Genomic DNA, 205,725 nt, shown 5'->3' on the forward strand with positions numbered 1-205,725 from the left:
CTCCCTAACGATCCCCATCGGAACTCATATTGAACATGATTGTATATATATATATATATATATATATATATATATATATACATACACAGACACACAAAGTCTGTGTGTGGGTGTGAGTACGAGGTGCTCTGTTGTGAGCATACAGTGTGTGTGTATGATTTTAAGTTGGTGGTATCTGATTCAGGACACAAAAATCTTTTAGTTATAGATACAATGTAAAGTAAAATGATTTCTCTCTCTCTCTCTCTCTCTCTCTCTATATATATATATATATATATATATATATATATATATATATATATATATATATATAGATTAAGACCAAGGAGATCATGCCTTTTCAAAGATTATCTGCTGGCACCTCAAGGAACACTTAAGAAAACTAAAGAAGTTATATTTTTAATTATTTTTTGTCACTTTTTAATAATAATATTAAAAAAAAAAAAAAATATATATATATATATATATATATATATATATATATATATATATATATATATATATATAGTGGTTGAAAACATCACATCGGAAGGATCTTACTTATTATGTCTTTTCTTACAATTCAATGACTGAGTATAACCAAAAAGACCTGTAATAAAAAGCATTGACCGCAATGGGACAACAATACCACACACACAACAATATACACACAAATTAAGTTAGAAACTAGTTTTATGACATATCAAAGCTCAGTATTTCCAGAAACACCTTAAATGGCAGTAGTATTGTCAACTTAAAACTCAGTGCCTCCCATTTCATCTTTCTGGGAAGTTCCAGTAAGTTTTCATGCTTCCCTCTGGCACAGTGGTGATTTTTCTGGGTACTCCAGCTACCGGTAAACTGTTCTAAAAAATAAATTTCTGGTTAATTTGTCTCATTTTCAGTAGGTGTGAGAGTGTGTTGTTTTGTTTATTGGCGTTTGAAAAATGTCTTTTACATAGTCAAGTGGAAATAAACACAAGATAATAAACACGAGAATGTTAAAAGCACTTTTACATTTTCAGCTTTTAGGTATTGGTGGTCAGGAGACTTGTGATCTTAATTTAAAATATTTCAAATCTACATTTGTATTTAGTTAATAAATAAACAAAAGGCCGGATTAGATTTCTTTTTATGTATTATGCTGCAATTTTATTTCTAAGCAACTTTACTTGTGTTCTAATTGAAACATGATTTTCCTTCAGCTGGCAGAGTGAAGTGTATATCTCAGCAAAATATGGGTGATTTTATTTTTCTTTGTGTCTGTTTATTTACTTATGTGGACAGTTTACCTTGAATTTTAACGCAGAAACAACTCTGTGCTCTTTCCCACCCACTGTCACCAGTTGTTTTCTCGGGAGGAGGTACTGCTGCACAGTTAGTGACTGAAAGCAATCACCTCGGCCCCCGTGGATGAAAAACCTTATATGCCGCTGAATTTGTGTGCAATGGGATATAAATATGATCATTTCAGAAGTCTGCCAGTGAATGCATGTCTATGTACATTATTAGCTTGAATTGCATTGAAGTTGTTGCCTATATTTCGATATAATGTAACATAAATACAACTTCAGTCCTTTTGAGATGCCCCAAAGACCACCTTTGAATTGGTGGCATGTTAATGAAATGGTTCTGACTTGAATTCAATTGAAATGAAATGCGACTGGTTTCTATGTAGCACAAACTATAACAGTGAGTAAATTTGTTGAAATTTGTTTGCCGTGAAAGCTGTATCCAAGAGAAAACAAACTCTTTCATATTTAGCTATCAGTTGTGTTCATTTGTAGGTGTGTGGGTGTGTGTGTGTGTGTGTGTGAGACAGAGAGAGAGAGAGAGACTCCGTATCATTTAGCTATCGGTTGTTTGTGTGTGTGTGAGAGGGGCTGCAAAGGTGTGGTGTGAGTTGAGAGATGAGGTCAGTTAGTTCCAACCTCGAGGAGAGTACCGCCACGGCCTTGGAACAGTGTGGGGGCGGTTCACTTCCCCTTTCCCTGCTTCACAGCTTCCTGTGAGTGCTGCAACCGTTAACCACACCCTCCTCCTTTCTGTCTGACACCCCCTCACCCACCCAACCCCTTACGCCACGACACTTACCCCTAAAACACTAATAGAGAGCTCCGCCCTCCTTTCCCATCAAACAGACACCACCTCCAACAACAGCCCTGTCCATTATACGTCCGAACCCTTTGTGGGTCAATCATAAAATATGAGCACTACTGTACGTGTCAACTCTTAAGGCACTTTTTCTCATGCACTGAGATGTATGCACATCTCATTGAAACAAACTGTCCTCGTGTGAATCAACACTGAAGGGTCTCTGCGAGTTTATTCTCCTCTGCTGTCTGAACAATGACGAAACATCCAACACAGAGCTGAGCCACGATCTGCTCCGGTGACTTGTTTTTCTGCATCACACCTACCATACCAGCATTCCTACACAGCTCCCATCAGTCATTGTGCTGCTCAAATTCAGATTTCTGAAGGAGATGTCGTGTGTCAGTGCGTATGAGAGTGGGCGTTTGTAAGCCTGTGGTCTGTGGAGGGACAGTAGATATGTATTGGAGAGTATCTTTGTGTCTGTGTTTGTGCAGATCGTGAATCTGAGCACAATAGTGGTGTTTTTTATTTATTTAATTTTTTTATATGGGAGGTTGGAGGGGGGTGAGGTCTACTCCTCGAAAAGGGAGGGCTGTTCCTGTGGAGGGGGGAGAGTAGGAGTGGGGTGGAGCGGTTGGAGTGAGTGTATGTGGGGGAGTGAGTGTGGGGGCAGCTAGGCCATCTGGACTGTGAAGAGGCTGAAGAAATAAAGGGAGAGAGTGTGTTTGTATGCATGAGCGTGCGCGCGCACGCGTGTGTTTGTGTGTGTGAGAGAGAGAGAGAAAGCACGAAGGATGAAAAGAGAAATTAAAAGAGGGAGGCAGAGCCAGAACTGAGGTTCTGTGAGGAAAAGCGAAGGAATAAAGTTTTGAGAACAAACACAAGGGGGGATGCTTCTTATGGATGCTCCACTGAAAATGTCTTCACAGCATCCAGCAAAATGTATTGATTTTACTTTACAGACACGACGCACTTGTGAGCGCAGGCTAAAAAGAAACGAGCTATAGGTATTTCAGAGCTTTCACATTCACTCATTCAATAGAGATAATTCATAAAAGTTTTTTTAATGAATAATCTTCATTTGCCCAACAGTTACAGACACAAGAAAAAGTTTAGTTGATAAAATAACCCTAACCCTCATTCCTGAAGGCTTCAGAACAAAAACGTGGTTGATAAAATGTTATTGTTTATCACTATGCGTTCTATAGTATGTATTTAAATAAAATGTTTTTTTTTGTTTTTTTTTCAAAAAATGCTTCAGAAGGCAGAGCTATGCTTTGCCTTGAAGCTTTTCACATTTGTGTCATATTACAACCATGAAGTCAAATTTATTTTTTGGTGACTTCAAATGATAGATCAACTAAATGTGGAGGGTGATTGAGAAATTGAATAAAATGGATACATGTTTTTTCAATGTTTGTTCAAAAATATTGAAAAGTGCGACATGATTTTTTTAACACTCCACACTGTGACTCATCGGCTTTGTGGCTCTACAGACAAAAAAAATTGTGCCAGCGTATAATTTAATTACAGCTTAATAGTCTGAACAAACTTTGAACTTGAGATGACAATAAAATGTCAAGTCAAATTGATCTGTATAGCACATTTCAGCAGGAAGGTAGTTCAAAGTTACGTCATAAAATCACAAAAATACAGTCATAGAACACACAGTCAACAACTGAAGCATCACATTTTGCCATGTGAGTTCATCCTTAGTCAAAAGTTAGGATATTCTACTTTTTGAAAGGTAGAAGTATTTTTTTAGGACTTGTTTCCATCTACTAGTTTCTAGTATCAGTCTGAGGAAAGGTTTTCCATCTCCTCACTTTCAGCTGAGGTGTTATGAAAAACATTCTTGTTTCAAGTTACCCCAGAGCACAACAACTCACAAGGAGAATAACTTCTTCAATTTGACTCTGACCACATTTTTTCATATCTGAGTTCTTACACAGTTCTTTAGAATTCACTCGTGTTTTTTGGGGTCAATCTGTTCCAGCTTCTTTTTATTTTTTATGCTTGGTCTGACATTTTTTTGGAACATCATTAACAATTTACAATAAATTTTATGATGATGAGGTGGCCAAGTCCTGCTGTACCAAAAGATTAACAAACCATGGCACTTTCAGCTCTATGCTTCACAGTTGCTTCAACCTTGAAACAGTTGGTGTCATTTCTGGTGGCCAGATGTTTTCATCTTAAATTATTTTTTTTCAGAACATTTCTCTTCTTGGTCCTTGTCTATTTTACTTCTAAAAATTTGTTTGATGTTGGTGATTTTCTTGTGTTTTCTCTTTACACACTTCTTCTTGACGTTCCAGTTTCTGCAGTCTTTTTCTGAATGTACAGATTCACTTCCATATTAACAGCAGCAAGAGTCCACTGTAGGTCTTGTTATGCCATTTTAGGGCTTTAGTGTGTTTTAGCACCTTGTGGTCTTCCTTCAGGTTGAAGTTACTGGACACAAATCACCAGACCTACACATGTTAACTGATACTTTGAGCGTCCTGCACTTGTACGCTATTTTCAGAGGAGAGGAATGACTTATTTAAAATTAGCTTTTTAAATCTTGCCAAACCCATGAGACTCAACAATCCTTTTTCTGGAGGCCTAAGACGGCTCTTTTGATCTAAGTATGGTGTTCACTCTCAGTTTAGGTGGACGATCAAGGAGTAGTAGGAGTCAAAAGTTGGGATGTCGTTTTGAACTTCTCCACGACTTTATTCTTCACCCACCTGCTGTGTTCGTGATACGTATTGATACTGATGTTCTCTGAAAAACCTTGGAGGCCTTCACAAATCACAAGCTGACTTTAATAACACTCTTGATGATTATCAAAGGTAACTGGTTGCATTGGCTTTTATTTTGTGGGGAGAAAAGTAAATAAAGCTCATTACGAATGAACCACATACTTATTTGTATAAACTGTTGTCAGTATATCATCAGAAATCCTTAGCCATTTTATGATGTAAGGCACTTTGAATTGCTTTGTTACAATAAAAATAAACTTGGTTGATTGCTTATAGGTAATTAAAGTTTTGGTGAGGAAGGATCTTCTGTGGAAGTCTGTTTTACAGTGAATCACTAATCTATATCTCCAGTCCGGTTGATACAACAGCAGATCTTTAACATATTGTGGGGCTAAGCCGTGTAGTGATTTACAAACTATCAACGGTATCTTAAAGTTTATTCTCTGAGCTACAGGGAGGCAATGTAGGGATGTTAGAACTGGGGTGATGTGCTCCATCTTCCTGGCTTTGGTGAGAACGCGAGCAGCAGCGTTCTGCATCAGCTGCAGCTGTCTGGCTTTGTAGGCAGACCTGTGAAGAAACTGTTGCAGTAATTAACGTGACGAAAGACATTGATGAGTTTCTCTAGATCGTGCTGAGACATTAGTCCTCTAATCCTAGAAATGTTCTTCAGTTGATGGAAGGCCAACTTTTAACCCACTGCCAGAGGCTTTTCTGTGTGCAGTGCTCCTCGTGCATGAGGATACTTTCAATGTCCAAATGACAATCTATCAAGTACTCTGTCTCTCATCCATTGACAACTGCACTTTTGGTAAAGGAACTAAAGTAAACAGGGAAATGCTAGCAGCTACTTACATACAGGAAACCTCTTTTACTATTGACTGCTAGTTGCAGAATGTGAGCCATTTGAGTCCACTGTCACTCCAACCACCAACGGACCAGTGTGGAACGGATGTGGTTTGCATTCAGGAAGTGTGAAACTACAAAAAGTTTATCATGACCCTAAAACATAAAACTTCCTTTTGAAAAACTCATTGTTTTTGTCAAATTTGCTCACAATGCAAATGCATCACCGCAAACCTAACAACTAGAGGGAGTCGATACCAGGATCAATATTCACTTGACTGTCACTAGATTTGAAGCAAAACCTCAAAAAAGGTCAAAATAATTGCTGGCTTTAAATTCTAGGTTTAGCACTGAGCAAAAACTTCATAATGTGAGACGCCACCTACCGCCAGAGCCTGACAGCTAACAGGCCCAGTAGCTGCTAGGAGTTCCTTGTGTCTTGTTGAAAACATCAGTGTTTTAAAATGAATAATGAGTTGTATCAACTATTTTCTGCACTTTGTCCTTTTGTTGAGGAATTCCTTGTGCATTGACATGTGAAGCAACAGCACTCTTACACTTTCTTTTTGTTGGTTAAATGTGGTTTCAGGGTGTCCTGCATCGCTGTTATGCCCATGATACCAATTGCATGATTGCTTAGCTGCCACCAGAGTGAATGTGTCCTAATTTCCTAAGGAAAACCAAATTAAAAACAGAAACTTTTTCAGTGGTGTGGGATAATTTGTGATTGTTGTTGATTAGTTGGTAAATTGCATTGGAATTGTTAAACATTATCTCATTAATTTAGATAATGACAGATATCAGACCATTATGTTATTTTGAGCTGGTTGATTGACTATTTTTTAACAGAGAGACATCAACATGACATCTATATTGATATGACGTACTCTGCTGATCTTGAGTGGGTGAATCTGTAATTTTACTTTAATTCAGCAGTTATTTAGACTATCTCCATCACAACTACCCTGTTTTAGAATGATTACAGCTAAAAAAAATGCCATGAAGAGGACTGATCTACAAGTCTCACATAAATAGATTTTTCTACAGACTATGCATAAGAAATTGACGTTGTAAGATATTCCAAATGAGGCTTTTTTTCATGTCTATTGTAGCCGCTTTAAAGCAGGATGTGAATACATTGAGTATAGAAGAAAATACAAGCAGCTAAATTTGATGTTACTAAAATACTACTGAAATGCTACTTACGCAAAGTTAGAAGCCAGTGTTTGTTTCTACTTTTAGCTATGCAGAAATCATTAAAAAAAAAAACAAACAAAAAAACAGCTTGGGTAGCAAATGAAACAATTTAATCACAAAAGTGCTGAATCAAACAATGATAGAGTTGACAATCCTCTTCATAAAATCAATTGGTAAGAATGAAATTATTTGCAATATTTGTATTGTTTGGGTTGACTGGTTTCTCTGCATGTTTGCCACTTCTTAATGGCATATTTAGCTTGTTTGGCCTCAACTACTTAGTTGAAAAGCCATTGCAGAGGTTGAACATCGCTGTCACAAGACAATTACTTTCCACATTTGTTATGTTATGTTAAAAATGTTTTCACAGTTTAATTTACATGTGAGTTAGGAAAATGTATGATATCCCAAAAAGAAAACACATGTTTAAGATAATTTCAGAAATTCAAAGTGGTCAGCGAGCCCAAAGAAGTCAGAGAGATACTGGGACATTCAGAAAGTCACGCATAGCAAATGCTTTCAGTCTTCATACAGAGTGACCAAATGCAGCTGGGTCGAATTTTGGAGGTGCAACACAAAAGGTTATTGAAAGAAACGCATTTGCAATCTAACTTCACCGGAAACATTGACAAGTGTCTGTTTTTAGAGGCTTGAAAATACCCACCTTTACAGGAAATTGATAGAAAATCATCTTCTTTGTCTTGAATCATGGTTAACTTTAACTTCTTGACATTCTGTCACAGTTCTATCTAATCTCATCGCATTACTCATTTTCATGTTTGCTCATTTTCTGTTTATATCCTTAGGTGCCTGCACAATGCTTATGCTAAAATAGTTTCATTCTGAACCAGTCAGATAATAGTAAATGCAGTGAAAATGTTTGCTGGTTCATATTTAATAATTGCGTAACTTGAATTTTTTTTTTGTTGGTCCAAGCCTGACAGAGACAACAAATCCATTCAAATTTGTTATATGAAATGTGTAACACCCAATGTATTTGTGATCAAATTTACAAGTTAAGGTTTATTTACAGCTCTCCACTGTTGCTGCTGTTCAAACTGTGTAAAGAACATTTTAGCCTGAGGGGAATAGTGTAAAGACATCTTAAAATTGCATCACCTTTTGACACTTTTTCAGGTGAGGTCTTGGAGCTGAAGAGAAAGAAAATACAAGAAAGATGTAAAGCGGTAAGCTTACCTGATCTCTCCTTCCTCTGCTTAAGGCTCACAGCTTAAAGTCAGCGTCTCAATCAATGACTGTTGCACTGAGCAGAACAGTAGATTTTTTTTTAGCCAAAAAAGTGAAGTGATACATTCTTGGAGGATTTTTATTCAAGGCTACTCTGTTGAGATGTGATATTTTCATTCACTTTCAATAAGACATTGCTCTAATAACCCCAAAGTGAAATTAAATGTTCCTGTGACATAGACAAGTCTATGTAACATTTTAAGCGTAAAGCACTTTGAACTGTCCTGTTGCTGAAATGTGCGATACAAATAAACTTGATTGATTGAATATAAGTAATTAAAGCTGTATTGAGGAAAGATCTTCTGTAGAAATCTGTTTTACAGTAGATAACTAATCAGTGGCTCCAGCCCAGTCTGGAGTGTAGGTTATCCTTAAAGTTGTATTCACATCAGGAAAGTTCTTTAGTCTGCTTGTTTGGTCTGGGCCAAAAGTGAACTTCATTTTGTTCACTTGTTGCGGTTTGTTGTCACATTGTGCTTCTTTGCAACTGAAATATATTTTGTAAACATAGCTACGTGTTTGAAGATCGATGTTCCAGGAATGACGGGACGAGAGCATAGACCAAACAAATATGGAAGTCCTGCTTGTGTTCTTATTACAGCTGCAGAATCAGCTTGAATATCAAAAGCAGCTCTTTCAATGCAGGTTTTATGGTGTGATTGGGACAAATACATGCTATAAGCTGAATATGTAAAGCACTCCCTACCTTGTTCCACAACATGCTATCAGCAGCATTGCTAAGCAGATGACGGTGGATCAGCTATGATGTGTGATGTTGGAGCAATTGAAGTATAGTTATTGGGAACTCATGGATGAGCAGCCTTAGGTACCGAAACAAGAAAAGATGTTTTAGTTAGCACCAGAAACCTTCTCTTGAGACACGGTAAGGTTAAAGGCGAGCTGTGGAATCCCACATAGATGATCCACACAGGCCTTCAGGACTTCAGGGCTGACATTGCGTGGACCTGCAGCCTCGTTCCAGTTCAGTCTCTCCAGCCGCTTCTTCAACCGACTTCTAGAAACTTGACAATTTCTAGAGATAGAAATGTTTTAATCGTCTAACGTCCTTCGATTATAAAATAAGCAATTAGAGTAGACACAATTTACTCTCGACAAATGCTATGCCAGAGGCTGAGGTTGCATTTGGTAATTAAACCTCATTGGTTTGTCATTAAAGGAGCTGCTGTATGATGTTCCGTATTCATCTTTCATTTTTGTGCAGAAAGGTTTATAAAGCTTCTTAAAAACTATGCAGGACCGAGAGGATGCATTCTTACAGTTTCTCTTTTCCTTTTATTTCATACTCGAATGCTTTCGTTCATCATCAACCCAATCTCATTACCAGATGAAGAAAACCAAGGAAAATACGTTAAGCAGTTTTCAAATGTTGGTTTTATTTTTTAAAAGAAAAACGTCTTCAAATCCAATCTGTTGTGATGTGAAAATGTAATTGTCCCCTCAATCTAAAAACACACTCACCAGCAAAAATTACCATTAAGCACTGATGATATCTGGCAACGACATTTTACACCACCACAGAGAAATCTTGGTCTATTTATTATGCACTTGCTTCTACAAACAAACAAACAAGAGGTCTCAACAATCATCTTGATCAATGACTTCTCGACAGGTATTTAATAGTTTTTGAGGCCAAATGATTATGTGTCTAAACACATGGCCCCACAGAACACCTTTGTTTTATAATGTTGTTCCAAATATCTTCTAACATTTTGTAGCAGAGAATGTGATTTCATCTTCCACCGTCTGTTGTCTGGTTCTGTTCTGGGGACTACTCTAGAACCCCTGAAGATGATGATGCAAAGAAGGATTATTCACACAGTGAAGGCCATAACTGGAAACTCTCAGCATCCTCTTCAACATACATAGTGTCTTCAGTCAGAGGCTTCTTTAGAACAGCTGCAAGACTGACAGCTAAAGGAGATCCGTTTTGGCCATAACCATCAGCACATTTAATGACTCTTTCAAAAAATATTGTGGAAAGTAAATTCAAACATTTTTCCTTAGGCATTACTAAAGTACTTTTAACACTAATTAAATTAAATGAGTGTATGCTATTTTTCACATTGGGCTAGGCTGATTTAGATAGCTTTTTCCTCCTAATAAATTGAATCGTTATACAACTTTGTATTCTAACACAGCACTTAGAGTAATATTAGTTTCCACATAATCTGACAAGAAAAAGAACATCAGAAGCTTAAAATAGTATGACTTTTCAATTATTTCTGTTCTAATAGAGATGTGCGTAAGGACGTCTCGGTGGAACTTTAATGTTATTTTGGAAAAGTAGAGATGTGTAAGCAATGCTCTAATGTCAAACAAACAGATGCATACAAATGGCAGGTGAAGCTTGTTCCTGAGATTCATTATTATCTAAAGGAAAAGGTTTTTTTTATGCACTTAGTTTGAAGAAATACAAAAAATACAGTATGAATTTGTTTTAGATATAAATATTTAATGACTAAATGTACGTAGTTACCATTTTCCTAAACTTCTGCATTCTACAAATGTCTGAGTTTACACTGAGAGAAAATATGTGTTTAGATGTGAGAAGTGTCTTCACTACCACCCTTCCCCTGATCTTTTCGGCACATCGATATCTCCTCCATCCTTTTTCAAAACTCCCACAAGACTTCACCCTTCCCCTGGCCTGATCTCCTCAGGTCCTCTTTGTTCAGGGGTCAACGTGGGTCAGGAGCTCATGAATCCCTCATACAAGCTCGTTCCTCTTTTTTTTGCTGACCTCACGTCTTTATCCATGTTTCTCTTTTCCCCTTCATCTCCTTCTCTTCAGTTTAAACACTCACCATTTCTTGCCTCATTATATCACAGACTTCCCCCCTACTTTTCTCTGTTCCAGTGCTTGAACTGCTCCTCTGGCTTAAGCTGCTCTTGGTTGGTATATTGATTGGGGTTTCTATTCGCCTCCACTAACATCCCGTATGCTCCCCCCAGTCTTTTTTTGTTCCCCAGTGTACTGTAATGCTCAAACCTCTTTGATCCATGTGTTTGCATCTGTCTGTCTCCTGCTTTCCTAAATGTCTCAATTTGCTGTGAGCTTTACCTCCATGCAGTGCTCAGTTTATTTCCAGCTCTCGGGCTGCAACACAGACACACTCACACACGGATGCATGCACACATGAAACACAGATATCGTATTCTAAACACTGACAGATTGATGTGAGAAATTGATATGTAAAAAATAAGACATCAGTCTGAATGCAGTCTTGTACACTCCTGTCTGGTATGCTCATCCTTTTCCATTACTGTGTGTTTGCACTTTGTACGCATCACATAAATCTACAAGTTTATGTGACATGAAAGTCTTACAGTGCCTTGCAAAACTATTTGAACTTTTATATTTTTTATTACTTTACGTCGACGTCCATTGGACCCTTCCTATCTGTGCTTCAGTATTTGTGGATTTGCCTATTCAAATTTTTGTTGTTTGTTTGTTTGTAGAGAATATGTAAAATAATCAAAAGAAAATGCAGCTTGTGAAGCTGAGATTCTTAGGTGCAATGCAACTTGACACAATATTGGTTATGTTTGCAAAAATGTCTGCCTGTTTATGGTCAGTCTTCTCCTAGAAGTTTACCTCCATTACCAGTTCAAGTTTTTTCCTGGTTCTATCAGATTTCCTTTTCTTATTGCCCGAAATATTTCTCCATCTACATTCCTGTAAACTCTTGACCAGTTTGCCTTTTCCTGCTGAAAAAAACCTCAACATTCCCATAGAATATTGCTGCCACCACCAGTAAGGATTTTGTGTTCAGGATAGAATGGAAAAATTAGTCCTCTGCCAAACCAAGCATTTTACAACAGGCTAAAAATTTCATTTTTGGTCTCATCTGACCAGGACACTTTACTCGATGTTTGCTGTGTCGGCTTTTCTTACACATTGACTTTATTCCTGCCACTCCCCCACTAATGCTGGATTTGTTGCTTCTTGGCTCAATAGTCTCTTTCAAAACCCAGTGTGAATTTGTACTTCCTGTCTCTTGATAGGTTTCAGAACATACTCACAACATGTTCAAATCTTAGTCTGTTGTATCCTACCCTCAGCAACAACCTCCCCAATATGCCATCTTGCTGTTGTGTCGTTTTTCCTTTGGGTACTGTTTATAAGCCATTAATTGCACTGGGTTTCATTAAGAAAATTCGATTAAATGTGACTAAACACATATGCATGCCACATGATTCTGAATTTCCATCATTTTGAGGAGGGACTGCATGGGTTGGATACTTAGGGGGATTTACATTCAAACGGGTGGATACGCTTTACACATTACACATGCACATGCTCACAGATCAAATCCAAACACAGCCCATGGGAGTGGTTGTACTTTACTCCCGTGTAGCTGAAGGGAGAGGAGAGATGTGGTACGAAGGGAAAAAAAAAATTAGAAACTAAATTAGAAGAGCCGGTCAGGCGAAGAGGAGAGAGAGAGGAGCTAGAGAGGAAGAGGAGGACCAAGACAAACAGAGCCAGTGACCTGAGGAGGGAATGTCTGAGAACGTAAGGAGCGTGCATCAACAAAGAGGCTGCTGAGAGGGCAGAAATGCAAAGTACAAGAGTGAAAAAGTGAAAAAGAATGGGAGAGCAACTCTTTCCCTGTCAAACAAGTTTGTTGCTGTGGGGTGCCTTTGTCCAGCTGTTGCCCTTTGACTCCTTTGTTATCTGAGCAAGTGTCTGGAGGCAGCTTTACCTCCCGCTACATGTGACTGTCATGCCCATCAAACCGCAGAGACAGTCACAGTTGTAGAATTTTTATTTATTTAGTTTTTTAATTCTCGAACAGCTCCTCGATCTCTTGACTGGAGCATCCCACGTCTTCCCAGTAAGCCTCCTGCTTACCGAAGAGTGTATATGTCTTGTGGGCTGAAGAAGAATACTTAGCATACAATCCTGATATAACTCTGCCTCTTCTTATTCTTCTTTGCCTGTTCTGGATCTGATTGTCACCCCTGGAAACACGCAAACTGCACTGGTGATTTCCTTGATTAGTATCCCCCAGAAATACCCTTTAGCTGTAAAGAAAGTTAGACTAGAATAACTTGAATACTTACACGTCGCAGCCTCCTACAACCGTGACCTCCGCCCTCATCTTCTTCTAACTTCCCCATTCTCCCTCTCTCCTTCTCCCTGCAGCTTCTTCTCCCTGTTCTGCCTCCTTCATTGCCTCATCTCTCTTTCTCTCGTTGGTGTAAGTAAGCAGCTTAAACACCTACAGGGTGTGACATCGGGGCCCCACGCGCCTCCAAACACAGTCAGAGCAGGCAGAAGGAAGGCAGCGCTGAAAAGGAGAGCATTTCATTCGTCTATTCTCTGTTCCCTGCTCTGCCTGGCACCGACGGTGCGAGCACAGTTAAGGCAAAGCCAAGGCTGTCCCCTCACATTAGCTGGGGCTGAGCCCGACAAGCCGTCACCCCCTCCACCACCACCACCAACCCCCCTGCAACACTGTCCTCCACTGCTCATCTTGACACCCCTCCTCTTTTTTTCTCTCTGTCTCCCTTTCTCTCTCACTCATCCTCCTTCCACCTCCTCTCCTCAGCTCAGCTTAGCTCTGCCATGGGCACCGGTCCCCAATCTCCAAGGTGATTATGACAAAAACGAACGACCCCCAAGAGACGGGGCCAGCAGAGATAAGAAAGAAGAGGATGGCAGAGGGAGCGAACGAGGAGGAGGAGGAGGAAGGGATTGGAGATGGATGATGTAACGAAGAATTTTGGCTTTGCGTTATGATTTGGGTTGAGTATTTCAGGAACAGCAGTTTTCACCAAAGCGTGTCTGTATCCTTCGACAGTATCAGTGTGGTACAAAAGAACTAACTATATTGAGAAATGTGCAGTAGGTTTCTGTTTTTTCAAAAAGGAAAACATCATAATTCAAAATGTACATATTAAAAATGGCTTTAATTCAAATTGAATTCAATGAAATGATTCAGCCCAATAGATAGATAGATAGATAGATAAATAAATAGATAGATAGATAGATAGATAGATAGATAGATAGATAGATAGATAGATAGATAGATAGATAGATAGATAGATAGATAGATAGATAGATAGATAGATCATTCGGTTGAAGAAAGGAAAGGGAAGATAAAGATAAACGCAACGCCTTAGAGAAATGCTTGAAAGAATGACTAAAACAAGAGAAGGACGAAATCCTTGACTAATGAAAACATGTTATAAAAACTGATAGCAAAATATGGAATAAATACATAAAGAAGAGAATAGAAGACAGATACTGAGGCAACAAAAAATGGAAAGATCTGAGGATGCAAGATCGATTGAACCATCTAGACAGAGAATGACAGACGATACGACAGATGTACGGATGAAAAATTGATGGAACGTGGAGTGAAGACCAAGAAATGGAAAGATGTATGGACAGGAAACAAAATAAGGGAAACTAGGAAGGAAGAATGGGGAGAGGTGAACCATGGTAGGAAGGGAGCATGGATAGATAGATACATAGACAGACAGTTGTTGTGGTGTGGAATGGGGGTCGTGACCATACAAGGTCAGCAGGGTCAAATCAAGCAGTGGGACAAAGCTGAAGAAGGCCATTAAAGAGGCACGCAGTCCTGATGGAGGAGACATTGAAAGGGGGATGCTGCTGTTAACCCCTTCCCCTGCCTCCCATGTAAAACGAGAGGAAGCAGAGCAAAAGGAAACGTAGTGGAGGAGAAAAGGCGGGAGGTCATATTATTGTAGCATAGCAACCCAGGTTTCAGTGTGGGTTGAGGCAAGCAACAATATATATAATATTGCTGAGAGGTTAGACAGCTTAGAAGGACCTTTCAAGATGAATGTGGAAAGAGAGGTACACTTCCTGAGCTTGAAGAGGGGGAGGGAAGGTAGGAGAAGATGGGGAGCGTGGGGGTGAGTGGTGGAAAAAAATAGCCCAAACGTCTTGTCTTCATGCACTCCCCCTTCTTTTCTTTTCCCTTTTCTCTTCTTCTCTGATACGATGTTAGTTTGCCTATCTGGATCTCTTCCTTCTTCTTTCTCCCTCCGCTCTGTGCATCATTAAAACAAGCAGAGTAGTGTTCAGAGCGTGGGGCTGAACTGAGACGGTGACCTCCACAATAAGAAGATGTTCTTGCTTCGGGGAAGAGAAGGTCGTTTTGTACTCCTCCTCCTCCTCTCTCTCTCTGTTTCTCTATCTCTCTCTGTCTCTCGGTTTTTTCTCCTCCTGCTACTTCCAGTGGAGTAAATGAGATTTGGAGGGGATAGAAGAGTGCAGGAATGGATCAAGAGGGTAGACATGCAGACGGAGAGAGATGGCAAGATGCAGATGGAGAGAGGGCAGCTTAATGTAGAATTCATAAAACAGAAAAGCTGAATATGATAAACAGCAAAGATCTGAATTCCCCTGAAGTAAAGAGAAACGGAGGGTTAGACTGAGGCAGCCAGGAGGTAAATCTACCGAAATAACTCTTCCTATTTTACTTTCTCTGCCCTGAACTATCTTAAAGACACTCTTCTTTTGAATCCGCATATACCGATGGATGCACAGAGGTCAGCAAGAAGTAATTCCTATCAAAGAACACCTCTGCGCCCATGTCCAGAGGCTCCTCTATATTGTATATAAATATATGAAGTAGATGTAAAGACCTGCAGGTTTGGGGAGGACACAAAGTCCTGTGGGTGACACAAGGACAGGCAGTGGTGTGAACAGCTCCAGTCGTCCCCCTCCACCTTCCCTTTCTGCACGTTGCCTTCACACAGGAACAGAATGTGTGGGCAGCGAGCACAAACACATTCTCTGTATCCTCCAGATGATTATACAGCCCTTAAATCCAATAACCTCCATTCATTCTGCTTTTCCTGGTGTCATTCTTCAATACACCTTCATTCATTTGCACTTTCTTGGTGAAATTATATTATTCTCCTCCCTTTACTCCCTTTCCTCACACTCTTGTGGCCTTCCTTTCCTAGCTCCTACTTCGAGTGAACTTTGTTCCAGCACCCTTTATTTGGTCTTCTTCTCCTCGAGGGAGGGCTCTTTATAAAAAGCCTTGTCGTTCTTCAATACTGATTTGAGTATCACTGAGCTGCACCTTCACACATGTTGATGCCTCTCACCTTGTGCCAAATGCTCCTTTGTGAAGCCTTCCCCCATCCTCCGCCTGCACCTGGTAGAGATAGTGTTCATCCAGCCGGAGGCTTCTCTGTCTAAAAAAGCAGGCCTGGGATGGCACAAGCCGCACACAGCTGTTCTTCTTGCTAAATTGATAGTGGAGGGTTGTGGATGGGGCTTTGAAAATACCCTATTTTATGTTTTATGACACTTGTGCGTTTCTTGTCTAATTCAGTCTTTAAAAATGCTCTGTTTGTGTGTGGCAAGACTAAGTTTCTTAAAAGTTTGTTAATGATCCTCCCACTGTTGTGGAGTTTTCACTAAAACAGCTTTTTTTTAATGTTCTGTTTATTATACTTCTTTCAGCCCTGTTTCATTATTTAAAATTTAAATTTAAGCAAACACAGTAAATACAAGAGAATTCTTAAAAAAGACAACAATCAAGTCTGACACCATCACCCCTTTTGCTCAAAACGAAGACAATTCAGCCACAGCTGCAGCTGAAGTTTTAGTGAGAAATAAAACAAAGTTTTATATGCTGATGATTTTCTGAAATGAGCATATGGTTGCTCCAAAAACATTCAGACACCCACTCAAATTATTCACTCAGTGAGATCTCCAAAATGTCTGTCAATTTACCAAGAGCCTTTTAACTTCCTGTCCGTGAACATGACTGACTACAGCTGGTGACTCCTCGATGCCAACTTGTAAGAAAATTTTTTGACGGCACTCACTGGATTGACCATCGTAATGTGAAGTTACAACATTTTTGAGCCATTCTTTAACAAATGAACATTTCAATATCAGAAGCTCACCAAGTGCTTGATGACTTAGCAGCCACGTTTTTTGGAAAAGTGTTTTAGTCGTCAGAAAAAAACAGAAACGTACTTCGCAAAGGACTAAGATTGATATCTATTGATGGGAGCCTAATGACAAGACACACATTTTGCATAAAGACCAAACATTTTGGTTTTGGGTGACCAAAGTAACTTCTTTCACAACTTGACTAATGTATTTCATAATGTATTACTATTATTATTGCATATTGCTGTATGTAAATTTCACCTGTTTGTCTTGGAAAGTACCATGACAATAAAAACTGGCATTTGACGGGAACTAGTGCTACAAAATGCACTAAATGCCAATCTGACGTCACTATTTTGGACTTTACATTTCAAATGTAACTTTATAATCTTTAGTTATATCAGGCCAAAGGCAAAGCTCTTTTTTAATTAAGTTTGTTTTATGTGAACATAAAGTTATTAAAATGCATTATGCTATTTTATGACAGCCAATAGGCCAACGATAATGTAAAACTAAAATACACAAAATAAAAACATATTTATTGAATAATGTTAATTTGCAAGTATTAGGAATACTTGCAAATTACCCTAATGAGAATTATTATGCACATAAATGTTGTTAAAACCCTGTTTTTTGTCAGTAGTACTATCCCTTATTGTGAGCACTTCCATGGACAATTATTAAATGTAACGTTTCCAGTCATACTCACTACTCAAACCACTTTACACTGGAAACATATTCACCCAGACGCACTCGCAAACACACACACACACATTCATACACAGAATGCAGAACCAGAGGTAACTTGGCGCAAAGTGCCTTGCCTAAGGGCGTATCGCTACATCGCTAATTGAAGAAGCTAGAATCAAACCAGCACCTTTCCAAGTGAAATACAATTACTCACTATCCCCCCAAAAAAATACATTTACGCATTTCAAAAAGCAGGGGGAAATGGGAAATGGCTTAAGGATAACAAGTGTAACTCATAATTGTTTCTGCTCCAGAGAAGTGTTGGTAAATGTCGAACTAGAATTGTACAGTATAGGTCCACACCACACCCACATGTTGCTCCTGAGCTTAAACACCACACACAAGCAGGGCAAAAGCACTCTAATACCAAAATCCTTTTTTTTTTTTTTCCTCACCGTGATACTCAGTGTGGATTTCTACAATGAGTGTTCCTGGGGGAAAATACATGTGTAAGTGGTCTAATGTTGCCTAAACCCATCCTTGAGCTGGCAGAGTGGGAGCGCATCAGTCAGGGAATAGTGGCATGGAGGCGGAGGCACTAGGGTCGTGCTTTTCGTGTCAGGCGGATTGGAAAGCCCTGTTGGCACAAGGGACCACAGCTTTGAGTAAAGCAGCTTGTTTCAGGAAGGGATTGTGTTTGCAGACCCTACTTGGAAGTGGGCTCGTGTGTGTATGAGTGAGAGAGGGGCATTGCAGCCCGGCAGCCGTAATCCACATGGCCTGACACTCTCTGTTATCTGCCCCTCGGCTGCCAACAACCCGGCCTAATAGAGGCAGAGCTCAACCCCCTGCTGTGTTAGACTACACATCACTGTCCCCCCCAGACCCCCTCACACACACACACACACACACACACACACACACACACACACACACACACACACACACACACACAGTAACCACCCACACACAACAGAGACACACATAGTACATGTTCTAAAGTGCCACCCGGTTTCTTCCCCATAAATGTTTCCCACTTCCTCAAACCTCCAACGATTCCTGGTTACAGCACATATATTCTTATTTCCCAAGAAACAAGCTTGTCCACAGTTCCTCATTACTGAACACATTAACTCACCAAGTTCACTGTATGCACTGACTCTGAGACACAAACCAACTCCTACATCTAAAGCTGTTATAACTCTGCTTTAGCCTTCAGAAGTAAATTAAAAGTTTGCACAGTCTGAAAAAAAACTATTAATTATCAGCTGTGATGAATTATGTGATCTCAACTCAGTAAAGACTTAAACACCAGTAATATGAAGTTTGTTCAATTGGTTAATGTGGCAATTTATACCACAACTTTTACGAACATTTTTTAGCTAATTTATATGTGGTTGGTACAACAATTTTCACAATTCCTTCAAAAATATTTTGACGTAAAGCTGTGTCAGAATTTTGATTTTTATACTAAGATTTCAGATTTTTTGTTGCTACAGTTTTCTTGTCAGTTTCTGTCAATTCTATATAACTGACAAACCACTTGCACAAGTGTCCATCAAATGTGGCATATACCAAGGAAATGCTCTGTCCCCGCTACTGTTCTGCATAGGCCTGAACCCCCTCAGCCAAATTATCAACAAGACTGCTACGGATACCGACTCAAAAATGGGGCCAATATCAGTCACCTTCTCTACATGGATGACATCAAGCTGTATGCCAAGTGTGAGCGAGACATCGACTCACTGATCCACACCACCAGGATCTACAGCACGGACATCGGGATGTCATTTGGACTAGAGAAGTGTAGTCCAAAGAGGGGGAAGGTGATCCGCACAGAAGGAGTCTCACTCCCACAAGGAACAATAGCAGACATAGAGGACAGTTACAAGTACCTAGGTATACCACAAGCAAATGGCAACCTCGATGAGGCACAAGGAAAGGAGCCACAGCTAAATACCTCCAACGAAGAAGGCAAGTCCTGAGAAGCCAGCTCAATGGCAAGAACAAAATCCGTGCGATAAACAGCTATGCCTTGCCAGTAATCAGATACCCTGCTGGAATAATTAGCTGGCCAAAGGAGGAGATAAAAGCCACAAATATTAAGACCAGAAAACTACTAACCATGCATGGAGGGTTCCATCCCAAATCCAGCACCCTGAGACTGTACACGAGTCGCAAGGACGGAGGCAGAGGACTAGTGAGTGTGAGAACCACTATCCAGGACGAAACAACTAAGATCCATAAATACATCAGGGACAAAGCCTCAACAGACAATGTGCTCAGTGAATGTCTCAGACAACAGGGAACGGAGGTTGAGGTGCCAGAGATACCATCATGGGAGGACAAGCCCCTACATGGGATGTACCACCAGCAAATAACCCAAGTAGCTGATATCAGTAAATCCTATCAATAGCTGGAAACAGCTGGACTCAAGGACAGCACAGAGGCCCTCATCCTGGCCGCCCAGGAACAGGCCCTAAACACCAGAGCAATAGAGGCCCAGATCTACCACACCAGACAAGACCCAAGGTGTAGGTTGTGCAAGGAGGCCCTGAGACAGTGCAGCACATCACAGCAGGGTGCAAGATACTGGCAGGGAAAGCGTACATGGAGCGACATAACCAAGTGGCAGGCATAGTGTACAGAAACATCTGTGCAGAATATGGACTGGAAACCCCGAGATCAAAGTGGGAAACACCCCAAAGGTGGTGGAGAACGCCAGAGCTAAGATCCTGTGGGACTTCCAGATCCAGACAGACAAAATGGTAATGGCGAACCAACCAGACATTGTCGTGGATAAACAACAGAGGAAAGCCGTTGTGGTAGATGTAGCAATACCAAGTGATTGCAACATCAGGAAAAAGGAGCACGAGAAACTGAGAGAAATACCAGGGCCTCAGGGAAGAACTGGAGAGGGCCTGGAAGGTGAAGACCATAGTGGTGCCTGTGATCATCGGGGCCGTCGGGGCAGTAACCCCCAAACTGGATCAATGGCTACAACAGATCCAGGAACAACATCAGACATCTCAGTCCAGAAATGTGCAGTCCTTGGCACAGCCAAGATACTGCAGGACCCTCAAGCTCCCAGGCCTCTGGTAGAGGACCCGAGCTCAGAGGATAAGAACCACCCGCGGTGGGTGAGAAGGGAATTTTTTATAAATATATATATAGTCATTGTCTTTATGTCCACAGTGTACACCTGTTCTGATGACTAGTTCCAGCAGGATAATGCATGGTGTCACATTGCTGAAATCATCTTCAACTAGTTTCTGGAACATGACAGTAAATTCAGAATACTCCATATGAGATGTGGTGAAACAGGAGATTTTCTTCACAGACAGATGAAGAATTAAGGCAATTCAGCATAGGACCTAGTGCTACCAAGAAAGAGATTATAGAGTGTACATGTGAAAGAAGTGCTGTAGTTAAGTGAAAGAGTTTGATCTGTTTATCTCCCTCATTAGAAATGTGATCATTTAGGTTCATGTTGACTCTAACTCTCTGAGAAGAGCCACATATTGAACAATAACAACAGGAAGTATAAAAGTCACACAGGACTCACTTACGTATGTGTCAAACCCCCCAAACATAGAAACACACATTGAAAAAAAAATCCTTCTCTCGTTCAAAGGAAAGTGTCAGGCCGAAGTGGAATTACCCCAGAACTTCTGGCAAAAAAACAAAACAAATAAATACAAAAACAAAAAAATGGCTTGTGTGTTGCACATCACATGGCCTAAGAGGTGTTTTCCAGCTACTGTCATTGTAAAAGTAAGACTTTTTTTTTTCCTATTAAAAGTGTTTTCCAATTACTGCCACAAGAGGGGGCAAGTTACAGGAAAAAACTGGTCATTAAGGAGTCCTATGGCAACAGATGCAGAAATTGGAAAAGACATTTAAGATTCAGTTATTTATTATTATTATTATTATTATTATTATTATTATATTATTATTATTATTATTATTATTATTATTATTATTGCTGTTGTGTCACATTCTGGTCAGACATGAAAGCTTCTTATCTGAGATGAAATGATATATCCCAGTCTACGCATGGTGTGTGGGTTTACGTTGTCTCATTTCCTGGCTCTAAGAGAAAGTGTGTGTGTGCGTGTGCTTTGGGGGGTGAGATCGAGAGAGACAGTGGGAGAAAGGAAGAGAGAGATAGACATGCACAGAGGAAGAGAGAGAGAAGGAGGAGGAGGGAGAGGAGGGGGAGGCTCCTGATACCAAGACACGGAAAAGCAGGGGAGGGAAAGAGAGAAAGAACAAGGGGCTGGTGGAGGAAGAGGAGAGGGGAGTTGGAGAAATCGGGGAATAACACTTAACAAAAAGCGCACAGAGAAGAGGAGGGACGGCACCCGGCGCGTTGGACATCCCCAGCTTTCTTCCCCTCAGGCTGTCAGAGCAGATTGGACTCCGAAGGACCGACACGGCGGCCACCCCAGACCCCATGGGGTAACAGGTATGTCTGACTTCCTACCTCCAGCCACCACCGGGAGCCACGCTGCCCATCAGCGGGACATCATCGGGAGTGGAGATTTCATCCAGACACCGTGAGGTCTTCCCCCCTCTCCCCCTCCTGTCATGTCAACAATTAGTTTTCTGCCTCACGGAGCCGCCGCGTCTACAGCTGATTTAGTTGCTGCTGCCGCTGCGCGCAGGTTGGAGACATGACACAATACAACTCTTGGCTACTGTGGCTACTCTTACAAAGGCCTTTCTGGATTTTATATATATATATATATATATATTTTTAATTCCACATTTCCATTAGAATCATGTTAACGAGGAGCTTGAGTGGATATTTCGACAGTAACGCAGACGGGTTATCGAGTGTTAAAGTACGCCTACCTGTTCCATACGTGACAGCCAGCTGCCTGACTGCGCGTGCTGATATTTTGAAGAAGCCGTCCAAGCTCTTTTTTTTTTATTTTTGCCTGGATTGTTTCAAATTATTGATCCCAGTCTACTTCAGCCCATACGTTTAGTTAACCCGATTTAAGACGGCAAACTGTTTTCAAATTAAATTTCTATTTGAATTTGCAAATGCGAGTTATGGCTCCTCAGTCATCTGTTTTGAGACGCGTTTATGTTTACTGGTCGTAGAAAGCTGGACGTGTCGGACAGGACTGACAGAACCAGTGCGGGGGTTTTTTGCAAACTTTTGATTTCCACATTTGCAGAGGAAAACAAAAGGGGGTTGGGAGACAAACTTGTGCACACATGATCGTGATCGTAGCACAGAAGAAAACCGGGGGGTGGATGCGCTATAGACGCCTGGAGGGGATTCAGAATGAAAGCGCGTTGCGTCTGAAAGACAGAGGGGGGGTTGAACCCTCCTCCCTTTTCACCACGATTAACCCCAGAAAGGGGGATTTCTCCAGCTGGGTTTTTTATTTTTTTATTTTGCTGCGTCAATGACAAGTCTCTTAGACTTATCAGACAAGACACACAGATGAAGTGAGGCTTTTTATTTTGAATATATAGAGCTGTCGTACGATTTATTTTTATTCATTTGTAGAAGGCAGAAGTATTTGAGTAGGATCATCATCTGATCCTAGATGAAAGTTGAACAGCACCCGCGTCAAGTATTTTTTTTTTTTTGTTTTTGTTGTGTTTTTTACTGAAAGCGTCTCCTGCCAACGGCTGTCCTATCGAACCGGTCAGTTCCGTCTTCCTCCATTTTCTACCATGTGACAGCGGGGGAACAACCCCCACTTCTCTTTGAAAAGCTGTGCGTACGGACGTCGGAGAGCGTCTGGCTGTCATGCACCGACTTAACCACAGTCAGGTGGATGCTCACCATCATGCATAAGGAGGTTGACAGATTAGTCGCAGCAGGGCTGCCAAGTTTTGAGCGGAGCTGGGAGGGACTGAAAAAAGTTTTTCTGTGAGCAACATCTCTGTTTAGTTTTACAACCAGTTGCTCCGACATATGGATGAGATCAATCAAACTCGTTATAGGTACAGTTTGCCTATGTACAACAAGATGGGGTTGTTTTATTTGTTTTCGTTGGCCTACTTTGTAGAAATTGGTATTCAATCATTATTAAATAACCTGTCTTAAAAGCAAACTTTCACACACACACACACACACACCCGCACACACACTTCTGGTAACGTCACAAAGGACATAAGGAAAGTGATAATGGCTATTTTCAGTTTGTTTTGTCTTACGTTTTGGGTGAAAGTCCCTTACAAAGGCATTTATGAATTTGGTAGAACTGCAGTAAAAATATTAACTTTCTGTGTGTTTCACATAACTGCAGATCCATCATTTTTTATCGTAAACCCACTTTTAGGACTATGTTTTTGTGAAAGCTCACTATAGCAGTATGAGGTTTATTGCTAAACTTTTTTTTTTTTTTTTTTTTTTACAGTAAGTTTACTTTTATTAAATGAACAAACGTGATCCTAAAAGGAAATCTAGATATAACTATTTTTTTTTTTTGCGCTTGTGATAGTCGTGTGGAATCAACAATCTCTTTCTCTTATGAAAATCATAAGCTTCAGCATCAGAGGAGTGGAGCACCAAGAAGATTTTATCTGTTTTTTAATTTATGCCAGGTAATGGACAAAATATCTCTTCTTTCTTCTTTGTGGAAAGTTTTGATTCTTAACATGTCTTACACGCAACAAGGCATAGAAGTTTCAAACACACGGAAAGAAACATAGAACTACTTTAAAAACCTGTTGTACGCCTTGTTAATCTACAGATTAATATAATCCTGACAAAACACGCTTTATTCATTAGAGGAGTTTTATAACCCAACATTTCGGGTTCTTCTGTTTCTTGCGAAAGGCAACTTTCCTTGATTGTCCATTCTGTTAAATTGAGCTTGTTGCTATTAGGTTGCACACCTTGTGATAAAAAAAGAAGATGTTTTGTGGATGGGGAGACCTACATGTTACAGAAAGATATAGCCACTGTGTTTAGAGTAAGCAATCAGAGAAGGCACTGTCTGTAAAATAAAGGAAAAGCTCGAGTCTCACTCTAGAAGAGTGAGAATTGGAAACCACACATGTGGTGCCACCTTTTTTGTTTATTTATTTATTTATCTTCCAAACTCTTTTTAAATTATATTTTTATAGCACTTAATGTATGTATAGATTTTGAATACTTGAGCTTAAAACACGGAGAAGTTTTTATCTCCCCTGTGCTGTAAATAGATTTCCAGTTATTCTGAAGCGTTTGTACGGTCCCACTGAGCTGTTTTTTCTGCCGCGGTTTAACGTGCACTCTTTTGGCAGCCGCAACTAGTGTACAGCTGTAAGATGTAGGCCTTTTCCTTTTGTTGGACAGTTGCTAACTAGATCTCCGGGATTAGGAGACCATCAAGCCATTTTTCCAAATTGTCTTAGCCCTCTGTGGATTTGTCTGGTTGTTTTGTCCTTCCAACTACTGAGTTAAGGGTTGGCACTTGATATGATAAACCCTCCAAAGTCCTTTATTCTGTTATTCAATTACCATCGGCTTGTTTCCCTGTGCATGCCCCTTTGAAAGTGTGTATGTGTGTGTGTGTCGTCATGAGCAGGATAAAGCTCAATTATCTGCTTTTAATGCTTAGAATCCAAATAGCATTAGAACAACTAAACTCTCATGGCACGCTGTCAACTTAAAGACCTAACATCTTTCAGAGTGCTTTGTTTCTTTGGCTCTGCCCGCCCATCCACTCCCTGGCTGCTCCTTGGAGGTTGCTCTCCCAGGTGGGGTCATGTAGTGCTGTCTTTTTAGAGGAGAACAGTGGTGTATGTGTGTACATCTGCGTCTGCACCTCCATCTGTGTGTTCCACATAGAAAAAAAAATGCAACACAGACCAAGACAACAGCTTCAAGGATGAGTGGAGGAGGAGTGTAGGCGAGATTGGCCAAAAGATGGGGGAAAAAAAATATTAGCTGCACGTGTGCTCGTGGGACTGCAGAGCAGGAATGGAAGCGTTCTGCTCTTGTCTTATCCATCATGAATGGACTTTTGAAGTTGGTTAAGCGATGTTCGCTGGTTAAAATCTCTCTGATCTCTTTTTGTATTGCCAAAGCCGAAGTTGTATGCTGTGTTTTGTGAAACGGTCGGGGAGTAGATGTGCTGGACTTTATCCGTTGACGTTATAAAGTTTGTGGGAAGCAGCGGTGGTGTGGTGACGGTGAAGTAAAGGCACTGGGTAAATGAGAAGTAGGGGCTTGGTTTCAGCGGTGGACAGGCTTGAAGCTTGACACCTGTCTCTCACTGTGTGAGAGTGTGAGCTTGTTGATGTGTAGGTGGTGCTCAGAGATCCCATGCAGGTTGTAAGCTGAACTGTGTGGTTGCAGGTTAGACGGCTTTAGCCTTCAGCCACGCAAACCCGGGGGTTGTAGCGCCCCCGCTGCACGCGTGTGTCTCTATCCAGCAAATAGGGTGCCCTGCAAAAGCACTTGCACCACATAGTTGCGCAGTGAAAAGAAAACTATTTAGTTTTCAGCAGTTTCTACAAGTTAAAATCTAATACGTGTGTCGTGCATTTGTATTCACCTCCCTGATATGCCAAAATAAAATACGATTCAACCAATAAGCAAATTCAGACGACCCATGTTTAATTTAATCTCATTTCATAGGTTGGGCCCTTTTTTTATGAAGAACTGAAAGAAAAAAAAAACATTGTTCTATGAACAAACACAATTCACTGTTAGTCAAAAGCAAGTGAGAGAACACCCGGGAACTATTTGGAAGAATGTGGAAGAAGTATGGTGGTGGCAGTATCATGCTGCAGGAGTGCTTCCCTTTAGTAGGGACAGGGTCATAGTTGATGGGATGAATGTGTTAAACGCAGAGCAACACTGGAGGAAAACTTGTTTAAGTACAACAGCAATAAACATATAGCTTGAGCTTCAAGAAAAAGGCTTAGCATGAACCAAATTGTGCTAGAATGGCCTAGTCAAAGTCTATTCCCCAAAAAACACCTTGCTGCTGTTAAAGCAATAAATGGTGGTTCCTCAAAGTATTGACTCAATGATTCTGAACACAGATTATTGCTTGTGCCCAAAGAAGAAAATCAAATACTTACTATTTTCTTCTTTTTAATCAAAGTTCGGCATTATACAATGATTCATCACACCAAATAACCCAAGAAAACACACTGTTTGAGGCGTATTAACTTTTTAAAGATACTTTATCGAATCCACAAAATAAAAAAAAAAGCTCTACAAAGCCTCCCCTTTTGTTTTTTCCAATAAACAACCTGTGTTCACCTCTGTGTTTCTGTCGGCTCTCTCATCTGGATCACCCCTCAGGGCTCACTTGTTAATGAGAACACCTGTTTGGCTAACACTCTGCAAAATGAACCATTTACACTCATCTTACAAGACACACCGCCTCTCTCTGGAGCTTTCTAACAACTCCGTCTCTCCGTTGCGTTCCAGGTATTTCTTTCGCGATGCATGTTAACCCCCGGGTCTAAATGTTGTCCATCCCCACCCGCCCAATAACTCCCCTGGCTTAACTGCTGCTATAGCTCATTGTGCAGTGCTGAATACAGGTGTTACTAATCGCCATGGGGTTGCATGGGTGATGTGGGGGATGTGTGTGTGTGTGTGTGTATTCACCTATCTGACATGCTCATCCTCCCCCAGCAGAGAGAGCAGGTGAGTCTTTAAGCAGTCCCCGCCCCTTCCTCTGCAGACCGCATCTGCAGATACTCTCCACCTCCCGCTTCCTTTGAATGAATATTTCATAGCGTTTTGTGTATGTGTGTTTTTATTGCTGTACTCATCTATACAAAATAATGAGAGTGACAATAATAATCCTGCTCTTCTTCCCTTTCTTGTTTTGTCCTCACGTTTTGCGTTAAAATGTAATTTTCAGGTGCATTTTTTTCAAATTTCACCCTCAAACATGTGATTTTGCTGCTGATAAAAACCAAATTAAAAGAGAATAGTTGAAAAGGAATGTCTTTTTTTATTGTTGCCTTTCTTATCTTATTTGAGGAGTTGTTGATCTTGCAAAACACCTTTTCGATTGCGCATTCCTCAGAAAACAGATGGGAGATTTAACTTTGTGTATTTTTCACAGGGTGTGTGTTTTTTGTTTTTCTTAAGGAATGTGGAGCAGGGAATTTTTTTCCCAAAACGCTATCCTATATCCTTGTTGTCATGCAAAGCTAATTATCATCATGAGCCAATCAGAAATACTTTACAACTCTTTATTTTTTTTCAAACAAATCTGTAAGATTCAAAGTGATGACAGTGTTTTTTTTTTTTGCTTGCACATATGTTGTTGTAATGTGACCTATGTGTGCTGGTCATTCTAATCCTACACTAGTTTTGTATTTTTCGTCTTGTCATGACTGAATTGTGAGGTAAACCTTGTAGTGAAAGTGGTTCAGTTCATATCTTTGTTTTGACATTTAATTTGAAGTAGCTTTTGAAATCTTGAAGTAAATGCAGTTGCATTACTGGTGGATAATATGTATCATAAAAAGGAAATTCACTCTTATGTAGGGCCATTCTGCTTGACACAAAACTGATTGGCCTTTGCAAAGCAGCTGATCCAGGAGAGCCATTTATTTTCCTTGCTGCTGATTGGCTGTTTCCTGTGGAAATAAGCAAGAGTGTAGTGCTAAGACAGTTTCCACAGGTATGGTATATTTTATGTTTGAACTATTGAAATGTGCAACTCCTATTAGCACTTTTAGATGAGGTCTGAATTATTTGCAGATTTTAGATATTGTTGTGTTGCCGAACAGTTGATGGATTAAGAACAACAAAAGTGGCATAACTGTCCTCTGAGAAATGGATACAAAACTTCACAGTCTCATGTTAATTTCTTTGGGAAGACAAAAAAAAAAAAAAAAAAAGATGGTAGAGGGTGGGTACCCTTTTGATTTTTGCCATTACCATATTTTCCATCAAATTTAATCATACACGTTTACGGAAAAAGCTCACCAAGCCTCCTGAACAGTAGAGGAGGTCTTGGTCTTCCAAACACAAGCCCATAGTTACTTTTCCCTGTTGTAAACAAAACAACAACAAACAAAAGTACTTGAAAGATCACACCGATTTGCAAAACTATGATTCACACCACTTTACACATCGACTATTGATATCACTCTCCTGTACTGGGACTGCTGTTCAAAAGATTTGACTTCTTGAACAATTTAATCCTCTCAGACTCGTTTCTCTTTCTCCTGTATATTCATTTCATTTCTAAACTAATTTTAAAACGTTTTCGTGCCATTAAACTGTTGAAAATGTCTCTCTGTTTGACTCAGAGTCGGAGACATGCTAGTTAGAAGTCTTTTAATGCGATGTAATTATCTGACAGGAAAAGAGAAGTAAACCGGTGGGAAGGAGCTCTCTTTAAAAACTCCATCAGTAATGTGACGAGACTCCTCAGCTTTGCACTTGGCACAAATGTCACCTGTCTTTCAGCTAAATTAACATGAGCTGCTAAGAAGTTGAGAGTTTGGGCTTCTTGGTTGAAGTGTGTGGTTTGCAGAGAGTACCAGGGTGTTAGTTGTTATTTTCCTAGTGAAAAAGTTTGTCTTTCATGCACGCAGTGGGAGCGTTTGATGAGAAATTGAACGTCTTTGAGCAAATACATCTTTAGAAACAGTCAACTGGCCTCGGGCTCTGGCTGTTGAGAGATTTCCATATCAAAGCCCAGGTGAGGGAACGAGACTGGGGAGGCAGAGGGAGATAGGCGAAGTAGGCAGGGGGTCTGGGGTTTGATGAAACAGACATCTACTCCAAAAAGATCTCCATCCCTTGTTATTGTGTCGCTCCTTTGTGCAGCACAGTTTAGTCTGTGTGTGTCAGCACTGTCTGTCTCAATCTAAACTCCCCGCTTTACAAAAACACACACGCGGCGCGAAGGGAACTCATACACGCACCTTTACCCGAATCAAATACACCACAAATATCGCCTCTAGTCTGACCACAGAGACTCCCAGTGTAGCAGAGGGGGGCTTTCTCCCTTTAACAGTGCGTAACATCTGACCTGCCAGCCTCTGTCAATATTTGGATCCCTGTTTAATATTGATACAAAAGCATAAAACCATCACTTTCACTGGAACTAGCTCTCTTCTTTAGCCATAAGTATCAGAGCTGACCTCATGGAAATGATGGTGGCACACTAATTAATGGATAGAGTTTTTAAAGATGTGTGCGTGTAGGTGTGTGTGTGTGTGTGTGTGTGTGTGTGTGTGTATGCTGAACATTAGTCTGCTTTGTAGAGTTTTGTAATCCAGCCATGGACTCAGGCTAGAGTGCTAAAGTGCTGCTAACAAGGCCTGTTTAACATTCTCTCCCCTGCTCAACATACAATTATTCCACTTCGCTGCCATTAACATGTACAGTAGGACTGGGCTTTTAATTGGCCTGATATGACTAATGCCAGATCAACTTGGATTTGCTAATTAGTTTTTTGCTTTAAAAGTGCCATCAGGACATGAAATATTCATTGATGTGAGGTGGAGTGAGGACTGTGGGTGGTATTAGTGGGATATTAGTGGTACGGGCAGGCTGCTCAAGCGTACCGGGAGAAGAGTCTGAACTTACGTTGGCCTGTTGTGGTCGGTTATTCATACTTTGGGAGAGGTGTTAGTTTTTCGTCATGATTCGAGACACCCACACGCACAGAGAGACACACATTCATGCCGCTCACGCTCACACCACCTCCCTCCTCGGCGTCACAAGGCCACCTTCTTTTTTCCAGCCCCCACCACATCTCTCCCTGCCTCTCCGTGTTTCCATTATTTTACCTTTTATTCTGCTTTTGCCTTCACCATTCACTTATTTTCTCTTCTTACATTTTCCTTCACCCTAACCCCTCCATTCAGTTTCATTTGCTTTTCTTTTTTTAATTTTTCTCTAGGCCTCCTCGTCTTTTACTACGGCTTGGTATATCTCCTCCGCCTCCTTTTCTTTTTTCCCTTCTACTCCTTAATCTTCCACCTCTCCTTCTTCACCACCCCCTCCTCCGCTCTAAGTGGGCCAGGTGCCTCCTGTGGCCTCCCCTACTCCATTTCTCATTTTACCCTTCCTCTACTCCTTTTTTTTCTCATTTTTACCTTCTCTCTGCTCCCTTTCTCATTTTTATCCTTCCCCTTGACCCTACGGCTCATATTTATACATTCTGTTAAAGCAGCGGCTAGCAACCGGTGCAACCCTCCCTTCGCCCCCCAAAAAAGAAAAGAATATGTCTTACTGTTGCAGTCTGTTCAGTTCAAGCATCTTACTTTGAGGAAGTACACATTTGCATACTTCAAGTGTTAACTTCTGCTCATTTTGGTAAGTATAGGGTATGGCTAACAATGTGAATATTATGTAAAAAAAAAAACAATAGAAAATGAGTGTTGTGGTGTGATGTGCACTATAAGCAAATTAATTGGTTGGGGCTCCTTTTGCATGATTTACTGCATCAGTGCAGCATAACATGGAAGCAATCAGCCTTTGGGTAATGACTCATGTTCATTTGATATAAATCCAAAGCAATTTCTACTAACACTTTTAACACATTAAAATAAGAAAAAAACAGGAACTCTTCATTGCTTTGATAGTGACCTTTAGCTCATATCTATTGTTGTGTGTCTGTTGTGTCCCTCTTGCGACAGCTGTACCTTTCTATGCAGTGGCTCCTTAACATCTCTGTGATTTTCTTGAATAGGCTTTTCTTCACAACTCTCTCAAGTCTGTCGTTATCTATATTGCTTATGCATCTATTTCACACTTTTTCCTTCCACTTAACTTTCCATTAATATATATGAATACAGCACAATTAGCTTTTGTGCCTTGCCGTCCCTGTGTAGGGTTTCAGTGACTATACACCTGCTAAAACTCTTAAATCAGTAAATTTCCTTATGATTTGGTAGACCATAATCATCTGGTCACTCTTTTACTGGTTTTGTGTACTATTTTAATTTAAAAAATTAATTTAATTATAGGTTTTTCATCAGCTTCAAGCCATCATTATCAGAACACAAAATCACCTTGAAACATTTTAAAATGAGTCGTTCTTTAGTGAATTTATGTAATGTAGTAGTTTCACTTTTAAAACTGAATAACTGAAATAAAACATGTTTTCAGTGATAATTGAGAGCTTGCTGCCAGGTGTTTGAGAAGCTTATTTTTTCAGTTTAGTTCCTTAAAAAAAACAAAAGAAAAGAAACAGGAGATTCAAGTGTGAACAGAAGTGAGTAGGTTCACATCCCCTTTTCAATGGCAAGGGGCAAATTTCCCCAACGGTTGTGTGACTTCTCTTCAACTCTATATGTGAACACACACACAAACGCGCGCGTGCACGCAAACACACATACACACTCCCACATGCATGCATACATGCATTCATTCACACATGCACATGAATTAGAGTATCTTTAGCACAGTCTTCTTGCTCTCCTTCTGCTCTGTATGTTTTCACAGGGAAGAGAGCGTATGCTAGTCACCTCTTGTCCTCTCTCCTTTCCGTTTTTCTCCCACCCAACTCTTCCTCTTTTCACTCATTGTCATTCTGCCTGCCTTTGTCTCTTACTGCCTCCTGTGCCCTCTATGTTTTACTTTCTCTTTTTCACCCCCTGTTCCATCCTGTCTTCCGTCTCAGGGTTGTGTTACCATGTGCCCTGGTGTCTGTCACAAAAAGGCCAGTAGTAGATGATTGGTGGAGTTTTTTTTTTACAGGACAGTTGATGATGCCTCACCATGTAGGACTTCTTCAAAATCATGTTTCTTCATTGGGAGTTGTCTTTAGGGATGGGAAGTGTAACATTTTCTGTATGTGTACTTGTGAAGGTTTTTTGTCACTGGCAGGGGAGTGGGTGGAGCAGTAATTGCTCAAAAAGCCTGCGAGCCATGGCAGTCACTAATGCTAGTCAACAGGTGACAGTCAACCGTCAAAGCGCATTTAAATAAACGCCGCCAGAGTAAAAGGCAGATTGACAGATGTGGAAAATAGGTGGAGAGGTACTGGGGGGACAAAAAAAGAAGATCTTAAAAGAAACCCGTGGATCCAGGTGAGACATTTGTCCGATCAAAGCTTGATCTTCGTCAGTCACAGTCAGAAACGTAGCCTGGAGCTATCCGGCTAAGGCAGACATGCAAATGTGCTGTCCACAGTTACTTTCAAGGAATTTAGTTTTAGCACAAGATACTTTGCTATGTAGTCTTAATGCAGCTCTTTTTATGTACATTATTTTGTAAAAGTATTTACATTGTTTTTCTGTATTTTGTCATGTAAAAATCAAACATTTCAATATATTTTGCTGGGATTTTATGTGAAAGCGTAGAATTGAAAAGTGGAAAGAAAATTATGAATGGTTTCATTTTAATTCTTTGGCAAACTTAGTATTGTAAAAGTAGTGCTATCTTTTAATTGAATTTCTAATGCAAATCTAAGTGGCGTCTGCACATCTAGAGACAAAACATTGTGATACTAGCATCTTTGTAGAAAGTTTTTGCACATTCTTCTTTGCGAAGTGCGATTAGATAGAAATATGTATAAGCAACATTTTTAAAGTCTTGCTATAGATTCAAAATTTTATTTACCCCTGTAGTTTGACAAGGATAATCTAAGAAGCAAATATGTTTTGATCTAAAAGGTTTCCATCTATGTCCTGCTGAAAGGTAAATCTCTTCTTCAGCAGGTTTCCTTGCAGGATTGCCCTATGGATGTTTAACTGCATTTCCTACCAACTCTAGCTGGTGCCTGCTAAAGAAAAGCATGATGCTGCTACCACCATGTTTCATTTAGTTAGTGACTTGGCATCCGGCATGTTGTCCAAAAAGCTCAGTTTTGATTCCATGTAAACACGACACCTACTTCTCACATATCTGCAGTGCTACTTCATGGCTTATCGAAAACTATAGACAGAACTTCTTATGACTCTCTTCATAGGACAATGTCTTTCTTCTTGCCTCTCTTCCATATAGAAAAAATTTCTGGACTGCATGACTAACAGTTGTCCTATCAGTGCATTGTCCCACCTAATCTCTGTAACACTGCAGCTCCTCTGGAGTTGCCATGGACCCTTTTGTTGTCTGTCTTTATCCAACCTTTCAAGATGATAACTATGTTTTTCTAGGATTGCAGTTATACTGTACTCTCTGTATTTGAATGATTTCTGTAGCCAAATGGTGTCACTAGATTTTGTTTTAGAGGTATCAGACTAATTTGGACTGAACACAATGCACACCACACTATTTAGATTTAAAAGAAAAGATTCATGTAGTATTTTCTTTAAATTAACAATGTTTGCGTTACTTTGTGTTGGTCTAACAATGTACGTTCATTGTAATGCACATTGTACTTTGTGTATTTAATAAGATAAAATGTGTTAGATTTCAAGAGGGGATACATATTTATGCATGCTACTGTAGATTTAGAATATCTGGCAAAAAACAGCAGGACTGGTCCCACGCAAAATAACCAATCAAGGCACAGCACAGAGACAATAGAGACAAAGACCTTTAATGATTTTGCATCTTTGCTGATTGCTCCTGGTTTCCACTCAGCATATTAAGGACCGTGGACAGTTTGTTGAAACTGTTGAAGAGCCCATTCAAAGGCCAGACCTTCAGTATTGACTCTATGCATTGATGAGCACCTGAAGTAATACACTGAGCAGCTTATTGAACTCCACCATGCCTGTGCCCTGTTCTCCAGAAGTCCACTGAACTAGTCTTTCCATCCCTTTTCTTCCACATTCATCCCATTCCTTTCTCTCCATCCCGTCTTCTTTCTTCCTCACCCTTCGCTGTCTCTTTTCTGAGTCCAAAATGCAAGACTCTCTATATTTAGATGCTCTTCTTCTCTCCCCTTGATTCCTCTTCCTTTATCTCACCTCCTTTTTTTCCCTTTCTGCTGTCGTTGAAGGACAGATACACAGACGCGCTCCAAGATTTATCAGTGTTGCATTGTAGCTGCTTTTTGATCAGCTTGATGACTGACAACACAGCCTCGAGCTATTATATACAAGTGTGCTTTTATAAAGGCTTTTCTATCTATATGTAAATATCTCCTGCTTAGTTGTTGTTGCTTTGTACATAGTAAAAACAGGTATAAGTGAATCTTGTTTGTTTATTAGAATAAACCGGTGGGATAAAGTTCCGCGCTGTGCGGGTTTTGGAGTGTGTATGGATTAGATTAGCTGGGAGTAAAGTCTCTCTTAATATTTGCTCCAAGGAAGACGGGATGGGGGGGCCGCTGGTGGACGAAGGGCGTGCCTGTTGAACTTGCGAGTGTACACTTAAGCCTCTGGTTCTTTGCTTCCCTCTGTGCATGAGTTCATTGTAATCTGGTGCTCAGTGTGGATTTGAAAGAGCTGCCTCTGTTTGCTGTCTGACGGAGTGACAGTCACACCAAGTTACCCCTGCTTGCACACGCACACACACACACACACACACACACACACATACACACACAGTCCACGGACACCCGCCTCAGCACCAGAGAGCGACTGGCCACCAGCAGTGAGTCACCATCGTTCAGTCATTCAGAAGCCGCACATTTTAACAAACAACAATTAGCTCTCAGTCATCAGATGCTTCAGACATTTATTCCCAGAGGACTGGTATTTTTGTACCATATGATCTTTTTTTATTTATTTACACACTCTGTCACCTTTTTATTTTCTTTCTCCAACCTTTCTCTGTACTGTTTAGTCTTTCTTTCTCTCTCTCTCTCCATCTCTGTCTCTCTCTCTTTCGGTGTGTGTTTCTTTGTCTGAGACCTTTGGAGCTGGTGACTGTTTTAACAGCTTGGGAACAGGCTGCCTGTGTTCTTTGTGGTACAGTCATGTACAGTCGTGTCTGGCTGAGTCGTGACAGGTTGCTTTTTTGCTGTGACAGGTTTCGTGATGAGACCTACAAGAGGCTCTGGACGTCCATACACACTTGCTGACACACAAGGCACGCACAGAGACGCTGAGTAGTTTTCTGGAAGAGGGGAGGAAAAATGGGGAAGGTGCTAAAGTTCTTGCCTGTCCGCAGACTTTTTATTGTTACTTGTAAATACAAAGCCTTTTTTTTGTGTGCTTTTAGAAGACAGACCTGAAATTTGTCAAACAGAAACAGGAAAGAACATCTCTAGCGGAATATCAAGCCTACACTTTTTCACACATGGATGGCAAAAATATTTCATAGATTGATTTGATGAACTTTAGGGGACATAAAACATGCACATATGTAGTTCATGACTTGAAGTCATAAACTCATATTAATATTTTACAACATCATGTCTTAAAACTCCCCTTACGATTACTTCATTTTAAGTTAGCAGAGGTTGGACTGTCAGTCGATGAGTCTGTTGCAATGATTCAAATGGGGGTTTTGCAGCTGAAGATGTCATGGAGTAATGTAGTGTTGTCACATGAGCCTATCCCCTTCGACGCCATCAGCCTCCACTTACCAGAAATGCTCAAATTCTGTTAGATGTCTTTTTATTTATTTACTTTTGGTATGTGGAAAAAGTAATCTATCATGGAAATAGTTAGGTCTATGGCTTATTTGAGATACGTGGATTATGATTTCATGGATAACTTCTGATCTTCTGTTTTTAACTAACTTTGATCTAAAATGTTAAACATGATCTTATGTTTGCAGTTTGCACAGCTTCCATTGGTGGCATTTGTTCATCATGTTTCCTTCAAAGGCTTCAAAGGTTAAAACAGAGCAACTTTGCTGTAATACATTCAAATATTCAATTATTGCTCCATCAAAGCCTAAATGAACCGCAAACAAGTTTGAACATATTGTAGGAAATAGAGCTTCCTTATTTACTCAGGAACAACCTGCACACCTAAGAGTGTTAAACAGTTTGGTAGATCAGGAAACTATCAAATATTCTTATTTGATGAGTTGATCTCTGATCGAGATGAAGATAATCAGACTCTGTTGAAAAGCCAACATTTTTTCTATGCATTTCTACAAATTATTCTTAAACATAATTAAGATAGTCAGAGACATGTCCTGTTTTTTTCCCCCCCTTCCTTATATAGATAAGCAGAAATGCATTGCATCTGATCATTCATAACAGCAATGGAAAGCTAATGAGGTGTTAGAATTAAAGTAGGGTATAGATAAACCCAAGTGACTGCATCCTCCATCAGGACTCCAACTCTGTCTCTGGACTGGTGGTAACTCATGTATATGACAGAAGACTCACTGAGAGGCTACCTGCTCCCATCCTTGCATCCTCCCTTCTTTCCTCTCCTGGCTCTGCTCCCTCATGTTCTGCTGCAGCTCATTTATCCCCATCTTCTCACCTACAGCCCTCTTTGGTTGTTTTATCGCTATTCCCCTCTCTGACTCTCCCTCTCGCCCCCTCCTTTCATTTTGGGTTCTCCGACAGTGGTAATGAGATGTTTCATTATTTGCGTTTCACAGCTTTTAATAGAGAGAGAATTTAGGCTAAGCCCCGGGTCGTCAGGCAGGGAGTTACCACGGGAGACATAGGAGGCTTAGGGGGCCTAGAGAGAAAGATAGCCCAGAAACCACACAATTATATGCACTCCCGCACTCTTCCACGAGCGCAAAGAAAACGCAGAGCCAACGGCGTCTCAGAGATGGTAGGAAGCAGTTTCACCACTCTCAAAAAAAACAAACAAAAAAAAAAAACCTCAAGTAGTTTTTGAGTGGCTTCAGGAAATCAAAGATGAGGCGAAACTCTGGTCTGAACGACATCTACAGCAAAATCACACCTCCTTTCTGGTCACTCTGGGATGATCCCTTTCCATCCTGGATTTCCATTAGATCACTATTGGGTTTAACACCTGTGTGGCTGAAGGTGAGAAGACACGGCGCTACAGAAGTGACACATTGGTGTCATAAGCTTGGACGGGCCTGTTTGTAGACAGAGACCTGTCCCGAAGTCTGATGAATGTTTATGTGGTGAAAACCCAACATCCTCAGGTGTAAATGAGGAGGGGTGGAGGTATTGTTTCAGGTACAGCGGGTGCAGGGTAAGACCCTTGGAGGGCGGAGCAGGGGATGAAGGGAATAGTGTTAAGTCTCCCAAAGCCTCTTATATCCTCTTTGGTCCCTCTCCACATGACATGGCTATCCTTCTTTGAGTCAATCTCTTCTTCCACCTTGCCTCCTTGGACACTGTCCAGGTTAACAGAGAGAGGACAGGGAAAGGGGAGAGTGTTGTAAAGGTGGAGTAGCAAAATGTGGGCATGATTAGAGCCGTTCAGGAGTTTAGACAGATGGAGGGTGTTTGAAAAAAGAAGCAATGGAGACTGACAACACAAAAACGTGCAGGGAGATATATATAAAAAAAGTCAGAGACAGACGTGAACAATAGTTTATTTTCAACAGAAAAGAAGATGACAAAGTGTCTAAAAAAAAAAAAAAAGCCATTTACATCTAATAGCTTTTTGGGTTGTTTTGCTCTAATTGCAGCTTGCATGCCTGCCTGTGTCTGTCATGTGCATGCGCTTGAGTGTGTGTTATTTTTGTCCACGCCTGCCTTGTTGATGGACTGCCACCCTGGCTTGTCCCGGAAGGCTGCCAGCTCCGTCGGATTGGGGATTAACCCCGGGATAATGGCCTTGATGCCCAGTTGAGTGGAAGCAAAGCTGTTTAAAAAATATTGGCTGCCTGAGTCACTCTCTCCTCTCTTCCTGACTTCCCCAGTTTCACTCTGTCCCTTTTGCATCTGATTGTGCTCGTGTTTTCTGCTCGTCTTTGTCTCTCTGAGGTTTCATTCTTTTCTCAAATAAAAAAGAAGCTCCTTCTCTGTGATCATAGCAGCAGTTCAAGGGCAACCACTGTAGTCGTACTTAACGAACATCAGTATGTCTTCCAGCATTTATTCAACTTTGTATAGAACATAATAGGTGAACAGTAGGAAGTCTAATAAAAGTGACTTGTTGAAGTTAAGGGACTTGATTTTACTTTGGCAAGGGACAGCTCTCTTTTTTGTTTAGTTCAATATTCTTTTGTAATGTGCTGCTGTATAAACCTCAATCAAAGACTTCAAAATATACTAAAAATGAAAGATGTTGATTTTTTTTAACCCTACTTTATAATTGTTAAATATTGGGCATGAAGATTTAATATATTTGACAACATAAGATCCTAGCTATTCTACCTTACCTTGACCTCCATTTGCCCTCATATTCTTAAAAACAGATTTTATTGCACTTGTCTAGCTAAAATAAATCATTCCAACATAAATCAGATTTTTATGGTGAATTAGATGAACAAAACGCGTTTTTAATACCTGAAAATGCCACATTCAATGTAGGGAAAGGCTAGCTTTTTTCAAACAATTTGAGCTCTGAGATTAAGTAAAATCATGTTAAACTGAACAAATGTGTAGTAAGAATTTTGCTGTACAATGAATTAGATTAAAATAAAGTGGTGCTTATTTTTTTTTTAAAAGTATAAAAAGCCATAACATCATCTAACTCTTTTTATTTTAAAACATAAACCCAGTTATTCCTACTCCTTATAATATATAACATTATGTATTTATACTACATTGAAAGTAATGTTTCTGTAACGTTTGACAACAAGAGTGTTACCTCAATAAAAGTGATGCGTACATGTTTTAGTTTGCTCTAACTTACAACCAACTTAATTTGATGTTCTTGTAACCAATGTAAGCATGTAGCATCCTTTCTCAGCTCGCAAATCGGCAGCACACAACAACGGGTAAGGGAAGGGGTAGAGATTTGTTACCCCGTACTTAATACAATCAGAAATAACTCCCTCACTTTTTCACTCTGACAATTATTTGAGTGTTTCATCAAAATAACTTGTAACAGTTTTTGTTGTTCTGAGACCATCATATCACTGAAAAACTTTCTGTAAATAAATTTTCTTTCAGAAGAAATACTGCAATTATGTAGCTTTTCCATCACAAGTTTGATGCAGTTTGATATGTGTTGACTTGACTCTGCTGGGCAGCTTTTTAGAAATCGTCTATCTTTGTTTTTAATTTAATCTACACTCTGGGTTTGTGGGCTCTAAACTACATAATTGTGGGTCTTGCCTCGGCCAAAAACAGATCCCTCCATGTCATTTCCCTCTCTTGTAAAGAGAGCAAACTCAAACTATTGTCTTTTCTGACTCAGATTGGGGAGAGTTCATTGCTTTAATAGGCATGTTGTAGCCTCTTGTGGACCACTGAGGCTATTATAGGCTTTTGACAAATCAGTTCCTGTTAAATCAGTAAGCGTTTGCTCGCCACCTTTTAGCTCACAGAGTCTATGGACTCTACCATTGCTTGAATGTTTCCCAATTGACTACTCACCGCTGCTGTCATTGTCGCCATTCATAACAATTAGTAGATAAGAACAAATTAGATTTATGGAACTCGTATGTGAGCAGTAACATCTTTACCTTGAAAGCAAATAATGTACTTTTCAAAACATCTTCACTAAAATGTATTTTCAAATATTAGTCCTGGGGGCCCAGTTTGTAAAAAGGCTTACTTTCTATGTATGAAATTAATTAATAAAGTGAATTTCATTGCAGTGATTTCAAGCCAACTTGTCCCTTTAACAATTTATGCCTCTATTTTGTAGTTGGGTTAACACCAGACCTGGTATTAACATCCATTTTGGTTGATACTGTTGTACAAAAAAAAAAAAAAAAAAAAAGCAACGACCATTTACACATGACAAATAAAATCCGTGTTTATGTGAGAGCAAATATTCATTCAATAATTTCAGATATGCCATTAATCAGACATCAACATTGCTGAGATGCATTTATAATGTGTAGGTATTTCACCTACAAACACTTAATAACACGCAAATATGGCGGAGCATATTTGCGTAAATCAGTACATTTTGTAGAAAAACAATAATTCGCTTGCACACCGTTATTTGTTCATGCACGTTAAGCTGCACAAAAGTTCCTGCTCATTTTAAATAGAAAGACTTTGGACACTGCATGAATCAATTTTATTTTGTGCTAACATAATAAATAAATATGTGATTTATGCAATGTCTTGATATCAACAGATTTTCAAACCTGAGAATGATGAGTGAAACTTTTCCCAACAGTTTATTTTGTTGATTTATTTTTTTTACATCTTTCCAGGTAGCTGTGTAATCTTCTGATTTTGGTAAAGAGCTGTGCAGGTAATTCTGCTGCTTGAGGAGAGTCAGTTCAGTGGGCGTTTCCACAATGTGTCCCAGGAAGGATTTAATTAAGGCTGCCAAACAAAAGTGATACAAGTGTCTCATTCTGCCTTTGGAGGTGGTCTAAAAGAAAACATCTTCCGTGCATTTTGATCATGTTCATACATACCTGCTTTAAGAGCCACCAGGGCATGATCTGATCACTGAAGACTCACTAGAGCAGGATATGAACCAGGTCTTAGTTCCTTTAGACAAACCATTTTATGCCCTTGTGGCGGAGTTGTTTGATTCTCTTGGTAGTTAATTAAATAAATATAACTGCATAACATTTTGGGAAGATTTTACATTGCACCCTTTTTCAATTGCTTCTGGTTAAGATGAGTTTTCCTGGAAGTCGATTTTAGTTTTTTTTTTAGATTGAGAGCATCGCTCCTACCTAAATATCTCTGAGCTGGTACATGCCATCACTGGATTCACACAGCCACATTTACTTTAAATAATCAGCTGTAGAAAATCTCGCTGAGGTGACTAAAAATTGAAGCATGGTCAGTACAACATGCCCCCTGCAAGAACGCTCTTTGTCATAGCCCAGGGAATCAAACATGAGATGATCCAAAGGAACAAAATGACCAGCATCTAATGGGAATGCGTGGAATGGATTTGATGAGTTGCTTTTCCATAATCTGCAAATTAATTACTTTTTTAGGAAATACAACTGGAGTGAACCCTAATGATTGTGGTAATTTTTAATTTAGGCCTTTTTTGACATAGGCTTCAAAAATATTATTTTTTCAGTAAAATTAAGCAATTAAGCAAAAAGGCTTGAATACTGACTACCTACTAACTCCTTGGAAATGAGAAATTAAACTTTGTACCTATTGATTAATACAGACTTGGTTAACACATACAGAAGAATCACTATGCCTTAAGTAAGTTTTCATTGCCAAATTTATTTAAAATCCCATCTAAAAGAGGCTTGAGTGCTGTGACATTAACAACGAGCACAGTGTGAGATCATCTTCTGAAAGCTTAGGTTTACACGACTCCAAAAGCTTTCCTATCAAACAAAGTACTGCTTCGTATTTGATCCAGAAGGACCTTGTGCTCCGTCTCCCCTCGGTCCTGTGCGGTCAAGGAGGCAGAGAAGTGGCTCGGAGGGACAGGCTGCATTAAAAGGAAACGCAGGAAGGATGGAGCCCCATTCTCTCGCTCCATCACACGTCTCATCTCTTTAGCTGTCTCTGTGTCCGGGGCCTAAAGTGACTTTGCCGTGATGTGACCAGGACAAACAGCTAGTGATGCCATGACGGCTCTGTTAAGCGTGCAAATGTGGATGTTTTTAGCTGGAGCTTGTGTTTGTGTGTTTGTAGGTGAGGACTCTGTGTGCCTGTTTGAGGGAGAATATCATCTCACTTCTCTGTATTTGGAAAAGGAGGAGTTAAAGAAGGGCGGTCACTTTTGATTTGGTATCTCAAGGGTTAGGAAACTCTGGTGGCATTCTGTACTAAAACAGTCATTTTGGACCACAGATAAGCACCGCAGACTGTCAGCTTGCCTCCCGATGACTTCCTCCTCACTATTTTTTTGATAGTGCTAAGATTTCATAGAGGGATGAAAAGCTTTTTTGTGGTGTGTGACATGCTGAAAGCAGGCTTTAGTTTCTGCAACCTTGGTGAGACTGCTAATGCTTTAGACATAAATATCTCTGCCTCTCTCTCCCTCTCCATAGTTGATTATGTTTGACAAGTTCATTTCACCTTGCTTTTCCATCTTGTGTCAAGTGTATATTTCCACAAAAACATGCGCTTTGAATCAAGGCTGTACAAGTGAAAGGTGCAGGCTTTGGTTCTGTAGCTCATGGGTTAAGATGAAGTCTTTGAAAAGTAGAACTTACTGGATGGGTGTTTATGTATCATATAATGGGGGGAACTTGGGATGGGTCTCTCCGCAAAAGGGGTTTCTGACTGTAGGGAATTGCATATGCTGAAATTAAACGAGCCAATTAGGGAAGCAAAGAGTTTAGAGGTCAAAGCATGCCCCATTAAAGCTCCGCTTCTCAACCCAACTTCTAATTCAGTCTGGCTCCAGGTCTGCTGAAGCAATAAATCTGATTAAATCTCCTTGGCTTTCTCTCTCAGGTCCCTGCTGTTGTGTTGGCCTCTGCCGATTCCTGCTTTTATGAAATTTGAGGCACCACTGAACATGGGTGCACAAATTCACACAAACGTAACATTGGATCATTGACTGAAGTATTTGTCTGCTCCTTGAAAAATCTGTATTACCATCTCTACTAAAGGTAGTATTTAAGAAAAAGTTTCTTCTGGTAAAGGCCTGGTTGTGCTCCCTTATTGGTTTAAATAAGAGGTTTCAATCTCCAGTTCCCCTTTACTATTAGATTAATCCGTAGTCCAACACACCTCACTGAGCTACTCAGCATGCTGTCAAATTCCAAGTAGTCATGCTAATTATTGATTCAGGTGAGCTGAAGCAGATGCACATGATACAGGACACCATATATGTTTGAACCAATGTCACAAAGTGAAAAGCAAAGATTTGTATAGAATACTATGTGTGGCTGCTGTTATAACAAAACAAAAAGACAAGTCAAAGTCCCCCAAAATGACAAAAACCATCACCCTTTCGGTTACTGTGTGCTGCAGGTGGATGTTTTCACTTTCCATTAATCATTTCAGACAAAAACAGGAAATATGGCAGTACTGTAAATCATAAAGGGTAAAAGGGTACACATTTTAACATTACATCTTATAAAACAGCTTTCTAAGCCTGGACTGGCTTATTATTTTCCGAAAGAAAGTTTTTTGCGAAAAGATATTTGTAACATTTGCTTATAAATGTGAAATAAAAAAATTGCATAAAAAGAATACTGACTTTTCCAATGTCAGAATTAAACTCTTCAAATGTCTTTTTCCCCCTACTAACCTATCAAAACCTTGAACATTGATGTTACCATTGTCAATGAAAAAGAAAAATTTTCATATTAACACACACTGTAACACTGATTACCTCAGATAAATTCTTTCATAGAAATCTTTTGCCGCTTTTGGAGGCTTCAGATTAAATTCAGTTAACTGAAATGGCAGTGTTTGTGTGGAGACAAGGATTTTATAAATTAATTTCTCTCCTGATACTCTTTTTGTTACCTGGTTCACAGAATACTTGAGTTCCTTTAAAAACATTTTCATCTAGCTATGATTAGCCCTTGCTTCCTTTGTTTAAGAATTTTCCACTATTGATTTGAGATTTTAAGAGTAATTCTGAGAAAAGGCCAGGTGGGTGGACCTAAATGATTAGTCCAGATGCATAATCCTCTATGATGCACACTGACCTTTGGCTACACCATTCATTTTGACCAGAAAAAAAAAAAAAAGAAAAAAGGAGGAATATGTCTGTGTGGATCAGTGACTTCTTTTGAATAAGTGATTTCTTTTGTGTTTAATGTAGCTCACATATACAGCAGGCTTTGCAGTTGAATGCACAAGTGGCCCTGAGAGAGGACAAGCACAAGCACAGTCTCTTTAAAGCCTCTCGGTTTGTCTCCAAAGGTGAAAGGTGAAGACTCTCAATACCTCTGTCAGAGCAATACAGAAAAGAAAGAATATCTCAAGGTTAGCCTGATTTCTTTTCCAAAGAAATATGTGAGCCCTAGGATACAAAAAAAAAATGTTTGTGTCAAAACCTGCCTTTTAAGTCTCTCAGGGCCACTGTTTTTCTGTGCTCACATCCAACTTTCCTTTTTCTTTCTGTCGCTTTTTTGTCTCTCTATAACTTCAAGAATCACCAATCAAAGCAAAAAGGTTTCATGCATTGATAGAGAAGGCTTCAGCTGCTGTCACAATCGCTCGGTCGGCATGTCCACTGCTGTTCATAGGAGGTGTGTTTGTCCAAGTGGACGTGGGAGACAATGTGGATTTATCTGATCTTACAAGCCATCAGGTTGAGCAGAGCTTTGCTAAACATGACCTGAAGTGCGCCGGCCCCCGAGCAAACGCTGCTGTCACCTTGGCCAGCCCGAGCTGTCATCTCTCAGAACGGCCCATGAGAGCTGACAGCTGTAGCGTTCCCAAAACAAATCACTGCTGCGTTTGGTAACACCCTGCGTCCGCGCGATTTAGCCCTCGCTGAGACAAGAGCGGGAGCGGCGGCTGCTAATGCTCCAGCTAATGCACTACCTTGATGTGTGTGCGTGAGTGTGTGTCTGTTGTCACCTCTGTGAATGTGGGTGCAGGTTTGCCTTTGCTGGGATTTACGTACTTTTCTGCCACCTTCTGCATGGGTTGACATGGTGATGTTCACATGTTTCTTTGTCTCCTTTTTGCAGTCTTTTATCAGTGTGTTTTTCTGTCCTGCCATTTTTTCTTCATCATCTGTTCTCTGACCATTCAGCACCCCTGCAAATTAAGGGCCTAAATCGTTAAGGGTGGGTTTCCTCTTTTTCCAGGCATAAAGCATTTGTTTTCATTGCTCAGACTGAAGCAAGGACACAAAGGGTCTCTTGTCCAACATTGAAGTGTTGGACAACAGAAGCACTAATGTGAAGGTTCAGGAGTGCACAGGGCAGGTTTTGTGTCGAAATGAGATTAAAGAAACAACTTAGATCATTTTTTTTATTGGTGAGATTAATTGTAATGCATTCTGTGCAAAACATCTCACTTTTTCCTCGGAAATGCTTTTGCACGTATGCTTCACTTTTTAACTGGCATTTCTAATGAGTGTATTTTGAGGCACACTCTCTCTTGCACACGCACACACACGCAACCCCCCCCACACACACACACACACGCAAACCTGTCAGAAGCACTTCATAAACAGAGATATTTGATTATTCGATCTCAGGCTTTTTTTAGACATCAAACTCAAGTAGTGGAGATGTGGTTTCTATTGATGTCTTTGTTTTTATGTCACAGTCATTGCTCACATATTCTCATCTTTAGAGACTACCTCAGTTAAATTATTTTTCTCCTCTTATTTTGCATAAAAACAAAACCATTTAGGCTCTGCCTAAAACTATAAACTATACGAATGTACTGAATTTAAATATCTTTACATCCAAACACAAAAAATGCAAATTAGGCGTGGGTAATAAAATCAGTAGGTCTGACCAACAGACTAAACATATCACTAGTATCCCAAATTTGTATGCATTTCATTTGAAATATAATACTCCACCAAATAGTGCATGAAAAAAGTCATATTGCAAACATTGGTGAGGGAATGATGATTGCAGTTCAACATATTGTGCTGCTGTGGCATCCACATTTATATTTGCTGGTACAGATGTTGACTGAACCTAACATTTTTTTACTTTAGCAGTTGGTGTTTTTATCTCTGTGACATAAAGCCGTGAATAGAACATGGAAGAATGACCCGTGACCCAGAACTCACCTTCTTGTCACCTACAAATCTGCTAAAAATGGATACAAACTACTGAAAGAAGTAGTGTTAGTGGGGGGTGTCATCAGCACCGTATGTGTGAACACTGTATGAATTTGTATAAGTACCAAAATATCAATTAATATCAGTCCAGCACTTATATTTTATTGATTTTGATGCATATTTTGAAGAAATGTATAAAACAGATCTTTCTTTCTCGATAAATGCCCTAAAAGTCTTAGATCGATTTTCCTCCTTGCTATACATTTCTGCTGACGTACACTTTTGATTTTGAGGCACACCAGATCCTTTGCTTATTGTTTGTATGTCTTCTTTTATCTCCACACAGATGTTTTGAGGAGAGGCTTTTGTTCAGCTACACAGATGAACAACAGGAAGGAGGACATGGAGATCTCATCTCACTACCGTCAGCTCCTCAGAGAGCTCAATGAGCAGAGGCAGCATGGCATCCTTTGTGATGCCTGTGTCATCGTGGACGGAAAGATCTTCAAGGCCCATAAGAACGTCCTTCTGGGCTCCTCACGCTACTTCAAGACTCTTTACTGCCAGGTGAGGGACTGCATTTCATAAAACAATTCAGGGGGAGTACATGTTTATTTTTCCATCACTTTCTCATTACAATAAAAAGTAAAGGGGTTTGTTTTACATCCTGCAGGTTAAGAAAGGAGCCGAGCCTCCCCATCAGACTACTGTTACACACCTCGACATCGTGACGGCGACCGGCTTCAAAGCCATCTTGGATTTCATGTACTCAGCACACCTTGCCCTTACCAGTAAGAATGTGATTGAGGTCATGTCGGCCGCCAGTTACCTGCAGATGACGGACATCGTCCAGGCCTGCCACAGCTTCATCAAGGCCGCTCTTGACATCAGCATCCGCTCAGAGATGGCCGATGAGCTGGCTGACTTTGAAATGGGAGCTGTTGCTGCAGGTTTAGGAGGAGGAAGTGGTGTAGTTGGGAATGGAGGAGGGGTCGGTCTAGCTGGAGCAGGGGGTGTTCCAGGAGCTAGTTTGGGGAGAGGGGGTGGGATAGTAGGTATAGCCTCTGAAGCTTTGGCGTCCATCATTTCTGGTCGCAGCACCTCTCCCTGGCTGGCACGCCGAACTAGTCCAGCCAACTCCTCCGGAGATTCAGCCATTGCTAGTTGCCATGAGGGAGGCAGCACGTATGGGAAGGAGGACCAAGAACCCCCTAAGAGCCATGAGAGCCAGGAGGAAGTATGCCATGACTCTCAACCCGCCTGGCCTCATGACTATAGGCCGGTCAATGTCAAAGAAGAACAGGTTTCCCCTGCCTCCTCTTCTCATCCAAGGGACACTCCCAAGGGGTCAACCCAAAGCCAAGTAGAACAAGGGGCAGGGGGAACTAGTGGTGGAGGTGCTGAAGGGCCCTGGCAGCCCCTATCAGGGTCCGGTCGGAGGAAGAACCGGAAGAACAAGGACACAGTCAGACATATCACCCAGCAGTCTGAAAGAACCTGGGATCGGCAGCGGGACCGGGAAAGAGAGAGGGACAGTAGGCCTGGATCTCCTCTGCCCTCCATGCTAGCTGTCACTGCTTGGAACTACAACGGCCAGGACATTCCAGGTAAGACCAGCCCTTCCTACAATGTTCAGTGTGCATTGTAATGTTGTAATGAAATATTTTTTAAGTTACAGGTTGAAAATGCAATTTAAATGACACTGAAATCAGAGCTCCACCTTAGAAAATCAGAGGTTTCTTTACTTTTTTCTTAAAATCCAGTATAGTTGGTTTGTGGTCAAAGCCGACATAAACTCTTCCCACTTCCTTCAGCTTGTGAGACTTGTGACTGACTTCCAGTCTTGGGTTTACGCTCTGGCTTACTGGTACTGATTTTAGCTGATTTCAAATTCTCTTTACAAAACATTAACAAATAAATAGTCAAAATAAAATGTTATTGCTTTCCAACCATGTCTAGTCAAATACGAAATACAAGAGGTCAGTTAGTTCCTTCGCCAATTTGACAAAAGTACCATGTCCCAGTGTAACTTTTTTCATCTAAAATATCTTTTTGCAGGTTTTCTGTTCATGTGACATCCGGCAACACCGAAAATTTCCACTTTAAATCTTCAACTTCAGGTTCCACACTGCAGAGTGTTGTTATTCCAACATACATGGTGCCTTCACTGATGAGAAAAAAATGATATTTTTGAGTGTGTGATTGGCAGGCCAACCTCAAAATGGTGCAATTTTGGTGCATAAATTAAATCAGTCACATACATTTTACTGGTGAATTTCTATGTTTGAACACACACATTTTGATAGCTTGTGTTGATAACAGGTTGTTTGGTCATTAGGAAGTCCTGCTTTTCCAACCTGCAGCCGAGACAGTTACATAGGTTTATTACAAAATCCGACTTCCGAGAATTAGCTGGAGTGGAGCATCTTTCTATTTTTAGAAAAGGTATTTAAGCAATAGGCAAAACAAACCAGGTGTTTAGTGGCTAATCGTTGTTCAGATTAACAGTTAAAGGTCTCAACATTGAGCGGAAAAGACTTGAAAGGATGAATGAAGGTCAAAAGAAAAGCTTTTTATCTCCGGATGTGGGCCGCTGGTTTGATGACTTCGAGGAGGCGGTGCTACAATTTTACATTTTTTTAAATGTATTTATTTTTTTTCATCTTGTGGGCTATAAGTTTGTTTTCATTGAATGTAATTGCCGACAGTCTGGTGAGTTTATAAGATTAGGGTAGATAATTGGGTGAAACTGTTGTCTCAACACCTAACTGTGGCAAAATCTAATTTATCTGTAAGACTGTTTAACCAACTGGTCAACGGCTGGCTTCAGCTGAACTCGTGTGTGTGATACTATCTGCATCCTGCAGTGCTGCATCAGAAACCCACAGAAAAATCATCTTTGCACAGTTTGTAGAAATTGACCTCTTTTCTTTTTTCTCTCCTCCGGCATTGTGATTAGCGAGATTATACACTAACGTGTCAGGCCTAAGATGATTATCTCAGATCTTGAAGGTGTGAGGTGAAGCCTGTGTAAATGCAGCTGAATGATACAATCCTTTCTTTACTGCAGTTTATTTAAGCCACACTCCCACTTACACAGACAAGAAAATGTGTACACAAACACAATGGTGAATGGATATTTATATTGAGATTATTATTTTTTTTTTATCCAAGACCTTGCAGAACTGTTTAGTGAGTTCTTCTTCTCCAAAACTTATACATGATAAAGTTACCTGTGGGTGTTTGTGCGTCTGTGTGCATGTTGTGGGCCCAAGGCGTCAATAGGTAGATTATTAAAAGTAAGAGAAGCTAATCCTGGGCGCATTAAGGGAGTTGGCTGTGAAATGGGCACACACGTCGCGCAGTGAAAGAAAACAGGATAATTGAATTGACCTGGGTCACTGCACGGATTACCAGCGCGTCCTCGCCATCCCGGGCTCCTCCCCCTCTCTCTGGGGTTTACGGAAGGACCTTCTGGAAAGGGCGAGAAGATGGAAGAGAAAGAGAGAGCGTTAGATTGGAGGGGTAATTAGAGAGAACAAAAATACAGAGGAGCAAGAAGGAAATGGGAATTGAACGGTGCATGCTTGTGGGCTATGAAGTGTTTGTCTTCTCTAGTTGACGTGTCTTCAGTCCCTGATTTTATGACCCGCAGTTGGACCTTATTACTTTGCTTGAGTACAACTTGTCTTGAGTCTCAGATTGCCAGACATCAATGCATAACCACTTAGGTAAATGGTACAAATAAGCCCGTTGGCCAGTGCCATGGTTCTGGTCGAAGGTAGAGTTTAAGTCGGGCTGTGGTGAAGCAGTGTTTCATGAGAGCTGTGTTTTGCCACCTGAAGGTTAGAGGAAGTGTAGAGTTACTGCTGGTGTAGACTCACCTGGTGTTTGCCTAAATGCAACCAATCATTCTTGAGCGCTTGTGGCCAAGATCTGGGTAAAGACTCAAACAATCGAGTCTCCTTCAGAGTGATGGACTTGATATTTAAGAGCAAACGTCTTGTTACCACTCAAGGTTTCATTGTTTCACTGTTGAGCTTTGAGGCTGCGGTTTGTGTCTGTGCATATTGGCAAGCAATCCTGGTTTTCATTTTAGTTTTACAGCCTAGAGTCCAATTGGTCTACAACTCTAAATAACTGTAGGTCAAAAGTACAAACAGTGGCTCTGGTGGGCTTATGAGCGTTAGAGTCCTTAAGTCTTAATTCTCCTTAAGCCCAGGATTTTGTCACCTCCAGTCAACGATCTAAATGAGATGTACATGCCTGTTAAAGGGCCAAAGCATTAGAAAGTGATCAGATTTTGTGGATTAATATATTGTTGAGATTTGCAAGATGCAGTTGGCAGGAGGACCGAAACTATTTGTTCTGGTAGCAGCAGAATGTGGATTGAAGAAGAAAAAATGTTTGGTAACAACTTCACTATGACATAAGCGAAAAAATAAATTCATGATTAAAAGTGAAAATGAAATCTCCTTTTTCCTTTTCAGTAAATTAGAACTTTATCTGGAATATTTTAGCTAATTATTCCATTCCATCAGTAGGACTGGCTGATACACAAGCCTCATATTTCTTGTGGCTCAATATTCATGGATTCACTTATTTGTGAATCCTTCTGTGAAATCGAACTCCAATTTTTCAGTGGAAAATGTGCCTATTTGTGGATTTTATTTAAAATATTTGAAAGAAAATGCAGCTTGGGAAGCTGAAATACTTTGGCGCAATGCTGCTTGACACACAGTTCACTTATGTTTGCAAAGCAGCCAGACAAGAAGTGCCACTTATTTTCCTTGGTGCTAATAAGCTCTACCTACAATAGCGGAGATAAGACAGACTGCACACGTAAACTTCTGCGGCAGTGCAAAGACAGTCTCCACTGTGAGTATAAATGCCCATTAGGGTGTATTTGGTGTTTGAACTATTTAAATAAACATTTGAAAGTCTTTTTAGATGAGTCTCAAGTATTTGTGGATTTGAACTATTTGTGGGTTGCTGTGGTCCAAATAATTAAAAAGCTAATAGTGTTTGTGGATGTTAAATTTATTAGGTGTTTATTTAGTCAGGCAATCTGCTCAGGTAGTGAGCCTACAGTCAGCTGCTAAATAAAATTCTGCTTGAAGCTTGTCAACTACAGGTATAATACCTCGTTTCTTTGAGATAGATGATTTCCACAAAGTGGCTGTCAGTATTTTTCACAATCAGAAGAGTTTGTCTCTATTGTATGGATGGAGAAATGCGGTTGCCTACTGTCAAACAGCTGTCCAGCAGCGTGCAGCAACGGGTGGGGGTGGCACTGCAATCAATTAAATGAGTGTAGAAATTAATTTTCAGTAAATTACCTTTCAGTCACAGGAATAAGACAATGCCAAGGATAAATCCATTATTAAATCTCACATACAAATTTCTTTTTTTGCTACTTTTTTTCCAATGTTTCAGATTATGAAACAAATTTTAAACTCAAGCAAAGCATAAAATGCATTGTTTTTCAATAATGCATTCATTGATTTAACAAAAACCATAGTTAAGCAACCTGTCCTAAGGTGCAGCACTGTTGATGTTGAGGTGTAAATCCTCATCGCGGCAGTCACAGGTTTGAGGCCCGACCTGATGACATTTGACCTTGTCTCTCACAAGCCTCTTTCCTGTCTGATAACTGTTAAATAAAGACCACAAAGGCAACAAAACTTAAAAAAAAAAAAAAAAAAAAAAAAAAACAACAACAACCTTATAGCTCTGGGGAGAAAGTTCTGCAAAGAGAAACTTGCAGAACTGTTTTAATTCAGTCACATTGGATGTTATTGAAAATGAATAGCCTTTTTAAGGTCATGCCACAGCACCACAATCAGGTTTAACATCAAACTTTATACAGGCCACTTGCGGATACTTAATTCTACCCTTCAGGCAGTAATCACTTTTTTTGCTTTAGCTTTATGTTTTGTTTAGTTGTGAATGTTATGTAAACTCTGTGTTCTGCCAGTCTTGACCATATAGTCTCTTGTTAAAGAGATTTATTTAATTTCAATGGGATTTTACTGATGAAATTAAGGGTAATAATGACAAAAATCAGGCCTATTACTTTTTAGTTGTCCTATATCTGGCCAACAACATGGAATTAGAGTATTGAATGAATGAATGTGTATTTTGTCTTCCAGTTAAGTCATAAAAAAAACACTCAGTGGCCTAATCTTAGGGGCTCAAATAATTTTGTGGTATTCTTGAGACATGAACAAGATTTGGTTTAGAGTAAAGCAACAACATCACAAAATATTTATTTAAAACACTGGTTTATAAATGATCCTCAAAGTTGACATCAAAAGATTATATGAATTTTTTTTCCCAGTACTTCTGTCTGAGATGAGAATTTTTTTTTCTTTTTTTTTTTTTTTTTTTTTTTTTTGCTTGATCAGATTTTCATCAAAACATTTTATCTCGGTTTCACTCTGACTCACAGCTTGGCAGGTTACTCAGCTCCTAAGCACCCAATGCTGGCCTTAGTCCTATAGCTCATAATCTAAAGATGGTGCAATCAGAGTATTTCTCTGCAACTGACACTGTTCATCTGACAATACAGGACAGTGAGGTTACAAAATAAATGAAAACGATCCAGTTTTTCACAGTCATTGTGCATTAAAAATCCACTAAATTGAAATCTGGGCTGCCTCTGAGTTTGCTTGCTTCAAGACAAGGCAAATGTTTAGATAGGCATTTGACCGGTCAGTTAACTAACAATGTCAACTTTTTTTTATTCTCTGGTGGTTTCGAAGAAGCTCTGCCTAATCTTCACATTCAGAGACATTTGGATTGGGGAGGAAAATATGTTCCATGGAGTCCAGTTGTTAGTTTCCATGAAGGGCTCGTCTGGGGGAGAAAGGGCACCTTCGGTCTGAGATTAGCTTAATTGCTTCATTCTTTATTGATGAAAAGTGCCTACACACTGTCTTTCTCCCTCCCTCTCATTCATCTGTAATCAGTGTCCATGCTCTGCTGTTAGAAATGACCATGTGACACACAAAGCGGGGCGGCTTGGTCGAGGGCTTAGCTAGTTTACTCCAATCCACCATTAATGCATGCCTGTGTGAAGGCTTGGCATATTAGCACACAGACTTTAATGCATCTGTATGAAAATGTGGCCATGTTGACATAAACAGCTGCAGGAATTAGGATTTGTTTTCTTCGGATCCTCTTCTCCCACTGACATCTGCTGTGGTTATTGGACGTCATTATCAAGGCCTCTAAGCGTCCAGCTGCCTTTTCTCTGGCTTGCTTCTCTGGTTTGATCTCGTCATTTCTTAGACTCACCTTGCCTACTGAGACACATGTTTGAAATATTACATGTGAGGAAATCATCGTTTCATACAAAATGCTCATGTGTATATTTTCCTCCCAAGTAAATTATTGTAGGTGACACATTTTGACAAAGAGAGCTTTAAATAGTCTCTGCTGTGACTGTTTTTTTCTTCACAATCCTTTAAATAATGACCTGATATTATTTTTAGTTTGGCCCCTGCTGCTTCAGCTGCTTCTCTAAGACCTCAAGAAAAACATTTCTGCACATCTAAGGCAAACATTTTGAATTTCAAGAGTTATTGGTGGCTCATGTGAAACTTTTATTTCTTGTTTAATTATTTTTATTCATTTATTTCCTATAAATAGTATACATATACATTTTATTGTAAATTCCATTTTTATTTCAGATTTTTGTGATCTATAAATAAATAATTAGCAATTTGTCAAATTAATTAACAATTTTAGTTTCTGGTATTTTTCAAATTTATCCCCGGCTAAAAATTTCTGCTTTAAATATGCAGTGTTTTTCTCCTGCTGGCATCGCTGCAGTTTAAACTAATTTAGCAGCTCATTTACAAAACACAGGGAAATTTACATTTTCCAGTCAAGTTTGACAAATAAGTAAGAAAACGACAGCAAAATACAATTTTGCCCATTAAAATTCAGTAGCTGATTGCTACATTTAGCTGCAATGAGCTTTCCATTTATTTACAGCTGGACTCCTGATGAGTTTTACTGTAAAAAAACAGACTTTTCTGTCTGTTTGTAACAAGCTTTCCAGAAATCTTGATAAAATAACTTCCTTTACCATAAGACAACCAAATAAAGGTGTCAAACATTTCATAATATGTTTACTTTTTTTAAAGCATTCTTTTCATGCCTTTGGAATTAGTTGTGCTGACACTTCACTATAATCACTGAAGCAAATAGTCAGTCATTACCCCTACACCCTGTACAGACCCTATGGTTTGGAACCAGAAAGTTTCCTGTGCGTTTTTTACCTAAAAGAAAACTCATTTTGATGTCGCAATGCTTTCCTACCTTTGAACATCTAAGTGACAGTTTGTTGCTGTTTTGTTAATTACATTAGGAACAATAAATACATCAAACACGAGATGATTCATGATGATGGTTTCATAAGAACAAAATGAGAAAAAAATGCAATGATTGATTTTTTTTTTTTTTGGGGGGGGGTGAATGCATATTTTTTTGTTTTTACAAACATGATGTTTTATATCTCTCAAATCTGGGATCAGAAATTAGTGCAAAATAATTTCTGATCCTGGATCAGAAATTATTGCATCCTATGGCAAAGTAATGCACTCCTTACAATGTTTGCAAAATATTTGTATCTTGTCTTTCATATTTCAAAACAGAAATATGGTGTCAACCTTATGATGCTGAGCTTGACTTGCTTACAATAGCTTACATTTGACCAAAATCAAGCTGACTACATTCATGATATAGGTTTCACTTTCACAAGAAATGGTGGTGCCTCTTTACGCCATGTCTTGTGGCATGAGGTGTTGCTACCAATCTGATGTTGATCTCATTATCTGCAACATCTGAAAACGTTAGCAGAAACAGGGGGTTGGTTTTTCCATTGAGTGAGATAAAGAAGTTGTTCAGTCATTTTTGCACTCCATACTGAGATGCTTTGAGTTGTTCAAGTTGTTCAGGTTATACTTCTCTGCTCTTTGACATGTGATCCAAAAATAAAAAAAATCTAAGAACTCAGTACTTTGAAAAAGGTTCAACAAATCCAGGGTACACAACAATCTAAGGTTGCATATAGAAATGAGGTATGTGCGTAATGGTTAGATTTGAATTGTGAGAAGCGGCCACAGTGAAAGTCCATGAAGAAAGCTTGCAAAACAGAGCAGCTGAAATTAAAGCTGCGGCAGGTAGCGTTTCTAAAAAACATGTTTTGCACATATTTGTAAAAAAACTGTCACTATGTCATCAGTCTCCTCTGGCTCCATCCTGTGGTCCAACTGCTATCTGCAGAAATGCACTGCTCCTGGAACTGCCAATCAAAGTCAGGAGGAGGGTCTTAGCGCAGTCAATCACAGACCTGCACACCCTGCAGCCATTCTGATGGTTAATAAAAACTGTTTATCCACTGTCATGCTGACTAGCCTGCACATTCATGGCCATCCAGGTTGTGGGGAAGGAGCTGTAGCATAGTGGATTGACGATTGACAAGTGATGAGATCTTCTCCTGGCTCTTATTGGCTGAGAATACTGCAGATAGTAAGCAGAGGAGCTTACTTTCTGTCTCATTTTTTGCTGTTTCAACAAATACAAAAACTTACCTTCTGTAAGGTAAGTTTATCAAAGTATATTTGCCAAATCATTGCAGTAGAAAAGAATTACTTGCATTTTATCACTTTACATTGCACATTTACTAACATAATTGTTCTGTACATCTCATAGATGTCAGAGAAATTATCTACTTGAATCTAATGTCTAAGATCATCAGTCTGAGCCCATAGCTTCCTATGAAACATGCTGAAGGCTTTCTACGTCATGGTTTGTAAGAATATACCTTCCAAGGCTACTTGGAAAGCTTTAAGTTCTGAGGTTTTTCTATCTTTAAGTTTAGTTTCTGATCTTCAGTTTCTGGGTGGAAGAAACTAAAGTAAACATGCTCTGTTTTAGTGACATTATCCAATATTATAACAATATCAGTGCAGCTGAAATGTCTCCCAGGAGGATTTCTCTTATGAAAGTTAAACCTAACTTGGCGAGAAGGAAGAAAACCATTGACTTTCTTTTTTCAGAGCATTGATTTCTGGTTGGTGATTTAAAATGTGTTCATTTTATATTCCTCTGGAAAACACTGAGCCTTAGTTTCTCGCAGGAAGCTGCTAATTCAGAATTATAATACAGGTTCCCACAGCAAGACAAACACTCAAAATATAAAAATAACCTCATTCGTTAAGAATGTGGCCTGCTCTTGATACATGTATCCTTTCTTTTTTTGTTTGTTTGTTTAGTAATTTCTCAAAACATCATCACAAGGTTTTAATTGATAAGTGCCAAGAAAACTTATGAGCATAGCCAAATTCTTATTTTTTTTTCTATTTTAAAATTAAATGCTTCTTCTAATTTTAAAGAGTCATCTGTCCATCCTTCAAACAGTTGGTTTTTTTTTTGGAGGCAGATCTAAAATTTCGCTGTAAAACCGAGAAACCATGTAGACAAAAACATGAATTAAAAATTGATTTCTCCCCTCCTGCTGTTCGTCTTTGGGCAAACACCAAACTTGATCTGTATCCCACATAATAACAGCACTGGAAATACTTTTTGTTTGTACTCTTTGCTGATATTAAAACACACAAATACACACACACGCACGCACACACACCCATGCATACGGTGACCTTTACCAGCAGCTTGGGGGATTTTGGCAATCCGGTACATGGCCAGTGTGATACACATCCACACATACACAAAGCTTAGAGCATCTGATTATGTAGACGTGAACAGTTAATCACACGTGGGCTGTTCTTTCCATTTCCCTCTAGCTGTTGCACATTGATTACATCGAGAATCTTTTTTGAAATCCAACATCTTTATCTGACTCTCTTCCTCTCTGCTCTGTGGCCTCAGAGTTCCCCTCCCCAACCACCGATACAAAACAACATCTCACAAACTCACACCTACCCACGGACGCACATTGAAGAAAAAGGGAAAAAAAAAAAAAAAACACCCAACAAACATGAAATAATTTTTCCGCAGAATCGTGTCCTGTTCCTGCATGTGATCTCAGGAGCCCTGCAGTTAAAGCTGCATGTTTTGACTTGTTCCAGCTCAGATCCCGGTCCTCCTGAGCTTGCAGAGTTTCCTGGACTTGTCCGAGGCCTGCAGACAGGTGCTTGAAAAGCTGCCCTCTATTTTCTGCCTAAACGTTCTCTCCTTCTTTCCCTGTGCTCCTCTCCCCAAGTCTCTGCTGTCTATAAAGGTGAACACTTGAAATAATGAATCGGATCCCCCTTTCGCCCCTTTCCTTTCTGTATTCCAGTTAAGACTCTCCCTATAGTATTTGCACTTCATTAAACTTGAAATAGGTTTAATATTTAAAACACCATGAACAGATTTCAACCCGCTCACACCTCTCCACTTTTCTTCTCCTTTTCTCCTCGCTCTTTAATAATCTACTCCCTTATTTCCTCCTTAATGCACTTCTCCTTCATTAAAAGCCAAAATAGATTTAATATTTCAGAGTGTGGACTTAATTTTTTAACCCCTGTCTTCAAGGCTTGGTGTCTGACATACGATGAGTTAGATACCTACATCATGTTAAGACTTTTCCTCCCTCTGTCTTTTTCACTCTCTGGATTTTTCGGTGGATCATCCATCTCACTTTCTCCACCGTGGGTCTATTATCAGTTCTGTCTCTCACCATCATTGAACTGCCAGCCTCTCTGGCTCACGCTGTCCCTCTACCCCCTGTTTGCTTTCCCTTTTTGTCCTCTGACTGACTAGATGGTTTCTGCCCTTTTCTCCCTGTTGACTTTTGCATTTTTCTAACTCCACTTCCTTCAGCTTCTTACACTTTTTGTCCCCTGCTGCCTCAAAAAGAGTATTTACACCCACCTTTTACACATTTTGTCCCACTACAACCACAAACTTCAATTTTGGGTGGGAGTTTACATAATAGGCAAAACAAAATAGTTGTAGAAAAAAGAGAAAAGTTTTCAAACAATGTTCATAAAAGTGTGCCTGGCAAAATACACCAAAATATAATGTAGACCAAAACACTTTCTGCCTCCAGAATTCATATCATTAGTAAACATGATTCACTTGGGGTTCTTAAGGTCAATGTTTTACCACCAATTTGTAACATTACAACCATAAACCCTCATATTTTATTTGGATGTTATGTAATAGGTCAACACAAAGTTGACCTATTACCTAATAAAGTTGACCTAATAAAGTTAAAGAAAACGGAAACAGGGTTTTTGTGGAATGCAGTTGTGTTCAGTCCCCTTTATCTTTTATGTTCCTTCAGCAGTCACTCAATATGTAAATGCAGTTCGCCTTTTGTCAATACTTTATAATTAAATAGAGGTTAGAGGTTTGTGGGAGAAAGTTACTGGAAAGTAAACATCACGAAGACTGATAAACAAACCAAACAGTTATCAGATAAAGTTGGGGAGCCGGTAGAAGCAGGGTTAGGCCAAAAAACAGGTTATGAAATTGATAAGACTGGCAAGTAGAGCGTAAATCAGTGGAGCAACCAAAAGACTTTTGGTAACTCTGGAGAAGCTGCAAAAATTCCCTGCTCAAGTGGAGAAATGTGTTGAAAAGATAACTTTTTGTTGGGTGCTCCACAAATCTGGCTTTTGGAGAATAGTGGTGACAATAAAATCATTTTAAGCATTTAGGGTCTGACTTTAAGGTCATCATACCCCATCTAGGAAGATTATTTTTTGGAAAGATGAAACCTTTTTGGCCAATAGACAAAACCGTAGTGACTAGTAGCATAATCAGGCTATATAAGACCCTTTTCTTCAGTAGGGACATTGATGTCAAAAGACTTATCAATGTCAAAGTGTTTCATGTTGATGTTGCTACCCTACTGATCTCCATCTGTCTTGCAAACAAGAATGAGCAACACCTGCATTGTGTTAGTGTGCAAAAGTGGTGGAGACAAATTACCAAACGTAACTTCAGGTCTAACTGCAGCGAAAGGTGGTTTGACAAATTACTGACTCAAGAGGAAAACAAGGGTTCATTACAGTTTTAGGATTTTCAGTATTAAAACCAGTAAAGGAAGTACATTTCCTTCCAATATACAAATATACAATACATTGAAATGTCTGGGAGCTATCTTATTTAACGGGAAAAAATCCAAGTAACATATTTTGAAAAGCACCATGCACAATTTATCCTCTGGAGAATTGAGAAAGAGCATAATTTTGTTCTTTCTCCCCTTTTTTTTCTTTCTGTCTCAAAAAATGTTGCATTATTTCTTTGGAAAGCAACAATTTCTCACCACCCACCAGCCATCTTTGCGTTATGACCTCACATCCTGCTGGACATTATGGGTAGCCCACCAGTTAAAAAAGCCCCTTCTCCCACTCCACGATGGCATCACACCACACTCCCATTCACACAATTTTTCACACTCTTGCTGTCAGTCTTTTTTGCCTCGCAGCAGTTCTCAATACTGACACCTGCTCTATTTATAAGTATTTGGCTTGAAAAGAATCATTTTTGGACAGGAAGCTGCCCCCTCCCTGGTCTTGACCATGGCTTTTTTCCAAAACGTCAGAACCCCCTACTACCCATACCTCCTGGCCTTGGAACAGGCAAGAGAAGGCTTTCTAAATGGATAACCAAGGCAAGAAAGAACAGAAGTTAAAGATTAGCCATCCCATCCTGAATGGATCTGAGTTGGGCTCTTTTGTGTGCCTCATTCAGCCTTCCACCACTCTGTGCTCTCAGATCCGAGCATCTCTGCAGATATCCCAATGCATGTAGCAAATTCCCCAATTTCCATGCTAAAGTCCAAGTGGTTCAACTCTATTCACACACACACTTTAAGCCTTCGAACTCTCAGGTCTGAGGATTAAAATACCCACAATGCAATCTGACAGGATATCCTGTTGGCACAATGTAGAGTGGATGGGTCAGGAGGTTTTTGTGGTTGTACACTAGCAGCAGTACCCCCACAGCTACGCCCTGGCTCCCAGCACATCAGCATGCACTGTTTTATCTGAATTGCATGTACAACATAAATTGTAATTTTGTTATATACTCATGAAAAAAAAAGCTAAGTAAGACACCTACCTTTTGATCACAGACCTATTTTCTAAAACACTCTTTTCCATCACGTTGCTGATGTAAGGGACATGTCCTAGTTATTTTAGAACTTGAAAGTTTTATCATGGCAGCATCTGCGTCAAACAATATTTTTAACATTTCCAAAGAAGCCAATGCTTTTGCAAACAAACAAAGACTATTACTGTGTTCACTTTATTAATATGTTTCCCCCTTTGTGTTTTGGCTCTGTTACTGGTGGGATCCTCTAAGCCAGGGGCTTTCAGAGTCTGACACTGGAAACTGGAAATCCCCACCCTGGATAAAATTAACATAATTTTGTCCCCTGAAACCTCTCTTTTATAAGGTCAAGCTATTTTAGGTGCATCATGCAAAAATATTGCTAAAATAATGGTATTGGAACTTGAATGACAATATTAGTCTATATATGGCATAGAAATTGCCACTAGCCCTGTGCTTTGAGCTACAAGAGCATTGACCTTCAGCAGTGGACTTCAGAAAACTACAATCTACAAATAGGTTTTTTTTTTATTGTTATTAAAGTTTTAGACAGGTATTGTTGTAGAGCTAAGTGGTTTGATTTAAAAAAATAAAATAAAATCTGCAAACAACCAGAGACGCAGCGTCACTTCAGAGTCATTGCTCAAGACATTACTTCCAGTAAATGTTTGATCCTCCCACAGATGTATTCTGAATTCCTGTACAGTTCAAACATAGTTCCTTTATCTATTTCTTGTGAATGTAGTTTTAAACAACACCTGGTTTGTTTGAGTGATCTTTGCAATACAGAGTGGAATTTTCAATCTCTGATTGGTAATACCCTTTTCTCACACTATTGTGTATCTGTGATGCCTTTCAGTGGCGTAGGAAGATGACTTTTCTTAAATAAATAATGCTCCAGCATTGCCTTCCCACGCACTTGAAATTATCGCATAAACAATTCGGCTTAAGAAAGTTTCCATGGATTTTTTTTTTTTAGGTGTGTTCAAAATATTCTGCGCGATGAGCATCACTACCCTGAAACGCTTTGCTGTGCACCGGACAATGACGTAAGAGCTGAAATGTAGCATAATTTGGCCAATATATAAAGTCATTTTACATTATGCAGATGCTTTACCTGTTGTGATGAAGACTTTAGTGCGTTCTATTTGAATTAGTTTTTTTTTTTTTTGAGATTTCTGGAAAAATGACAAACCTTGAAGTCTAAAATCTGTCAAAAGTAAGAATTCACTGAAAATCCCTGAATTTTCCATTCTCATCTTAAAACAGATACATTGTACACAATATCTGACAAGAATTGTAATTAATTTGGTTTGCATTGGGAACATCCTAAAACATTTTTTTTTTGGAAAACCGTCATGACCTGCAAGGAAAAAGAAAGTGTGCCAGATGCTAAATATCAATTTTCAATCCTAAAATGTCCTGAAAAGTATAGAATTAGTATTAAGGTACAAATAGAGTATTAAAATATGGGCCAGTTTGCAGACTTTATTCCTTTTCCAATTTATTTTGAAATTGATCTATGTTTGAAGACCGCATGTTAGCTTTAAATTGCCATAAAATGCCAATCTAAAACTAAAACAATGGACACTTTCACAACATTTTGAGCTCTTGTCAACCTCTTTAGTGTTTTAAACTGGAGCTGTTTTTCTTGAGAGGAAGTCTGGTTCAGATGCCGCTTGAAATGTTCAAGCTAACAGAGCTTTAAATGATCTGTATTTATTGAAGGACAATCAAGTCTTCATTTGACAAATTTAGGCGTTATGGATTTTGAAACAGAGCTGATCTAAATTGGCCTAGTTGCTAGATAAAGTGGTAAAATAGCTCTTTATCACACTACCAAGTTGGAAGCTAAATTCAGTATCAGGTTATTTTATAGTTTTTGAACACAGAAGCTTTTAGTCCTGTGCAAGAGTTTTCACTCTGATATTTTCACTCAAATGTCAGAATCTTTAAAAAATAAAACAAATAGGCAGGAAAATGTAGAAAATCACTTTTAAGAACATATCTCAAATATTTAGCATATTTGATGCTAAATAAGATATCAGGTGCAGCTATGGTGCTTATTAAAGCACAGATTTTCCAGGCATAAACCTAAAAGCATTTTCAGCTAAAATTTCCAAAATCTGCTCATAGATGGGGATAAAAAAAACCTCATCCCGGTAACCAGTCCTTTGATCTGGTTCCTTCTGAGCAACTGTTGGAGTCAAAAGGTTATGTGGCAAATCTGAAAAAGCCTGCAGTAATTAGAAGAAGTAAGTGCACAAAACTGCCAAAATTTTAATTTTGAGCGACTCATCTCTGTTTTTGAACCCTTTGGTGGTCAGTTTTTTAGGAATAGAAATACTATCAAATCTTCTATGCCCAGTGATTTCAAAGATTTCAAACTGGTTCTAATAAACCCAGTAAGCTTGACTCCCTCTTCAGAGGGGGATCAATGATTGACTTTGTCTTGTGGAGATAAGAGAAGTGCTGTGATGTGACCTAAGAAGCTTCTTTTTCTTCTTTTGCAACGGTCTGATAGACTTATGCATCTACCAGCTCACTGCAGACGCGAACAACACACTTCAGCCAACATTCAGCGAGTTTGCTGAGAACAAACTGCAAACCTCCTGCACACATCGGCAGGCCGCCTGGCAGCGAAAAGTTTAATCTTAGAGTGCTTTATAGGAAGCTCACTCAGTCTGGGCTCTCTGTTTCTCTCTGTTTCTCTCTGTTTCAGTCAACCTGAAGTTCCTCTTCCCCCGTTTTGTTTATTTTAGAAAGGTGGCTTTGTTCTATTTACTGTACCCACTCCCTCAGAGGCCTCCCCTCCTTGTTGGACCAGTTAGAAAAGGGGGAGTGAGAAGGAGGAAGAGGAGAGGGGTTTGAAGGTGGGTGGGGGGGCGTGATGTTTGGACAAACGAACAGCCCGAACAGGATATAGAGGTCTACAGCCCATGGGTGTGTCAGTTTGGCCGTCACAAAGCTCACACATACGCACACATATGTGCACACAATTGTGGGAGTGTTCCCGCTGGAGGGCAAAGTCTCCCTTCCTCTTACACATTCATCCTCTCTTCTCCCTTCATTCCCCCTTTCCGCCAGCCATCACACCCCTCCACAACTCCTTCCCTCAATCCTCTCTCTCCTTCTTCCCTCATTCCTTCCATTGTGACAGCCCCCACCACTCTTCCTCTTTGTCCAAGTAGGAGGAAAAAAAGAAAGTGTTAAAGATACAGAAGAGTTGGCCAACAGGAATGAGAATCTAAGAGGGAGAGGCCAAAATCACCACAGGGAACAATTATGGCTTGGGCTATGTATGCAAGTGTGTGTGTGTATTTGTGTGTGGTTCTTTTCTGGGTTTGATAGTTCCAGAGATGCTGAAGACGGTCCTGGAAGCCACTATCTGTCCTTAGTAGCTATGTATCCCCCCGTTCTCTCCTCTATCCCTCCTTCCCTCAGTCTCTTTGGACCTTCTTTATCGTCCTGTCAGTTCACTCTGTCACTTCTGTTTCCACTCATTTCATACACTGAAGCTACAGCCACATCTTCTACGCAATGTGTGCGTGTGTGTCTGCTTATGGTTTAACATTGACTACAAGTAAAGGGCAGGTGGGTTCAGCTCCCCTCCCATCCATCAGTAGTTTTCTACCCCTTTATTTACTTTTAAAAGTGGAACTTCCAGTTATTGGTTCAGCTCAACAAATTATAGAAACCGTTGTTACTATAGAGATCACACCAACTGAATCAGATTTGACTTTAAGCATCAAGATGCCTTATAACAGCGTATTAGCAAGCTTGTTGCTAATATTATGCTCTGAAAGTGGGTCTAAACTAATATGTTGAAGTTATTGGGATATTTCAATAGATAAAGTATATGGTAATTTATTGTGATTTTATGTAATGCACTATCTCATGGTAGTATTTACTTGTGAAGTGACAATAAAAACTGATTCACGATTTTAAAATGTTTTTGTAAGTGAAAAGCTAAAGATTGTGTCATGCCAATACTTTATCTTTACCAACTTTGATATACTGTAGGCTCAACCTTCTCACAAGATAATTCAAGTTTATTCAGATTGGATGGAGAATGTCTTTCAGCATCAGTTTTATTTTATTTTATTTTTTAGATCTGTAGATTATGAACTAAATCTATGTTCAGACTTTGAAAGAAATTTTAAGATATTTTTTCACACATTGGTACAATTTTCTAAAAATTAAAAAAAAAATTCTTTGGCAAATTAAATTATCGCATATAGACAACAAGTAGTTTATATTTAAGCATAATTCACATCTCTTCTCTAAACAAAAAGTTTTAAGCAATTTTGCTTTTTTAAAAATCTTTCAGTGCCAGTGGCTTTAGTTAGTGGAATTTAGACGTGACAAGGTCAGAAGAGATTCAAACACGTGGCTGCACAGTGGCGCATTTGGTAGCACTGTCGCCTTGCAGCAAGAAGGTCCTGGGTTTGATTCCCGGCCCGGGGTCTTTCTGCATGGAGTTTGCATGTTCTCCCTGTGCATGGTAGGTTCTCTCCCAGTACTCCAGCTTCCTCCCAGTCCAAGACTGTCAGGTTAATTGATCTCTCTAAATTCTCTCTAAGTGTGTGTACATGGTTGTTTTTCCTGTCTGTCTCTGGGTTGCGACAGACAGTCGACCTGTCCGGGGGGTATCTTGCCTTTAACCTCTGGAATGTTAGTTGTAGGAAAATGGATGGAGATTCGTGCACCCGGAGCGATGCATTGATTAACAATTAACTAATGATTTTGAAGAAAAAAATATATACATATTTTCCTAACCGTAAAGAGAAAGTATAGTTTCTTCACACAGTTGAAGTTGAAAGTGCAACTTTTTCAGTCCTCACCCTGTTCCACTTCACTTCTTTTCCCATTTACCTGATATCACCTGTCAGACACCCTTTCCTGTTATTTCCTCACTGATATACTTCGGGAGCGATATACTGATATACTCATAAAGGAAGGCTACATTCAATGAAGAGAATTTTGTTGGTGAACCACAGCTGCACCAAATCTAGCTCTAAAATTTTATTTCCAAACCTTTCAAACCTTTGTTTTTTTTTTGAGTAACTCATACAGATAAAGTTCATCTTGTAGCACAAGAAGATCAGGTTCCCCAGTAGGTTCAGAGTCCACACTGCTTCCAATAACACATGGCAGATATACAGCGCATGTGATGAGCGTGTGTGTGCGTGTGTGTGTTTGGTTGGAGTATGGAGACATAGACAACATGGTTTCATGGTGGCTGTAACTTTGGCCCTGGAAGTTTTTTCCTCATTTTTTTAATAGCATCCCCATAGTTCATCTGGCCTTGAAACATCAAGTCTCGGTATGTAGTTTTTGTGTGTCTCCTTGCATATTTTTATTAGAGAGAGGAGTGAGACAGCAACAGGGTGGTGTTAGGTGGATTTGATAGCACCCTCTTCCCGCTCTCCTCCTTCAAACCCCTCTGTTCGGGCCCTGATAAGAGGAGCCGTGGTCTGTGGGGGTTAGGGATTCCTGTCTGGCACAGTCTCACCAGCACACAGAAACACGCACGCACCCTCGCAGGGATCCGCCCGCTCCACATTCCTGTGTCCGGCTAAGGAAGCAGCCCAGCCGTCTTCCCCTCCACTCCCAAATTATCCCCTTCTTCTAAAGTCACTGCATACTTATCGCACGCCCTTCTACCTCTTTCATCCAATATTACACCCACGGTCCTCCTCTGTCTACTTTTTTTTTTCTTTCTTCAGAATTGCTCAGCCATAAACAGCGCATTGAACAACATATCTGAAACGTTTCACTATAGCAGTGTGGTGATGTAGTGATGTCATTTTTTTTTGACAGTGTGAAAGTTTGAAAAAACATAGTTTTGCAGTTCATTTGTTAAAATCTTCTGTTTAATTTGATATTTCTGTTTTTAATCCTTATGCTCCTTTTTAACTCCCACAACGTTTTCACCCTTACTTTCTGTCCCAGCATGCCTCCCTTTCTCTCCCTCTTGAGGATGTTACAGAGGTCAACAGGGGGTCATGCGTTCTCTTGCTGCCCCTCTCTCTAATGGTTTCTTAATGAGAGAGTTGGAGAGGGAGAAGGAAGCAGAGAGAGAACCATTCTGGAGAAGCTGGGTGAGATATCAGCGACTCTGCTTGCAGGGCTGACTGGGTGTGTATGCGTGTGTGGGTGTGTGTGCGTGGGTGTGTGTGTGTGTGTGCTTTGTGTACAGGCCCGTGCTGTTTCAACTGACCCCTTGCTCCATTTCAAGGCCTTTCTGTGCTCCGTGCTCCACTCTGGGAAAAGAGGAAATGACACGTTTGTACCCTTGAATGAGCTCGTCACACACACATGCACTACCCAAGGGACCTGGCTCCGGGGGAGAGCTAGAGAGGAGAGGAGGGGGGATGTTGTGTAGGTGAGCGAGGAGAAAAAGGGGTGGTGGTCCATTCTTTAATTTGCATAGTTTCTGCTGATTTGATCATTAGCAATTAATCTCAGTAGCCCAGCTCGGCTGCATCAAGGAGGTTAAGACGACTCCCTCTGTGCACATGTTGTGATTTTGTACCGTTCTTCATCAAAATCTTATAATGTATAGGTGCTATTGAGTCAAGGTGCTCTGAGAGACAGATAATCATATGTTGAATCAAAATTTAGCAGAAATAAAAATAAGTCATTTGATGAAGAAGATTTTCTTCATCAGTGCCTGTAATGGGCTTTTATTTTATTTTTGACAACCTGGAATTACAATAAATTCAGATTATGCAACAAGGGATGCATGTGGAGAGACCTTCTGTTTTGTTGGCTTGAGACCTTTGAGAGGATCGCCGACTTGTTTGAGGGTTAAAGCCCAATTCCCCCTGCTTCATCTTGAGATCTGTTCAGTTCAAGATTCACACAGGTCTCCTCTGATCTATAACCGGTTAGCGCACACCAAACCCAGATTTGGCAAGCTCATCTACATCTCATCTCTCTCACTTCCTCTGCCTGTTGGACCCGCCACTGCGTCCTTGTGCCCCACACTTGTGTGCACGAGGAACAGTGCGACCCGTCCCTTTGCTCTGCCAGTTTTCCATCTCCCTCACCCCTCGGTTTTCCTCTAAATGGCACTGTACTCCTCCCATGCTGAGGCCAGAGCTCTCTCCATTGTTGGAGGCAGGTTGCCAGGGATACAAGCACACAGAGGCACAATCTTAATGTTAAGAGATGGGAGAGATGAGCAAAGAGAAGGGAGGAAGTAGCTTATCTGGCCACCAGGCAGCCCCACCAGCACGCTCAGGCTCTCCTGAGAACACGTAATAAACCCCTGCTTACTATCGTGTGTCCCTAAGTGAACGGAGCAGAATGACACTGACTGCTTGTGGGAGAACCTTTTGTACTAGTTGCCTACTTTCCGCTCACCTGTCGTGACTGAAGTGTAAGAGTGCAGTGAAAAGTCTTCATGTGTTGTGTTTTTGCACATTTGACAGGCAGCCCTATTCAGTGATGGCATAGCTACTTTGAAAAAGTAACTTTAATCGGATTACTGATTGCTCCTTGAAAAAGTAACTTACTTAGATTACTGACAACTTTATTTGGAAAGTAACTAAGTTACATTAAAAGTAACTTTAGTTACTTTCAGCAGCTGCTAATAGCGCTCCGCCGCCTCTTGTGAAAATCACATTTGCCAATACTTAATGGCAAGTTATTTTATAATGGTAACATCAACAATGTGTCTCCATGTATAAGATTGAACTGAAGGGGAGATTGTTTAATGGTTACAACAGTACAAAAAAACCCCAATACATTAGTAATTTGTGTGTGTTTTTGTGTGGTCCACTATTGTCTGAAAAACTCTAAGAAGAATTTTAAAGCCTCCATTGCTCCCCCCGGCATCCAGTTTGTGCGTTAAGGCCTTGCATTTGTTGTCAGAGCGCAGAAAAGCGATTTCGATAAGTGACTGTAGTCTGACTACTGGATTTGAAATAGCAAGTGGTGGAGGAGCTATTCTACTCTTAAGAATATTTGCAGAAATAAAATGAGAAAAAGAGAAAAGTCACATTTCAGTTCTGTGTGGGGTTTTATTTTACCAAATACTGATGTTTAAACCTGAATTCTGCAAACATCTCAGTAGGTTGTTTTTTTTTTTTGTTGTGTTTTTGTTTTTTGTCAAGTGAAAGGATACCCAGTGGCTGCTGTAGATAGGAGTCATCAAACCTGCAAGAACCAGACATGGATAATCATACTGGTTCTCACGTGACGTTTTATGAATTTTGATTAATTACATTGAATGTTTTTTTTCTTTTTTTCAATCCAAACCTGGATTTAAAAAGAATCACCTGCAAAAAAATACTTGTACAAAATGGCTCACATTGCAACAAAAAAAAACAGACAAATATGATGACAGCATTGTTCATTTTTTATTTCATCAATCTGTCATCTGAACAAAATTTGAAAATGCTGATAATATTTCATAGATTTTGGAGTGTTTCCTGCTCTTTAAGGCATTGTCACAACAGTTTCATGTTTAACGCTCACTAGCTACATGCATATAGTAAGTGTCCATATCTAGTTGCAATCTCAATCCACCTTCTACCTTTATAGTATTTTACCTTGATTTAATGTGTTAGACCAAAACAAAATATGGTCACAGAGGTTCATGGTACCTCTGGAGGAGCTACAGCGATCCACAGCTCAGCTCCAGCCACACAGGGAAAGCTTGCTGTTTGGTGGAACATTGACCCTGCAAATCCCTGAGGTGGGAGTATCAGTCTTAGGAGGGCATTTTTATTTGGCAGGATGTGTCACATAAAATTCCTAAAAACACATTGAAGCAAATTGTTTTAATGCAACAAAATGTAACAGTCTTTTATACTATTATGAGGCACAGCAGACAGTGGATGCTGTACCACATCCATGCTGCTTTTATAGTTTTTATTTGTTTGGAAAACTTTGAGCGGTGCTGTTAATTCCAACATACCGGTGCCAAACAGAAGATAGGATCCCTTTTCACCCATTCATGGAAATGTGCACATTATTTCTTTAAGCATTTGAAGGTATATAAACCCAGTAAGAAGAATGTTTCTTGAGAGCCTGTGCTGGAAGTAATATTAGCCTTACACACTCACAGTAGTTGTAGCGACCTAAGCAGAAAGTAGCTGCAGTTGTTTGGAGAGGTCATCCCAGGTTTCAGGATAAGAGTTGTGGAGGAGGACTACCTTCACTACCTCTTCTTCTTCCTCGCTCTTGCTGGTTAGCACAGTTAATTTCAGCCAAAGTAAAGGGCATGGGTGCAGTTACACTCAGTCATTACTTGCATGCATTTTTAGGAATAATAATAATTTAGAGAAGTATTAAAGTTTGTCTCGATTGAACTGATATAGCATTTTGTATATTTGCTGTCTCTCTTGTCCTGTTAACTTTCCTCTGAACTGCAATTTCAACTAAAGTTAAGCTGTTTAGATGGTCAGTGTGAGTTGAACAGTGTATGAAGACATGCATCACAGGCTCAAAGCAACGATCAGACCCAGAGTCTTTGTTGATTTCCTCATCCACTTTCCATTATCCGTCCTCTTTGTCTCCTTGTGTCCAACCTCACCCTCAAAACAACCCTGGACTGAGTCAGTCGGGGCTTTCGGGCTCACTCGCTCGCTGGGTCCTCCCTGCGCTAGAAGCCAGAAAATAACTTCACTTTTTCTCTCTCAATCTCTCAATCTGTCTCTCTTTGCTCTCAGCACAAAGCCCAGCGTGTCTGCCTTCCTTCCCCACCCAGCATTCTTTCCCCATGCAGACCTCTCCCCCGCTCTGTGTCGTTTTCTCTCCTTTGACTTCCCTCCTACCCACCAACTCGCTGCTCAGCCTCACCCTACCTTTCATTAGCCCACTCTTTATCTCACACACTCACTCTGCTGCCTCTCTGCGCCCCCCACCTCCTGCCTCATGTTCCTATCTCTCTAGCTTTTTATGTTTGCCTCTCTCTTTTCTCCTCCTCTCCCCCCTTAGTTGCTTTGGCTTTTGTTTCTGATACATCTTCATTTATTCCTCGCTCCCGCTCTTTCCCTGCTGACCCTATTATTTTTATATTCGTTCTCTCTAACTGCCATCACTCCCCCTCTCTGCCTCCCTCCCACTCCTCTCAGTCCCTCTAAGCTGCATTAACTCCCCAGATTACCTTGAGCCCTGCAATCCTCCATCCCCCACGCACTCACCCACTCTTCCTCCCCTCCCTTCCTTCACTCATTCACTTGCTCATGTTAACCCCCCCTGTCCATAGCAGGGTGGTTAATTGTAATATGTGTACAGGGCTTTTGTTTTATGTCACATCATTGAGACTTAAACAGCTAAACTGTAAAAAGAAATACTTGTGTGCTTCATGGCCCCAACAGAGATTTTATATCACTTCAAGCATCTGTGAAGTGACTCAGGTAGTCAAATTAATTTCCCGAGTCCTGTCACCTCTTTAATGGCCCCTCTACTCTGGGAGACACCTAAAAGTTGCAGCACATCAGTGCTCAAGAGCAGACTACATTGTCTAAGAAATATACTCTGTGATGCTGTTTTGTAATGCTACTAAACTGAAGCATGCTAATGATTGGTGTGAGATGCTAGAAACATTAAAGCAGCTCTGCAGGACCAGAGACAAAACGGAAGCTGGCAGGACACCAGGCCATTGAGGATTGGAACTCAACACTCAAGATTCAACACTGTAACATTCATTTCGATCTGCAGATGAGCCAGACAGCCACAGCTTTTGTGGACGTTTTTAAGAATTCCATACCAGCTTTTTTAACAACACGTAAACCACACATGTGCACCACTTCTACAGAACCGGTCCAATCGCACCTGAGATATCGCAGCAATGACCTCACTAACGCTCATGCAGATACTATAGAAACAATTTAATCAAAGAGATTTGAAATTCCAGTTCATGGTGCCGCAGTGGTTAACTGTTAACTCCACTCCATTACTCGCAATGAATACTCACTATTCAAAACAGGTGCTCAACCTAAGTGAGAACAAACTTGATGTTCTACAAAATCCCCTGTCTCACCACACGTTAAGACCCACCATGTTTTTCAATACACCTATAGACACGGAAAAATGTTTGTTTGCGCCTTCCGGTTAAGAAGAAAATTTCCTGGTCATGGTTTTTGACTTTGCAGGTCTTCCCCCTCAAAACAACAAGCAAACAACCATGTGTTTCTTATTCATGTGTCTCCTCTGTGCTAATTTTATTTTTTTTTAACCTTTCTTTTACCGGGCTAAAAACCCCACTGAGATTAAAAACCTCTTTTCAAGGTATTCCAAGAGGCTGCAACAAATTCAGCACATAAAAATACACAGTTAAAAGAAAATGTCAAGCTATGAAAAAAGAGATACCTGTCATAGAATCAGCCATTTAGATTTTAAACGAGATGAGTTCAGTCAAGCTTAAAGATTCTTGTAACGCGTTATATGAAGAGGGAACAGAATAAATGAAAGCCTTCTTGCTCAGTTCGGTTCAGGCAAAAGGGACAGAAAGAAGCAGTAAATTGTGTGAGCAAAAAGTATGAGTTAATTAACAAATTCAAAAAAAAAAATCTCATGAAAAGTACACAAGCATCTTCAGCATGAAAATGGACGTTGAATCAAATCACAGTTGTTTGAAATCCTGGTGGGATGTTTGCATCACATTTAGCACAGTTGCTTCGTGACAAGAAGGAGTTTGCATGTTCCCCTCAAGCTTTCACACATTTGCAGTACTCTCCTTGAGCATAGATCAGTTTGGAAAAGGAAAATTGGTTAACTTTCAGGGGGACAAAAAAAAAATCACTCTAAAGTTACAGCAGAATAGAGAAAATTCGATTCAACTCAAAAACACTAAGTTGATTTTGAAGGGAAATGAAACGAACTGCTACAGTTTGAGAATTCCAGCACTTATACAGAGCAGTAACCCTTTGGTTATTTGTTTCTTAGAGATTATTCTTGATAAGATGGAGCTCCTGTCCATATTTACAAGTGAGCATGACGTACTGCCCGAATAAAGTTCCTAGAAAATCTCAGCTGTACAACAACATGGGGATGTTTTTTTTTTTTGTTGTTGTTGTTTAGTTTAGTTTAGTTTTTTAAGCTATAGCATCGAGTTTGCATTCTGCATGTAGTTGAAGAACTTTATTTCAAAAGCTGTAATCAGAGTGGGTTATAGCACACAGAGCGAGCCTAGTGAACCAGCAGGACGTACAAGACTCATTGAGGGTTCTGACTGCTTAGGAGAATTAGAGAAAGCTGGTCAGCTAAGAGGTTCATAATTAACCTATTAACCTACAAAAAACCCGCATTTGAGTCAGAAAATTCTACAAATCCTTTTTACAGTTTGCAGGTGTGAAATATAAACCCTGCAGCTCAATCTCCTCTCCGTGTTTGCTTTGTGGCGGTGATTGGTTGTTTTGTTTAAAATGTGTGAACATTTCTCCCTGACTGAGAACAAACATGAACTGTGGCTGTAGGACAATAAGGTAGTTTCTAAACTCAGGAAAGATTTTAAGAGTTCAAAGTTATTCAACCCACTGATCTTTCTTTGTGTAAACAACCAATTGTCTAAAATCACTGACCAATTCAGTGTTCTTTAAAATAAAGGGAAGTGTAGCTTTTATTTCTATGCTCATGTTGCAACCAATTATTTAACATATTTTGCACATGATCTGACTCAACTATATCCACAACTTTATATTCCTTGGGACAAAAAGACAGCTCAAACATAAATAATTCATTGTTCCAGATTATATATGCAAGCTAATTTATACTTGCAAACATGTTTAACATCAATCAATCACAGCAAAGTGCAGCTGATCTGACTGAGGACTAAACGTTACTCCTTGATCAGTAGGTAAAAATGATCTTAAAATTATATTCAAATTTGAAACTATCATCTATGCCAGTCAAATTTTAATTAGATAGCACATTTCAGCAACAAGACATTTCAAAGTGCTTTACATCATAACAAGCACAAAAACACAAAGTAATGCAACAAAAAAATCAACAATCGAAACATTCACAAGTGCCATCATAAATTCGTAAAACGTTACAATTCTAAACAGGTGGGTTTTTTAGTCGAGATTTTTATCTCTATATATAAAACCAGAAAACCAGAAAAAAAAAAAATATAATAATCTTATACTAATTGGTGTGAGTCTGACTCATAAAATCCCCCCAAAATGTATTTCAGTTTGTGGTTTTGGCATAACAAATGCAAAAAAAGAAAAAAGAAAGTGTATGAATAGTTTTCCAAGGCTTTGTCTTACATATTCATAACATGCTTTACCACATTAATGTAGACATGGAATTAAACACAGAGATGAAAGACGTTTTCATACTTAGTTGCTGGGTGTACTGTAAAAGTCCTTTCACACTCTGCCCTCCCTCCCACAGCCTCTGTAACCTCCCCCTCACCTCTCTTTGCCTCCCCTTCACTTACCCATCCACCCACACTCCATCACCCCACCGCTCACCTCTCGCCCCACCACTTTTGCAATCGTGCTCCTCTCTTCTCCTCTTCTCCCCTCCACCCACACTCTCTTTTTTTTTTTCTTAGAGCCCCCAGCAGCAGCACCACCATCACTACCAGCACCATCGTATCCCTCTCCACTGTCCTTTACCGCTTTCTTCCCTCTGTCCCTCCCTCCCTCTAAAGCCTTCAGGCCATGCTTGATTTATGCTCGCCCTCCCTACCACCAACACCACCACCATCACCACCACCCACCCTTCCCTATCTCTCCAGGAGGTTGTGGCCCGACTAGTCCCTAAAAACAACAGAGGGAGAAGAGAATAACAGCCTTCTTTTTTACTTTCCATCCTCCCTCCTTTTTAACCCAGCATTTTTTTCATTCCCCTCTCCCACACTGCTTTTTAAATTGCCTCTGAATTCTTGAGCTGTTTTAGTGCCTCACTCCCCCTTCTCAGCTGAAATTACTTTTTTACCCTCTCCAACTCTGGCATGCTGAGGAAGCAAGTTTCACCTTCCCTCCCCTCTCCTCCTCGTCGTCCACTTGAGAACAAACGCACCTCGGCCGCCCGTCCGCCGCTACAAAAACGTGGAGACGAGATGCTGTGATGTCGCGCGTGCAGCACAGTGGATTCTTGTAGTGCCTTGTCCTCGTTCTAACTCTTGGCTGCCCAAGCCATTAACCCACAGAACTTGAGGCAAGGCTTTTTTCTCTGTCTTTCACCGTCACACACATTTACTTACAAATACACTCAGTGAGAGTCTTTCTCCTTTGTTTGCACTCACCCTACAAACATGCACACAGGGCGCTGCTTTCTTTTCTGACAGCTCTCTTGTGGTCGACAAGCCTCAGTAACTCGTTGCCTAACCACCGTAGACTTTTTTTTTTCTCTCCATTGTGTTTGGCTACTGTCTCTGTTGATTTGATGGCGTGAACCTTTTTTTTTTGTAAGTACGGGTAAAATAAGTATTGAATGCATCAATGTATTTCTCAGTAAATATATTTCTAATATAATATAGCTGTAATTATTATCCTACATATGGGAAATTCAGATGCAGCAGCAGGATCAACACTCTGTAGGTTCACACAAAAGTTCCAAAAGTGAAAAAAACAATATTAACACTAATAATAATAATAATTAATAATATACTGTACATGACTAGAACATGGAAACACTGTGCTGTTATTGGAAGTAGAAATAGCACTGGAAATATCATACTCTGCAGTTATTGGAAATATAAATATCATAACAGTAGCAAGTCATTCAGACTGTCAGTAAGTAATCCACATGGTAAAAATAACCTAAGCATAACAGTGCATGAAGTGGAATAACTCAAGAAATAAGTATTGAAGTATTGAAGACATATCACCCTCGAAAATTAGCACAGCCACTATGATGCTTAACATTACCGTTAAAGTATTGCTGTCCAGATGGCCTCTGGTACAAGTAATACATGTTGCCTGGCTTTTTCACAATATTACAGGCAGCATGGTGGAGGTTTGAAGCTGTTTTTCAGCATAACACAATACGGGCAGATTTCTGATAGTTCAAAGGAGGATGAATGGAGAAATTTAGTGAGATGGCCTCAAAAAGAATCTGAATCTTTTCATTTGAACCCAGTTGAGAATTTATGGAAAGAACTGAAGAACAAACTGCATAAAAGAGGTAACAGTCTAAAAGAGTGAGTTAAAATCCCATTGATTTAATTACGTTTTAAGTGTGCATTACTGAGTGTTGCAAATGTTTAATGTGTATTTCATTTGAATGACTTCATTATAAATGTATCTACTGGTAAAATTAACTAGATTAGTAGTTATTTCCTCTTCTGTCTTTTGGGGTGTTAAAATGCGTGTCAGCAAACAGCCAGGCCATAACTGCTTGTTTTTGTGGGAAAGTAGTAGATACGCATGTGTGTCCGGGGTTCAATCCGTCAGCGGGTGTATTTTTGTTAAAATAGAAACTCTCTCGCCCGACAGCGTTCGGATCACATAATCAGAACAGAAGATCAGAGGTCAAACTGGGCCAGCTGACCTATTCCTCCCCTTTCAGGCCTTCCTCACCTCCTCTTTACTGCCTCAAAGTGTCTCACTGTAACAACACACCATCCCTGACACACACACACGCACACTCACACATATCAGTGAGAAATACAGGGCAGTCTCCAACCACAGCATACAAAACTGCATCCTCTATCCATTAGCCATAACTCAGTATTCCTCCCAACACGTATAAAGTACAGTCAAATGCATATCTTTTATTCCGCGTCTCAGTCCATTTTTTTTTTTTTTACGCTCGGCTCTCGCATAGCTTACAGCGTCGCTCGCATTAACAAAGAGAACCACCATTTCTACATATTTGTCTCTCCTTCTTTTTTTTTTTTTTTTTAAAAAGGGGATTTATTTAGCATAAATGTTGAAGCCAAGGGTGCCTGGCTGCCATGGCAACCAAATTAAACGGAGGATCTCTTCAGAAAGCAGAAATCTAAATTATTCGGACTCTTTTATGAAGGGGAAAATGAAAATTCTTTCCACTGTACAGAAACCGCTTCAGTGTAAAGGCAGAAGAAAGGAACTGAGAGCGGGAAAAAAAATGATGAAGAAAATGTCTTTGTTTTTTGGGGGGGTTGATCTGACCATGTAGTTCAAAGGCATATCTCTTGCTATTGAAATTCATAGGTTGTCTCATGACACTGAGCATATTGTGCATGAAGGAATGATGTAACCACAGTGTCTCTACAACACGAGATAAACCTATTGCGTTTGAAAGACGCCACGTTTTGTGTGTCTGCAAATCCTCGATGAAAACCAAACCAGGCACAGGAATGATGAAATCCATAGGATGGAACCTCGGGATTAGTTGCGACTTGTTCCTGGTGCCGTAAATGATATTATCTGTCCGAGCAGAGGGCTGTTCAAGGATAACACCATCAGTACAGGCCAGTCAAAGCTCAATATTTAAGTGGGGTTACAGGGAACATTTTGATTAAGTGTTTTTAAAGTCTGTTTGCATTTGGCTGAATTATTATTTTTTCATTCTACCCCAAGTCTTGGATGTGTGGGTATACATTAATAAATTAGAATATCTTTGAAAAGTTTGTTTCATTACACAAAGACTGACATACTTCCAATCATTTTTTGATGATTGTGATTTACAGCTAATACAAAAGAAATTTCTGTTCTCAGAATAAGAGAATATTGCACCTTGCCAATGAAAAATATGTTTTACTTCACACATATGTCCACTTACTGAAAGCATGTTCATGTACTGAACATGCTTGCAGTCAATGCTTGATTGGGACTCCTTTAGTTTGCTCTGGTGTCCTTTTCTTGACAATACGCAGTAGATTTGTTTAGTGGAGCTGAGGTGAGTTTGCTGTAAAGCACAGTCATACCTTGGTCATTACAGCATAAATTGGTACTTTTTGAAGTGTGTTTTGGTAAATTAATTCAGCATCTCCATCTTCTCATGAAGTGTTCTAAAATATCTCAGTAGCTGGCTGTGCTGACTTTTCACATGAACCAAAACCAGCAGAGAGTTCGGCTCCCAATTATCACTGACTCCAGAAAATTCATATTGAGCCTCAATCAGTTTGGACTGTGTGCCTCTCCACTCTGCAACATTAAAAATGAATGACAAATGGCTACTGAGCAGCAGCCCACTCTGTTTCCTCCTTAGGTTAAGGCGTTTGTGATGTTGTCTGTGGTTCAGGAATATGTTAACACAAGGAGCCCATGTCCTGGATATTTATGTGTGTAGGGGCTCTTGGAGCATTGACTCAATACAGTAGTCTGCATCTTGTGTTTGTCCATAAAAGTCTTGAACAATATGTTTTTCAACCGCGCTCTTTTGTTCCATTCAACTTCTCAGTAAAACCTTTGGATCCAGCACTCTGTGAACAGCCAGCTTCTTAAGTGATGACCTTCTGTGATTGAAAAATGCATCTCTCTGTACGTGATTAATCTAAACTAAATAACTGATTTTTTTTTTTTATTCAGGTTCATCTGCTTTCTTAAAAAAGATAAACTCTTCTGTAAAACAGACCCCTTCCAGTCACTCTTGTGTAAAACACCTGCAAATTTACACCTTTTTTAAAAACAGTTTGACATTCCTGATGTGACCCATTTTCCATAAGACTAAACTGAGCGACTCGTGATTGATTCATTGTTACTGTATGAGTGCGAGGAGGGCCGACATGTTCCATCTGTGGATGTTCGTCTTCCGAAGACGCTAGAAAGACTGGTCAGGGTTCATTTAGTCGTCCAATAAACAGATGAGTGGTGGGACACATGGGGGTCAGAGATGATGCTCTTTTCTCTCCCTCCTTCCCATCTTCTCCCTCCAATTGTCATCCTCCCTTTGCTCTCTCTGTGTGTGTATTGTTGTTGTTGGCCAACAGCAGATCTATGTTATTGATTGACTCCTTTGGCTGCTGGGCTGCCCACTGAAGGAGGGGGCAGAGCTCTAATGAATTCCTGCACCTTGTGCCCCTTGCGCCAACCCCTGCACCCCCTTCTTAATTAACTTTGTGTGTTTGTGTGAGTGTGAGTGCAGGTGGGATGGATTTGTGTGTGTGTGCGTGGATGCATGCAAGTATGTTTTTTTCTGCCTCTTCCCTAGCTATACTCCCTTCTCTCATCTACATTTTTTTTTCTTTTTGCTTTATCTGCCTTCTCTCTATTCCTCTGTATCTCCTTTTTTCCTATCATCTGATGAGTCTGATAGTTGAATGGGGAAAAGACAACTTTATATGGATGTCACTCTTATTTGTCACAGCTCATCTTCTTCTAGCCACTATATCTAATTGGGATCTCAAGATTGCTCAAATCTATGTACATGCATACAGAAAGGACATCCATCCTCAGGACTGATCTGAGTGTCATGAAAAATGTCCGATTTTGTGTGTGTGTGAACACTGTTGATCCATCGGTATTCCAGACGTGCAGGCAAACTACTGTTTCTGTCACCTTGACCACCTTGATTCCCCCTGCAGTAGACAGCAGCTCTGAGCTGCACATGCAGACACTTTTTCCCGAGCTCGACTTAGTTGGAAGAGACACTTTCATTTTCTTTGCTGCTCATTTCTGTTTCGCATACTCCTTCATCAAACTGGTGTTTTCCTTTGCTTTATTTATTCCTCATTTGCTGCAAGTGAAATTTCAATTGTCTGCTTTGTGACGACCACACATTTCAATTTATTTAAATGGGATTGTGTGTGAAAGACCAGCAAGAAGTAATGCACAATTGTGCAGTCGAGAGAAAATCGCACAAGATTTTAGACTTGCTCTTCAATAAAACTCTAAAAAACAGTGGGAAGCATTTTTAGTCAGCAGGCCAGAGTTAATACTTTGAAGAACTGCTACTATTGCAGCCGCAGGTCTTTTTGGGCTACAATTCTCTAACAGCTCTACATATCTAAAGGCTGAAATGTTTGCCCTTTTTCTTTGCAAAAAATAAATAAATCTCAAACTCAGTCAAATTGAAAGGAGAGCATCTGTGCACAACAGCCTCCAAGTTCGCCACAGATTTTGAGTTGGATTTAAGTTTGAATTTTATTCTAACAGATTTATGAAAATGTTCCATTTTAGATCTGACTATCACTGCCTGAGTTCGACGTGCTTTACAGCCTCCCGCAGGTTTTCTTCCTGTATTTTTACTCCACCCAGTTCCCATTCCCCACAGAATGATGCTGCTGCCACCACCTTTTTCACTGTGTGGTTTCTCTGCACTTAAATTTGTGCATTTTGATCTCCTATTTCCATCTCTGTTTTATGTACGGCAGCAAACATCCGTCAATGTCTTTCTTCTTCCCTCTCTTGTATGACTGATAGTTGTCCTTTCGACAGATTAACCCACCTGAGCTGTGAATATTTGCATTAAATTTAGGAAAACAGTGATATCTTAGGCTGTTTGTTTTTTTTTTTATTTCTCTTTTCAGCAGATGAACCCTGAAAGCAATTGTCTGAATAAGAATTTTACACAGAGGTATTGAATAAATAGTGCTGAACATAAATGCACACCACACTTTTCAGACTTTTCTCAGTGGTTAAGGAGAGGGTAACTTGACTATTTTTTATTTTATTTTTTATTTTTTTTGCTGAAGGCACTTCACCTTTCATCCAAAACGCTTTTTTAAAACTGAAAAAGTTTGTGATTATCATGCTAAAAACAATTGGGTATGTATAAGTCGCTGCATAGCAGGATTTCTGAAGCTTTGTGTTAGGAGCAGTCACACATCATTATGCACCACCTCCCACCGCCTTTAAGGCAAATCTGCATTATAGCTCAGATGTCTGTGTTTGCTTTAGATGTAGACAAGCTTTTCCTTAAATGTCTCTAAGCTAGCGATGTGTCTTCTGTATTTTTCTCCTCCAAAGAGAAAGCAACCTTGCATCAGGTAAATGTCAATTAGGAGACAGTGTATGTCTTTAGATTTGTGCGTGCATGCCTGTTTGGTGCGCTGTTGTCACCAGTGTTGTCTGACAGTCTCGTGGATCTACAGCGAAACGTCTGCGGCTGACAGCGTCTCCCTGCTTTCAGTGACTCTGATAGTTAAATGCGCACATGCAGACGAAACAAACACACAAGCACGCTACGGCTGTATCTGCCTTTTCTCTCTCTCTGTCTCTCTTACTGTCTCTTTATGATCTCCTTGTTTTTAGTGTTGACTGGTAATGATGAGATATGTTAGGGAGTCAAGCAGAGAGGGAGATGAATCAGAGCTGTGACGCTTTGGTACTTGCTTCTGAAACCACTGTGTGTAAATGTTGATTTTATTCTTTTTTTTTTTTTTTGCATTTATATTTTGTACTTCAGCTGTTTCCGTCATCAGGTCAAAGCTCTTATAATGCCAAAGTGACAACTTCATGAGCACATTGTAAGAGTTTTGGGGGTTTTAACATGCCTTTTTTATCCGCTTTGTCAAGAGTGACAGGATTTTCAGCCTGTAGAGAAGCGTGTAATCCCTGAAATTAATTATCAGTGTTCTCTGGGAGACATCAAACATTATTAAATTTCTTTTTCAGACGCTAAAAACATTTCGAGTCACTGAGTCAGATCTGCATGCTCATCCTTTGTTACCTCCCTTTTTTTTCTGTTCAGGGGCAGACGTGACCGAACCCAACAGCTCAGACAGCCGCGGTGAGCGCCTCGATTTCTTCCTCAAGCAGGAAGAGACTCTCGCCACAGAGTCGGGCTTCCTGGGCGCCAACGAATCGGAGGAGGCCAGCGGAGGGGCGGGAGGCGGAGGCATCTCATCCGTAGCCAATCTGAAGGCAGCGCTGATGAGTAAGAACAGCCTGCTGTCGCTGCGGGCTGAGATGATAGGAGATGATAACCCCTTGCTGTATGAGTACCTGCCCAAAGGAGGACACTCCCTGTCCTGTAAGTATCTATTTACAGAAGCTGTGCTCACACTGCTTGTTTCGCACATCTGAGACACACCGTCTAACTCACCGTATCTGAATATGTTGTTCCCCTAGATGCTGCATACAGTGCCTTGCAAAATCCTTTAAACTTTACTTTGCTTTTATCACATTAACAAAGTTTACTGTGACAAACCAAAAAAGAAAACTAGTGAGTACCTGTCACATGGAAGGAAAAGAATGCGTGGTTTTCAACTTTGTTTTGCAAATAAAAATTGGAGAAGTCTGGCATGCACATGTATTTATCCCCTTTTACTTTGACACGCCTAAATAAAATTTTGCGTAAACAAATCACCCTAACACACTATTCCCACAGTGATCCATAGTGTCAGTAGCATCATGACATGAGATTGTTTTTTTGTTTTTTTTTTCCCCGGCAGAGATATTGAAGTTGATTAGAAGGTAGATTGAGCTAAACACAGTTAATTCTTGGAAGGATTTAGAGGTGTGTTAACTTGTGAGTTCTGACTATAGGCACCTAATGTTTTTTTTTTGTTTTTTATTTCTTTTATGGGAATGGGTTTGTGTGTACATGCATGTTTGTTGGAGGTATACCTGTCGTGTATAAGTGCATACATATATTGGTTTATTTGGTTAAAAAATGGTTCTATTTCATTAACAAATAATGTTCGCTTAGATAGACGTCCTTTCAGGATTGTAGTGTGGCCACCATCCAGAAGAGGGCACCACTGCTCATTCGTAAGCTGAGCCAGTTGATGGTTGTAAGAGAAACAATCATGGCAGGAGTATCCCACGGGGAAAGTGAAACAGTGGAATTGTGGAATTTAGGCAGGTGTGGAACTATTGTACTCCATTGAATGATGACACAGATGCAAAATTCACTGTATGTGGTGATGTTTTGAAATAGAAAGACTTGAAAATCTTCTTAAGTTTTGATAGTGCTCATTCAGCCTAGCTACATTGGAGACAGCATCACAATCTCAACCAAAAACTAGTGCTGACACTGCATAAATCAGAGGGCATTAAGTAAAAAATAAAATAGAATAAAAAGACATTTTAACATCATAACATTGTACCAATGACCATGGTTGATGGTGAGGGCCTTCGTGACTTCTTGATGGAGCTCATTTTTACCATTTCTTTGAGAACAACAATAAGCGCCCAATTTAGAGGCGCACTATAACAAGTTGCCTGTTAGTGTTTTTGCATAATGTTCAGTTACCAGTCTTCTTGTTTCTAACCCTCCCAGGAAAATTTAAAGTTCTTTTTTTTATTTTTATAGTTTGTTTTCGAGTTAGTCCTTAACTTAAATGATAGCTTTCTATTTGGATTAAATGTTTTACGTATTCTATTCTTTTCCTCGTTTTTTTCTATTCAGCAACATAAAAGGTTCCTGTTTAAAAGTGTGGGGGGGGTGGGGGGGAACCAACAAAAAAACATGTATTTATTTATCAAGTCAGGATTTAATACAATAAATAAAAATTTATTAAAAGGTAACGATGTGCTTCTTGAAAAAATCTGAATATTGCAAAAATGTTATGGAAAAAACCCTGATACGAGAGAAAACTCCTGAATGGTGACTACAAAGTATTGGCTATGGATGACTGACTACAGATGCAAGACACACTTTGCAAGGTTTTATGGAAGAAAAAAAAGCAATTGAACACCATGTTCCTTTTCCTTTAATTGCTCCATTGTAACATGACAAAACAAAAAACAAGTACAACTGACATAGTACGTTTGCAAGGCATTGTATGTAAGGGTTTCTGTCCTTAACAGCTCTAAATGTCTATGAGCCAGTTTACTAGGTTAGACCTCAATGCATGTGTGTTTTTAATGTGTGTGCTTGTTGGCGTGCGTATGCGTGTGTGTGAAGCCATGGCTACACGGCAGTGACTAAGCGAGAGAACATTTTGCAAGGCTTTCGCTCGCTGTGTCGAGAAAATTTTCTTGTTTTTAATTTTCTGCGACAGATATTTATTTATTTATTTATTTTGTAGCCAGTCGGTGGGTCTTTCACTGAACTTCACAGAGGCAAAATAAACCAGCAGAACAACCACTCAAACTGACAAAAGCTCATATTGCTCCACTTAGCCACGGTTAAAAACATCAACTTTTGCATGCTTCCAAAACAATCTTTCAAGCACAAACATGTCTTTTGTTGTGATTTCAAAAAGGTGTTCTTGACAAATGTCCTTGAAATATGTATTTCAACTTCACATATGTCTACCACTTTAAATCTGTTTTGTAGAGCTGTTTAATAAGTTTATCTTTAGTTATTTTAGATATAGAATTTGCATAAAATGTAAAGATCTTTATATTTACTTAACATTATCTATGTTGTATCAAGCTTCTTGACAATTATCAAGAAAAAATGGTTTATTTCCTTTTCAATTGCATATTTGAAAGGCAAATGCATTTGTGGGTTGAGCAGGAGAGTTGAGTTGGTGGTTTCCTTGGTAAATCCTCTTTGCCAATATAAATTAGTGAAGTTAGTGTGATCGTGTGATCACATCAGAGTTTACCAGGAGTGGAGGGAACGGAATAACAGGTCCTCAACGCCATTAAACAGTTGTGGGATCATTTTGGGTGTGTTCTTTGTGAAAGAGTGACACAAGTATGCCAGCTGACTTGTGGGAAATGCTGGTTGAAGAATAGGACGCCATCCCACAACAGTTTGTGACCAAGCTAGTAATTAGTATGGGAAGGAGGGGCCAGGCTTTTGTCATTTTTATACGCTTTTCCCATGCATCCCTAAGACTCGTGTTTTGCCACGTGGATACGGTTGTAAATTACCAATATGTCTCATTTCTACAAACTTTGATTGTTTAGTCAATTAATCATTCATGCGTACAAAAAAAAAAAAAAAACGTTACCATGACATTTTCTGTCGGTATTGAATAGTTTCAGTAATTATCAGAATACGTTTTCAAATTAAATGGCTTGTTTCGAAGATTGATTTAAATTGATTTAAATGCAAACTTAAAATACATACTAATAATAACTAGTAAGATTAAATTGTTGAACTGTGCACTAAATTCTCTTTAAAAATTAGGGAATTAATGACGGTGTCAACTATAAAAATCTACAAATATTATTTACAGTGCTGTTTACTAATGCATGTATGTTTGGCTGCAATCACAAAATGATGCAAATCAAATTCACACAATTGTTTGCAATCTCTACTTCGTCTTATAAAAGTTCTTAAATCATGATGCCCCACATTTTGCCTGTTAACCCTCATGTATTGACTGTCTTATTGAATTTTACATTTTCTGTTTCTCTATGAATTATTGAAGTTGTCTTTTGTCTGCTTCGAAATTACACCAAACAAAAGTCAATAGCTGAATAAGCATTTTGGCATTGGGAGAGAGGATTTGGCAAGTTTTTTTATGAATGCAGCCCACATAGTTAACTCCGCAGCTCGACTCACAAGCGCGTCTTCTTCACCAATGTCACACACTTTTGTTTCAAAGAAAAAAAAAACCTTTCCGAAAGTCTAAAAATTATTACTGGAAAAAAAAAAAAATGAAACAAAAATGCAGTAATCAATCAAGTCATCAATGGGAAACTGTATGTAAACAAGCTTGAATGTAGAAGATTTTTTCCTTTCTTCTTGTGTTTATATTTTCATTGGATGAGCTGTTTTTTGTTTGGTTTTTTTTTTTTTTTGTTTTTACACAATTTTTTTCTTTTATTTGAATGTTTTAACATTTCATGCTGCATCAGTAATAAGGTTGAATTTAATTCCTTAAGTCATTGTTGACTAAACCGTTTTATATATATCCGTGTTAATGATACATTAATGCCCTGCAGAACGAGTGTGTAATTTGTCTGTAACAGAAGATTTTCTCTATTTTCCCATTTTCTTTGCTACTCGTGGAGCGTGTTAAACTGTCTGTGTGTGTGTGTGTGTGTGTGTATGTGTGTGTGGTGTGTGTGTGTGTGTGTGTGTGTGTGTGTGTGTGTGGTGTGTGTGTGTGTGTGTGGTGTGTGTGTGTGTGTGTGCGTGTGTGTGTGTGTGTGTGGGTGCATGGTAGTGTGAGCGTGTATTTGCTGGAGTCCAGGTCCGCGTGGGCACATTTTGTGAGCTCAACTTCTGGGTTTGTTTCTTTTGCTTTTACTGCCATGTAATTGGATCTTTTGTCCTGAGTTCTCCCTGTTTTTTGTGACTGGAAGAAAAGATGAGAAAGAGTACAACTCTGAGCCCAGTCACATCTATTGAGCTGAGCCCCACTCACCTAAGCTATAAAAGACTGGGCCAAGCCTGAATAGACCAAAACACATACTCGTCATCGTGCACACTCGCGCGCTCGTGTCCCTTCGCATCACCTCTTTTGTGTGAGTGTTAAGTGTGTGGGATTGAGATGTTTCTGTTGGCTCACGGAGGAGAATCAGATGCTGTCGCAGCACAGAGCCTCAGAAAACACAAAGTAGAGGCTTTTGGATGTGCTTTCAGACTTTACAGATACAGTCAGCCTTGACTATCTGAATAAAAGATTTGGAGAATTCTGAGAATGTTAATCATTTGTTCCCTGCATGGGAAAGTGTCCTGAATGAGCCCTGTATCTGTATTTCAGTTGTCACCAAAGAAACCTCAGGGAGGGTTTTTTGGTTCGCCAAATACTATTTTGTATTCACTACACAATAGGGGTTGGGGAAATGGGCTTGCTGAGATGGCCAACAGCCTTCCCTCCCACCCCAGGTCTGTCCCTGTGTCTAAATGAGGACAGAGGATAAACAAACACTGTACCTCAGATTACTGGGCGGAGGAGAAGTCTGCCTGCTTTGACAGATCACTGTTCCCATCGTTACTCCCTCCCTCTTTCTATCCGTTCAGCTCCATTCGCCCCTTCGCCCTTCTTCTCTTCTTTCGCCCCCGATGTACATCTTATCCCTCTCATGCTGTTTCCCTCCTTCTTCCCCTCCATACATTTCTCCTTCACCCCACCTTACCACTCATTCCTTGCACTCTCCTTCCCAGCCTGTATTTTCTCATTTTATTTGCTTCTGGCCCTTTCCCCCTCTTTTTACGCCAGCTAGGGAACATCAAAGCATGTTGCTGTAAAATCCTGGGAAAGTATTGATCTGGGCAGAGTGGAGGTACAGCAAGGTCACTTGCTCCAGTTGAAGAAAGACCAGGAAATTTTGCAAAAGGCCTTGATGCAGAGCTTCTGTTGCTCTTATATTTCCATAAAGTCACCTTCTTGTATGATTCATGCACCAAATTTATACATAAACACACAAAATCTGACAAAAACACTTTGTGTTGTTCTGTTTAATTCTTTCTAATCTGAGCCTTGTTGACATTACATGGGATTCCGACACAAAGCCCCTTGTATTTACTATTCTTTGCATGGGACATGGACTAGATCCTCCTTGCATGTGGAATGCCAAAAATACAGTGGAACCGGACTGCATGTCAATCAGTCTCTAAAGTCCAATTAGGATCATTAGGATTTAGGCCTACTACCCGTCTGTGTGTCAGGCAGTCAATGTCTAACAATGGATCGTGTCGTACCATCCCGGTGCACCTGTCCACACTGCCACTGTGTACAGGCTGCAAAGAACATCCAATTAACTGGAGAGATCATACTGACAATATTGAACTTTTCTCTAAACTGTCAACTCTCATCATTTCACATCAACTTTTTCAAATTCACAAAGATTTCCTGAATGTATTTTGGTGAGTAAAATGTTGCTCCACCTTCTGAGTCGCACCTTCCTATCCTCTTTTTAAATGCAAACCGACAGGAGGAGCTGTAGCTTTTAGTTTTGATACCAGTAGGAAGAAATTGATTCTGAAAAGCATTGGACGTGTTTTAAGTTCTGTGCTTTTTATTTAAACTTTTCAAAGGTTCTGGGACTTGGCTGCAGTTACAGGAAGTCAGAATTGGTTAGAATAATTACCTGAAACTATCTAGATTTGAGAAGATTTCTCACACATCTCAACCCCAAAATCCATCATAAAGTGTATGTATCCCGCAATAAGGACTTTGTCAACATTTTAGTCATTAGATTCTTATTTTCACTTTTCACAGCTTATATCTCACTTAATCAATTGGACTTATAATTATTTGGGAACATATTCACAGACAGATATACATGAAAACACAGAGAAATACATTCTGAATGATTGGTATTTATAACAGGAAGCCCGCTAGTATAATGACTGAAAAAATTCAGTGTTGGGTGAAATATCACTCCATATCTGAGTTTCCACTTTCCAGGCAAATGATTCACAGCAGAAGTTCTTCACAACATTAATGATGATAAGAGGTATTTTTTCTCAAAGCAAAGGTGAGAAAACGGTTACGCCTTAATTTACAAAGAAATGACAATATTCCAGTAAAGGTAACCTGAAGAGAACAAATATGCTTTTAGAAGAAATTGAACCTAACCTCACTTTGAGAGAGATTTGAGCCTTCCTTCTGAGAATTTAATTAAGACTAGTAATAAGGAGTATAGTCTGCACAACTGATTCTCATTCACATAATTGTAGTATCTCAATTGTGATTGCCAATTTTTAAATGGCCATTGTAATGAAAATACAAAGGAAAACAAAATTCAGGTGGAGATGTTGCTCATCTAAAACACAAGTCTTGCTGCAGTCTAGATACAATGGATGTGTCCAAAGTCTGGGGCGACAGGGATGCAGCCAGGGACACAGCACAAAAACTACCTTTCACATCTCACAGTTAGCTAAAGGTTAGTGCTTGCTGACCCACATTTGCTAAAAGAAAACACACTGGATTTAAGTAACTGACAGTTGCTAATGGTTTGCTGACTTATTTTAATAATGACCAAGCGTATTACTTTGTATGTTCGGTCCTCATTTTCTGCTTCAGAGCTTAATGCATTGTGCTATCCTTTAAGTTAACTCTGATGTGTGGAGCTATTGGGGCTCAGTTGAGTATCCAAAGAGTGGTTTGAAAAGTGGTAGCCCATGCTCCATGGATACTCAACATTCAAATGACTTTTGCTATTTGGGATTTCGTTAAGATTCTTGAAAATAGCAGAAGAATTTCATTCTACGTAATAATAACTTATGCCATAATGTGATCCACTGTTGTGTTCTAAACAAAATCAAAAATCAGGTGACAGTTACGAATCTTTTCAGTGCTCACATAAATGAAGTAGAAATTTGGTGAAGTGGAAAGTAGCGTGACATCAGAACCTCCAAACTGCACAGTTTTAGTTACTTTACATTAATTTTCAAAACTCTGAAAGAGAATAAACTTTCAAAAAGCTGATTGCTAACAAGATGTCATTAAGCCTTTTTTCTACTAACAAACTTATGAAGTTTTAGGTAATTAGTTAGGATATTCAACTTAAGGGAGCTGCTTTTCTAAAGCTTAGAACCGTATAAGTCTTGACCCCATTTTAGTGGCAGATGGAGTAAAGGAAACAGGTTCTTACAAGATCAGCTTGCTCCTTCAGCCTATAGTCACATGGAATAGATTTTTTTTTTATGACCTCTATTTTTCCATGCAGTAAGTCACTTTGGTGTGATCACTATTCTTTAAAGCTTGCCAGATTTCTGACAAATCAGGAATTTGTGAGAAATCCATCAGTCTTTTTTGAAGAGCCCTCACAACATGGTGAAGTTCAAAACAAAGTGATTAACACAAAGTTCAAACAGGAGGCATTGTCAAACAAACAAATGGACAAGCACTACTTAGAGAAAAAGAAGTACAGATTACCTAAACTGGGTTAAAGGAAACTGATTGTTGTGTTGATGGGCGGAGGCTGGATGTAGACATAAAAAGCCAAAGTCGCATTGACCTGATACAAATTAACCCTATGATTATAAATAATCAACAAAAGACTAAAACGGATGATGCACTTAACAATAGTAAAATCCAAAAAATATATATATATTTTTTGTCCTCAAAAAAACATCCTAAATACATTTCAACAAATGGAAAAGACATCAGGGTATTGGCATGTCTACTCCAAAATATTAACTTTATTGGCCATAAGCTGCTTTGTGGTTACCTTGCTTGTTATCCATTTACATGTCTATTTGTGCTCTAACTTATAGCATTGCTTTACTGATGTCTTGAAATATGTCCTTAATACTTAATATTGACACAAAATGTTCTTTCCTTATGAATCCATGTATTTAATGAAGCACACTTGCAATAAAAAAAAATAAAAAATCAACACAACCTGGGGGTGCTGTGGTGGTGCAGAGGTTAAGAACAGCCCACGTGTGGAGTTCTTAGTCCTTGACTCGGCTTTCGCAAGTTTGATTCCTGGCCAGGTGGCCTTTGGCGCATGTCTTCCCCCTTCTCCCATTATCCACCTTCCTGTTAATTCTCTATCAAATAAAGGCCACAAGAGCCAATAAAACCTTAAAAAAATGTATCAAATAAAAACATCAACTCAACATAATGCTGCCACTTTGTCACTTAGGATGGTGTTCTTCACCTTCCAACCTTCCTTTTTCTTCCAAATGTAATAATTGTAATAATGGCCGAATATCAGAGCTGAAATCTGGCGTTTTTATGTTCCTGTTGGGGTTATGACTTCTTCCTCCTCGAGTGGCCTTTAACCCATTTTGGTACAAAACTCAATGTTTCCTTGTGGATAATGACACCAACTTCAGCCAACCTCTTTCCGATGTATTTTGCTTTTGTTCTGGGTTTTAGATGCACTTTTCACACCACAACATGCCCATCCTGGATACAATATGACAGCTGGTCATTCCCACACTGTTTATGCTTGCTATAAGTATCTGAACAAATGAATATTTAACTGTCAGTCATTAAAAACACCCGAGAGTTAAACAGATGTGTAAAGGTCAACAAGTATCCAAATATATCAAATATGATTTTGGTGTTGACTCAGCATTCATCCACAGTGGTGTCGTTGTTTTGCTCAAATGTTGTTAATGAACCCATGACAATCTTAAAATGCCATGATATTATCATGATCTAAGTTTTTCACAAATATTGTGTCTTTAAACATTTGTTTAAAGACATAATACATAGTGTGCAACAGGATACAGAAAGTAACACAGACTGCTCTTAAAACCATCTATTTATTCTGGCATTTGGCAAATTGTAATAATTATGGTATCATTACTAACCCAAAACAAGAAAAGTTTCGTCTGGTGTCACAGTGAGGAATAAAAAAAGTGTTTTGTACACATTGATACATTTGAAACCTTATTTAAGATTTCAAATGTGCAAATATCCATTTAAACGTGTGATTAATTGTCTATATAAATAACTGAAAATAGAAATGTGAGTTTTACTATATTTTCATTTGGACCATATGTTCTTGTATGGTTTTATGTCTGTCAGAACCTCTTAGTGTGTTGGAAAATTTAAAAGTAAATATAAACGATGTAGTTCACTTGAAAAAAGAAAAAATCAACAACCTTAAACTGGGAAGATGGAATAGAAAGATAAAAGGATGGCATGCTACTAACTAATGTAGCTGACACACTTCTGTCAATAAATTGATTCCCCTGAAATGCTTGTATATCTTAAACCAGGACAGCAGTCCAATTAGATGGTCACACCACAACCTGAGTTTGTCTTAACTCAGTAAAACTCAGACGCCGTTAGAGCCAGCTAACGGAGTTATTCCATAATAACGCGTCTGACAGGTGTCTTCTGCCAGAACGCCATTAGTTAATGAGATGCTCTGCCTCACCTGTAGCTCATTCGTTTACTCTCCGCCTCCACTTCCTCTTCCACGCTCCTAAGGTTTTTCCCTCTGCCTCTGCTGGGGTGGGCGAGAAGGAGGACAGGGATTTCAACTCTTGTGTGTGTTCTCATTCAGTGGGAGTGGGGAGTGTCAGGCGTGGTAGTTTAACATTCCAGGAATCAAACCTCATGTATGTGTGATTCTATCCATTGTGCAGAGGAGGGCAGTGAACGGCTAACCCACTGCATAACTCTGGAGACATTCCCCCCAAACACAAACATACTGTAAGACAACTTGCAACAGATCATCTTGTTGCAAGAGAAAGAAAGAGTTTCACTTGTGCTGTGGGCTAATGGTGATATTAATGTAGCAGAAACGCTTGTGTGTGAACTGAAATTTCAAATTCTCCGGCCAGCGTGCCTTCACTTGTTGCTGGTAAACATCTTACATGCTTCTTGTAGTCATCCTTTGCCCAGCTTGTACAAAAAGTGTTCAACCGAGCTGCAAGATGGCTCCTCTCCAAAACTATTTCCCTCCACGCTACAGAGGATCCTCAAGCCTTCTCTCCTTATAAGCATTTCACTGCCGCACACAAACACACGCACATGCTCTCCCAAAACACACATGCTGCCATCCTCTGTGCACACATGTGGGTGGAAGGAGAAGGAGAGCAGAGGAGCAAAGGAAAAAAAAAGGGAGAGAGAAAGAGAGAAGAAAAGTCCTAGCCCTTTCCCCTCAGATGGTGGAAAGTGAAACTTTGGAGTTTTTCTTCCTCCCCCTCTCTGCAGTGTTTGATAGTGTAGCACTGGCAGCCTCTGTGTGCCCCCCTGCCCACTCTCTCCCGTTGTGTTCTGGTGGCCCAGCTGCTAGCAGGGTTGCAGTTGTACGTGAGTGGGTGGGTGAGACTCGTTTCCTGTGCTCCTCAGGGCTCCGCTCCAACAACTACTGCAGCTCACTCCGGCCAGGGGCCACGGGGGCCACTGTTCATAACAAACAGGGCACTGGTTCCTCTCCTCCTCTTCCTCTTCTTCCTCCTCATCTACCACCATCACCACCACCACCACCACCACCCCATCTGCCATCATCAACATCAGCATACAGCCCACCCTCTCCGCCCACACCACTGCACCTATCCGAGCCTCGGCCCCTGGAGGCCCCTGGGCTGCGGGCCGGGGCGACACTGCTGCACTCAGAAGGACTGGACATGGAAGTAGAAGAGGCTCCCGAGGGCACAGAGCTCTCCGCCTTGCCAGAGGTAAGCACACCGAGCCGAGAATCTCCTCCACAGTGCAGGCTGCTCACTGGGTGCCACTCTGCCTGACAGATGAAAGTTTGAAACAAGGAGTTTAGCACCCAGGGGGCTTTTACACACTCAAGGGGGTTGAGACTAGCATGGGCCGGTTAATGGTGGGAAAGTCTAATAATTTTTTTTTTATAGATATATTTTCAAAACATTTTTTTTGTCATATATTTACTTGGATTTAGAGTGAAATTAGATGCTACAGAGAGAGTGCCGAAGCAAAAAAAATATTGCCTTCCTATTGAACATTAAGTAGTGCCACGTTCCCCCATTCTCCACCTGTTTTCTCACACTGCCTGTAAGCTGGCTGAAAGAAACTTATCGCACTTTTTTCTTAGCTTCAGCAAAGACATATTTAACTTTTAAGAACAGTTAGTGATGGCGTGAACACTAAAAGTGCTTTAGCTGCCTATTAATTTAACATAATGCTTGTTATAGTCACATCAATACTCTACAAAGAGCAGAACAGCATAATATTTTGCACAATAAACACTGGAATAGGGCATAGTTTTAGTATCTATTTATTATCTGTTTCTGCTTAAATCGTGCCATTAAAATCATAACATATTTCAGAAAGGAAAACAGTCTAAGGGCAAGGTTCTCTATTGGACTGCTTTCCTCAGAGTCAGAGGTCAATTTATGCCATAAAGCTACAGTTGGTAAATTTTTTAAAAATATATGTTTTTTATATATTTGTCAAAATTGACATGTCAGTAGGATGACCATTTGACCAAAAAAATTTTAACTTTTTTCACAATTCATCTGTCTGGGATTATACTGTCATGACACAGTGAAAGTTACTAACTGAAGCTTCAAGATGAGGAGTATCTTGTCTTTGGAAGAAGATCGAGTGGAGCAGGAGCTTTAGTGACGATTTTACATTACCGCTTGTCAGGGTGGAAGGAGGTATGAGCAATAATGCTAAGCTCTCTAATCTCCTGTTTGTCTACGTTTTAGCACTCACTTATAGACATGAGATGCAGAAACATGAGACCCAGAAAAAAAAGTGGTAGAATACAGTTTTCCCACAATGTTGCTGATCTCAGACTTCGCAATAGGGTGAAGTGTTCTGAGCTGCACACTGAAAGGAGTCACTTGAGGTGATTCAGGTATCTAATCAGGATGCCTCCCTTTGGAGGTTATCTTGAGATGTCATTCTGGGAGGAAACCACGTGGCACACCAAGAACTCATTAGAGATACTATGTTTCCCTGGGGATGCCTCGGGATCCCACCAAATCAAGATAGGGAGGAATGTCCAGGTTCCCTTCCTAAACCTGTAAAACCTGCAACTCAATCCTGACCACCAGAACACTGACCTATGCGTAGATATAAACAATCCATTGTAGTTTTCTGTCCATAACAAAAGCAATTACAGTATTTTTGTGTCAGTACAACAATGCTGTGAATTAGTGGCACTTTAACGTCAGGTTATCATACCGTGAGAATCTCTTACCGGTCCATGCCTCATTGAGAGATGCAAATAAAAAAATGAAAGTTGATGTGGGGTAATTTTTCATCATATTGCACCTGTATCTCATTCAGCCCTTTTCTGTCTCTCTTTTTTGTGTGAAAATGCTACATTTCCTGCTGTACTGAAGTTAACAAAGCTGCCTGTTTTTTTTTTTTGTTTTTTTTTTTGCTTTTCTTTTATGCTTTTGACTCAGTTTCTTTCAGATCGCTGTCACCCTTCCCTCTAGTCTCCTTTCTCAGTCAGACTTTTAATATAGCTAGACCCAAGATTGCCTTGAAGCAAGAGGTCTTTGCATGGCATTAGAGATAATGTAGTTTATAGTGGTTACATCAGAGATGACACCTTTAGTCACAATGGCAGCGTGCGCCCAGAGATAGCAGATAACGAGCAAAGGTAGTGTGATGAGACCGAGTAGAATCAATACTAGAAGACAAAAAGAGGTTTGGTCTTGTGGCTCAGGAAATTGTTTGTTCTGCTGTGTATGTGTGTGTGCGTGTTTGCGTGTGTATGTGAAGGAGAGTGGGCGTGTGTGTGTGTGTGTGTGTGTTGTGCCAGTTTGTGTGCGTGCGAGCAAGCATTTAGGAGCAGCATTTGATTTCAGTGGACCTGCCTCCCAACAAGCCTTCCTATCTCTACGGACAAGCCATCTGTTTGCCCAGTGCATGGTGTTCTGTTCTTAGAGAGGAGGAGGAGGAAAAGTGAAGGAGCTAAGTAAATAGGCGGGGGTGAAGGAATGGCACGGGTATGGTGTGGATAGACGGGGGTAGAGTTTTACTCTGGTGCAGAAGGGATGAGATGGGTTTTGGCTGCACCTTACTGAGACCTCAAAAGATGTGTGAGCATTAGTTAGATGGAAATAAAAAAAAGTCAGTTCTTTAGGGATTTTATCTTGCATCTTTTCTAGCTCTTCTTGTTTCAACACATCAGAATCAAATGGTTCATTACCAGGCCTCATTAGAACTTAAAGACATGCAGAGAAGTAATTTAATCGTTTGAAGCATGGACAGTTGCAGAACCACAACACTTGAGGATTGTAGTTTCCCATCCATGGATAAAATGGATAGTTTTGGACTTTTGAAGTGAGATGTAGGTCACCTGCAGTAGATACCTCTCTCGGGAAGTTCATTAAATGTCAATTTTATCTGATCCTGCAGATTAAAGCTAATGGTTTGCATAGAGGGTACAAAACCAAAGCTGATTCTTAATATCTTAAATAACTCTAAAAGAAATAAAAAAAACAAAAAACATCCCAGAGGTTTAATGAAAATGATATATATTGAGCTGTTAAACTGTGGTAATGTTTGCCTTTGATGATGATTTTCACCAAAACCAATAACTTTTGCATGGTTAATGAAGGTGGCAGGTGGGGTGCCAAAAGTGATCTTCCTGTGAGAAATATGTACGGAAACATCGGTGTGAAACTATACCTCAGATGAGTCCATTTCTAAAAATACCGAGGGACGCATTTTAAATTCACTGCTTTCTTCACTCCACAGTTGAATATTTTTTACATGGTTATTTGTTTCCTGGATAACAACTATCAGTTTTCCAGATTCCCTGTTCCTCAGATTGAACAGTCCAGTGCCTCTAAGCGCCTGTAAATACAGATTTTCTACCAACCCAAGTGGAAATAAATCCCTTTTTAATTAATCTGAAACATTCAAATTGAAGAATCTCAAGCTGATGGACTTCTAAATTGGGAACAATCGAACAATTTTAGGTCGTTCACTCTCTAAATACCTGTTGGGGAGGATTTCATGAGAAAGAACAAAAAGCTGTTAGTTGGTGCTCGAGACATCCTGACAACTCATCTTCGAATAAAGACATAAGATCAAGGTGTCTTTGTTCTAATTGGGCTGAAGGATAAGCAAACTCCACAAAAGATCTACAAAAATCTGGACAGCGGGTGTACTTTAAGCATATTTGATTACTCAGTTACTTGTATGTTTGATTATTAAAATATTCAATAGCTGCAACTTTACAAAGAACAGAAGATGTAAAGCATTGTCAGTCAGAGTAACTGTATAATGTAAAGGTGAAAACCTAAATTATTCTTGTGCTTTAAGGTAACACTGTTTTATTGAATTTACATGGCTGTGCTTTTCTGCAAGGTCGCTGCTCTGACCAGAAACTCTTTACAGGCTTTGTTCTGTGTTTCACACAGGAAGATCATTGGTAAAATAAGCCTTTTCACTAGTTTTTTTTTTTTTTACCTTTTTTGTTGAGGATTTTAAACTGATAGAAAAAATTGAGAAAATTTAATCTGGAATCCTGGTCTTTGTCAATCTCTGGCTAGCTGTTAGCTTTAACCTCATGGACAAGTAATACAGACTCATGCTAAAGTAAATGGCTGCAGGTAGCCTTCCAACAAACCTAATTTAAAAAGTCCTTAGTGTTCCCATTAATAACATCACTACTTATCAGTGACAGTCCTTAGAATGACGTAGTATCTTAAACTCTTTTATGACTGCAGTTTTTGTTGTATGCTCTGTCTCTCTGTTTCTTTCGCTATTAAACTGTTTTTTTTTTTTTTTTGCATAATTATGGCCATGTTTTCCTTTTTTGAACTTTTCGTTTCTTCATATCTGGTATATTCATGTTAAATAAAGGGTTTGCTTTCACAGTTTTACCCCCTCCCTGCCTTCTGCATGCCCAGACAACATTCCTTACAGATTGCATAAATGTGTGTCGCATAACGGAATATTCTGTGCTTACAGGAGAGGATAAAGGAGAGAGAAGACATGAAGGACTACAGCACAGGTAAAGTTCATAACTTAATATAGAGATTGTATCAAAATTGGAGTTCCATATTTGTTTCTTACTTAAACTCATTTCTATTTCAGCTTTGGAAGGTGACCAGTCCCCTGTCGAGAGAGATCAGATGGGCGAGGGGAGTTGTGCCGGTGGCTCGTCAGTGCCTGCGTCAGTGTCCGTACCTGGCATGGGATCTAAAGGGCCGCTCGCGCTGGGTGAGGAGGCTGGATCAGGGGAAAAAGTCCTGCCAGAGCACGGTGGCTTCTCACAGGGGCTCGCCTGCTCCCTGTGCAAACGGCTGTTCAGCAGCCTGGAGCATCTCAGGGAACACGAGTACCACCACACCCTGTCTCTGATGGCCCTGTCCCTTGACTGGCCAGGCATGCCGGGTCCTCTCCACCAGCCAATCCAGCCGCGTCTCCAGTCGCAGCCCCAGCCTCCCCTCTTCAGCCAGTCTCTCTACCGCCCCGGAGTGGGTGAGCCCGTTCCAGCCCGCTACTTCTGCTCCCACTGCCCTGCCAGCTTCACCCTCAAATCCAATGCGGACCGTCACGAGAAGACCATCCACTTTAAGAAGAAGCTGATGCAATGCGTATACTGCCTGAAGCACTTTCGGGATCGCACAGACCTGCACCGGCACCTGTCCTCTGTGCACTCCAAAGAGAGAGGCCACACCTGCCCGGCCTGTGCCAAGGCTTTTAGCACCCAGAAGAACCTGGCAACACACGTTAAAGTGTGTTGCCAGGTGGCCTTAGTGCCAGGAGCCATACTGGGAGGCAGCACTGGAATGGAAATGTCTCAGGGTGGGCTTACAGACCCGCTGTGGCGGCTCAACCAACACCTGAAAGTTGACAATTACAATGGCAGTATCGACGTGGAAGGCTTGTAGAGTCACTCATACCCATTTGTAGTTAGAATTATACTTTCACTTGCATTTCACATTCATGCCAAAAATGCTTTGTGGTGTTATTCTCTTGGAATGGAAGGATTCCTCATGGTCAAAAGTGTGGAGCACTTTTTTTTTTACACCTTGTTAAATATCATGTCATTAGCATTATGTAATAATAACCCATTTAAACTTGTGACAATTTGTCAGAAGTGCACAATTGCTATGCAAAATGAATCCAATGGAACACCCATTAAACTTTTGACCCATAATTTATGCAATGTTTGAATAGTTTTAGTCAGAACTATCTGAACCCATAAACCAGGTGAGTAACTTTTCACTGCTGTGCCGAGCCGAGAGACAGAGGGTGTATTTTCACTTCCTCAACTTTAACCACTTGTCTGGTTCTCCGTCGCCAGTCACCACTGTGACTACGCTTTCATCTCCTTTTTAGGCAGAGATCTCAATCTTTGTGTCCACCCATGCATTACACGCACAAAGACGTTAAAGCAGAACCCATACCTGTCAGGCATAGTGGGTTGAAGCCCAAACAACCACACCACCTGCAGGAACTTTGCAGGATTGCAAAAAGGGAAGAAAATAAGACTTTTTGCACCTGAGTCACAATTATATAGAATAGGAAGATAATTTCTAAAAATCCTGTGACAGGTCCAGATAAGATGGACTCACAGCAGTTGCTCTGACGTGACTATATTGAGTCAGAAGCTGTCAGATGAGCGCAGATGGAGGGGATGTGCCGAAGAAGACAAAGCCTGCTAAAACAATAGGCCAGCAGCAGCTTGGATGGGGGTTGGTTGGTGTCATTTTCTCTCTTAATTCCGGCCACCTTCTTAGAACCAGATCTGTGAGTGGCGTAGTGGCCGAGCAGGGCAGGACCTGGGCAGTAATCGGTCCTCCACGGCTTCGGCCCCCTCTTGACCTCTTGACCCCCACATCTGAAGTGGAAGTGAGGGCCGAGGGGCAGAGGCCTGTTAAACCGGTGGAGCTCAGTGATGTCACGGATGCAGAGCGATAATGGCGCTGTGGTGTGCTCGGGGCAGAAAATGGGGAATCAAGTGAGACAAGTGGAAAAACGCATATGAATAATAATAAGGGAGACAGTGAGGGCTGTGTTGGTGAGCAGCAGTTGGACTGAACAAGAGCTTGACAATCATTGCTAATGTGAATTCGCACCAGTTTCTGCCAAAACACTTTTGTTTTGAGTTTACGATAGTTGGGCAGCAAAATATAGTAAAACCCATAATTGAAAATCCAACTTTCTCAGTAAATGTATTTGTCACTGGGCTATTGAGATGAAATTCATGTCAGATGTTGGCAACAACCTAAGCAATACACACATACAAAGAACCACAAATTAATTTAAAAATGTGTGTGTGATAAAGTGGATTGACAAAGAATTACTATAAGTACAAAGAAACCTTTACTGAAATGTATCGAGTATTTACTATCAAAACGTCTTTTTAGAAAAACTAGTGACATGTATCACTCTGGTATAATTTTTTACCCTTATTTCAACAAAAAATGGCTTCAAATCTTCAGGAGGTCTTTATGCACTTTAGTTCTGTCCACATATAAATTGTATACAAGTTAAGTAATTGACTGGACCAATCTAGAAGCTGTCTGTGGATTTTAAGTTTTTGCTGTTGTGTGTTTGGGAACATTGTAGGACTTAAAAACCCACTTACTTCAGGATCTTATGAAGGATGTCACGGTAAATTTCTCCACCTATCCTTCCTTCATCTCTATAAAGTCTGCTGTATTTTGAAAACCATCACATGACATACGCACTTTTAAACATCACTGTTGGCGCAGAGATTTTGTGGTGAAGTTCAGCATCATTCCGTCTCCAAACACACTGGGGCCAGTGACATCCAAAGAGGGTCATTTCAGTCAGAATGACCTAACTATATTATTTCATTAGCCTGTCCAGATGTTCTGCTGCTAATTTTGAAAGAGCTTTGAATGGTTTTTTTCTCCAACGGTGGAGTGTTGTGCAGTGAGTGTCAGTGAGTGTGCACAGTGGCCATTTGGTGGTGTGCTTGCCTTTTTGTTTTTGGTCTTTCTAAAGTTCCCTGTAAGTGACCCCTGGTCCTTAGATTGTTCTTCCGATTTTGTCTTGAAACAAACACCTGGATGCGGCATGTATAAAGTAAAATCATAATCTTTCCATGCCTGGATTTTTAACCTGTACGGTACACACTGAAACTTTAGGAGATTCAGAAAGAGCTCCAGGAGTAATGTCTTGAAGCTTGTTGTGTGATACCTTGGTAATGAGAAACCTTTCTATAAGTCATCATTCAGGACCAAAACAACCGATATTTTCTGACGATGATAGGCTGGATTTTTGCTTTCTAAATAATCAGAGGTTTTATTTGTTTTTCTTGGGTTTTTGTGCATTGTTAAAGCTTCTCTGCATCATTACTACCCTGCGTTATTTCATTTTATTTCCTATAACGTAATTCGTAGACGTATTTCTTTGTGGTAGTGGATTATTTGGGATTTTTATCAACATCTGCTTTGAAACTTTATGTCTATGGAAACATTAGAAACAAATACACTGAGAAAAACTATTAATTTTCTATATGTCCTGCCATATTGTCATGTTACAGCAAAAGTTTCTTAAATACACCCATACTTTGAATACGATACCCATTATTCAGGTATTCACCTGCTTTTGTCTTTTCAGGTGCTCTTTATTAAAGCAGAACTTGAACCCATGGGAGAATTTGTCCCTTTTCTGTTGCAAATGCACAGAAAATTCCCAACTGCCAAATGCTTTATGAAACCCCATCTTCAGGTAGCACAATTTGCAGCTGAACAGAGTTACAGGTTGATGGAACTCAGGAACTGAATGGGAAATCTGCAGAGCTAGTTGTCATGTTGTGGTATCTGTGCATTTGAATAAGTGTTGTAAGTACAGAAAGTCATGTCCAGATTTAGGCAGAATAATGTATCTTTGAAACCCATGTACTGTTCAGACACCTGTATGTTTTTTTTTTGTTTGTTTTTTTTTTTAATTGTAGAATTTATGCTGTGATTAAATTATGGTTGAAAAATGAAATTTTGGTGCAGCTCCTTTTTTCCCCCCATATTTGTGTTTTTGCACACATGCACACTGACATTCACGAGAATTCGTCTACTTCAGAATTTGAAAGCCTGACTCTGTTGTGCGGTTTATTTGTCCTTGCATGTTTTTTTCTTCTATTTCTTTCCTGTTTTTTTTTTTTTTTTTTGATGTGCTGTCAAATGTTTAACGAGAGCCGAAGCCGATGGAGGTAATTACAAGCGATGACCCCCTCCTTTGTATATACAGTAGATGTGCACAGTGTGTGTTGTGCCTTTAAACCCCCATCACCGTAAAATACAGTTTCCCCTCCATCGTGTTGCTGATTTTCTTGTCGTTGTCTGTGTTTGCCTTTCTGTCTGTGTTCTCGCAGTCCACACCAGAGACCTTCTAGAGCACCTTAGGCAGACTCAATGTAGTGTCATGTGTTTATAGTATCGCTATGCCTTTATTGCTTTAGCATGGAGGAAGAGCTTGTTTCCAGGGCAACTGTAGCTTTGCCTGGGATTGGGATGACCATGGGAATTGATGTTACATTTCTAGCCGACGCTGCTAATTAAAAGCAATAACTGAAAAGAGAAGTAATGTTTTTTTCTTTTCTTTCAAAGCTAATCTTCTGCTCCTTCCTTTTCTTTTTCTCCTCCCTTTTTTCTGTCCTTGCAGTGAACGACTTCACAGTGATCCGTAAAAAGTTCAAGTGCCCATACTGCAGTTTCTCTGCTATGCACCAATGCATCCTTAAGAGGCACATGCGATCCCACACCGGTGAGAGGCCGTACCCATGTGAAATTTGTGGCAAGAAGTTCACCAGACGGGAACACATGAAGAGGCACACGCTGGTGAGTGCTGTCTTGCAGCCATTGCCCCCTAGGGGTGTCCTGTTGCAAGTGTGCATGTTTCATCAAAAAGAAAAAAAAGAAAATCTGTCATTCCTTTTAAAAAACAAAATTTATATTTTATGCTGGATTTTCTGTTCTGTTTGATGATTATGGCTTATAGTTATGAAAACTTCAAATTTTAATTCTTAGAAAGTTTGAATATTACACCAACCAAATATAAATTGATAGAGAAGTTAAAGCCACTCAAATGTGGTCATTAAGTTGAGTTTTGATACTTTTGATGGTGTGAGCAGGCTGATGAAATTAGCATCCTCATAAAGCTTGCCAGCAGAGGGAGCCATCTCTCATTATCATTGAGTGTGTAAACGACACTCTGGACCCCACACATTTAGGATTTGGTGCCTTTACCCCATTCTGCGAACTGGCAGCTTCTTTAGCTTCTCTTTGATCAGTGATCTATTCGACACCTGTCAAGTTGCTACTCCTCCCCATAATTGTATGGGCCATAAAATGATATTTCTGTTAAAAATAAGTTTTTAAAATGGACTTTGTAATCTTAAAATGTTCTTAGAAAATTTGCGTTTTTTGTTTTGTTTTTGTTTTTTATCTCTGAGCCATAAATATCGATATGAACAAAAATTAAATACTTGACATACATTATTATGATATGCCGTGCATAATCATGATGTATAATGTATCTATTTAAATGAGCTTTGCTTTTAGAACTGAATTACTGAAAGCTTTAAAAAATAATTGCAATTGAAAATGTCACTGAAAAACATGGAATGGTGTGTCTCCGTCCCACAGGTCCACAGCAAGGACAAGAAGTACGTGTGCAAGGTGTGCAGCCGGGTCTTCATGTCCGCCGCGAGTGTTGGGATCAAACACGGTTCTCGGAGGCATGGGGTCTGCGCCGACTGCTCGGGCAGGGGCATGGCCGCACTGCTGGACCACAACGGGGAGACGGGCGGGGACATCTCCCCCGAGGAGGAGCTTTATCCTGGGGACCGGTTTCACGACGACCAGGCGGAGTGCGATGGGGACGGGGAGGGGGAGGAGGAAATGATGGTGGAAGGGGACGGTGAGATTTTGGGAGAAGGGGAGGAAGAGGCGGGGAAGTGGAAGGACTCAGGGATGGCCGCCGAGGCACACAGAGCACTGGACAATGAGAAGGAAGAGAGCGACTCCTCGGCTCAGGAGGGGGAGCAGCATAATGGGAGTGAGAAGGACTTTGCTTGGATCTCGTAGAACCCGTCAAGCCTCCTGCTTGTGGCTCGTCAACCAATCTCTGGAGATCTCCTCTGATCTCTCAGGCAGATTCCTCTGCTCACTTTACCCACTCGCCCACCCACTGTGGGCAGGCCTTCCTTTGTACGGAGATGCTGTAGGGTGATGCACGACAATGATCGAAACACTCAAACACTCCACACACACGCACGCACGCATACACACTTTCTCAAGCTTGACCGCCATAGAAGAAGAGTAATCAAGAGATGGCTTGAGTGCAAGGCTTTTTTTCCGCTTACCTCCTCCACTTCAGATGCAGTGTTTTTGTGTTTCTTCTTCTTCTCGGGGGTTCAGGCTGGAGTCCAGGTGTTTTCTGCTCTGTCACAACAGGTATCAGGCTGCCAAGGAAGCAGCCGGCGCTAGACTGCAGCTTTGTATGTTTGCCATCACAATCTTTGCAGAAACCAAGGATCACAGGCAGAGTTAGGGGGAACAGCCAGGAAGGAGGGTGTCTCAAAGCGAGAGTCTAAATCTATTGCAAAGATCGAGTGTCAGGGTTGGGGGACTGCGAAGCCCCAAGTGACACATTTTCTTTTTTGAGTCCTACTGCCACAGACTTGCACTTTATTGACAACTGACTCCTATCAAAGTCCTGAACCCATGGTTTACATTTTTAATCTGATCTTTACTTACCTGAACAACTCGGTGACCGCACCTACCTTTAAGGATGTACCTTATGTCTTCTCTGACTGTTATCGCCAGATAGAAATCACTGAATCTTTGTGCAGATTGCTGATCATAGAGCCTATGCCTTTTCAGTGGGGTCCTTAATCTTTTCTTCTGTTAAGTTCACCACCTGGTTTCTATTGATCCATTCCAACAGAAGCTGGAGATTTGTACATAAAGATGTAAAAGAAAGGGAAAATAAAGGCTGTGTGAGACAGAGAGAGACAGAGAATGAACTTTGCTTTCACAAATTGGGGAGTTTAAAACAAAACATTTTTCTGCTCTGACAGTCGATACGAGCACACAGTGGACCTACCTTACACTAACAAACACTCTTTGTCTCTCTCGCTTGTCTCTCGTGCTGAAGTTTGTGAAGATAGGACCTGTGAGCCAAGTCTCTCACACCTTTTTTTTCTCTCCCTGTTTCTATTCTGTTTTGTTTGATTTCCTCCTTCCTCAGACGTGTAAATTCCAGTTTCTCCACACAGAATATGCAGACACTTTTCACGGTTACTCTTTTGCGTGCTCCAGTTCCTCCTGCTTCGTGAGGTGTAAAGAAAAAGGATCAACGTTGTGCGTAAAATTCAGAGATTTCAGTATTTGTAGAGAGTGTAATATTGATTTGTTATTTATTGAGAACCATTTTTTCCCCCTCTCTGTGTCTATGTGTGTGTGCGTGTGTGTGTGTATGTCTGAATGAGGGTCTGGCATTTAGAAAGAGTCTACACTGATTTTTAAGATTATTTCTGAATTTTTTGGGAAAAGTTATTGACAATTCAAGTGAGGCCGGTGACATGTCTTATTATGAATAACTATGATTATTGTTGTTGATGTTACTATTATTAATTATGCTTATTAAGTGCTGGATGCTAAGCTTTACTGTGTGTGTTTCTTTTTTTTTGATATTTTATATCTTGTACAAAAAGAAAGCTTTTATACTTTGCCTTGTTGTGGATGGCAAGACATGGGGCTTTATATCAACCTTTTATTGTGTCAGTTTACCCTTTTTTTCTGTCGTATTTACTTCTTTTTTTTGTACTATTGAGGGGGAAAACACATTCACTGTCCTGCTCCTCTGTTGAATATTGATTGAAACATTTACTCAGCTTATGCTTTTTACACCACTAATGTACACTAATTGATTATTATGGAACCAAAAAAAAAAAAAAGAGAAAAATATACCAATCTAGTACTTTTGTATACATGAAGTGCTTTTGTTTTGCAGTCTGTGTTTTAACGAGTGCTTTTTGCCTTTATAGTCGTGGTGAACGGTTCGTTGTTGGGTTGTTTTTATTTTATTTTGGGGTTTTTCCCACGAGCCTGTCGCTGTTCATCACAATCGGATTAAAGAAGTGCACACGTTTGTTTTGGGGGTTTTTTTCTGGGTTTTTTAAAATTATTGTTGTTATAAATGAAGGGCTGCATGAGAGGGAAAAGCTAGTTTTTTAAAGACTGCAAGCAGATTAGATTTTTATTTTATTTCTTCAGTTATAGTGATACATAGTAAGGCAGCTTGCAGACTAAACACTCCTCTCTAACGCCAGTGTGTTGAGTCTGCAGTTTGGATCTCAATCTTAAGAAAAAAAAAATGAAAAAAAGTGCTGCAGCTGTGACATGTTGTGGAAAATGTTGCCTGTGATGGTTGTACATGTCAGGCTCTCTGCTCTGCTGCCATGGACTGTACTTCTCATCAAAAAGAAAAAAAAAAAACCCTCAGCACAACTTGTGATGCTTTCTTCATTTCTAGCAGCTCTGCTGTCCAATGTGTTTGATCCATTCATCAAACTGTTCTTTATTTCTGGGGTTAAAAAAAAAAGACAATGGGGTAGAAATTTTGATGAATGTTAGTAATGGGTGTGGAAAGAGCCCATGATCAGTGACAAATCTCTGTCCTGCGGTGCTGTTATGGCCACTGAGAGACATCTGGATGTATGTTTGCTTCCCCTGGACCCTTCCTACCCCACACTTTACTCTCTTCTCACGACCTGTGCTGTATGTCCTCTTCCTCATTCCGGGTTGTATTTCAGGAAAACGTCCGCCATCGACTCCTCAATATGTGCCTCAATGACATTTTCTTTCACCCGCGTGCTTGTGAGAGCGACTCCGTGCAGAGATGAGATGAATACTTGTGTGTGTGGATAGAGATTACGGAGATGTGTTTTTTTTTTTGTTGTTGTTTTTTTCTCCTAAGAAGACAAATCATAACGGGGCAACTAGATACTCCCTCCTTTCCTTGACCTTTTGTGCCCCAATTCTGTGGTCTTAACTTGCATGCCTGTGTTCATTTCTGTCATACCAAAGCAACATCTTCGGCATCTGCACACGGCGGTCTCATTCCACACAATGCAAAACTGGAAATGTTTGCTCTTTTTGCAGATGAATATGGGTATTCTTTGACGTGTACAAACTGCAATCCTCATTCAGCCTGTATAGCTTGACTCACACGTGAAAATCATGAAGCCATAGATATGGGTATATCTATATTCTACTATATTTAAAAAAAAAAAAAAAATGGCGCTTTTTACTTTAGATTTTGTTCTTCTACTAAGAGTGATGTGTGTATACCTTCATATATATGAATTTATATTACTATTATATATTATTTATTTACTCTTTCAAGTTTCAAAGGGTCTTTCATTTGTAAAAGGTCACACTTGAAGCTTGAGGTTTGTTTATTTTTGTTGGGAATATTTGTTCAATATGATACTGACTTTATAATGATTATTATCATAATCCTGTGTTTGTAACAAAATGTGGTAAATAATCAGAAAAAAAAAACGGTCCTGTTTTTACTCCTGTTTTGTTGTTTTTTGGCCAGATTTAAGTGCTCTTGTGCTGATTTCATTTTTTTTTTTTTTTTTTGGTTGATAGTACTGATCACAGAACATTTTTACAGTCAACCATAAGCCTTCTGTTTCGATGTTGGGTCAAGCCCGCGAGTTGTCCAAGCCTCTTTCTAACTTCATGTTTAGTGGAAGAATTAGCTTGACTATTATTTGCAAAATCCAATCAGTCTCAATAAATTTTGAAATTGCTGCTGTAAAGACATGGGCAGTGTCTGCTGTGCTTTATTTTTTAGCTTCCTTTTGTCCACTGGGGGGCGCAATAGACAATTTAGAAAAAGAAAAAAGTAATCCGTTGGGAACATTTTTGTCAAATGTTCTTGATTTTTTTGTGAAGTTGTGGAAAAAAAAATTCTTAAATCAGATTCCATTTTAATTTTTTTATCATTTCAAAAAGTGATGCCTGGAATTAAAAGTGTTGCCCACGGGACAGCACTTTTATTAAACCTTTCACTTCCACACAAGATTTCAGGACCAAGTGATCTCTGTCCATTTTTTCTAAATCATCAATATTTTTGTCCAAATTTGCTCATAACACACCCTGCAGACAAACCCTTTTCAATTCTCTGGCAGACCGCCATATATATCTTGTCAAATGTCCTGGTAGGGGTGGCATGACCCATTGAAGTGGCCGTCACCGATTTGAGTCCTGACCCGATGACCTTTGCCGCATGTCTTCCCCCTCTCTCACAACCCACCTACCTGTCAAACGACTGTCAAATAACAACAAAAGTCTTTTAAAGAAGTATGTAAATATACATGCGTTGTTTCAACATTTATGTTGGAATTTTCCACTTATTTCATAAAATTTCTCACGTTTAAACACTAAACTGCACTATTGTAAGGCGCCAGTCACACTATTCGCAAACTTTTCATATTTCTTCAATGATAAATCTTAATAAATGAAAAAGTTTCCTTAATATAGCAATACATCTTAATAAACTTGAAAAATACAAACAAAACAAAAAAATCTGATGCCAGACGTCTTCCATTCAGGTTTATTTTTTCTTTACCGTCACATTACATCACACAGATCACATTATAAGCATCATACATGTTCATCCATCTTTTCAAGCACAAGTCAAAGGCTTGACATTCATACGAGTACTCCTTGAGTGCACCACTGCTCAGAAAGTGCTTTCTCCGTGTGTGTGTGTGGGCCTGCTGATGGAGACCAGAAGCAGAGCCCACCCAAAAACAGGAGAAATCTTGGCCTCCAGTGAAGACCCAAAGGCTGATGTCACATTCCCACCAAAAACTCTTTCAGCACTGAGCATAGTCAGGGTGCTCCTAGTATGTTTGCTTCCACCATCAGCCTTGAGTTCCTGGATACTGAGAGGGGAAATCTAACACAAAACCCTTCAGTGTTGTATCTCCTAACATACACACAAAAATAAAGAATATGAAAAGAATGAGCAATGCTAAACATGCACAACGTCGTCAAACTCAATCAGACAATCGATGGGAGAAAAATAAAAGCGTAAGGCTCAGTAAAAAACACAACAGCACTGAAGAAAAATGGTCATCAGAGGATGGGGTTTGACAAACGCCTGGACAAACAATACAAGCACAGGAGAGGGAGGTGTGGAGCTGCCATTGCAATGAAATACATGTGATTTTGAACAAATATATATATTGTTTTTTGCTGCTGCTCTTTAGTGAACAAAATGAAAACTGACATTCAGGAAAGCAGCACATCAATTTTGACGTATTTGGTAAGAGAACAAAGAGGCTTTTTTGATGCACATTTCAAGGGTTTAGTTTAGCTTAATGTACTGGCTAAAGGCTTGGGTGGAACCACAGTGAAGCTGAATAGCACACAAAAAGGAATTGCTGCGGTGAAAGGAGAAGCGGGGAAAGACACTAACAGCATGCTGTCTGTTGGAATGCGCAGGGCAGGATAAAGACGCCCCAAAAGGTAACAATTTCCATTGTGACCAAAAAGGTTGAAAGCGATCCTGACGTGAGGACAACTTCATGTCACAACCACAAACAACATTCATGACAACAAACAGTACACAAACTCACACGAAATGACCCAGTTGGCCGAATATAGAGGACAAAATGATAAAAGTGGATCATAAATGTCACCAAAAGGCATGAAAATTTTTGTTCCGCTGTAAATAGTCATTGCACAAAGATAGTAAAGCAATACTGCATGGTTGTGTTATTCCATATGATTCATCAGTGTGGCGACAGATGTTTTTTAGGCGTTAAGAAGCAAAACAAAATAAGGACGCACAACAATTTCTCAAAATGGCTAAGCTAGCCAACAACTACACGAAAACAACAAAATGAATTTCTATAAGTTGTACATTCAACAGGTTGTCATTTTTTCTCCCCTTTGCCACTAAACTACAATATACATTGAATCAGTTCACTATAGGTTTGCAATTGCCTCAAAGTGAAAGAAAAAACATATATTCTGAGCAACAGTAATGTAAAAAAAAAGAAGAAAGTTTCCTTTTTGAATAACAAAGATACAACATAACAACAAGTGACAAAGCCTCACAGAACTCTTTATCTTGTTTATGTACAACAAGGCCCTGAAACTGCAAATGTTACCGTATGTTGTGTGTGAACTTTGCTGTTTCCCGCACACCCGTCAGCAGTTAGTGTCAATCTCCATCCACTGATTTCTAAGGAGAATACATTGTTGAAAGTAAACTTGAATTTAAACTAGAGGAGCACCGATCAGATATTTCGTGGACAATAGCGATGTCCGATTTCTTTTGAGGATCGGACCTGCTGAGTTCGATTTTGATCAAAACTGTTTTTTCACTGCACATAAAAAACGTGGTACATGGTTTTTGATAGAAGTTGTAGTTTTAAACAGAGAATCAGTGAAATACAAGATGATATACATTTGTAGCCAAGAAATGATGAAACTTCTTAAAACATGTGGAATAAAATAGATGTAACACAGCCAATTAAGCAAAAATTGGTATATTATTATCTCTGGCTATTTGATTGGTGCATCTCTAGTTTAAGAACGAGTGATCCTTGAGGATAAAAAAGTTATTAAAAATAGAGTTCCAAGCTAAATTGTTAAACGCATAGATAATGGGGCCAATTTCAACATGGGACAATCCAGTGGCACTTTTGCTTAAATGGCGGCCAACAATAGCTTTAGGTGGTCCTAATGCCAAGAGAGCAATAAGAGTTCTCTGGTGTGTTTTAACAAATAGAGTAAAAGTTTCAAAGATCTCAATGTTTATTTTTTAAGAATTTCTGTGCAGTATAGCATAATTCAGTCCAGTCTAAGAATCATAGGTATTAAACAAGTGATAATCAAATGTAGTCCCAATTTCTGAAAAAAACCTCCTGTGAAATAGCCCTTTCAACAGCACCACAGTGGATTTTGTAAATCAAAGAGCAACTTCAGCCTGCCGCAGTGTTCAGCCATATTTACAACTCTGAACGCAAGTAAAAACTTGTTTGAAACACAAATGAAAAAAAAAAAATTAATCTTCAGGCTGGCCCCAAGCTGTGGTGTTCTGGGCAGTGAGCCACATTGCTCATGACAAAAACCGCCACTATATGGGACAGTGGGGATAAAAGCCCCGTCTCCTCTAAATGGGTCCCATTCTCTGCCAACCGAAGCTCTCGGTACACGGACCTGCTGGTGTTTACATACGGGATGGAGAGACCTAATGAGTGGCTTTTCATACTCTTATCAACCAAACCAAATGTACTGAACAAAAAAGTGGTATCCAGCACTAATAATCGTATGTACATAAATGAAATACATTATCTTAGTAAAATGTCAAGAAGCAGGAGCTTTTTTTATTTTTTTAAATGAAAGGAAGAGCAAATTTGCAGCAGTGTGTTTAAAAAGCATGTGAACAATGCGAGGGGAAAAAAAACCCTCCAGGCAATGAACACTTTAAAGCATCTTCTGTTATCGAGATGATAACATGTGGCTATGTACTGAAACTGGTGTTTCCCCATCACTGCAATAAGGCTGGAACCGTTTCCAGTCCATGGCGCTCATCCTACGAAAGGCAAAGAGATCGACGACCGCCAAGTACCACACATCTCCAACTGTCGGTACTACAGTGTTAGGTACAACATCTGACACCGAGCACGAGACTGTAGCTGTCAAGATCACTTGCCATTAATGGGGAAAGCCCCTGGGAGGGGTGCTCGGCCCCCTTTATTTCCCCACTGTCAGCCTGTGAATGGATCCCTCCAGACCCATCGGAAAAAAAACGAAAAAAAAAACGACCTTTCCACTTAAAAATCTGTAAATACAAAACGTTCATGTATAAAAAACATGTCTATGCGCAGTACAGCGTAGTGCAATTTCTTTAAAGGTCATAATACCCTTTCCTTTATGTTTTAACTTTTATTGGCACTTGGTGAATTTGGTGACTGGAAGAGGCCTGTTGACCTAGCTTATCTGGAACATACCGATATATAAAAAATTTAAACGGAGCATCATGAAGGCTTGAACTGTGATGGTGACAATGTCTGCTTAATGTTTTCTTTAGCTCTCATCAATACAGGTCTTTTTCTTTTTTCCTTCTTGTAGCACATCTGACATGCCGATGCTAGAAAACAACACAAATGTTTTCACGGAGACGAGAGGTTTTATGCTTCTGACTCAAATATGTGTCAAACAAAGAAAACGTCTTCTGTGAGATCTGATCAGGTTGATGAATTAAAAACATGCAGCAGAATTTGTGAGAAGGAGGCCAATGTACAGCATACATCTCTTTATGAATTCACACCTACTGACATAATATCTCTGCAAATGTGAAAAAGAAAAAAAAAAAAATCAAAGGTCAAAAGATGAGGGGGAAAGGTAGTCAGAAATTTCTAGAGTTTAAAGCCGTATGGGGCTACTTTAAGATCTAGGACAATAGGAATAAATAGTTAAGCTAATGTTTATCCTCAGAATTAACATATCATTTTCAAGAAAAGAAAAATAAAAAGGTAGAGATTTTTTTCATACACAAGTTGAAAACTAAGTCAACTGAGGAAATTTACAAAATTTACTAATAATGGACTAAATACTTTCAAAAGATCTAAGTGGCAACCAACTTTTTTTGTTTGAATTTTTCTCTCATCAAAAGATTTCCTATCTTTGCAAGTACACCAATCGTAAGTGCTTTTTTTTCTTTTACTTTGGAAATGTAAAATTTGAAAAAACTACATTTTAAAGAGGTGGACAGCATTTAATTTTTAAGATTAAAAAGTTACTTTTTTTCTTTGCCCTGTATTTTTTATAAAAAAAATTTATCAGGTAACAAAATGGGCTCTAAAGTCAACTACTTTTATAGGTACAGATTACAAGTACTTCCACCATCTGTAGCACACCTACAGTTTTTTTTATCCCGGCCTCAGTCTGACCTCAATATGTTTATTCTAAATAAGTAAGACTCCTTTTGGCCCACACACACAAAAAAAGAAAGATTCTTGCTAGGTTTGCTTCTACATAAATCAAGGGCTCCCTGATTTGCAAAGACTCAATTCTTACTTGCTTTCTTCAAGGATTAAATATATATTTAAAAAAAAAAAATAGGACAGCCTTGGCTCCCTGCTAAGTTTAGTTTGGTATTTACAACTGATTAAATGCTCATAAACAGGTATTCTCATAGATAGCTGGATGATTACTGGAATTTGACAATTTCATAGAATTTATGCAACTGCAACCATGTTGCACTGATGACATGATGATAATGTGATAGCTTTAAAAATGTTTTAAAAATTGCAGAGTTAAGGTAATGGTCTCCATTTTCAAGGAAATACACAAAAAGACTGATTATCATTAATATAATATGCAAAAAAAAAAAAAAAAAAAATGTATAAAATACCAATGTCAAATCAGTTTAACTTTGTTTTTAGTTAGTACAACTCTAAAGACAGCTTACAGGAATAAGTATATAGACATATTTTCATGTTTCTTAATTAAAATTTTAGAGGGAATTGAAATCTAAACTTTGCATCGACAGGTCAAAGCTTTACAAAAACTGAAGTTTGGAGACCAAACCTTATATCGGTGCGTCATTATTCTAAAACTTTCAAGGTAATTTATCTTAGAAAACTGTGAGAGATGGATGTATTTAAGTTAAGATTGTGAGAATGCAGTCTCTATGTGTTCTCCCTGCATACACTATTATCATCATCCGTCAAACTATCAAGTTCAAAATGTCAAAGAGCGGTTACAGTTCACATAGCATGGTAAAAGATATCTTTAAGAACATCAGCTGTTAAAAAATAGCCTTTTGCTTCAATTGTGACTGATAACGAGAGAGAAAGAAAAATTATTAAATGCTGTCGATCCTCTGATTGCACAATGCAATTGCAAGTTGATTCAGCAGCTTACTGCTGAAAATAAACTATACAGGAAATAGATATCAACTCTCTCAGGCAAACTCGGGTTACAGTGCTACTTTAGAAGACAACTTATCTCTGAAGGGTGCATAACAAGATATGGGCATATCTATACATATATGTACTTTATAAACTGTGCATTTTTCTAAAATATTTTGGGACATCAAATGAGAACGTTTTGTACCACTTGTGAATGATTTAGTGCAGTTTTGCAGATGTAAAAAGTTGTTCTTAATTAGAGTAACGAAGTTGTTTGATCCTAAAATTCTATGTATTCAGATTTGCAGTCTATATTTTCCAGTAAAAAGGCAGAACAGTGTTGTTACATCTTAATCTAAAACTCATGACTGTAAGTTGAGAATTTGGCAGATTTGATGAAGACCCCTAAAAGGTGGCCCTGAGAAACTGATCTGCGACTGTGATTTCACTTAGCACGTGATTTTAACCATTTAACCTCGGAAAAGAGCCACAACCCATCAAACAAAAAGTAGCTTACATAGTGCTCTTACGATGAATGACAGGGTATAACAAAAAGCTTATCTGTACTCTTCATTCATTGCTTTGAAGTGAAGCAAGTGGGAAATAAAAGAATCTGATCAGCATCCAATTTGTTTTGTTTTCCTTATTTAACTGTGAGTGAATATGTCCCAGTCTAAGAAAAGTCTCCAGATCTGGATAAAGTTATTTTTTTCTCTTTGTGTGTTGTTTTGATATTCTCATTGTGTTTGGAAACTGAAAGGAGATAAGGCAACCCTTTCCCCTGCTGGCCCAGAGGAAGCAGCATTGAGAACCTTGCCCTCATCTCTTCGTGGAAAAAAAAATGTCAACCTCGCTGTCACTCCGAGCGAGGAGGAGCTCGTCTCCCACAAGCAGGGGAAGGCAACTGTATTAGTCGGTGAATCTCTGACAGGCTTTTTTCCATCGACAGGCTGTGCACCACATGTCTCTCTTCTCCATGCCGTATACCTTTCGGCACTTCTTAGCTTCCCCACGGGGTTTCCTTGGAAACAGCAGATGTGACAGTGTAAGGACATGCACAAAGACGTCACCCAGCTTCTCACACAGACACACACAAAAAAACCAACACAAAACATGCACATTCAGTCTTCTTAAACTACATCTGCCTGAATCCAGAAATAAGAAAAAAAAATTAATTAGTTGAAAATACAACCCTAACTAATTTTTTACCCCATTGGATAAAATATATAATAATAACAACAACAACAATAATAATAATAACAATAATAATAATAATAATAATAATAATAATAATAATAATATTATCATTGACCCATTGGTCATTTATATTATTTTTCTTAAGTTTACGAAGTGTTTTTCACCTGTTAAAATGGCATTCACAGTGAAAACATGTCTAAATTTGTTTCCTATCTGTCTGTGTCAGATGACTTTGTTGCCTATGTGGGAGTGAGCTACTGCAACACTGGTCACTACATTTTAAGACAGTCAATGCAAAAAAGTTCATGATTAAGAAGATGAGAACAACATTCTTTGAAGCACACACAAGTAAATGCAACTGCACTGTAGTATGTTAGAAGCAGAATTATCAACAGGTCATATTAAAACAGAGAATAAATGAAATTGTGTTAATATGGATAATTCTGTAAAGGTACGTTTCATCTCAGATATCTTAGATGCAATGCTGTCTGTCCTGCAGAAACTCTTGTTGGGTCAAAATATCTGTTGCTGACCTTCAAGAAAAAATGCTTACTGCTGGGTCAAGACAACAAAGAAACAATTGCAATATGGCAGATATGGCAATAAGGCAGGTGCTTCAAAGTAAGGATCTGTAACCATTATGTCTTGGTAAGAATTATATAGACTCTGATGACAACAATAAGTTGTGAGGGGAATGGCAAGTACATACCTGGTTCCTGCTGCCGATTTAGTTGCTGGCGTTACTAAAGCATGGTTCTTGTTAACGGTGGCGTGCGTGCTGATCGCCGGCTGCCGCTTTTCACCAATGCAAACAGTGCGAACATGTGTCACAGGGCCCTGCACAAATTGTAAAACATTTACTGACTCAGTGACGCACTAAAACAAAGACATCTCACAGGGTCAAGTTTAATGAGAAAAAGACATCTGAAAAAAAAAAGAAGAATTAATTATGCTATGTATCCCTTTTATAACTGAAGCCTAATTATTTATGTTGTCATAAATAATGACAACATTAAAATGGTTATGTCAGAAATCTTACTGATATTCTAACAATGACCTGACTAATTACTTGTAAACCTGTGAAATACAAATCTAGATTTTCAGCTCCTCAATTTTCCACATTAAGTGCCTTAATTAAAACAGAAATATCATTTATTTCTAAACTTAAAGGAAGCAAAAACAACTTGTGAAGAAAAAACAATAAGCCTACTTTGCAAGGTGACTGGCTAATAACATTTCATTTCATCAAGTTTTACTGAAATATGTATGTATTATGACATAAATGTTTCCACAGCATTTTGCAACCTTGCAGATATTTATACTTCTTTTTCTCTCTGTTTTCCGAATTTCTTCAAGCCACAGTGTCACCTTCCTGAACTCAGAACTGAGCAATATCTACAAGCGTCTTCTGCAGTCGATAGTCACATGTCCTCCAACTTTGCACAGCTGCGCTTCTGACATCAGCTCATTGTTTACCCTACTGTTCTCTGAAAGACTGCATGGTTAACTTAAGTGTTATGTTATTGAAAAGCAAATATATGCGTTTTATAACTACATTTTATGTTTCTGTAGCTCTCAAACAGGTCTGTGCCTGAGGATGTTTAAGCTCTGATATGTTGTCCTGCATTTAATGAGCACGGACTGATTCATTGTAAGCCTGTCGTCAGGTTGATTTAACTACCTACATCTACCTACATGTTTCACATCACATTCAGCGTATGAATTCAAGTACTTAACATCAGGTTCCTGGAAAATATTTTCATCTCTAGAGGAGTACAAAATCATTGCAAACAGGAACGGTAGAAAAAAAACCCTAATGTTGTAAAAGTAGACAAATACAGCTACTTTAATGCAGCAAGGACCAATAAAATCTTGTACAAAAAAAAATCAAATAGCTGTAAGTGGAAACTGCAGGGAAGGAGTGAAGATTGAGATAAAAAGGCGTGAGACAAAGCCTCACTCACCGGGGTGCCTTTAAAAATGACAGGAGGGGGCTGCTGCCAAGACACACTGATGCCATTCCCAGTCCCTGTTCCAGTTCCAGGCCCGATCCCATTACCACTGCCTATCCCAGCCAGCTCAGGACCCACTGGGATACTCACTGGAGCGGTGGCCTGGAACATGGACAACCACCCCACGCAGACAGGACAGGAACACCAAAGAAACAAGGAGGGACAAGAAATGTGCAGGGGGAAAAACAGATGAGAGGAGAACAGAGTGGAAACAGATTGTACAATTAGTGGGAAGGTATTCATTCCAGGTTTACTCTTTACTTGAGATTTATTTAAGATGACTCAAAAATTATCAAAAAAGCATTGAAAGGTATCAAAATACTATAGACAAATTGTACAATGCAGGACAAAAAGAAAACTGGTGAAGCAGTTAGATAACTAAAAATATAAGTATTTGTACATGTACTTTTTTAATATCATGGAACCATAAAAAGACAGAGTTCAACAAATGCAGTTAAAATAATTTCATTTGACCTCTGTTTATAAATAAAGGAATGTTGCAGTAAAATGAAAAGGAAGAAAAAGCAGAGGGATGTGGAGAAGATGAAGAAGGGATAAAAGCAAGTAGCAAAATCATAATGATACTTTGTCTCATAATAAAAACTTGCATAACAAGTTTTTATGCAAGTTTTCGGTCGCTGCTAACCTCCCGCATCTATTCTGGAGCAGGTTTTCTTTCTTGGTTTTACCTGCTGATCTCAAAATCTGAACCTAATAATTGGAACAGCTGCAGCATTGACATCATGAATGAAAACTCTTGTTGGACAGTTTGTATGTGTGTGTGAATTACCTGGTAGGCATGGTCAGTGCGGATGTGGCAGAGTGTGGAGGGTGCCGACTGACTGAGCAGCGACGAGGTGTGACTCTGTGAACCGTTCACGCCGACGTACTCAGAGCGGGACACATCGCTCAGTGGAGGGGGGAAGATGGGCGGAGGGCCGGCCGTGGTGGGGGAGGTAGGTGTGAGGCTGGACAAACCCTCCGTCAGGCTGTCCATGTTGACTTCAATCTCTGAGTAATAAAAATCCTCCTCTCCATCGCTGTAATCTGAGTCGCTGTTTCGCCTGCAGAGAAAAGAATTAAAATTTTCTCAAAAGCTTAAATATGTTATAAAATTTTTTTTTTTTTTTTTATCCTGAACCCAACACCCTGGCATTGAGAAATTACACATACAAGTTTTTGGTGCCTCTACTTTAACAAATTACTGTGTATAATAATAAAAATAAAAATAAATACATTATTTTAACAGGAGGGGGCAGCAAAATTCTACAATCCTGTCAGTGTGCTTTATCTTTCAATGTGGGATTGAAAGACAAACTTTTACCACTGAATGTAACCCTAAATTGTGGGCCAGAAAAGGTTCTTTTTTTATAGGTTTTAACAAGTAATTAATGTTGCACAAACATTGTTACAATAGTATCACACCTTTAAGAGTCTACATGGCAACATGTTAGGTATGTGAAAAAAAAAGAAGTCATATAAAGATTAATGGCAAATGATATCAGGAGATCATGTGAGGTCAATATTAACTGTGAAAATGACAACATGTGTTGTGATAGATCGAGTTTCCTCTCTCTTCTCTTTTACAGTTGTGCTTCCAGGACTTTCTGTGGATGTGTTAGCATCTTCAGGCCTCTCATCCATGCCAGACTCCATAAGGATACATATTTTAGTACCATGAAACTGTGACACTAAGAATAGTTAGTTAGTTAGTTATGAAAGAAAACACACTTTCATAACTACTGCTCCTTTGCAAGATTAATATTATAAACAATCATATTGTGGAAATTATATATTTGTTATATTGTCAAACTTAGGGACATATACTATCACAAACTTCTATTTTTTTATTATTATTATTTTTCTGTTGAATTTAAAATTTACAACTTTATAAAAAATCCTCTTGCAAATTTTCCACTTTTATCGTCTTTTGGTTAGAAAAAACCTTAAATACAAGTAAAGATATGCATGTTCAAGGAAAAGCTTGGTCTGTGTGTCTCTAGGGTAAGTATATCATTTTTAAAGGTTTGCAAAACACTATGCAACTTTCACAGTCTGTAGAGAGTTTGGAAAAGCCTGACGCACATACCAATAGACTGGTTTCAGCAGATTATTTTATGACAACTGATAGACTGAGTAACACTTAACTGTGTATAATGCAGGCTCATACACTACATAATTGATGCAAACAACATAAGCCAGCGGAAACACACACTTGAGAGGGTGACAGTTTAAGAATGGCAGTAGTCCACCAGTTTCTTGTTTGCCATTCATAAAACTTTAAAGGATATGAAAGAGTTAAGAAATGGGTCAACGGAGATGGATGACAATTGTTTTATTGTTGTACTCTCTCTTTAATTAGCTGTTGGAAAAACATGTTTGTAGTTGGGCCTGTTAATGCAACACAACTGCAACCAGATTTGGCTCCAAACATTCAGACATGTTTTACTGACTGTGACTGAGATCAATTTGGGTCCATTTCATAAAATGTGCATGTTTAACCCTTACAAGTTGACAGACTGTTGTGCCAACTAGTTATCCTCATTGTTCTCACCCAGTGGAAACGGGTTCAGAGCAGTGCAGACTGTGCCCAGTGTAGTATGCCTTCGGGGTAAGCAGGCTTTTACAGTTCATACACTGTGGGACTGGAAAATTAACCCTAATCTTACTATGCTAAGTGCCAGATTGCATGATAGATGGCAGCTAATATCTCAAAAGTAATCAAAACACTGTTTCATAAGCTAGTTTTGTCATATGCCAAAATCTACAATCCAAACCTAAATTTAATTTATGTTTATTTTCATGTGGTAGAATAAATAATAACAATGTATATAGCAAAAACTCAAAACTCCTGTCAAATATAATGATCATGTTTACATTTAGTGAACTGTGAGGACAAGTAGAAATTTACAACTGTCACATCAAAAGTTTGATTGTGCGAATCAAATTACTTAAATTATTGTCTGGTGGTGCTGCATATATGCGTGCGTGCATGTGTGTGTGTGTGTGTGTGTGTGTGGGGGGGGGTGCAGAAATGCAGTGAGAATAAAAACAGCATTGCAAGATATATACGCATCACACAGGGAGAAGAGAAACAATGGCTGATGTTATTATCTAATGTACAAAATTATTTATTATCTTGCATCTGACATAGTTTTGTTTTTGTTGGTTTAATGATAGGAGCTGGAGGAAGACAGACATTCTCTGCATTCCAGTGATGATAATAAAAACTTACCCCAGGTGGACGGTGCGGATATGTCGCTGGATCCCTGAGGAGGTGCTGAGGACCTTTTCGCAGTTCTTCCACAAGCACTTAAACATCACCTTCATGGAGTTCTGAAGAGATACAATTTTTTTATTTTAATAGAAGTACCCTTAGCAATATTAAAAATAAAGCCCTGTGGCATCTGCACTGGATAAAAGAAAAAGATGCAGAGTTGACTAAGATAAAAGAAAAGTGAAACCATCTCATAATCGAACAAACCCACTGCTTTTCAGATCTATAAGGCTTTTGGATTTGGATTTTATGCAGTTTGAGCTATTTATGTCTAATTAGATTTTAGCTTTTATTATTATTATTTTTTTTTTCAGAAAAAAGAATAAAAGCATCAAGTAGGACGCTTGTAGTTTTCTCTAAATCCAATAACAAGCAGAACTATTTATTTAGTTGAATAAAAATCTGATAAAGATTATTAACATATGCTTATGTGCATATGTGGGGATAATCTTCTTTTCCTTCAGTTTAAATTGGATGATACCCATCAAAGTCTAGGTATTGGCCAATAAAAGCCTGATCAGTTTATCTCTGCTTTCAGAGTACTAATACTGTAAAAACAGAAGTTATACATCATGTGATAACTTAGAACATATAAAATAAGAGATAAATATGACAGGTAAACATGAGAGATGACAGAACATAAATATGCGCACATGCTCTGAGACTGACAACACTGAAAAAGATTTGCTGATAAATTAAACCTCCAGGATGATATGTATTATTATTGAGCACACCATTAAATAACTCCCTCAGAAATGAATCATGTCCAGTTCTCTTCACATCAGACTTATCACAAAACACACAATACTCCTACTTGACTCTTAAGCAAACCTTTATGAAGAGATGGAATACATGTGGTCTGATTTTATTTCATTTTCTTATCCACATGCCAGTGCTGGCAGCAGTCCCTTAAGCAGGCAGAGACCTGCATCTGTGCTAATGAAAGATGGTGGGTGTGTAGTCTCATTGCTCTCAAACAGCCCATGAAGAAGAAAGCAAATGATGCAAAAAAAAGAAAAAAAAGAAAGGAAAAAGAGCAATGAAGCATGTTTTTAATGAACACTTTTGTTAATTTTTTCCTGAAATGTCTTCCTCTCTCTTGTTTACTAGGAACACGCTCTGTACTGAGTAGTGTTTGCGATCCTGCTGTTCATATAAAAAAAGAAAACAGCAAAGCGAGTGTTTAATCCCACTAACAATCACAAATCACTTAATTCCTTAAGAGATTTTCCTTTTAATACAGTATTTTAACACATTTACAGTAGGACTTGGGATTGCTGTTAATTTATCCTCTTAAGTCATTGCCAAAATCAGACATCCTAAAATCCAGCGTACAGCTGCTTGCCATGCAAATGTTCTAAACCTTTAGAGCTAAACTGCTGGTTCAATAAATCCCTGAAAGAGAAGAAAAACATTTATAGTTGTGCCTGAGGACAGTTTCACTTGGTGGAAACAAGAAAAAGTATCTGGAAGAACAACTACTGGTCTGGAATGACCAGACTACTATAAATGACCTTGATCCTCAATAAGGATGGAAGCAATGGATGCCACTGCTTTCAGGGGGTGGTTTCGAATGATATTATGCATTACAACAAATAAGTAATAAGTAGAGACTTAAGACAGGTTTTAAGATGACTCTGTTTGGACATGTGTCTGTACCTTTCAAAATCTGCTTTAGAGTATAATCCAATCACAGAGAAATTGGGGGATTAAGATAAGATTCTGGGTGCGGTAATGGGAAATCTCAAATACCCTATAGGAACACAGAAATGCTGCACTTATGAGTAACCCTCCAAAGAGCCAGTTAAACATTCTGTTGTAACAAAGAAGGCACCAAAACATCAGCTATTGATCAGAATCAGATGATTTTCAGCTTGGTTATCAGCCAGTTGGAAATCCAGACATCCGATCTATTTTTTTCCCCCATTTAGGAAACCCCACCAAATGTGAGGTGCAACATGATGTGCACTGACAACACTTTCAGATGTAGTAGTTGTTACGTAAGTCTGTATTTATTTTTGTATATATTTGAAATTCATTTGGGCTGCAGAAGAGAAGAGCGAGAGAGAACAATATTTTCTACAGACAACAGGAAGGCTACACATATTACAGCAAAGTTGCATTGCTTTTGGGTGGCATGTATTGTAGTGAAAGAGCAGCTCCTGGCAGTTTGATTTCCATCTTAAGACCTTTGCTGAATGTCTCCCTCCCACTCTTCCCCATTTTTCTCTTTGCCTGTTTCCTGTCTGAGTGCTGCATACAGAAGCAATAAAACAAATAAAACAATATTTTGAGCAGTTTGAGCCTTGAAACCCTGTCATGTAACATGGTAGATTTGGAAGTGCCTAAAAATAAATCAGTTCACTTTCATTGCTTGCTTTTCGATGAGTAAGATAGGTAGGCTCAACTAAACAATAGCCACTAGTCGTATATTTTTCCTTTGCACTCCCCTCTGTACTTTACATTTGATCCTTCTGGCAAGTAATAACTTGGCACACGTGGTACATTTTTTGATGGCCAAGATGAAAGCAACGCTTTTTCAGAGATAAGTATAATGTATGCAAGAAAGTATTAGCACAACGATGTCCAAAAATGTGCTTAATTTGTTGATTTTAACTTGTATGAGGATGAATGAGAGAAAATCGCTGACAAGTAGGTAAATTCAAATCTGTTAATCACAGAACAATGTGCATGTTGTCTTCACCTAACATCAGCTGCTCAAAATGAAATCATTGTTCAATGTTGAAAGGAGAGCCACTCCCTACGCTTGACACTTGACACCAACTTGCTTGAATCAACAGCTATGGAAAATATGAACACAGATTAAAACTGCCAATGCCCAACAGTGGAAGCATCACTTCATCATAAGCCGATGAGTGTAATGTGTTCTGCTTTTGCAGAGAGCACAGCTCAGGTAAACTGAAGAGAGGAGACCTGTGCATGTATATCAATGATTGTAGGTGCACAATTCTACCCTGTGATGAGACACGCATATGATTTTTCTCATTGTTCATAATTCACATGCTTTCCCAAAATAATCAACCTAAGAGTGGATATTAGTTTAGAAATAACTTGAAAGGATCAAAATAATTAAATAAATATTTTTGCTTTACCTAAACAAAACTAAACAAATTCCACCAGGAAGCTAAAATAGTGAGGATGTATGGCTCTCTTGTGTGGATCTTTCTACAAGATTGCACTACCCTCTAACCATTTACATTTAATTGTTTGTTTGTTTACCTTCATGTTTTGTGGGTCATGAAGGCTACAGTGAATGTGGCTTACAGAAAGGGAAGCAGCATCTATTTTTAATCAATAGGTATTTATCCCTTCAAGCATCATCCTATCTAATATCATGACTGGTTATCAAAGGAAAGGCGTAGCTTTGCAGAAAACTCAGAAACCTTTACTGTATATATAATTTCTCCTGCTAGTCCTTGGAGACTGAAAAGAGAAACTCCCACACAAACTGTATCTTAAGCCTCTTCAAGCCACTGTAAGTATAGCGGAAATGTACATTAATTTTTACTCCAACTGCTCCTGTATTTTTTAAGATTTTATTTAACACATGCTTTAACCCTCCACCAAAATCTAAATAATCTTCTTCGTTCTTGCTAAAGCTTCTTTTCCCCTGATAGGCCTACAAACAGTTGGGAAGCTTATTTATAGTGAAAACACTTCCACATTCTGGACTGTCTTAATAGAACAAAAACAAGATGAAGGGAAGTGAAAGAGTGAAGTTAATCTATTATTCACACAAGAAGAATGTGGCAGGCTTTATGTCAGAAGCTGTAAACTGCATGGTGCTGACATTTCTGGAATAACTGTCTTTGGGAAACAAAAAACTCCCTCACAATTCAAACCCAAATTTGAACAAAATTAATCTTTATTGTGTCCGATGCTGATCATTTTTACCTTTCGCTTTCGAGGGATGGGGTCCTCAAACATAAAATGTGTGCTCTCTGAAACATCCTCACTGGCATCATCTCCCTGGGTCGAGTGCAGGAAGCCCGTGTTGGCATCTTTGGAAAGTGGTGGGGACGGTGTGGAGGGCACTGATTGGTCACTGGCATCCCAGCTCCAGTTGCCGCTCGTCGAGCTGCTGTAACTCGCAGAAAGCACCTCTTTCCATGTTTTGCTGGCTTGCTCTGGATGCACAAAATAAACAGCAGAGTTTAAGATCTCCTAAAACCCCACTTATAAACAAATATTTCTTTACCCTAAATTTATCCTGGAATAATTACTCTTTTTTTTTTAGGGAAACAGATCAAAACAAATATCTAAGCTTGTAAATATAGAATGGGACTGACAGATAAAGAATACAATCCACTTCCAAGTACAACATGGAGCTGAATCAGAGACCAAACGTATTAACACCCATGAAACAAAAAAAAAACAAGAAACACTAGGTGTTAAGACAATGTCAGACAATATACAGATAACAGATTCACATTAACAGTTTATAATACTTCATTCAAATTGTGATCAACTATCCTTCCCGTGCTTCTGCAATGTGGTGAGTTATGTAAGCAGTTCATAAAACATAGCTCCTCCTAACTTAACTGTCCTCTGAGGGGAATGAAAGCTGAATACCACAACAAAACCTTAAAGGGATAGTCCAGATTCTCTGAATAGGGGAGCTATGAGCAATCCAAGCTTAGTTTATTTACATAGAACCATCCATATGTTAAGCTATGAAAGTGTTTAAAAAGTGACATATAGTGACTGATAGTGAATAAGAAAAAGGAATATTTTTCATGCAGGTAATTAGATTATTTTACCAAAAAGTGCTGTAAACAAAAATGTTTTAGTACATCTCAGGTTTTTATGGTCTTGAACTAAGAAGCAGAGAAACTAAATGCAGCCTCACCTTGTATGATTGTGGTCCAACAGACACCGAGTGAGCAGGTATTGAACACCTGAAGGGCTGCATAGTTCAAAATTGACAGGATTTTCAAATCTATTATTAGATATACAGGGATCCAGTACCAGTAGGCTAATTTTGCAACAAACGTTATGTTTGTTAAAATTCATATTTGAGTCCAAAACATTGGGGTTTCTCACATCTTTTGGGTTTAAATGCTAATCTCAACCTTCCCATTTTTTGGGACCAAATATCTCGGTGTCTGTCTCATCTATATTATATTGATATTTAACCCTAACCCTAAATTAATATACAGTTAGGGCCAGAAATATTTGGACAGTAACACAATATTTGTGAGTTGGGCTCTGCATGCCCACTAACAAGCCTTCAGGTCTTGCTTGTTAGTGGGTCTTTCCGTCTGAAGTCTGGATTTGAGCAAGTGAAATGCATGGTCAATTGGGTTAAGATCTGGTGATTGACTTGGCCATTGCAGAATATTCCACCTTTTTGCTCTCATGAACTCCTGGGTAGCTTTGGCTGTATGCTTGGGGTCATTATCCATCTGTACTGTGAAGCGCCGTCCAATCAACTTTGCAGCATTTGGCTGAATCTGGGCTGACAGTATATCCCGGTACACTTCAGAATTCATCCGGCTACTCTTGTCTGCTGTTATGTCATCAATAAACACAAGTCACCCAGTGCCATTGAAAGCCATGCATGCCCATGCCATCACATTGCCTCCACCATGTTTTACAGAGGATGTGGTGTGCCTTGGATCATGTGCCGTTCCCTTTCTTCTCCAAACTTTTTCTTCCCATCATTCTGGTACAGGTTGATCTTTGTCTCATCTGTCCATAGAATACTTTTCCAGAACTGGGCTGGCTTCTTGAGGTGTTTTTGGGCAAATTTAACTCTGGCCTGTCTACTTTTGGAATTGATGAATGGTTTGCATCTACATGTGAACCCTTTGTATTGCTTTCATGGAGTCTTCTCTTTACTGTTGACTTAGAGACAGATACACCTACTTCTCTGAGAGTGTTCTGGACCTCAGTTGATGTTGTGAACGGGTCCTTCTTCACCAAAGAAAGTATGCGGCGATCATCCACCACTGTTGTCTTCCGTGGACGCCCAGGCCTTTTTGAGTTCCCAAGCTCACCAGTCAATTCCTTTTTCCTCAGAATGTACCAGACTGTTGATTTTGCTACTCCAAGCATGTCTGCTATCTCTCTGATGGATTTTTTTCCTTTTTTTCAGCCTCAGGATGTTCTGCTTCACCTCAATTGAGAGCTCCTTTGACCGCATGTTGTCTGGTCACAGCAACAGCTTCCAAATGCAAAACCACACACCTGGAAACAACCCCAGACCTTTTAACTACTTACTTGATTACAGGTTAACGAGGGAAAGGCCTTTTGAGTTACTTGCAGCCTTTGGAGTCCATTGTCCAATTACTTTTGGTCCCTTGAAAAAGAGGAGGCTCTGCATTACAGAGCTATGATTCCTAAACCCTTTCTCCGATTTGGATGTGGAAACTCATATTGCAGCTGGGAGTGTGCACTTTCAGCCCATATTATATATAAATTGTATTTCTGAACATATTTTTGTCAACAGCTAAAATAACAAAACCTGTGTCACTGTCCAAATATTTCTGGCCCTAACTGTAGATTCATTTATAATATGGTCACCTTTAGTCAGTGAATGTAGTGGACTAGGGTCATGTGGTGACATGGACATATAAAGTTGCTTGTCATCAGCAGCATACATAGAGTAGTAGATACAGTGCTCTGTAATCTAGTTGGATCTGACTGTAGATGGTGAAAAAGTGGTCTGAAAATTAAACCTTGAGGAATCGCAAAAAATCATTTTTGTTCTCTCAGATTTAAAATTTCAGCATATCAATCATTATGTTATGAGCAACTGCATCAAAGGCAAAACTGAGGTAAAGTAATACCAAGATAGAAAGTTAACCCATTATTGTTAATATGTATACTGATCAAAATTTTTACCCCTGCTATCTTGGTTCCGTTGTGTGATCAAAAGACTGCCTACAGCGATAAAGAAATTATTTCTCTTTTTTTAACTTAAATTTGTTCATAAACTATTTTTTTGATTATCTGTCAGAAACTGTAGACTGGATATAAGTCTGTAATGACTTGCTGATAGATAAATTCAAACACTAAATAGCCATAAAATACTTTAAAGATCTGGTGCCCTTGTGTGCAGAGCAGATCTAATTCTTTGTGAGAAGGATGAGTGGCAAAGACATTGTGCAGATGAAAAAGAGAGAAGAGCAGCTCTAATTTTAAATTGTTATTGCTATAACAATGATATCTATTTTTTTTTTTATCTTAATTCATTATTATTACATATGCCTTATGGCTTTGAATAGTTATGCAACAGGGAAAATCTAACACGTTTTGTCTTGACATGATTTCACTTGACCAGCTTTGACTACTTTGCTTCTGGAGGTGAATTCAATCTACTTTTAGCCAAACTGAAGTTGATCAATGAGTTATACTGTATACTACACATAAGAAAATGACAGCTCAGGACCTCAAAATATAAATTTTATATGATTTATTGGCAATCTAATTGAAAATGATCCACTCTCTTATTGATAAGGGGAAAAGAAACAACCGCCATTCTAAATGAAATGCTCCCAGGACTTTGACCGTCTGGCTAAGCTGGCACGATAAGGGCAATAACAGCAGTGTCAGACGTTGTGAGAAGAGCTGTTTATAGGGTCAAAATTTAATAGAACACGAATGCATCAGTAGATAACAAAATATTGCCGATAACTTTACAAGGTTCTGTCTTCCCTTGGATAAACATTCAGCAGATCAACTTGATTCAGAGAAAGGAACATCAAGCGATTTGAGGTGAGCACTCTCCCCAGCCTCTCAGAGCTTAGAGTTAGACCCCTTTGGCAGGTTTTAAAGTAAATGTACTTGATTTATTTAACATGGAGGATGAGTCACTGTTTGATCATGCAGCTCCTGCTGAGGGAGCTGTAGCTGCAGGGTGGAAATGAAACGCAAAGGCTTATGATGTTACCTGTAGGCACAGAGGAAGGATAGAGCACCAAGGGGGATGTGGACAGTGAGGTCAAGACGGTGGCAGCCATCACCTCCTTATCGGCATGACCTGAGGGATTCCTGAAAAACACACAAACAATGACAATATGTGAAAAAATAAGCACTCACTTTATGTTTGAAGTTATACAATTGTGTATTTGAAAACACAACAGCACGAGTTTAAATGTCAAATATTGGTCGCTAAACAAAATAACCCTCATAGCAAAAAATAACCACGAAGCAAAAATAAATAAAGCAAACAAGAAGTAAGAGCGTTAACAGAAGTTCAGTGAGCCTTGAAGAACTTGCTGCGTGTGTGTATATATGAGACTAATGGAAAGCCTCTAGGGTGAAAGTGACTTATAGTGTGCTTTTAACACTGCCTGTGAAATCTTGCTAGTGAAGCTAAAGAGAGATGCCTTCTCCTCCTCCTCTCCACTAAGCTAAATACTGAGAGAGCCTGCCTGATTCTAAATCTTTATGCTGGAACATGACAAATGCACATGCAACATGGCTCCAGACTGGAGGTTTTTAACATGCGGCAATTTCAGAAAAATTTTACAGAACAGTCACCGAAAAGCTTCCTGCAAACATTAACAAACTTATCTGCCTCACACACACACTATTTCTCTCTATTGCTTGTATTTGGCAATATCCGCCGCGGTTCCTGCCGTCCTTGAAAGAGAAATGTGGGGAAAATTGTTTAAGGCCGGTCCAAGAACTCACCCACACACTTGAGCACATTTGCACACATAGACACATAACAGGATTTGTTAGGTAGAATAGCAAGCTCTCCAAGTGAATGTAGTCAAATGGGCACATTTTAGAACTGTATATATGTGATATAGACCAATAAAAATGGGCAGAAATTTCCAACTCATATGTGAAGAGAAAGGAAGCCTGGAGCTTTAAGTGGTTCTTGTCCCGCCCCCTGACTTCTCCACTACTCAACCAGAGTGAACTGGTTTGAGGCATTCTCTCAGCCAAGCCCTAAGCCCTGGCTAAGCTCCACAGTGAGTTTTAATGCATGCTCGCACACACAAATACACACGATCAATTAAAAAAACTTCTACAAACATGCCTAGAAGAGTGCTTCAAGTGATCAACTCTCCATCTACCTGCACAAACACCACTTTGTGTAATAAAAGTTCACTTTATAAAGAGTTTTACAGAAGCACAGAAAAAAAGTTTGTAAGTGGCTGAGCTCCCACGCTGATGAGAATTTGCTGGATAGGGAGCAAACACATCCCAACGGAATGTACAAGATATCTCTCAGAAAGAAAGCCTGTGCACTCCACCACACTCCACACAGAAAGAAGTGTTAAGATATGTTAGTTTTACTCCTCTACATTTTCAAATAGAACCCAAGTGATCAGTCATTGAAGAAAATTCAGAGTATAATAATACTGTTGAAAAGGACACCAGAACTACACAAAAATGAGTAAACACAATATGAATAAACAACACAGAGAAATGCATGTAGGCACGCACACATACAGTCTGGCCAAGAGATAAAGAGATAACAAGATTAGCTGTGTCCTGTTTCAGTCATTAGCCATGTTTTCAGTACTAAGCAGGGCCAGCCAGGGACACGGTTATGACTTATGGAGCTCAGTTCTCTGCTGTTTGTTTCCATTTCATCATCAACATGTTATCAGTTTGAACATGGAAGTAAAATTTGTCTTAAAAGTGAGAGTTAAGCCTGCTTGAGTCTGTTTTCTGGAACCTACATGTGTATATCATTTACAGGGGAGAAGGAAGAAAAAGAGCTAAAAGTATAGCTAGCCTTTTGAAACCAGAGTTAATCCAAATTTTATTATTCCTCCCTCTCATGCGCGTATGCATGCAAACACAGATACCAACACACAACCGACACCATTACCACCCATCTTCTATCCCCAGCCTGATTTCCTGACATTGAGCACTTTCCTTCCTCTGCTTCCCAGAACAACCATGATCCCTCACAGTCACCACAACTTTTACATCTGGTGCACATTTCTCTGTATGGATGTGATGAGCAAAACAACACATGGACATGTTTTAGACATCTTTTTACACGAAGCCAACTGATGATTTAGGTTTTTTTTTTAATAAGCAAATTTAAAAAAATATATTTTACTGATGCTCTTCTAGTGATTTTGATATCACTGTTTGCAGCAGATGGCTGCCACATTCTGCCATCATAAACACCAACCCTGATCATAAAAGTCAACTCCGACAGATAACTACTCCACCATCGCCGCTTATCGCTCACTTTGATGGACGCGCAACCCTAAATGACACAGTCCCTCGTCTCATCTGTCTGTGGAATGACTATGAAATATTTAAAGCTTGTGGGAGGGCAGAAAAGGAGGAGGGCACAGAAACCGCAACAAGGTCTTTAAAAATCTGTTTACATCCTCTAATAGCAGGATTTATTTTCAAGCAAGTTAAACTGAACATAGTTTTATTTAGGCTTCCTGCAATTTCTGCTTTTAGAGAAAGCACATATTGCTTTAGACAAATGTTGTCTCTGTGTGGGACTTACACATGTGGTTAAGAGGATGATGAGGTTAAGTTTTTGGGGTTTTCTTTTTCAAATGTGGATGTTTGCAAGCACAGTTCACTCAAAGATAATATGATAAATTTTACACTCATTTTAATAAATGTATATAAATAGCCTGTGGTTACTATGTTATTTTGCTGGGTGTAGTGAAGCCATTCATGGCATATGTTAAATTTAACTCCATCAATGACCAATGTTTCTTGAGGTACAAGTTACTTTAAGTGAAAAAGGCTTGATCCCATTTGTGTACGTGTGTTTATGTAATACATAGTTCCTTTCAAATTTATGCAGCCACTAGAACTTAAACTGAACTAAATCTATCACTGTTGTATTTTATGTGATAGAAAAATTTGTGCATAAAAGTGCATTATTGTAAAGCAGTGGGAAAAGAATTATGTCTTTGAAATTGTCTTAAAAAAATTTACTATTACTATTTTCTGCGATACCTTTGAATAAAGTTCAGATCAACTAACTGCTTTATAAGTCTAATTAGGAGTGATTTAAAAATGTAATTACTGCACAATGATGCAATAAATGGAACTGTTGTCTTGAAGCAAAAACGTTCTGGGTTCAGACCAATTTCCTTGGAGATCTGGGAGGAGATCAACCTACATGTGAAACTGATCTTATCCACCGATCTTTATCTACAAAGGTCTAAAAATCAACACCACTGTCCTTTTCTGCTCTCCTGTGAGAGAGGTTTGACTGATAGATCAGCCCACCCGGTCATCTCTACATGTTTGCAATTAACAAAAGTCACCACTCCGTTGCAAATTCAGCAACTTTCATACTATATTTAGCGACATTTCAAACAAAAAAAACATTGGAATTGGCCAAAATCGGAATCGGCACGTCAGAATTTTTAAAGGAAGGTAATTGGCAATCCGCCAAAAAACTGCAATCGGTGCACCCCCAAGGACTAATGCTAAGATGCCAACTCTGGACTGAAACACATATGGGACCTTTTACCTGCATTGAAAATGCTACACAAAAACTAACAGTATATCACCCCGAGTACACAAATCTCAGGGTGAAACGAGGTGATGGCAGCACTATGTTGTGGAGATGGTTTTCTTTAGTGGGGTCAGAAAACTTGTCAGTTGAAAAATACCTTTTTTCAAAATTTTAGAGGCTACAAAATTTTTGTGACAGCAAAATTTGAAAACCATGCAACATTTTCACTCAGTGCCATAGTTGTATATTATGTTGTGTCGGTCCTATACACAAAAATCTAATAAAATATATGGATGCATCCTGCAGAAAAATGTGAAAAGGTTCAACCAGTAGGATTGCATTTGCAAGGCCCTGTATGTGTGACATTTGGCCCATTTAAGTCCATGGACAAACAGAACCATACAGTCTGCTCTCTCACACACACCCACACACTCAAAACACACTTTTACCTTCCTTCCACCTTCAATTTGGATTGGTCTTAGCTGAGCCAAGAACACACCTCTTTGGCAGCAACACAACACATGGGCCGGCTAAAGTCAACATGCCAGGTCCAGGCACATATGGAGACTTCTGCTCTGAGCCAAGACAAGAAGCAGCAACAAGATCAGAGTTCAAAAAGAAGAAGCCATCCTGCATCCAAGTACTGTATCCACTGAGAAGATAAGAGCTTCAGATTAGTATCATATTACTATGTCGCAAAACCTTTTTACAAGATTCTTATGTTTTTATCTTTCCAGGGTTGAGTACAACAATTTGTCCAGTCACTAAATTTTCAAAGTTTAATAAAAGTGAAATGTTGGAAACTACAAATAATAACTGCAGTGCTGTCCAACAACAGCTCAGGCTCGCTCCACACTAAATTGAAAGTTCACAAAAATGGTTAACAATTTAAAATGCTTGCTCTAAATCATATTTTAGAGAACAAAAATTGGAGCTATAAAGAGGGGAACCAACATTATTGTGAGATTTTGCCATTTTTATCATGAATACAAAACCTTTTGACCTTAAGCTCAACATAAAATAATAAAATTTGTCACAGCATGTTTTAATGATGAGAGGGAAACATCCTGGAATAGTTGGATGAAGTTTGTCTGAATGGAACATCTCACAGCAGATTAAATTAACTTGCAGCACTTAGGTAATATTTATGAAGGAAAGAAAAATAAAATCCTGAAGCTGAAGAGTTTTTCCACTGAGTGTTCCACTGTACATGCTGCAGTTTACTTAACAGTTTTATGCTCAGGAGGATTCAATTGCCTTACAGTACCACTACAGATATTATCAAGCAGGTGGTGAAGATATTGTCTCCCTATCAGACAGAAAGCAGAAGTTTTACCAGCAGCTTTAATGCTTTTAAGTTGTTTTCTCCTCTTCCTTAGACCTAGATGCTGTTAAAAACAAAGCTAATCATTGTGGGGATGTTTGGACTGTCATGAACTCATATCCTGAAAAACCATATCTCTGGGCACTACGAGTTTCCTCCAGCTGCTCCAGTCAGGGAACTCTGCACATTCTTTTAACATACAGCTGGTATTCTGAAGGTCTTTGCTTTTCTCTTGCCCTACACAGTTCATCTTACAAAGAGACAAATAAAATGAAAACGGGACATTTCATCCATTTATTTTTTATTATAGAGACTTGTGGAGAAATCAGCTTTTTTATTTGATAGCTCATCAGCCCTAAGTGAATTTAACAACTTGTTTTCCTCCACCACATAGAGTTGTAACATTCATTTGAGTGTTGCACCTTTCTGGCAAAGCCTCTGCTCTGCTTTCCATAGCAAGACTTCCAGCAGCTTCCTCTTACCATTTTTTTTTTTTTTTTTTACTTTTTATGGTGCAATAAAGTTGAAAACCACAGACAAGACTTAGATGTGTATCTTGTTTTCCAGGAAACAGCGCTGAATCCCATAGGCTGCTTGCATGAGGGTTAGTTTAAAGGTCAACAGAAAAGAAGAGACAGATGGAAGGCTGGTGGGCAGCTTTATTGTTTGGAATATCTGCTGAACATGGATGCTCTAGATCTCAATGTTGCAACAAAATGGCAACAATGATCTCTGTCTTCTTATATGCTTAGCTGTAGTTGCTTTAAATATCACTTATTCATCCAGTGTGATCATGTGATCAACGCGACCCCCACCCACACCAACATCATAATGTAGTGTTTGTATGCCTTCCCGGTGTGTGTGTCGAAGCTTCCTAATATCCATAGCAGCTGCATGTGCCTAACAGTGACGAGGCAGCTGGTGTTTGGCCTTTATAGTTAAAGTTTAAAAACACTGTCTCACAAACTCATGACTAAAATCAGCGATCAAACACCTTTCTGTTGGAGTCATGGTGAAATTTACATCCACTGCGCTCCCTTTTATCTGTCGTGAACACAAACAAATGTAAATGCACACCAGAGCAGAGCATCGCAGATTATAAACACGGGCATGTTTCCAGTTACACTTTTGATCTGGTGAATTTTTGTTCTTTGTTTTGAATCACTCATAGTTATGGATAGTTAAGAGGCTGACAGGAATGCTACCCCCAAAGCCACAAAATATTGTCTCTTATATGCCAGGATATGCATCCCAGTCCTTTACCTCTCAGCTCACTCAAACTCAAAGCTTTGAGGATCTTAGTTGTCTATAGCTTGTTTACAAAGATGAGACATCACATATTATTTCAAATAATAACAACCCACAGATGATGATGTAGATGAGGACTCTAAGAAAACTGGACATGTAAAGTGTAGAAGTGGTGTCAGAAAGAGATGAACTGTTGTTAAACTGGAATATCATAATAGGGAAATGGGAGTCGACCAGATCTGACAAGGCTGGTGTTGGTGTTCGTCTGTGTGTCGCCTCATGCAAACCCACTATGTATAGAACAGACACTGCTCTCAATCCTGCAACCTCCTCTGTGCCCCATCATTCTGCCTGGACCCCAGTATATTATATCATGTCATCTGACCCCCAGGATCCCCGGTCGCTGGCAAGGTGCAGGAGATCGTAATGATTGACGATCTCAGTCTGCCAGTGATTCAACACAAGAACCCATGTCTACATCAGCGATCCATTGCATTTCTACACAACCTTACCTAGAAAATATTGGAAAAATATAACAAAATGCATAAGAATTTAATTGTCTGTCTTTCCTACTTTTACAACTCGTCCATTTCATTGCAGTCCACGCACATGTCAGGCCTTACGTAAGCCCATGAGCAGTGAACCCCCGGAGAGGGAAGAGCTGTTGGGCAGGAGCTGTGTCTCTTTAATGTGGCCTCTCACTGTGGAGGCTATTCAGTCTCAACACAAAAAGGCCTCTCTTTCTCTCTCTTGATCCTAGAATGCAATCTGTATCCTTCAGGACGTGCACACAAACAGCTTTGTATTGGCAAAAAAAATTAAATATAGGACACACATGGAGCAAAAAGCATGATTCCTTCAACTCCATCTTATTAAATGTATAAACTTTACATATATAGATGCAAATGTATAGAAGCAAACAATTTAATGTCAAAACAAAATCCCTTCAAAAAGTAAATACATCTATGTTTTGACTTGGAAATTCCATAGTATTTTTAAATCAATGGTTCTTCAGAAAAATTTGATACATTAAAATCACAATGGAGATAGATGCTGTTCTGGCAACAATGATCTCTGTCCATAAGAGACATATTCTGGCTGACTCACATATATACATATACACAATATAACTGCATATATACGCTGAGAATTTAGCTGGTAACTAGATCAGATCATTTTTAGCTTAATCTGCCCTTACTGATTATCTGTCAGCTAAAAACTTAAATATCCAATTTTAATGCATCATACTGTCCATGTCACGCTAACAACCACAGTCTTGGGTTTGGATGATGTTATAGAGTTAAGAAGACTCAAAGTTAGCAATTTCAAAGTGCCGTTTTCATCCAATAATAACTTAAGCTAGAACTTTGCCCCCAAATGCAGGGAGTAAATGAAGGCATAACTCGTTCAGAAGACACCATTTGTGATCATTTTGCCAATCAGAAGACATTGAACCAATGCTATAATATCAAAAAGTAGATGAAACTAATGTCCTCTCAACTGCAGGCACTCCTCTCTACCAGCATATCCATTACTACGGGAATGCAGGGAATTTGTTTTTACCAGGGGTCTTAGTTTTTCTAGCCTGATTTTCCTATTTATGTCTGAGGCCCACAAAAAAGATAGGCCCTTCTGTCTACAATAACACCACTTCCTTATCTTGCAGCATGTCATTCTTCATTTCTGTTGAGGCAAGCCACAGAATCTTGCCAAATTTCTGTTTTCTTTTTCTTATTTTGACATCCATTCAAGTTAGCTGTTCATGTATCTAAATAAACCAAACCCTCCTTGGTTGCACCAGCAATGGAAAAACTGGATTTATTTATGAACAGAGTTGAAAATGCCACCCCCTTCTCCATGTCTTAGAATTCAAATAGTTGAGACAAAATATGGAAAATATGTATTTCTTATATGTATTTCTAAGTCAGTGATGACAGATCACTGACTTAGAAATACAAGTTAGAAATAGGACAGGGAGGATTAATTGAAACAGAAAGGAATGTAAATGGTGGAGACCCTCAACTGCGGTCAGCTGTCTTTCTCCACTCATGCTCCAACTTTGTTTCTCAATCCTCACATAGCACTCCCACTCATGCCTACTTCTGAGATTTGCCCTGCTGCCACCACAAGCCAGCGCAGGTTCTTGCCTGGTTTCCTGTGTTTTGTGAAAGGAAACCATCGTTGTTGCTGTTAGCAATCCAATCTGTTCTACCCTCTCCGACAAAGCCAAATATCCACAGGCGAGTGTCAGACAGAGAAACTCTCTAGTCATTAAAAAACTGATTCCGATCTTTTTTATAGGCAGTGCGAGCTAGGAAGGTGGAGACCCACAAAAAGAAAGCATAAAAGCCGCTAGCTAAACAGCTAAGAAGTTATATTCTGTTTGATTGCACAGCACATTATGAAATCTTTGAATTTTCTTTAAGGAAAACAGCACAATCAAGCCAGACACAGCAAACTGGTACATCCTGTAAAGTGGATGTTGCTTGCATTATTTTCATCAAGAATAGCTCATGTTGTTCTATATACATTTCTAAACCAAAGACAGATCCATGATTGCTTAGTTGTTTTATAATATAACTCATAAATAAAAAAGACAATTCAAATGTTAAAGACAGTGAACCTTAAATGTTTATTCTGAAAAGCAGCTGATGTCCAAAACTTTGGATATTATATTACAGATTTGAATAGCTGTAACATTGGAGACTCACAATTTTGCTTATGATGGCAGCTGCCTGTAATGTGCTGCAGCTAATACTGAGGGTCAACACTGTTTTATGACATTAAGAGGACAGCTAACTTTGCAAGGCCAGCAACTGACTGCAATCCATTGCTTCAACCACAGGTTCAAACAGAACATGTATTAGTGCATATTATTATGGTTTTCTTTAAATATTCAGATGGTATGCCAGAAACACAACACTTACTGTGTTGTGTTAGTTTAATCAACTATTAGCCTTTTGGAGTTTAAAATCACTAATTTTTTTACGTGCTTGAGTAAAGTAAATGTGTACCATAATTTGTCTATGTTGGCCAAGTCAGAAATTATTAGGATGTCTAATAACATACTCTATATCTGAAGTGTTTTGCCAACATTTTTGTGATGACAGAAGACTAAACCTTGTGAGATTTCCGGGTCTAAGCAAGAGTCACATAGGAAATCTGAGCAGCTGTTTCTATCAGTTAGTTAAAGCAATCACAGTCAGTCGAGAAATGACTGCATTTATACGACATTTGCATACACATTTAAGGCGATTGATTACTTGTACAGGTAATCAAGGCTTGGCTACCCCTTACTACAGTAAGCATCAACTTACAAAGACCAGTCCCAAACAATAACTTAACTTATTGCTGGATCGATGTTGCACTGAACATTTTGATTGTACGGAATATAAAGTAATAGGTTCTCAATTTCGACCCTCTGTGCCAACAAAGGACAGTTATTAAGATGAATGGAAGCAATAAGAACATAATATGAAAACACTAAAGACACAATGATCATAAAATGAGCATATCCTTGCAGACCGCAGCCAAGAGGTAGAAATTTGCTTGTAAATGACCGTGGGGGCATTACAACCCATTGTTTATGAACATATTCTTTGTTACAAGAAAAGCTGAAAGCTGCTTGCTTTCATAAAGATGGAAAAGAATAATTGCAAGCTGGACGCAACTGGCGAGTCCCCATGCAACATTTGTGCATTTTCATGCAGCCAAATTCCAACTGACAGCCAGATGGGAGAGCCTGCCAGGCTCAGCTCTGGCCCAGAGAAAAAGTCATGTTTTATAAATGGCTGAAAAGTTCCGTCTGTTGAACAGTCAGGTTTTTCCCTGCCAAGTCTTTACTCTCTCAGACTTAAACATACAAGGTAACCGCTTGAGCTTAAAGTGTAACAGTCTCTTCATTTGAGACTGTCTTGGCAACTCCACTTTTAAATTTAGACAAATCACTCTCAAATGTATTGACAAAAATTGCCGAGCAATGATCTTCATTAACGCAACACTGAACTTCTTAACCATAAATAAGTTAAGACATCTTTACTCTGTGAATACACTGAAGTGCCCACAAGGCGTAATCTCATCTGTATCCGCTAATCCCTGCAGGGTCACCGCGGGGTGGGGACTGCGGGGGCATCTCCAGCGGTCACTGGGCTGTGGTTTACTTGGAGAAATTGCCAGTTCATCATTCAGCAATTTACTGACGCCAATTAAGCTGAGCTATGAATGCCAAATAAAGAACAGAATTTTATGGTTCAAATTCAAGGATGACGTATCTATTTCTTTCTCTAAGTGTCCAAAAACTGACAAACTTTGAGCTATTCCCCTACTCCTATCTCTCCCAGTCTCATTTTTTCCATCTTTTCTTTATGGTGCAATTATGGTGAGTAAAACATAGTGTAAATCCAACCAACTGAGACCGTGGTGTTGACTCTTGGTTCAAACCGGATTGGAGCAGATTGAGCAAGAGCGAGGAAAAACTGAAGCAGCTAAACATCTTACTGGATCATCATTCTTCCGCTCTGATTCCAAATTACAAACAAGAGAAACTTCATTCAATTACTCTAAACAGGGAATCACTGCAACAGTGTTTATTGCTCCATCAAAGCCAAACAATAGACTTTTGGAGTTTTGAATTAAAGCCCACTGTGGGTGGAACAGCAGCTGATGAGGAAACAGTTTGAGTATACAGCATGTAAAACCTCTCATTATTGCTTCACCACAGAAGAGCTGCGACTTCGAGAGGTTATTTGGACACTGACCCATACCTTACTCTGCATCTGCATTTAAGCTCTGAGTAGAGCCATGTTTGTGCTCAAACCCAACATAATTTATGTTTATGTTGGGTTTGAGCACAACTGTTTGAACTCTCCAAATGACAAACCGCTCCACCTTATCAAGAATATAATGACAGTTCAGGTTGTTTAATAGTGATTCTCATCATATATATATATATATATATATATATATATATATATATATATATATATATATATATATATTCCAGTCAGGGCTCAGAACTTAAATGTTGTGTATGAGTACTAAGCATTTTGTCAAACTTTCAAAAACAGCATATCCATTAGGCAGTTCCAAGATCTCCATTTTCAACTGAACTTCAGTGTTGTTTATTTTGTTTTCCTCTGTCATTTAACATGTATTTTAATTTAATTTAATCAAATATTAAATAGTTTTAAGATATTTTACTTTTAAATGTTAGGACTTTTCCACATTTACACAGATCAGGGTCTACTATGGTTTTCAAATGAATTTTTTAATTATTGTCCTGTGTTTTAACAGCAAAAACAAAAGGTTTCACAGCTCTAAGTATGGTTCAGCTGGATTTTCTATGTGAATCATTACATCACCCAGGCACTGGTCAACACCTGGAGAAAAAGCGCGGTCAATTGAACAAAGAAACAACCCAAAAAAATTATAGAAATGAAGAATTTGCTTTGGAAACCAAGCAGCTGATTTTATTTTGAGCATGGACTGTAGGGCTGGAAAACAAAGATAAGCCATCTACGTTAAGAGTAAATGCTGTATTGGTGATCAGCTTAAATGTCTGTGAATTGTTAAACTAAAGGAAGTTATATGAAAAAAGAACTAATACGCACAACTCAGCCAGCTCTCCCATCTTGCTACAACACTCTCTACTATGTTGTAAAATACCCACTGTTGACAACACTTATCTGGCTCCCCAAACTGATAAAAAGAGGTGTCTGCTCTCAGCAAGGCACGGACGTTTGAAGGCATCCGATTTGAACCAGTTCAAGAATCATGGTTCTTTCCATGGAAAATATCTCATTTAAAGCATTTGAAGTTTTTTTTGTCAACCCAATCTTTACAAATCCTATATTTTTGGAAAACCCCTTAAACTAAAACTGGATTTAGCCACCCCAGTCACCATCTAGACTGAAATGTTTTGAAGAACCATATAAATGTGCCAGGCCCCACATGATAACAGGTGAGCTGTTGGGCTGATTCAGCAGGACATAGCAAGCACACTCCAATAATGTAATGGCCAGGAGTTTAGAAGACAAAAAAAAAAACACTAGCAGATATGTGATAATGAAAGTCTAACTATGTCACGCTGTGCATGATTTGCTATCTCAGCATTGTGCTTCTGATGCTTGATGTCAGATAAAATTGAAAAAAAAAAATACTACCTCCTTCATTTGTAGAACTGATTGCCCGTCTGTCAGCACTAGTTGTCGGAGGGCACGGTTGTAATTCATTATCCCATCCAACAAAGCCCTATTGTTAACAAAGTGCATGTCTAAACACACACTTGAAGAAACTTCCACAAAGCACAGGGGGTTTTCTATGAGCTTAAAAGGAACTGGGCTTACTGGTTTTCACAGCTTGGGTGTGGCATGTTTGTATTTTTTTTTTTAATATGTTGATTTAAGCTTTAATCTTCAAAGTGGAGTATTGGTGAAGTTATTTGAAGCACAAAAGAAAATCTTTAATCTGCACACTCCCCTTGAGTTGTTTCTTCACTCTTTGATTTACTTACTCCCTCTGAGGCCCTGGCATTTTGACAAATCACTGTCCACAATGTTTAACTTTACACCACAACATCGATCGAAATGGCAGAAGTTCACTACCGCTCTCTTCCGCAATAAAGCAAAAGACAGCAATGTCAATAATCCTTCAGGTGGAACTGAGGTCACGGACAGCTGAAGTTTCTCAGCATGTAGAAAGAAACCTCTACAGTGAATCTTTCTCTTCCTAAGATCTCATATTTGAGGAGACACAACTAAAATTAATTAATTACTCAAATCTACAAAATAAAACAGGATAGAATGTCTAACTCATAAGCTCCCATAATACCAGTCATCTCATCTCATGCATCTCATGACTATTGTACCGATAAGTACAGTGGAAATAACACAGATGTCTTTAATTTACATATGAATTTTAATAAAGAGGGTTTGATACAATAATGCAGAGAAGCTCCCATCTCATAGGTTCCAGCGAATACAGTCGTTATCCTCACTGTAAATTTTAATAAAGAATTTAAAAAAAAACTACAATAACTTTCTGACAGTTAAAACAGAAAGATGAGATACTGTACGTCAGGGGTGCTCAAGTCCAGTCCTCGAGAGCTACCATCCTGCAACTATCAGATGCATCCCTGCTCCAACACACCTGAATCAACCAGGCCTGTTCATAGCTGACCCTTGTCTACTGGAGTGAGGCTGCAACTAAAAGTTGCAGGACGGTAGCCTTGGAGGACTGGACTTGAGCACCCCTGCTGTACGTCATCTTCTCTGGATTTCAAGAGGATTTACGCTACCTTTCAGAAAAAAATGAGGGCAAGAGAAACAAAGTACGATGTATTGTTATAAAAGGCAAAAGAAAACCAATTTTGTTCATTTTTACAAATAACATGTAACAAAAAAAACAACAACCCTAAGTTCAATAAATATGTTTGCACCAATTTTTATTGTTTGTTTACATGCACAAACAATAGGTCATAGGAAACCAGGGGCCTCACGCATAAAATAATGCAGTTTTCACACTAAAACTTGGCATACAAAATAATTTAGAAAAGTGCGGCACACAGACAAAAAAAAAAAAAAAAAAAAAAAAATCGAACCTCTGAGTGGGGAATGTGGACGTTTATTCTAAATAGTAGAATCATATGCATGAGTTGTACATTTACAAAATAAAGATGCTTTATGCATAAGGCGCATTCACAAAGTGGGCATGGCTCGACAGAAGGATGACTGCAGCTGCACCGATACCGCATGGCTCCTTCTTTAAGTTTTGCTTAGAGATCCAGGATGATCAGTCTGAGAAATCGAGACTCTCATATACCATCATCATGTTGGCCAAGTCAAAAATTATTTCCCAGCAGATCAATATGATCTCTGAACAAACGCTCCCACTGAATCCTTCTATTAACAATGTTCGCCACCGGAGCCAAAGAGCTCCACAATTAAGCGGCACACCTTTGTGCTGCTACTTGCATTCGTGTGATTGCATACACACCTTGATCACCTTAAAAATAGTCAAACCTGTTGATTATTTTTAATCAGCAGGTTTGAGTTAATCTGCTGATCCAACCCTGTTTTTTTCTTTCAGTGCTTATCCTACCCTGTTTTTTTTCTTTTTGTGAGAATGAAATTACCCCGCAGATGCATTTTGTGCACTTTGGCGCACTGACCAATGCGTTCCATCTTTATGAAACAGAAAATGAAGAAAGGTACCATTTCCATTCGAGTGAGGTTTTCACATACTTTTATTTTCTTTATTTTGCGTGACTTATTGTCTGAGGATAAATGTGGTTCAGTTTCATTGTTTACGTTTAAACAATAAAATATTCAAATCATGAAAAACATCGGATTTGGTGCTTCTTGGTCTAAATAACACCAAATGTAGTAAGATTTCAGTGTATTTAGGTGAGTTTTGGCGCTTTGTAGTTTGATATTGTCCACAGAAAAAGTTTGCGTGGCTGCGGCACATTTTCACGCCAGCGAAAAAGTGCGCATATATTTACGCAAACTTTGACGCAAAGTTAATTTTTATGCATGCCGACTTGTGTGTAAAATATGGGGCCGGACATTTTTTGTGCGCACGCACACTTTATGCATGAGGCCCCAGAGCTGTTAAAAGAATGACAACGGTTGTGTGAAAGTTACTGTAAAGTTCAGAGAAGGCGAAAAATTAGATGCAGCTGAAGCTGGTGGAAAAGGGGAGAAGGAGTGGCGCACAACAGCTGCTGGTTGGTATGAAGACTTTGTTGGGTAGAGGGACAGAAAGATCTACTGAGAAGAAGGAATGACAGTTGACTGAGCGGTTTCTAAACGCTGCTGTGGCAGAACAGGAGGCCTTATGTGAGAGACTATTAGTGTGGGTGAACAAGAGATGAAGCGTTTTACTGCAGGAATGCAGGGATTGTTCAAAAGGAAGTTCCTCTCCTTTTGGTCCTTAAAAGGTGCTGCACTAAAGAAAAGATGCACAGTACTGAAGCATTCATTTCCACCAATGTACAGTTTCATAGGTTATGTGAAGGTTAGATTTTCTCAATTTAAAAATACTTTTGCAACAAAACAAGCTGAATTGGACCTAGGATTTTCCTTATTTACATCAATTTGCTAAAAAAAAAACTTCAGCCGTTTACTAATTTGATGACTGCTCACACAGTGAAATCAGTGCAAAATTTCTTGTCGTTTTAAATACAATCATTTAAATTGAACTTCTATCGGTCGGTTTATTTAGTGGATGTTGAGCCACAAACATGATACTACACTGTCAAAATATGTACTATGTACAAGCTTTTCATTTGTCCACTCGACTCTCAATCTGGAGATAATAAAGCTGCAGTGTTAAATGATGAGCTGTCACTTATCATCTGTGGTTTTAAATTGCCGGCGCAGCTCTGCGACCCAAATCCTGAGGTTGACCTACCAGACGTGCCAGATGCCTGTTTGCGTCCTGATCTAGGTCCGCCCCTCCTGCATAACTCCATTCATTGAGGGGTGACCTTTCACCCTTGCCTGTCAGTGCAAAAGCTTCAACCTCTTGCGGTTTGGGAGCGAGAGGAAAAAAGAGGCCGACACAACATGTGAAAACGGATCAACAAGTTCAGAAGGAATTCTTTTAAAACTAAAGATAGCACTGACAAGTTCAAACTACTGAATTGTAAGAAAGCAGTCACTTAAACAGCAGTGGATTGTGTTTCTCAGGAGGCAATGTCATGGGTTTGAATGTGGGTTAGTCATCCCAGACTAGATTGGGGTTGGGGTGCTGTTTCACCGACTCTGACCTTCAACAACCAGTTGTTGAAGTGAAGATTTGGTAGGTGTGATGGTCATGGCCAGGTGAATTTGAGAGGTGGACTTCACTCCCTCTTGCCCAAAAAGTCCCACTGACTCTTATCCAAACAGAATATCAGTAAATACAGAAGAGATACACCACAAATCATATCCACTGCCCCTCCCTTTACTGCCGGTTGCTGGTGTCCTGTTAAGCCAACTCAGTGTTTTCCATTCATGCTAGCCAACCGTGTACCTGACCAAGGACAGATAAGAGAGACAAACTCTTTTCATCAAAATAAAGTAACCCCTCCCCTGTTCATCTCATCAGCCCTTACTGTTTTTTTTTCTTGCTCATTTCAACTAGTCTCTGTTCAATATCAGGGTACTGGGTCCCATGCTGATGAGAATTGACAGGTTGAACATGCTTTGCTTTAGGGTGTGAATGCAAGAGAGACTTAATCAGACACAGGACTCCCTGAGGAGGGGGTGCAGTTGACAAAACGGGTGGGAGTTTTGAAAGATGTTCAGGGGGGTTTAGTTTTGTTAATCGAATAAGCACATGTGAGTAGGTGCATTGGCTCTTTCTCTCATCCTGCGAGGGTTTTTGCCCAGACTTGCTGAAGGGATAGTGACCTACTTTGCAGGTTTTGAAAACCAACAAGACAAACTGTGAAAGTGAAGAGTTTTGCACAAGATACAAAATGCAGAAAATTGAACCAATACAAAACACACAGAGGGGTGAGCCACGTCTTCCCAGCAAAAAAGTCTCCTTAAGCACACATAATCCTGTCACACAGGAATAGTATTAACTAAGCTGTTGGGAAACAAATGAAGATGAATGGTTTTGTTGACGTTATCTGAAACAGGGTACAGAGTGCAGCAAACACACTCCTGGTCAAACCCACTAAACGCAGAAGTTTGCAAACTTAACGGGATTGATATTTCAGGCACCCCTTCCCCATCGCTACAATTAAATAATGTTTTTCTTTAGGTGAAATTTCTCAAAATCTGGTTTTTGTGAAGTACTTTTGTAAAAGCTACTCATATTACTGATGAATACATGGGGGATGATACAATATTTTTTCTTTCATTTTCTGTTGCATTTAAAAATTCTTTCTCAATAAAAAAAAAAGATGTTTCATGTTTCTCTTACAGTTCTTAAAGCATAACATCAGAATCAGGTCAAATTTCTAACAAAACAAGAAATTTGTATCATCCAGGAAAAGTCTGACCAGTGGATCTCTAATAAATTGTGATTAATTCTACATCCTCATCTGGTTAACAAATAGAGTCAGAATTAAATGAAGGCTTGGTCCATTGAAGGTACATTTTAGTCACCCGATACACCAAATCCAAAGTAATATCTTTAAATGAACTAACACATTTTTAAAACAGGCTGCTATTTTGTTGATGAACTTTTGCTTTTTCAATGTACAAGATGTCCAAATCAAAGCGTTTTAAATTATCAATATCAGATTTCCGCAATTTCCGCAAATATTTTTTTTCTAAATCACAGTCTGTAAGAGAATTATTTTGACCATTGAAACTACTGTGATGTGACTTATTAAATGGAAAATTTCAAACCCACTACAGTTACATCTACAATGAAAAAACTATTAAAAACTATTCACCAATGTTTTGTTGATCAAAAGAAATCACTGAGTTTATGAAGCAGTGATTTCATAAACTTGGGAGCAAATTATCAACAAGTCATATCAAAACAGAAAGTAAAAATGCTAGCATTAGCTTAGCACTTCCGTAAACATCCCTACATAAAAACTTTGCCAACAGAAGTAAAACACAAGTTTGTTGCAGACTGTAGAAAGATTTACTTGAGTATAAATAGAAACAATAGGCTTTCCTGCTAGAAACTCTTGTGACGAAATATTTTTCACCATCAAGAAAAACGGATATTGTACAGTTGGAAAACTCAGTGGGGAACGAGTGAAGAAAAACACAGTCACAGTAGATCTTGTATTACAAATTAAATCAAATATGTTACTATACTTAACTTCAAATTACTGAGTTTTGAAGCATTTCCAGGGAATTAATCTTTTTGTAATTCCCTGGAAATTGCAATAATTTTCAGGGAAAATTATTACAAAATAGTTTAATTTTTCAATCACTGGTATCAAGGACAAAACCTTATTGAAGTTCATGCTAAATTAAACAGAAATTCAAAATAAATACATTGTTCAGCTGGCAGGAAAAGATGCCCTACATTTATACCGACTATCATTCTTTTCAGCAATTTAAGAAAACTTAAAGATAAACCAACAGAATCCATGAAAACATATCCATTTATAACAAACTTAACAGGTTTTGATTAGAAGCAGCATAGGGTAGAGGGGTATGCATCATCACTATGATATGATTTAATTGTAAAAAACATAGTTCCTTGACACTGAATGCAAAACAAAACACAACTCTTTGTCTGGAAAACTCACTGCAATACAGTATTAGAAAAGGCCAACAGTGCAACAAGCAGACTTCATTTTTATGACCACACCGTTATATAATATTATGCAAGCTCTCTTACAGTCTGAATAATGTCAACGCTGAATTTGTTAACGTGGTAGCAGTGTGCACAGTGAGATTGCTATGATTGTACTGTAGCCTTACATCTGGTCAGCATGTGTATGTAAGAGACAAAAATAGATGCTTTCTTGGCCATCATAGGCGCTATGTTGAATTTAAGCAGTTTGTTCTGATTTAAAAGTAAACTCAGTCTTGCAGGCTCCCAAGAGATCTTCACTCACAGCATAGTATAAATGATCACTGACACGTGAAATTCATGTGTTGAGATGGAAGTAAATGAGTGTGGTGTTGAAACCCCTTTAACCATACACACCCTTTCTCATAATATTATGTTTTGTCAGTGCTGCAGCAATATGTATTTTTTAAGTTACTTTGGAATAAATCTACTACACTGAGCTAACAGACAATCAGGGAACATATCAAGTTGTTTAATTTTTACACTGTACATCCCCCAGGCATTTAATAATCTCCAAGAGTCATTTGACAAACAGGTAGGGACTTGACACAAAGAGCAACCAATAGCTGAGTAGAGAAAACGGTTAAAAGCTTTAAAGCTAAACCGATATCCAATCCCAGTCCTCTTTCATATTACATAATCACTCGTCAGTGCATTAAGCTCATCGCTGCATGCTAGTTCTGTTTGTTTTTCAGACAACAGTCTGCATGTGTGTGTATTTTACACCAAGAAGGCTGTGGATCCAACTATATTGGAAAATGAAATGAAACAGCTAAAACAGAGGCAAACAACAATGCCAGCACATACAAGCAGAAACAATAATGTTTATCTGCCCATCTACATGAAAAAAGCAGCTAACACATCAACTGGACTCTGGAGATGAATATAACTTAAAACAGTCAATATGATGACTTTGGACTAATAAAAAACCTTCCCAAAAGCAGTTAAACTGACTTATCAGTAGCGTGCCTCCCCGTTTTTCCCCTCCTTCTGTCAAGCAGATTGAGCAATTCTGCCTCTGACTGCAAACTCTGACTCTCCAAAGGAATAGTATTTCGAAACTATTCTGGATGGAGCACTAAACATGCGGTCAGTTAACCAGTACACTCCCACACCATTCAGACCAAAACCACTGGACGGTTATAGGCAGATGGTGTATTTCACTTCTCTTAAGACCTTATGAACACAAGTCAGAGCTGAATGCACAAACTGCCAGAGCCAATTGCTTTTATGACAACAAAGTCACAGCCAAATTAGCCTCGGGCACAAGAGCCACACACAGCAAAATACCTCTGTGCCTCAGAATCCTATGAGCTGGCAGAAGGAGTGTGTTTCTGCTAAAACGCAAAATTGAGCTTTGTCTACAAGTTAAACAATGCGGTCCACAAACAAAACCAAAAATAAATGGGTCCACGACTGTTGCTGGCCTCAGTTTTCCTACCTGTTTCTGGGGACTGGGATGTGGGAGGAGGGAAGGGGTTGTATCTCCGCCTGTGGGACATTTTGCCCCTGTGCTGGCCTGAAGCTGTTGGCCAGCTCTGCCTGTTTTCCTGGGTTTCTGATGTCCAAACTTATGGAGCTGCCTGGCAACTGCCTGCCCATGCCAAAGCAGAGGGTAGGACTGGCCCTCTTCAGGATCCCAGTGGAACCAATGTCTTTTTGGTCTCTGACGGCTGTCTGGAAAATGAAGCAGAAAGAAACTTAACTTCCCTTTATCATTCCTAGTAGTTGAAGAACTAATAACCTGTATTTGGTATAATAAAAACTATTTTTAAAAATATATTGGAAAGTTGTAAGAACTGTTTCTCATTTAAGTGAGCTCAACCTGTTAGAAACTGTTTTTTTACAATATCCTAACTGCAGAAGATAAGTCTGAAAAAAATAGCATTTTTACATAAAAAATTAATTCACAAAACCTACAGTGCTAAAATGGACAGTTCAGATATACTGAAATTATGTTTCCACAATGTGATTTTCAGAAACAGTTCCTCTACCTGTAGTAAATAGATAACATATCACAGGGAGCTATTCCACCTGTTTAGTTGATGTTAGCAAGTTTGAACCATAAATGCCGCTTAAACAGACACTGCTAAATTGGTGGATAATATAACTTTGTCACTGTTTTGTTTTTTTTCACCATTACATTGGTTGACACTACCAACTGTACAAATATGCCTCTTGTTACTCATCATTCTAAGTTTGCCAAGAATCGAGTAACATTGTAGATATTTTGGCTGTTTGTCAGTTGTGGAACAGCATTGAAAATTGTACATTCCTGTGTTTTCCCAGGTCTCCTGAGGATGTTGATTAGATGGAGCAGCTGATTAAGTGGATTTATACAGACAGCAAGCAATGGCAATAAAACAGTAACATAGTCACTTCCATGCTGCTTGGCTGAGAAAAATCACAAACCCAGCAACTGTCTCTCATGAAAATATTGGTGCTTTATATCTACTATTCTTGCCCAATTTTCCACTGAAACATTTTCAGTTTGACTTGTTACAAAATCCCCAAAACAGCTAAACACTTGGTCTGCCTGACTAGCTGTTGGCATTTTGCCACTCTGAAGACTTCTTCATTTTTCTACAAACTCACCGCAAGTCACTTTTTTTTTTTTCTATTACAGTACTGGTAGAACTATTGCTAATATTTTCACAGAACCTCACTTCAGAAAATCCAAACTATCCCTTTGAGTCAATGCCAAAAACTATGTTAATAAACCAACGTTTTCAAAACTTTGGCATTCTGCCCCCACTTCTCTCTCTTCCAGAAGCCATAAAAAGTTCACTCACTCCACCCCAAACAGTACTGTAGCTTGCTCATATCTCTCTCTCTCTCTCTCTCTCTCTCTCTCTCTCTCTCTTTCTCTCTCCCCCAATGAATCATTAACAACTGTGATGGAGCTGTGTGTTTTAGGTGGATTTTAGCACAGAAAATCAAGCTCAGCATATGGCACGTGAAAATGGTCATACCATAGAATACATCATATTGATTTAACCTAGTTTCGTTTAATACCCCCCTCCAGCCATCGATCAACAGATTTAACCACTCTTCCCCACCCCCTCCTACAGTAACTATATACCTCCAGGGGCCCCGCCCCCAGTAAGAACCACTGACATAAACACGCAGCAAGGCAACGGTCTTACTTCCATGAAAACCTGACAGACACATTAACAAAATGAATCTATTATATGCTGCTGATAACATGTCTTTATTTTGTTCTTTTCAGAAAGCAACTAATGGCTAAAAAATGTGATTAAAATCCAAAAGTGATGCAAATAAAAAGCAGAAGCAAAGGACAAAATAAACAAATAATAATAATAATAAAAAAAGAATAATCATATAAAATCAAATTAGTATTTTGAAGAGTTGACGTGAAGGAACCGGGCCGGCGCAGCCAGGAAGCTCACGTTGTAACTCCACCCTTGTCAATGGGGGAGGGGGTAAATCATGTAGTTTAGAATCCCTGCCCCCCCCTTCACTGTAAACTTTGCTCACAGAATAAGCAACCATTTAAAGCGGTTAAAACACAAGATAAACACTCTAATTGACGCTTTCGTGAAACTGAGCCTTTAAAAAAACCACTTTATCTAATAAAAAAACATGTAAAAACGACCCAACAGCTGTAGCTGTCTCGTGCGAGCATCATGGTCGTCACCGTTACAAGCCATTTAGCGGCATATGTCAAACTATACCCTCATGTAAACCCCGTCTGACTCTGTGATATCTGCGTGGCTACGTGGGTATACTTTGAAAGCTTAGAGAAAGAACTCACTTTTTCCACGTTTTGTAATATTCCAACGCCCGGTGAGTGCCCGCTACCGACGGACGAAGTTCGCTCGTTTTTAACCGTCGCCGTCGAGCCTCCGTCCGTTACGCATTTGTAAAAGATGGGCCCCGCTGTGAAGCTGCTTTTTGCCACCGCTGGGACCCGGCTGTTGTAGCGACCCGGCCGGTAGTTGAAGTCCACGACACCGCCGACGCTTGTCCCGACCGACGACTTTTCCAAAATGCATTTGGACTCCATATTTAGTCACGGAGAGTGGAGACTAAAGAAAGAATGTCGGCTTTCTGTAGGGTTTTAGTGCAAATTGCGGGAATTAGATACATTTATTGGGATTGTCGCAGTTTGATAGGAGCTATTTGAGTCCTAACTTCTATTCTAGTCTACATGTGAAGTTTTTTCCACCGCTGCCGTCTCCGCCGCAGCCCAAGATATCCAAAAAGCCGCCCGGTTAGGAGGATAAAGATTGTTTTGCCTCTTTCCTCCAAACCAATGCCACGCCCCCTCATCTAAGCTCCCATTGGCCCGACTCGTACATAAACATGTCACTTTGGCACGCGTCCACATCGAGACTGCCTCTGATTGGTTGTTTTGCTCGTGTCAATCACGTTTTTTTTTAAGTCTAAGTATTGCGGGAGGAAAAGAAAAGGGGGCGTGAGCAACAGTTTACCGGCCGGTGTTTGTCGACGAAGAGCCGGCTGTGTTGAGCAGGAGCAAAACAGCCTTCAGCCCCAGAAGAGGCAAACTGCGCAGTAACCCTTATGCAAATTAACCGGTTACATAGTGGATCTAAAATTATGGTGGATACAGTTTATTTTAGCTGTTGATTCAAATCATTATGCTTTTTTTTTCTCCTCACGTAAGGTCGTGAAGGAGTTAGAAGCAACAAAAATAGTGTGTGACACATTGTAAGGAAATCCTGTGCATCTGGAAAGTATAGTATTTGCAGCACTTCACTTTTAACACATTTTGCTATGCTGCACCTTTATTCTAAATTGTATTACACCAATCTCTTTCTTGAAAATTCTACATAGAAATACCTCATGATGGCAATGTGGAGAATTTTTTTTTTTTCAAACGTATTAAAATGGGAAACCAAAGAATCACATTTAAGCCACAGCCTACACCTTGATCCACCTTTAGCAGTCGTTACATTCTCAAGTTTTTTATGATGCCACAAGTTTAGCAATCCTATCCTTGATTCTCAAGTTTCATCATATTGAATGGAGATTCTTGTGAGCCATTTTCAAATACAATATTTCCAGGGATGTTCAATGAGATTCAATTGAGCTCATTGGGACCTCCCAGTTAGTGGTACATTTTCATTTTCTTTCTCAGATTCATGCTTCAAGACGACGCTGTCTCAGAGGTCTGCAGACAATTTCTTAGATTATATTCTTGGTGTTTGACCTGCCCCGTCAACTGTTGAATCTTATGTAGATTTATATAATAAATTTGCTAAAATCTTTAAAACCTTTTTTACACAGTGTCATAATGCAGTATTTGTGTGTAGAGTTTTGAGCAAAGAGATTAATTTAATGCAATTTTGAATAATGTAACAAATTGTGGAAAAAGTGTAGCAATGTGAATACTTTCTGGATGCACTGTAGCTCTGCAGAAAATTGCAAGTTTCCTCTTGTGCATGAGTAAAGGGTGTAGTAGCTACAGCTGTGAAGCTTCAAATTCTTACATAATGAGTTTAAACAAGACACAACAAACTGGCTAATTAATTTAAAATTGATAAATTAATAAATAAAACTGCTTTGAGTTCAATGCAATCCCCTAAAGTTTCATTAACTTTACAATACTCTTTACCCCTAAAAGTAAAGTAAATGATTTGATAAGAAAATATTTGATAAAATCTCCAGCTCTTTTCAAACAACAATCTTCATAACATACTTCTGGAAATCAATCATTTTAAAACTATTACATACTCATATATTTTCCAAACAATACTCATAGTTTTCTAACCTATAGAACAGGATGCCATGGCTTCTATTGGCTAAAAAAAAAAAAGAAAAACGTTCTTTGAAAAAAACAAAACTAAACATGCCCTGTCCAGCAGTGTTACGCTCACTACTTTCACAAGTGCAGCACTATGGTTTTCACTATAATGCTCCAAATTAAAAATTGTTGTTGAATTACAACATATAATATGTTTCATGCAGTCCTTTAGTCACATCACATCACATTGAAAATAATGCAGTTCTTTTTATTTTTATTAGCATATTATTTAAAATCGTTTAACTGGTATAAGGACAGTGACGTCCTCATGGACCTGTTGGCTTACTTGTGTTTTGGAGGTCACAGTTAAGATTTTTTTAATTATTATTTTTTTATTTTTATGTATTCTGTATAACTGCAGCGAAACATCTGAGTTTTTTGTGGGAAGACTTTGTCGGTTTTATTAAAGTTTGAGGAAAAGTGGCAAAAAGACGCATGAAAAGACAGATTTCACTTTGAAATATATTTTGCTATCATCGTGAGACAAACTGTTGGAGCAGAGCAATGTTTTCTGGGTCAAAAACTGGAAAGTTTAAGAACTTCAGTATCACTGTAGTCTGTCCCAAGAGGAAGAAGAAATAAATATATCTCATCAGTAAGACATTTTAAGTAATCTCCATCCCTACTCTCACTCCATGACGTCATACTTCTACTTCATTATCCAACTGTGTTTGTACTGTCAATGTATATTTGGTAATGAAAATAAAATCACACCTGTTGCTCAATGATCCAGAATGTACACACCAGTGGTTTCTGCTTTATTGCCTAATCCCTCACAAACACATTTTATTGCATCCTGCTTTATTGCAAGATTGAGTTATTAATGTCAAGATGTAGCAAGAGGGAAAATATCTGGTGAGATGGACTCCCTCCGCAAAACAACTACCACAAAATGCAGGTAACACAAGCATGTTATAATGTGCCACTTTATTAGAAAAGTAAAAACTCACTTTAATATTTTATGAAGGGTAATATAAAACATTACAATCTTTTGCATATTTGCACTGTCACGCTATTTTATATTTATTAATTTTACTTCTTTTTTTTAAATTAAACCCTGTGCTTTAAGAACATACAACATTGGCTACAGCTGTCACAGCAGTACTGGCCCATATTTATATTTTAAGACAATTAATAAACAGCATCTGTATTTGCATGGAAAGCATGAAATGTTTTCTCTTTTTTTCATCCACAAAGTACTATGTATCTATGATAGCCATCTTTTTTTTCAGCAACAAATATACTGCATACTGCATGTTACATTGGAACAACATTAGAACAGCAACAGAATATTTTACACATTTACATCATCGTACTGTTTGTGCAACGAACATTTGTCTCTGTCAGTGAATAACATTGTTCAACAATGTATTTCAGATCAGTCCATTCTCTCAGGGTAAAATGCAACACATAAGGTGATAGCCATACGGGGAAAACATGGAGCGTGACAGCAATTTCCAGTCGATTTTGTTTGAGAGATCACTTCTCAGCTGTTGGCCATTTCTCATGAGTCAGACAGACGAGCCGCTGGATGCATTGCTGATGCGAGGCTGGGGGTCTGCCTGTCCCCCAGAGCCCCCTCCTCCATCTCTGTATTACTTGGAGAACAGGACATCAAAGGGCCCAGCTCTGTACAGCAGGAGAAAGAGGGAGTGTCTTCAATGTGAAAAACAAAAACAAATCAGGAAAGGGGCAAGCTCTCTGGGTCCGTGTCCATTTGCACTGACGCTCATCTGGCTTTACACTAGCTGTGCATTTCTCCCCCACCCCCAACCCCACTCTATCCCGCTTTCCTGCTCCCTCTGGGGAAAAGAATAAACAACTCTTCCATTTTCTCCCAATGGCTCCTCTCTATCCCTTCCTCTCTCTTTTGCTCGTTAAAGTTGCTGCTTTGGCTAAACAAAATGCTGCTTTTACAATACATGACAAAAAGTACAACATAAAATAGAAACGAGAGATAAGTAACACACTATTTGTTTTCATCTCCATATATCAAGGCATGCACTTACTTGCTCAAGCAGAAAAGAAAAGTAGCATCAACAACATAAATATACTCTTTTCATGGCAGTGGTGTAAGCTATTTAACCAAATGTATTGTCATTAGTTAGGTTAAAAATTAAACAGTGCTTCAACATACAGTGAGCATTTGTTTTTACATACTTTCTGACACAGTAGCATTTATATCTCTCTCTTAAAACCTCTTTAAACCCGTCCTTGTCACACAGCAAGTAAATAGAATATAAACTTAACCAATTCTCCCTTTACAGTATTGTAAAGAAGTATTTACCCCCAAAACAAAGTTATTTTATTTTAGTGTCTTTGTGACACACAAATGATCAAAATGTTAATATCAGTCATTGACAACCTGAGTAAATACAAAAGCAGTTTTCTAATACTGATTTCAAATCTTTCACCCCTTCTTATATCAATAAATATTTGTGATTAGTCACAGTCTTTTAGGCAATCTTTCACTTTACACAGCATGACCTGATTACTGCAAGAACCAAGAAAATTAGAAAATCACTTAAATAGAACCTGTCAAACACCATGAAGTAGGCCAAATGATCTAAACAAACAAACAAAAAAAAAGGTCCTTACACCAACCAGTCTGGAAAGGGTTACCAAGCCATTTCTCGGACTTTGGGACTAGGTAGTCTCACTAACAGCCATTATCCTTAAGAGGGGAAAACGTTGGCCAAGAACAGTGGTGGACATAGTAGGCCCTTAATGCTCAAAAATCCTGCATTGTTGCTGAGTAAAGACAATTCGACAAAGAAGAGCATTTTAAATTCACCCGTAGTGGTGTAAAAGATTGACAGATTACAGTCTAAAACTAGCAATAAGGTTTAAGACTAATATGTTTTCATAAGAGACCAAGATAGTTTTAGATGTTTTATTTTTTTTAATATTTAATACAATTTGAAAACTGAATTTTGTATTTACAGTAGGTAATTTGTTTAAAACTTGGTTCAAAATTTGAAAGATTGAAGTTTGTCAAAACTCCCCCCCAAAAAAGAGCGAACAAATCTATAAAGGGGCAAATACATTCTCCCAACACTGCATCAAGTCCTAAAAGTCTTTCTTCCTGCATTCTTTTTATAATGGTTCCCAAAGCTACCAGGGAAAGACTGTTTATGATGGAAGAGAACCCAGCACAGAAACTGGAAACTAGACCGGGGAGAAAGAGATGAACAACTTTTCAAAAAGACACTAAATGGTAATATTTGTGTCCAGCTTTATATTTTCTTTGGAGTCCAGACCCCTCTGTTACTATTTCAACCACAGGACTCAAGTCTGGTGAGCTACGTGGAGCTCTAGTTTTTTTTTTTTTTTTTTTTTGAGTGCTCAGAGCAAATCAAAACTGTGCTTTAATATTCCCTTCAGGGGTACAGCTAGGCTCAGCAGTCAGGCAGTTGTCCTGTGCAAAAAATACAGAGACTATGAAATAAGATGTTTACAATCCGCATAAGAAATGACACAAACTGAACAGACTGAAACATCCTGCATTGGTATTGAAACTCTTTCACTTCTTTATTTTCTTTTAAAAACCCTAATTGCTTTTACCCCTGCAGTACAGTTAAGCTCTCTCATTGGGAAATGATCACACTGCGGAAATTCTTGCACAAAACATTTGCTGCCCTCGACCTGATCACTTCACCTTGCATGACTGCCAAATATGTGTGCATCTGGGTGGAGGGTGGTGTCATCATGTCTCCAGCAACAGTTTGCCAAACGTGACGGTGCATTTTCAACTTTTGTCTTAATCTAAGCCTTATTGAGCAAAAGCTCACTTTCTAATTCTATCACGAGGGCTCTTACTAACAGCTGATACTGATGACAATTTGCGGAATGAAGACAATGACCGTAATTTACTCCTGTGCATTTGAGCGGGCCTGCAAATTACAGGGCTGTGTTTGAACAAAGCACCGCAAACACACTCCTCCAGATGACAGGTCAGTGAGCATCAGAACCTGTTTTATGTTTGCGTAGGTAGAGCAGAGCACCACAAATAACTGTGCCTTTAATGTGCTTATTGTCCACCCCAAGATGAGGGATATCTGTGCACCGGTGACCCGATTGCTTACCTTATACTCCGTAAACATCCACTTTCATTGCTACTAATGTCTATTTTCATGTCTACTATTGTGTGAGTTTCACAATGCATGCACATTTTTCTTTTTTTTTTTTTTCCATATATATTTTAAGAGTGTTCTTCTCAGGTTGTGAGTTGAAACACATACTCTTTCAAGAGTACAGTGTTCATATAAAAATAAAGATATAATGAAAAATGATGCACAAGTAGGTGAATATGGCCAGTGACACAGTTACATATATATATTTATATATATATATTTTTTTGTTTTGTTCAAATCTATTTGGTCCATTTTTGGGCTGGACTAGGCTTAGGCTGGTTCTGAAATGCAGACCAATCGAAGGAAGTCTGAACCTGGATTAAGACCCTGTTTGTACCTGATGTCAACACAAAATGGATCCTCATTGATTGTAGAGGGCCTGTGTCTATGTACAGCAACCTGCTTGAGGATCCATGAAATCTGGACCAGTGGATTCTACTACGGTGCTACAGGCCGGTGACGTACATCTCCATCCCATCGTTGAAGGTGAAGATGGTGGTAGTGCCAGAAGTGTTGCCTCCCTGTTTTACATCGCTAATGGTTTCATAGAAGTTTTCCCCACTGGGGAGGCCTCTGACTGGAGGAGCAATGGGCCCTGAGCCTTGTAGTGCTGCTGGTGCTGCCTGATGTTGCTGCTGCTGCTGAGGGGTTTGCTTCTTCCTCTTCAGAGTGGCGCTACCCCCACCTGTGCTGTTATTGGTTGCTCCCTGCTCACGTTTCCTGTGGGCGTCGATACTCGCGTATGCAGGGTCTGACTCAGCCACAGCAGAAGACCAGGACCGGTCCCCCACAGGCTCGTAGCAGGGTTCCTCTTGAGAACGGGCCTGCCCTTGGACGCCTCGGCCCCGGCCTCGGTTTCCCCTGTCCCCTCCGAAGGAGCGCGGAAGGGTTTTTGCTCCGTTGTGCTCCATGGGAGGTTTTTTTTTCTGGGTTTTGCACACGATGGAGTAAGTGTCTGCAATCTGATGGCACATACACACAGGACAAGAACACAGCATGGTGTCACTTAATGAGATAATAACACAGAACCTATTCTGTTGTTCACTGGTGACATATCCTGTGATAAAATTTCACTGAAGAGGTCATAAGGGCCAACGTCTCCACCTACTAATATGTACAGTGTCTCAAATCACTTGTCTGAATGTAGTGAAAAAAAAAACTAACAAACTGCTAAAACATTTATAAGTGGCTCCCTCTGCATTCATTTCTTAAAATTCAACAATACTGAACTTCTTTTTACATTGATGTAATTTGTCAGAATACAAATAAAAACTGCTCCCATTTGATTGATTGAATAATATTCATGCACACCACCGTTATCTAATAGACTCTGTTAAAATGTCCCTCCTGTGTCTAGAAGGCTGCATAAAATATTGTGGTGGGATGAAAGAAAATCACACACATTTTTGCTTGAAAAGAAAAATGAGTGTGGCATGCATTTGTAATCAACTTCTATTAATCACTGCTTTGCAAATATTTCTTTTGGTCTCATCTGACAAGAGCACCTTTTTCACCATGTTCACTGCATGGTATTAGCTGGTGGCAAACTGCAAACTTTTTAGAGTTTTTTTCAGCAATGATTTTACTTTTAGATCTTTGCATCCCCTCCAGAGATACCATGAGCTCATCAGCCACTTTTTTAGCTAAATAGCTGGCTGGGTTTGTCAGTTTAGGTAGACTGTTATGTTTTGGCAGGTTTGCATTTGAGCCATGCTTTTTCATATGTTATATGGCAAACTGGAGAGTGGTTCATGAAATGTTTGGATATTGAAGTATTATTTAACTCTGCAACTTAAATTTTTTTCTGCAACTGTATCTCTGACTCTTACAATGTGTTGGTTGATCTTCATTTTACTGCCCTGCAAAATAAAATAAAAAGTTTGCGCCTTCATATAACAATTGTTTCAGATGAAATTGCACACAGGTAAACTCTATTAAGTAATAAGATTAAATTTAAGCGAAATTAGCTGCCCTTGGTTTGATGTCAGAGGATATGGGGTAGAACACAAATATATGCCACAGTTTAAAGATTTTATATATAGAAAAGAAATATAAACAATATCCTATATTTTTCCACTTCACAGTTGTGAACTAGTTTTTGCTGATCTAAAATTGTACTAAAATATTTTTAATGTGCAGTTTCAACATGACAGAATGTTACAAAGTTCAAGGGGTGTGAATACTTTTTCAAGACTCTGCAGAATGCACATGCTGCACTGGAGTCAGACTGAAATTAAACATTTCTGCTAAATATCGCAAGTCTGATGTTCCTTAGTTAACTATTACATATTAGTATATAAATATCACTGGCATGGAACATGTGATAAGTGTAAAAGGATACTGTTGCTGAAATGGAATATGCAAATAACTGCCTGAGCATGGATTCTGTGTGTGTTTATGCACAGAGGTTTGCACATGCATTAACAGCTCTTGCTCTTTGCTGTAACCTGACCTAATTTAACCGAGCAGGATAAGACAGTGTAAACTCTGTTATCAGTCAGTTGGATTTCTAGTCAACAACAGTTAGTTGTGCAGTGGATGAACCTGTTAAAATTTCCACACCACTGCTTTGGTAACAGGGCAACAAAGCATGGACAAATTATCTGGACAAGAGCCAAGTTACAAAAAAAAGGGGGCAACAAGTTCTGTTTTCCTGAATGACCTTTGTAGGCATAAGATTTGCTGTGCATGCATTGCAGGTGTTATGACTGCATGTCCTCATTCATAAATGCGGGGCTTTTGCACAGGCTGTGTGCATACGTGCTTGCTTTGCAGCGATAGCTAGGGTTCATAACTGAAAAGCATGTGTGAGGAATTCTGATAAACCAGCTCCGCGACCTCTGGCATTTCTGTGTCAAAATTCCACAAGTGGTGAAAAAGAGCAAAGGATTGTGGGCCGTGGTGATGTTTACCCTCATCGTTCACACCCACACCAGTAGCTCTGCTCTGCTGGGCCTGTGAAACGCTGCCTATGCAGACTCTCTTTTTCCACCACACATACAGATTAACCTTTTTTTTTTTGTCCTGTCTCCAAAATCATGACAGACCTCCCTTTCATTATGTGTGCTCACCTTGCACTATATGTCACATCGATTGGTCGTGCTGGGAAAAAGTAAATAAAGTGCATGTGACTGAGACTTCCTCTGTGAGTATCTCTCGCCGTTTCTCTTCGCTCCTTGTGTTACAGGCAGAGCTGAAGTGGAGCACGCACACACCCTGCCCCCACAATTTTCTGGTGTGACCTTTTTGGATAAACAAAGACCCCGGCATAAGCTGTAAGTGTGTGCAGACAACGTGCTGTGTGTGTGCAAGTGCATGTATTTATGTGGACACAGAGTGTGCAACTCTGCACAGAGGAAGGAAGGAAGTCACAAGATGATGGGGATTTCAAAACTGAGCTACAGCTGGTGAGGAAGCCTGCCATTGTATGCTTTCTTTTCTCTTCTCTGCAGACTGTACTACTTTATGTTGTTTTTAGCTTCCAGCTCTGAGCAAGACTTCGATAAGCAACGCTTTCTGCATACAGCGGCTATCTGCGCCACTCACGCATCTGGTCGTGGCCGTGATTCTATGAGTTGCAAGGACTGCAGAGTTTTCAAAAGGATCTTGCGGCAGCAGATATTCATCTGCTGGGACACGCTTGATGCAACGTGACTGGTTGGGGAGGGCAGGGCCTCCTAATAGCCACAAAGGGAGTGGAGCAGAAGGAGTGAGCACCAAGGAGAGGAGGAGACTTGGTTGGGAGTGGAAACTCAACACCTTTTGATGGCTGCAACTGACAAACTCCAGAGGATAGGGGCATGTTAGGGCAACAACAAGATCTGACGCGAGAAAACAAAACAACGAGTGGGAAAAACATTAATACAGAGAGAAAGAAGTAAAAAAAATAAATAAAAAATTGTGAGATACTGCAAAACGCTGTCAAGGCCAGTTACTCCGTGGTGCATTTTGACATGCAGAAGAGCTCCAGGCAGGAAAGCGTAGAGAATTAACCCTTTAATTTCTACATAAATCATCTTTTTTTTTTCTTTTTCCTTTTTGCAAAACTCTTCAATGGCTTTGATAAGCTCATCAACACTATAATACCATTTATAACTACTGCTTTGTTATAACATGCCTTTTTAATCTTAAAGTGTTTAAAATGTTTAGTGTTTAAACTGAGACTGGGACTCATGGAGAACTGTGGTGATGAAGTAAAAATAAACACTTGTCTATTTTAGGGACCGCTGTACTATTTAGACTGACTGTCTCTGACCTGTAGGCAGACTGTTTACAGCTCACTGACTCAAAGATATATAGTGCCATGGAAAAGTAATCACACTTCTTTATAATTTTTAATATTTTGTCAATTTACAACCCAAAACGTTCATGTAATTTCAAAAGGATTCCACACAAAAGGCACAGATAGACTACAACACAATTGTTAAGTGGAAAAAAAATCTCAAATGTGAAAAGCGGGGTTTATTTCTTCCATTTTTGCACATCTAGATCTGAAACTTTAGTCCAGTACATCTTTACAAACTAGTACAATGTTAGTCAGATTAAATCCAGAGTGACTGTGAACATCAGTTTTCAAGATTCCCAACTGGATTTAGGTCATGTGTTAGGCCAGGAGTCTGGAACCTTTGGCCCCAGTATTATCCATAAACGGATAATAGATAATGCCCCATTTTAATATGCCTTTTAATATATATGTGTGTGTGTGGGTGTGTGTGCATGCGTGTGTGCATGCATGTGCGTTTTCTGTCTTACTTTCTTGTAAAACCTAAAAGTACAAATAAATAATTTTAAAAAAATCCTTTCACCATAGCTCAAAATAATAATCCTAAATTTGAAGTTGTCCTTTTTAACGTGTCATGATCTTGGGTTGTTTTGTTACATGTGTTTCACCTTAGTTATTTTTTGCTTAGAGTAGATCATACATTTATATTTTATATTCTTGTTCAGTTTGTCCTTAGTAATTTAGTTAGATCACGTTTATTATTCATTTATTGTGTTTAGTCTGTCTTTGTTGCTCCCCTGTGCCATTCCTCACTCTCAGCTTGCAGCTGTGCTCTTTCCTCACAGCTGCATTGAATTTGAAATTAGTCTTGCGCCACTATTCCAGCAATCAACCACCTCAAGTAATTAACCACCTCTCTTTTACTTTTCCTCGCTGGTTCCTTCTGTTTGCCTCATGTTTTCTGGACTCTGTTTACCCTCTGCTTTTGTAAGTTGTTCTATGAGTTCTTTAGTATAACTTATTTCATCATTTACCCCAGGATTCCGGTTCCCATTTGATCCAACTTCATACACATAAAACATTGACACATTTATTTAATATTTTTGGCTCTAAACAAGTTTGAATTTAGTAGAATTGGGGGCAAAAATGCCTGTTTGGATTGTTACGTTTGCAGACCCTGTGTAAGGCTTTTCCAACACAAAAATATGCAAATAATTGTCCTATTCACAGATTCTCTCATTTAGGCTGTGTATCTTTGCAGCTCCTCTAGAGTTATCATGGTCTATTAACTACTAATGTAAGACTGGTTTAAACTGCTGCACAACTGTATTATAATACTGATTGCTTGGTAAGAAACCCTCCCAGGAGTTTGCACAAAAGCTGCTCTCAAACTAAGACTTCACGTAAATTAAGTTTCAGTTTGAATTTTCTATTCTAATTGCATAGTTTGTCTGAAACATAAACAGATGCGTGCATATATTTACATATACACAGACACAGTATATAAACAGATGCCCTATTTAAACATAACGGTATCTATTCTGAGCTATGATTAATACTGGACAGCAGGTGACAGCCAGCCGTGGTCTGTGCAGATAAATGCTGAAGGCCAACAGATGAATGGGGGGGTTGGGCGAATGAGGTCAAGGTTCAGGCAGGCGGTGGGGGTTGTGGATCCATGTAACATAACCTCTTTCTGTAAGCAGAAACCACGTACGGCAGGAAGGTCGTGAGGCAGCTGTGTTACGGCGACGTACCCAATCAAAAGGGTGCCGGCGTCGGTAAACACAGCAGAAATCAGAGACTGAATCTCCTGCCTGCTTGGAGAGTTCACGGCCAGCCTCACATTGATTCTTTCTTCTCCCAGCTGTCACTAAAATCACATGTATCCATTCACAAATACACATGCTGTAGATAAACTACCTCCTTTGCAGTTGGAGGCGATGGATGCCCTGGCTGTCCATTCTCTCCCCGGAGTGGAGGTGGGTGCAAGGTGATGATGTCGTCGTCCTCCGGAGGCTTCCAAATGTACTGCTCCCCGTTGCCTATGAACACCGCTTCCTGATAAACAAAGTCAAATGATGAGCTTCATAAAGTGCTGCTGTGAGGTTAGAATCAGTGAGCCATTGTGCAAAGGTACTCAGGCAAATAAAGGCTCTAATGTTTTAATATTTCCCTCTACATCAGTTAAAAGCAGATGAACAAAAACAAGTGAATTATTCATGTGTGTTTCCAAGAAATGGCCAGTAGGAGCCAGTCCTGGATTGGACAGGCCCAAAGTTGGATTGGATCAGGAAGATTTCAGTTCTCATTTTTATATCATCTGGGTTTGGATGAATACGAACTGGAGATTTAATGTTTTAAACATGAAGACTTATAATTGGAAATAAAGATAGTTAAAGTCTATCAAATTTCTATCAAAATTAGAAAATCAAAAAGGTCAAATATTTTGTGTGATAAGAACCTTGATTTAAAAACTATGACTGAATTCAGGTTTTTAGTTTATATTTTTGCTTAATTCTATGTATCAAACTCAAAAATAACATAAATGTTAATGATATCTATATAATAAACAATATGTTTCTATTAGCAGCAGGAGCATTTCTTGTTATTTCTAAAAACCAAGAGTTTCTGCAATATTATTTTGAATTTTTGCTGTTATAAACACAATACTGTAGAAACAACACTTTGAAACTCAGTTCCAGGCTTCACTTGTCCTGCAAGTTAATTTTGACTGGAAAGCTTTGAAGAAATAGTAAAATCATAATTTTTTAGATAGATATACATCCACCCATACCATACTTCTTTGCTTCCTCCACTCCTTCCTTCCTTCCATCCATCATCTTACACGCTGAGCACTACTGGGTTAGAAAAGCACGCTGGTGCCTATCTCCTGAGAACAATGGGCAAGAGGCAGGGTACACCCTGCTCAGATGGCCAGTCCATCACAGGCTAAACATGCACCATGACATAATTTCAAATGCCATGGAATAATGGCCTTTTGGATAAAAGGTTGGTTATTTAAATGACGACCAAACAAATGTCAAAAAGAGTTGTCGATTTGTCTTGTTAACAAGCAGCTGCTCTGACGGTTGAAACCTGAAATTAGCTGTCCTCTACTTCGTGGCTCTTCAGATGGAGATTTCAGAGTAAGTTCTGTGTAGTCATAAGAACAATATTAAATTACTGAATAGCTTTTTTTTAAGGCTTAAATGGCAGCTTCGTGCTTTAATGTTTTTTATTTTTATTTTTTATTTTTCTCAGTTTCTCCTTTCTCTGCGACCAAAAGTTCCAAAGATATTTTATGCAAATCTGCAAACTCAAATATGTCTTGCTGACAGACAAGCAGACCTACTGGCACACAGACAGCGCTGCCAAAACATAACCTCTATTTAACTCTGCTGGTGGATGGTGATTTCTGAGAGACTTGAGGAGAGGTAGAGGTCAGATAGGAATCTGTATTCAGGAGAAATGATTGGGCCTTTTATAGAGTTCAACTGCTGCATTTAGCAAATCCTGACTGACAGGCAACAGTTGACTTACTCTTTCCAATACCTTTAACATTATCTGGAAAATATTACTGTGCCTCAGTGGCTTAAGACAAACCTAGATGTCATAAAAGAATGACCCAACATAACACTTCTCTTGCAAAACTTTTTATAACTACAGGTCTTAAGAAGAATTAGTAACCAATTAGGAACCACAAATTGGTGAACACACATGTGACTGAGGATGATTAAACTTTTATATGCCCACCCCCCACGCAGCCTGACTGAGTTAAAATAGCAAATGGCTTCAATATGTGCAGAATATTTATTCTCATTCAGGCTGCTGGCTACCTGTTAGCTGTTTATAGATAGACTTGCTGATGGATTCAACAGGAGCACTCCCACTGACACACACACACACACACACACACACACACACACACACACACACACACACACACACACACACACACACACACACACACACACACACACACACACACACCACCAGGCAGCCTGCCAAACTCTTAGATAATCCATGCTTCCACACTTTGCTCTAATAGCGTGCTGCACTGCATGATGCAAAGCGGGCAGGAGAAAAGCACACACACACACATGCACCCACACGGAAAAAAAAAACAAAACACACTCTTTAAAGGTTTGTCACATTCATTAAAAGTTCAGGTCAGTAACAAATCACATCAGCAGTGACTTTATCCTCCATCTTAAGCGAAAGTTTTGGCTTTGCTTGACACAATAACACAGATTCATCATAATTGTATTGATTTGTTTTCATTCTTTTGATAATAAAATGGATCCCTAACACATAGAAAATATTTTTACAACACAAATTTGACCTAACTTAAAAGTTGTCTATGTATAGCATTTAGTCTGAGACATAACTGAGATGTTGAGGAACCCGGTTTGCTCTAATAGCAGCCTTCAGCTTGTCTATATTGTTGTCTTTGCTGTCTCTCGTCTTCCTCTTAAAGATGAAAAAAGGGGAAATTTAAGCCACTAAAAGGGGAATTCAAACCACTGAGCAAAAGCCCATTATTTTTTCTACTTGGCTCAGGAAAGACACACTGTTGCTTCTGGTTTAGAAGAAGCTTTTACAGACATGAAGTGACGTGTGCAGACGATATGAGTTCTTTCTAGTGGAAATCAGTAAAGTACTAGTTCCTGTCCTCGCCTTGCAAATCATGCAAATCTCACCAAACGAGGCTTTGCTTCACAACCCTCTGTAGTCTTCACCTATCTCTGTGTTTTGAACATATTCACACGACATATTTTTTCCTTTAACTTAATATTCCAATACAATGCTTTGGTACAGCAGTTTGTGAACAGACTGCTTTTTCACTTAAGAATTTTGAGAGAACCGGAATAACAGTCAAGTCAGAACAGACTTCCTCACAATTGGGTAGATCACAAAATTACATTCATACATAAAAAATACTTTTTAAAAATTGTGTTATACAATTTTCTGGAAACTGAATCTGATTTTCATTAGCTGCAATCCATAATCCGCTAAATTAATTGAAGTGCTTAGAATACATCACTCTGTGAGAAACAAATTGAATATGTTTTATTTTTGAACGGAATTTCTGAAATAGAACTTTTTTAACCCTCTCCAGGCAGGTGTTGCAGATTTGCAACAACTTAGCCAGTCTTTTCAAGTAATTTGAGCCTGAGAGGATTAATGATAATGTAATTTATCGACATCTGAGTATATGAAGTATGTGACAGAGCAAAACAATGGTTTTTGTGATTTTATTTTATGTACATCATTCGAATGTTCTTAAAGTGAATTAAATTTAATGGGATACCCACATTTAACCTACATTAACTATAATATATTTGTGCTCTAAAGCTATGAAAACTGAGAACATGCCAAGACCAGAAAACCAGTTAAATCATATTAATCTGCATGGCTTAACATGTTTGTTTGTGGAGACTGCCCTCTTGTGGTCATGAGGCTCTCCTACAGCTGTCAGAATGTGGCTGGTGGAGGAGTTTAACATATATTTGAATTAGATATGATTTATGTTTTTGTTTTTTTTGGTACCTTCGGGAAAGAGTGCAGATGGAACGGCTCCAGCGGCTTGCGTGGAAACTCCTGACTGCGATGTAGGGGAAGAGGACCAGCGGAGGGGGAGTTGCTCACGCTCGACTGGCTGTCTGACATGCTGTCAGCTCCATTATTCTCCTTCCGACTTAACTTGTCTACCTAGAAATTTGTATTGTGATTGACAAAATTATAGTCGATTATTTTATTGAAAAATACCATAAAACTTTTCATTTTTATTGTAGAAGCAGTAAGTATTAAGTGGTGTTGCTTTAACAATATAGGCAGATTTGTATTTATTTTTCAAAATATTTTACCCAAAAGCAAACTGGAGTTTGCAGCTCTTCAAAGTCTCTAAAGATAATACAGCAACTGTGACACCTTCACATATGCCTGACGTTAATATTTCTTTTTCAGAAGTGAAATCTGTCACACTATCACTGTTACAAATTATTCTGTCTACCTTTTTAAACTTCCGTATGGAAGCATATTCAGCTGCAGCTGGATCTTGATTGACCAGGGAATTCACAGAGGACAGAGGAGATCTGCTAACGCCGCTCGCTTTGTTTCCTCTCCCTGCCATGGTTCCATTAGTGATGCCGTTTCCTCTGCCATTTCCTCTACTAGCCTGTAAACAAAAACACACAAGTTAGTCTCTCACTGATCATTTGTCTCAAACGTAAACAGAGAAAGACAACCGATGCAATGCATCCTGAATGACCACCAATCCCATTTATCTTATTTAATCACAGAAGTTTAACAATATTTTTTAGTTCCTAAATAAATATGTTTTTAAGCAAACTCTACATATTTGTGTTTGTAATGGGAGGAAAAGCCTTAGCTTTGGCATGACTTCCAAAACACCAGTTTGCATGCAGACAGTGCCTAATGGTTACTATGGAGAGCTGGTTGGATGGCACTTTTTGCAGCAGTACTCCAAAATGGAGATTTTTTTCTTAATCTCCCTCATCTTCATTTTTATTTTGTGGTGGTGATATTAAAATGGCTCCTTGAACTGAGATGGGAGTAGAAAAGAGAAATGTTGTTTTTATAGAACAGGGAATAAGTCATGGGTTAATTAAAAGTCCAAGAAACTTGGAACTTTTAATAAGAATAAATACATTTTAAATGCACTTTTGCAAGAACTTCCGCTACATTTCTTTTGTAGACACGGTTACTGTGCCAGGAGTTGTGCCAGTGACTGAAAAAAAAGAAAAAAATCAATTTGAATTTAAGGTTGAATTTTATGACTTTTTTGTAAAACGTTGATTCAATTCAATTTGTATTTTTTTTTTACATTTTTATCAAGTGTGCTTAAAAGTGTGGAGGGTGCTGTACAATACCTACTTAAAACAAATCCAGTTTGAGGTTTCACAGTCAATGAGCAACATTTCTTTCCTCTTAAGTTACAGACTGTAAATGCATCACTGCTTAATGTCTGTATGTACATACGTGTCCTTGCTCGTTCCCACTGCGGGCTCCTCCTGAGAGAGTGGGGGGGCTCTGAGCGGCTCTGACCGTCGATGGCGTGCTGCTTGATGACGTCAGCGGAGCAGAGGGCACTCTGGGAGCCGCTTCGCCTTCCCGGATCCCGACGCTTTCATACAGACCGTCGTCCAGGTAACGGGTGGGCGTCGGGTTGTTGCGCAGGCCGACCTCAGTGTAGGTGTGGTCTCTGGCCTCCGCTGCGCCGCCTCCACCTCCACTCCCGCCTCCGCCTCCTCCTTCACCTCCCGCTTCCCCTCCGCCACCACTCCCTCCGCCTCCCTGGCCAGACGCCTGGGGGCTGGTGGGGATCTGGGGGAGCTGGCGGCCATGGGAGGGCCTCAGGTCCGTCTGGGAGCGCCGACTGTGGAGGAGCAGGAGGTCCATGCTGGCCGGGCGGCTCTTGCTAACAGCTGCACGGAGACAGGGAATAGAAGTAGAAGAAGACATTTGAATAGGCACTACTGAGAACGTGTAACAGCTCAGATGTGTATATTATTTATTATCACACTGAACCTGTTAGTTAGCACTTACAGTTTCCATTGCAGGGAAAGCGATTGATCTCATGCAGCCTGGTGTCAGATTTACTCATGGAGTTCAGTTTTGGATGCCGAAGCGTACCCTGCTGTCGCACATACACACAGACTTGTTAATGGAGGCATAAAACATGCAAACACATGCATGTGCATCTGTTAGAAGGGAGGTTAGAAGGAAAACAGTAGAAGTGGATGGTGACAGGCACAGGGGGTGGTTTTGAGAGTGATGGAGAGGGGCCTGTAAAATGAAAACACGTCTCACCATATTTACAGATGTCCCTTTGTCTCCAGCCGGGGGGTGCTTGCTCTTGCTTTTTCTGACACGACATCAAAGTGAGGAAGGTCACCAGAGGCCCATGGACAGAAAGAGAAAACACACACACAGAGAGAGAAGATAGATACCATCAGCATCTAACTGTGGCCAGGGCATAGAAGTCCTTGGTTGATAACAAGAGCCCAGTCGAACAGTGAATGGAGCATGACTCTGGTTTTTTATTGAGGCAAAGACGACCTTCATTTTCTACACGTAGATAAAATCAGATAAAATTCACAAATGCTCTTTTGTACTTTGCTCTATTCTGCCTTCAGGTTGACGACTTGTAAAACAAATGTATTCCGATAAGTGTTATGCATGCGAGCAGATCCCTGGAGGTGGCTGTAACTACAGGAAACAGTTGATATGGAGCCAAAGCAACAAGACAAAGTCAGAGAAGAAGAGAAAAAAAAACTGCTTTGCAGGTGTGTCTGTGAACCGCGCTCCTCCCTCTGCCTCTTCTCTCTCGCTTTGGAGGGGTGAGGCGCCTGTGCATCACATAACACAAGAGATCCTACTGCTGTGCTGCAAAAACACAGTGAAGCAATAAATAGAATTTCAGGTTTGCAAACAGGTGCAGAGTCCCTGCTGCGTCATCCTATTATGCAAGTCGCTGCAAAGACTGTGTCAGATCCATGTTACTGGAGCACGATATTGTCTCATCCGGCGAACTGCAACCACTTTGTACACACATATGGTCACCATGCCCCCAGGGGAATGCTGGGAAGGTGAAGAGAGCTCCCCTGGTGATTTTCATAATGATTCAAAGAAGGGGGTTTACAGGAAATGATGACAGTGAAGCACAAAGTCAGAGAACAGGTACAATTATTATATCAAAACAAAACTCTCCAACAGCTTTGCTCATTTGCAGACTTCAGTTTGGTGCTTATTTTCTTTGCAAAGTACAGTAAGTCAAACTCAGTCAGACTAGAAGCGTATGCAGTCTGTGAATATCTAACTTTAAGTCTTGTCAAGGACTTTAAATTAGATTTTGTTCTGGAGTTTAAATACTTTCAAGTCGAATACATAAACATGCTGTGATCCCATTGTAAATTTTGGGATCAGAGGATGATTGTGATGCTAAAGTGCGTTCTTTCAGTATATCCCTTGATTTAGATTCCTCCAACATTCCCTCAAGTTTGTCAAACATAAATGTTCCTGCAGAGATGGATCCCCATGGCATGATCCTGCCATCACATTGTTATTGGACTTGTGGATTTAGAGTAAAGTGAAGTGATAATTTTCAAACGTTTTTTTTATGTAGGTCAAAATGTTTAATGTGGCCCATGCTTTCGTCCACATATTTAATGTTGCTTTAGATCAACATTTGTTTTGAATGTGCAACTAATAGCTGTGCTGGAAAATGTTCAAGGTATGTAGCTGCACTCAATTTTATATACAAAAAAACCCTGCAATGAATACAAATTTAATTGCATTGCTGACTCTGTTTTAACTTGGATATGACAAACCAATCTGGATCTGAATCAGCACTCGACTGTGACAAACTGGTTATGCACAAGAAAACCACTGAACATGCAATTCCATCCAGCAGGGAGCCTAAATTCTACATTATTCTTTAGATGACATAAGATGGTTTGACATTTCTCTACATCCAAATATGCATTTACCATGGCAACACAGGCACAATGCAGCTGCTGATTGGTCCCTGAGGATTTTGAAGAAAAAAGAAAAAAGCTCCTCCCTTGAGTCTGATCCTCTTTAAACCGTGGGGTGTCCCAGTGAGCGTGTCTGCTGTGGAGCTTGCTGGAGAGCAGTGACTTCGGGCAGCTCTTACTCTGACTTGCCTCCCCCTCACTGTCCTGTAAGCATCGGTTCATCTCATCTGACACTCACAGCCATTAACATTCATTACTGCCACTGTGCTCAAAGTCGAGGATGAAAGAGACGGAGAGTAAATGGACAGAGGGAAAGGAAATAATGGAGGAGGGGAGTTCAGAAGAAGTAGGGAAACAAAGAGAAAGGAGCAGATAATCAGAAGAATCTGAGGGTGCAAGGGAAGATTTCAGCACATTTGCTAAAACTTTGGCTGTTATCTCTTTCTCTTTCTTTTCCAGCGCTGTGGAAAAGCGTCAACACTTTGTAAACCTTTCCTCTTTTCTAACTTAAATAAAACTGAAATATTTTTTACTGATACTATACGTTCACTATCTGAGACAGCACACCACACACCATGCACAAGTTACACCCAAATAGCCAGCCCTACCCTCTCTTGTTGAAGTAATTTCAGTGAAATGCTTTACTTAGTCTGTCCTTACTGGATTTATTAGTAAGTGATGGGTCACCGTCATGTTGCAGAGTCTGATCTGCGTCAGCTTTACTTTTTACAGATGGTCTCACATTTTCCTTATTCACCTGTGTCAAACAGTAGAAGTCTTTGGGAGTTTTATGGTGGCGAGCCAGCCACGCCCTGCTGCAGCAAAATATTCTCAAACCATAACCATAACACTTCCACCTCTATGCTGCCCATCTGTCTTATTGCCCCTGCACATCCCCCACATTTAAACTTCTGTCTCATTTTGGTTCAACAGGCATGGACTTCCATATCAACAGTACCACGGACCTTACGTATGTTTCCTAATGGAGACTTCTTTTTATCAAATTGCCGCCTACTTTTAGAGCATGCCTGTTTGGACAGCCAGACCCGGACGTGTTGGTAGTTGTTTTGAATGTCCTCCAGTTTCAGACTATTTTCCTTACAGTGGAACGGCTGATTTCAGATTCGTCTAAATCCCTCACCAGACTCATAAGCTCCTGCAATCTTCTTTCTCAAGGCCTCAGACAGTTCTTTTCCAATTACCATGTTGTTTATTCTAATTTTAACAGAGAGGAGCAAACCAAACTAAATGCCCTAAACTTAAACAGGACAAACCTCCTTAAAATGAAGTAGTGATGTTGTGATCACTCTGTTTGTTATTTTAACAAACAACACAACGACTCTGCCTTGTGTTGATGTTTTTAAGGAAGAGGAGTTTCTGGGTGATCGGGCATTTATTTCCTGACTCTCTTGCAGCTTTCACAGACTGGCCAAGTTCACTGTAACAATATTTTCAATGTACAATGAAGAACACTATCATAAATGATGTACCTGAATGAGAACATATCGGGCTCGGCTCAGTACAATCGGCTCTGTTTCACGCTGCACTCTACAACAGAGCATTGCATTAGCATTTTTCTTTAGCATGCGGATGTTTTGCAACATTAAACAAACTGAAAGTACAAAAGTTGGTTCCAGGCACACATCCGGTAAATATTCATCACACTCCATGTACATACGTTCATAAAAATTATTACTTAAGTGTTTCCAACGCTTTTCTACACGGTGTGCTGAAAAATGCAACTGACCTATCGCATAACTTACACAAAGAGGGGGCGCTATTTCCCATTGCACTGATACATAAAGCAACCTAACACTTACACTCGCCAGAATTTGACCATTTTTTTATTTTTAAAAAAACTTCAAAAGATCTTTTCTATTTTATATTATAGTCTTTATCTTGTTCCATTATTATAACTGATATTTTGAAGATAACACTATTATCTTAGTAATATTAGTCTTTGGATATGTAAAAAAAAGGCTTTCAAAGGGGGAGCTCAATATTGTCAGTAATTTCATTGATTTTATGTGACTAATATCAGTTTTTAATTAGTTTCTATTAAATTTTATAATGATAACAATTAATGTGCACAATGTGATTTGTTAATGCACTTCTGCAAGGCTTTTTTCTCATTAAAATTAACAGCCTTACCTTTGGCAACCCACACAGACGAGGACGATAAGGATGGTGACCACAAAGGCAGAGGCTGCTGCGATTGCTCCCAGAACCAGCAGGTTTTGGTAGGGGAGGTCTGAATCTTGGTCTTCCTTGTCAGCCATGACACAAACTCTGTCTTGCTCACTTTCAGTCAAGCGCCAGTTCTGCAAATCGGACCTTGTGATCAGGAAAACCTGCAGGGACACAAGGAAAAAGAGAATACATGAGTGACATGGGAGATAAAAGGAAACAGAAAAAAAAAATCACAGCATGAACCACAGAGAAAAATGGTGTCTTTGTGTGTGTGCGTGTGTGCGTGAGCATGGACACACTTGCCTCTGGCTTTTTATCACTGTCTTTTTCTGACATATCAGTTTCTATTTTTGACTTTCTCGAATAATGCACAGAAAATAGAACACCTTGCAAGGAAGCAGCTAGCATGCCAAAAACACTTTGATCATCCTTTCTCTAAGCCTGAGAGAACCTTGTGTTAGTTTAACAGGGGAATGAAGACACAACTGGGCTCCTTATAGGCAGCAATAGTGGGACCGCATGCTCTGCGGCTGTACTTCAGCTGGGGGTATGAATCGAGTCACAGCAGGCTTAAGCACAGAAGACAAGATTATGCATCATAGTAATATTGCTGCACAGAAGATAGGAGAGCATGTTTACTCCAAGTCTGTTCAGCTTTCTGATGCAAAAACCTATTCCACGAACATACACAATTCTCATTTATGTCAGACAAGATTAACTCTGGACAGATTTACATGCTGGTCCTACACGACTGGATTAGTGGAGATAGATTTGACTACTATAATGAAAAATGTAAAAATCGCATATATTATTTTATTCAAGCACATTCACAGTATATTTTCTTAACAAAGTATTGAAAAGAAACAGCCTCTAAACCAGGTTATATCTGCAGTAGCTTCCTATTCTCCCCAAACCTTCTCTAAAAGCAGCTCAGGTTTACCCAGCTGCGCTAACAAGCCGTCATTATTCCAGCGACCTACTGCGCTCATGCAGTCAGTGCTTCCATAATCACAGATTAAAGGAAGTAAAACAAAAGCAGGGCGCTTTAGTGATACATGTTGAATCGCAAACGTACACGAGGAGTGTGACAAAGCAGGAATAATGTTTTAGCATCAACACTTTCTAGAGCACAGGCGCAGCAGCAGAGTTCCTGCAGATGAATAGACAGTCGGCTGTTGGTTCATCACATTCTCCCAGAGTTAAGTGAATTCATTTAACAGGGCTACAAAACAATTTTTCTACCAAATAAATTACATTTGCAAACTCCTATCAGTGTCCTGATTGCATTGACTTTTAAGTTTAACTAAGTTTAGCTCCAGGAATGTTGTTTTTTATTTGTAGCTGAAAAAAAAACAAGTGATTTTGCCAAAGATACACTGATCAATGGGCCAGAGGTTGAAATTGGCCATTATTTTTTCTTGCTTGGCTCTAATCGGTAATCGGTAGGTCAAACAGTAGATGTGATTTTTTTTCTCTCTCTCTCTTATCGCTCAACTATTAAATCCTTCAAAACTAAGAACTGTCATTATTTTCAGTCTAAAAATACATAAACCAATAACATGCATTATGATGCACAGATCAATAAAAATTATACATGGGTTTATTCAGTTACAATGACAATGGTCTTCATATTGCAGGTAAATTTGTAATGAACAGACATTTTTTTTTTGCATTCACCAACAGAAATATGGCATTATTATCAAAAGCAAGCTGTGCTTTCACCATTTTGGTCACCAATATTAATGTTGACATTCTTTTCTAAATTTATCATTTCATCTCAGTACAGGACTCTTTTCTGTGTGTTTTTAATCTGCTCTAATCTGGTTTCTCTCTATTTTGCTATGATGTCACACAGAGAAGCAGTGTGTTGTGTTCGGAATTAACAGAAGCATACAAAAACGTATCACACCTAGCAAATGTTTTAAAAGTCATAGTAAGGTATGTATGTATTTTTGACGGAGGAAAACAAATAGCCTCCTCATGTCTTTGGCTTTTAGTAAAGAGAAATAATTTTGGTTGGGGTGACCTAAAAGACGAGAAAAAGTCAGTCTAGCAATGCAGGTAAATATTTTGATTATTCCAGAATTGTTTTAGCCCAGTAGCTATTTTTGAAGCTATTTACTGATTTCTGAAGACTGACACTCATCTGCCTTACTTGAAAGCAGTGAGTGCTTATTTTTCCCATTTTGAAGAGTATCTCATTCAGTTCATATTAATTCTCCACCTGATATGTCAAAACTTAACTAAGATTATGGTGAAATAACAAGAAATGTATTTCCTTTAATGCTATTAAAATATATTTTTACCACAAGTGACTGAGAGCCAACCAGTGAATTTGCTTATACAAATAAGAACACATTTCCTCAAATTCAAGCATGTTTACATTTCTGATTTACAATGAGATGGACATAGCGTGCATAAGCAGATCATGACATAACTCATACACAACTGCAAGTTTGTGGGGGAGAGACTGTGGGATACACAACTGGTTCTGACTCTGGGTTTCTATTTTTGCAGATAAAACTCCACCTTTTTTTTTTTACAGTTATTTCTTCTCCTTTTGATTTCTCTACTTTCTCTCTATTTTTCCAGATACCCTCTCCTCCTCTTCTTCTCTGTCTGCCTGCCTGACCCTGCAGATATGTGAGGCGATGCACAGCGAATGAATTAACAGAGCAGCGGTCTTAGACAGTCCTTTATGCCAGAGACAGACAGGCAGGCAAGCAGAGGGAGCACACCACAGAGGAAAGATGGGGAAGAATGGTGAATGAAATGGGGAGAGAAAGGGAGAAGTAATCAGACAGGAGTGAGTGAGTGGGATGAAAGTTGGTGAGAGATGCAAGGAGGACAGGGAAGAGGGGAGCTCACCTAAAACATGAAGGAGGAGAGAGGAGGAGAGGGGATCATAAACAGTGGGGGAGGGAGAAGAAGAAAGATAGCGAGGAGACTCTAAAGACAGTGAAAGAAAAAAAGAAAACGGGCAAGCCATGGGAGACTGTGAGAAAAAAAAACAGGAGGAAACGAGAAGGAGGTCATCACTGGTATGTTTCTGTGTGCGATTTGTCAGCCTCCTCCTGAAAAATTCAGAGGAGAAACACATACGAGGGTTGCCTTTCCGACAAGCGTGATGCGAGATGGGAGCACATGTCTTCACAGCATGCAACCCTCACAAGTGGCGAAAAGGACCGAGGACTAGGGGAGACGGCTTCTGCATGATGCCCCTGCAGCTGCACGCTCAACAGTGTAACACGGTCAGGGTGCAAGAGTGTTTATTCCAGCATCTGTCTTCATTTTGCAACGTTACCAGCAAAAATGATGACAGTGGTAACGGCAGCACATTGAGAGTGATGGCAGGGGCGGTGATGGCACTACTGATGCCTGCTGGGGGCGATTATGATAAAGATGTCAATGATGATGACGATGAAGATGGTGATGAAGAAGGGTGCAGCTGCTAATACTGATGGAAATGAGGGTGATAATGAGGTCAAAGTGAGCGCTGTGTAGACACACTGCGGGACGGATGCAAGCAGCAGAAGAAAGGAGGATGCAGCAGTGCAGCTCAACCACAGGGTGGAAGGTTTCCTCTGAGATCACACACGCCCAGCACAAACCAGAACAAACGCGCACAAAACGCACACAGCCTAAAGTGATACATTGTGCCACCGCCAATCTAACAGCAATCTTCTTGTTTCGCAACCACTTTTACCGACTTACCTTGAATGTGAAGGAGGAGAGGCTGCTGCAGGCTGATTATTGTTATTTATCAATATCTGACTAATTTAATTTAGTTTCTAATCTAGGTTAATAACCTTTACTTAGCCAGCTTTGTCCCACTGAGATCAAAAGATCATTTTTACAAGTGTCATTTGGCCAAGACTGGCAGGATACAGAAAGACAGAGAAACAAAAAAAAAGAATACTCAGCTGCAACAAATCATTAAATTTAAACTTTTGGCTATAAAATACAGTTTTGATACAAATAATTTCTAGTCTTTATCTTAAACATATCATTCTCAACAGAGAGTCTGATGAACATATTTGCTGACAGATGTAGCATAGTGTTGTTATTAAATCAGGTCTTCTCACTTTTGACAGTGTGAGGAGGTGCATAGTCCTGCTGGATGTAATGAAATAACCGTGATGAAGAGCAAGGAGTGCTCAAAGACTCACTGGTTGACGACTGTGATGACTTTGGATTTACTAAATATGACAAGGCTCTGCAAATCACCAATGATTGCAATGTCCATATAGGACGTTGAACGCCTTTCTCTAGGCCCAACAATCTTGATTTTTTGGAATAAAAGGAAATTACATGTAATTGTATCTGAAAAGACGGCTTCTGCACCTTGAATAATTGTCACTTTTCACTTTAGCAAACATTCCATCCATCCATCCATCCATCCATCCATCCATCCATCCATCCATCCATCCATCCATCCATCCATCCATCCATCCATCCATCCATCCATCCATCCATCCAACCACCCATCCAATGCTTAAACAAGTTGTCATAACATCTCAATATGACATACATGTCAAACATATAATGCTTGACAAACTGGTTTATCAACCAATGATCAAGCAACTTTCTCAAACAGGTCAGCGGTATGTCTCATGGACCATCAACTGGTAGTATGGTATATATACCTGCAGCACAACGCGAAATTACATTTCTGGACATGTATTTGGATCGGGTCAACAGCCAGAGAGAAAAGGAAGAGGAAGAGGAGCTAAGCTGTGACAGAGGAGATAAGAGGCAAAACAGAAGAAGAGGCAGAAGAGGCCAAGAACATATGCCATCGTCGGTTTGCGATGCAGAACAAGATGCTGATGGACTAGGGTGAGAAGAACTCACCCTAGTCCTCATTCCTTAGCCCCATTGAGAATTGTTTTCTCAGCATGGAGATGGAAAATATGTGATTAACAGCCATACACACAGATGACCCTTCTGGCTGCCATGGATGGAGCATGTGATAACTTCATAGCAGATGCCTGCAGAGGCTGGATAACACACTCTAAGAGATTCTTTCCGCACTACAATTGCAAGCTAACAACCTGGAATGTTAAAAAGTGTAGGAAGATTGCACTGCAATTTCTATGGGTCTTCATGCATTGGTTTTGTATGCTTTCTTGTATACTTTTGTGTATTTATAACTTAAAACAAGTTATAAGCAAATGAAAGTGCTTTCATTTGCTTATTAATGTCAAAGGTATATATATATATATATATATATATATATATATATATATATATATATATATATATATATATATATATATATATATATATATATATATATATATATATATATCCATCTCAATGTTATTTTTCGTTTTCAACCCTTAATTCCTCATTCTGTTAATTCATTTATTCAGTGTGAATCCATATACAAACGCTAGAGGGCGCCTGTGACATAGAGAAGGTTGGGCACACAGAAAAAGAATAAACCTTCCTGTTAGATGTTAAAGAAAGCTTAACATCTTATCACAGGTTAGTAAAAATGTATGTTGATGTACATTGGTTACCTTGAAGTATTGAGGTCATTGAATCGATCGTCAACTGGAGTCACATTAAGTAATTTGTGATTAGTGTGTAGAAAACGGGACATATTTCTGGAGGCTAATTAATGCTAATGCTAGTGAACTTTATGCATGTGTGTTGAGCCAGCTGAGAAACAGCTGGATGACTATTGAATTCACTTTGAACTTATTGTGTTTTGGACTTTTTGAAATGGTTCTCACACAAAATGTGTTGCTTTGGTGTCTTTATTAGTAAAATAGACATTTTTTTATAGGTTATTGCAAAAGCCAAATACATCATATTATCATCACATTTGGTGAGTTAGCAATGACTGTGTGAACCGTGGCAAAGAGACACAGCATTAAAGGAGCATGACACCTTTGTCAGTTTTGTAGTTAGCTCTTTTTTTGTTTACATAAAATATTGTTATTCTGTGAAAACAATGGCTATTAGTTACTCAGTGTTACCTGAAGTATTTGATATGAAGTGTTGCATATTATTGACACAGATATTTACTTTTGAGAGATGAACTAAGGCTTTTGAACAAGAGTCTGCAGTTTGCATGTCATCAGTCCACGGTGCTTTGGTATTTGTATGAATTGTTTTGAGAAATCCACTCACGGTTTTGTCGAGTATGATTTCAGAAATGTACCAAAGCGACAGAGAAAAACTGCAAATACACCAAAAAATATACATAGTTGGCTAAAATTATTCAAAAAGCAAAAACAGATATGATGTGCGAATATGAAACACCTGTGTAGATTAAACAGCAGTTCTCTAAACAGTTTTTTAAATTATGAATTACCGCACTGGCAGCAAGCAGGACTCCTATTAAAGTGGGACATTCTTTTTAAAGGTTTAAAAATAGGTCTAACCTGATTAAGCTGCGTTTCTAGGATGACATTAACATTTGTATTTACATTGTGTTTCCATGAGAACTTTCAATCATCAGGAAGTCGTTGGTTCGGCTTCCTGTTTCAGAAAGGCAATTACTGGAAAGGCAAAGCATCCAAACAGCAGTGAGTTTAGGTCTAGCCTAAAGAAAAAGAAAGCACAAAGTGGCTGCTCTGCACTTTGTGCACAGTGCACAGTGTTGAGTACAAAAGCATGTTAAGGTTAACTTAAGCTTTTTACAGGTGTTTTCCTGAAGTCATGCAAAACTGATGAGCTCTCAGAGCTGATTTTGTTCGCTGCGAGGCTCTCCTCTCCCCTTCCTGGTATATGATCGACAAGCTTCACAAAATGGAATTCATTGGGAGGTCTTCTCAAATTTGGAAACAGTTGTAAAGGAAAACTCTATGTTGTGAAGGCAAATCTGCCATTGTATTTACTTCAACTTGAAGCAGAACCTAAATCAATCACAGGGGTTTTCAGTAAACCCGCTCTAAGATTGTAAAAGGAACACAATAGTGACAATATAATATTCAGATGATTTTCTCTCATTATTGGGTAATATGTTTGTCTAGTGAAAAGTAATTAGAAAATGTTTTTGTGATCTGTTGTATACCAGAGAAAACATAATTTTAGTACAGTTTATGACTAAGGATCACAATGAAATATGAGGTTTGCTCGGCTTCAGTAAGACTCTCAACACTTTTGTAATTGTTTTAACTGGAAAATCAAACATTATGAAGAATATTAAGAATTGTTACTTGTCCTTGAAAACACAGAAGGAGCGAGCAGATGTACAAGTGCATCGTACTCCCTTTGTTTATTATTCTTTTCAAATGAATTTCAACACAATGCTCTTCAGAGGTTCATGTTCTTCACTGTTATTCGATTAAATGAACCCCTTCCAGTTTTTGCAAAGCTCTCCAAGATACAAAAGATTTTACAATGCTGACACATGCTCAACATGTTCCAGGAATCTGAGCAGCAAAAAAAAAAAAGGTATGATGGTTATTTTGATGATATTTTATGGGGTCCTCACTGAGTTTATCAACAAACTTGGATAGATGTAACTTTTGAACAGATTGTTTTTTTTGTGTGATTTTTTGTCTTTGCTGGTTATCTGTCCCTTGCTTTCTGGCACACTGTAGACTTTAGGTTTGCAAAGTTTGGTTTCACTTAAGCGACTCAATCTTATGGTTACGTTCAGGAAGTGTAGCTACTTGGTTTCAGGTAAACGAGAATGCCATTCTCATGTTGCGATCTAATGCAAAATACTGCTGTTTCCATTCACTGGTGAAGCTAGAAGATCCTGACAAAATGAAATGCAGTAATTAAGTAGAGCCATGCATTTTTCCTCATTTTATTTGAACAATTATTCGCAGTTATTAATACATTTCTTTCTAGGTTTTGCTGTAAACTTGCTGGTATTTGTTTGCGGTATTATTGTCAAAGCTGACTATATAATAAAGGTGAAATGAAATTAATTTGTTCCTGAAACAAATCTCCAAACCACAACATTAGGACACTATTTAGAGCCAGTGGAATATAATTTTTACATTCATCCCAAAACTTTCAAAGATGATATCTCAAAACCTCATAAAATATTTTTTTCACTGAGGTAAAATAGCTTTCTAGGCTAGTAAAATCTGCATTAAAACATATATCATAGTAGTTTTGCTATAGATAAAGTAACAATACATTCATATAACACCAACGCACACATCTGCTTCTCAGAAATCTATTTATAGCATTTACAATCATGTGTTTTCATGAACTATGGGAAATGTTCCTTTTATCTCACCTACCAATGTGGTCACATTATATGACAACCTTCATTACTTAGTTGGATCTAATTCCCTCAGGTAATCCCAGAGCCTGAAATAAAGTGTAAGTACAGATGAATTTCAGTATATTTGAATATTATTGTGTATTTACTACTGATACCCATTTGCTTATTTCAAACATCTATTTCTGTTCATTTTGATGATTATGGCTTACTTTCTTGTAATGCAAATCAGAATTTAACATCTAAACACTTCAATGACAGTTTCTTCTAAAGAGATAAAAACATATCTATTCATTGTACAGGATATGCACTTAATACTTTTGAATAAATTAGTGTGTTAATAGCTTGTTTGTGTTATTGGATCGATCACTCATTTTTCTTTTGACAATATTCCATAGTGGCTCGGTAGAGCTTTCACAACTTTTGATATTCTGGTTCAGAAGTTGCTAACACAATAAATGCCACTGTTGTAGCCTGTTTGTGGTGGCTCTTGAAACACTGCCTCCAGCTGCAGTAAGCATCTTTTGAACCTCTCGTGACCTCTTTCTTTTCAAGACTCACATTGCTGCAGTTATGCATCTATTTAGCTTTTCCTTCCAATAGTGTTCTGATTAATGTTTCTGATACAGCAGTTTGAGAAGTCAGCTTTTCTAACTGACATTTCGAGGGCTTATTGTGAGCTGTGCATAGAAAATGTATCACTGTGGAATGTGGAACCATTAGCATTTTAGCCTATTTACTCATATTTTCATTTGTCTTGATAGATAAATTATGTTATGTAAGTTGCCATGAAATTCAAAAGTAGCTTCATGTGTTTTTTTTTTCTTTTTTTTTTAGTTTTGTCATTTTACTCATCATTAAAAAGCCTGCATCTCTGCAATTTTCATAATTGTAAACAGACTTTGACCTGGCTGAAACCATTCATAGCTCAGTCTCTGTCATCATATTAAAAGTCCATTTAAGTGAATTTCACTGCAGTTACCGAGGAGTTTGTGTACCGTCTGTGCCCATCGTGCCAAGAAACCATTAAAAGGCCAACAGCTCTGACCTGCCTGAGTGAAAAATTTGCACACATCACCTCCCCGCCACTGATCTGTGAGTAAAATCAACCTGTAAAACAGTTGCGCCCTTTTTACGCTCCACTTCTGAGTCAATCAATCACGTAAACAGTCAGCGATGTGCACATAATCTGTTGGGCAAAAATAAAAGGTCGACAGAGGGTGATCGTGGGGGGAAATATCTCCTATAAAATGTTCAAGTTCATGAGCACATAAGTGGGAACAAGAAATCGCATTGTGTCCACAGCATAACAAGATGAAATGAAGGAGTAGGGGAGGTAGAAAAGGAGAAAACCTGAGGTAAGATGAGCTGCAGCTTAACCCTGTGACATTTCTGCTATCAGCTCCAGGCCCTGTCTCTAAGCCTCAGACACCTACAGATAGGGTAGAAAAACTTTGTGCAGACACTTGGAAATTCAGATGATAATTTATTGCCTTCCCCTAAATGACCTGCTACCAGCGGCCACATCCAATGTCCTTAACCTGCGGATCTATTTGTCCCGCACTAAAGCTCTAATCTCATAAGCAGAACAAATATGATTTGGAATCTGCTAAAAGCCTCAGACAGTATCTCTTAATGAGTAAGTATTGATGTGGCAAGTAAAGGGTTACCTCTCAATAACAAGCATACATTTCTATTTTTACGCTCATGATTCATCTCTTTTCTTCTCCAAAGATTGTTCTAGAAAAAAACCGATGAAGGTTACTGTTTAGGTCGGTTTCCAGTATCAATGAATGACAACATTTTAATAGCCTATGATTTCTTTATTATAGCGTTTCCAAAGTAAAAAGTCCTTTCAAAGAGTTATCATATGAAGAATCTCCTACTGTTAAACCAGAGATTAATGAAGCATTGGCCTCACCCACTTGTTATCGTTTATAAATTGTTTCGTTTGTACTTATTTTGAACACGTGCACATAAAAATTTTTTCTGTGTAAAATAATATTTTTTTTACAGAATTTTTATTACATTATTAGCATTTTATAAATTAATAAGTAGAATAAGAGAAAAAAAACTTCATATCAGGACTTTGTATTGCATAGTGAGAGTTTTACTATGAATTACATAATGCTGTTAGGTTGCCTATTTGAAAATACTCGTTTTACACATTTCTATGTTATGATGACATGCTGGAAACATATATATTTATATTCCTAAGGGGACTAAATGTTAAGTAGATAAACATTTTCAAAATACACTTCTATTTTTAGGAGAGAACTGTTGGCAGCTCTACTTCAGATGCTGCTGCTGGGTGCAGAAAGAAGTTTGTTTCCTCTGTTCCATGCACTACGGCGTGGCTAAGATGTACTCAAATGGCAGCCCTTAGGTCTTTTATTTTTAGAGTTACACAGGATCTTGACATTTCAGTTGTTTGCCTCATCCTTTTGTCGCATGGTGAAATCTTTCCACCATAATACAACAAAAGAAAATTCCCATTGGTTGCTCAACAGATTTCTTTGTTTTCTCTGAGTTTCAGGCAGCGCGTGTGTGCGTGTGCGTGTGTGTGTGTGTGTGTGTGTGTGTGTGTGTGTGTGCATGTTTTAACTGCTGAGTGCCGGATGTGCAGCGCAATAACATCTACCATAAATGGGGGCTAAATGATAAAGTGTGATAAATGAAACTGTTAGCATACACAGCCTGCAACCCAACACTGAATGAGGGTACGAACCAGTGATATGTATGTAAATATGAGACCTGATGGGAAGCCAGAATGAAATTCCTGTAAAATAAAAGAGCTGCTTAGAGCGAGCTTATGAAAACAACCTGAACACAATTTGTTCCATCTCTGCTTTTGGAGAACACAGAGGACATTTCCAATGAGAGACCTCATAAGCTCCACGTAGAGTATTGTGCTGATCCTACAGACTTACAGAAGACAAGACCCCATTTTCCTCTCACTTGACTCGACTTAATTAACCAGAATGAGTCAGAAGCAACATTCAGGATTAAGATTTATCCTTATGGGATTAGGAATTCTTCTCTTTCTCTGTCTCTCTCCCTTGATGCCGCTCTTCCTCTCTGTTTATGGTTGACTTCAGCGCTAACTTCCTGCTCATTACTTTAATGATGTTTCTACTGTGAGTTTATGCTCGCGAATGCGGTTAGCTTTTCGACTCTGCAGTTTGGGAATGTCGGGCAAAATACAAACTCATGCATGCAGTCCCACAGAATCAAACGAAAGCATGCATTATGCATGTGTGCTGTTGAGAAAAACAGGGGGTTTTGTCAAGAACATGCCAAAAAAACCACCCCAAATTTTTCATAGCATGTGTCAAGTCTTCTTACTGCATAATGGATACAATTAAACATTCAGTTACTAAATTAAATGTGAATGGAAAGCAATATGAAGAAAGAGAGTTTTCCTCCACTGAAGTATGGGATAAACTCCCTACCTAACTGTAACACACTGGAAAAGAGTCTGACAAGATAGCTGTACCCAACCACAGCTCTCTGCTTTTGCTTCAGATGCATTATTCATCTGTGTGCCAATTTGGAGGAGCCCTCCCAATCCCCCGTTTGGCACCAAAAAATAAAAAAATAAAAAATTGAGAGGGAGACAGGCAGACAGCAGAACCAGAAGTCATAGCAAGAACGTCAGAGGAGAAAAGGAATGAGAGAGAAAGAGGGAGAGTGAGAAAACCAGAACAAAAGTATGAGAGAGTGAATAGCAGAAGCAGGAATGGCTGACTTCAAAGTTGCAACCGAAACATTTAAACAGGATTTCAAATGATCCAGGGATATTTCTCCATGTAATGATATTCCCGGGTTGGTCTAAATGTGTCTCCATAGAGCAGATTAATGAATGTTTTCGAAGTAAAGAAGAGTTCAGGAGAATAGAGCTGAAGTATATATTCTGACCCATTCTTAATCTGACGTGTTGCTGGACTAACACTACCAAACACAGCTCAGTGCACTTTTAGAACTACATCCCAACACCAACATCCCCTTTTGTTCTTCACAGCTATCTCCAGAGTCAGCATTACATCACCTTCATCCCTGCATCTCTCCCAGTCGACCCCCCACTACATCAGCAGCTGCTGAAGCCATCCATGCTGGGGCGGCCTGCCCCAGATTTAACCTCACTAACGTCCAGCATCTGTCCCATCCAGCCCGTTACCTATTATGGCAGCGGTCTGTCACACACATGGACTAGATCTCTTAAAAACATTACGGCAGAGCTAAAAATAAGTTGAGCACTCGTAGCAACACCTCCTCTTTCGTGTGGTGTGTGTGTGGCAGTGGGGAGAGTATATGTGTGGGCTGGATCAGCAGGATTGCCGTTTAATCTGCCACCGTCTCCCCACAACGAGGCTCAGAGCTTTTAGACCTAACAGCTGGTTGCTTTAACCCCACCCCCTCCCCGGTGGGGTTAAAGCAACCAGCCCCTTGATGCTGCTGCACCTCACTAAATACCAGGTTTTCATTATTATTGCTGTGAACACCAACCATCACCACTAAACCCCACCTGCACACTGACCTCAAACTACTTTATCTCAAATCTCTTGTCATGGCATGATCATCACCATTTCGCACCCTTCTAATCAACACTATCATTTCTACTGTAGTGTTATGAAACCGTGATAATGAATGCCTCTGCTGCTGCTGCAAGGGGCGTTGGCTGCTCTGCTGAAGGATCTGTCAGACTCCGGAGCTGCTCGGAGGATTCGCCTGTCAGATTTGGCCTTATTTGTCAGTTTCCTGTGATTCCACTCCCTCAGCTTTGTTGTGTCACCAGTCGGATCGCTTCAGAGGGCTCCTGGGAGCTGCTAACATGGAGAGTATATGGCAGGCCTCGGAGCTGATCAACATCAGGTCAGTCCTCTCCAAGACAGATGGGATGCCTAGGCTCTATCTAATCTAAATGATAGAGATGATTATTTAAACAACTCGATGTTGCATTGACACTGTAGCTCATTGAGCGATAAAGGTGAATTTTTCCAAAATGCTTTAACTATGTCCATTAATACCTCGGTGTGCAAACAACTTACAATAGATCGCTTCAATAAATTTTAACTTTACTTAAAAATTAACATCCATAATGTTATAATTGTAGAAGAACCTAAAAGCAAAGTCAATCTGCTTCGAAATGAACTCCATGTCCCAGTTCAGAGGCTGCATCCTTGGGAGAGCTGACCCTCATGACCTCGAAGGCTAGGCCAAGGGAGAGTAAGTTGAAGGGCTGGTGATGAGGCGATATGGGACTGCATTTCAAGCAGAGAGAAGGATGTCATGAAAATGTAAAACGGCATGAGGATTTGGGCATTTGTGGGAGGAGCTGTATGGCTGGGATGCCTGCAGCCTTCCAGAGCACAGACCACCAGGTCTGTGCGGTTGGTGCTGAGAGTTGCCACCTTTCTACCATTTTCACCACCTTTCCTGCATGGTCAGGCAGAAGTGTCAAAATTGTTTCTCACAGCTGAAAGACTGTTGCTATGCCAATGATTAGATGAGGTCAACTAGGTTTCTTAGATCACTTTTTTTTAATCAATCTGTCTTTTTATCTAGGGGTACTCTGGACATTATTGGTCATTTTGAATTAGAATTTTAATTGAATTGGATGTTATGCATCACAGTCCAAGTACATAAACCGAATTCTGGTGATTTCATTTAAATAATTACAATATATAAAATAACTTGTATCTTAAAAAAGTTTTTGTCACACAATTTTTTTTTCTTTTTCTTTATTGTTCAAAGCGTTACCCATGACACAAATAACAGCTCGGACTTATGACAGGTGGATGATTACGTCATGCAGCTGATGACTATAGAATCCCGCCACTTCAAAATTTTCACATTCAGAGGAACAATTCCTTACAAATGTCATGCAAATGGGATCACACGCATTGTACACGTGTAGACCCACGTGGCAGCACCAGTTCCCAGGTCTCTGGTGGCAAGTAATGTTTTCACACTTATGTAGAGATTGCTATTTCTGCATGGAGCCAGATAACTCAATTATTCATCACGGATGCTGGCGCACTCGCTTTACCTCTGTAAGAATGGAGGCGGGGTGTGTCTTGCTCTGAGTATGTGCGGCTGACTCTGTGTTTGTGCGTTGGAGAGAGCAGCTCACTTCGAACTGCTGACGCGCCAATGCCACACAGTGAGAACGCAAAGAGGGAAGGGGAGAAAAGGAAGAAGGAGCTGTCATAAACATGGCAATCAAAGGGATATGAAGCGGGAGGTGAGGATCAAAGAGCCCGAGGAGAGAAGGCGAGGAATTAGTTCCCTTATCTTCTCTCAAAGCCATCTGCGCAACTTCCAATCCTCTTGAGCTCAATCAACAGTTACAAAGAAAAAGACTTTTAACATTACAAGAAAAAGAAAAACTAAATTTGATAGAGTTAAACCTTTATGCATTGGAATGTTTTATAGACACCTTGTGGAGTCTGTAGGAATAATTTTCTGATACTGATGTTAATACTGATCATTCTGGCCCAAGCAGTCATCCAAAGGTTGGTATCATTGATACCATCATAAATGCTGTGAATACCCTCAGTATTTTATTGATGCATATCAGAAAATCCCCGAGGTGCATGCACTAATTGCTGTTTGCTTAAGTTTATTTACCAAATGTTAGAATGGAGTCAAAGTCAAAACCTATGAAACACAAGCACAGATGAGCTGAACAGCTACTAATATTGCATGGCACAAGTAATATACGTCCTTCTGTGAATTCATATATTTACTGTCATTACTAAAGTTTTGGCTGTCTTACTTTCCTTTTCTTTTTTTGGAAACTTAACTTTATTAAAAATAAACTTTTTTTTAAAGAAACAACTTTATTCCTGTAAAGTTTACAAAGATAAACTTAACTGCACAAAGTTAAGCCTGAAACCCCTTCACCATGCTGAAGGGGTTTCAGGCAAATACAACTTATTTAAAGTCATGTCACAGCATCTTAAATGGATTGGTTCCAGACTTTGACTAGGTCATGAGAAACCTTTTTTTTTTTCAACCATTTATTTTTAACTTGGTGTTGTCATTCATGATCATTGCTTGGCTGCATAAAACTTAGACAGTTTAACACAGAACTTTTTTAAGAGTAGTTCCTTCAATTCCATCAATAGTCCACAGAATATTTTTGGGAATCATTGCTTTTGTTAAACTGCCTGGGCAAATTTGGCTACAATTTAGTAGCTCATCAGTATCAGTGTTTGAATGTGTGTGTGAATAAGTCCAGAGGAGCCCAAAGCTAAAGTAGAAGAAAGAAATCTGTAAGAGGGCTTTTTTTTTTTTTTTACAGAGTTTGTAGGTCCAAATCAGGTGAACATATGAAAGATTGTCTTAAAAAGGCCTAGATTGAGCCCATATGTTGATTAATGCATTTTTATTGCCTAAAGTGAGTCTGTCCCTGTGCATTGTATTAATTAGAAGAAAAAATTCAATTTCCTGAAGTCAATCAACATGGGTAATTTTTTAAGTAAGCATTTTATACACAGATGACACAACTGAGGTTAACCTCAAGCATTTCAGTTGTTTCTACAGGTTCAACCAATCCTAAAACTAATGAACAGCAACATCATTATTAATTCACTCATTGTTCAATGGCTGCCCGGTTGTGCAGGGTTGCACAGGGGAGCACAGTAGCAAAAAGAAACACATTTTTTTGGAAGGCAAGACGAAGAAACAACACCTTGGGGAAAATATACACATGCATGGGGAAAACATGCAAACTCCATGCATCCCCTGGATGAAATTTACACCAGAAAGAAAGTGTGCCACCATGCAACCCAAACCAACTCCATAGTTTGCACAACAAGAGAAATTCAATACATAAAAGACAATGACTGAGGCAGTAAGCTGTGTGGATTTATTCTCACATCAATACAACAAACCGAATGTCGGGTTTATTAGCACTCACTTAGCCACAGACCGTTGGACCGAAGAGTGTAAAGGCCGACGTTCAGCATTAAGTTCACAGCTGCTCAGTGCTGTCCGTGGAGCCAATTTATCACCTCTGACACCATATGGAGCTAAAAGAGTCCTCAGAAAACACACTGCATAAACATGGCCTTTAGGCAGAGACATTTTGTCGACATGCACATACATATTGTACATGCAAACCCAAACAAACAATACATACAGGATTATGCACAAACAAAATAAATTCACACACGACACCGTCTGCATGATTTAAGCATTCTCCGCATTTTCTCACTAGCAAAAGAACACAAAATAATGCACATAGAAGACCAACACAAAACTCTAATACAGTGATTGTGTATCTCTCAAAGTGCTGCTGCCCTTATTTCCCTGAGGACAACTTTTGTGAGCCAATTGGTGCTGGTACATGTGTAGACACTTCCATGCAACCGTTTACGGCAGCAGCATTGACCCCGAGGCTCTTTCTATCGCCTTCAGAGTATGCAACGCTCACAAACATCGTGAGTTTAGGTTAAGGCATTTATTGTATAAAAACATCTAATACACATGCAGACAGACTTAATTTACAGAGATGCCACACACATATGCACTTTAATCTTTAGGGCCAGCAGTATCTGTGAGTGATTTATTTTGAACGATTCCCTGTGGGCTCTTAGAGGATCGAGCTGGTGCTCAGCACGATCATACCACTCGCTTTCTGTGTCAGCAAATTACGAACCCACCCCCCGGCTGAAATTTGACTGACCGCACATGTGTGTTTGCAAGCAGCCTAGTGAGGGACAGAGAGAGAGATAGATGTTGACTTATGAGGAAAGAGGTGGGGGGACATGGGAAGAACAAACTGGCACTGTGATGAGTGTGTACTGTAAGTCAGCACCCTGTCTGCTGAACACACCCCCGTGGTTTAGGGTGAGTCACTCTCTGCACTTGCAAGCATGCATCCATTCTGAAATGGCTCTATAAATGCAGCGCAACTTGTGCTAAACTGACTTGCAAAAGTATTTATGATGGGGTTTTTTTTCAAATTAAGTCACCATATGATGAGAAACGTAAATGTATTTAAATGTATTTTTAATTAAAAATGTGTGTCCTGTGCAGGTTATATATTTGGCTCTCTTGAGATGATATTTTGTATGAACCACCGTTAGCAGCAATTACAGCTACAATTATTCGCGAGTGCATATCTACCGGCTTTGTACAAATGGACTAAAAATCTTAGCACTTTTATTTAGCAAAATAGCTTAACTTTGATTGGATGATGTGAACAGTATTTTAAGTATTGCCATAGATTCTTGGCTTTATATAAGGACTTGGACTGGGCCATTTCAATATGTGTACAAGTTTTGATCTAAACCATTTCATTAAGGTCTTGGCTGGATGTTTAGGACCCAACAAGAAAGTGAACATTTGTCACAGTCTCAAGCACAAAAGCATCTAACAGATTTTATCTGGTATTTAACTATATTATTCTTATCATCAGTTCTGACTAGTTTCCATGTATCTGCTAACGAAAAGCATACCAACAGTATGTTGCTGCTATCACCATGCTTCATTATAATGGTGTGTGCAGGGTGATGTGCAGTCTTAATTTTCTACCACATGTTGTGTTATTTGTAGGCCAAAAAGTTCAGTTTCGTTCTTATCTGATCATAGCATATTCTTCCACATGGTCAGCATGTCCAATTCATGATTTGTAGTAAAGTATATTAGGTATCAGAGTTAAAGGGGATAAATATCAGGGCTTTCCACATTCTTCATTTTTTTTATGTGTAATACATTTTGAAAAGCCTGCATTCTTTTCATCCCACATGCTCTGTAATGCACTAGCTTTGGTTGATTCATCACATTTGCAACTCAATATAAAATTATGGTTGGGCTATGAGGGCACTGTAAGTTTGTTTTCGGGTGTTGCACATTTGAACAAACCCTAGTCAAAGCAAAACAGACTTCAAATGTTCAGCAGAAACTGAGCTCTAAGTCTTAAAGCGTGACACACCCTCAACCGCCACACTACCATCTTCCATTCACCGCCTTGTTCTTAGTATCATCCAGATGGCTGTGTCTAATTTCACTGGATGCTCCATTTCCATTTGAAAGGTGGTTAGTGCCCATTGAGCAATGTTATCATGGCTCTGCAGACACAGAGAGCCTCCGCTGCTCCTCCCCAGTCGAAGACGGAGAAGCCATCGATTTGATTCAGTCTTAAAAGCCAGGTCAGCCTCGACAATGGCGGCTTATGGAAAAACCATTACCCCAGTGAATTCTGAAACGTTAACCTACATACATGTTTCCCCATCGCTCTCCTGCCTCTCTGACTATCCTACACAACAGCACAGATGGAGAAAGCTCTGTGGGCTGCTTGTCAATGGACTCTGAAGGTTCCTCTCTTGGTGAGTCACTTTGCCTTTCTTTACACTTCTTGTCCAAGGCCACCTACCATACACCTCCACTCCCGCACAGCTGCTGCCAAGCTACTACGCATTCTCATCCACTCACAACCTCAGAAACAGCAGAAAAGTCACAGATAAGAAATCTCACCATGCTGAAGTGCTTGTTGCTATAGTAAAAAATGACATTACCTGTAGCTCCTTAAAGCTGTAACCCATAAATGTTAGTTGGGATATCATTATGTCATGTCAGTTATCTTGGTCAAGTAATGTAATATTGAGAATGAACTATTCTTGTTACAGCAATTTAGGTTTTCTGCTTGTATGTCAATGAGAAAATGCAAAGAGTGACTTCTTGATCACAGTCACCAAGCAAAAATAGGAAAATCCTTAATTTCATATGAACTGAAAGGCAAGCAGAGCTCCGGTATGATTAACATCTGTTTTTTGTTATAATGTTTTGTCAGTTATGTACAGTGGCAACACAGAAAGAAAGGTGGAATTTTATTTGATTTGTTTTGTTTGTTTTTTTTTTGGCACCACAAAATAAAGTTGCATAGTTGCCAGGTGTACTAGCACCCTGATGCTCCACTGATCAACTTGCACAAGTTGCTTTGTGTCAGTTTGTACACTACAGATCTATTCATGCTAATGAAGTGCGAGTCCAAAGTGCTAAAGCAGAAGTGTATAAAGGTTTTGCCAAGTTTGAAAGTGCAATTTCTTTCATAATTAAAAAGGGAAACATGATTACTTTCAGATCATATTTTTTCTTTAATTTCTCAACAATGTAACAAACCATCTAACGTAGCAACAAGCCCACCTCAGCCTAAAAAAGCCAAAAAGTATCTGTAAATTATTGTAGACTGGAAACAAAAATTGTCTCATTGTTTTATTAAAAGAAAAGGCAAACTGTTTCCTAATTTAGGGATGGATTGTTCTGTTTTTTGTGGCAGAAAGAAAGCTTTAGTTTCTATATTCAGCTATGTATAGTAAATCAAAAGTACCCAAGTCTGATTTTGAGTAGAAGTTGCTGGATGGCCTGACATAATATGGTATCAAATTAAAGGCAAAAAATGTGGTAAATAAAATATGAGTACTATATGATGTGGTCTCTATTTTCCACTGTGAGATTTAAATTTATCAGTGAAAATGTCACCAGAACCACATGATCTTGAACTTTCTCCTGGTCCAAAGAGTTGATTATGAGTTGATTAAGAGTTAATATGTTTTTGTATCTGAATTTGAATTGAAGCTGTACTTACTTTCAAATTCAATTAAAAGCAAAACATGTAATTAAGAACTTACATTTACATCTTAAGAAGATTTTAATTTCCTAATATCTGTTCTGAAAGGGCTCACATTAGTGAAAATTTCATCCTAACATGTTTAACACATGTGTATGTGTATACACTGCCTGAGTTGACCAAGCAAATTTCTGTATTTTCTTTTTAAATTTTGAATTTCTTTCTTAGACAGGAACCCAGTTCCTCCATTATTAACACAAAAACATTCTAATGGATGCTGTTTTTGCTCCCTGACTTATTTTAATCACTCACATTAGAACCAATAAAAACCATATTCTGTGTAGAGTGTGAAAACATGACATCACATATAAAATTTTAGAGACACCGATGTTCACCATGGAAGAAGTTAATAAAATGAGCAGTGGTTCCAGACTTTGACCTGCTGGCCTTGCTGGTTTGATGAGCTACATGCGTTCCAGTGTCAGTTGGTTTTATAAAGGTCAAGAGGGTGCTGCTAATTTAGTTAGTGCACAATTTGGTTAATTGGGTTTGCAAAGATTTCACGACAGTGACCATAATGATTGATTCAGTTTGCTATTGATTTCAGGAGCGAAAGAAGGCCGAGCGTCTATTCGGGAATGATGATTTTATTAAACAAGTGCAAGCACATACTGTAAAAAACAACAACAGAAACAAGCAGTGCATATATGCACAAATTTGTTAGATTACATAGAGACTAAGTGAATCTATTCAGCGAAGACAGAGGCGTGCAGATTGTCCATCAAATCAAGGGCAAAGTGTGTGTGTTTTTTTTTTTTTTTACAAAAACACAAATTTGCTTTCATGAGAGCACATGAAAAGAAGAAAAGTGTGCGAGAAGAAAAAAAGAAGACAGAAATCGCTTGGGACTGCAGTTCTTTCATGTAGAGGTGAATACATACAGAATAAAATTAAATAATCAAAAATAGCCCTAAAAATAGATCCTAACTCACTAATATTTTTGTACAAAAATAATGGATGCTGCATGCTCTTCAGTTGTTTGTTTTTTTTGTTTTTTACACGATGACTGTTTTCATATGTTTAGCATAGGTATAGATAAATGATAACATAAATATGCACAATATTGTTTGGGATGTCCCAAAATATAAATGAACCACATTCAGTGTTGCACAATGCAATGTGGAAAAGCAGTTGTCTGTGAAATGGTTGCTATCTTCAGGCTTCTGATGTGCAGCTTGCTTCCACAGCTATTATCTGATGGTGGCTTCGAGCAACCTGCAAGGTGTTGAGAGGGGTAGGGGGGTTGCACGGCTCTAAAGCAAGACATTTTCAAGGTTTTCAGACACCGAGCAATCTCAACTCCGGTTGTGTCACCTCGCTTTCTCGCTCAATACATTCAGCTGCCTCCTAAAATAGCTCAGGGTTTCTCTGACACCAGGCTCTTGACTTAACACAAAAGTACACGGAGAGCATGGGTGCAGAAGGAGAGACAGAGTAAAAAAGAGGAAACTATACGTCAGTGCAAACAAACCACAGCACACACACACACACACACACACAAAAAAAAACAGCTGCAAGATGTAGAGAAGATTGGTGATGATTTTGGTGCAAAATATTCACACCATGGAAACTTTATCATATTACAGCCACAAAGTTCAGTATATTTTATCTGGATGTTTATGTGATAGACCGACACATGTTTGTAAAGCAAAAGGAAAATAATAAATTGTTTTCATTATTTTTTTTTACAAATAGAAATCTTGAAATGAAAGTTATTGCGTTTAGTGTAAAAACTTTTGTGTGTCACGCTCCAATGAACAGCGTGACACGTTAGACATGGTGATGACAGCATCGTGCTCTGGCGATGTCTTACTTTAGCAGGACATTCATTTCAACAGAAAAATGGATGGCGCTAATCACAGAGCAATCCAGGTAAAAAATCTGCTGGAGTCTGCAAAAGTCTTGAAACTGAGTTGGAGAAATTTACAGGAGGAAAATAATGCTAGACAAGCAGGTAGAGCTTCATTAGAGCCAAAAAACATTGATTAGTTCAAATGAAACAGAGTCTAAACCTGAATTCAGTTGAGAATCTGTCAAGACTTTATCATTCCGGTTCTTCTGCGGATCTGATTGAATTTGAGCTGTTTTGCAAAGAAGAAATGGCAAAACATTTTCTCTCTACAGTATTTCCAATCTGACGTAGTGAATTGAATTGACCTTTCTGTTGTTTTTGTTTTATTACCGCGGTAAATAATCTTCAAAGCTGAAGACGGCCTCTGGAGTGGAGTTCAGATGATGCGAGCTCTCTTTCCACAAGCTCCTCTTATTAAGGAGTACCACTAAAAGCCTGAGGATTCTCTTACTAAACCAATCAATACGGGATCTGCCTTGCCGTCATCCCCCGAGCCCTGGACTCCACCCTCCATTCTTCCTCCAACTTTCTCTGTCCCCACGGCTTCTCTCATTCATGGCGAGCTCAAGCTGAGGCTGAGACTTTTTGGCAAGCACTCTTTGATCAAATAAACACAAGACAGATCTGATACCAAACGCCTCACCGTCCCAGACACCTCATGAGGTGAATCAGGTGAGACGAGTCCTCCGAGAGCGCAGAGCATAGCAGCGAACCGCGTTATAATGAATAAATAAAGGGAGCATTCAGCATGACTGCTCCACTGTCATCTTTGAGTGCAGAATGTGATCCTGCATCAGCAACACCTGTGTGACTGTCAGAGGAATCGATAAAACAGTTAAGGTTGGAAAGGTAAAGTAGACAACCAGCTCCTGTGCCTCCAACAGAAAGAAAAGTTTATGCATTCAAACAGTCTTGGACAAAACACTCAGAAATCTGCAGAAACATAAACTTACGGCTTATATTCTGCGATATTAATTTGTCAGAATGTCAAATTCTATAAAGTAATTCTAAATTAGTCAATCAAACACACACCTAGGACATTTGTGACGATGTCATACAAATTTCCCTCCAGGCATCTTGGAGAACAAATAAACAATAACACATGCAGGAATATTGGAGAAAGATAGTTTTAGTTTGCTGAATATTTTACAGAATATTCAGCAGCAAACTGCTGAATATTTTAAGGACAGTTAAAGTTAAGTAACACTTTAACTGTCCTTATTTAACTACTGGAAAATGCTTCTGGCCACTGGCTTTTATTTTGAAAACCTACAATTCATCAATAAGCTACATGGCAGGAAGTCTACATTTAACACATACTGGATCCAGTCTACCTAAAACAATAAAATGAACATTACTAATTGTTGCTCTCTAGATAATGGACTGAAATAACACTCTCAATATGTTTAGGTTTAGAAAATAGAACATTAGTGATTTGTGATTTTTATTTTTTTATGTTTTTTGGTAGGTTTATACTTTTATACCTTTGATCAATTAATTTACAGCAATTCAGAAGCTTCATTTCGCTTTCATTTCAACAGCAGTGTCTGGTTATTACTCTGTTCTGTTGTACAGCAAGGCAGCCTGGGAGTTAGCTGATGTACTTTTGCAAAGACCATTTGTTGAGCAATCTTTACCCCAAAAAAGATCACACTCCTTACCATTATTACAACAGATTAACTACTAGATCCTATTCTACTGAAAGAGTGATGAATACTGGAATAAAATATAGGACAGCAGGAACATCACAAATTATGAATAAGACCAAAAAGAAACTGGTTGAGTAGACTACTGAAAACAACACCGAAGGACCTGTAGGAACAAGGCACTGGTTCTGCTCTACATGTATGTATTTGCTATATGACTAAGCTAAGGAGTAGGCAGACAGAAGGCTTTTGTTCATCAAAAAACATGCCTGTCTGGCTACAATCTCCCCAAGCTTTGTGGACAAATTTGTCCAAATCCACAGAATAAATTCATCAGAGGGAAATTTAAGTTTGGGAGTGGTTTAGCCATAGTCCAAGGCTAAATGCGACAAAATGTCTGCAGGATCAACTAAGAGGGCTTCAAACAAGAGGTGTTCTCTCATTCGCATAAATTTGCCTAAACTCTTTTCAAATAAAGTAGGAAAATACAAATGAGTGAAGATGTGGGATGCTGATAGATTCCAAACGAAGAAGACTGAAAGCTAACATTGAATGAAAAGGTTCTTCAACAAAGTAGTACAAGCGTCTGCACTGCTATGCAACCATGTTGTTGCTGCTTTTTTTGTGTTTGTGTCCTTCGAACAGATTTCTTTCTTTTTCTCCTGAATTGAACAGGCTACATGCCAAATTAAATATAAAAGGATTCGAAGCATTTTGCTGTATTCTACAAGGTCAAAAACAGCTGTGACAGCCACTGTTGGCATTTAAGGCTTTGTGCATTGCCTTCTTTCTAAATGTTAAAAAGTGTAAAATAATTCAGAAATACTGCAATGGACTGGTGACCCTTCCAGAGTGTAGCCTGACTCTCACCCAATGACCACTCTGCAAGGATAACTGTTTAGATAATGGATGGATGTAATATGCTGAAACATCCTTAAATGAATGCTTTAGACTGGTTTTGTAACATCCTTCCTTGTCTTGAAGAAAGAGCGCACAACTGTTTTTTTTTTCTTTTCCTTTTCGAGGAGAATGCAGATGTGACATAAAGGATAAAAAAAGAAGCAGCAATTGAGAGGAACATCCCATCCCTGCTAATGAGATCCCGAAGGTTTGCTCTGATTGTGCAGATTAAACTGTTTTGGGGAAAAACACTTCTCCACCCACAGTGAGTGACAAACTTCGAGTATGAGCAAGAAATGGCTGAAAACATTCTTCCCCACTCGCTGAGCTGTAGCTCCGAACACTGAATGGAGAAAATTCAGCTGCGAAACCAAGAGTGACGTGAACAGTGTCATGGATTCACAGTGCTGAGGTCAAGGCAAGTCAAATATCCTTAGGCTTATATGTACAAAATAGATTTGCTCAAAATAGAGATTTTTGCACACTACATCCCGCAGAACTAAACAAATGCCAGAAATTATAATCATGATCCAGTCCACTAAGGAAAAAAAATGCTTTTTTGAGTTTGACTTTTTTGACATATCAAGCCCCCACTCTATTCCTGAAGAAAATGCTACATGCATGTTTAGTTTCATGTCGACGTACAACCTATCAGTGATACAAATTATATTTTCAACAAAATGCTAACAGGTCTTTCTGAACTATTCCCTCAGCTGCCCTGTAAAGTAACACTTCAAACTGAGAATTAAAGTGATCAAATTTTCTGGATATAAGATTTAAAGTGTTTGCCTAAACCTGCAACATTTTTGAAAAAAACAAAAACAAACTTGAGCCCACTTGGAAAATGCCTTCAGAGTTCCAGCTGATCTTTTCCTCACTCTCTGAAATCTTGTCAGTACGTTACACCCCAATCATAGAAATATATTTTAAAAATATATTTGGGAAAGTCAGCAGACTTTCAAGCAACTGCTTTGCATTTAGGCAATGCTTAAAAGCTGTCTATGTTTTTGAAGCTAGTGGGGTTTACACACCAGTGGCCGGGTTATGCTTCAATAGTTTTAGCTCTGAGGCTAAAACTATATAAACCTCAGAGCTTCAATGGTTTAGGGTTAGGAGGCAGAAGACGTGCAGCATCATCTGTGCTATGTTAAGTACAACAGCAATGTTCAGAGGAAGAATTATGTTATGTTCCCACACCACGAGTGCATTCTAAATTAAGAAAAAAGGGGCAGGGGAGATAACGGCATAACTATGCAAATCATCGCCACCACTTTGCTTTATTTACTCCACTTGCTTCTGTTTGGAGTTGTGTTCAGAGTCGCTTTGCTGAAACGCTGCTCAGACACCAATCAATAGTTATGAATTACAGCGCTACTGCTTTTATGGCAACCGATTGCCACTCTGAGCCTGAAATGTATTTAGCTCAGATCGAGACAGATAGTGAACTGACACAGAACCCAACAATTAGAACAAAGCAACAGCTTTTTTTTTTACATTTTCTCATGTTGAAGAAACAAGAATAATTCTTTATTTTTTATGTTTCAATGTTTCCTCTTTCTTGTTGATTAGTACGCAAAAATAAAGAACAGAGAGCATTTTAACAAAACTGAGCTTTGCAGTCTTTAGCTCCGTGTTAACAGATCCATGGCACTAATTCTGGATGGCAGGCCAGTTTGAAGCCCCGTACTCCCAAGCCCGGGCCAGGGCACATCTGTCCGGCTGACTGGCCAATTTACATCGCCCTGTGGTCTCTGCGCTATCACACGTTCACAAACAGACAGCTGACACGTACACAAGCAAGGATTCATGGACCATTTACTTTGTGATCTGCGAAGCTCACATAACGATTTTGCACCTTTTACAAAGAACCAAAGGCCACGGACAATTGCTGACATTTTCAAAACCCTCAATGTGCTCAATGTGCACTTTACTCTTCTCTGTTTGGCAACCCGATGACAATTCAGAGATGATATATTATTTAAAGAAGAATAACAAAAGCGTGAATGAAACTGGCAATCTGTATGCAACAGAAGTGTGAGCAGAAGGCTGCAATAGTGTTTTGGCAGCATTAAAAATGAGACTGATGTGAGAAAAAGAATGATTGTGCACAGGGAGGGGATTATCGGAGTGTAGGGGAGTGCTTCCTTGAAAGGAAAGGTGCATTCTCAGTTTCTGATTGGCTCACCACGTTTTTGGGAAAGTCAGCAGACTTTCAAGAAACAGTTACATTAAAAGAAGTTCATTCATCTTGACACATTCAGGAACAACTTGACACATAAATATCTTTCAAAACTGTTACAGCAATGAACCAGATCCTTTGTTATTTCACATTTCAGGGCTGTGGACCACCTAGGAAGAACAAACCAAAACAAAGCTGTTACCATCACTATCTTAATGAGAGTCATAAGCTTGAAAAACGCAAAACACTTCCTTACTTAGTTTTGCAAGTGTTTTACACAGAGACTGCTGCAAAGTTGACAGACTTTCAGATCAACCTTGTCAACATCAACCAAGAATAGTCCATCCTACTGAGTTGAGCTGTCTTAACAGAAAAAGAGATTGATTTGCTTCAAAGACTAGTGTTCAAGCTTTGAAGCGATAATGTGCAGGAATCTAGTATTAAATCTGTGCGTTAGTAGGAAAGAGAAGGCCTCCTCAGAGAGAAGAAAGGCTAACATTTAGTTTGAAAGTTGCCCCTGCTTTGAGTTATTTTAGCTATTTATAGCAACTCAAACTCAAAATGTTCACATACATGGGATACAATGTTCTATTAGCATATTTAACGCCTAATATGACTTTTTTGTTGTTTTGCTTCTTTTTTTACATTTTCTCCTCTGAACTGTGCTTTAGTTCAAAGTTGCAGAAGTTGACCAATTATAGATCCTGTAAAAACAATCTGCAAACAATCACAACAGTGAAGCAAGTGATCTTTGATTCAGTTGCACAAATTACAGCTTGATGACCAATTTAAAAGATTTTCTTACTCTTGGCTCCCAAAAAGCAGACTGACAATTCCCAGCTTGATACAGTTGAGTGTGTCAACCTCCAATGACATAAACCTAGCAACTGCTTACAGCGCAAGTGCAGACAATTAATATTTGCTAGTATATTATTGTATCACTCTGATAAAATGTTATATTGTAGTAGTTTAAATAGCTTTACTAACAGTTGAAATGTGGTCTGTTTGGATAGTTGCTATGTGGCCTTCACATCCAAAGCAGCATGCTCTGCTGAACGTGACGCAGGAGAAATCAGTGAACTTTGATTTCTCCAGTATAGTTCAATGGAGCAGATGAGAATAACAGTAGTGTATAATGGCTGTGATTTATTTATGTTATGTTATGAAAATGTGTTAGTGTCGTCTTACAATCAGTAATGGGAAGGAGCTTCATTTTCACACTTGATTGCTACTTCCTGTTTGATCAAGAGCAGTTTGATAGATATATTTTATGTTATTTGTTTCAACTTTGACCCCTGCACTCAGCGGGTTCCTCACATGCAACACAAATGAACAGGTTTGCATCATTTTCAAGCAAACTCAGAGCAACATGACATATGTCTCCAACAAATAAGCGAGCCAAAGTGGATAATTACTCCAGAGAGCCATGTTTCAAAATATCTGAACTATCACTTTAACCTTGAAAGGAGCATTAACAGAGCATGATTTATGTGTGGCCGCAGCTCGCAGCTGGAGCCTTTCTGTGTGGAGTTTGTGTGTTATCTCTGCATCTACTTGGCTTTTCTCTGGCTCCTTCTGCAGTTTTAAACAAGCATGCTGCGCTAATTAGTCACTCTTAATTGATGTTTAGCAACATCCCTACGTTCACCTTGCAATGTATTGTCTGCTGAGATAAGCTTCAGCTTCCCACAAACCTGAACAGCTTAAGGCTGATAGAGGAAGATAGTGAATGAATTATCAATTTCAGTTTTTCAAAACATTTTTGTAGATCTCATCTGACAGGTCACCTGCTCTGAGTCCCAAGAGTCCAGAAGCTGTTGGCTTTGCATGTCGGTCTGTTTTTAACAGACATAGGATCTGGAGTTGTGTGCCTTGAGATGAATAGTTGATGCCATTAAATAGTGCAAGGGACAGGGATGAAAAACAATGCCTTTGTAAGTTTGACTCTAAAGTCTTATGCAGACGAATCAAAACAAATCTAGCAAAATAAATGATACAATTTTGGTCATCACATGCAGAGCAACAAGAGTTTTATGTAGCAACTGTAACGGGTTGAACTGTCATCACTCAGTTTATAGTTTATCACAGTCCACGAAAAGCTTTTTTTTTTGTCTGACTCCAAGCTTCTGTAAAAATTTAATTAAAATACCCACAAAAAAAAAAAACATTTGAAAAGTGTGGCATGCATTTTTTTTTTCAGCCATTTTTATTTTGATATCCCCAAATGATATAAATATAATCGATTACCCCATGAAGTCACTTACTTAGAAAATAGAGTCGACCTGTGTGTTATTTAATCTCGGTATTAGTCGTTAGCTAGTAAACGGCATTGCTCATGGAGCCCAGCAGACAGTGGTTTGTTTGTGAAAAACAAACCACAGCAAAAATGCACAAATGAACTACAGAGTATTTCTGGAGGATGAAACATTGTAAAGCACATAAAGATGGAAGCTGAATAAGACGAGGAGAAAGGAGCGCTTGTGGCTCGTCACCTCGAGAGCATCAGCATTTGTACTATACCTGATGAAATATAACTACCTGTTCTATCACCCTCAACTGAAGGCCTGACTCCATCTTCAAAAGTAGTTCCCCGTCCCCCAGGCTTTTTAGTTGGATTTTGCTTGATGTTTAATATGAGAAAGTATCTGTAAATATGCAGCTGTAAAGTGAAGATGGTTTAGTTTTGTCACTTTGTGGAGAAATCGAGTGCAGTGTGTGGGTGGGCAGGTTGAAAACATAATTTCTCAGGAGTCAAACAGGACCTGGAGCTCTTTCACAATTTTTTTATGTATTTTTTAAATTTTTTTAAGACAAGATAAAAGAGTTAAGCACATCTCGTCAAAACACATTTGTGAGGATTGGGGAGCAGCCTAATCCAGTTCAGCCAGAATATTTACGGCACATCAGATTAATACATGGCGCTTCAGTCTGGAGCACCGGTGCTGAACTTGATCGTGTAAGCTGAAAAGCCTCTCCCACCTCGGTGTGTGGTGTAATTCTGGGCATCGCTCCTCAATAAGGCAGGTGAACGGGCCTCAGGGGTGACCCTACTGCTTAAGTCAACACAATGAGTGTAATGAGGCAAGCTACACACACACACACACACACACACACATCTACACGGCAGTCGGAGACCCTCGCAGCATAGTAAGTGGATTTTTTATTCATCTGCATGCACTGGGGCTCATATGAAAGTTCTTCTCACACCTACACCTACATATTTAGCAAAACAGTGTGCACTGTACGATTTTCACCAAAAATAAGAGAAGAAAATCATCCCAGATCAGCATCAGGACAGAAGGACAACCTAAATTTGAACCCAGTGTTGGTATTGGGTAGATTTTGGGGTGATAACCCACAATGTCACATATAGAATGGTAAAAATTTAACATGAACGGCTATGACTCTTTGAGATGTGTGCATCATTTCTGCGGGCATCACGGCCAGAGTCCATAATTAATCAACCCAAGTGTGAGAACCGACTGGTGGCTTCCTCTTATCAGCGCGGACACCAACCCACGCCCTCCGGGCCACCATTGGATTAATGATGAGCGTCTGTGATAGGAGAAGCCCCCTTACAAAGGCTGTATTAATTGGCCACTGAGGCCGCTGTGTGGAACACATGTTCGCTCTAATCAAAACTTTAAAGAGACACGACGGACCCCGCAGTCCCCCCGCTGAAGCGCACAGCATGGCGTTCAGCCCCGAGGATGTGTGCGCGCACCACGGCGAGGTACCGGCGTGCGCACGGGCTGAGCGCACTATTTCTTACGCTTTTACTCGCGGTTGATCTCCCGATTGCGTGCACTTAAAAAAAAGAGAGAGGAATAATAATAATAAAAAAGAAGCATATTAAGGATTGCTCAGACAGGTGGAATCGATGTAGTTGACAGTAATGTCGAGCGATTAGAGGAAACAGACAGGAACGCTTCAACTCTCGTGTTCATAATATTAAGAGATGCGCTGTCGGCTACTCACCCGCCCCGGGTGGTGTTAGAGGAGCATCCCGGGCTTTCACGGGCGGCTCTTCGGATGAGTTCTCCTGGGACAGCGCGCCTTGATCCTCACTACCATTCTCCGTAACGCTCCTCACAGCCTCCCTTTACTCTCCTCCACTGGCATCGCGTTGAAAAAAAAATAAAGAAATACAACAAAAAAATAAATAATAATTCAACAAAATAAGAAAACGTTGCATACCCGGACGGGATCAGCCTTTAATTATCGTTTTGCAGCCGTCAGTCTCTATGCGCGCAGGGCTGAAGTGACAGCAGCGGATTTCTATTTGAGGGGACGCTGACGCGCAAGCGGAGGGGCTCGCCTCCTGCCTCTTTCATCTGGCTCCATCAGCTCTCCGTTAAGAACACCATGTGACTCACATCGCTGTCAAGGGCCATCCGGGAGCTGCTTTGATTTCCTGTTGAGACTTTCAAAATAAAAAAACACGCAAGAAAGTATTTGAAATAAATCTCAATAATCGCCACCGGCTTGTATTTAACAAGCGTGTTTTATTGTATCTTTTCATTTAATTTGTGTAAAAGACATGTCGTTCTTTAATGTTGCTGTTTTATGGTAACATTCGACTGTGTAAAAGTATCAACAAACTGAAAATAAAACACACACACACACACACACACACACACACACACACACACACACACACACACACACACACACACACACACACCACACACACACACACACACATAAAATCACATTATGATACATGGCCCTTAAAAGAGGTTTGATGAATTGAGCAAAGCTGAACTGTTACATCAATGACATAGTTGCAAACTAACTGCCTGACATAGTAAAACTGGCCTCAGCCACACTGACCACTTTTCTTCACTTTGTTCTTTGCCAACTTGTTATTCTTATTCTTTCTGAGCAAACTGCACAATATGTCTCAGATTTTAAGGGCTAGCAGAGTGGATGTGAATGACCAAGAAGGTCTAGTTTAATTTTCTCCAGCTAAAAAGTATTCTTCAAACCTTGGGACTTGTCAACGGGTATTGATATGTATTACTGTATTCTTTGGCTTGTTTTCTATTATGTGAGTAATCTGAAAATGTGGGCTTGCATTTCTTCTTCCATCCACATCCTGGGAGTCATGGTAAGAGTAAGAACAACTTTCTGTTGTTTTAAAATAATATTTTTATCTCTGGTCATAGATGTTTGGAGATGGACTTGTATAATATATCTGATCTCCTTAGACATTTTTTTATGTGTAAATTTAGTATGATGAAGACAGTAATATCAAAATACACAGTACGGTGTATCTAAGTCAACTGAATGGCACAGGAAGGCAGCTCCCAGTTAAAGGAGAAATAAAACAATATTTTAAGGAGCTTTCATAGTACAAATTTTTCCTTGCCTGTATATGTAAATTTAATAAATCGCCATCTAATAGGAGTACTTTAAATATTTGCACCAATATTTCATCTTGTGTTGTGTTATAAATCCATCTTAAGGCCACCACAGCTCATGTTTCTTTTATTTTGAAGGAAAACCTTCCAATGTCCTGTTTTCTTTAGCTTGTGTTTCCTTTGACGCACCGCCGTTCAATTTAAAACGGCCCCAGGGAGAAGGCCCCCAAGCGGCAAACATCAGAACAGCACCAGATGTTAAAAGGATTCCACCAATATTTCCTCAGCAAAGCATAATCCAGTCATGAATTATTGACATCCTCCTCATATCGTCCTTTGTATTTATTCTTCATTAAGTCTGGGATGTTGGTGGAACAAAAAGGAAAAAAATCTGAACAGAATCCGTCTCTTTGTTACATCCAGTGCCACATGTATGGTATTAAAGTTTCATTAGATGGGCCTAAATAAAGAAAGCCTTCATGTGCTTGTTCGACAACCAGCAAAGGCAACAATTTTGCGGCAAGTCAGCAAGTTTGTGTTGATGCTGATGTTTGAAGCGCCGAACAGAGCAGCTTGTTTTAGTTCCAATTTAGTAATGACGCAGACTTCAGCCAACGAAAATTGACCTGTTTCTGTCACCCAAAGCAGGCCCTTTTGAGACTCACAGTATTTCAGCATGAATTATACAATCATTTCAGTCTAAGATGAATTCTGGGTCACTATAGTCATTTTGGAAATTGATTTGCTCAAACTCCTGCATGTGAAAGTGGATATAATCAACTCTGCACTCATATATCTGCCTTAGAAAGGATGAACTGGATGTTTAATCACCAGCAAACATTCTTGTCTTGAGTGTGTCTGCATGAGGAATCATGAAGGTCTGCATAATCTCCAAACTGTGTGAAAAAAAGAGAGACAGACAATCAGAGTGGAAACAAAAATGACAGCACTAAGATGCTTTCAGAAAGCAGAAAAAAAAAAACTCTGTCCTTCGAAGGTCTTTTTTTTTCTATTGTTGTCCACTATGAGACAGACTCTCAGGTCTCCTCCACAAAGCAAGTCCCCTCCAAGCAGAACGCCACTGGCTGTCCTGTCACTTCATATTATCGTCTTCGTGGAGAACAGCAGCCCCGGAGGGCCGCACTTGTCATGAAAGAAGTGGTCGAGGAACACACACTCACACATGCACACACACACGAACAAAGAGTAAGGAGAAAAGGAGGTGTCGGGCAAAATGGGAACACACAGTAGAGCCTCCATCAGCCTTTCAAATAGTCAGAACTATAACATTGACCTTATTTCAGCTATCAAAGAACACACACGCACACACACACCCGCATACACATTCATAATCTTCTGGTACACACTTAGATGTTCTCATAAGAAATGCAGCTGTGAATGTTGTGCAAGGAACGGTTGTGTTCTGGTCATAGGCCTACTTCCTGCTCTGACTTATTGAAAGTAACGTGTATTAAACCTCTTAACGTCTTTTGAAGACCTAAGAAGTTTCATTATTTGAATAATGATTCATATAAATTGACAACCCTTATTTAAAGAGTGTTTATATTTTTAAATCCATCTGATGCAATAAAGACTGTAAATGAAATGTCAAAAGACATCCAGTTTCTGAGTTACTGGAATCATCACAGTTCCACTAACATTTATTAGCAGTTCTGGTAGATAAGCATAAAACTTTGTAAATAAATAAATTAATTCATTAATTAAACTAATAATAAAAAACTTTGGAAAATCGAACTATCAAGACTTCAGTAGATGTCAACCAAGGTAAAAGTAAAGCTTCAGTGCTTGTTGTTGGAGAGGCCAGATCTTACAAATATTTTTAGAAGACAAAGTTTAACACACTGTCTAAATGTGTAACTAGTCAAATATCTAAAAATAAACTGAGGACCTAACTAGAAAACATAAATGTCTCAGATGATCCAGGATAAAGATCCATAGCATATTGGCAAATCAACAAAGAAATCATAAAATGTTGCAAAGCAACAACAGCTAAAGAGATGAGTTTTACATGCGTGATCTTTGTTTCATTAGTAATCAATTCGTATTTTTTACTTCAGCAGCAGTAGCAGATTTGGGACCTCAGATTTTTCCAGAACTTTTCTGTTTTTCAATTTATGCTCCTGCAATAAAAGCTGAATTTATTTGAACTCTTTAAATACAACAATGGTAATAACTGTAGCCAGCAAAGCACATCTGCTGGCTACGTTTACAAGAAAGTAAATGTACAAGAAAGTCAGACCAATGAGATAAAAACAAAAAGCTATGCGATGTCAAAATGTTTAAATATATCATAAGTTAGTATTTAAAAAGGAATTTTAGACAAAGGTGAACATTTGCATGTGGATCCTTATATACAATTAAGCGTACCTACTAAACAGTAATTATTCAACAAAATAAATTTAAAAAATCACACAGACACAGGTGCAAAGACTTAAAGTTCCTAAAACATTAAGTGACTCCCTTCTGTAGACTTCCATAGGGACTATCCAGGTGTTTATTTTTGGCAATGTTGAGAGGGGGAAATTCCTTCTGGGCCAGCCTGAATGCAGGTGGGCAGGGCAGTGTAGCTGTAGGATACCAAAAGAAGAGGAGCGGAGCTCTAAAAGGAACAGAGCGGAGGAATGTGTGATGAAATTCCAGGCAAAGTCTTTCCCCGGTCAGCCCTCAAAAGCCTGAAACATTCATGAATCTGTGGAGCAAAGTGGAGGGAACCATCCTCTCTGCGAAGAGCACGATCGTAACATGGAGAGGTATTTAGGGGCATTTTATTTTAAGTTACATTCAAACGTCAAATTAATATTCTTATCCCAGTATTTTTTTTTTCCATCATATAAAGTTACAAAATTTGAAAAAAAAAGAAACAAAAAAACAATAGGGACCAAACAATGTCTACAGAAAGAGCTGATCCAAGGAACTACATATTCAAACAAATCGATTTGCACTATAGATAACTATAGATTTAAATGTGTCATGATCAGTGACCTTAAATATTTCTATTATGGCAGAAGAAACGTACAATGTGTATTTCAGATCTCCTCGATAAAGCTAATAACTACAGAAAAACTATGTGTCTCCATGTACCATTCAAACTCCAAACGGGTTTCTTATCAAACTGTCCAGTTTGAACTCGGTGCCCCCAAATCCGAAAGAGTCCAAAATGCTGGA

At 39.3% G+C, this 205,725-nt stretch overlaps 3 protein-coding genes and 1 long non-coding RNA gene across 12 annotated transcripts; 2 read left to right on the forward strand and 2 right to left on the reverse strand.

Annotated features, from left to right (window-relative positions):
- The first annotated feature begins 21,837 nt into the window (after positions 1-21,837).
- Positions 21,838-106,068, forward strand: zbtb46 (zinc finger and BTB domain containing 46). Of its 4 annotated transcripts, XM_055046276.1 has the most exons (9): positions 22,715-24,294; positions 46,526-46,746; positions 46,853-47,786; positions 80,788-81,069; positions 91,658-91,986; positions 96,221-96,263; positions 96,347-96,472; positions 100,892-101,067; positions 101,875-106,068. In XM_055046276.1, exons 1-9 carry the CDS (start codon positions 24,288-24,290, stop codon positions 102,313-102,315), a joined length of 2,559 nt encoding a protein of 852 aa, XP_054902251.1. In that variant the 5' UTR covers positions 22,715-24,287; the 3' UTR covers positions 102,316-106,068. The 4 variants fall into 4 exon arrangements, with proteins under 4 accessions (XP_054902248.1, XP_054902251.1, XP_054902247.1 ...); XM_055046273.1 differs by lacking the exons at positions 22,715-24,294; positions 100,892-101,067; positions 101,875-106,068 and adding an exon at positions 21,838-22,189 and having other exon boundaries at positions 96,347-100,804; XM_055046272.1 differs by lacking the exons at positions 100,892-101,067; positions 101,875-106,068 and having other exon boundaries at positions 96,347-100,804.
- A 779-nt stretch (positions 106,069-106,847) lies between these two features.
- On the reverse strand, positions 106,848-149,180 carry slc2a4rg (SLC2A4 regulator). Of its 2 annotated transcripts, XM_055046281.1 has the most exons (9): positions 148,704-149,180; positions 146,370-146,605; positions 126,583-126,683; positions 122,583-122,815; positions 118,626-118,726; positions 116,181-116,454; positions 115,343-115,492; positions 114,088-114,215; positions 106,848-113,202 (listed from the first exon to the last, which is right to left on the reverse strand). In XM_055046281.1, exons 1-9 carry the CDS (start codon positions 148,953-148,955, stop codon positions 113,091-113,093), a joined length of 1,587 nt encoding a protein of 528 aa, XP_054902256.1. In that variant the 5' UTR covers positions 148,956-149,180; the 3' UTR covers positions 106,848-113,090. The 2 variants fall into 2 exon arrangements, with proteins under 2 accessions (XP_054902256.1, XP_054902257.1); XM_055046282.1 differs by lacking the exon at positions 115,343-115,492.
- Positions 149,181-151,624: 2,444 nt separating this feature from the next.
- Positions 151,625-201,501, reverse strand: LOC129370342 (uncharacterized). 5 transcript variants are annotated; one of them, XR_008607044.1, is made up of 10 exons: positions 201,155-201,501; positions 170,726-170,925; positions 166,908-166,962; positions 166,644-166,734; positions 166,077-166,522; positions 165,088-165,252; positions 164,625-164,786; positions 160,995-161,132; positions 155,187-155,811; positions 151,625-152,345 (listed from the first exon to the last, which is right to left on the reverse strand). XR_008607044.1 is itself a non-coding variant. In XM_055046278.1 (10 exons), exons 3-10 carry the CDS (start codon positions 170,851-170,853, stop codon positions 155,296-155,298), a joined length of 1,701 nt encoding a protein of 566 aa, XP_054902253.1. In that variant the 5' UTR covers positions 170,854-170,925; positions 201,155-201,291; positions 201,374-201,501; the 3' UTR covers positions 151,625-155,295. The 5 variants fall into 5 exon arrangements, 4 of the variants coding, with proteins under 4 accessions (XP_054902253.1, XP_054902254.1, XP_054902252.1 ...); XM_055046278.1 differs by having other exon boundaries at positions 151,625-155,811; positions 201,155-201,291; positions 201,374-201,501; XM_055046279.1 differs by having other exon boundaries at positions 151,625-155,811; positions 166,644-166,731.
- LOC129370345 (uncharacterized) lies at positions 155,629-160,987 on the forward strand. Its single transcript, XR_008607045.1, has 3 exons — positions 155,629-155,796; positions 158,037-158,256; positions 158,328-160,987. It is a non-coding gene; the product is annotated as an uncharacterized LOC129370345 (long non-coding RNA).
- Positions 201,502-205,725: the final 4,224 nt, after the last annotated feature.

Source organism: Poeciliopsis prolifica, unplaced genomic scaffold (genome assembly GCF_027474105.1).
Source record: "Poeciliopsis prolifica strain line A6 unplaced genomic scaffold, Auburn_PproV2 SCAFFOLD023, whole genome shotgun sequence".
Lineage (NCBI taxonomy): Eukaryota > Metazoa > Chordata > Actinopteri > Cyprinodontiformes > Poeciliidae > Poeciliopsis > Poeciliopsis prolifica.

Coding starts and splice junctions, on each gene's coding strand:
- zbtb46 (XM_055046272.1), top strand. Junction 46,747..46,852: donor TCAAGACTCTTTACTGCCAG/GTGAGGGACTGC, acceptor TACATCCTGCAG/GTTAAGAAAGGAGCCGAGCC. Junction 47,787..80,787: donor CAACGGCCAGGACATTCCAG/GTAAGACCAGCC, acceptor TTTTCTGTTCAG/GGGCAGACGTGACCGAACCC.
- LOC129370342 (XM_055046278.1), bottom strand. CDS start 170,853: ATGGCTGACAAGGAAGACCAAGATTCAGACCTCCCCTACCAAAACCTG. Junction 166,735..166,907: donor AAGGGACATCTGTAAATATG/GTGAGACGTGTT, acceptor TATGTGCGACAG/CAGGGTACGCTTCGGCATCC. Junction 164,787..165,087: donor CCATACGGAAGTTTAAAAAG/GTAGACAGAATA, acceptor ACAAATTTCTAG/GTAGACAAGTTAAGTCGGAA.
- slc2a4rg (XM_055046281.1), bottom strand. CDS start 148,955: ATGGAGTCCAAATGCATTTTGGAAAAGTCGTCGGTCGGGACAAGCGTC. Junction 126,684..146,369: donor ATCCCAGTCCCCAGAAACAG/GTAGGAAAACTG, acceptor TGTGTTTTTCAG/GAATCCCTCAGGTCATGCCG. Junction 114,216..115,342: donor TCATTTTTAAAGGCACCCCG/GTGAGTGAGGCT, acceptor CAATTTGTGCAG/GGCCCTGTGACACATGTTCG.